Raw genomic sequence first — 281,374 nt, forward strand, 5'->3', positions numbered from 1 at the left:
ACAAAATCTTAAAGTTGAGGAACAGGTGAACAGTTTAGGAGAGCTGAGTGTTTAATGAGAGTCTGGAAGCTGTCTTATAGTTGCCTATAGTTGTCTTTAGCCATATTCATGTTGCATTGAAGAGACAGGGCTTTATTATTTTCCCAGACAAAATGCCACAGCATATTTTGCACTTGTAAGTTATTTAACATGAAAGCAACACTATCTTGGATAAGGATAGCAAAGGAAGCATGGGATATGAAGACTGGTTGATATGGGAAGACCAGAGAGCACTGATAGGATATTATTCCAATAGAAGAAGCAGTTTTCCTGGACAAGTTAGAGAAAGATTATGAGTGGTCTCTCCATCCAGGGTGCATGTGCATTTTCCTACTTGCTTGTCTCAGATTGCATGCTATAATTCTGCTTGATAGGTAAAGAAATACAAATTAAGCCAGATTCACCAGGGAAATGCATTCTGACTTTCATCCAGAGCCAAGCTGAGAACATTTTAGATCTCAGAGCTGTGTCACAGCTCAGATACCCAGTACCACTTTAAGGATGAACAGAAGTGCCCCACCTCTCAGTATAAAACAATCATATTGTTTACTGTGATTGCACCATAAAGGAACATGCTTTTAAGGACTTCCAGACTAGTTTCACTCTTTTCATTGTAGTTTTACTCTTTTCATCCTCTGGTTAGACCAGTTACACCCCTTGGCTGCCCCTGCCCCTCCAGAGCAAGGATGTAGATAAACAAGACAACCTGCTTCTCAAAGAAGCAAACATTAAAAGGTAAAAGGAAAGCTGACATGGCAACTTAGGCAGCTTTTAGACTCCAGAAACCTCAGCAAATCTCACTAGAGCCCTCCTAGAAATCTCAGAACTTGAGTCTAGTGCTTGGGCTCAGCAGCTCCAGCTGTGCTGGGCCAGTGCTGGAGAGAAGTATCCTGAATACTCTGTTCCGTGGGCTTAAGAAAAGCAAACAGGATATGAATTGTAGGCAGTGATGTCTCCTGCTCATGTTTTCTCCATGTGACGGGCAAGCAGCTGGGTGTCTCCACTGTTTCTCACAGGCAGAAGCTTACAGCCACTACCTAATTGTCCAGGCAGTGAGTTTAGCTTGTAGTGGCAGTGCAGCAGATTTTCTTAGGGGATTGCTCTTTTAGGATATGGTTTATAAATACATCCATCTAAGAGACTGTCATAAAAACCTGCCAGCAATTGTTTGTAGAGGGGAGGAGGAGGAAGACAGAAGAGGAGTGTTAGCATTGGGACTTCACTTCCCTGTGGGACAGGCTTAGTGAGCACAAAAATATAAGACTCTATTGCAGATTTGTGACGGTCAGTGGCAGACCTCAAACACTGCTGCATAAATGTGTATTCATGCGAATAACAGACACACCTGAAGAAATAAGAATATGGTGCTCGACTCCAGGACTCAAGCGTATTGTCAGTACAAAATGCACGCCTTCAAATGAAGGAGCTTTCTGGTGCAGCACAGCCAAGTTCCTTCAGCTGCAGGGAAGCTGTACTGATGGCCAGCATCTGTCCTTTTAATCCCCACTTCAGCCTATCTGCTTCCCATAGTGTTTCAAAGTTTACCTTGGCAGTTACCTTGTTTGATCTTTTCAGTTCTTCTTCCTACATCCCAAGTGTGAAATAGTCAGTCACCTTTAAAAAACGAGCGACTTTCTATCGGCATGCTTGTCATGAGCTAATCAGCAGCATCACCTTTTTTTTTCTTCCAGTTGAGTGGCACAGCCTTATCCCAAAACAGGAAGCAAATTCTTGCCCAAGTATTGCTGAATAGAAGTTGCTAAGTCAATGCTGGCAAGGTCTGGTGGGTGTTAACGCGGTGTGATAATACCTGTGAACAATAAGCATCTGGGGCACACCTGCAGTGGGTGGCCACCAGTCTTCACGAGAAACCATGCCCTGGGTTCCTGGAAGCTGATCAAGAAAGGTTTGAAATGTCGTCTGCCAGATAACAAAAATGAGCTGAGGATATCTTAACCCCCCTCATAAACTCCTATCACAAAAAGCTAGAGCAGATGAAAGACTGCAGACTTGGAAGAGACCACTTCATCTGAGGAATGCTCAGCATCTCGTGCTGAATGAAACAATTCGATTATTTGCATAGGTAGTTACAGGATTTGTTTCCGGTCAGATGTATGAAATGAGGAAAGGAGTAGATAAAGATTGAGGCTGAAGAAAGAGGCCAAAGTTTATCCGAGGAAAAAAAAAAATCCCAAACCCTTTGTTTGCTTTTGTTGTCTGTCTGCACTTCAGAATTCAGCTCCAGGCAGTGAGATCTAAAGTTGTGATAAGATCTTTAATTTTCTTAGATTTTTTCAAAGCTGTGGAAAGGGTTCAGATGCCCAATCCAAGGCCGCAGGCAATCTCAGCAAGATTTATTTTGTGTCCCCACCATATATAACGAAGGCATATATATTTATAAGTAGATTTTGTTGTCCTGGTGGGTGACTGGGTAAAGCACGGTATCTCTGTCCCTGGGCAACAGCCGCCAGCTGATTTTCCTCTCATCTTGCAGAGCAAGGGAAGAGTGGCAGCCTGGCTGGCAACTTCGGGAGAGGAACTGGAGCCGCCAGTCCCAGGTCAGTACAGTTCAAGCCACTAATTATAAATGTCGTCCTTCCATGTATTCAGGGAAGCCACAACTGTTTCCTTGAGCAGGAATGTCAGCTAGAGTTTCCTGAAGCCATGCAGATTATTTAAACCTCACAGGCAAAACAGCTTCAGGCTGGGAATGATCACACTGTGCTTCTCCTAGGGACAGGCGTCATTTTTCCGAGGGAGTAAAGGGATGCTCTGAGGGGTGAGGCTTGTTTCACTGCATATAACAGCTGTCTACAGCCAAGCATCATTTACCCTCCCTTCCTTGTCAAGGGAAGAGAAAGCATTTCTAGAGAAGGGTTATTCTGTGCTATTTAGGTGTCTCCTGTAGGATATTATAAACAGAAGTGCTTGTTGCCTTCCACTGAAAATCTGCTTGGCTTGCTTTGACCCAGGAGCCTATGATGTTGGCATTTCAAGTAAGGAGAATGAGTCTCCTGCACTACTCCATGAACCCAAATCCAAGCTCATCGGAGTGCTTTGTGAGTATGAGCACACCTGTGGGAACACAGAAGGACCCTCTCTTATCCAAAACACTCAGGTTAAGCATGAACTCAAACTTATCCAAGGTCAGCTGTGTCCTTGAAAGGTGCTCAGGAAGTCCATTTCCAACAAGACAGCTGAAAGAAACCAGACAGTTTTAAGGAGGTGATTTTCAATAAAGATTTGTCAAGCAGAAGTGCCGCCAAGGGCGAAACCAAGGCACATGTTCCTATGGCCCAGTCACAGTCACTGAATGGCTGAGGTGGGAAGGGACCTTTGGAGATCATCTGGTCCATCCCCCTGCTCAAGCCGGGTCACCTCAAGCACATTGCATGGGATACCATCCAAGCAGGTATTGAATATCACCAGGGAAGGAGGCTCCACAACCTGTGCCAGCACTCTGACACCCTGACAGTAGGGAAGTTTTCCTTATATTCAGATGGAACCTCCTGCAGTTTGTGCCTGGTGCCTCTTATCCTGTCACTAAAACCCAAGAAGGCCAGAAAGGTTTTTATTTTCCAGCTACAGCAGGGCAGGTGAGCATTGAGGTGTAGTAAGTTGTAAATAGTTTATTCCCCAAAAGGGTAATTACTAGCATTTTTTCTTTTCTGCAAAGTAGCAGCTGAATATTGGTGTTGATTTTAATTAACTAGCCAATGGAAGGCAGGATGTGCTGATGAGAGATCTCACGAAAAAGTTAATCAATGCTCTGACCTAGTTTAAAGTGTTGCTTAAGTGGAAACCAGGGGGAAGGCGACATCAACCAGTTATGGACCTTTTAGCATGGGGAATCTGTATCACCGGTCAGTTAATGAGGCTGTCTGTAAGTGCAAAGTCCTGCCATGTGATCCACCAGCACTTAAATTAGCATCCTAGAAGAACTGAGGGAACACCCAAGAAATAAGGAAGTCATTTCCAAGGCAAACGTACTTCCATTTCATGAACACATCGAAGAGAGAAGAGGAAAAAGCCCTTCTTGCTCAAACCAGGCACTGGGTTCACGTCTGTGCTTAGCAATAACTTTGGTGTTCATTTATTTTCTCACTGCTGAAAATAAGACACTTCAGGAATTTATTTAGTCGTTTTCTGCTTGGAAAACAGAAGATAGCTTAGCTTACTGATCATTCCTAAATTCTTCATATAAAAGCAGATTTCTTCTTGTCTCCAAAAACCAGGTCTGTCTGTGATTTTTACCCTGGGCACACAACTATTTATAACTGCCTAATGACTTCTGCAGACCAATGCCATTGCATGCAGGACGTTGATTATTGCCTTATTATTGCTCATGGCCTGCCTTTTGCTTGGCACTGTCCCTGTCTTGAAAAGTTCACTATCCAAACAGGTGGAATAAATTCACCATAGGAGGAAGGAGATTTTAGTTCACTCCAATTCACAAGCAGGGATTTGAGGCACATGGACGTGAAATGACTGTACCAAGGTGACACCAGTGCTGAGCCAAACCAGCTCATCCTTTGCCCATTCCTCAGCACTACATCAGCTTCCTCTCAGCTGAAGGGAAGACTGGCAATGTGCGCTTGGGACTACTGCAGTCGGAAGGGAACAGGGAGACATAATTTTAGAATTAGTGTATCAGGTTAACTACAGCCTTAAAAGAATCTCTTCCTTTTCACAAACAGCTTCTGCAAGGTGGTTGGGAGTCAGATCCTGAATGTGAGGATTGTGAATGTTGCCTCGCTGGCTGGGCTGCTCTGTTTGAATCGCTGCACATCCCTGAATCACTGGAGCAAGCTATTATCGGGCAGCTGAGCATCACATCCTTGTTTAGGTCACTCTGTAGATAGCGATGGTTTGGATGCTGCGCTAGTGGAGCCTTTTCTAGGTCACTCCACAAAAAGACATAAGAAATTCTTTCTCTGCAAATCACAGCCTGAGGTTTTGCTGGAAGCCTGAGGTGGCTCCCTCCTGGGAGGCAGGAATTACGTACCCTTGGCACCTGACTTCTCCCTAACATGCATCCCAACCCCAGGTGGGAAATAGATGTTTGTAAATAGTCTTGGGTGTGGGGAGGCTTCAGCTTCATGCTGCTGGGATTTTGTCCAGAATGAGGGACCAACGGCACGCAAAGAGTCTGAAAGACTTGGATGGTGAGTCCTGGGTAGCAGGGAAGGCAGGCTGCCCACCCTGAGTTACCCTTTTACCCTTTTTACACTTGAGAAGGGCACCCCATGAGCTCTGTCACTAAAACCAGGGAGCACTGAGTGGTGGTATCCATACCCGCATGGGGAGCAGTGCTCTCCCTCCTTCTTCCATGAGTGCTACCCAAACTCTGGGCCTTTGCTCCGTGAATCTGCTTGGGGCTGAGCTCCACAGGGGTCTCCTTTGACATCTGCTTCTACAAGACTCCCCTGAGTATGGCTGAGCTACGCTGGACCTTGAAAGAGACATGCTTTGGTGATGCTTCTTGCCTTTATTATAGGCTTCCTACTTTTTTTTTGTTTACCTGGTGATGCTCAACGCAGAGAAATAAATTTCTTAGCTCAAAGAAATACCACCTTCCACCTGCCCCATGCATGAGGGATGCAGGGGAACTGAATAGACAGCTGTTAAGAGATTCCTGGCAGAGGATCTTGCACTTGGCACCATGACCCAGGGCACACGATCACTTGGCTCTGTCCACACACACACACACGGATGCTACGTGGCTTGTTTGCAAATGCTGTGACTCCATCTGAAAGGCGCCAAGTGCCTGCAAGCATCCAGCAGGATGTTGTTGGTGACTTCCTTAGTGAAGAATGTCCCGTCCTTGGTGCCAGCAACAAAGCCCTGGCATGACCAGGAGGCAGAAGAACAATGTAATAGTAGACTTCAGCCACTTGAAGGGCAGTTGAAAAGGTGACGGAGCCAAACTCTGCTCGGATTCAAATTCTTCTCCCTGGCGTGGTGGCAGAGATGGTGTCACAAGAAGCAAAGGACACAAATTGTGCCTTGGAAGGTTCAGGTTGGGTGCTGGGGAAAAAACTTCCTCATGGGGAAGGTGTGCAGCCCTGGGACGGATCACCAGAGAGGTTGGGGAACCTCCATCCTTGGAGGCATTTCAAGAATCTGCTAGACAAAGCTGCAGCTGACCCCATTTAGCATTGGCAGTCACCCTCCTCGGAACAGGAGGTTGAAGTAAAGGCTTCCAGAGGTCTCATGCCCATCTGATGACAACGCTTTAGAAAATAAATAAATAAAATCCTGCTCTTGCCCGTTGGCACGTGCTGCAGGAAGATGTAGGACGGGGCCTGTGGATTTCCAAAGCCTGACAAGCCCATGCTGTGGGAGGAAGGGAGTGGAGGAAGGAAGAGCCCAGACCAAGTACCAGTTGCTCCCGGAGGGCTCACTCGCTGTTTCACCAGCCAGCAACCCCTCTGGCCTTTCTCTGGACGTGGGACAGCTGCAAGGACAGGTCTGTGCTCTGAAAACACCCCTCGCAGTATGTTTGCACTGGAGATGAGAGCAGTCAAATGAAATATTTGCCCCCTTCTGATGCTCTCACAGGGTGCAGGGGAGGAAAAGAGCTAAAGAACATCACGGCTGGTGAACCTGACGTTCTGTGCTGGTAAAAGATTAATGCACGAGTTCAAATGTTGATTAAAACCAGTGATACGCCTTTTACCTTCCCTGCCCATATCTTATCCAAGCCTGCCCAATACCTATGCATGTGTCTTGGCTTAAAGTTTATGCTCACATGTAACGTATTAACTTCTGGTGCTGAGCGGGGCTACTGATTGCGATCATTCAGAGGTTGTATTACCTCCAGGGAAGGTGTTGCATTTCTGGAGGTACACAACACGTTACACAGGGCCTAATTTCAGGCTTAATTTTGTCCCAAAGCTGTACTGAAATGCATTTTTCAAAAACAGTTGTAACACAATATCGGTACAGATGGCTGGGCTATTTGGCATTCAGCATAATGAATCAATGGTTAATTATTTCATGGCAGAGACGTAAAATGACTGCCTTTAATTATATTTGAAATAAGACAGCATGTACATCCTGAAAGATTATTATTATTTTTTTTGATTTAGTCATCCTGGGCAAGAGACCATGTAAACAATATGGATTTTAACCTCTTTTTTTTGGGGGTGGGGTGGGGAGGGAGGTTGTAGCTTAATTTAAACTGTGCTTTGAAACCACAACTGCAGAACTGGACATGTGGAAGCAGCACATGTTATTGTGACATATTTGAGTGTAATTTTAAGGGATTGCACAATAAAAAAGTGTTTTCAAGGGGAAAATTCAGATGAATCCTCGATCTTGTAATTACACAAGGGAACTGGATGGGTAGCTGCTATTAGTGCTAATGTAAAATCCACTGCACTTCACCTTATTCAAGGGCACCTAAATGTACCACCAGCTTTAAGAAGCCTCGAATCAATGAGATGAGTATTCATGCTTGTCAAAAACAACTGCAGGAACAAGGAGCAGTCTCTGCATGGTGAGTTCTTGTCTGGCAGATCGCACCCTGGATGGGAAGGAGGAATTCAGGGGCAGATCAAGTGGCCTCCTTGAACCTGTCTGTGCCATTTTGGCACAACTGGCTGTGCTCTGTTCTCTGCAGAGGGGTTTGTCCTGCCCGTGACAGTTCAGTCTTCTCCCAAAGGCTTGGCTGTTGCTGTTGAACTCAAGGCTGACGAGCAGCCATGAACACAGCAATCCCAAGTAATCCTGGGCTTGGACCTGATGCTGGAGATAAATGTGAGTGTGCAGCCCCCTGCCAGCACCCTGTGCTGCCCCTACCCTTGTTTGAAACTGGAGGGGCTCTTCCACTGGCACAGTCCATCCCCATCAGGACTCCTTGTGACTCACATTTCCCTTCTGTGCCGAGTGTGGATGGCACAGAGAGCAGCACCAGCCCTGGTATCACAATACATTTGGGGTGGGGGTGAAGTACGTGCACCCTTATGTACTTTAGAGCAGCTCTCAGGGATGGGGGAATCCTACTCCATAAGCAGCATTAGACCTCCTACTTTTTGAAGCCTTTTTTGTTGCCTTACAAGTCAGATTTCTTTTTTCTCCACCTTTAGTCTAGGTTAAAATCAGTTGGGTGCACACGGAAACACGACTGTGTTAGCTCCCCGTGGAGGGCGTATCTTCTTTCTGCTGCCATTAGGGTTAAACTTTGCTTTCAGTGATGTGCTCCTGCTAGTAAGGTGGGGGTCTCTTACACAGAAGCCCTTTTAAGGGGCATTAAGGGTTGTAAATAAAGCTTTCATTCATTTCTGAAGCCTTCTTTATACTGAAGCCCATGAATCATGCCAGCTAATGCCAGCTCGAGCGCTGATGGCCAATGGTTTCAGTGCTCCACTTAAAACTCTGCAGGGAAAGTCCCACAGATTTTTAAGTCTGATCCCATTATCATAATTTTTCACATGACTTTCAATGGATTTGATATTTATGTAGATACAGAGGACAGCCAGAGCCTCTCTCCCTAGCATCTGTTCTGATCCAGTCACTTCTGGGCTTCAGATCTAGTCTGGCACTTTCAGCTGTGGTTGGGAGACTTTTGGATGCTCTGCTTCGGCAGGATTTCTAAAGGGAATATTCTTCCCACCATCTCCCAGTGCAGAGTTGCCAGCAGGGATATTCCAAAGACATTTTGCATTTTTTTCTGCTGCTTCGTGTCTGTTTTAGTCGCCTTTCAGCCCTCATCAGTTCCTCAAGTTTGTGATTAGAGTCTCATTTAACACCCTTTGCTATGGAAACTTGTATTAGTGCCAGGGAACTGCTAAGCAAACGGCAACGCAGAGCTTAAGAGTGGGAGGGAAGCATCATGAGACACGATGTTTCTGAGGGAAGTGGAAGGTGGAATTCCTTTCATGTAAAACCAAAAACCTGCAGCAGTACTTTCATTGTGTCAAATTCCTCCCCCAAATCTTTCTCAGGTTCCTCTCGCTTTGCACTTTTGTTCCCCTGAGTGTCTAAATGCTTGTCCTAATTTATCCAAGAGACGAGGAGGTTTTATAAAAGAAAATTGAGGATGAGGATTCTAAAAGACACAAAGCCTGCTTTGCAAACGCTGTCCTCTTCCTCAAAAAATGGTGGATGGGGACTGGAAGGGAGTGGGGAAAGTGAAGGAAGGGAGGCAGGAAGGATGTATGTACAGCCAGAGCAATTATCTTGCAAGAATCATGTAGCTATCTTTGTTTCTGGAAAATGAAACATGCTGTGCTCTAAAATGACAAGCTTTATTTCCTATCTGTGGGAATCTGCTGTCATTTAGCAGCTCCAGGTTTCCCTGATGGTGCGTTGCTATTAAATGATGTGAATCATGGAAATTACAGCTCTGCGGAGAGCCAGCGCTGGTGCCTTGCCCCCATCTCCTTGCGTGGTCTTGGTTGTCACAGTTCTGCCACAGGCACAGCCACTTAAGGTAGCACAGAGACATGCTGGCTTGCTTTATGAAAAATATTGTGACAATGGAAAAGAAAATCACAGACTTTCATGTGGGCAAAGTAGGAACTGGTTGAGCTCTCCCACCTCTGAGTGACTTACGCTGTTATATGTGTATCAAAGCTCCAGCTGGAGAAGCAAATGAGTACTTCTCACCGTGGGATAATGGAGAAAGAAAGGTACATTAGCTCTTGTACGAAAACCACAGCACCAGAGTAAAAATGAATACTGTGGGGAAACCATTTCAGCTCTTGCTTTCTGCATTAAAAATATGAAAAACCTATTTTTGGTTTAAATACAAGCTTCAGCAGTGATTTGGAGGCCTAAGTGCAGTTACATCAATCCGTTAAGTTATTGATTTGTTCCTTGCGAGTCTTCAAAAACACATTAGAGGTGTCTTGGCTTGCTTGCCTGTACTGGCACTGTCATTTGGAGTGAAATCTTGGATTCAGACTTTCAGAATTGTGGCAACAATTGCAATGGGCAGCACCTGCCCTTTTTATGATGGACCCTGAGTAGCCTGGGTCAGAAGAATGGGACTTGCTGGGGCTTCTGCACCATAACCATGGCTTTCTTTTTTCTTTTCCTTTTTGATCTAGCTGGGTAATAGTGTATTTTTTTTAGTGGGATTCATTATTGATGCTGTGATCATGCACCAGGAGCCCTCATGTATACTGTTTTTCACACTTTACCCGATCAGCAAAAAGCTGCTGAACTCACCTTTGTCTGATTGAAAAAATATATATGCACCTTATATATATGAAATCGATATGTATAGGTTAATCTACTATACTTTTAGAGGAAGCATTCCTCTAAAATGCCTGCTTTCCAAAACTTCAGCATTTCTTATCAATTCAGTCATCTTTAGAGTTGGAAGCATTGGCCTTTGATCCCCTGGGTTGGGGTAGAAAAGCCCTGCAGTGCAAAGCCAGTTTAAGGTGGGATTTTGGTGTGGAAGAGGCAGGCGGATGCTGTCTTCTCCCCTGAGAAGCGAGGTTTGTGTGAAGCTGAGCACTTGGGATCCTGCGTGGTTAGGATCCTCCCTGAGAGGAGGAGAAATCGCTAGTAAAATCCTGATAGGGTTTTGCAACAAGCCAAGACAGTACTTCACGAACACAAAGAGGTTTTCTTCATTTAGGTGGCTGAAGTATCCTGCCTCCCAGTTGCTTCAGACACCTCTAAGCACAAACAGGCCAAACTCTCTGTTCATCACTGGAGAGGAGCTGTGGTGTGCCAGGTGCCGTGGTTTCGAAGACCCGATCAAAGCGGAGAGCCACAGCCAGCTCAGCGTTCAGGCTGTGCTCATGGCTCTGTCATTTTTTTCCTTCAAGATTGCTCCAAGAAGGGTAGCATGCTCCACACTCCCTTGCTTTTCAGGGGGAGAATCCAGTCAAAAGTTCAAGAATGTGTCAGCAGAACCTAGCCCCGAGGCACGTGCCAAATTCCACCTGCTGTGGCCTGGTGTAAGAAGCACCGAGAGGCCGGGACTCCACATCACCATCACCCAGAGGAGAGCTCTCCGCCTGGAGAGTTGGCTCTGTTCCCAGAGAGTGAGCCAGTGCCTGAGTCACCGCAGCTTTGATTTTTATCCCTTTTTTTTTTCTTTTTCTTAATTAGAGGTCTCTGTTCCCGTGCCTGCCCGTGCCTAACCCTGTCTGTGATGCAGCTAGTAGAGAACAAACCGGTGTGGTGTAACCACAGGCGCAGCACAGCGTTCAGCACTGAGAAACAAAACCCTCAAGAGAAGGTGTACAGTGGGCATCTAGCACTCCCTTCAAAATAGCTAATCTAAAAATAACAGAGATTAGGGAGGGAGCTCTCCTGCAAAGCAGTTAAGGAGCTTATGTCTGGAGACTTAAGGACAAAGAGCAGGGCTCTATCTGCTCTGTACCTTTGCTTTTAGGCAATAAATAAGTCTTAGGCCAGAGGGCAGGGCCTCTCCTCTGTCTGCTCTTACACACAGCCTGAGGCAGTGTGAGTCCAGTGCTGACCCAGGAGTTTGGTGCTTTGGCTTCACGTCAGGAGTTCAAGGCCTTCTCCAGCTGACTCAGGAACTGAGCGAAACTGAGCTCCAGTAGGACAGAGGCCTCGTGGGGCTCTCCTGCCTCAGGCCGTGTCCAGAGCTTTCTTCTTTCTTCTCCCAAGCTTTCTCAGCACTGGGAGTGGAAAAGCAAGCGAAAACCTCCGTGTTTCAAGGGACTAGCTGGGTGCAGGAGGAGAATGGGGTCTGTGAGGAGCTGCTGTGGGCATGTGCCGCCTCAGGAACCTCTTGTGTCACCACAGCTCCTGCTGAAGTGCCTCCAAACAGTTCCAGGTTGGCCTCTCTGTATCAATTGGAGGTGAAGAATAAATGCAACTAGCAGGACACTAGAAATAATTGCACAAAGCCAGCAACAAGGATCTGATCTCTTTTTCTATGAGGAGCGTATGCTGTTGGTTCAAATCTTTCAGTGCCAGCAGGGCCTTTAGGAGCTGTGAGGGTTGAGGCCAGAAGTGAACGTGAGAGCTGTGTCCCTTCTGAGGTGGCCATGTAGATGCACGATAACGTGCGCTGTGTTGGTGACACAGGGTCAGGGTGGCTCAGGTGAACTAACAAGCAGGCCAAAAGCTGCCACAGACTGAGGGGAAGATGGGTTTATGTGTTAATATATTGCTCTGTCAGGCTTAGCTTTGCTTCCCTCCCAGTCTCTGGGCGGGGGGAGAATTTCTATTGTGCTTCTACTCTGTTCACAGCTTGGAAGAGGAGGGCACAAAACCACTTGGCAGCTAAATAGCCTAAAGCAAAAAGGTAGCAATGAAGAAAAGCCTTGTCTTTCCTTGTGAGATAACCACCAGGCCTCCCTGATAAGTCAGAAGGAATCAGTGAGCATTTCAAAGCTCAGGCTCTGAATAATATGGAGAGAGCCCTACCCTGACCAGGGGGAGTATCGGAGGAGAGCTGATAGCACTCGAGCATTTTCATGCCACTTCCCATCAGCAGCATGCCTCCACAGAGAGCTGGAGCCTGATAGTGCCCCTTTCGTGCAGGGGCACTGCTGCAGGACCTGATTTTAGTCCTCCAGCTGCGACTCAGAGTACAGGCACGAGAAGTGGATGTGCTTTGAATGGACCTTTGCGGAGGGCTGGACCTTGGCAGCTGTAACCTCATAAAATTACAAGAAAAAGTGTAACTAATCAAAAAACAAAAACAAAAACAAAACAAAACAACAACAAAAAACAAACAAACAAACAAAACCAAACCAACCAACCAACCAAACAAAAAACAAACAAACAAAAAAAACCACCCAAACACAGTTTCCCACGATGTATGGAGCAGGTAATAAGACTGTCATCTCAAATCGAGATGCACTGAACAGGATCAGACTGCAGCTTCCCTCCTAAGCTATAAAGATGCTCTCTAAGAATTGACGAGTGAAATTAATACCAAAGCCTTTGTCAATCCTATGCCTTGTGAACGAGAACCTCAGTTAATTAAAGCAATGCAATTTGCAGAAAGCTGCAAAATCTAGTTAGAAGCTTCCTGAAGCAATACACTGGAGAGAACCACAGGGGCAGACAGCACTGTGTAAGTAGAGGGTGATTTCCTTCCAGCACTGCATGCCCTCTGGCCTTCAGTTTCTCCCTATTCCCCATAACCCCACTCGCAGGACAGCAGCCCTTTAGATGAAAGACACGACTTTTATCTTTATTTTTAGCATAGATTCCAAGGGAAAGAAAGCCAACATGGTTGTGCTTTTCTCAAGTTACTTTTGAACTCTTCGATCACATCTGATAGACAGGTAATGATCGGAGCTAATGTGCTTACTGTAACAAAACTGTTACTAGACAGAGGAGAGACTTCAGCAGCGCAGAAAGCCAGTGGGGGTGGCTCAGCTCCTAAGCACAGGAGGACTTGTAGTGAAATGCTGTGAATACTGCAGCTGACATTTCTTGCTGGACCTCTCTACTGCAGCAGGCACTGGAAAATCCAGGCGAGAAGCCAGGCTTTGTCCCCTGTGCTCTTGGGACTATTTACTTCAAGTCAGGCTGGAAGCATCTTTTGGAAATTCCCTAAAGACCTAAAAGCATGAGAACATGAGAATATGACAAATCTTTGGGGATATTTCTGTGTGGATAGACACACGTAGGTCCATCTGTAACAATTTCCATGCAGATCCCAGGGATTACAAGGTCTGGAAACTCAGGCACACACTCCATGCCAAAGAATTAGGAGTCCAGTTGCTGACTGCTGCGGATTGTTTGGTGGCTGAGAAGCTGAAGAGACTGTAGATCACTGAGTTCATAGAGCTGAGAATGAAATGGGATAAACAGCAGATCACCGGTGCTTAAAGGTATATTTTGCTCCAAAGGGAGAATGAGAGGTGAGTCTAGGTAAGACCTGGCCTGTCACTCCAAATGTCTCTGCTCTTTCCACATAGTTCCTCCATCACAGCTGCAAAGCACAGGACTGCCATCAGACAGCAGCTGTGTCACAGGCACCAGCAGAGCCATTAGGATGTGCAAAATCCCTGAGGAGCAGGAATGCATGGGAAGAGCGTGGGTGCCGGGACTTAAATCAACATATATTGCAAGGGGGGAATGCTGGAAGAAGCAAACAAATAGTAGTTATTGCAGCCCCGAGTTGTAGTTGGGTCCATGATGAAAGCTTAGCTACAGTGTGCTTCGTGTCTAACATTGCTTCACGTGGTGCTTTTCTTTTATGGTCGGTGAGATGCAGAAAGGCTCTTTGTCAGGAGGGAAAGAGGCCCCACAGAGCCCTCCGTCTGCATCTCCTGTGCTGAAAGTTTAAGGTGAAAAAGAAGAATAGTGTTCGCATCCTAAAAAGCTCTCCTTCAAAGAGGATTCAAACGACAACAGATGCAAACAGGGTAGAAGAAAGGGAATAGCAATCAGAGCACCAGAAAAGGAGAGAGGCAGGATTTGGTATGGAGCTGTAAGAAATAGGTTTGGCTCCCTCGTTTCTGGACCCAATGTCTGTTTCTTGGACCTGTTGGCGGAGTACACAGCTGAATGTGCTTGTACTGAAAGCTTCCTCTGAGTGAGGAGGACCAAGACCAGATTCCCGTGAGATGGCTTCAAAGTGGTGGCAGGATGAAGACATCCCCAACAAGGCCGCACCAGAGGAAGCTTTAGGGGAGGGAGAGGAATGCTTTTGCTTTTTCTCAGAAAGCAGTGGGGAGCTTTGGCAAGGGTCACTTGGATGAAACGCCAGGGCAGCAGCTGGTTCAGAGGTCCCAGCTGGTATTGGCTGTAAAGAGGAACTCGCAGGCACTGGAAGGAAACGGTTCTCAGAAGGTCTGAGAGTTGTCAGAACTCAGTGGGATGAGAGGCCCCAGAAGACAAAAAGGGACACGAATGTTTCTCATGAGAGTGAGGTGAATGAGGAAGGGTAGATCGGCCATCGTGGCAAGGAGGAGTGTTGGGAAAGCAGAGCAGAGGTCTTGTAGGTTTTGTGACAGAACAGAAAGGGGCTGGGGCAGTCACACACAGCAAACCCAAGCTGTTCTTATACTTTCTCCCGTTTCCTCCTATGTATAGACTAGAAGAAGAGGGTTTCAGGAATGTGTCAGAAGCAAAACAGGATTCATGCATGTGAAAGCTCTTCAGGCTCTAAGCTGCCCTGTCAGGCTAACACTGCCAGTCCGAAGTGCTCTTAACTCTTAAGTTTTCCTTTCCACTCTTGCTTCTGCTGGAACATGCTGAACATTCACATTTTCAAGCTTTACCACTGAAAACTACTCTTTCAAGGGAGAGCAAGTTTCTCCCAAAGTAATAAAATCCCAAGAGACAACATTAAGACACAAAGAAACCATGAGCTGGCTACCACAAATTCAGGCTGAGTTCAGAAGAGGCACCTTAAAAAGTCAGATGCTGCTGGCAGACCCATAGCAACAGATCCCCGGGAGGGGGGAAGAAAAAAAGTCAATTTACTGGCATGTGGTAGAGCAGAAATAACATTTGGTCTTTTAAACTTCCTGTACCTTAGGGTGTTGATTGCAACAAGCAAAAGGCTTAAGCTTCTTGTTACCGAAGCAGGAAGCAAAAAAGTTTTCTTGTCTTACAGCCAGTGAAGAAAAGGCCAGCATGGGCTGAGAGATTTTCAGATGCCTGGCTGACCCACTTTTTGCAATGCAGATGACTGCTTGCTGGAAGTAACCTTAACCTGTCCCGAAGAGAAGTACGGTCACCGGAGTACAGGTTATGGGGCTGGGGTAACTTGGTAGATCGATGGCTCTTTGACTATGCATGAGAAAGACGTGTAGGACAGTTTATACACTGACCTCGGTGTTAACCAGGAACCTGAATCAGAAGTAAGGGCTTTGTGATAGTTCAGTCTGAACAGGGCAGAAATTGCCACGCCAAATGCCATTAGCCCCTCAGTTATCACTGATTGGAGTCAGTGCTGATGACGAGGAGCATTTCAGTTCCAGTGGAGCTGACCCTGTGCAGGGAGGCTTGCTGATTTCAACGATTGCCTTGATGTGGAAAAAATATGAAACACACAATGTGTTTTTATGTGGTTCTGGAAACTTGTGTGAGGCAAATCTGTGTGGGGACTGATAATATCCTTTTATCAGACGTGCTAACACAGCGGCATAAATCAATGAGTTTTAGGGCAGCCAAAGCTGTACTACAGTGAGCACATGAAGGACACAGCTACAGGTGAAGGGATGATGAACATGAAGAAAATTACTAAATACCAGGTGTCTAATCCTTTTTTTTTGGAGGGGGTGAGGGTGGAGAAGAGCTCATCTTTCAGCCTTACTCTGACCTTTTGTGGTGTAGCCACAAAAGGCTTTTCCAGAGCAAAGGCCAACCAAACACCATCTGGAGGGTCTGAGAGAGCCTTAGAGTGGAATCCAGCACAGCCTGATCTTCCAGCAGTTTTAGCAACAGAGCTGGGAAGTAAAATGCATGCAGATAATAGATTTAAATGACAATATTCTTTCTTGCTTTCAGTTGTGAGAACAAGGTCCTAATTTGTTGTGAGAAAGCAACCTCCAAGTGGATAACAACACAAACTACAAACTTTGGTTTGTTCATTTGTAGTAAAGCACAGAACAAGCTTTGCCTAATTCAACAGGGAGAAAATCAACCTCATTTGAGTCTTCTTACCGTCCCTCCTGCCCTGTGCACTTCCTGCTGTACAGAAGTTATTCAGCTGTTCTACTGTTTTCATGTATTAAATTCATCTCTAGCAATTGTGAAAGGAGGAAGTGAGTTGTTCCTCTGTGGTGTGACAGTAGGAAAGGACTGAAAAACATGCTAGGTCTGCTGTTTATGAAAGTAGATTTTTTTTTCATTGTTATTCATTAAGTCTTTAAGGTGGTAAGTCAGTAGATACACACTAGCTTCAATGACATGAAATTGTACAGCATAGGACTCTGGCCTTGAAACTGTCAACACCGAAAACTCCCATTGCAACAGAGCTGCAATAGTCAGAAAATGTGTTTCCTTTTTGTCATGTTTGCCTCTCAGTAGTTTGATCTTGACAAAATATCAAGCACGAGGCTTAATTCTGAGTTTCCTGTCTCATATGTACCTTCCGTTTTAACCAGCTCCAGACATGGCTGCTGGCGTAGTTTTATCATGTGTTAACATTGACACACCGATAAAAAGAAGGAGCACAGTACGCACTTGCAGGCTTGCTCTAAGCACTGTCAGCCAATGTAAGCTTTTTGCTGATAATGCAGTCCATAAGAAATAAAGGTAAGGGCTGTAGATTACAATGACAGGGTGCCAGGGGAGCGCACTGCTCCATCAGGAGGGCACAGGACCCCTTTCTTTTTGTGAAGGAAATGAAAGTAAGGTCAGAGATTTCCACCTAATGTGACAAATAGAAACCGGTAGTCTGGAGAATGTTGTAAACAAGCATTTTGGCTTGTCACTTCTGCTTTCTGGAGCTCTTTGGATTTTTTGGGGACCCAACAGTACCTACCAAATTCCCCACTGCCAGAGTTTTTTTGCTGGCACGGATGATCCCATGGGGAGATATCACAGAGATGGCTGGTTTCTGGATGCACTGCATGTGCTCCCACAACTAAACAATGCAGATCTGCTGACATTGTGTGTTCCCGTGCTCAGCTCCAGCCCTGCTCCCTGCAAGGTGTGCTGCCTTCCAGCTCATAAAACAGGGGCCACCCCGCTCCCCAGAAGAATGGGTGACAGATAGTGGATGGGAAGACAGCCTGGTACCAGAGCAGCGCCTGGGTTTAGTTACCACCTAGGAGGCTAGGCTTGCATCTCTTCTTAAGCCCAAAAGCCCAGGCTTGGCTGCTCTCACTAAAAACCAGACTCACAGACTGTCCCTGCAGGGGCCTTCCCCTGTGCCAGCTCACCTGGGAGCAAAATGAGGCCTTTTTGGCAGCCACAGGACTACTATTTTTTTTTTTTCTTCCCCTTTCATTGACCTCCCTTTAAACACACCACTTTGCCACCAGCCCAGAGGCTCTTGGAAAAGCCACCAGCTCCTTCCCAGCCTCCGTGGCGGTCGGCTTGCCAAGAAGCCCGGCCAGCTCTCGGCTGGCAGCGCTCCCGCCCGCCAGGCCACCCTGTGGCCTCAGACAACAGCCAGGGCTGCTCCCTGACCTCCGCCGGCTGTGCTGTGCCGGGATGGCCGGTGTTTTATTTCCTAGGAAAGCCTTGGGCTGGGGCTTGCACAACGGGGCTGTAAAATGACCGGGTGCTGAGGGGGCACCTTAGACCCCTGTACGTTGCCCGGCTGCTTTGCAAAGCAGCAGCTGGACTGTCGTGTGTCAGGCAGCCCTCTCAGGTCTCTCCTGCAGAGTTCAGGCTGCCAGGGAAGCATGCAGGAGGGCTGAGGCACCAAGGTGGTTTGGCATCGCCCGGCCACAGGACGCCAGGCTCCTCTTCCCACCTCACAGGAACTCAGTGGCGTGGTTTGGGAAACCCTTTCCTCGCTGACTTCACCAAAAAAAAAAAAAAAATCAAAACTGCGTGTTCTGAGGAAAATCAAGCCTCAAACTACTTTAATTACTGTGGCCACACCAAAACTACCAATTTTTAATCTGTTTTTTGCCCGCCCCCCCTTACAGAGAGCCCGCCCGCAGCAGCCCCGCCTGTCCTTAACCAAGATGGCTCCGCCCGCTTCACCTCCCCCTTGTGCCGACATGGCGGGCGGCCCCCTCGCGTCCTGCCCGGCCTTCGGGCGTGGTGGGGGTGAGTCCCGGCCCCGGGGCGGGTTGGATTTCCCCTTATCGTCCCCATTGCCATGTTTTGCTGTCTGTCGGGTGCTGCAGCATGCTTTTCTCCTCAGCAGCGGGGGGAAGGTTGGGGGGAATGGACATAGACACCTCAGCAGCCATAGCTCCCCCCCTCGGGGCTGTGGAGGTTCAGGCTCGTGGGGACTTTGACTCCCCCTGGCTCCCTTCAGCTTGCCCTGTGTGGCTCCTGTTTCCCTTCTCTGCAAAGCACCCAGGGCTTTGATCAGACTGGAGCAGTTGTTGAAATACTGCATCTCTGGATGGAAAGAGAGGAGGCTGCTTCAAGAGGGCTCCTGTCCTCCATCCCCCTAAATCAGCTGAACATGGCAGCTGGTAATGCCAGTGCCTCACACCTTCCACTGTGCCTGTAATGTCCTGTGGATGCCATCTGCCTCCTATATTTGTGCAGGAGCAACAAAAAGCATTTGTGTGGGAAGTTCCTGCCACAGGTTGAGGGTGGTCAGAAGGTAACACCAGTTTCTTGGAAGTATGTTTGTCCTAATCACTGGCTTGAAGTGTTGAGGTAATGGCAGTGGGGAGCGGACAGGATTTGGTCTCCTGGACCCATGGCTTGTATCTGCACCCTGGATTTTGCTGCTCTCTTCCTGGTAAAAGCTTGATGTAAGCCTGTGTTGGTATGGAAGCACTACTAGATAAACCTGGTGGGGAAATAACCTGTGCATCCACTAGTGGGAGGGAAGGGTGTCAGCAGTAGTTCGCTTTACTTCTTTATTGGTTTTGAGTAAACAGCCCATCTGGCAGCTTCTTGTGAAGAAAGTCTTGGCTTTATTTCTACCATGTACCTGCACCTTTCCAGGAGGTCTCCATCACCGTCTGAAGGCATAAGGGCATTACTAGATATGCTATTTCTGATTCCTAGAAAATATCTTTCTCTCTGCCAGGCCTGACAAACAGAGGTATGTGTGGTGACTGACTGTTGACTTCAGCTGGTATATGCCTTTTGAAAGGTCACACCATCCAGTCAGCCTGATCAGCTGATGCAAAGCATATAACCAGACTGTTTGTTTCATTCCAGCGAGCTGAGATTGACAAACCACCAAGAAGGAGGGGATACTGAAGCAGTGACAAGCTCTTTGCTCTTGGCACCTGTCCCAGGTGACTGCTCCAACATCAGTGCTATTCCCAGGTATGGCACAGGGGTAATAGTGTGTCTCTTCACGCATCTGAAGGCCCAGGGCTGAGCTGAGATCTTGGTTGTCTTCACAAACAAATCTCTCCATCAGTTCTGGAAGTAGAACCACTGCAACCTTGGCCTACATTTCTTTACATGGTCAAAGTACACTCTGAAGTTGGAGAAATGGAGGGATCTGATCTAAGAGAGAACTTGGGGGGGGATGGGAGTGATTAGTTTTAATTGAGAAGAACTGTTTGGACCTGATCATCACATGGCTGCCCATGTTGTTAGCCCTGTTGTGGCAGTGCAAGGAAAGAGGCTGGCCAAGGCAGCTAGCAGGGAAGGCCGGGATCCCAGCAGCCCACACATATCAACATCAGCCTCAGGCTGCTGTGGTACTACAGCAGCATCTCCTCTTGCTATAATCTCCCATTTGCCCTTGGAGGGATAGAGTTGTGGGTGTTTTGTTTGTTTCAGACCAAGGACTGAATTAGACTTCTGTAAAGTATTTATGTATTTAAAAAGTAGCATCAAGCAGGAAAACAAATTGGAGGCACATTTCTTCTTCTCTGTTTTCCTTATGCCCAGATCATCAGTGATTTGGGGCATGAAGAACAACAGAGGAGAACCTTGTCTGTAAAGAAACTGTGGGGGGAGGATTGTGTCCTTTGTTTTGTTTTTAATTTTCCACTCTGTTGTCTGTGGAAAGTTTCCATGAATGCACTGACCTTGCTTGTCCCTCCAATGCGAGGCAGCTGGGTTCCAGTATCACAGCCAACATCTTCACTCTGCTCATTAGCAGGTTGGTCAGCATTCTGCAAAGGTCAGAGGTGTGTCTTAGCTACAAGTTTCTTCAGGACAGAAGCACCTGAGGAATTATTTATTTTTTATTTTTTATTAAATAAAAACCTTATGGGGTTATTCACTTAACTTTTTCAATGCTAACCACTCCTAGGGGTTTCTTTCACCCCTGTGACTGTAGCATTTATTACTGTTATGAAACCCCTGAGGTAAAATTAAGAAAGCAGTATATTTCCTTATAAAAAAGGAAATAAATTAGCGTCTATAGGGTCCTGAACCATTGCCTGTCCACTAGATCTGGTTTCTCTGCCCTATTGTTCTTTATCAAGATGGCACAAGGATACAGCTAGTGAGCTAGTGGAGGTGGCAGTGCAGAGACACAATCTGCTTTTTTTTTTTTTTTTTGTACTATGTGTAAGTAGACAAAACAGATGATGGAAGGAATGTGGGCAAAATCTCCTGTCGTCTCTGTAAGAGCTGGGAACTAAATTCACATCTAATGAGAAACATTTTTGTTCTGTCCACATTTTTTTTCCCCTGTGAAAAGCATCATCTGTTACTTAAGTGAGGGAGGAGAACAAAATTTCAGCTCACATTTACCTCACTCAATCTCATTGTCATTCTCACTGTATGTGCTTCAGTGAAGCTCCTGCCTGAGAAGTCTTACTGGCATGAGGCCTTGCAGCAGGTACTAGGTCAATTCCTATTTGTTATTGCTACAGGTGTAAGGCTGTTTTAGGGCTGGCGACTGAATCTGTACTTCTGGGAAGCCTCTAAGAAAGCCAGATACGTTGTGGGCTCCTACTTATCCAATGTAGGGCTGAGGATTGTGCTTTTTTTTGTTTGTTTGTTTGTTTGTTTTGTTTTAATCTTGCTCTTTTCTTAAAGTCAGTACCAATACAATAAAACAGCTTTTCTCAGCTGACAGAGCAGTACAGAAATGCCAGGTTGTCTTTTGCTCAGATTTTCATGCTCTAAAAACACTGCTCAATCAACTCCGTGTTTCTGCAGCGGGCCCATGGAAGGAAAAGAGCCATCACCAAGCCTCCACTCGGAGGAGAGCAGCGTGTTGGACCTGCCCTCTGTTTCTGTTTGTGACCTAGCAGAGATCTTCCAGCCTTCAAGCAGCACTGAGAGCAGTGAGGAGCCTTTTCGTTCTCCGGATTCTTTTCCCTCTCCACTCCCAGGTAACAGCTTCTGCCTTCTCACGTGGTCTTTCCTTATCCAGTGCATTATCTGTGCACGTCACTGGAGTGAGTAACAGTGGTCAGTTACAGGTGTACTTGCCTTGTCTTAAAACACGGTTTACCAGAAGTACAGTCCGTTCTAGCTTGACAGATGCAATGTACATTGTGGGTTGATGAGACATAGGAGAGCAGTTCAGAGAATGCTCTCAGCTGCTGCTGTTTTGATGACACCATTTATCCATGTTTTGTGTGCTCTCAGAGGAAGAGGGTTACTTGAACAAGCCCACAGAGCAACCCTACAGGCATCAGGAGGAAATAATGTCTCAAATTACTATTAATCAACACCGATTCTTCCCTTTTGCTCTTCGTGTGCTCACCATGTATCTTCCACTAATGAGCTCAAGACGTGGCCTTTGTAGCCTGTTGCTTGAATAATACAGGAGAGAATGTTTGCTGGTGCTAAGACACGAATGTGAGGAGCTGCTTCAGTTCAGCTCTGGGAGGCAGCAGTTCCCTTGTTCGAAGGGGGCTGATTTCTGCAGAAATAGCATTTTAGACCAGCCACCACTCCAGGTTCTCTGGAATAATGGCATATATGGGATCAACTGATGTCTGACACATTCTGATTACTACATCCCTCAGCCTCGCCAGTGTGAATATATGGCAAGAAGTGTTAAATCAAAATGCAGTGGCCCAGAAACACCCCTCAGCCCAGCCAGTACAAATATATGGCAGGGGTGTGGTAATTATGTTTAATGTTGTGTGGGTGAATCTGATCGCAAATAATATGAGAAGATGGTTTGTCAAGGCAAATCTGCAGGCTGAGCAGGTGTAACGTGGCTGATAATGTTTCTGATTACTTTGTAGTTTTAAGTCGTGTAAAAGTAGAGTTTGGTGCCTTGTCATCCTCAGGCAGCAGGTGGCTTGTTTTGGCCTTGCAGAATCAAGAATTCTGCTTGGAATTAAATGCATGAGGTGTTTTTTTTTGTTTGTTTGTTTCTTTTTCCAGTGGGGATACCGGTATTTAGCATGCTAAACAGGGGCAGCAGTGGGATCAGTCAAACTAGTCTAGCTCAGTCAATGTTCACTACTTGCTAGTGCAGTTGTCTTCACCTCTAATTGTGGGACATGCAGAACCTGTGATAAAATCTGCAAATACTAGATACCAATCCTTGCTAGGTTTCCCTTTGTGGACGAGGAAGTCACGTGTCTTAGGCTACTATTGCAAATTTTTTACAGTGAAGCCACGATCCATATCTCATTAGAAGAATAATGAAGTCTGCTTTGAGGTTTTTGCATTATTTTTTGTGAGTAAGTGCTGACCACCACTACAAAGAATGTCCTGAGCAAGCCTTCTTCCTCTCACGTGAGGATGGGGAAGTTCCTGTAACGGTGGGACAGGCTGGAGGGCTTTTGTCTGTTGAGATTTCACAAGCCCTGTGTCACAGGTACGAAGAAGTTCTGGGAGCTGTGAGAAAGTTACCACAATGTGTAGGGCAGCTTAATTTCTCAAACACCCTTTAGTGTGTCTCGGGGCATCTGGACTTGATTGCTTTGATGAATGGGATGCAGAGAAGAACGTTATGGCCACTCCTCAGTCCTAAGGCTGGGCTGGGGCATAGTTGGGGTGACGTTTGTGGAAATGAAGATACGCAGCCTGCAGCCCAAATGATAGCATTGGGGCGGGTTGTTGGCAGCATGGAGTATGTTGCTAAAGCTTGGTACTGGAAAAAAAGCTTGGTATGCTGCAATGCCAGGCCCTTCACCCTTGCTGTCTCCAACACTCCCTGCTATTTTCAGGGATTCCAGATGTACCGAAAAGGGCAGAGTGGGCTTAGGAGCCTTCTCCTTCATCGCTTGTTTTGGAGACACCTCACAGCTGGAAAAAAAAACACAAACACAATTGTGGTAACTGTGGGATGTGCAGTGTAGAATAGTTCCTTACCTTGTGCTCCTGGTGGTGAAGTAACCAAGTGTCACATCAGACCCAGCTGGTGCTCTGAACATTCCCATTCCTTTCTTTTTTATGTGTCAAACTGTTACGCACACCCCCTGAAACTCTCTGTTTTGATTCCACCTCAGCTCTGTAATCCATTGTGTTTGGTCAGTGTAGCAGCAAAAAGCAGGAGTCTTTTAAAAACAATCTGCCTTTGGCAGACTTTTTTACAGGCAAGTTCTGTCTTGGGCAAGGGAGCTCCTTTGCTTGTTTGTTTTCACGTTGAAAACTGTTCCGTGGCATAAAATAAATCGGGATCCGTTGTGGCTATAGCTTGCAGCCCTGTAAGCTGTGTGATCAGAAGACTCTTCTGGGGCTTGGACAGTGTGGGTAATGGGTCTTCTCATCAGACTTGAAATAGTATTTTAGGGGTGGGGATCTTCCTCTGATTCAAAAGCACTTCCAAAAGGCCATTGGGTCTCCGGGAATGTGACAGCTTCCTTAGCAGAGCAGCAGAGTGACAGCACAAGCTGGGTTATCTGACGTCTGCCACGAGCCGGACTGAGACTGACCAAAATATTGTGCCATCCCAGCCCCGGGAGTTGGAGGTGAACACGGAGGTATGCCTAGTGCCTGGGTCATTAGTGGTAGATGTTATTAATCTGGAGAGTGTACATCACCCGTAACAGCAGAAGGTGGTTCCCATTAGTCAGGGAAAGAGGGCCTCAGGATAGCAGGTATCCCGAGGCAAGAACAGAGTAGTTCTGTGGAAAAACTGCTGAATATCTGAGTCTGAATACCTAATATCTATGGATGAATGGCTTCAGGATTAGTGTGGGAGCGAGGGCTGTGTTCTCCTAACAGATAAGCGTGCTTTTAGCCGACTGTTGTGAGCTCAAGTGTTTATGTAGCTGAGAAAATTAAATTGGATCGGTGAATTTTTGGTCTGCTTCCTTTTTTCTCATACACCCCCTTATGCTGGAAAATAATTAGAAAAGAAATCCCATTCGTTATTTATGGTGTTTCTATTCTGCATCAGTCTGCCTGCGTGGCTGTTGGCTGGAGCTTGTGATCTCGGGGAGGGATGAGCCTCCTCGCGTGTCCTGCAGCTTCTCCTTCGGTCTCTTTCTTTGTCGTGAAAAGTTTGTGAGAAAGATCCATCCTCAGGAGAATGGGTGGGTAGAGGGGGACACCCAGGGGAAGGGAAAGATGGGTGGGAAATGTGTCACAGGAACGAAGAAAATAGGGGGAGGATGACAGTAGAAGAGGAAGGAGGGATGCTGAAGCAATTGGGTGGAACAGGGGGACAGAAATAATTCACTGTGTGATAGGGGAGGCTCTTAACAATGGTTTGCTCTCAGAAAAATGCCAGTTTGGGGAATAGAGGCCTCCAACCTTTAGTTACCATCTCCAAAGTCACTACTCCTGTTCTTGCAGTTTGCTTTGTGTTTGAGCCCAGATGTTGGGTATTTTCCACAGGCTCTTGCGAGCTCTCTAACGCAGCAAGGATCCCAAACCAGCCCTGCTTCTTGCTCCTGCTCCATCCTTAGCGCTGGCACTGCTGCTCAGGCAGCCCCACGAGGAGGCAGCTCAGGGAATCTGTCCACAACTGGCAGCCACAAGAATATTTGTGTGGCTGAGATGGGGGGGACAGCTGCTCGTGCTGGCAGCAGCACAGGAATATGACAAGACGGAGCAGTCAGCAGCGTGCCCTGCCTTTCATGTGGGGTTACAGCCTTCTCAGAGCAGTGGCTTCTGGAAAAAGTAACGTTAGGGTATTAATTGCTTTTCCCCTGTGGGGAGCCGGGCTGTATGTTCCTTTTGATGGATGTTGTTCCGAGGCTTCCTTCAAACACAGGCTGTGCTTAACTACTGGCGAGGGCATGGGGGAAACGGCGCGGAACCGAAGAGCATTTCTCCATGGCCTGGATCCAGAAAGGCTTGGGTGAAACGGGTGAGTCTGAGCCGTGGCGCTGCTGCTGTGCTAAAATCCTGAGGCGAGTAGACCTGATCAAGATGATATCCCAGTTTAAAAAATAAAAGCAATTATGGTTTTTGGACTATTTTTTTTAAGTCAACCATGTGTTAATCAAAGCAGAGGTTTCCACACTAACACAGCTCTCAGCTCTGTAGGCAATTGTGAGTTCTCTGAAAAAAACACTGCACATACCCACCAAAATTACATGCTTAGCTTTGCAGCGAGTTGTGGTGTCTTTTATTAGCAACCGAGGAGTCACATTAATGTCAGTGCATGTGTTCTGATGTGTCCTTAAATGCTCTCCTCTGTTTACTGTGTCTACCTGCCTGTCAAGAGTTGCTTAATCTCTTCTGCAGAGCCGGGTTGTGTTTACTGAAGAAGCCTGGCATGGTTTGTGCTTTTTCTGTAGGGGAGTTGTGCACAAGTGCTGACGTAGAAGCTGAAAATGAAAGGAGCAGGCTGTACTTTTCATGTCAGCAGCAACCTTTCAGGGCTGGCACTTGACGGGTGCTTGGAGATAGAGTTCAGCCCAGAACTCGGTGTATTCATTCATTGTTTGGTATAGAAATGACAGCTTGGCTGTAATTTCCCAAAGTAGCAGAATTTCCAGAATGGTTTTTTGTCTGCCCTTGCTGAGGACCGCCAGAAGACTGAAGACTTTTATATAAGGTCTCATTTTAAGGGGTCAGTGTTAGCTTTTTATATCCCAAACATATGTGATCTTCTGAATCACTTTCAGAAGGAGCCACAGCTGTGCTAAAAAAGGCTTTTTCTTGTACTCCTGGCTGCTGTAGATAGAAAAACTTCTGCCAGTTTCCCTTTACCCATGAGAGAGAAGCTGCCCAAAGGGTATCTTGCTTTTTGGCTTGATGTGAAGATGAAGCTGAGGGTACTGTACAAAGGGGGTTTGTGCTAGTATGAAAAGTCATCCTGGACTGCAGGAAGATAACGTTTTTCCACTTTCAAATGTACTTCCAATTGAACTGGGAGCCCCAACACCTTCAGAAATAATTGTATTTTTCTAGGTAGATGACCTGTGCAGAGCTGCTTTTGACTGGCTGAAGCTTGCGGCCCCTGTTTTGAGAATTCCTGGATTTTCACCGGTTATGCTTTGTTTCCTGCTGCCCTCTACTGAGCACTGTGACTCATTTATGGAGCTGCCAACCTTGCCTACTTGGAGCTGATGGGCTGAACACTTTTTGTTTTGTTTTCCCCTGGTGCAGATGTATGCCGTGTAGTGAGCTCAGTCCTGTGGTAGTTGCCTGCCACTGAGAAAAGACGCTAACCCTTTCCCAAGGTAGGAGTGTTGGCTGCTCACTGTTTAGTGCATGATTCTTGGCATTATGTGGCTTATTTTGCCAGTAGGTGAAATATTTTTGTCTGGGAATGCCTTCCTATATCTGTCTATTACAATTAGAGCCATACCAGGATCTGAGTCTGTTAGGAGAATGAAGCGTCTTTAAAACTTGGTGGTTATGCTGGTTTTTGCATGCAGCTGTCACTTCTTTGCCTTCCCAAAGTTTCTGTTTTTAGCAACTCACGCTTCTTTCATCCCTGATGCTGGTGTCAGCATCAACTTATTTGTCAAGGTAGGTGATTTGTTTAGCTTAGCAAAAGCAAAGAAGCACCCGTGTTCAAGCAAGAATGGGTACTCATTTATTTATGATTTCTAACCACGTACACTCAAATATAAACAAAATCCTATTTTTTTCTTAAAACTCCACTCTTTTCAATAGAAAACAATGGTGAGAAGTTCCAGATCCTAAATTTTACATAGACCTGGTGATCCTGGGGGGCAGGTGCTCAGCTGATGTGAATTTATCCAGCTCCTCTGAAGCTGTGGCCGTGCCCACAGGTGTGGTAACTGGAGCTTGAGTGAGCTTTGAAGGGTTAACTCTGTGGCACGGTTCTGTTGAGCATTGAACGAAGCTGCAAAGTAGAATTCATGCTACGTGACATGAAAGGAATTCAGGGGAACTGCATGACACAAAACGAAGTGCTCAGCACCGCTCTGAAGGTCTCTGCATCTTTTGTAAATGAATTTTTCAGGCTTGTTATATAAAACATCCAGCCAAAAATAAATCCTGGATGGGACAAAGCTGGTGCTTTATTCCGCACAGACTGGAGAAGAAAACTAATCCTATTTTAAGGAGAATTAAAGCACTGTCCTTATAAGTAAGGGAAGAAAAACTGGGGCACGTGACTTGCCTTGCAGATTTCAGTGTCTCAGGGTGCATCTATGTTCTGTGAAAATCAGCTGGTTTTGCTAAACCATTAGTATTTACTTAATTAAAATGTGTGCTGCAGAGGACAGGGGAGGCTCTGTCCTTCCTCTAGGATAACAGAACAGCCCGGCTGTGCACCTCCCCGAGCCAGGTACAGAGAATTGTTCTCTTAAACTTCTGAAGGAAGTTCATTTGGTGCTTGTTTGGCCAGAGAAGGTGAAACAAGTGCAGGGAACAGTAAGTACTCCAACAGAACCAGCAAGGCGTGAGTCAGGTTGTACGTTAGTCCCATTCACCATCGAGAACAAGCTGTGTTTCTGAAGTAGCCTGTAACTCCGGGTTATTTTCCAATTTTAAATGTAAAGAGCACGTGTCACAAAGATGATGTGGGGTGGTTGTGGTGCACTGCATGATCTAGAGCCCTGATGCTGAGCTGCCAAATGTTTGTACAAGGCAAGGCTTAGGTACTGGATGCACGTTTCGGCATCCCTTACGTTACTAAAATATTTGTTTAGTGATGCTTTTGTTTTCTTGTGTGCAGAAGTGTGTGGGGTTATTGTACCTTTTTTCAGGCAACATTCACTTTGTGGAGATTGCTCTTAAATGCTTCCAAATCCTCATGTGGAAGTTCTGAACCCCCTTGCTGAGAAGATGTGAGGTGTCCGCCTGATTGAACAGGCCTCACACGAGTCAAATTTGGATTTATTTAGGTTGGTCCATTCGAGCTGATGCACAATGGAACAGGCAGCATCTTGAAGACATAAAATACTGGACACGATTGTATGAGAGTGGTCAGAGTGGAGATGCCTTGAGCTGTTCCTTGTCTTTAGCAGCAGGTAGCAGTGCAGGCAGAAGGGATCCCATCCCTGCAAGCCTGTAGCTCACCAGGACTCCTGATCTAGGAGCCACAGACACGTCAGTGTGTCAGTAGCTCCTGATGAATGGGCCTTCAAGGAATTTGTCTGACTTTTTGTGGACAGCTCACCATGTGGGAGTGGGGCTGTGGGGGAGCACTGGCGGTGTGTCTTTGACTCCCTTGGCTCCCCTGAATCTTCCTACAGGTTGAGAACCAGTGACTGATGGCTGCTGATTCCTTCTCCAAACCATTTGTGGCCTTACAGACATCCTACACTTTCTCTGTAGAATTCTTTACAGGTTAAAGAAGCTCAGTGTATTAGAACTTTATGTCACTGAAAAGCCTCCCTGTGACTTCAGCTATCTTTGGTCTGTCCCTTACTGTGTCCTTTCCAGCTTTTCAGTGATCTTCTAGGGATGTGGGGCAAGAACTGTGCACAGGGTGATGTCTGTGACATGGCTCAGAGCAGCCTATCAAGGTGCTGGAGTCCTTGCTCTTAGTTCTTTGTGCATCGTTTTGCTTGGTGGTTTTACTGCCTCCCTGCTTTGGTAGCTGTGTTAGAGGAAGGAAAGGCTTTCCTTGCAGGGCACTGAGCTGTGCCTGAGTTAGTACAGTGATCTGAAAAACAGACCTTTCTCTTGAAAGGTCTCTTACTGGCTGTAATACAAGCCTAGGAGCTCTGCAGGTAGGTCAGAGTTGTCTTTTTGCTCTTTTCCTGGTCTTTTCGCTCACTGCAGTCTGCTTGCATGCTTTGCTCTCTCCTTTCCTTCCCTTGTAACATCCCGTGCCTTTGTGCTTTCGCTCCTGTGTCTATTCAGTGCTAAAACCACAGTGGTTTTCCCCCGACATTCCTCCATCGTGTGCGCATTGCCATCAACCTGCTGTCACCAAAACAGCATGAAAATATTTACTTTGTCCACCTATAATTAAAGATAAGAAATCCTAAATGTCATCCCCTTCCCCTCTGCCGTGTGCTGGGTCTTCAGCTTGATCCTAAGTCAAGCGTTATTGCTGGATATTTATTTTGGGAAACTTCATGGCTTTTATTGGCTTTGCTTCCAAAGCCCTGCTGGCGCAGGTTTCAATGAGATGTTTGCTCAGCACCTGCCTTTGATGTTTGCTGTGCTTGTAGTCCTTGTGTTTTCCGAGGTGCTTTTCTGGTTTTTCCTGGTTGTGAGGCTCTAGGGTCCGGCTTAGGCTTCAAAATGGCAAAAGGAAAATGTGAAGATGGTGTTTTAGTGATTTACAAAGGTCAGGCAGGCCTATGAGCCAGGTTCAGGAAATGAAATGTGCTCCTGCTTCGGAAGCAAGCGCAGGGATTTACTGAATGTCGAGGGAGGAGGGCAACCTGTATCTGTATAAAATGCCATGACAGCAGGCCATTAGTGGTGTGCCTTTCAGAAACGAGGCTGCGTGAGGGCTGTGCCTGCTTTCAGGTCACAACATAGCTCATTTCATGATTATAACGTGTTTGTAGCCTTTCTTAAAGCTCCATCTACTGGAGGCGAGTGACTATGGATGATTTCCCTTGCACTGACAGCAGCCTGGCTGTTAACTATGGATGATCTGATTCATAAAGAGGGCACTAAGGGCACATGCGAAGATATATAGGTGTATATATATGTGTGTGTGTGACATATATGAGGTCTCATTAATCTTTTACCGATTCTGTGGTGTGAGAGGCGACCTGGCTGACCTGCTGCTGCTCCAGCTGTGCTGACAGTGCCAGATAGAGGCACACAGAGCTGTCTGCACACCTCGGGGACTGGGGGCTCTTCTTTTCATCTCGCCTGGCTCCGTGGCAGTGGCGTAATACTCCCTGTGGGCCTTTTCTCCCTTATCTTGATCTAAACTGTCATTGCTTTGATTTCTCTCGTTGCAGCTATCTGTGTTTGTCTGTTGCTGTGACCTAATCCAATTCCAGCTGCAGTAATTTCATTGTGGCAATTGTTACTCAGGTGGCTGCGAGGCGATTTTGTACGTACGTATGCCAATGTGATTTTATCTTCCCAGGCTGCTCACTGAGCCTTAGCTCTTTAAAAAAGGAATTAAATCCTGGACGCAAATGACAGAGAGCGAGACGCTGTTCAGTTCTTTATGAATCATTTTCTACCCTCTGAAGTGCAAATGCGGACTTCTTTTGAGATGGAAAATTGTAGGTCAGGAACAGAAACCATCCAAGTGTGGTTTTTACAGAAGAATGAGCAAAGTTTAGGCTGTATAAAGCCTGGGCCTTGCAGCTGTCACTTGTAACCACCGTGCTGCCATTGAATATTGTGGGGGCACAGAAGAGCTTCTAAATAAAAGAAGACCTGAAGAATTCGTATTGACAAAGATCCAGGCTGATACCAGGCCGGGATGGCAGCCAGATGCTCCTGGCTATGCAAAGCTCTAGATTGTAGTGCAGACATGGCCAAAAAGCTCATCCTTGTTTTGGGTTCCTCCTTAATGGGTGCTGTAAATAGGTTTTTAGCTGAGTGTGTAGTACAGAGATTTTTCTGTGTTGAAGACTTGTTTTTTTTGCAGTTCTACTCAGCTTTTCCAAAATCATTAGACCCGTTCCTTGGAGTCATCAGTGGAGGTCAATCTGTCCTGGAGCAACTGGATGCCAGATGTTGGCAGCGGGCTGATGCTGCTGGAAGGAGACAAGCAGTGACTGAACTTATTGGTCCCCTGTAAGATGAATGTCCGCTTGGGATGGCCGCCCTCCCTATGCTGGGCTGCCATCTGAAACGAGCGAGGAATTCCTCTTTGTATCAGATTCTCTTGAATTTTACAAGAGAAATTCTTGCTTTGCTTCATCTGCTTGATTTTGCCCAGGGACTGTTTTTACCACCTGCTGCTCACTCAGGCGAGGAGCTTTGCACAGGCAAGGAGAACCATTTCTTCCTGTGGTTAGGATGGAAAGCCCTCTAGCAGAGAGCCTCATCTGCATCCTAGCCTGACTCCATCCCTTCAGCAATATTGTGGCTCTGTGCAGGGATGCTGAAGTATCAATAGAAAGGATATGGGGTGAAAAAAGGTGTAGAAAAGGAAAGGGAAATCGGAGATTCAAGTGTCTGTGAGGTTGAAAGAGAGGTAGATCCTATGGAAAAGGGGTTTTGTTGTTTAATCTGTCTCTAGGTTTGATTTATTATTTTTTGTTATTTCAAAGCCGAGAAGCTCTAGGAACAATCCTGATGTTCCTGTTGGTCGGGAAGGCCTGGGAAGCAATGGCAGTGATGGAGGGAACATTTCACACACTGGTGGGTGCTGGCCAGCACTTCCTCTTTCCCTGTCACCTTGGATCACCATTTTAATTGCAGCACATTACTTTTTCACAGAAGCTGATTAGTGTTGGCACGTTGTTTGGATCCAGCAAGCGCCCTGCCTCTCATCTTGGGACATCTCTGTCCCAGTAAAAGATGGGCAGGGCTTTTCATGCTGGTATACATCTAAAACAAGAACAATAAAACCAAGTATGTGGGAGCAGCAGGAGATGCAATAGTACAATGACAGCAGCCACAAAACGTGCTGGTGTATACGTGAAAGTTTCCCATCACTTTGGAGCACAAGAGCTGCTGTACAACCGAAACCTTTCCACCAAATCTGTTTTGTTTTCTTCTTCACTGAAGAAAAATGAAAATGCACACCTTGAATCATCAGGACAGTGAAATAACTGGACGAAGTTCTATGGGAGTGTGACTGTTCCTGTTTCTGTGACACTTCATGAGGTCCTTTCGTCTTCGTTAGTCTTTTTTGTGGGTCTCCTAAGATGTTGGATCCTTTCTTTTACAATAAAGCTGCTCTGTGCAGCTCGGCGTTACGGTCTTGTTGCAGTGCAGATCCTGCAGAAGTGACCCCAGACGTGTGTGTCTGCGCTGAGCAGCCAGCAAATGGCAGAACACGAAGTGGCTGCGATAACCTCGTTATGTAAAGCCGGCGTTACCATTCCCTGCTGTCTGCAGAGCGTGCTTGGGTCTCTCAGCTTGTCAGCTGCATTGCTCCGTGTGTGGGTGGCCGAGTTCTGCGAGAACGGCTTAAAATCCCAATTTAAATCATGAAGGATGTGTCTGGTTGGGACAGAACAGGCAGAAAGAGCAAATGGCCTTGGAAAACAACGGGAGCCATCCCAGCCAGCCGGCTGATTCCTCTCGTGTGCCTGGCACAGGTTAGTTCAGGCATTTGGGGGCGCAGTGCAGCTGCATCAGCCTGAAATGCAGCTGTGCCCCCCGTAAGGATGCTGCAGGGCTTCCAGTTGTCTCTGAGCTTCATGAGACAACATCTTCACTCAGATGCTTCGGGGCGCATCACCTGTGGTCCAGCTGTGAGCAGCATTTGTGCTTTAGAGGGAGATTTAATACTCTAGTCATATGCCTAGATAACAAATGGGACTCCCCAAGTCTCTTTTAAAAGCTGTTGTTTCCATTTTTGTTCTCTTAAACTTCCTGTTTTGCTGGCAGTTCCTTTCATTTCTGATTTTCTCTAGTGTGTGCCTCTTTGGGGGATGTGTATCTCACCTGCCCTGCACCTGGCCTCGCTGCTCCTGCTGAGAAGCTTTACCTTCTGCTGCACCCCGTGGAAAGGCAGCGGTTTGCATCGTGCCCCGTGTTTGAGCATGTTTGTGCGTGAGTTCCTCCCGCTCTGCCCCTGCTTTTATGTAATCCGTCAGGGTTACTGCTGAGATAGCAAACAGCCTCCCGGAGCTGCATAAATAAATAATCAGGGATGTTCTTTTATTTCCAATTTACAGGGACAGCTTATGTAAGCAACATGTGCCAGAGCACCACGTGCTGAAATATGGATGTCTCTTGAGCTTGTCTGAATGTCGGTGAGATAAGTTATGAGCCTACGTGAAGTACCTGCACGGCCTGGGCACTGAGCTTGTACAGTAATGAAGGCTGTCTCCTCGTTACTGTATTAGCAAGGTTTTTACTTTTTTTTTTTTTTTTTTTTTTTCCCAGCCTGGCTTTCTCCTTTTCACTGGGAGGTTTTCGCTGCACCCATCTCCATCATTCAGGCCTTTTCTCAGGCATACGGTGTGACTGGATGCTAGAAAAATGAGCTAGAGGTTTTTGGGGATTGCTGCAGAGTTGTTTCCTGCTCTCTTCCATGTAGTTTAGTCGCTGCCCTTGAATTCTTGTGCAGCTCTTAATGGCTCCTTGCGTCTACTGCAGCTTGCGCCACGTGGGTCAGGTCCAGATGAATACTCCTAAAGCCTCACAGCTCCGGCACTTATCACAAAAATAAATGGCATAAGTGGGCAGTCTGGCACTGGATTTAAACTTGTTCTGTGTGACTTAATCTGGGCTTTCTTTTTTTTTTTTTTTTGCCTGTTTCTCTGTTTTGCTTAACTGAGCTCATTGGTGTGCAGCTGACGAGACTGCAGCATAAAAGCACACCAAATAGTGACTCAGAACCCTTTAGGAGCAGACTATGAGTACAAAATATAGCACACTTTCATCATCCACAATATTTTTTTTTTAAAACAAACCAGCGTAGCCCTGTGATTCAGCATCAGTGTGGGTTACAGGCCATGAATTTTTATCCTGGAGCCCTCCTGCCTTCATTGCTTCCTTCATTTCATCACAGCCCCCTTCCGTGGTGTCACTTGCTGGGGATTTTCACAGTAGCTAAGTTCCTCAGCTAGCTTACGCATGCACATATATCCGTCTATAAAATCTCCTCCGCAAACAGATGGAAGGCTGTCAGGCTGAGCAGTGCTTCTGTGTTTACAGTGAGCCTCCACACTGAGGTTATATGTGAAGAGTAGCAGGCAGCTGGTTATTTACTGCCGTAATAAGCACAGGCAAGCAAACGACAATATTTTGTGCTACGTGCTGCTCGCTGTTCTTTTCAGCACGTTGAAGGACTTGTAGCTGTGCTCTGGTGTTCGTTGGTGGGCAGAGGTAAGTGGAGGTTTCATTTTTCCAGGTTGACTGTTAGGAAAATAGCGTTCCCTGTGTTCTACAGATCATCTTATTCCAAAAGTTAATTGGGTTTTCCACGAAAATAGGAGGTCCTACCTTTGGACAACAGCCTGCTGATACCTGATAGGAAAAGTTTTTTGGTTTTAATTCAAGAAGACAAGACAAAAGGAACCAGAAAAAAGTACAGGAAAACAGGTACACTAACATCTTCTAGATGAATCGAGGCTCTGGCAGTGTCCTAGTGATCCATTCTGTATGTATAAATCTATCTCAAAGAATTATGCAAAACTTGTATGGAAGAAAAAAATAAGTCCGGAGAATAGTAATGATCTAGAGAAGTATCTGCATGCTTAGAAGATGTGGAAAAGGAAAGACAGTAAAATCAATCTTAAGCTTTTTCTTACCCAGCAGGTGATTAGATGACAAAACTCAGTGCTACGGGAAGTCATCGAGGCTCAGAGCTTGCTAATGTTAAGAAAGGGGATTATACTCTGATTTGGGTAATAAGAATGATCGAAGTCAAATAGTTCTTGCTGACACAAACATTGCTGAGATATCGAATACCTGATGTGGCGTTTCACAGCCTGTTCTAATCGCTGCCTGGCTGGAGGTGCCAGGTCCCACACACGTATCCCCATCACCACATCGCCCTGCTGCCACCCAGCACACGTGGAGGAGCCATCCTGGACTAGAAACACTTGTGATCTCATCTTGCCTGGCAAAAAACTTCTTCCTTGTCCCTTTAGAAAGGAGGAAGAGAGATTCTGATTGTGCAGATGGCAAAGCTGATGCCAGTGTTTTAATGGGTACAACTCTTGCCTTCAGCAGTGCCATTAATTCCTGGGATAACCTGCCCAGAAGCAGGAGGGAAGCTGAAGGAAAGGGATTGTTGGAGTAGAGAAGCAGGCCGTAATGCATTGACCCAGTGCCTAGCCCCAAGACTTTTTGTGCTCTCCGTGGTATTAACTTGTTCTGAGTTTTGCAATTAAAAAAATGTTTTGTATAAAGACTGCAGAGAAATCTGTCATCTGCACTCCTGGTCATGGTGTGGCACAAGTGAGGTCCACTTCATGGCATCTTCTCGTTCAGTTGTAATTTCTTGAAGAGGTGAGCTTTCTGCTCAAGTGCTGAATTGAAGCAGAGCCTGATTTACAAATCCACCATCTGCAGTCCCTGCTGAATTTCACATTGCTCTACATTGCTTTTCCTCTGGATGTCTAATGAGGTTATTCCGAGGTTAATTTTTCTCGTGATGCAGCTTTAATTAAAACGTAATGAAAGCAGCAGAAGATGCGAAATAAAATAGTTCGCGAAAATCCAGTTCGCGCTGCACCAGTGCTGTGTGGTAGGATGTTTGTTATTGGGGCTAATTATTATTTTATAGGAGGCACTTGTCTAATAGCATGTGCGAGGGTGTGAATCATCCGCAGAACCGGTGGCAGCATTCCAGGAGTGAAGTTGGCTTGAGTGGCTGAGTCACCGAGTTTGCGCCAGTGGGTTTCATTCCTGCGTTAGGTTGGGTGTGAGGAAATATTGGTACTCCTCAGCCCAGCAGTCTGGGAATATAAAAGAACCTGGTTTTGTACTATCCTACTTTGCTATTAGCTCTGAACAGTCTGCTCTGACTCTTCATTTTCTTTTTCCTCTTAAAAAGGAGGAATCGTTCTTTCGCAGAGGGTGAAAGCAAAAATGAGGCTGCAAGTTGGATCTCACATTCAGAATGGAAGCACCCTGCTCTGTAATTAACGGCTGGGAAGTTCATACCCACACGGATGAGTTAAGCCACGTGGGGAAAGAGGGCGAACACGCGTTGTTGGCAAATGCGCTTCTTCACACAGCAAACAAAATGCTGTTTTTGCCTCTGCTCTTCCCACACACACGAAATACTCATTTGCTTAAATTCTTGATGGCTTCTCTCACGTTAACAATACCTGGCAGTGAAACCTTCCTAGATGAACCTTCCTGACTGATCATGGATTAGTCAACTGCTCTCTCTCTGTCCACCATGCTGAAGAGTTGGTCATAGACTGAGATGATACAAAATCCTATGGTATATAGGCAGCAGTCCACCTTCAATCCATCACATGGTTGGTTTTAATACTTTGAACTAGTAACCCACTTCATTACGTTCTTAGTTTTCCAAAATTGTCCTCCCTGGAGCATAGAACCAACCCACTGTGCTGTTTCTAGATGCCAGTATCTGACTATGTTCTCATTGAAGTGTTGCAATCTGCCCTTCCTGGGGTCATAGCAATGGTTTTGTACACAAAAAACAACAAAAAGGCAAACCAGTCTGGCTATTTCTTATGAACAAGATGGTTTTAGAAAGAAATCCTTCTCAAAGGATCTATCAGGAGCCCTTGCTGCCAGTTCATCTCATCTCAGCTGTGCACTAAAAACAGAATTTGCCTTTCCAAAGTGGTACTAAATGAATGCACTGGTCAGATTTAGACACAAATTCTCCTTAGAGCTGAGCCACAGAAAAGAACATAGCGTTACAGAGCTGAACTGCTTGGAGCTAGGGGGAAATTTGGCCTCCTTATAAATATTATAATTCCATGTGCTTTAAGATCCTGTTCATCTCGATGCTTCTGTGGTCTTGGAGTAGATATTAGGAAGACCGGAGTGGTCCCAAGGCCATGGGCTGGGCAAATCTGAGAGAAGACAAGAAGCTTGCTTTGGTTCAGCAGCCTCTGTGAGCAGATTTAGTCTGAATCTTTCAAGCTCCTTGAAACCCTGCCAGGCAGTAGCTGGGCCCTCCCTTCACCTCTCAAAGAGACCTCCCTAGCTTTTCTCAGCCAGCAAGGTGCTGGCTTGCTGCAGGAATCTGCTTCTCTCCCTTGACTATTGCATGAGACAGTAAGCAAGCTTCATGCCTGCTCTGAAAGCTGTTATATTGGGTAATGCATCTGGGGTTTTCCTTCTGTAAGGTGCTGTTTGCTAATAACTTGAAAACAGGTTGGTTGTGCTCCTCTCGGAGGAGCAAACGTGTTTCCGTTGGATTTTACTTCTCTTCTGGACACAATAGTGTCCCTGATTGCTCGTGCTTTAGAGTTATACTCCCTGTGCATGAGCTCCAGTATTGTTTCCACCTGTGATGAAAGAGCAAGCACCGGAGCAGAAAGCAGAGCCCGTCATCTTCAGGGACCAGACAAGCACTTGAACTTTGGGTGAGCAGTGCAGGCACTCTACTTGGACAGCTTGCCAAAGGTGTGTTACCTGCCAGGCTTTCTCTCTGTGCCTTCAGAAATGCTGTGAGAATAAATGCTGTAGGGATCATAAAGTGTGTGTGGTTGGGATTATGAATGCATTAACACAATATTCCAGATGCTCACCTGTCTAGAACACGTTACTTGGAGTCTGGTTGTTCTGGAGAAACACACCTGGAAGGGCGTTTTGTGTTTGCCTCTGCTTTCAGCAAGCCTTGGCTCTGGGAGTAAGGCTGTGACAGCACGAGGAACCAAAATGGGAAAGGAGATGATGTGCTGAGGAGCACCCTTCGTTTCTGCTTCTTCTCAAGGTTGGACTACGACTGTGGATCCGGGTGCTGCTCGGTCTTGCTGGGTATGTTGTTACCATTACTGTGTGCATTGCAGAAAATAACTCATTAGACGGGAGCCAAACTATTCATGGACCTTAAATGGTATCTAGAACCACAGCTGGTTGTCAATAACTCAGTAAAACTCGAGTGTAATGGTCTCTGCCTCTTCTTGCAGCTGTTAACAAATTAGAGAAGAGGTTAATATCTTCAGTTCTGCATCTGTTACGGCATCATCTGTATGACTATGTTGATTTAAATCCTTACTTTGTCCTTTTTTATAATACTTCGCACAAAACTATCTTTGTTGCCCTCTGGGAGCGTTTACAGAAACATCTCTGGTTTCGCTAACGTTCACGTGAGTTATTCCCTGAAGCTCAGTGTAATCTGTGAAAAATATCGCTGTCCCAAATGGGCATTGGTGCACGTTAAGTCCTGCTTAAAGGCAAAAAAAACCCACAACACCCTAAGACAAAGGAGATGCAGTAAACCATCTGTTGTACGTTAGCTGCACCTTGATGCAAAGAGCACTCTGGGGGCTGGGTGCCATGCCGTGCAAGTGCTGGTGGCTTCATTTTGCACAGAGTCTTAGTCTGTGGATGCCTCCCCAAATCCTATATCTCAGTACCCATTGGAGAAGACTTGATGTGGATGATGTAGTCGTTCTGTGGATGAATTTGGATAAGTCAAACCTGCTGAGCTTTTCCAGTGTGCAGCTCCAGGCGGGGAGGTGTGGATACGGGTGCTTGGGGGAGAGCTGGAGCCTTGCCTCGGAAATTTCTCTGCTTTTATGGAGACTCTGCTTGCAATTCTGCTTTTTTCCTTCGTAGTCAAATCTTGGGTTGAGTACGGCATGCCTCTTGGCTGGGGGGAAGCAGTGTCAAAGCCAGGCAGACAACCCTGAGCCACTCCAGAGGTCCATGGTAAAACAGATGCTGGTGAGGGCTGGCAGGATGCCTGCCTCCCAGCCTTGCCCTAGGTGAAATGCAGCACAAAGAATGCACCGAGAGGAGGAACATCTCGGCACAGCCAAGGTCAGAGTGGTGGCAAAACCAAGGGGAAGAAAAGGCTCTGCCAGACAGTGTGAGCACGACAGCAAGCCAGCTTCTTGGATTCCAGCTAAGTAACTCGTGGTGAGGCAGGTGATCCCAGGAGGGCATTTGGGGCGCTGCTCTGGATGCTCCAATTTGCAGCTCCAACACCTTGAGCTGTGTCCTGACTTTATGCTGGCCTCTGCCTCTCCTCACCTTCTTGGCTGCAGCTCTTCAGCCTGCGGTCTGTTCTAGTGGTGCCTCTGATTCACACTCGTTGCACGATGACACTGCACTCTCCTCCTCTCCCCTGCTGCCCCAGAGCACGTGGAGAGTTGGGTATCGGTGCCGCAGCCTGCAGGGATCTTGGGAAGCAGCCTTGGAAAAGTTGCTGTGCAGATGCTGGTGTCTTGCTAAATGCTTTTTCCAAGTCTGTGGGTTTACAGCAGCATCTTGCTACCTGGCTGCTCTGCTCTTCAGGTAACATTGCAGAATGAAACAGCACAATAGCTGGGAGACAGCATTTTAATGAAATACCTCTTAGCTTGTTTCCAGTTAAAATTAAAACCCAAAACTTTAAAAATATTCTTTCATATTTGCTCAGTAATCTGCTCATCTGTTCCTTAATCTTTTTAATATTTAAAAAAAAAAAAAAAGGTGAATGTGGTCTTTTTTTTTTCTTTTAAAGGAAATTAAATTGTTTTCAGCTTGGGAGCTTCCATTCAGCTCAGTCTGCAGCCTCCCCCTCCAGCATCACAAGATCCTGATACGGGGCTGTAATTGAGTTTTGCATTCTGGCTGAGCAGAGTTCATCTCAAAACCTGAAATCTAGGCGAAAAAATAATTTGTGCAGATGGCCTTCATAAAACAAAGGCAGATTAAATCTGGAGCTGTCACAGGATTGCTCTTACAGATGCATCTGCTGCAAAATAATTACCTCCTGAGCCCAGTAAGTTAATCAGCCTCTTTTGTTTGTGTCTGCAGCGAAAAACAATTAAAAGCTCAACTCCTAATTTTTCAGGTAAACTTACAGGTTCTCTGATTGTTAGGGGTAATTAAATTTATTTTGCTGTGTATCACGGTCCAAAGTGTTCCTGTTGGCCAGCGAGCTGTCTGTAATATAATTTACCTGCAGCCAGGATGTGATTTCTTTTCAATCACCTTTTTTACCTTGGGCTGTTTTTTGGCTAAAGAGTACAAAATCCTTTTGTCTCCCTTCATGTAAATTACGTTTCAAAAGCTCAGGGCTTCTGTCGAAACACACGAACTGCTGTTATTTGCATGCATTTCCAATCTTATTTGAATGCATGGTCTGGGACAGGACGGGAAGAACCGTAAAGGGGAAGTGCATTGCGCTGGGCAAGGCTTTCTCTTCGAGAGGAGAAAGAAGTGATATTTAATTTCCCTTGCGTTTTCGTGTGGTTTTGCTATTCCCTGCCCTTCAACACCCTTCTCGCTCCCCAGTGTGTTTTGCAAAGCCCATCGCTAGGGCTCAGGACCTCCCTGTGGTTTGCTGGGAGGTAAATCCCCCCTCTCCTTGCTGAAATGACTTGTGCAGGGTGGCTGCTGGCAGGCCTGGAGAGCGATCACCTCCTCCCTCATGGTTCAGAGCAGCAGAGCCGGCTTCCTCCCCGGGTCACAGATGCTATGGAGGGCACAAATGGGTGCTGTGCTGAGCCTGCTTTCTGCCCCAAAATTCTCCTTGAAGCATGCACCAAGACCTTTTAAACTCATCCTATAGTGTGTGGCCGCGATGTTGCAGTCGTGCTTAAAAAAGACCAGGATCGCACCCCGTGGTTAACCCTGTGTGCCTTGTTCAGGATGGCTTCACCGTTAGCTTTTTGTGCTCTGTTTGGGCCTTCGTGTTGGCATTCGGTCGCAGGTGCTGCTGTCCCTGAAATGCACCATTATTTATCTCCACCTGAGTTCCTTCATTTCTGAATTCTTTCAGGTCTGTGTGACAGCAGGCTGACTTCTTTTTTTATTGCAAAGAATGAGCATCAGTTCCTGTGAGGGGGGCACTGAGGGCACACCAGAGCCTTTGCGCAGACAGACAGGTACTTGTTTTATTTTAATTCTCAGTGACCTTCATCATATCTTGATTCAATTGCTCACTCAAGGACTCCAGCCTTTTCCAGGCCTTGAACACATTAAACGTTGTTCCAGCTACAGGAAGCTTTAGATGTACCTGCTGGTGGCTTAAAAGACCCAATTAACCTTCAGCAGTGAATGTGACCAAGAGGATGTGACCAGAACCATGTGCGAGGGGAAAGTAGGTTTGTTTGTAGAGTGGAGGAAAAGCCTTGTAGGGCTGTGATCTTACAGGTTTTGAAACTTCGGAGCTGAGGACCCTGTAGAAATCCATTTTATTTTCTGACAGTTGTTCCTTATTTAGTTCTGTTAATGGGAAATGCACCTGCTCACCTTGGTTGTACATTAATAATGTCCACATCCAAGTCATTTTTGGATATGAGCATCTTCTGGCATGCTTCATCCTTGTAGCTACACCTCCTTTAAGGGATGGAAGCATCCATACGCTGTGGAAATGCCCTCCTGCATGGGGGCACCAAGGCTATGGGGATGACTTAGGAGAAAATCACTGAGAAAATGAGTTTAAGGAAGCAGGTTGTCAAGGTAGCAGAATGCAAATTTGTTGGTTACATCCTTAGTCTCCTCCAGTTGTCCACACTTGCTCTAAAACAAGCATTAGGTAGCCTTTGAAGACCAATTTCAAAACTTGGGTTGAAAATGCTCACTGAAACCTTTTGTTTCAGAATTCCCTGCTTTGTTTATAAATAAAACAGATGTATTTACTGCAATTACAGAACCCAATCTGTTTGAATTATGCTTTCTTTGGGGCATTTAAAACAGGATTCTTAAGCTGATCATAATGTTGGGGGTAAAAATTCATCTGACCATACGGATCTATGATTTGATTTTCATTTCTATTTGGACTGTCAAATCCCACCCCACCAACAAATCTCCAGTAAGAACCAGGAGCCTTTAGCTTACATTAGAACACAACTGTCAGAAAGCAATTCCAGCCTAGATTAAAAAAATTAAATACTGATAAACTTGAAATTTTATTGGAAAAAATGAATCTACCTTCACTGTTAAGGGTATGCTTTATATCATACATGTCATACATATTCAATTTTATCATTTGATAGAAATATCCAAAAAAAAAAAAAGAGAACAACTTTGAGCAAGACCATCATATTGAAGGAATTTGTTCTTTCTAAACCAATCCCCATCACTTATCCAAGGACAATCTGTTTTGGGATTCCTGGTGCAGAAAGCTGGTCGCATGCCCAGATCTCAGGGTTGTTCTTACTCTGTGCGTTGTCTTTAGGAACAGCATCTTTATGCATTTAACACCTGCACTGCAGCCGCTGGTTGCCTGGACTCAAAAACACTCTAGAGAGCTGCTTTTATGTGTTGATTGCCTGTTTGTTCAGCTTTACTCATGTTTATTTTAATCAATTCTATTTTTTTTTTTTTTATATCTTTTCTCCCCTCTGATACACTTTCGGAGGGAGGAATTGCTGCATGTGGAGACTCGAGTCCTCATTTAGATGACAGAAGAGCATTAGGAATTACCGAATGCCCCAGTAATGTTGGTTTAAAGTGACATTTGAAATGACAAAACAAGCAATTTGGAGATTCGGACCAATACACCACAAATTCTGAACTCCCTGGTGTTTCCCTTTATCTTGTCTGTTTCTGCAATCCTTTGAGCCCATGTTCAGAGAAGAAATTCTAAGCAAACACGGTCGTAATTCATGTATTTTTTTCCTACCTTGTTACTTGTATGATTCTTTTGAATAAAGTAGCTGTTTTCAGCTAAGCAAGCCCATGGTCCAAGGTGAGTGAAAAATGTTATCTTTATTAAAGGATAAAACGAATTATCCTGCTTTGCTTTGGCTTATCTGTCCTTTTATTCATGTGGTTTTGCAGGAATTAATTTCTTGTTCACAGGTAATTGTGTCAATATTTTTAAACTACGTGCAGTAACGCAAGACGTAAACGTTCCCGGACACCCTTTGTGTCACTTATACATCTGTGTTGTAAGTGTGGTGGAAAAAAATCAGCGTGTGGTTGCAGTAACTATCAGTAACCACAGTTCGTCAGTAGTTGAAGGTGTTACTGAGGAGCTGCCCAAAAGTGGTAACACACAGCATCAGGCTCTTGCCTTGGTGCTCACTGTACTGTGGGAAATGTGGGTTTCCCCCTTTTTTTTTTCTTTTTAAACAAGACCTGGGCTCTCGCTGACCTTCGTAGTTTACACAGAATTGTGTCCGGGAGTAATGGAGGTGAAATACTTGGTTTGGGGCAGAATTGAGAGGTGTGAGTGCTCCCGGCTAAGGAATTCACTTAAAAAGCAGGTCTGCTAGGCTGGGGAGCCAGCTAAAGGGATGCAAACATACCTGAAGCCATCAAAAAGCTTTTACTGTTCGGTCTTAGAGGGCAAAGCTGGGTTGGAGCAGGGAAATGCCAAACCTTCCTCATGGCTGGCTGAGAGGACAAGTGAGAAAATAGCCGAGTCGACTGCTGTAGTTGTTTGCTAAGTGACTTCTCTCCCTTTCCTCCTTTGTAAAGTCATACTGTTTTTAAAGACTTTCTCCCTTGTGCCCTGTCCCTCTGTCTTTTCAACCCCTTCAGAGCCTCGTGGATGCCCATAGCTACGACACTGCCTGAGATGTGAGGTCTGACAGGTGAGGGCAGCTCATTAAGGGCCCGAAGATTCACTCCTGATGTATTTCTTATGTGATAACCACTTCCAATTTTGGGTTTCAGGTGCTCGGCTTTGCAGCAGCACAGCAATTCCTGCAGAAAGCCGACTGATTAAATGGCAAAACACTTCTGTTCAAAACCTAATTTTCTATCGAGCTGCTGCTGATGGAAGAGCTTTTCAGTGATTCCCCAAGCGCCATGCAGATAATTAAGAAGAAGCCCTTGTGGTTCTTAAGCCTCCAGCATTTGTGAATGGTCTGTAAATGTGCCCATCACTCTATGCCAACAGTCTCTTTGCTCATTACTTGCTTTCCTGTAATATTGCAGGAGAACTAGATGGCTCCAATGTTTATTCAGTGTACTTTCAAACTGGCAAGCCAAAATGCCCCAGACTAGTGATGAACAAATACCTCCAAGTTATTAAACTTGTATATCTTGCTTGCTTTTCATTGTACTCTGAAATTGCATTTTCTGTCTCTTGAAAATTTCCTTGATGACTGCTTGATCTATCTGATTCTCTGCTTTCTTCGATATGAGGATGTTTCATTTATTAGCCTGTGGAAAGCTCATAGATGGAGATGGTTATCTTGCTTCCATACTGACAAAACCTTCTGTTCTTGTTTTCGAGTGGTCTTTTTTTTAATAATTTTGATCAATATGTGATGCACAAACTTTTTCTGGCAAGGGAAGAAAAAACAGCCCTGAGCTGTGTGGTTCCACATCCCACCTGGCCGGGCTGGGGAGAGGACAGAGCTGTAGCTCTGCTCTTCCATTGCCAAGGTGCTCTGGGGCTGGCTTCGTCTGTACATAGCCTTCTCCATGCACACAGCTACATCAGGCCTGTGGAGAGGCTGGGAAAATGCCTCCCTCTACATTCAAACCTTCACCAAAGTTTGAGTAGGTTCCTTTGACTTTGTATGTGCAATTTGTCTGCTTTTTAAGATGATTTCTTTGTGCTTTTTTTTTCCCTACGTTTGCTTTTAAAAGAAGGGCTTTGCCTGACTTACGCCGTGTTTTCAGGACCATAACAAAGAGAAGAAACATGGTTTTAAAACTCATCTTACTGTAAGTAGCTTCAGGAAACCTACACCTCTGCCATGTTCCTCTGTTCTTCGTGAAAATCAGTCCCGACAGGAGGCAGAAAACTTTGACCTGAGGAGAGGCAGACTGCACATGCAGTCTGTTTCTTTCACACCTAGAGAGAATTACTCTATTTCTTTCACACCTAGAGAGAATAAGTCCGTCTGTAAACAACTCTTTTGCTATGCCCACATGAACTCGTTTGGCCTTAGGCAAAGACTAAAGGTGAGGACTTCAAATCTGAGAGCCCAAAGGCTGTTCTTCTGCTGTACAGTGGTCTGCTGCTGTAGTTAGTAGTGTTGAAGTTGAGATGGCATAACCGTGTTCAAAACAGCCGAGGTCTCTCTGGCTTCTTTTAAATTTGTAAGATCATCTGTGTGCTCAGCACGTCTGACAATCAATCCACGGATTTGGGATCTGAACCGAAATAAGTTGGCAGAAAGCTGAACAAACGGTTAAAAAAAAGGGTTGGGGGGTAAAGAACTTACATTCAAGTTGGGCTTTGCCTTCATCTGCCTTATTTGACTCAGTTTTCAATTGCCACTGTTCCTTAAAGGTCTTTCTGTTTCCCACAGCACCAATTTCTCAGGTGCCCTGTGGTACCTGGGCATCGTTTCCATGTCAGGATTCAAGCCTCCAGGTCTAAGGCCTCCTGTGAAGATGGGTAATGGTAGCATTATACGATAATCCATCTCTTAGTCTCACAAAACATGCGCAGAGAGTACAATTTTAACCACATTTCAAGAGGGATGATTGAAAATACTTCACTCTGCAGTATTGTTTAGGTCTAAAAACTGCAATTTTGGATAAAAAATGGATTCTCAAGTTGTTTTTGTCCAGAGCTAAGTGTAGCAGGTTGGAAGCAGAGCTGAAACACGTGTGAATCTCTGCAATGTGAATTATGTGTATGTTTGTGGGTGCTAGCGTTGTAATGAACTGGACTTTGAAGTGTTAGAATGACAGAGGAAGGCACTGTACCCAGAACAATTTCCACCCCGTCTCCTTTTCCAAGTTCACACGGTTTGTAAATAAGGCAAACCTGCTGAATTTTTATAACGGTGTGGTCTTCTCTTCTGTCCTTCTCACTGAAGACACACCGTAGTGATAGGTTCTCCCTCTTCTATTTTATCTGTATGAACAGTATTGTATTCTCTTTTTTTTTTCTAGGCGAACTGTCACGCATATCACTTCGCAATGAGATGCAGAGGGTAGATTTTTATTTCCAGTGATGTTGAAACTTGAGCTATTGATCGCCAGCGAGAGCCGTCTGCTTGTTCCTCTTCTTGCCGACGGCATCAGCTGAGCGTTGTTGGCTCCTCTCGAGTGCTGAGAACGTGTGACTGTGAATGAAAGACGAAGAATTTAATATATCAGGGAGGGATATTGCTTTGGGTTTTGTTTTTAATTCTTAGAGCTGCAGTGATACTGCATTACTCAGTCAGACTTGTACTCTGGAGTTGCTTCCTGTCATTGGCAGTGGCCATTGCTGAATATTTCAGGATAAGAGGTAGTTTTCCTCTCTTCATTTCATCCCCATCCTCCAAAATGGGAGTCTGCAATATAAAATATGCTGCCCATTGGGCCCCATTCTTGCCTCTAACAAAGGATTTGCTAAAGCCCCAAAGAATGGGATTTAATAATTCTGCCAGAATTTTTTTTTGCTAGACTTGCCTATGATCATCCAGATAAATAATCAACTTCTCTTTTAATCTAAGCTCTCAGCTTCATCAGTTCTGCATGGCAACATCTAGAGAGTACATGTAAGTGCACTATCTTCCCTTTATTATTTTCCTCATCTTTCACCTTGGAACTGTGAAAAATGTTGTCTTTGATGCGTCCTTTTTTTGTCTCTGTGAGACATCTCCTCGGATGACTCAGGTTCCCCAGGGACTTGCTCACCTCTCAGCCAAAGAGGTGGGCACAGCAAATCTCTCTCCTGATTCTGGAGTTGGCTAGCTGGTAACCAAACCCACGGGCTGAATAAAAATCCCTTCCCTCTCAGTTAATTAGGGTTCTTTGAAAAATTCTTATGTCAGAAAGCGAACAGTTCATGAAGGGCTTCTGGAGTCAGCTGGAAAAAGAGAATAGACGAGACCAGAATTTATAATCTTTAGGCAGAAAAAAAAAAAAAAAAGAAGGGAAACAACTCCATTCGCTTCAGCTGTATGATGTGAGTAAGTGAGAAAGCTCCTTCAGGAACCATAAAGCTCAAACGCCAGTTTTCCTTCATAAAATTCTTTTCAAATCTTAAGCAATGAAAATCAGACAAGCAGAATTTTTCTCACTGGTTTCAAGCACCAGACGCGTTCTCTTATTCTGAAGCAGAATGAGCTTAAAGAAAAATGTGGTCTGAGGTTAAATTATAGCCTGTTACGTAGAAAAGAATGACACTGCAAGTTGCTAACTTTTTATTTTTTTATTTTTTTAAAGGAAAGTATATTTGTAATAAAAGTTTTCTGCCACCAGAGCAGGCGGAGGTTTGGTTTGAGGATGCTCCTATTGCATCTTCTCTGACAAAGACCCTAAGCCTGTTGGGATGCTTTGCTGTGGCTCAGGAGAGGCTGGTTAGCACAGCACTGCTGTGTCTTCCTGCAAGCACGCTTTGAAACGCCTAATTGGAAACTGAGCAATTAGCTTAAGAAGCCTTGTCAGAGTTTCTTCTTGGAAATCGGTGCCGCTAGTGTTCCGTAGACAAGGTGAGTCTGGCTGTCATTTCCCAAGACTGTGTACGTAATAGGAAAGCAGCAGAGAGCTGCAGTTCAAATGAAGCCCCTCGAAGCCCTCATCTGCTGGATAATAACTTTAATTGACAGGTAATTTTTTCAGCTACATAAACGTGCTTCTTACTGTTTCTTTTCCTTGTTGGGAGTAGAATCTTTAACCTTATGAAGCTGTTCTTCATTGCACTTTGAGACGAGTAGGATGTTTCAGGCTTCTTGTTTTGTTTTTTGTTTTTTTTTTACTAGGTACAGAATCATGGAAATTAAACCCCTCTAAGTATCTCACATGAAAAGCTCTTAACTTTGCGATTTCTCTTTGTAGAATGGTGATGAGCTCCGAGGCAGGAGCTTGCCACGTGAAAAGAAAAGCTCAGACACGCCAGCCATGCTGCTGCCCATTTCTTCGGCGAGACCTGTGGTCGTTGCACTGCGAGGTGTTCCTGTGTGCTCTTACACATCAAGCAGCCTCTTCGCAGGCAGCTGCATCCAATGCCTGGTGCTCTGGGGCCTAGCTGAGGATAATCACGAGGATCTTAGCAGGGCACAGCCGTACGTGGAGGTATTTGTGGTGCTGCCGTGGCTTCTGCCTGTGCCCACTGCCCTGCACCGTGGGGCTTGGTTGCTTAGGAACAGGTTGGTGGGATGACAGCAGCGCCCATCTCCTGGCCTTCAGAAAAGAAGGGCTGTGAATTTGCAGCTGTTTGTATTGTAGCTGACCAGCTCTGTGTTTATTAAATCCAGCGTGTTTAACTAGCGCATCCTCCAGAAGACTTCAGTTACCTGGGTTTTTCCAGCTGCCTTCAGAGCACAGCGCAACAGGCATCAACCCGCGAGCTCTCGGAGCAGGGCAGAGCTTAATACCAAGTGTGACATTTGGCAGAGTGTCTAGGGGGATGAGCTACGTCTGCTTATTGCGTTTCAAAAGCGCTTTACTATTTGCCAGGCTTTTTGTTTTTCTTGAATTTAAGGTCCCTAGGGGAGCTGGGCAGAAAGGTTGATGCTTCCCCAGAATAGCTGCTTACGTCTTACCCCACGCGAATTCCAGCCCCTCCAACTTTTCACTCCACAAGCAGGTAGGAGAAAAAGGCAGGGAGCCTGACTCAGTACCAGGCTGTATCTGCTGCCATTCCTCCATCGCTGCCTTTACTCCGTACCCCAAATTCCTCCAGCCTCTGCCTTCCCTTCGTGCTGCCCATCGCCTACCCTCCCACGCTCAACTCCTCCAGGTCTGCTCAGTGTTTGTGCAGCTCCTGGCCAGCTCCTCAACACCGTGTGCCTCTCCCCTGGGCTGGTGGACGAGCAAAATCGCTGCTTGGGTAAAGCAGAGTCTCAAAGGTAATTGCCTTCTGAGCTATAGCCTGCTGCCTGTTGTGGCGTGAGAAAGCTGCTTTGTGTCATCGGGGAGGCAGCAAGGTAACAGGGCTTATTATATTCTTGTTTTCACTTTCAGTTCACAACTTAAATACCCACAAGGAGCACATTTTCTCTGCTTAAAACAGCCTTTTTGAATTATAATGTCATCGAAAATTCCATTTTGCCTTTGCTTTAAGTGCTGGAAGGTTTCCCAAGCAAGGAAGCAAGTAGAAAACAGCTGTTTTCTGCAAGGCAGAGAAACTGTAAACCCCACCATCATTATTCAGCGCTGTACACAAAAGGCTTAGGATCTGGCAGGTGGTAGGTGTTTGTACGGCACCTAATAGCAAGGACCTAGGCTTGGTAGTAATTTGTCTTCTTCGATGCTCTTCCAATTTAAATGTCAGTAATGGAGATGATACAAAATACGGTGCGGATAGATTCCAGTTCACATAAAGGGATGCAGTCAGCTCACGTATGGGTTTTTTAGCTGTTGTAATCGATGGAGCTTTTGTTGATGCAGGTAGGGTGTGATCCCTAAATGTCTTGCTTCGCGGTGCATGTGTGATAACCAGCTCTGGCGTGTGATAACCAACGAGCCAAGGTGTTGTGTGAGGCTGGGGAATAATGAGCTCCTGCTACATCCTCCCCCACATTTCTTCTTTCTTCCCAGATCAGGGTGGAATGGCTTTTTTTGGGTTTGTTTTTTTTAATGGGTACAATCAACCAAAGCAACTGGCAACTCGTGTCCCTCTCGTGTGACTCATCCCTGCCCGTGGACGCAGGGACTGCATCAGCTGGAGCTGCAGCAGGTCTCCGTGGGGAGAAGACTCACGTGAGGAGAAGGAGCATGCAAAGGGACAACAACCAGGGCAAGTGGGGCATCCTGGGCAAGAAATGGCTGATTTGGGGACTGCCACAGGAGGGCTGCAAAGTCTTCTGTCTCCCTCTTTGGGAGCATCGATTAACTTGGCATGTTGATGAGCCAGGAGGGAGGGTGCTCAGCCCTGTCTGCTCCCAGGGAGACTCGGCCAAGTATTGGTGACTTCTGGGTCGGTGCCACCCACGGAAGGAGTTTGTCTCTCCTCCAACCCTCTCCTCTCCTGTGTTTTTCCTTTCCATTGTTGTGTTGCTCCCTTCTGTAGTAATTGTTGTTTAAGGACTTCTGTTCAAACAACCCGATGTTGATAACCTCTTCTGGCCTTCAGAGCAGACAGGGTGGCTCTAGAAGGAACCAGACGTGTTTTCTCAGTACCATCTCATAGCTGAGCACCTAAATAATCCCTAACTCTGCTTTACAATCCTGTCACAGACCTTACAACGCGGGGATATGCTCTGGCATCATCTCACCAACGTCTGGTTGAACCTCAGTCACCACTGTGAACCCAAGGGTGATTTGTGTCGTTAATTTAGTTCTGTTCAAAGAAATGATCCGTGCCTCCCAGTCCCCTAGTTTTCTTGGCACTTATTTAGGGTGGCACAGCAGAGGCCAGGCAGAGACGTTCAGCCCTTGTTCCAGCTTAGCCCCAGCACGTGGCTGATCACACTGCTGGAAGGGGTCAAGGACTTTTGAACTTCTGGAGGAAAACAAAGCTCAGCCCCAGCAGCATGGCAGTCCTCTGCATTTGGAGATGAGGCTTGCTGCTTCTGTTGGACACGGCTGCTCTGGTCCCATATAACCCCTAAGAGCACCAGGGCACTTCTGGGGTTGATACGGGCTTGGGGTTCGCTTTGGTGGGTCGATACAGGCTTTGGTGGGCTTGAGCTCCATTTTGTGAGCAGCTGTGCCAGGGCTGAGTCATCCCAGAGCTCTGGAACAAACGATCCCGACCCTGAAACGAGTGCTGTAATTGCCCTTTTCATCACACTGCTGCTGACAAACACTCTGGTTTAGCTCTCGTACTCACAGCTACACAATAAATCCCCCAGACCTCAGAATAGGACGGGCCTTTGTGCATGGGGCAGGAGGGGAGCCCACACACGCAGGGTCCCCAGGAGGCTGTCGCACCAGTGGAAGTGGCCCAGGTCCAAACCAGGATCTGGTTGTGTGCTTCGGGCGGTAGGGTTATGCACGTGTGCCAGATGGAGGCATTAAATTTTCATCAGCAGCTTTATAAACACAAAGAATATCCCGTTATTGGCCCCCAGGTCTCGTGCTAATAAGCTGCAAATGCTGGTCTTCAATTAGCGGGGAGTGGGGGCGCAAACGGAACAATACACGGCCCTAGTGATGATTATCCATCATGTGAGAGTGAAATCAAGACGTGAGTAATTATTTGTTTGGGGTTTTCATTTTTTTTTTCATTTTTTTAATACCTGCTTGGTAATAGAAATGAGTAAAAACTGCTAAAAATAATAGGGGCCAGGTTGTCTGGTGGTGAAACTCCATTAATTTCTGCACGTGTTGGGTCAAGCCAACACAAAGGCGCGTGACAGCTGTGCTATAAAGCTCTCCATGGAAGGATAAATGGTCTGTGAAGGACATTTTTCCTGCTGAGAGCTGGCCAGGGAGGTGCAAACTTCTAAGTAACGCTGCTATGTGTTATCGGGGAATCCTGGCTTTCCTGTAGGGTTGAGGGAACCCTCAAGAAAGGGCATCATGACATGCTCCTGTGCTGTACGTGTGTCCCAGGTGAGAAGCTCTTTCTGGACCCTGCAGCTTCATGGGGTTAGTTCTGGGAACTCTGCTTCGAAGCCTTCTCGTCTCGCTTTAAGAAGGCTTTGATGGGAAAAATTGACACGTGTAAACTTAAATCTGTAAATGAAAGAAAACTCACCTCGTAATATAATCGAGTGCCTTCTTGCTAGTTGGCAAAAAGGTGCCTCGTGTTTTACAGAATGAGGAGAGGCCGAGCTGCCTGCCGATGCCCCGCATCCTGCTTATGCAACTTGCAGCTGACAGCTCTGCAACCTCTGGCTGAGCCCTGGAAAATTTTCCTGCCGGTGACTCAGGTGCTTGGCAAACGGGCTGGCGAGGCAGGCTGGGAGATGAGGTTGCAGTCAGGGGGGCTTCCTGGGTACCAGAGCCTGATTCCAGGTCCCTTTTTGTACCTCCTTTTTGTAGGAGAAGATGTATGTGGCCTGCTGCTCACCCTGCTCGTGCCTTTGCCAAGTGTCTTGGTGCTGCTGGTGTGTTAATTGGGCGTAGCCACAGCCCCCTTCATTACACTGGAGCAAAACAATCAGAGCAAAGGAGAAAGGCTGAGCAAGTCCTTGGCTCTTAGATGAAGATTTCCTGTAAGAATCCCTGCAGGACGTGGGGGGAGTGGTGCACTGCAGCTGGGCAGTGAAAGTGGGGCTCCACGGGGCAGCACGAGGTTCCCTCTTGCAGGCCCCCTCCCCAACCCCGTGCAGTTGCTGTAACAATGCCAAGGAAGCTTTAGGTCTGGCTGAAAACCAGGGGACAAGCCTGCTGGTTGTGCTGCAGCGATGAAATTGAGGACTGTGGAAAGGGAAGGAGTGGACCGACTGGTGGAGGAAGGAAAAAGAAATGGGCAGAATGGTTTCAGCTGCAAACTGGGCTTTAAGTGTAGGTCGGCTGCTGGCTCCGGCAGCAGCAGATAGCAATTTCCACCTCTTTTTGGAAGTGTGAGTGAGAGGAGCCCGGAGGCGTGTACCGTGGAGTAGATTCAGTCACTGCAGAGGGACAAAACTGGGACACCTGTGAGATGCCCAAATACAAGATTAATCTCTGTGAATCTGTGCTGCGAGCCTCGCTGGCAGAACAGCGCGTTAAAGCAGCGCTTAGCTCGCTCCTGCACGGAGCTTGTTTGCCAGACTGCAGTGAGGGGGGACAAAAAAAGATTTTGCTACAGGGATGACCTGGTGACTAATGAGTTTCATTGATCTTGTGCTTGCAGGAGAAAGCAATCCACCCTCTGCAGTTCCTGCTGGAGCCTCTGAGAAGGGAAATGTGAGATGTTATCCAGAAGCTGGGCTGTGTGAGCACACTCAACTGAACGATGCTTCTCTCTCAAGTACGTATGAACGTGAAAATACAGAAGATGCAAGCATCAGGAAATCTCTGGATGCCTTCTACGAAACGTATTGCAAAAACGGGCCAGGCAAAGCTGATCCCACCTGTGAGGCTGCGTCGCGATGCCTTTCACAGAAGGTTTCGGAGCTCACAAACCGGGGCGGGAGCAAATACGCACTGCGGTGCCTGCAGATGGCCCAGGTGGTCCTGAACAGAGACGGATGTAAGATCTTTCCAAACTACCCCACTACAGCTTGTTTTTCAAAGCCAGCTGAGGGAGAAGCCCTGTTGGAGGATACGAAGAGAACACCTGGACTCTCAGACGATGTCCTGCAGCTCCTCCTGAAACAGACCCGGACAGAACACAGCCCCAATGTGCTGCATGAGAAGTGATCAAGATGCTGCTTTGTTTGTCACCAGAGCTTGGCTTTTTACTGAGAAGGGTGGTAGCATCTGCATCTGGAGCGTCAGACAGGAGCATTTCTACCTACCAGGCTTCTAAACTGGCCTAAACTTCTAAACTGATCTCCCTGCCCCAGCTGAACAGCAGCCCAGCCAAAATTCAGCCCCTGCACAGGCGTGGAAGGACGTCCACGTGCTGTCGAGTGTAACTGAATAAGAGGAAATACAGCTACAGAGTAGGTTAGGTTATTTTTTTACAGGAGGGGATAAAAAAAAAAGCGAAGCTTTATCGCCTTAGAGATATTTCTAACACTTCAGATGCACCAGCTGAGCAGAGTGGCTTTTTTTTTCCCCCTATCTGTATGAGCTGGTTTAAGAGCAACCCGAAATAGATCCGGAAGCAGGGGCTGTGCAGACGTATTCGTAAGGAAGCTGCAGAAGCGATGCCAGCTGTGCTGGTGTCTGCCTGCTGCGAGATGCAGAGTATCCAGGAGAAGCAGCAATCACACCTCAGCACGCCCAAGACCGTGGGTCACTCGGCTGTTCCTGTAGAGCTCTCTCCCTGCCCATGAGCCATGAGGGGTGTGACCCTCGAGCTTTCACAGGGGGGAAGCCACTGTGCAGTGCTCGAGAGCACTCTGTTATCATGGTTAGACCTTGAAATTCCTTTCCTGGTGGCTGATGGGTGAGGGCAAACGTTCTGTATGATGTCTGAACCACAGGGGAGGTTCCTGTCCTTTAGGGCTCAGCCAGCACTCCTTGGTTGCAGCAGAGATTTGCTGCTTCCAACGCTGTCTGCTGCTGCTCTGATTTTAGTTGGCAAGATCATCTCTGGCTGCAGCGAGAGCTGGCCCAGCGTGCCGGTTTCCTGGCTGGGCTTGCGGTGACTCCGTGGCTTGCCCTGCACGAAGAGGTGACTTGAAGGACTAATTCCCAGCAGTTGGTTTTCGTCAGCGCCATCTGGGGAGTTTACAGAGCTCCGGGCGTGATGCATCGCTACGGATTTGGCAGGCCTCATTCTTTGCTTTGTGCTCGTGGAAACGGGGATGAATCCCAAGGAGAAGAAGCAAGGAGAAGAACCAGGTGAAGGGTGTGGGTCTGGGCTCCCTTGCTGGAGGGTGCTGCTGGCACACAGCCCCCTCTGCTCAGCACGTGGGAGCCCTTTGAAGCGGTCAGTCAGGAGCAAGCAGAGTTTCTGCTGCCTCTGGGGACCGGTTACCAGTGATTAAAGCCACGCTTCACCATCTGCAGTTATTCATGTAAATGCTCTGTTCTTGAATGATGTCTCAGGCTCCAAAAGAGACTTAGGTGGGAGAAGATAGTTTTATAGTAGTCTTTGTTGGGGTGCCCAAGCCTGCTGCCTTGACCTAGCTTTTGCTTTGCTTCTCAGCTTGGAGAGCTTGCAGAGCAAAGAACTGTCAAAATTTTGTCTTCTTAAAACCATTGTTGTTAGGTTTTCATTAAAATCTGGAATAAAATTACTGTGTTTTACGACTTTTTTTTGTTTTAGGTGCTTAAAGAAGCAGAGCTGAATTTGCTGGGGAGAGCAGGCTGCAAAATCCCATTAATTTTTAATGGTAATGATGCAAGGTAAATGTTTAGGGGAGTCTGACAGTCTTGCTAGACACCTAATCGTGGCGTTAGGAGCCTAAACACATCTCAGTTTAGAATACCTGGTCATTAATTCCGTGAAGCCAATGTCTCCATTTCTGGAGAAACAACGTGAGGAGGTGTTTCACTGGGATCCTACAGTTCAATCCCTTTTATTAAGTTAAATAAGACTGCTGCTCAGAGAATAACACCCATCGCTCCTTTTCTGACTTGCTGCTAATTAATTTTTTACCAACCTGTGCTGGAACCTGCTGCATGTATTTCCGAGCCTGCCGAAAGCCAAGCAGTTGGCATTACTCATTTCCTCGATAAACATCTCCTCAGTGCCTTCAAGATGTGGGGAGCTGAATGCATCCCTCCCCTTTGCCAGGTGCTCTGAGCAGGATTCACTTGAGAGAAGCACAGTCCTGATGGGCATTTTATGGGGCTGCCTGGAAGAGATTGTGATGATAAATATCAGAGCTGCTAAGTAATAGCAGAGGGGGCTTAACTTAAGTCTACGTTTCAATTTCTTGAGCTGATTTGCAGTTATAACTAAGGTACCGAATGGAATTAACTTCTCTGGATTTAATTTTTCCTTTTGTTTTTATGGGTTATTATTTTATTTTATTTTTTGTGTGTGTTGCTTTTGTGACTTTTCTCAGGTGGACAAGAAGGGGATCTTCTGGCACAGTTGTGCTACGATCGCTGTTCTGGATCCACGAAGCTGCTGTTTCACAGGGTACTTCACCCCTCCTTGCAGGGAAGGTGGGCTGTCGGGACAGGGATCCTTGTCACACCCGTCCTTGCCATTGCAGAGCTGTGTAACAACCCCGGCGGGTCTCCTACAGCTGCAGACACGGCCCCAGGTGCCTTGTTGTCTTTGCCCTATGTAGGTGCAGTACAAACCATGGCCAGAGCTGCTGCTTCGCACAAACAACAATGTCCAGCTGGTAGTGGAAGAGAGGAGGAGGAGAGCAAAGAGAGGAGGAGGAGAAGGGATTTGGCAGGAGGAAGCAGGTGAGTGGGTGTCTTGGGCTGAGCTTTAGGGCAGCAGCCCTGCTGGATGCTGGCCCTGCAGAGAGGGGAAGGAGGCAGCCCCAGCACCGGGTGGCGAGGGCACCGTGCCGCCAGGCTCCTTCCCCTGCCTGTCTGAACGCAGCTGGGCCGTGCTTCTGGCCTGTTTCCCTCCCCAGCATCACCCCTCCACCAGCCTCCAGTTCCTTTCTGTCTTCCGTGCTGGTGCTAATGAGATCCCTGGAGGAGGTTTCGCTTGAAAACGAAGCAGGTCTCCGCGAGCCCAAAGAGCCTGATGTCAGTCAGCAACAGAGCAGCAAACCCACGCACAGCCACTTCAGGTCTCTCTCTGAGGCCTCCCATCTCCTGGCTCAGCTGCTGCTTTGCTGCTTTCCTCCATCTGCCAGGAAGACAAGCTTTTGTGCTTCTTTTCCACCCTCTGGCTTGTCCACTGAGGGTTTTTTTTTTTGCAGTGCCACCAGTTCTTCGCTGTGGACATGTTCAAGGAAGCACAGAGAGAAAAGAAGAAGGATTGTGCAGAAAGTGGCAACGTTTGGGCAAAGGAACTGGTGCTGCTTTTATGGGAGGGGTGCCCTACTTGTATGTGTGGTAGGGGGCACACAAAACATGGGAACAGGCCTCGAGCTGCTCCCCCAGCTGCTCAGGTTATTAGAGCTAGGGGAAAAAATGAATCAAGAAGAGGATCTGGCGTGTGAGGGGATCCAGCACCTCCCAGAAGGAGAGCTGGAGGAGTTCAAATCAGCCTTCTGCATCTGAACACCTTCGGTAGCTGGATTGGGTTCGATGATGAATTGGTCTGTTTGGGATTAGCTCTGAAGCCACCTGGTTTCTTGTTCAGAATTTTAAAAATAAGAAGTAAAAAAAATATGTCCAAACCCACGCAGTTTTTGCTGAGAAAGCTCAGAGCAAAATGCAAAGCTCCTGTGATTTAGGAGAGCCCTGCTGCTACCCAGCAGGTATCTTGCAAAAAAAAAAACAAAAAACAAAAAAAACAAAACAGTTTTGATGGAACAGAGAAAAGCTGACCCTGGGTCAGCCCCCGAGCCAGACGTGGCCTTCCCCCGTCATAAAAAATACGAGGTACTCATCTGGACCCCATTCTCTGGGGCCGTGAGGGGTGCTCCCCTTGGGGCCTGGACAAAAACGAGCTGTTGCTTTTTGAATGAGGTCTATGAAATGTTCAAGGGATATGGAGAGTTCTTCTGGAGGAGCTATGGGCTGCTGATGGATTTAAATAACCGCAAAATGAGGCGATCTCAGTTTGGGAGGTGGGTGTCCATGCAGGGAGTTCATCTGGGGTCCCACCATGGGGGCACTGAGCTGCTTCCCTAGGCACTGGGTGCCAGAGGGGGACGAGGCATCCCCAGAGGGGTTGGGCTTCTGCTTCAGCTCCTGCCAGCTCTTGGGGCTGCTCAGTCACTGCCTTCAGCTTCCCAGCTTCCTTATCAGAAACTTCTGGTGCAGCAAGAATCCTAGGATGTGTTTCTCTTCATCCCTTTAGGAAAGAAGATGACGAAGCAGAGCAGGCGGTTGCTGGAAGAGCGTGGAGGTAGAGAACCAGCAGAGGAGAGCATGAAACTCCCTGGCTTTAAAGAGCAACGTAGGCAGAGCAGGCTGGATGCAGCTGAGGTGTTGGGATGGTGACTCACAGCCACAAAGCTGGCTCTCTGAGATGTGGTGAGCTCTGTGCTGCTGAAACACGCAGCCTTTTGGCAAGTTTGTGCTTCTCCCAGCCAGGAGCACCCGCAGCTCTCTGCAGCGCTCGCTGCCAGGTACGGCGTGCAGCTGATGGCAATAAGGCTGCCAAAAATAGAGGCAGGTCTCTAGCTGAGATGGAAGAAAGGGCAAAGGCAGAGCCCATAGGAATAAACATCCTGGGAGGTGATAAATTTGATGCAGGTCTTGCTGGAGGAGAGGATTTTTTTTTTTTCTTAACTGTATCTGGTTTCTTCTCTGGAGTACAAGACTGGTTCCTGTGTCCAAGGTGATTGGCATCACAGGTGATGAAGAGGATCTGTTCTGAGGAAGGGTGAAATTCCCACAAGGAAAATGGGATACCCAGGGGTTAACTCTCGGTTCAGCAGTTGATTTAGGTGGTTGATGATCTGATATCCTGGGCTGTGGTTTGGAAATAGTTGGCCACAGCAGCAAAGAAACCTCCGTGCATGGTTGGAAATGTTTGTAGTGTGTCTTTGGAGCAACAAAGCTCTCCCAGGTCACCGACTTCACAGGCAGAGCACCCACACTGGGTGCAAAGTGAGGGAGAGAAGAAACTTGAAGCCTCTGTGAGTAAAACTAGAAATGGTTTGCTTGGGGCTCCTTCCTAGAAGACAAGTGAAAGTTCTTTTAAGTTCAGACAGGTGTAGCAGTTACATACAGAAGGGCCTTTAGCTCTGGGTATTTTTCATCCCTTCTGGGGTCAAAGATGGATCAACCCACGCTATTTATCCAAGAACCCGATGCTTTTGAAATGATCTAACCCTCCTCCTGCCCCATCCACATGTTTAGAGAAGGTTGAGAGCTCCCATGCAGATGTTTCTGCCCTTAGACCTGTCTGGTCCCAGTGATCCTGGCCAGCTTTTGCTGACCCTCACCAAAATGTCCCATTTTGTGCAGCTCTTCCTAAGCTGTGAAACAACCTCTGGGGAATTGGTCACTTCATTTGAAGGCTCCTTTCCCCTCTGCCTGGCTCACAGTTGGCACAGTTTTGAAGCAGCCTCAGTTTTGGCTCTTGGTGAACCACAAATTGTCACCTGTGCCGTGACCCCCCTTGGTTTCTCTCCCTGTGCTTTGTTTCTGTGACCCACCCCATTGTTTTCTCTTTCTTTTTTTCCTCTGCTGCATTATTTACAGCAGGAAATAACTGCTTCCCCTTGAGGCGAGGAACCAGTTGATGCTGGACCTCTTTGTGCTCAGACGTGCTCCACTACCATTAGCTCAGCAGGCAGCTGGGCTGCTTGGGTTCGGCTTTCAAAAGCAGACTTAACCGTAAGCAGTGAAGGTACAGCTCACAGGCAAAAAAATATATATAAAAAAAAACAACACCCGAGGTTATATTCTCCTTGAAACTTCCCCCTCAGTTGTCTGTGCTGTGTGCGTGCTCTGGGTAGGACTGCTTGCAAGTTGCCCCGTTTTTTGCAATAGGAAACGTCCCTCCGAGTTGCTGATTTTCCCCTGCTCGAGAGCCAATGTGCTCTCAGCACCCCCCTGCCCTCCTGGCAAACTGCAGGAGGGGATTTTCGTGGTTTTCCCTAAATCGTGCTGCTGCAGCTCTGGCAGTTGGTGCAGGTGGGAGAGCAGGGATCCTTGATGCCTGTTGCAAAGCTCGCACGTGTGCAAATCCCATTCCTCTCCTCCTGTTCTGCCGTGACCCTGCCTGAACTCGTGAAGGTGACAACACCCTTCAAGGTCGTGCATGAGCAAAATCCCCCAGGAACTTCAGGTGAGATGTGCAATTGAAATAAAGATCCACCCAAAGCCCACCCAGGCTCTCTTTAGGGATGCTTGTGCCTTGGCTTGGGTTTTTACTGGCTGAACGGGGCCAGCATCCCTCACTGGGGTGACTCACGCTGCTGCAGGCACGGCTCCCCCTGCCCCTGCATAGCAGCCACCTCGGGACTCATCTTTGGCCCGAGCCCGGCAGCCAGCGAGCGTTGTCTCTCTGTTCCCACAACCAGCCTTCTATAAAAGTCCAAATTATTTTGTCATCCTTGACGAATCCTTCTGCTGTGAAGTCATTCCCTGCTTTTTTTTCACTGGAGCTCCTCCAGGATGCTCAGTATCGATGGCCTTGCTGATGCCTACTCTGACAATTTTTATTTTCCCTCCCACACAGCTTCTTGTAGGAGGCACTGATTCACACCAGCGACCTGCCTGATCCTGGAGCCCAGCAGCAGCCAAGGAGACATCAGGCAGGCGCTGGAGCAGATCCTCGGCAGGCATCAACGAGGGAGCTCCCCGCTGGTGAATGGAGCCGGGGCCGTTAACACCATCAGAGGATCTTTCCCCAGGAGTTTAAGGTGTTTTGGTATGCGTGGGTATTTCGGGACATATGGTTGCTAAAATCGGTGTACAACAGGCAGCATGCGTCGTATAGGGATGGATCTATTTCATTATTGAGTGTAGGTGACGCTGCGTGGGGCATGTGTTTTCCCACAACACCAAAGTTCAGTTTTAAAAATACCCGGTTCTGTAGGTTTTCCCTAATGACTATTTTCCCCCACACATCGATTAGCCAACGCCAGCTGCCAGCATTTCTTCCTTAAAAGTAGAAACTGGCACATAGCGTGCAGAGCATGAAATGAGAAAGATGTGATTAAGACAGTAGCTGGAGCGAACCGAAGCCAGAAAACTCATGGCTGAAAGGTCAAACCTTTATTCAAATTGCTTTTGTGAAAGGCCTATTTGTTTGCAGGTTCTGTGAATTGGAAGGGAAAGTCTCGTAACGAACGAACACCTGGCATGGAAAATCTCACCTCAGCTCCAGCTGGACCAAGTTTTACGGGCAGTAGGAGGTTGGTTCTCGTAATGGGAGACAGCAGCCAACCTCAGGGCAGGTAACCCTACCCAGCGTTATCTCTAATGACTCCATTTCTGGGTGAGATGTGCTGCACGGGCAGGGGATGCTGCTAAATGGATGCTGGAATCAGCAGCTAAATCCAGCCAGAGAAACTGGAATGATTGTGAGTAGAAGCACTGAGGTGGGGATGTGGCAGGGTTGCTTTCAGTGCTGTGCCCTGCAACCCATTTTCTCTGAGACAAATCTGTTTGCTCTGCATTCCCAGCAGCTTGTTCTGGATACCTGAGAGCTTCAAAGGAGGAGGAAGAGGATGGGATTTCCACCCACGTCTTTGCCCAACAACATTTCCCCTAAAAAGACAGCAATTAGAGGTTGAGTTACAACGGGAGGTTGAGTAGTGAGAGGCAAGTACCATGCGGAGTGTGTGTACAGGCAAGGCTCTCGTCTGGGTTTTTGACCGCCTGACTGTTAATGCTGGCTGCCTGGCGTTCAGGAGTAAACTTGCTGGGTGTGAATTATTGAGAAAAATCCTCTGGAATGAGGAAAAACCAATTTTACACCTGCAGAGCGGTAACAACACCAGCGTGTTTTGTAAAAAAGCAAAGACAAAAAAGCAGTTTGCACACGGGTACTCCTGAACTTTAAAACCAGTGCTAGAAAAGTAACCCAGGTGCCAGTTTTTAAAATACTCCGGACGTTTCAGGGAGGGTGGCTTCTTCAAGCCTCCACCAGGCCGGATGGGCTCTTGGGGGCCCTGGTCTTTAGAGGCTGCAGTGCTCGTGGTGCTTGCAATCTTCCAGCCTTTAAGACATGTGAACAGCACCTCTTCTGCAAAGGGGGAACCCACCAGCAGGATCTTCCTGTAGGGTGAACTCTCTGGGGGTGTGTGAGCTTAGACCGCGGCTCAGAGCTATCCTGAAGGCAGGGAGTCTTCCCAGAGATCAGGCTGAAAAATGCAGCTCTGTGCTGGGGAACAGTCAGGGGCAGCAGGTGCCCTCGCCAGCCGTGTCCTCTGAGCAGAAGCGATGCTGTTAATGTGATTAGGCCGAGCCAGCCCTGCTTGTAAGGCCCTGCAGGGCATAGCACGTTGTGATAAGGATCTGCCACGTGGCTGCCCTGTTTGGGCTGGGGGCGATGGAAGTGCTGAGGCCCTGAGCGAGGAGGAATTGGCTGTTTCGGGCCAATTTCCCGTGTGTTTGGGTGGTCTTGGGGTGTCCTCAGGGCAGCTCGGCCTGGATGGGACCGTCGTGCTGGCTGGGAAGCTCCTGGCACTCCCAGCCTTGAACTGAGGTGTCCTCCTGATTTCTAGAGCTTGCAAATTTGCCACTCCTGACCCATTTCAGCTGCAATATCCCTCCTGAGATGGCCGCCTGGTGTGGGTCTGCTCGGAGGAAGAGGCATATGGGAACTGGCTCTTCCCAAAGCCAGAGGATGACACTTTGCATGCTCGATGCACCTTGTGTGCAAGCCGGTGAGACTGCAAGCTATGACTTGCTCTTCCCCATGTCCAGGGTAGCAGAGATTTCTTTCAAGGTCACTTTTTCCTGCTTATTTTGCCTGCATCACCCCTTCGCCCTCCGGGGTTACAAATGAATGTCGGGCCTTTCATTGGGGCTGGTTCCAGCACTTTATTTTTGCCCCCAGAGTGTTTAAAATGCTTTCTGCTCCACCTTCACATGGAGAGGCTGGGGTGAGTCACCCCTGAGGGTTTCTTGTCTGAGCGTGGCCAGCACCAGCTGCCAGCAGAGAAGGGCTGGGTAAGCTTTGGGGCATCACTGAAGGCTGTGATATTGGGACCAAGCCCAGCAGCAGTGGTGCCAAGGAGAATGTTCCATGCAGGATTTTTTCAAGAGAAATACCTGAGGACCAGATAAAGCCCAAGACAAGTGGCAGCAAAGGTGCCCAGGAGAGCTGGCAGCACCCCCTTCACATGGGAGCTGAGCCACCAGCTGGTCAAGGTCACCTCTGCTGGGTGTGGAGAAGGACGTGGTGGCAGGTTCCCATGTTCCTCCCCCTGGGTAATGGGATGGCTCTTGGCAGCTGCTGATTTCCACCTTGCAAGGACATTTAATCTTGAAAAAAGCTTTTTCTCTCCGTATCTCCCTGCCAGGATCTGTGTTGGCTCTCCATCCCTGGCAGCATGAAGGTGAGACAGCAGGAGACATCATCTCCCTTTTGGGGGAGGAACAAAGTGGCAGCCCTGGTGTCAGGCCATGGGGTCAATATCTGTGCTTGGAACTGGCGTGCTGGTGCTGCCCGGCTTCTTTGTAGCGAGGTGGCAAAGCCAGGAGTTTAACACCCACCTGTGCTTGAGGAGAAGGACCTAAGTTCGTGGTGTTGGCAGGTAAGCAGAAAAGAGACCCAAATGAATGCCTTCCTGAGGAAAATAAAGCTAAATCAGCCCTGTTCATCCTGGCAGCCAGTCACCCAGCACGTGTCCTGTTGGCCTGCCAGCCCTTGCACGGCTCCAGGCTGTGCCATGCCCAGCCAAAGGAGTTGGGATGAGGTTGGAACGGGGCACTGGAACCCGTGGGTGGGATGTAAGAGCAATCTGGGAGCCCTAGGGGGAGAGAGCACAAAATCAGTGAATTCCTGCGTTGTTAATTCTGTCCCTTGCAGAACAGCAGCTCTGCTGTGAGAAATTTTTTATTATCCTTAAGAGGGTGGGTTTGGGTTATAGCAGGGGTGGTGGAAAGGTTTAGGTTGCATTTGGAAGCCTTTGTTTTTTGGGAGCAGAGCTTGGAGCACTCCTCCCGTGAGGAGGAATGGTTGCTGTGTGGCTTGCAGAGCTACTCTACCTTTGGCTTTTTCCTGCTAATCATCCTCGCTCCTAGCAGCTCGCTCCTACTGACTTTACAAATTATGGGGGCTGCTTTTCCAGAGGTGCAGGAATTGCTCTCCCATCTGCCGTGCTGCCGTCTTCAGTGCTTTGTGAAATGTCAGGTCAGTGCTGAAATGCAGTTCCTCCACTTCCCCTGCCTCGCTGTCGGAGCGAATTATCTCAAGTCCCTGGAGCCGTAATGGAGGAGACAAGGAAAAAATGGTGAGCAGAAAGTGTGGTGGTGTCCAGTGAGCGGGAAGCCCTGTGTAGGAACGACACATCCCCAGTAAGCCCTGCCTCGTCGGTGTGGTATTTTGCAGAGGAATTATAACTATCATTTGGTGTCCTCTGGGAAATTGTCCTTACATCACAAATACAGGTAGTTATCTTCTTACCCAGGAGGGAGTGCCTGAAAACTCGTGCATCTACAGCAAAGCCTAAAATGATAGGCCAGGGATGTGCTCTCTGGTCCTGGCTCTCAGCTGGTGTCATTTGAAGGCAGTCTCTGAAGTCACTGGAACTAGAAAAATTTACACTGACAGTGTATCTGCCAGGTACTTTCAGCTCCCAAGACTGCCTTTAAACTTAAGCCTCTTAAGCCTTTTTTTATAAGCACACAGCGTTTCACACAGAGAGCCTAAAAGACTTAAAATCACGGCATGCAAAGAAGAAAAGGATTTTCCAGTGGGAAGAGATCTTAGCGAAGACTCCTCTTGGATTTTGTGGGCTTTGCTTCCTCTTTCCTAGGGTCTTTTTGCAGCTGGGTTTCTGCTTTTTGTACCAGTGGTGATTGAAAAGAAGAGGTGATAGAACATTTCTTTGGCAGTTCTTTTTGCTCTGTGTGTGTTGTTTTCACAAACTGGATGTTTCAGCACTGTGCCTTTGGTCTGGAGCTACATGTAAAGGCATAATAAGATTTTTTTTTTCCAGTACATACACGGTCAGCAATTAAAAGTTTCTTTTGAAATCATAATAGTCTGTTGCAGGTACCTATATATTTTTATCTTACAAAATTGAAATTTGCCTCTGTGAAATTTCCATGGTGCTATCAACCACAGAACAATATTATTCTTACCAAACAGAACCCTCGCTGAGAGTCTAAGAGCTATAAATATTAAAAGAAGAAAAAAAAAAAAAGAATTAGTATGTAAGCCAGACTAGTGCCCCAGTCTGTAAATATTAAATGGAACATATGCAGTTGACAAAATGCAGGCAGAAACACTGAATGGGGCCGTTTCATTGCCTAAATGAGATTATTTGCAGTGCAAAGGCAACTGTAAAAGTCATTTTTCCTTAATGACAAGCAGCACTCGAAATACAAGGGCTTAAGTCAGCACTTGGGTTGCAGAAAGAAATTTCCAGCCTGTTTTACAGGAGCTGCACAGACCCCAAACTTCTTCACCGAGGAGGTTACGAGTGTGGTTAATTGGATACCTAAAAAAACGTGGATTTTTTTTGGCAGGGTTGTATAGGGGTGTTTTTTGGGGGGGATGTGCGGCTCCTGCATGCCCAGGCCAGAGGGTGAGGTGCCCCAAAGGCTTTGCTCTCTGGGCATCGGCTGCCTGGAAGCTTGGGTCCTGCAGCGATGCTGAACATCCAAAAGGCAGGCTGGGGAGCCGCACCAGCAGCTTTCAGGGGTGCTCTTGCTCATTGTTCGGGGCTCTTTGCCAGTGGGGATGGTTTTGGGTTCCTGTTACCTCCCTCCTTGCAGGGGAGGAGGTGGCTGGAGCTGCGGTTGTTGCTCCTGTTGTCACACGGCAATTTCATTACAGCTGGGGCTTGGAGGAGCTTTAGTCATAGCCAAATTCATAAAGCCATGAGTAATCATTTAAGGCCTTTTTGAGCTGCGGTGGATTCAAAGCTGCATTTTAGCTTGATGATCAGTTAATCTGGAGTGGCAGGTTTTGACTGGCACTCCACTACATCACTCACTGACAGCAAATCAAGAATCTGTACCAAGGTGAGAAGTGGCACCGTGGATAAAACAAAGAGGATGGTGACTCAAAATCCCAGCGGTGCGCTGCTGTTAGGCAAACTCAGCCTTCCTCTTGTAGGAGGGCGAGAAACCTGTGTCGTTTAAAGACCAAGGCAGTGTCTGTGCACGTATTTTAATATCCCTTAACATCTGTGGTGTATAATAGGCATGTTTTAAACCTCTTTTCAGAGGCTAAAATTCAAGAAGAGTTACCCTGAATGTTTAAGGTTCTCTTGGTTTAGAAGCAGAACTAAACTGTAGGTTCTTTAGATTTTCTTTGCAGAAAGTCTTTGAGACGAAAGCCTGGTGGATATTTCCTGCAGTTGTTTCAGTACTGCTTAAGAGCACATGGCATGAAAAAGAAAACCACTGTGTTGAGGTACTGTATAAATATAGAGAGGGAAAAATGTATAGTTACCCATGCTAAAGAAATTACACATCTGTATCACACCAGGTCTCTTCACAGCTCCTCTGTCTTTCAGCTAGAACCCAATTTTCTGGGTGTCTCCTTGATACCTTTGGCAAAATCCATGCACTAAAGCCACATGCAGTGTTGCGCATGTTCACCCTATGGATACTGGGGAAAAACACCCCAAAAATATTTCAGTGGAGGTAAAAGATGTGCATTTTAGATTTAAATTGGAAGCTGGTCAGTGTGTAAATATAGACATAAGCACTTTAACATATGCATCAGTGCGTTCTGGTAATTTGCATCAGTTCTGCTATGAGGGTACATTTTTGGATGCTGTCAGGTTTGGGGCGATGGAGCAATCCTCCAGCAGCTCGACAAGCAAGCTCCATTCATCAGCATCACCGTAGTGCCTAAATAGTCTTTGCTCAGTAGGAAGGAGGAGATCTGAGCGTGGGCCTGTGTGCCACCTCTCACAGAGGCTGTGGCTGGAGGCGTGCAAAGATTTTTTGTGCGTATACAGGCATATGCAACCCTGAAGTGTTGTCCTTTCTGCCTTGCCAGGCCCCCTCTCTGGACGGAGTGCAGATGAGATCTAGCAGAGCACTGGCCTATTCCCCCTCTGGTGGATGTGCCTGATGGGTTTTATCTCCTCTGAAGCCCGTTACTGCACAAACAGGGAGATGAGCACCTGATCCTGCTTTGCCGTAGAGCTAAGGTGGTAATTGAATTCCTGGGGCATGTTTCAACTACATGTTACACCAGCTCTAAGCCTCTCTAGCAGTTGGTGTTAGTGAGTTATGGGTAAATACATACACGGTAATGCATAACGGCAGCAAAGGCTCAGCATTACCAATTACGTTGCAATTGGCATTGCATAAACGTGGCCCTCTGAAAGGATTTTCACTGCCATTAATGAAGCTGAATGGATGAAGTCCCTTGAGGCGCTGGCTTTTTCAGATTTGATTGGTGTTGTTTACCAGATCCGTCCCCTTAGTACGCTCTGAATGAAAGAGATGAGTTTGTTCATGAAACGGGTTGCAGGATTTTCATTCCATGAAAACTAATTGGCATCCGAGAATGAAGATAATCCCACTAGCACATCTAATTAGAGGAGAACAATCCCCATATTCCCCAAGCAGTCTCCTCTACGTTTAGACGGAGCTCAGACATGGAAATTCGCTTGTCATCTTTTGAAGTTCTAGCTTCTAGGATGAGCCAAAATATGTATTTTTAAAGCATTTGTATTTGAGAGAATCCAGCAGGATAAATACTGTTTATTCATGGAGCAATGGATTGTCACAACGTTATGAGGCACATATATCATTGCAGTGAAAGTTCTGACACATCTGAGAAGGGAGGTTGGGGTGTGCCATTCACAACCGATCAGGTGAAATACGCTGGCTGTAATCCTGACTTAATGTAGTCACTTTTCTTCTCTGATCTGAGGGGAAGCTTGTGCCAGCCGATACCTGACTGTAAAAGTCCACGTGAGGTGATGTTATTTTGAAAATACGAGCTGAGTTAATTAACTGTGGGCAAGGAGCTTGGATTCTCAGTGATTGTCCAGCAGTAGCAGAAATGTTCGTGGGATTGTGTTTTGAAATCCTACCCCTGGGCACTGGAGAGGGAATTAGATGGACTCTGTCCTGTAGCGTCTGTGCTCCTGTTGCAATCATCTTCTGTGATCTCCCTGTAACCTCGATTCACATCTAATCTGAAGGCACTGACATTTGCCCCCTGTAGATCCTGGGGAAACTGATGGCAGAACATGACCCAGCAGTGCTTTAACATCTTTTCTTATCAACCGCAAATATAGGACTTGTTACTTCTTCAGGATCAGCCCACGCAGTGCTGAGGTGAGGGAGTGTTTCAGAGAAATGCTGCGAGTCCAAATATAAATAAACCTACCAGGATAGAGAAAACAGCCGTGAAGCTCCAGTTATTGTGGCTGCAGCACCAGGGATGGATTAGAAGCCACGTGAGCCAGGGGTGCAGGATTTTTTAATGTCAAACGCCTCTTTTGCAGCAAGAAGGTTTCTGTAGTGGTTGTCGCGCTATCAACAGGACTTGCGTGAAACAGGTACTTATTGTGAATACCTTGTAGGTACTAAAATAGCTGGCTATTTTTATTCAGTGTCTGTGTATTGCTTGCCCATTTTGATCGTCATGTCCACAATAAGTACTATTTATGTGCCTGGGGAAGCGGAAAATGCTTAAATGGCAGATATTTCACCTGAAATTCTTTGTCATGAGCAGATGAGGAGGTTGAGGTGAATCCTCAGGGAAGTGGGGACATGATGGGGGCCTTGGAGCCAGTGAAACTCTTCACAGTCCTCTGAATTGAGCTCACAGCTTCCTAGTCAAGGCTGGTGATATCCAAAGAATTGTCTACCTGTTATTATGGGTCATCTGATGGTTGTACAGGAACAGCACGAAGGAGGATGAGGATGAGGAAGCATGGAAGGTATTGCAGTGTTGTTTTGCTTTTCATAGTGGCCAGCTTCTGTTATTTTGCAGAAATTGTGATGGGAATGCAAGGTGAAGGAGGTATCTGGCACTACCTCCCAGAGCTGAAGGCTGTCTTTTGAAACAAGCTTAAAATGCAGCCGTTTCTTGGCTTCCTTTATGCACAGATTAAGCTGCATATGAGTTCACTGGTGCGCTGTGTCCTTGAAAGATACACTTATAGCAGCCCAGTATTGCTAATACATGAGATAATAAATCGTTTATAGAGGGACCTGCCATTTTCATGTGTAGATTCTTTGTCTTCCATGATTGCTGACAATTAGAGGGCCACCTGCTTAACACCGAGTACAAGCAAAAAAGAGCAATTAAAGAGTACAAATAAATCAGAGGTGGCCCTCTAAGAGTTAATGGAAGGAAAAACAAAACAAATCCTGGTCTTATAATGCTTTTGTCTGGCTCTCAAGGAGCAGTGGGGAGTGTTGAGACTTGCTCTGCGGAGAACTCCTCACAGCTTGTCATTTACACCCCCCAGCCCATCGAGGACTGATCGGGACACTTTGGGGCTGTTCGAGAAAACGATGTAAAACTTCATTTCGGTAGGTTTGTTCGTGGTCCCCGGAGCACCACCAGAAGAAGCGTGAGGGAGATGGATGCTAGGAGCAGTGATTTCCCCAGCAACAACTCTTGAGGAACACTGCCAAGTTCAGACGACGGGAGCACGGGGATCACTTTCCAGTAATTCTCCGGCTCCGGGCTCACTGAGCAGCGACTTGGAGGGACAAAAAGGACGCCGCAGCACCCGAAAAGGCTTCGATCAGGGCTGAATTATGGACACGGGTGGTGTAGGGGGGGGAAGATGACTGCACCTCCTCTCTACCCTGCTGCCTTGTAGGTTCAGCATCCTAGTAGTATAGGGGAAAGCCTTAGGGATGATGCTGCATCCTCTGAGCAGGGAGGCAGGGAACATTGCTCTTTTCCCCGGGCTGGGGGCACCGAGGGCTGCCTGTGGGGCTCCCTCAGCCCCTCTGTGGGGAAGAGGACAACGGGCAGCAGCGATGGCAGCAGCGGCGGCGCCTCCCCCGCCGGCCCCGGGGGCTCGGAGTGACGCAGGCTCCCGGCGGGGCCCCCCGCCCGTCTCCTCCGCCCCCGCTCCCCCCTTTAAATAGCGGCGGAGCCGCCGCTCCAAGCCCAGCCGAGGGGAGCGGAGCGGAGGGGAGCGGAGCCATGGGGCCGCTGGCGCTGCTCGGCCTCCTGGGGGCCGCCGCCCTGGCAGGTGAGCGGGAATGGGGGGGGGGGAGCGCGGGCGCGGCCGGCGCCTGAGGGGAGGGCGGCGGTTGGGGCCGTTGGGCGCCCTCAGGGACCCGCCGTGAGGCGAGGGCGAGGCGGGTCGAGAGCCCCGCTGCCGGTCGGGTGGCTCGTTGTAGTTTTGATCCCAATTTTTATTTATTTTATTAAAATATTTTTAAATATATTTTATTATTTTTTTATTATTGTTATTATTATTATTTTATTCCGGCGTTATTCTGGGGAGAATAACGGTGCTTTCTTGGCCATTCCACCCTCCCTCCCCTTCCTCCCTTCTGGGGTGACGCCACCCGTGGCGGTGTGACGACCATCTTGCGTCACGGCGGGGTGGCCGTGGCTCAGGGGGCACCCCTTCGGCCAGCACCCCTCAGGCAGGGGGCTAGTGAGGCGAAACAGCAAATGTCACGGGTCCCCAAAGAGGAAACTTTCCCCTTTGGGTGTGAGGAAGGCTTGGGTGGTAGCACCGAAGAGGGGAAAGCACGTAGGGTGCTCCCCGTCACGGAGCGTTCACCTGTCCCCATTCCCCTCAGCACCATCAGGGATTCCCCACAGAGCCCTCGTAGTCGCTACCGTGCAGAAACGAACCTTTTCCTTCTCACGCTGTGAGGACACGGCTGGTCTCCGTTTGTTTTTTGTTCTCCCCCAGTACACCCAGGCTGTTTCCTTCCACAGACTTTTATTCAAGCAGTACCGCTAGGTTTCTCCCGGCTAGGTGCTGTATTGGGAGAGGATTTTAAAGGAGCAGGTCTCCAGCTTTAATTAGCAATTTTCATGTTGGTGTACAGCAGAAGTATTAAAACTAAACTGAGAAATTAAAATTGGAGGCAGTAGGATGAGGCAATCACTTGGCTTTATAGCCTTCTATGCGTAATTCATCATTTGGTGAAAGTCGGCGTAATTTTGCATTGAATCGTTCAGCTGTATGTGTATTGTAGTCTTAGGGTGGGAAGCCTGTTGGGACTTGTGCAAAAACACGTCCAAGTCACAGCAGACCCTCAAGGGTCTTTATAGTAATAAATAATCTCAGGGGAGAGTGGGAGATGGCAAGAGATCCCAGATCACAGAAGCTTGCCAGACTTACTCCACAGACCCAATGGGAACTTCTTACCTAATATTCCTTCATGTTTTATGCCATCAGGGTGGAGAGATACTTCTTTATGATCCTTTTGCATGTCTTGACCAGTCAAATGTCATCCAGGATCAATGAACTCAGGAGTTTGGAGCTGGGAATCAGTGAAATGATAGCATGGGGAACTTTCTGGTGCTCCTTCTTCAAATCAATATGCCAGAGTTTATGATTTTCCCTAGGAAAAGTTTTAGCTGAAATTTGAAGGACCAGTGACACTACACTGGGTCATTGGCGTTAATGAACATTTTTTAGTTGGAGGATCTAAACAGGGACCACCAAAAGGTCTGTCCCAGTCTTGTAGATGTAGGCAAAAGCCACATGAATTTGTCCTGGGTTGCTATTTTCAAAGTTGTACAGAGTCTTCATTTCTCATTCTCTGTAGTGATCTTCATCTCAGCACTTCTGCAAAATGAAATGGGCTGACTTGAACCGCCTGGGCAGATTTGGGTGCCGAGGGGTTGCACACCCAGAGTTGTCTTTTCCTTTGTGGGTCTGTGGTCTGGTTCTTCAGTATGGATGGGGCAAGGTTTTCCTTCTGGGCATATGCCTCGACTATTTCTGCTGCAAAACCCTGCAGTGGTACCGTCTGCTGCATCCCAGCTTGCCCACCGGCTCTGCGGGTGGGTGCTCTGCCGCCGGCCGTGTCGAGGTGATGACTTTGCCCTGCAGATCACCCTGGGCACATGGAGGGGACGGCAGAGCTGCAGGACACCAAGAGGTGCTGGCTGGCCATCAGCAGCTGGCAGAAGGCTCTGAGGGAGCTCTTGCCAGCTGGCGCAGGTGTAAGGTGAGGATGCTGGCTCGCCACGGGCTTCCCATCTCAGCTCTGGCACAGCAACCGCCTCAGTGCGTTATTCCAGGCTCTGGGATAGATTGGATACTCAATTTGTTCCTCCGGCAGGCTAACTTGACATACATCCAATATTGTCTGTTTCTTCTGACGTTATGATAGCCAGATGCTTCCTCTTTGTCTGTGCATATCAGCTCTCATCATTAACGACCGCTAAGCAAGTGCTTGTTTAATCTACGTGTAAATCTGTCTGTCTCTTAGAGAGACGAGAGCTTTGGAATGAGAGGGCGAAGGCAGTCAGCACAGCCTGGCTTTGTACTCCCACACCACTGATGCAGCACTTGAGAGGCAACCTGAAGGTGGCATCTCAAAGAGCCAAAGACGTTCAGAAGGTTGTCTGTTCAGCTTTGCCACGCCAACTGGATGCACCTCGCTGGATGCACGACTGCTCCAAAGGACACAGTCAGGTGTTTGTCCTTGCGCCTGTCCTGATGTCTCATGGGCTGGATGACAGGAGGAGCTGTGTCAAGGAGAGGCAGTGCAGCAGGTCATCCCCTCTGCTTGCCATAAGAGCAGCGTTTCTAGCCCTTATGGGATTGGGAGAATGCCTTTTTAGTGGATAACACCTTTTTTTTTGGTTTGTTTTAGTAGAAGGGGGCTATGCTGCCAGCCTCCTGCCCCCGCACGCGCGTACATCCTTACTCTTCGTGCTCAGATGCAGGCAGGTTGGACTGCAACGGCGTCAGCACTGAGTAGCGTGGTAGTTATTTGCATAACTAGGTTAGTAAATAAAGTAACCCAAAGCCTGTCTCGTTCAGCACTGATTGCTGCTAACAGTGGGAGAGAGTGTTGGCTCTGCATAGCACCATCTCCCTCATGCACCACCAGGCGTTCTGGGGAGGCGGCTTGGTAGGCACCTAGCGCTATTTTAGGGGAATCCTTTCTGTGCTACCCTGCTGCGGGTTCCCTGCTCTGCAGTTGTATACGCAGAAGAGAGTAGAGCGCTGGAGGAGCACACTCCTACGTTTGTGTTTGAGGGAGCAAAAATAGAAGGCAGTGGGAATATCAAGAGAGTTATTAGTGTTCAGATACTACACATGGAGCCAGTGCTCAAGGAGATGTCTGCTTCCTCTGCGGATGGAAAAGAAGAGAGGTTCTGTTGCTTTCCGTAGTCTAAGGTTATGCACTCCGCTGCTTTGCAGGAAACTTCCAGGGGACAGTGTCAGTTTTCCTGATGCTGTAAGGCAAATTGGGTTCCATGGTCTCCATAATCTTTGTGTTCATCTGCTACAGAAGATCTCGTGCTGTCTCACCAAAGCTGTATGGTAGAGAAGGCGACCTTTGAATTTAAGACTATCCTGACCTCTGTAAGAACTTCAGAACTGCCCCCAAACTCTACATTTATGCATGGTGACTTTGCTCAGAGTAGTAAGGCTGTGAAGCAGCGGTACAGTAACCCTTGCTTTGATGTGTTCCTGCGTGGCTGGCAGACTTCACTTCTGCAAATTTTGGGGTGGGGGAGAATTGAGGAGGTGTATTAATGCTCAGCAGCTGAGTTCATTAACCAGCTGGGGACACAATGCAGCAGTGATGGCAAAAATAAAGCATCATGAAGGTTTCATGTGCAGCAGATTCTTTCCAAAAGCAAAGACCTTGGACCAGCAGTAGAGCTGGTGCCACGAGGTGTCCTCACAATAGAGAGAAGTTGTACCACTTTCTTCTAGAATTGCTTTTTCCACTGCGATTTGACTTCTTGCTCATTTATTGGGCTGCTGATGGACCACTTTGAGAATGGAAAATCCCTATTCCTTCTGGCTCTGTCCTCCCTCCAGCAGCTCCCTCCTTTCCAGGTGAGACAGGATTTCTCTGTGGGGTCAGGAAAGTAGTTGGTTTTCACCTCTGAAGTGGTCTCCTGCTGGGGAGGTGGCCATGGGGCACTTGAGCCTCTTGTGGAAGGTGAGAGTTCTCGGATTGAAAACAGACCTTGTTTGTTTCTTCTTCTTTCACCGCCAAACAGGTACATCTACATGTACCTACAAGACCCAGATCGCTGTCAAGTTCCATTCTTAGAACTTGAGTGTTGCTTTCTGTTCTTTTTTTGGTGTGTATTATTTTTGTGCTGGAAATGTCAACATGTCTCTTGAGCTGGGTTGAAGCTTTTCAGTGCTTTTCCATTCTGAGGAGGAAAAGATATAATGCAAAATGCACCTGGTTTTCTTATCCTACCAACCCCAAACTCAAGCAGCCTCATCAGACTAATTTGACTGAGGTCTTCTGTCAGTGATGTTTATGGGGCTGCTAGGATTAATGAGTCTGCAATAATTTATTTTTCTTCCAGGTGTCAGCGCAGTTCCAGTGGAAAAAGACCATATGGAGGAGATGGTGAGTAGCTATACATCAAAGCAAATCTCAGACAATATCAGTCACATGCTCTCCAGTGTTCTGGCTCCTGTTGTGTTTTTAAACTCCCAAGATAATGCTTTTTTTATTTTCCTAAGGGTAAACTCCTAAGAGATCATCAGTGATGTGGAACACAGAGTCCCCTTAGCTGTCAGAAGACAACTACATGCACATCAGTGCATTTGATGAAAATGGAAGCTGGCTTCTTGTGTCAGAAACTCTGCGTTTTGTAGCTGCCTGAAAAATGATCTGAAATACTACGCGATAGTACATATAATCAGACTGTAGAAAGTGAGGAGGCAAATTTGAGGAAAATTGAACTAGTGGGGAATATCTGCAGTTGCTAAACATGTGATTTTTTTTTTTATTTTCCAATGCAGTACTTCTACTTGTGTTGGTGAGCTCTTCTAGGGAGCGGTTAGGATTAGAGTTGGTTGTACCACTTTTCTAAAACAACGTCCTCTGCTTCTGGTTGAATGCCAAATACTAAAAGAAGCAGTGTTTTAAAGCACACACACGTGGAAGAATACTTGAAATTCCTAGAGTAAGCTCCTGAAGTACTTTGTGGAGCAAGTCACTTACTTAGAGAGGCATTTTTTGGTTTATTCACAGTCCAAGCAATACCTTTGCTTGGTCCTCGTTTGGGCAGATGGTACAGGATGTTCCTCATATTTTGGGTGTATTGTGGTGGTGTTTTTTTATCTTTTTTTTGGGTTGCCACATGTTGTTTAATTCCTTTTTGTACTGAATAGGATGTTTAATATTTAAAAACATACAAAAGGAGCCCGTTACCTGTGCAAACAAAAGAGGAGAACAAAAAGAGTCAATGACTGTTCTCTTACTGCTATGGGAGTGAGGAGCTGAGCGCCTCTTACCCAAATGCACGGTTCTGCTAGAGCTGGAGGTTGCCCAAAACCTGTAACTGCTAACCATGAACTCTAACCCTAAATTGGCTTCCTTGCTGACTGGGTCAGAAGCAGGATTTCCATTTTCACCATGAGAATTTTTTTTTTCCAATTTTGTTTCTTCTAGGTAACACGGTGCATAGTGGAAGTTCTGTCCAATGCTCTCTCTAAGCTAAATGCACCACCAATTAATCCTGAATGTAAAGAAATCCTCAGAAAGAGTAAGTACAACCTTATTGTGAAAGCCATTTGGTAGATACAACTCTTAATTTTATCAACAAATATTCTCATTTTCAGGATAGATGCATTATTTTAATTCCACGCATATAAGAATAATGTCTTGGAAGTTAAATACTTCGTGCTGTTAATCATGATGTGCCACTTTTTGTCATCTTCTGTAAGCTCGTCATCTAAATTTAAGCCACAGAATTGTCATAAGTGCCAAGTGTAAGTAACATGAGTAGTGATCAATTTCCCTCCCTGAATCTTAAAGCTGATCCTGCAACAGCCATTGAGTGATTCATTTTTTTCTAAGACTAGCCTGGAGTGACATGAGCAAGTTAGAAATATTCTCAAAAAGTACAGGTTTCAGCATTAGGCCCTCTTGTTGGTAACTTTGAGAAAATCAACTTTCAGATGGATTCTCTCTTGGGTTGGAGCTAGTAAACTGTTACTTCAGCCCATGTCAGTCTAGTGCCTCCTAGTTTCAGTGTCAAAACTCCTATTTTCTTCAGTGTAGTCTGTCTGGTTCAAAGAGCAAGCAGTCTTACCTTAAAACTGCCAGCGATTCAGGGATTTTTGGCTAATGCGTGTGGCTCTCTGCTTCAGCCACCTGCAGAGTCTGAGAGAAGCAGACAAGCTCCCATCTAGCCTGGGAGGTCAACAAACACGGCCAGGTTTGGAGCAGGTGCTGAATGCATCCCAGCGTGTCCAAACGGGCTTCAGCTCACCTCCTCTTACATCAGCAAGGCTCCTGCACCCAGTGGCAGCTGAATCCGTGCCTGGTTCAGGAGAGGGACTCTCACTCAGGCTGTAAGCAGCCCAGAAACGATTAAGTTTGTTGTGCTGATTCCAGAGGTCTGGAAGCACGTGCAGAAAACTCCCTCTGGGATTCCTCATTTCTGATGAGCTCATGCCTACAGCTGCCTTGACATTGAGGTACAAGGCTGTTTGCATGCTTGATTTCGGTCTGTAGCGAAGTGCGGTTAAGTCTGACATGGTGCCAAATGGCAAAATGCACGTATTTCTTTTCTGCCCGGTATATATTTATTTGATTACAGAACAATAAAAAGGCTCTTCAGCTTACCTGCCAGCAAGAAGCAATAATGAAACCCATCTGTCTGCTGCTTGTTTATAGAGGAAATAACGTGTGGCCCTTACACAGTCATCAGAAGAAGGTGGTTTTCAAGCTTTAGGAACACATCTGTTGGCATCTAACACAGCCCAAAGTTCCTAGTTGATGCTGAATGCCATCGGGCATCAAGCTTTGTTCGTGATGGTGTTAGTTTCAGATCAACCTGTCTATTTGTCATCTTCTGGTAAACAAAAATTCACTTACTGGCTGGAGAGATTAAGAATCATATTTTAGCCATTAGGCAACTCTTCTCCAAGAATATCAGATAACGAGAAGCTTTTCAGAAAGAGCAAGCTATTTTTAAATCTGTGAAGCTGTTTGAAAAATTCTAGGATTTGTGACCTATTTCTGCTGTTAGTCAGGCACAAGTGAAGCAGAAATACCTTCACAGAAATGTACCGTTACCAATGTGGTCAGTCAGCCTTTCATTTAGGATTTTGAAAATAGTGGAAGCTACACGTTTGATTGTATCTAACTATTGCAAAGTAACAGGTTTCTTTCATTTTTGTTCAATCAACTTAGAAAGTTTTATATTTGCTAAAAGCACATTTTTACTATTCCTCAAATATTCCTGAGTAGCTTGAAATAGATGGCTGTCCTTTCTGTCAGTGAACTTGTATTGTGGCTAAGGGCAGACATTCAAAAAACTTAACACAATTCCAGATCCCACTGAGTTTTAATGGGAATAAAAGTTAATTTAATCAGTGATAAAAATGCTATCACGACTAAACAAAAAAAGCCAAAGAGGAAAGATGATTCTGGACACTTTAATGGAATTTAGAAAATACCTAATTAAATGATACTTAATGCTTTTCCAGGCAAACATACAAAATTAATGAAAATAACAAATGTGAAAAGCAGAAGTGAAAAAATTAGTTGTGTCTGTAACAGTTCTGGAAGCCAGTTATATATTTAAGCTGACATCACATCAATGGAGAGTGAGATTACTTCATTAGGCTGCTTTTGTGTTTGTAGGTGGTAAAATTGACAGAGAGAGAAGTGAAGACAAACAACCTGAAGCAAGGCATTTGAAAGACCCAGCAGAGATGGAAAAACATCTTGCTGGGAGTGTGGAGAAGGAACAAAGTCAGGTAGAAGATGACTCTAGAAAGCACATGAAAGGAAGTGATGAAGGGAAAATCCTTCCCGAGGAAGGTAAGAGCAAGGAAGAGGAGGAGGGACACCACATACCCGTTAATGAAGAGAGACTTCATACAGAAGAAAAGAAACACTATCAGGAAATCAGAAGGGAGGAGGAGAACAGCTACCACAGTGAAGAAGAAAGCAAAGAGAGCAAGCATCATGACGAAGAGGTAGACCGTGCTGTTGTCAACAAAAAGGCCAACTCTGCAGGTATGGGCACAGAGGAGTTCCCCGAGGGGAATGACCAGCGCCCCGTGGGCCACTTGCATTCAGAGGAGGGAATGCAGAGCCCTTACAAAAGAATTCATGAAGGTGAAGAGGGAGAGGCAGAGGAAGAAAGAAGTGAAAAATACCACCATGAGTCTAAGGTACGTGATTTCTCCCATCAGCAAGAGCGTGAAGAATCTGATGAGAGTGAAGAAGCAGAGGAGGAAAAGCAACCTTACAAACCAAAACATTCCCACGGGAAGCACGGAATGGATGACTCCTCCGAAGAGAAGAGAGGCCACGGTGGTGAGAAAGAGGAACTAGCTGAGGAATCAGATGCAGAGGAGGCCCCTCTGTGGGACAAAAGGAACCACCATCAGAAACACCACCGTGAAGAACCTGAGCAGCAGCGTGAGGAGAAGAGTGGTTACCGTGGGAGGCATGGGTCTGAAGAGGTAGAGGAGAAGAGGCATGCAGGCCAGGGAAGCGCAGAGTACAGAGAGAGGTGGCAGCAGAGTGAAGAAAGCAGCGAAGAAGAAAGTAAGAGGCGTCACCATGGCGAAGAAAGTGAGGAGAAATGGCGCGAGGAGAAGAGGCACCATGACGGATCGCATGAGGCAAGGAGACACCATTCTGAGGGCAGGACGTATCGTGGAGGTGACAGTGAGGAAGAGCCAGACAGGTATCACAGCGGTGGCAGCAAGGAGAGGCAGCATCGTGCTGGAGGAAGGTACCGCTTGTGGGACGACGAAGATGAAGAGCTCCAGAAGGCGTACGCTCAGGAGCGCAGAGGGCAGGCCAGAACACACTACAGCACTGAGGACAGCGGAGAGCAGCAGCGCTACCCTGGCAACAGTGAGGAGGAGGAAGAGGAGGAGGAAGTAGAAAAGAGGCATTACAGCAGTGATCAGCTGGAAAATGAAGAGGAGAACGTGGAGGAAGGAAGATACAGCGAGGGGGAAGAGTACAGAAGCCGTCTCCCTGCAGAGAACAACAAGAGAACCGCAGCATCCTACAGCTCCTTATACCCACTGCTGTGGTGGAAGAGCCGGCACTTTGAGAAAAGGAACAGCGCAGGAGAGCGGCTGGTGGAGAGCAAAGAGGAGAGCAGGCCCGCCCTGAACGAGAAGAACCTTTTCCCTGATTACACTGACTATGACTGGTGGGACAAAAGGCAGCTTCTAAGCGCTCTGAACCACGGACGCTCCGAGAAGAGGAACCTTGGCAAAATGAACAGATACGATACGAAAAGGCAATACAACAAGATGGATCAACTTGCACAGCTCCTGAACTACAGGAAGAAATCAGCTGAGTTCCCAGAGTTGTACAGCTCCGGCGAAGACATAAAAAAACGCCACACAGTCGGGAATGACAAAGGAGCTCTGAGCCAGAGGCCTCTGACAGAAGAGGAGGTATGTGTACAGGTGTTCCTCTGAAGAGCCAGAGGAAATAAATTTTATGTGCACATTTCTGAATCCATTCCTAAGACAGCTGGTAAACTGACTGGAGAAAAAAACAAAACAAAACACAGAGATAATTAAATCGTGTTAAAAGACAGATATACAGTGATTTAAAAATTTTGCTGTCTTTGAATGAATTTAGTGGAGCCTACCCCAGGGCATGGTTTATAAACTGAAGAGGAGGTGCATCTTGCTGCAGGACAGGGAGATGGAGGAAATTCTTCCTCTTTGGGCTTTACCTCTCTCTCTAGGATGTTACAGATTAATAAACCAAAGACGCCCATTCCAGCGGGAGCAGAGAGGTAATAATTAGCAAGCACCAGCTGGTCTGATGGGTTGTTAAATCATGCAGGTGGAAAGTAAGTTGTGCATTGGAAGAGATTCAGCTACCCAGTAACTTGATGCCCTCATTTTAGAGCAGAACCGGGCTAGCACTCGCATGCTTGATTCGTGCATGCAGTCCCCCTGTATGAGGATCCTTTTCTTGTTGAACCCCCTGTTCTGCTTCAGTGTTCAGGAAAACTGAGTCTGCACCCATCAGCTAGGTGATTGTCTTATATCTTACTGTTTCTGCTGCACAAAGCTAAGCTGGACCGGGAGCAGTGGAGGTTTGATTGGAATTTATCTAGAGGTGTAACAGTGTTCGTGAGTTAGCATAATAAACAAGCATTGACTGCGTAACTTTTTACCCTAGCATCTGGCAGCCTGGAAGAGTTCCTTTGACTGCACACTGCGCTTGCTGTGCGTCATGAGCCAGAAGCGCTGTGAGCAAAAGGTTGTGGTCTCCTAAGGGACCTTCACCTGGGCAGAAATGAATTTATGCTGCTAGGAGCAGCAACTGTGAGACAGCAGGAAGTCACTACGAGCTAATGCTGTTCTATAGCTAAAAAGATCAAGCTGTCCAGCTCTCAGAATGAGTATTTTGATCCTTTCTCTAATGCTAATTCTGATAAAAGCAGGATGTTGCACAAATCTCTGAAGTATGCTTTTCACTGCTGTTCACTTCCCCACCGCAGAAGCTGCCCAGGGACCAAAAAGTAGCAGATGTCCCTGAATTAATTGAAGTGTAAAATGCCCTTTATGTTTTCACAGGAAAAAGAACTGGAAAACCTGGCCGCTATGGATTTGGAGATGCAGAAAATAGCAGAGACGTTGAATGACAACAGAAGAGGCTGAAGATGATCTGCTTTGGTGTTTCAAAGCTAGGTGTAGCTTCACTCACAATACCTGTATTTTGTGGTAAATTCACGGCCACTGGATTGTTGTTTGCCCTAAAAACAGGAAATACTATTTACTGTCCACTATAGTGTAGTGATTTATACAGCTGAAAATGTCTTTAATTTGCTATTATGCTATTGAAATCTGAATAGCATGAATTTTAATATTATAACCTTTCATGCGAGGCAGATATTTTTAATATGCTTGTGAAAATAATTGTGTTAGTGTTCTTCAGAAATATATGTCTGAGTTTGAAATAATAAAAAACATTGATCTTGGAGCAAACTTTCTCCTTGCTTATTTGAATGATTGGGTTATTTCAAAGTAAGCTGTATCAGATGAGTGGTTTGTGCACAATATGTTGACTCGTTCACCATTATTTTTTTTAAAGTTGCAAGGAGCCTGTCTATGCCTTTTACCTGCCACTTAGGAGGAGCATAAAAGGTAAGAAAGATATTAATGGTTAATTTGCTTTAGTAACTCAGAAATGTGCTGTGAATTACTTAGTTCTGGAAATTAATCATTAAAGAAGCAAGGAGGTTGCAACACCAAATAGCTGATTGTTAATTTAGAAAGTACATGGTGCTCTGGAATCCTTGCATTATGTAGTCAACTGTTGTTTGCCATTCATTCAGATGAAGTAGTTCCATAAATTTAATTGCCCAGTGAATGTGCTTTGCTGCCATTCTTTTTGTCTAGTGCAGACAAAAGCAGGTAGTGGTGACAGTGTTGCCGAGCCTCTGTGCTACATTAGAGCAGTGCTAATTTTGCAGAAAGCAAGTTTCTCAGCAGCTAGTGAGCTGAGGGCAGGATGGGTTCTGTGTAATAAACAGTACGATGCCTTATGGAGAATAATAAGCGGCCTGTGGAAGGAACCAGTTGGTAATCTTGTGACATTATGAAGCAGTAAAAAGAAACACTCCCATAATTAGTTTCAATTACTCCAAATATCTGGGGTTCAATTTAATTCAACTTCTCCAAATGTGTTTTTTTTTTCTGCAGTCTTTCTGCTGTGACAATGTCTTTGTATCAGCTGCTTGTGTAGCACCAACACAGGAGGTGCTATACCAAGAATTCAGCTGAGCCACATTATTGGTAAATGTGCGGCATCTCTCATCCCAGCTTAACCCATTTCATCCACCTGTTCATTAAAACACAAATATACTCTCAATTTAACTGTAAGGCAGTATGAAGTGAAAATACTCAGTGAGATGCTGATCCATGAGCTGTCAGAGCATGTCTAATGCCTAGGGATTTTGATAAGAGCACTCCAGTGTTACATTGTGTTTGGTTGAATTATACAAAGACCAAACCCTGGCTCACAGAAGTCGACAGAATTTTGACTTCAGTAGGACTGTGATTTCACTGGGCTTTTCTAGCAACAGTAAGGAAGGTTAGAATGTGCCCCAGCTGCAGGAATACTTGGTTGTTTTCAAAGTCCAAGATTCGCTTGAAAAATTTATAATACCATACAATAATTATTCCAACATGGTAGGTTTTTTTTGAGGTGGTGCAAGAGAAGGCACGTCTGGGAGTATCTGAATAACCAGAAGCAAATAGCTTTAGTTGTAGCATGGAAAGCTTTCTAAAATTGTTCAAGTATGTAATCCTAACAACGATTATTTTTTTAAAAGGCTCATCTTATGGAAATACGCATTCATGAATCAGCAATGTTTTGCTTAAAAACCTATGCCTTGAAAGAGGCTGCATTAATCCCAAGTATTGTTCAGTGGATTCCAAGAGCTTTGTGCCAGCCCTTTTAGCCGTCATCTTTCTCTGTTCCTCTGTGGGGCTGACACCACAAGCACCGAGAGCCAAGTAGCTCTTCTGTCTGCTTGCGCCTGTTCCATTTTTAGCTCCACATTTGCATTGCCTCCTCAGGACTCTTTGATGAGTGACACTAGATCATTTTTTTAAATCAGTCCTCCAATACCATTTACATTAATTTGCATTTTTGAAAGGAATACTGTACACTGTTGGCTTTGAACCTGAGTGGTACAGCTTTAAACAAGTAGTGGTATATAAGATGCATAATTTTGTTCCAAATCAAATGAAGCCGAACTAAGTGGTTTTGGCTTCTGAAAATAATGTTTTCTGGCTCCTGGCGCGTGGACCCCTGGGAAACTGTGAATCTGGTTGTGTAGTTCTAGTAAAGCACAGCGATGGTAGCTTGGTAGCTACTTCTTTTCATTTGCTTACATTTTCAGTAAATTCATTAGGAGAAAGCAGTTGTATGTTTTGTTCTGTGAGTAAAGATGGAGATAAAAACAGCTACCAAATCTTTACCAAACCAGGTTCTTGCCCTGCTAAACATCCTTACTGTGTTATAGAAGCTTTGGCTTGAGAATTTCAGTTGTGATTTTATTACTATTATTATTTTTTTGAGGCCAGACACTGTCAACTATTAGAGGAAGGTTGAGGGTCCTCTGAGGTGTAAACAACACCTGGATCTCCTTTATCATCGTCACTGTGCAGAGTTCAAGCTTTGGTGAGTACTTCAGGAGCCAGAAATGCAGGCAGGTAAACAGAATACCCTCATTTCCAGAGACTACAGCTGCATTTTTCTTGTGGAAGTGGCCCATTTTTAAGCTGTAGGCAAGTTTGTGGTGGTTTTTGTGTATTTAAAAAACAACAACCACCTAGTTGAGCTAAGGGGAATGTAACCACAGCTGAGTACATGCACCACAGCAGCAACACACCGTGCCACCTCACTGATGGCTGTTTGTACAGCAAATAAGCCTAAGAATAACAGAGGTCAGCCTTGGCAGACTGTCCAAACCCCATTCTCTACCTTGCTGAGCGGATGGCTGCTGGAGAACTCTGTGGTTTGCCTTCAGGAAGCCCTCTTTGGTTTAATAGCCACAGCCTTGACTTATTCTTTATCTACACATCAGCCACAATCCTTACCTGTTCTTTATCTACAGTGTTGACTAACCTTAAAGTGTAGTGGTTTGTTATTTTCTATACCTCTGGAGATGAAAGGTTTTCAATGTTCTGCCTCAAGTCTCTAGCAACTATGCTGTTCCTGAGCTGTGCGGTGTGGAGACTTACCTATAGGTATGCAAGCTTCACCTTCCTTCCTCTACATTGTCTTTTCTCTTAGAAATGTTCTTTATTACATTATTTATTACATTATTTATTTTCAGTAGGTTTTAGGATGGCATTGTAACTTACTTGTGTTTCAACTAAACTGAGACTTACTAGATCAAGATTTGCTCTTCCCCATGGCATATATGGAGCCATGTTTAATCAATTTGAAGCTTCAGTAATTTGAAATGTTTTACGTGAATTGACTACCTTTCTTAGTGTTTTTCATTACTGCAAGCATTATGACATTTAAAAAATGTGGGACAGCATTCAATATTTAAAGAGTGCTGCTGTTAACATCAAATGCAGCCAGCTGGGCTTTGATCTATAGTATTGTAACACCTGAAAAAAAAATACTGTTTGCTTTTCAAAACATTTTTTATTATACAAATAAAACATCCAACAGAATTTTCCTCAGCTTATTATTTTTATCACGTTATACATGATAACAAGTATTTAAAACACATGTTGGTGGCTTAACCTTTTTACTGTCTAAGTATTGTGGTTCTATAAATATGACATATGAGTACCAACCAGCTCCATGGAAGTGGCAGAAAAGTACCTAGGTCTGCCTTACAGGTAAGAGAACTGTACCAAAAGATGTGTTTTTTTTGTTTGTTTGTTTGTTTGTTTTTACTATTTACCTCCTGGTTTATGCTGATTTCATAATTTTCTTGCTTTTGACTGGCTTTCAGGCTTCTAGGCACTGCTCTATGCTAGGTTGTCTCAGAATTTCTTCACATAATGGCTGTTTTGCTTTGAAAGTCCCAGTTTACCTTCAGTATGCACATGCAGACACAAAGTAATGGAAAACTGCTCCCACACCTTTCCCCACTAATCTATTAATTCTTGAAAGAAGTTGAGAAATTCAGCATTTTTTAAAAAACTCCACTAGTAAAAGCCATGCATCAGATTTCTATTCCTTATGCATGATTTACAATATTTAAATTGTAGTGAAAGGTAAGAGGGGCAAAACACAGGTTTCAGATCAATTTATGCACATCGGTGTCCTAAAAGAGCATTCTTCCTATTAATATGCAGAATATCATAGCTTCATGAAGTCTAAGCACTTCAACCCAATGCTCCAGATTTTGACCAAGGAGTAAGGTTCAAGAGAGGAAGCCCAGTCCTGCTGGCTCCCACCTTGGGGTTTAACAGAATGGAATCTGCAAGGGTATTCTTCTCCTAAGGCCTCTACCTGATTTCCTAAAAGAGGGAAAGTTAAGAAAAAGAAATCTCCTTAGGAAATATATCCTGTAGTTTAATTAAAATGTCAAATGCAAAGTTAAAAAAATAAAAAAGCTACACATCATGGAAGAACAGAATGGTAAAATAAATATACATAGAGCAGTTTTCAAAACTGTCGTATCTTAAAAACATAACTCCTCTCAGGAAAATGACAGACAATACTAACAGAGACACTGTTTAAATATTTGGTATTTAATTTATGAACATACACTTTCTCCCATATTTATTTCAGGACACGTGGAGTCATGCTGTAAAGTTCTGGTATTCTCTTTCTATTTTTCCTTTGGAAAGAAAAACGTATGATTTTTGCCATTTATTCCACTTCCTTAGATTACTGAACATTGCAGGTTTCAGTATCCAAAGAAGGAAGAGATCACACTACGTAGAACATTTACTGTGGTGCTGATCTGGGAAAATGGAAGCTAAATTATGTGGGTTGATTCGGAATCAATGTTTTTAATCACATCCACTTTTGGCAACAAACAAAAAGAGTGCTTTCACCGATGCTTTGTCCTATCTCCATGTCAACTTCTCTCCTGATCAGCAGAAGGTCTTTTTGAAGTTAGAGTGCTTTTGGTGTGGTGTTGGACACAGGTTTGCTTCCATGGGTATTTCTTTTCATTCTGATCATGTAAACTGGTAAAGAGAGAGGCGATTCTCCCTGCTGCACAATTCTGCTTTTTGCTGACAGATGTATGACAGGTACTGTTCCTGTGCTGTCAAGAGCACAGAAAGTGTATTTGTTATTTTACTAACCATGTATCTCCTGAGATCTAAAAAACAAATCAATTCTTCAAATGTTAACACTGAAGGTCTTGAACTTTGCATCTTTTAGATGATGGCTCTTCCATCTTCAGTGCTTCTAAATTACTGGAATCAGATTTGCCCTTATCCAGCACAACAGTTATACCAGACAGAAGGTACCCTCCACCTCCGCTCATTGTCAGTTTTGGATGGCTTCGATCTGGTAAGACCTTTATGACAGAACAAAACAAAACCAAAAATAAACATCTGTGAAGCGTCATGCTTATACGTGCACATCAAATTGTGTAATTTAAGCTTGCAGTATTAGATGAAGGGTTTTTTTCCCAGCCGCTGTAACACACAGACATTTGAAAAGTGCATTTGTTTGGAAGGGCTAAGTATCTGTATATCAGAAGCCAGTTACAGAAACACCTAGGAATACAGGCTACTCGATTGCTGACTACTTTGTCATAGTGTTTCCAGGAGAATTACAAATTCAAGGCGTGAGGCACCTGAAAGTCTCATTCATGTGTTCAGATCTCACATACTTTGCAAGATACCACAAGTGGTCTAACATACCAGCATTCGCTAATAAAGTAATTTCCAGTTCCGCCACTACAATCTTTATGGTCCTACTTTGAAGGGAACTCCACATTATAAACATCTCGATCGAAGTTTGTTGAATTGACGAGGGAGTTGTTCCTAGACCTGAAACTTCTGGTTACTCCAGTTCCAGGAACTGTGTTGTGTGAAGCCACTGACTTTGAAAGCCATCACCATTCTTATGCTACAGAAATCTTTTGAGCTATCAAACCAGCTGGAAATTAATAAGCAGTTGTCATATTTTGCTACATCTCTTGTATACTACAATAGATTTACACATTAAAATTCTCCACAGCATTTTCTCACTGCTCTCAGGTAAACAAATGCATGAGCTTGTACATAATTTCAGTCAATCCAAAAAAAAATATTTTCATTAGGTTGTTTTGCTTCCCTGAATTCAAGCAGTTTTGACGGCCACTTACTGTAATCCTTACCTGGTAGTTTCGTAGCCAGGTTTCAGACAATTTTAGGTTAATAACACCGCCTCTTTCTCTCAGTTTTGTGTAGCACTCTAATAAGGGCTTAAGAAAAAAGATGATAGGTTATACAGCAAAACAGTCTCAGACTTAAAGTAGTAACAGCTGGAGTAACGTACTGGATTTACCTCTTTATACTGGCAGTAGACAACAAAAGGCCTTGAAGGAGCAACAAACTCCAATAAAGAAAGTAATAAAGGAGTGGGATGAAACTTGCTGGCTACAATTAAGCTGTAAAAGAAATTTCACGCACATTAGTCTTCTGCTTCGAAAACCTATTCATCAAGTGACATTTTCTCCTACTTAGCTCTGAGCATCAATTACAGCTCAAATGTTGCTAATCAGCATGTTTTCATGGCTCTAACTACTCCCCAAATATAAAAACAAATCATGATTTCCTGCTTGCATAATTAAGAGGATTAAAAAGCTTGTTTTCTAAAATGTCATATTAAATACAGTGCAGAAGCACTCAGTTGAGCTGTTTGGAACTTCACAATAATTCTTATAAACCCCAAAACTTGAATGCTCCTTTTTCTACTGAGATCACTGTCAAAATAGAAGTTAAGTTTTGTGATTGCGAGTTGTTCCTTCGAAAGTAACCTCATTCATGTTTCTTTAACCTGGGTCATCTTATTAAAATGTGTTTTTTATGATGTTATTATTCAAAGAGAAAATGATTCCTTAATGGGCATGACTAAAGACTGTTTAAAAAGAATTTGTCCTTGCCAACTTAAAGCCTTTGTATTTTATTCTTTATCGTAGTTTTAATATCAGAGCCTAACTTGTATTTATAGGTACTTGAGATTCCCTACAGATACCCAGAGTTTTAATAAAAAAAAAACAAACACTGCAAAACTACAAAGATTAAGATGGACAGGAAATAGTTAAGATTTAAGTAGTTAGTAATTTGTAATAGTGCAGAAAGAGTAGCTTAATGAAACTGGAGTATGTGTTTATATACATTTATATAAGGCCTGTCAATCAACAAGCTGCTCTCAGCATTGCATATACTGTCAAACTTGCCTAGGAAAAGTTGATGTTCAACTTTTTTTAAAACATGAAGTGAGACAATTATGTTTACACTTGTTTACATTTTGACTTTCTGCTGGACAGAGCTTTTGCAGGCTACAGAATCACAGAATTTCTAGGTTGGAAGAGACCTCAAGATCACCGAGTCCAACCTCTAACCTAACACTAACAGTCCCCACTAAACCATATCCCTAAGCTCTACATCTAAACGTCTTTTGAAGACTTCCAGGGATGGTGACTCCACCACCTCCCTGGGCAGCCTGTTCCAGTGCCTAACAACCCTTTCAGTAAAGAAGTTCTTCCTAACATCTAACCTAAAACTCCCCTACAGGCTTCCCTTAAATCCAAATTTCATAAAATTTGTGCTCGGAAATTATTCGAGAGAACTATAAAGAAAAAAAACTCCAAACCATATTCCAGAAGGGTTAGAGTACTGCGCTGACACTGAAGGGAACTCTGCCAGACAAGAGGCAGGTAAGTGAGAGATGAGGGAGAATGTGAAAAATCAAATTATGGTCTCATATGGCAGCACATACTGCTGTCAGCAGGTAGTCTGGCCAGTCTCAAAATTAATATAATGAGTGAGAGATGGGGGGAAGGAGGAGGTGGAGAAAGGACAGGGAAGGGTACAGAGAAGGTGTGTGGTCTCATTCTGAACACATGGAGTGTCTGTAAACCAATTTCCACTTTCATAGTATCAGAAAAATGTAACAGTCCATCACTGCCTACTCCTTTAAAATTAAACTGAAATAACACCCATAATGAATGCCTTCCTTTTCCCACCTCAAAGACCTACAACAGACTTCATCTGTCATCAGTGGAGTTGAACAAATAGTCTAGTACAAGGACAGCAGAGAAGAAATATAAATTTTATCAAGTGTATCTTCCACCTTGAGTAGTAAATATTATTTAAGTCAGGGCCTCAAGAAACAATCCTAAAGCTGGTGTTCATCTTCACCTGACTACCATTCTCTGACAATGTGTTAATCTTTCTCCCTACCTATGATTTTAAACAGCTTTTACCTATCCTTTCCCCCTTTCTTGCAACACAAAACAGAATCCTGACTTCCTGGCCTGCTTTTACTCACCTGCCACCCAAGCGGTGAGTTTGAAGCACTTCTTTATTCTGTGCCAATTTCTCCTGCCTTAGCAGCATGTACCCTGTGGCTGCTGGCCTAAACAAATGGTGGCCTATAAATGGCAGATGACTAAAGAAAGGTGCTCCTGACTGAGCCATCTGGGACGCTGCCCACAGGCATCCGTAAGCTTCTCCTTTTCCCCCCCTCATGCTGAAGACTTCCTAGAGGAAGCACTCACTTCAAGTATGTATTTTGTTACAGTGTTCATTCTTTACAAAGGACAAAAAAGAAATATGCAAGTGATTGAAAACAAATGAGCAAGAGACAAAAGACTCATTAGGTGTCCTTGAACTCAAAATCAACAGCTGAATATACTATTCTACACTGCAGAAAGAATCAGGTAAAGTCAATTATTAATTTTTACCTTGTCAGTCCACACAGAGATTAATTATTATGATAAGTGCAGGGTAGAGTGGTAAAAACACAACAGAACCCTGCCACCATGCAGGCAGTTCAGTGGTCATCTAAAGGCATCATCAGGGTGCTGCTGCTGGCCACCTGACATGCAGTACTTTTTACAGATGTGTTTCTTTACAATTTTTTTACAATTGTATTTTTTTAGAGAACACAGAGTGACCTGTCTCTGCACCTCCATAAAAAACCTTAGTTCTACCACCTACCCATACTAGATGAAATGTAGTATGTTATGTATACTAAAATACATACAGCACTAGTTAAAACTTTTCATAATAAAACCAAAAAATACATATGCAAGCATTTACACACAACAAGTAAATGTGTATTAAAATGTACCCAAGCACAACAGCAAATTGAGTTTTGAGGAAAACTCAAATCCATTAAAAGACAGAAAAATCTCAACCAGTAAGAACCAAACAAGACCCAAGCCACATCTCGGTTGACTGCTAGCTACTAAATACTAAGAAAAAAATAGGGTATTTTTAAAACTAAGCTTTTATTCATTTCAAAGGCAATTATTTTCTGTAGATGTTTTCAACCAGAACACGTTTCCAACTACACACACTTACCCATCCGCATTCTTCTCTCTCAAGAGAGCAGCAGCTTCTATTAGCTTTTTCCTTCTCTCCCACTGTTTTCTTTGTTTTTCCCGAACCTTTGAACAATGAAACAAATATTTTGCACTTTAAAACGGTACTCGCTACATCATGGGCTGAATTTTCATTTTGTGCAGCTTAGATTGCTCAATGTAAGGCAACTTTCAAAAGTCCATTTTAACACCTCAGTAAGCTAATGTTTCAGCATGTCTGAAATCAGACAAATTATATGAACATTGTAAAACTCAAATAGCCATAGTAAACATTCTTACATTTTCTTTATTATCTTTTTCTTTGTTATCTTTAAATTCTATATCTTCAGCATTAATGTCCATTGTTTCTTGCTCTTCTGTCTGGTTGATCTCCATAGCTGTGGCAGTAATAGATTCCTCTTCTGTTTCCTGTATAGAAACCTGCTTCTCATCAATCAATCCATTGCTTTCTTCTTCCACCAGTGCATTATCTTCAAATTCTGAAGGTAGCATCTCTGTAGAAAATGTCCCAGAGAGAAGACTGTCCACTTGGCTAAGAGGAAATTCATGAAGATTATTGAAAAAATGTTTTGGAAATCCAAAACAACTGGTGGCAGCTCTAACAGGTCCCCCTCCTGGATACATCTGAATAATGGATCCATAGCCTGTGAAAGCCAAAGCATCAAAAACATCATTACTAGAGAGTCAGAACTTCTGGGATCAATGACCATACATTTAAAAACAGGTAAGCAAATTGTCTTATCTTGATCTAACCATCAAATTTATACACATCTCAAGGTGGAAATGTTTATTGGAAGGACAACAGTTACTGCAAATTTAAAGGACATGGTAACTCAAAGACTACGCATGTATTAAACATATTTAGAATCTGCACAGAATATGTGAGCAGTGACAAATCGTTAGAGAAACTGACTTAGTTTAGAACTAAAAAGACAAGTTTTCTGTAGTATTTCTTTCTTATAACTATTGAGTGGTTTTGTTAAAAAGTAAAAGCTAATTTAAATAGTAAACATCACAACAAGAACTTTTCAATAGTTGTACTGCAATTACAAGTTAGTTAATTTACTTCAGAAATTAATCCTATGCACAAAATTTCCTGAAATGAAAGCAATTTATACTATAACTGCCTGCGTGCTTTTCAGCCAACAGACATCTGGGTGCACAACACATCACACTTCGTACCTTTCCAGGCATCTGGAATATAACTGTCACCTCTGTCTAGTATCTTTGAATGATTTAAGATGAAACTAGTTAACTGAGTTTGAGAAATAAATGCAAGTCAAACTTCTCCTAGAAGAGAATGTCATATATTGCTTTTAAAATACACATTATGCTGGTGCTAAATGTCTAGTAGTGAGCTAGATGAGTGACAACACTTGCAGTGCTGTGGGTTGTCTGAATTCTAGTGTTGCCACTCCCCTGTTCTGCCATTCTTTCCTCTCTTCCCAAGTCCTTGAGAACAATCTGCATACAAGCTCCTTGTAGCCTTTTCTGAACATCTTTATGCTAACCCAAGACAGTCACTAAATTAGATCTACATACAACAGACTTCAAATTTCATATTTTTAAGATAGCAAATAGTAAATTCAACTGAAATATGCAAAACACAACTCCCTCCAATGGAAATACGATTAGGTCTTTGAATACTGGAGACAGTCCAAGCAGATCTTGAAAAAAGAGAAATGATTGTGTAGTAGTGCCTTTTAAAAGTATCAAAATCAAATGTATTTCTAAGTTTCACATAAGCCCTCATTTTGTATGTTGCTAAAGCTGCTGTATGACTCACCTCCCATTCGCTCCATCACAGCGCCCAGCACAAGGCCCGCACATGTTTCCATTACAATCATTTTGTTGCCAGCACGGATGTTTCCTAAAGTCAGCATCTGGGCTAGCGTGTCATAACGCAAATGGCTAGAAAACAAAAAAAGTTTTAAGAAATATCAAATCAGTTCTCTTAGAGTTAGAAAAACAGTGTTAACAGAGTTACAGCGCTGGTGGGTAAGTGGAGAGCAACGGATGTCATCTACTTGCACTTGTGCAAAGCATTTGGCACAGGCTGCCCAGAGAAGCTGTGGATGCCCCATCCCTGGAGGCGTTCAGGGCCAGGCTGGATGTGGTTTGGGCAGCCTGGGCTGGTGGGAGCTGTCCCTGCCCAGGGCAGCACAGTATGATCTTTAAGGTCCCTTCCAACCCAACCCTATGTGTCTATGATCTTCAACTATTCTGCAGCAGTACACACTGCCTGCAATCCCAGGCCAAAACCTACATCTACTGACTGCAGTATATGTACACTGAAGAGCCTCAGTGATGGCCAAGGAACTTACAGCTATTCCTAACAGATAAATGAAGTCAAATGCAGGAGGTTGGGGAAAGAAGAAAAAAGGTTTGAGAAGTGTTGAAAAAAATGCTCTTTATTTTAGTCTGAACATTTTAGGTTAACTTTTCCTACTTAAAAAGCCATAATTCTGTCCACCTTAATGTCTGGAACAAGTTATGTAATTCAGGTAGGTAAAAAATAAATGCAAGTAGATCTCTACCCGCTCTCCTCTAATGCTATCCACGTGTTTTTAAATTCTAGAGGTTTCTGAATGAAGAAAATTTGATTCTTTAAATGTTAAATATTAAAATCCCTGTTTTGGGTAGGGTGCTTTTTTTTTTTTTGACTGCTAAGCCAGAAAACAGAGACAATATGCCACTGACCAACAGGAGGTAAGAGCACTCTGAAAATGTGAAGTGCCACCAAAGTGGCTAATTACTTAACAGAGGTAATAAGCAAAATGGTGGTGAAAGGGAAATGGAAGAAACTAACACTGCATGCAACAGTTCTTTCTTCTTCATTACAGGAGAATATTGATTAATTTTCTCTATCACATTATTTTTCATTAATTTATAGTGTTTTCATTAACTGTTTTTCCCGTTAATGAAAATAGGTGTTATTAAGTGGTATTATATGTTAATAATAATTAATTAAGTGGTATTATATACTCTGGTATAATACAAATGTTTTAAAAAATATTAAAATATTTTCATCACTTGAGAAACAAAATGAAAACTTACTTAATTTTTCCAGGTTCCCTTGCGTAATACATTGTTGAAAGAATGCGAGTGGATGGTTTTACGATTGTAATAACTGCCTCGTATCTGTAAGAAACACACAGTAATAGTCTTACTTTGAGTCAACAAATTAAAGTACTAAATATTTTCCAGATTTTAAAATTCACTTACTTTTTTTTCTTCTTCTTTATGTATTTATCTTGAGCAAATTCTGTTTTGTCTCGGAATGTTGTACTGTTCTCTATTAACTGTTGAACAATTTCCTTAGGAAAGACAATTTATATTTACTACGGCTGGTATGTATTTCTTATTCATTTCACATATAGTATTGTTTTAAACAAACACAGAAAATACTTTATTGCAGTGTAGGCATGTGTATCATTAAGTTCTACTGACATTAACGGCAGGGTAAAATTCTTCTAATCAACACAGAAAGGGAGGCACTGCCCTGACTACGTGCAGGAATCGAACCACACAGAACACTTAGGGACAGAAGTGTAACTACATGATGCTAGTGTAAAAGTGGCAAAAATGCAAATGTTGATCCTGAAAACAGGGCATACTGGGGGAAGGACTCTGCTGAGTGCCAGAACCAACTCTTGAGAGAGGGCAGCCTCGTATGGCCAGAAATGAAGCTCTGGCTTCCAGTTTTCCCAAAATTCCTGTTTTATTTTCCCAATCTCCTTGTTCTAATCTCCTCCCTTTGCCAATCTAATTCCTGTTCCTCACGCTTTCAGGTTCCAGCTGGAGTGAGCATTAAGACCTCCAAGAGAATAAAGTAAGATAAAATCTATCATTCTTTTGTCCACATGCCTGCGATACAAGAACAAAAGCTGCACGTGGACGTTGCACCTCCCATTGCACCTTAAAAACTTGCTCCAAATAGATTGGTGCCAATACTTCTCACTTGCTCTTTTTCAAGCCATCGTCTCTTAAAGTCCTTCAGGCATTTAGGATGTATTATTAATGGTGTGAATCAGCACATCTTTCCTTCTTTGCCTTATTCTTGGAAGAGTTAAATGCAGTGTCTACTTATTTCCAGTAAAATTTAGTGAGGAAACTGGAGAATATTTCTGTAGGGCAAGCACAAGAAGCCAAAGGGAAGACGTGGCGCTCTGCAATACCCCAGGAATAACTACCAGTTGATGCCTGCAGCCTCACACTGTACACCTATCCCTCAGGACCTGGGAAGAATTTGGGAAGGTGATGGGCAATGAAACCCCCCTAACACTGAGGCTGCTTTAATTCAAACCACCTTGCAACTCAGCCTGCATCACAAACACATGCCATTCACAAACACAAATTCAAACGTGACCAGACATTCACAGTGCTAATATCACATGAAATGAATGTTCAGCTCCAGTTAATTACCAAAGCAGGCTATTTTAATAACCTTAATTAACAGTATGGCAGACGAATGGCACAGACATGCTGAGGACAAAGAGAAGAGTGATCTTTCGCCACAGATAATGAGAACTGACAGAAAATGTCCAAGCTATCAGACTGATTAGTACATTCTTATCAAAGAGAGATTGCCAAGAGCAGCACAACCACATAAACAGAGGAAATACCATTCTACGCTCCCCGGACCCATCCATTATTAAGCAGGCAAAAGCAGAACAGCTGCTTCGAACAGCAGCAGCACGCAGCAAGATGCAAAGAGATGAACTTGATGTAAGCATGAGCAATTTCTTATCTTTACTAAGAAGGGTAAACCAAAGATGAGAGAGAATTTCGACTGATAACGTGTGCAGAACAGCACTTACTGCAGGGGTTTCTTAACATGTTACAAGGCCTCACTTTTTGCCAGGTAAGCGTGGGGTAAAAACCAATGCCTTTTCTACCGGGACTGCTCTCTTGGGAATATTCTTAGCTTTTAAGGTGCAGATAAAAGACACGCGTCACTGGTAGGTAGCACCTAGAAGCACACTGTTAGCGTGCTTGTTACGCAGTGTTATTAGTTAAGGGTTCTGCGATCCTTCACTACACCTTCAGCAGTTTCATTACTGTGCAATTTGAACACGTCTGCAATACAGAAGTAACGTTTTGAGTCTTATGAAGAAACCAAATTAAAAGGTGATTACGTTTATTAGGTTTCCTTAATGATTAATACTCCTTTGATGTCTGTTATGACTTCTGATACAGCATGAAGTCATTCTTGCCTCTCTATCGACAAAGTTGCCAACCTTACATGAAGTTTTCTCTGAAAACAGCCCTCGCGTTTTTGTAAAAACAGATCTTTAGGGAAAACATGACTTGAGCAGAAGAACAAAGAAAAAGCACTGAAGTTTCTGCACCATTAAAAGAATAGCCTGTTCCGTAAACTAAAATATAACCATCAAGGTAGCACAGAAATGACACCAAAACCTTATTTTTACCTGTCCTTTAATACCCTTGTCCTTCAAAGCCTTTATGTCATCATGAGTCAGTTTTTGAGACTTTCCATCGTCAACTATGTTACGATTATCTGTACCTGCTTCTTTTGTGTCTAAAGGAAAAGGATATAGATTTGTAAAATCTAGCTCTAAATACTTTTAAGTCGGAGAAACAAATGATTTTAGTTTCACAGAAAGCAGACTCAGCATTAATCCCACATGCTTTGTGGTCTTGCAATGTATCGTGTAAGCAATCCATTAAATGTAATATGTAAAATACACCTCAGCATGTTTATATATATATATATTCACCCAAATCAAGGTTCCAATTTTCTCCCATATTAAAAAGTTGATTTGTTACAGGACTAGGGAACAGCGGATCACGGCAAACCCATGCACTTGTGACACAGAATATAAGTAAGATATGTTAACAAACGATTAATAGAAAGCTTTTCCATCATCTTTGGTCTTATCGGAGAAAACATAATTAGTGCTCGTTCTTCCAAGCATCAACCAAGGCTCCGTAATACCTGTGGTAGTTTCTTCCACCTCTCGCCTTGGCTGCAGGTTTCCTCCACTCGTTACTTCAAACGTAGTCCCGTAAACATGTCCGATGGCATTGTCCAGGTAGAACCACTGCTTCTCGAAAATAATTTTCCTGAAATGATGAACGAGTTGATAACATTAAAAGGATCATTTCAACTACGTCCAAAAGACCGCGTGACAGGACCTCAAAACCCACAACAGAATAAGGAACTTCACACGTGCTGCTTTTACCTGGGTGCTCGAGGAAACCAGGACAAGCACAAGAAGATCAATGCCAAGATCAATGCTAACTATAAAGTTACATTACACTGATAATGGATGGAAAGGGAACAGAGAACTTAAACCAAATATTTTTCATAATTATATGTTTTCAGTTCACGAGACACCTGAAAACGACCAGTAAAGCCTAAGTGTATAGAACATAATTTACACAGCGTGATTTTGACGCGATGAAGCCTCAACGTGGCAAGGAATAAAATTAAAACATATAAAGTCTAAGGTGATACACACATAACCCTACAAACACACAAAGCTGGGTTACCCACGTTAGGGAAAAAAAAGGGTTTTGTCAGCGATATTTACAGAAGCCGCTGTGATTTCTCTCCTGACGGGAATTTAAGCCTCGCCCAGCCCCCTTCAGGCCCCTCACCTCCTCCGCAGCACGGCCACCGCCTTGAAGACGTCCCCGCGCTTCAGCACGGCGCACTCCCCCTCACAGATGCGCGGCCCGGGCCCCGCCGCCATCACCGCCTCCTCCTCCTCCTCCTCCTCCCGCCCAGCTGCCCGCACCGGAAGCGCCCCTCCGAGCCGCCTTCCGCCGCGCCAGAGCGCATGCGCGTCGCCGCTTGCCCTCACGGCTCCATGGCAACGCGGCGCCGAGGGGGCGGGGCCGCCGCGCGCTCCGCGGGGATTGGCGGCACGGCCGGAAGTGGCGGTTGGGCGCCAAAGCGGGCGGGCTCCTGAGGGGAGCGGAGGCGGCGAGGGGTCGCTCCGTGAGGGCTGAGGGGGGCAGGCCGCGGGAGGGACCCCCCGGGGCTTGAAGGGTCCCCCCGGATCCTCCTGGGGTTCGGAGGGGAACCCGAAGACTTGGAAGGGGGACCCCAGGTCCTGCAAGTGGGACCCCAAGGACTTGAGGGAGGCCCCAGGGCCTCGAACTGGGGTCGCAAGGGGTGGAGGGGGGGATCTTAAGCCTTGAGCAGGTCCCTCAGGGCTTGGAAGGGGGCCTCCGGGGCTGGGAGGGGGATCCTCAATCTGACAAGGGGGACCCCAAGGCCTGGAGTGGGGACTTCGAACCTTGAGCAGGTCCCTCTAGGCTTGGGGGGGGACTCAGAGGCTTGGAAGGGGGATCCCGGGACTGGGAGAGGGACCCCAAATCCTATAAGTGGGGTCTTAAGGCCCCAAGGCCTCTAATGGTGGCCCCAAATCTTGAGTAGGTCCCTAAGGGCTTGGGAGGGTACCCCAAGGCTTGGAAGGGGGACCCCAAGTCCTATAAGTGGGGCCTTAAGGCCTGTGGAGGGACCCCAAGGCTTGAGGGGATCCCCCTGTGTTTTGGAGACGGACCCCAAGGCTTGGAGGATCTCCCCCTCCCCTCCCCTCAGGCTCTTGTCCCCAGTAGCAATAATTTGTAAATTTTCTGCCCGTTGTTACTGCCCTGAGCTGATGCCCCTACAGAAAAATGAGTGCAGATGTCAGGGGAAGGGGGGCTGCCCGGGGGAGAGGCTTCCAGGGGTGGCGAGGCGGATGGAGAGGTGGGTGGAGAGGAGGATGGCGAGGAGGATGGCGAGGACGAGGAGGACAAGGAGGACAAAAGGCAGATTGGAAGAGAATGCCCCAACCTGGTGAGCTGGCTCTTCCCTGTCTTCTGGGCAACCTCTTGTGGCCCGCTTGTGTGCTGGGCAATGGCACTGCTTGCCTTCTGCTGCTTTAAAGTTTCACTGACAATAAAATTTGCCAAGTCTTAGTGTCCACATTGTTCTAATCCCAATTTCCATCTCTTTCAGTAACATCTCGACTAGTTCAGTCAACATTGGACCAATTTATTCCATATAAGGGCTGGAAACTTTACTTTTCTGAAGGTATTTTTAGACCAAAATTACATACAGCAAATATCCTATTCCGTTTTCTCTGTAGTGGGTTATAAGTAGAGGGGATAAGTGGAAGAGAAAGCATTTGTGTCACGTTCTGGTGACACAGGTTTCGGTCTTGTAGCACGCTGTAATCTCTGGACTTCAAACATTGGAAAGAAATCTTAAGTAGTGTAAAATAGGATCTTTCTTAAATTGCTCAGTTAGGTACGTTATAGCGTGCGGTCTGTCAAAGGCTGGAATCTTTGTGTCTCTGTGGAGCTTTTCCTGCCCCTGTGTGCTTGACCTCGGTCATCCTACAGACAGCTCTCTTATAACACACCTTGTAACAAGACGTTACTGCGGGACTGTAGAGATCAGTCATCTTCCTCAGTTCTGGAACGCAGAAAAAGAAGGGAACAAAAATTGCTGTTTTCTGTATTTTGTGAAATTGAAATAATTCTTTCTGTCAATTATTAACGTAGCATGTTTCTGATTAGCTTATGCTGACAAGTCTCCTTTTGTCCTGAAGACTCAAGCCTTTGAAAAATTTTTCATGCAACGCATTGACCTTTATGATAAGGTAAAATATGTCTGTTTATATACATTGTTGATGCAGTGACTTTAGATAATTATATTTTCTCTATCAAAGATAATCTACATCACAGATGTGAAATGTTTATGACATGATTTGGATGTATTGTGTTTATATTTTGAAGTGTATCTGATAACTTTAAATGTTTTGCAGGATGAAATAGAAAGAAAAGGAAGTATCCTAGTGGATTATAAGGACCTGATAGAAGATAAAGAATTAACTAAATCAATACCAAATGTATCTGCTGAGTTACGGGATATGCCTCAGAAAACATTGCAGTGTATGGGTCTAGCAATTCACCAGGTAAATGTGAAGCTCTAATATGTGAGCACACCCCTCATAATGAAAAGAATCTGGGGGACTTTAAGGCAATTATGATATAAAAACAAATTTCTATATTTTCTATATATTTTCTATATTTTCTATATTTTTTTTCTGTCTTACGGAAATCTTTTGTTCAATCAAAACTCAATAACTTCCATCTCTACACTATTTCTGTATGGTCTGCAAAATCCTGATCTGAAAATTCGTTGGTTTTAGTGTCTTTTGCTTAGTCGTAGTCAAAGCAGTTGGCTAAAACTAAATGTAGTTGTAACAGATACGTCAGTGACTTCTAATTCCTGTTTTTATCAATGGGCTGTGAGTTACTTGTGCTAGTTATCTGACCTCACACAGAAGAGCCATGCCTGATGGGTGAGTGATGAGCGGGTGCAAGAATTCCTGGCTCTGTTCAGGGTCTTTTAAAGGAGCATTTCACTGCTTGTTGAAAGGCAAATTCTCAGGTGCTTTTGTTCTTGTCAAACAAAGCTCCATGCATTGACCAGCATTGAAGACTATTGTAAACACTCATTTTATAATTCAAGAAACACAATCTTAAATTCCTTTTAAAACAAATCTTAGAACTGTTCAGGAGCAGGAAAATGCTGTTTAGTGGGGGTTGCTGGACAGCAGAGAGCTCTTCAGACTTCAACGGGTCTGACAGTAACCGAACGGTAGCCAGTTGAACCCGTGTTGTAAGGAATATGAAGTTTATGCTCTTCTGTCTAGGTGCTAACAAAGGACCTTGAAAGGCATGCTGCGGAGCTGCAGGTGCAGGAAGGATTGCCGCTTGATGGAGAAGCTGTAATAAATGTGCCTCTCATTCATGCCAGGTAATAGGTGTTGAGTGTTTTGTTTTCAGGAAGAGCCTTTTGCCTCTTCTGTAGTGATCATCAGTGTCCATGCATGGTGCTAAAGGCTTATTTAATAGAGAGACTTGACCCTGTGAAGATATTTCCAGAAGAACAGTCTACGTTTTTACCTTTGCAATGACAGAAGCTAAGCTGTCCTGGGGAAGGCAAAGGCAAAAAGAAACCTGCTTGTAAGCTGAAGAAACAGTTTATACATAGAGAAGTAACTTACAAGTAGAGCAACTATTCTGTGAAACACGTGTTCATTAAAAACAGCAATATAGTTACATTTCTGATGTTGACTAGAGAAATTAGGAAAGGATTCAAAAGAATCTAGCCTTTTGGTAGTAAAAGGCTCGCCTTCAAAAAGGAGTTGATTTGGTGTGTACCTAAACTACAGTGGGCGATATTTATTATTGCCTGTATTTTGACAGTGGTAGAGGAAGATTTGTTGTTTCATTTTAGCTTACATCTATTAAGGGGTTACTGATAGGAAGCTTCCAGAATGTTTCTAATTATTTAACCTTTTACTTGAAATGAAGGAATTGAAACTACACTAATTTTTGAAAAAGCACATACATCCAAGAATCTTAACTGTTGTTATCACTGTGAAAATGTGACTTCTGTTGGTTTCCTAATGAAACACTTTCCTCTTCAGAAAATAGTCTCAGACCTTGGGATTCTGAGGGAGACGGGGGTATTAGCTCTATTTGAGTGTGATTTATTTTTTTTTTCTGCTGGTCCCAGCAGGTTTTGACACAGCAGGTCAAATTAATCGGGGAGTTTGCCAGACTCTGATATATTCTTAAGCTTTGTTGCTATAAAACTGCACCCTTTTAATTAGGTACTGAACTGTGTTTCGGAAAACCTGTAGATGAAAAAGGCATCTTTTGGAACACAGACATGAATCTTTGATTCTTTTGTCACAAGTCTAAACCCTGCTATTAACTGGGAATAATTCAAAGGCAGTTATACATGATTATTATTAAGTATTTTCTGTGATTTTGGTAGTCTTGGTTGTTTCCAGGTGTCACTATACAACCAAAATGTATAGCTGGCAGGGATTCAAAGTGCTGGTAGGGATTCAAATGCTAACTTCTGTGTAGGGTGTACAACTACGACCCTCTAACTCAGCTGAAAAACATCCGGGCCAACTGCTATGGGAAGTACATCGCCTTGCGGGGTACCGTTGTGCGCGTCAGCAACATTAAGCCTCTGTGCACAAAGCTCGCCTTCGTCTGTGGCACATGCGGAGATGTTCAGAGCGTTCCTCTGCCTGATGGAAAATACACGCTTCCAACGAAGGTAAGTTAGAATTGCCCGAGCTCATACTTCTCCCTCTTGCATTTCTGTGGGGATTTGGAAAACGGCAACACCAGTGGGCACTGAAGGATGAGAAAGGGTGGTGAAAGGGGAATTAGTTCTGATATTTAAAGCTAGCCTAAAAATGTGACACATTTAAAAAACAAAACCGGAAAAACTTACCATCCAGCTTTGAATTAGTGCATAACCTTGAAAAAAGTGTATACTACTGAAACAAAAGCAGTTTGGAGAAACTCCCATGAATCAGGGGATCATACAAATTACCTGTGTTTGCTCTAACTGAGCCAAGGATCAGCTGTCTGTGCTTGATAGCTCTTTGTTAATTATGTGTTAGTCTGTAGTATTAATTTAATGATTTTTTTCCTTAAATTGTGATAATCGATATTGTTGTCTTGCTTTTTTTCTGAAAAATAAAAAGGCATTTTAAAACTGCTATTAAAAAAGCAACAACTAAGAATGAATTAGAATTAATTTTTTTACAGTGCCTTGTACCTGAGTGCCGTGGTCGGTCATTCACACCCGACAGAAGCTCTCCTTTAACCACAACAGTGGACTGGCAGTCCATTAAGTAAGCATCTCTTCCCTCCTCTGTGTTAACAAACACAGTAGTCAAAAAGCAACAGGATAGCTCATTTTATGTTACATTGTGTCATTTTAATCTCCTTACTCTTTTGCAGTAAGCACTCTTCAAAGATTGTTACAAAGCAGTTGTTTTATCACAGAAATAGTGTACTTTGTATATGAACCCTGAACAATGTAATAGTTTCTTGGGAATTCCTCCTAACATGAGTTCTTTGAGAAATATTAAGTTTGTGCTCTTTGTAGACTTTCTACAATATTTTTAGTTACATCTAATATTTAATAATTCCTTTTAATGAACTGAAAGTCAGTTAGGAAAGCCCTGTTAAATTATTTGTCAGCTGTGACACTTGACTTGAACGAACTGAATGTTTCTTATCGTTTCCTTGGTTCTGCTGTACTGTGACCATGCTGCTCTTGTCCCATAATACATGTTCGGGAGAGTTTGCTCTGTGTTTTGCTCATCCTATTAGCTTACTGCAGGTAAGCAGTAAGCTTACCTGAACAGAAACAGAACTCTTACTGCTTTCCTCTGGTTGTGTTCAGATTCTGTAAGTTCATGTGCTCAGTGTCAAGTCTTATGCCAAATGTCATCCAGGTGTATTTTTTGAAGAACTTTCCGTAATAAGTGTTTTAGAACTCATTAAAAATAGTGCTGAAATTCTTGTGAGTAGCTGTAGAGGGTGCTGTTCATCACAGCTTAAGAGAAGCTTTATGCTAAGCTTCTAGGAAAATTTTCAGGACTCTATGCGCAGGGTCAAAATCTGAACCTTTTAAAGAACTTGTTAGCTGCTGGCCTGCAACTGCACAGAGCGCACTGCTGTTCTTGCTGTGGTCTGAGGAACTTCGTGGCATTTTCTAGGGTTAAAATGCCAATTAAGCATTCACTGGAGCTATCATGTCTGACCTCCTAACTTTGTAAATAAAGTCCATCTTATTTCACGTACCGTACATATTTCTACATGAACACACCAGTGCTAGAAAATCTGAAGTCCACATCAATTATTATTTCAGGAGTAGGTTGTTACTGTCTTTTGGGTTTTTAGTATGTTATATGCCCGTTTGCTTAAGTCTGAGTTGAAAAAGCCTGTTTCTCAAGTTCAGCACCACTGTTTCTAGTGTTGATCAGGACATTTCTGGTGCCCCCCTTCTCAGTGTATGCCATTCTCTCTATGCCAGAATCTGTAACACGTGGTGTTACCACATAACGTAACACATGGAATGAGCGCTTACCACGTGTGTTGCAGGGTACAGGAGCTCATGTCAGATGATCAGCGAGAAGCAGGCCGAATCCCTCGCACAATCGAATGTGAACTGGTTCAAGATCTGGTGGACAGCTGTGTGCCAGGAGATGTGGTCACAATTACAGGGATAGTTAAGGTGTCGAGCACTGAGGAAGGTAAAAGACACATCTTGGAATACTTTTTTGTGGTTTTTATTTTTTTTTTCTAGTGATTTCCCAACAGGATGAACAGCTGTCCTCTTTCATTTGAGCTCTCAAAGTTGTAAAAGCATTAAGTGTATTTAAGAAGTTCCCAAAGTTTCGTACCAAGGTGTCATTTTGAAAAGGCAATCTGCCTCGCTGCTCAAGGGGAGTGCTGTCTCAAATGTCCACTGATAGAGGGAGTTTGTCTTTTGCAACCCACTGGTCTATATTTAACTGTAGTCTTCAAGTTCCAGTCCTGACATGTGGTGTTTTATGGTGAGTCAGCTGATAGTGAAGCCTTCTCTGAACTGCTCACATGGCAAGGGGGGCATCCTTATTTCCTGAAGTCTCATCTAGGCTCATCATTTGTTTAATCTTTTTGCTTCAATGCCTCCTTCAAGTTACAGAAAAGCCATCATACAACTGTGAAGGCATATTACCTTTTTCAGTATAGTTCTCCCTAGAGAAATCTTAGAATTGTTGTTTTCCCCAAAAACGAAGAAGCATGTTGTGCGTAGCTGTAATAGAATGAACATGCTGTAGGGAACTGCAGTTGGGATTTACTGTGAGCCTACATTCACTGCTCAGTTATCATTCTCTAGAGCATACAGAAAACCTTTAATTATTAAGGTATACATGTATGTTCAATTGTCCTGCACTCTGTAAATATTTTTTTCTGTAAATACTGAGTGGGAAAATCTTGTGTATGATCTTTTACTTGCCTAGAGTAATATAATTTAAAATTCCTGGAAGACTTCCCTTATGTTGGGAGAAAAATGCATAAACACACAGCATTTCCCCTCAAATCCAGTAAAATGTGTTATGGACCTAAATGCAAGGAACTTAAAGAACAAAGGTGGCTAGAAGCTTTTACTCACTCTGCATCAATTTTTGTAAAAAAGCAGGTGTCCAACTACTTAAATATGCAAAACAGAGGCTGTAGATATGTCTGCTAAATATTTCTGAATTGCCCTGTGCCGTTTGTAAATAACATCAGTATTGAAAATGCAAAACTTCTTCCTCAATGTCTATCAATCTTTCTAACAGCTTCTAAAAATAAGAACGACAAGTGTGTGTTCCTGCTGTACATTGAGGCGAATTCTGTCAGCAACAGTAAAGGACAAAAAATAAAGAACTTTGATGATGAGACTTTTCAGAGATCATTCATGGAGTTTTCGCTTAAGGACCTCTATGCTGTTCAAGAAATCCAAGCTGAGGAAAATCTCTTCAGGCTCATTGTGAAGTAAGTTGTGTGGCAGTGATTACTGGGTGTGAAAGACCCTCAGTTCAGATGGAGAAGTGCTTCTCTAGCTGGGCTGTCCCTCAGGTCCTGCCAGTGGAATCAAAGAACACAAAACTGCAGAATCTTTAGAAGGAGGCTTGTAGGTAGTTATTTGATAAAAATCACAACAGTGCAGTGACCACTAGGAAAACAGTCCTTTGCAGTTGTGCAAACTCAAAAGACTTTTCATGTTGCTTCAAGTATATCTGGTTATCTAAAATTTTTGAGAAATATGGTACTGTTTTTACATTTAAACTACATCAACAGCTAAGCAAAAATGTTGTACTTAGAAAAGTGTTCTGGGACGAGAGAGAGAACAAGTGATTATTTAGTAGTACCGTGAGATCTCTGTTCTGTATGTCACTGTATGCTTTGTTTTTCAGCTCCCTTTGTCCTGCCATCTATGGCCATGAGGTAAGCAGTTTGCCAGCTCTACTTTGCAACTTCAGGCTGAAATGTTTATGCCACAGTAAACTCCTACAGGATTTGTAAAGTTTCTCGGGTGTAGAGGGAAGGGGCAGGGGCTGTATTTATGGGTGACTCTTCAGTGTTGTTCCAGTGCGTGAACTAACAGTGAAGTGGCAGCCTTATACCTTTGCAACTTTTTTTTGGGATTTAAGCTCAGCCATCCAGAAGAGAGGGGTTACTACAAGCAGTTCTGGGGAGCTGTCAGTACTGATCACAATCACCGAATACTGACTATGTTGGTGTGTACTCCTACAGATTGTAAAGGCAGGCTTGGCCCTGGCATTGTTTGGAGGATGTCAGAAGTTTGTTGATGACAAGAACAGAATCCCGGTTCGAGGAGATCCACATGTTCTGGTCGTTGGAGATCCAGGATTAGGAAAAAGTCAAATGTTGCAAGTATGAGTTGATTTCTTACTACTGTATGATTGTATTCTTCAGTAATTCCTTGCTACCTTCTTTTGAGTGTTGTAGGGTAGCTGCACGAAGACCAAAAGGTTTCTTTGCAGGGCTGGAGATGTGTCTTCAAACAGCATGCCTCTGGTGTAGTGTATAGCACCCAAATGGATTTTCTGCAGTCCATTCTTTCCAGAGAATCGTCTAGTTAAAACATTTTCAAAGCAGAGATACTCAGTCAAGCCTGTGGACTTTAAAGTACTTCGTGTTGTTGCTGTCCTGCCCTTGCTAGCTCCTTTCACCAACTTCTCTTCTTGGTGAGGTGTCTCACTTTATTCATGTAGCTATCCCACTGTCATATAAAACAAGGGCATTTTTAGAACCACCATGCTGTTCACCTCCGGTGAGGCTTATTTCCCTCCTCTTATCCTATTTCTGTGTGGCTGGCCCAGATCTCTGCTCTTCAGGGAAGGAACCTGTTCCTATGCTTGCATCTCAGTCCTGGTGGGCATTTTTTTTGCATGACTGCAAAGCCAGTTAACAGCAGAATGTATCTTAAACGGAATGGTTTTAAAGTTCCACGTCTTTTCCTGTGGTTACTGTGAAGCAAAAGGGGGGGCAGAATTTTCCTAGACTTGCAGTATTCTCTACTTCATTAAAGAGACTCAGATTTTTTTAAACTTGAATGTGTCATGTTAAGATGTTGTCGCGTTAAAGGGGTGTAGCTGATTAACCGTTACGGGCCCGGTTGGATTCAGAGTACTGAACCAGTCGGACATTCACCAAAACTAGGGGTCCGTTCGGACATTCACCAAAAACGTATTAACCACCTGAGGGTCCGCTCAGACATTCACCAACAATGCATTAACCGTCTGGGGGTCTGGTTAGATTCAGAACACTGAACTATCACGGATAACCACCCTCACCCTAGTTGCATTAATGAGAGCTATCACAATGCAATCAAGTATGGTTTATTACAGCAACAGATAATCAGGTTCTTTTGGATTGCCGGTGATAGTGACTATCTGCAAAAGCAAGCTAGTATGCATGAAATACACAGGTGTTCTAGGTGCGGGTTCTAGGTGCGGGTTCTAGGTGCGGGTTCTAGGTGCGGGTTCTAGGTGCGGGTTCTAGGTGCGGGTTCTAGGTGCGGGTTCTAGGTGCGGGTTCTAGGTGCGGGTTCTAGGTGCGGGTTCTAGGTGCGGGTTCTAGGTGCGGGTTCTAGGTGCGGGTTCTAGGTGCGGGTTCTAGGTGCGGGTTCTAGGTGCGGGTTCTAGGTGCGGGTTCTAGGTGCGGGTTCTAGGTGCGGGTTCTAGGTGCGGGTTCTAGGTGCGGGTTCTAGGTGCGGGTTCTAGGTGTTCTAGGTGTTCTAGGTGTTCTAGGTGTTCTAGGTGTTCTAGGTGTTCTAGGTGTTCTAGGTGTTCTAGGTGTTCTAGGTGTTCTAGGTGTTCTAGGTGTTCTAGGTGTTCTAGGTGTTCTAGGTGTTCTAGGTGTTCTAGGTGCGCAGCCTAGAAATAAACGCGTTAAAAGGATCAAAGACTCTATAGAGATTTATAAGCAAATATTCAGATCTCACCCAAAGGCGTCCCAATGGGGGGGGAAGAGAGGCTCAGCCCGTCGACTGATCCCAGGAGTCAGGAGGTCCTAAGGATGTTGTATGTCCTTGGGATGGTATCTCCCCTGACGATGGTATCTTCCCTAACATCCCCTCTCTCTTGGGGCAATTTATATTATTTTCTATCTTTTAGGTGGAGCTTGAGTGGCTCTAGTCAAGCATATCTTAGTTATGATTGGTGTAAAGTTTTCCCGTCTCCGTTTAAAGTAATAGGCTCCGAGAAATTCAGAGCGCATGCTCAGTGAGGGGTGGTCGCACCTTGGAGGCGGGTAGCTTTTGGGATGGAGGTGTGTTTTGGTATTATAATGATATTATAATGAGCAAAAAGTACACTAGGGTACAGCATTTGTCAAAACATGACAGATCTTTGGCTCAGGGTGGCAAAAAGTGCAGCTTTGTGCACAAGAACAATCGAGGCCCCACCTGATTACAGAGCCTGGCCGTGGTGTCTCCACTCCACTCCACGCTCCGTGGTGTTCCTTAGAGCTAGCACACCAAGTTTCCCCAGCGCGATAGCATCTAAGGTTGGGAGCCTAGGGAATGCTCAGATAATGCAGTTATGCCCTACCCTGAAAGCCTCTTCAATGCTGTACCTTTTCCTTAAAAGTGTGAATGTTAGTTTTATATTCCTAGTTACTTCAGGCATTTACACCACAGATGTGCCTTGATATAATTTAACCAAAGTGACAGATGTATGTGCAAGCATCCTGATAAAATGATTTTTTTCACTAAATTGGGAATATCTGGTACATAATAAATGATTTTGGCTTTTTTCCCCCACATAATACTAAGTAATGCCATTAGCGTATTCCTCAGATAAGACCCTGAGACAAACCTCCTTTCTATCATCACTGCCACAGAAAAAAAAATCACAAGGACAAGAACAGAGCTGTGTAGGAACCAGTTTGTGGTGGGTTTTGCTGGTTTTGTTCTTGTCTTCTGTTTGTTTTTTAATTCAATTGTCAGTGCCTGTCACTTACCTGGTACTGAGCAAATATGCTTTGGGTGTTATCTTTTGAATAGAACAAGCACCAGTAACTGAATTTTTCCAGTAAATCTCTAATGATAACTGTTTTCTAAACAAACTTAACCGCAACATGCGTGTCTTTTGCCAGTCCTTTCAAAGCCCAAGCTGTTTTCTGGATACTAGGGGCATGGCAGAGATGAGGCCTCTCCTTCATCCCGTAGTTGTGGAAGAAATGATACTTCCCCCCACAACCAGCTTGTGTTAGCCAGCCAGATAAGCTGTTAGCCTAAATAAGCCCTGGGGCCTGAAAATACAGAAACTGTGTATCTGCAATTCTGTGATGGATTGGATGTTCCCAAGCATTTCCACACACGTTGGGTGCAGGTGTTGAGCCCCAAGTCCAAGTAGTTTTGATAACACAGTAGGTGTGGCTAAGTACAAATATTGAGACAAAAACTGTGTAGAAACATGTCTTTTGGGTTGCAAGGAGTTACAGCTTTACTGTTGGGCTATGTTAAATGGAAAGAAAGAGATTTGGTTTTGCTTTGTACTGTTTCTCTAGAGTAAGGCTTATGAGAAAAAAAGTGTTTTTTCTTAATTCCAGGCAGTGTGTAACGTTGCTCCTCGAGGTGTGTATGTTTGCGGTAATACTTCCACCAGCTCTGGCCTGACTGTTACACTGTCTAGAGATGGTGCTTCGGGAGATTTTGCCTTGGAAGCTGGGGCTTTAGTGCTTGGAGATCAAGGTAATGTTTGTAATGCCATAGGTTTCGTATGAACAAACATGGTGGTGGGAGGTGCTGCTGGGTCAGAAGTTGTTAACTACAGTGCTTGCATAATTGGGGATTAAAGATGTAAATCTGAAGTATGGTAGTGGCTTTCCCAATCTGGGAAGTTCTGAGCTTCTCCAGTGACTTCTACAGAAGTGGTTCCTGCTTTCTTAGGGCTTAGGATGTGTATAAAACTTCAGTTCTGCAATCTGCATACCAGTGTTATTTCATGTGGTGAAGAACTAGGATTTCCTTCGTGAGAAATCTCTGACTTAAGGGCAGCTACTGGAGTCTTATTGTTTTTGAAAAACAGCTTGCTTATGAGGTTGGCCATTTATTTCTGCTTTTACAAACAGCTTGTTTTGGCATCTTAATAAGTAGCCAAGACACTGCCTCTGCAAGCCAAGCCAGCTTTGTAATGATTCAGCTGCAGCAGCTTGGAATGGAAACAGACCTTGCTGAAATGGAGGCTTGGTCCAAGATCTGCAGTACCCAGACTCTGAGTGGAGTTCTGATGTTGCACTGGATTGTGGCATACACTTGTCCCTTAGTTAATGTGTTTCCTAATAAGCCTTTACCCTGTTTTGTTTCCAGGTATTTGTGGAATAGATGAATTTGATAAGATGGGAAGCCAACACCAGGCTCTGCTGGAAGCCATGGAACAGCAAAGTATCAGCCTTGCCAAAGCTGGCATTGTTTGTAGCTTACCAGCCAGGACATCTATCATTGCTGCAGCAAACCCCGTTGGAGGGCATTATAACAAAGCCAAAACGGTGTCTGAGAACTTAAAGTGAGCACTTTCTGAAATGCTGCTTATATGATCCAAATTCGGGAGCAGGTGCTTCAGACAGTCTTGCAGTTGGGTTTAATTGACTTCTAGTTTCCTTGAGCTTGAACACAAGCTTGTTGTAATAAGTTTTCATGTTGTTTTAGGAGAGAAATTGCTGTTTTGCTTTGTCCTGAATGAAAAGGACACAATTCTCTAAATATTTTTGAAGCAGAGCAGGGTTGCTGTTGTTTTTCTACATTAATACAAGGATTGTGTGGTTTTCTTGTCTTTACTCTAGAATGGGGAGTGCTTTGCTGTCAAGATTTGATTTGGTTTTCATTTTGCTGGACACCCCAAATGAAGATCATGATCATTTGCTGTCCGAGCACGTGATGGCTATCCGAGCTGGAAAGCAGGCAGCGTGCAGCAGCGCCGTTGTGAGTCGTGCCAGCCTGCAGGATCGCTCTGTTCTTGAAGTTGTTTCTGATCGGCCACTGCTTGAAAGGCTTAAGGTAGGACTTGTCCTGTGACCGTTGCAGTGCCTGTTTCTGTGATGCTCCTTGCAGTGGGACCTGGCAACCTCAACCTGCTAGACGTCTTCCGTCTCCTACTCCCATTCTTCTCATCACAACTGGCTCTGAATTCAAGAAGTATTAAGACCCAGCCACCAGTTTCTGCAAATAGCTATTTATTTATTGTAGCTACCATTATCCACCATGCTGGAGTTGCTAAAATTGTGCCAATTCATATGGAAAGAGTTTAACAGCTGAGTTGCTTTTTTCCTTCTGTTTGTTCTTATTTGGGGTAGAGGGAAGGTATTTTGTGTGAAATCGAATTTGCTGTATTAGATTTCAGTAAGGAGCTACAGAACTAGATTGGGTGTAATAATTTTACATCACGTGCTGTGAAATACTGAATCTCAGTAAAGCAGTGTAAGTGCTTGGACAAGTACTTGGACATCTGCAGACTGAGATAGATTGAGGAATTTGGGAAGGAACTGATATTTTGTTACTAAATTTCAGTGGTTAGTTTCAGGGCTGATATTGCTAAATGCCAGGTCTCCGAGAAATAGACCCCTCTGGGAGCTAAACCCTTGCGCTCTGGGAAATGTGAAGGCTTATACTTCTATAGAGGTGTATACTGCAACAATTGGGAAATTGTATTTTCCCTTTCTGAGAGAATTCTTGACATAGCTAGGTGACCTTTGACACTAACAAATGGAAATTAATAGCTGCTGCTCCTTGTTCTGAAATGGCATTGTCTTAACACGGTGTAGGGACTTTAAAGGAACACAGCTCACGTGTGGCACCATGTTCAGAGCTTCATGAAGATTTCATCAGATAAAGCCTAGATGATGAAATTTTTATGTTAAAACTTGTATGTTATAGGATTCTGACAGAAAATCCAAAAATCTAAGACTTCTGTTTGTAATTGGGTTAGATTTCACCAGGAGAAAACTTCGATGCCATTCCACATCAGCTGCTGAGGAAGTACGTCGGATACGCTCGGCAGTACGTTCACCCAAAGCTATCTCCAGAAGCTGCTCAGGTCCTCCAGGAATTCTACCTTGAGCTTCGGAAGCAGAACCAAGGAGCAGACAGCACGCCAATCACCACAAGGCAGCTGGAGTCACTGATTCGACTTACTGAGGTAAATTCAAGCTGTGGTACTTAAGGGTTGAAAGCAAAAAGATTATTCCTAAACTGATACTGATATCCCATATTTTCTCACAGCTTTTTTTTAAGATATAAGAGACTTACAAATGCTTAAGAGCTACTGTTGTTTAAAGCCTCTTAAGAGGTAAAGCACCCTTAAGGGGGTAGAAATAAAACCTATCATGCTCCTCTAAAAGGAGGGCAAGTAGGTGCAGGCAAGGACAAGCTGCTGCCCATCTTGAACTCAGACTGTTCCTGCTTTTCATAACACCATGCCTTAATAACGTTATTTGTGTTATTGTGCTGCTTCCCAAGAATGTGCTCTTAAAAAGCAAATAAACTCTAACCTGGTGATAATGTGTGTTTGAAGAATGTGACATTGAAATGCTGTAAAAAGTAAGGGGCTTGTCATTTGAATCCTATAGGCTCAGGCTCCATCTCTGTGCTCCCAAGTCTTGTGCTTGTATCATTGTGTGCATGGGGCAGGGCTGTAGCCTTTCTTCACATCAGGTATAGTACCTTAAATATACCTTTCTGTGTTGTTTTTGTTTTAAGGCACGATCAAGGCTGGAATTAAGAGAGAAATGTACCAAGGAAGATGCTGAGGATGTAATAGAAATAATGAAATACAGGTAATACACGGTGCTTTAAAAATCATCTTGGTGTTATTGAAAGACTTTTTTTTTTTTAATACTGACAGGCAAACACAGTGAAGAAAAGACTTTACTGAGTTTAGGCCCATGGTACTAATGTTCAGAGCTGTGAACACTTGTTTAAAAATCGACAGCAGCCCAAAGTTGAATGCTATCACTTCAACTTCTGAGCTGTGTCACCAAAGCAGTCAGGAATATCAGTGCACAGTAATTTAGAGATGAGGTGCTGCCAGAAATTTTTGTCTCCTGTGCTCACTGCCTATTGTTGCTGTTGAACAACTTAAGTTTAAAAGTGATTTGGGCAGATGCTTAATCTACGTTCCCTATAATCTACGTTCCCTAGATAGGAAGTCATCCCCTAGGAATAAAAGCATCTCAAGCAGTTATGTTTCAGGAAGGAACTTCATGCATTTTTACTCTTACTTCCCATTCATATGTTTATTTTAGCATGCTGGGAACCTACTCGGATGAGTTTGGGAAACTGGACTTTGAACGTTCCCAGCACGGGTCTGGGATGAGCAATCGGTCCCAAGCAAAGAGATTTATTTCTGCCCTCAACAGCATTGCGGAAAGAACTTACAACAACCTCTTTGAATTGCAACAGCTTCGGCAGATTGCTAAGGAGCTACAGATAAGAGTAAGTATGGAAATCAAGCATCTCTTCAAAAAGAGCAGCCAAAATTATTTCTTGTGTATTTATTTATTTAGACCGTTGTGGTGTCTGTTCTATTTGTGAGCAGTGAGGTTTCTGCTTGGCCTTCACTGGCCCTGATGTGCCCTTTGGGTTTTTGGTTCTGCTTCAGGCATCCGAATGCTGTAACTTGGTAGGAACATCATGTAGGATGTGTGGCCACAGATGTATTTTGTCCTGTAACAGGTTTATATGCTGTACTTGTGAGGGAGGCTTCAGCCAAACAAAAACATTGATAGTTAATTCTACTTCTTGTTTCATGGTCAAAAGCTTTAAATGCCAATGTAGAAGTTTTGAAATTGGAGTGTTAAAGTGAGAAGTAGTGACCAGGAATTTCTTTGTATGGAACTTTTTGTGGCCAGTAATGCTGTTCTTCTCTTACGTGGTCGACCTACCCTGGTCTGCTGGGGAAGATGACTTCAGTTCCAAACTTGTCCACATGTGGGCTGTACATAGGAGATTTGGTGTGATCCCTGTCTGACTGAATGTTATTGCCCTCAGGATGCGTTATTGCCCACTCCTCTCAAATGAACATTCATTTAGCAACTAGTTACTTGTAGCTAATTGAATTAATTCTAATTTTGCCTTCCTACAATATTTTTTTGCCCATTCAGTGTTCTAGACATGGAATAAATACTTGGAAATCAATGAGAACTGTAGAAATTGTACTTGTATTTTCCGTTTGTTTCAGAACTTGGATAAATACATACATTACTCTGCATAGTTCACTAAGTAATGTGTAAATACTGCAATTCTTTTAAATTGTTGATGTTGCTTTGTACCAGATAAAATGTAATACTTTCAGCCTGATATTTCTTTGTCTTTTTTCGCCAGGTATTTGATTTTGAAAGTTTTATTCAATCCCTAAATGATCAGGGTTATCTTTTGAAAAAAGGCTTGAGAGTTTATCAGCTTCAGACTATGTGAAGAGACACACAGTGTGTCTCTGAACTTTGAGACACAACTAAAATATCTGGAATGGGCTGATGGACACAGCAATAAAGCATCCTGAATTGCAGCCTACCGGAGAAGCTGATGCACCGTTGCTTACTTCAGGTGCAAGATTCTTTGGGAACTGGTAATGCCAGCAGGCTTGGCTCAAGCTGTCATGGGATGAACTGTGGTGTGATACTGCTGCTGGACTCACCGTGTAGGTGTAGCTCTGCTAGCCCAGATGATCACAGTAACAAATGTTGCTTCTGAACTTAGTGATGTTCTACCCACACGTTTTAAAAAAAGCAATCTTTCATGAGAAAAAAATGTCAGTTGTGTTTTTAGCACTGTAGATCGTCTGAGGAATTTAATACGTAGAAAAGTTTCCCAAAATTTGGGAACCATCATGTTGAGCCAGTGCAGCTTTATAGCGGTAAAAGGTGATACCTTATTGAAACTGATTTGGTTTTCTGATTTGTAAGCCTGTATTTATTGGTCTTCGAGATTTTATTTGCAGTGCAAGTCTAATTTAAGGTCTCCTTACGGTATTTAATGTGTAAAACAGGAATTGAATTTTTATTTTTTCATTAAACTTCTACGTTGATAAATTTGTTTAAATTTATTGAGTTATTTATTCAAGAGCTATAGTAACAGTGAACAGTGGTGTGCGTATTAACAGTTATTTCATAACGCATTCATGTTACACATGTTGTATCTGTTTAACTCTGTTCCTGCCACAGCAGGATGTCTGTTCCACGAAGTGCTCTGTACAATTATATCACGATCATGGTCTACTCCAATAAAAGGGCAGATTCTTGAATTTTTTTTTTAAATATTTACACAAAGCTGAACCAGTGTGTGGCTGAAGCTTCTGTTTTCTCCCCTCCTCTTTCTAAGATGTTTAAATACATAAAGATGTTTATGAAAGTAGTCTTCACAATTTCACCTTTTCGAGTAAGTGACTTTTCTTGAACTTTGTGCAATACAACCTAGGGCAGGGGGCTATGAGAGACAAAACACGGAATGGGGATTTCAGAGTCAGGGTTCTGCCTCACCTAGCCTTGCTCTCAGGAGTTCCGCTTGTCCTGTCTTTCAGCACTAGTGGGAAGTTTGACTCCCTCTTCTTTGTTCCCTCAATCTGCTATAGATACACACTAAGATTCTCCCCCATAACCTTCTTTTCCAGGCTCAGCAGTTCCAGTCCTCCGTCCCTATATTATCACATAAGCTCCACTCCTTTCATCATCTTTGCAGGGACTCTTTCCTATCCATTCCTCTCAGACAGGGGAGCCCACACCTGGATGTAAGGAGGATTTTTACCTCTCCCTGCTCCAGTAAACTTGCTTAACCCAGCCCCTGATGCTCTGTTGTCTCATGGTGAGCTTGATCCTTCACTGCTGAGGTGCTTCCAGGTGATCAGCCCCAGCCTGTACTGCTGCCTGGGCTTGTTCCCTCCCAGTTGCAGGACTTTATGTTTTTTTGCTCAGCTTCATCAGGGTTCTGTCAGCCCTACTCCACCTTGCTGGGGTCCTTCTGCATGGCAGTGTAGCCATTCCGTGTCATCTCCACATCTGGAAGGTGTTCACAGGTCTAGCTCCACATCATCTACCTTCACTCACTGAGGGGTGCCTCCACCTTGGTGTGCCAGAAGCAGGACGTAATCGAGGTCAGAGAGCAAGCAAACTGCATTTCTCACCTGTCTTTCACCCTGGGGGCAATAAGAGATTAGTAGCTTACTCTGACAGGTTCCTGTTTTAGGGTTTTCAGTTCTTTTACCAGTTGCTGAATATTACAGGTAATCAAGGTGGGTGAGCACAGGGGGTCCTGCTCTAATTGGGGCTGAGCCGAGCCCAGCAACGAGTTAAAGCCCTTCTATGTAGGGAAGGGTGGCAGGGACAAGCACCTCACAAGAGCTAACAAAGTAAACTTTCCTTCGTTACCTTAGAGCCAAAGCAAACCCGGCTGGGAGCCCTCCGAGCCCGCACCGAGCACCTCTCCCTATAAACCCCCCCCAAAAACCCCGGGGGGCTGCAGCAGGGCTCCCCCCTCATGGCCGCCCCCTCCCTCCCTCAGGTAGGGCGGCTCCCTGCTTGCCGTAAAGCGGCGGGGGCGGCCGCAAAGCGCCACCAAACCCCGGCCTTCCTCCCCTTTTTCCCCTCCTCCTCCTCCTCCTCCTGGTCCCGGTGCGCGGCCGCACGGCGCCGCCCGCCCGCCCGCCCCCTGTCCCCGGGCCCATGGCGGCGGCGGAGGCGGCGGCGGGAGGCCGCTGGGTCGGGCGGGCAGGGCCGCAGCGCGAGTAGCGGGCGCCTCGCACCATGCTGGCCGCCGCTTGGCTCGGCAGGGGGCTCTGGGGGCTCCTCCGCACCGCGGGGAGGAGGCGACCGGGAGACGGCGGCGGCGGCGGCGGTGGCACCGGTGGTGGAGGTGGAGGCGGAGGGGCCAGGTCTTTAGGGAGCCCGCCCGGGGCTGGGGGGCGGCGCCATGGTGGTGCCGCCGGCGGGTTCTGCCTCATGGGGGGGGGCGGCCTGGGGCAGCCCCCGCGGCTCCTCCGCCACCGCCAGCGGCCGCCGCCGCCGCCGCCTCTCCCCCCGCCGCCCTTCCCCGCCGCTGCCGCCGCCCTCTGGAGCCGGCTCGGCCACCCCAGGGCCGGCAGCGGGGGCCCCGCGCCGCAGGAGCCGTGCCGGGAGAGGAGCGCGGCGGGGCGCTGCGCTGAGCTGGTGCGTGGGGGGGGGGTGGTTGGAAGGGAGGCTTCTGTTTGGGGAGCTTCTGGTGGGGGGGGCTTGCTGGCAGGGATATTTGTCAGGGGATCTTCTGTCAGAGTGTTTCTGTCAGGGGAGTCTTCTGTTGGGGGGTCGTTCTGTCAGGGAAACCTGTCAAGGAAATCTGTCAGAGGAGGGGTTTTTGTCAGGGGAGGTCTTTCTGTCAGGGGATCTTCTCTCAGGGGGAGTATTTCTGTCAGGGGGTCTTTCTGTCAGGGAAATCTAAAGGAAATCTGTCAGGGGGGTCTTCTGTAAGGGGAATTATTTCTGACAGGAGAATCTTATGTTGGGGAGGGGTCTTTCTGTCAGGGAAATCTATCAGGGGACTCTTCTGGTGGAGGGTCTTTCTGTCAGGGAAACCTGTCAAGGGAGGTCTTTCTGTCAGAGGATCTTCTGTCGGGGAGTATTTCTGTCATGGGAATCTTTTCTCGGAGGGGGTATTTCTGTCAGGGAAATCTCAAGGAAATCTGTCAGGGAAATCTGTTGGAGGGGGTCTCTCTGTCAGGGGATCTTCTGTCAGAGTATTTCTGTCAGGGGAATCGTGTGTTTGGGAGGGATCATTCTGTCAGGGAAATCTTCTGTCAGGGGGAGTATTTCTGTCAGGGGAATCTTATGTTGGGTAGGGGTCATTTTGTCAGGGAAATCTGTCAGGGAAATCTTCTGTCAGGGAGGTCTTTCTGTCAGGGGATCTTCTGTCAGAGTATTTCTGTCAGGGGAATCTTCTGTTGGGGGGGGGTCTTTCTGTCAGGGAGATCTCAGGGAAATTTGTCAGGGAGGTCTTTCTGTCAGTGGATCTTCTCTCAGGGGGACTATTTCTGTCAGGGGAATCTTATTTGGGTAGGGTCTTTCTGTCAGGGAAATCTGTCAGGGGAGGTTTTCTCTCAGTTGTGTCTTCTCTCGTGGTGCCCTATTTGCCAAACCAAAGCCTTGGTTAATGTTTACCACTCAGGTGCTTTGCGCCCTGCCCAAATGGCAGCTCGCTGCCAACATCTGCAGGGCTTCCCTGCCTCAGCCCCCTGTTTACCTTGACTGCTGTCATTACGTGCTAAACGAGAATCTGCCTTCCTGGCCTGAAGTTTCTCCTTTCTTGCTTTGCAGTATGAAAACCCATGGACGATCCCAAACATACTGTCAATGGCGAGGATGGGTCTGGCGCCAGTCTTGGGCTATTTGATTGTTGAAGAAAATTTCAATGTTGCACTCGGTGTCTTCGTTTTGGCTGGCGTAACAGATTTGGTACGTTTACATTGGTTTGGAGATGCTTTGGGGATAGCCTGGGGTGTGGTGACCCCATCGACATACGTTGGAATTGAGAGAATAGAATAGGAATGAGTAAAATATAGGAACAGACACGTTTTTATGCTCATCGTTTTCTAGAAATGCTGTACGTGTCCTTTGTGACACCATGGTGAGCTGCTGTACCTTGGTGCTGGTGGAGCAGTGGGGTTAGCTGGGTGGGTTCCTTCCCATCCCCATGTGGGCACTGTCCAGCCAGTGCTCGTGCACCCAGAGGTCTGTTGAGATGTGCACTTTAAAACATCTTCTTCATTTTTCTTTGAAATAATGGGAACTGAATATCTTTGAAGGCTTCCAGAATCTGGAATGCAACATGGGGGGGGGGGGGGAAAAGTGATACAAGTATCAGCTAACAAGTGTCATATCTCATCAAACTTAAACCAGCTGTCCTGTGTCATGCCATTCAGGAAATCTTTCTGTAACAGAAGCACATAAAAGCTGTTGTATTCTTAGCTCTTTAATACAAAAATATTGAATTGTGTTTTTCCTAGTTGGATGGATTTATTGCACGAAATTGGGCTAATCAGAAATCAGCCTTGGGAAGTGCTCTTGATCCTCTGGCAGATAAAATTCTCATCAGCGTGCTCTACGTAAGCCTAACTTGTGCAAATCTTATCCCAGGTGAGAAAATGTCATTACTTGCCAATGCTGTGTTAGGTACAGAAGTTAATCCTATGTGTGATAATATTTCTTCTGTTTCTGGAAGGAAAACTCTGTATTGCTCAAAACTTTAGTTTTGCCAGTTAGTTGTACTTTGTTATTTGCTGCTGTTACATACTTGAACAAAAAACACACCTCTGCCCCCCGCCCAGATCTACAAATCAAAAAGCATTGCTGCTGTTTTCAAGTGTAATTTCTTCAAAGCAATGGTAGTCAGCAGGTATATCAAAAGATTTCTCAGGACAGATTGATTTAAGACTTCACGTGAAACCCTTTCAGAAGTCACGTTAAAAATCTTCAGTCGTACCTAAAAGTTGTTTAGAAGTTGAAGGTGGCTATTTCTTCTTGCTTCATGTGTTGTGCTCTTTTTGTTTCATTTTGTTCTTAGTCACGGACGTGATTTTTCACTAGATCCTGTTGGCTTGGTTTTTCAGTTTCACTGACTTCCATGATCATTCTGAGGGATGTAGCACTCATCGCTGCTGTTTTTTACGTGCGATACAAAACTCTCTCTCCACCGGTAAGTTTGTAGCAATAAATAAAACTCTATGAACATGTAATCATTTTTTAGTGTGATCGAATCTTATTTTAACATACTTTACATGTATATAAAATGAGCAAGCATTAACAGGTTGTAACCAATAGATTTTTCCCTCTTGCTCAAAACATGGGTCAATAGCTTAAGAGGTGTATCAAACTGAATCTGCTAGAATTGCCTTTTTTCCTCTTTTCTCTCCTAACAGAGAACACTCAGCAGGTATTTTAATCCCTGTTATGCTACAGCCCAACTAAAACCAACATTCATTAGCAAGGTAAGAGTAATAACTCACTAGAAAAGATAAATTTCTCCGTAGCTGGGACGAGCTGTAGTTTGGAGGGAGGGAGCTGTTTCCTGCTGTTGCTGAGTGCAGTTTCAGTGTGGTGCCAACTAATTTGGAGGCAACTTCAAATGTGTAAGATAGTTTGTTAAAAGAAGTTTTAAAATATTTTCTGGTACTTTTTAAGTAGTAGTATATAGACTTAAACAAGTATTAAAAGTGTATATTGGTATTCCTTGGAGAGTGCGCTTCATTTTGGTCACATTTCTAATTTTGCTTTTATCAGATGAATACAGCTGTTCAGCTACTTCTGGTGGCAGCGTCTTTAGCAGCTCCTGTTTTCAATTATGTGGACAGCATCTACCTGCAGACATTATGGTAACTCATCTCTTCGTTTTTTCCCCAGATAATTTAACGTACTCCTTACGAAACTGGTAATTGAGGTTAATCTAATTGTGTGGAACAAAAAAACTGTGCCCAAATGATGTCATAGACCCCCTATGGCTGAATTTTTGCATGTTTATTCTTAATTGACACAGCAGCTATATATTTATTGGCACTTATTTTGAGACCAGATAAGATCCAGGAATAACAGCTAAGAAACAAGTCTTGAGAATAGACACGGTGTATATAGGCAAAGTGTACATTCAGATTAGTATAAAAGAAGGGAGTGAGAAGAAAAGCTGTATGTGTTCTTTGTATGTTCTAGAGAAACAATCTTGATACCAGTAAAAATAGACAGGAGGTATTTTCTTTTGTTTTATGCTCTACCTGCTATCCTGAAATCTTGGTTTCTGCAGCCTCTTTAAATAAAGTGCCTGAAAAAGTCAATGATTCCTCCTGGGCTATAGAGAGGAAGGGGAGAAAAGGGGAGAGATCAAATGAAAACAGGCCACCAGGAGTGTACTTCTTTAAATAATGGCCTTTCCCGTCACTGTCATTGCAGACCTGAACAATTAATTGTGGCATTATTTATCCTCAGCTCTTAGGCAAGAGCCTGGAACAAAGAGGCAGAACTGCGGATAGCTGCGTTACTTCGTAACTTGGTTTAAAGTAGTGAAAGATCCAGCGTTACTTGCTTTTTTTAAAAAGCAAACAAAATAGAAAAACAGCCTCAAAGCTTTTAAGGAGCTAGGAACCTTTATCTTAACAGTCAAGTGTGTTTTTCATCCTGTTGGAAAGCCGAACCCAAAACTGCCTCTGTGAAAGATGCTTTCCTTGCTATTTCTCTGGGACTCTGAGAGAGTTCCTGTATAATGAGTAATGAAGAAATGTGAGGTGTAACTTACCAGGATGCTGTAGGAATGCTCCAACAGTGATGTCAGCGAGCCTGGCAGTGGCAGCGAGGGGCAGGACTGTAACAGTGACTCACGCATGAACGGTGCCAGCCTTTGACAGAGAGGAGCACTGCTCATTTAGAAATACCTAATGCCCGGGAAGGGAAAAAAAGAGGCCAAATACAAAACTTGAGCTTTAGCTTTGGTGCTTGTTGAAATACTAAGTTCAAGTATTTCCTATTATCTGAATGCTCCCCTTTTGTGCAGCCAAGGGATAGGTTCTCACATCAGTCACTTCCTACGCTGGTAAAAATTCTGCAGGCTACAAACTGAAGCAGATGATTGTCTCTTCCCTTCTTTAAAACAAGTGTTAACATTTACTGTCATAACTCGGACTCACCTGACACACAGGAACTCTTTTTCCCAAAGGTGCATCACAGCGTTCACGACGGTAACATCTGCGTACAGCTATTACCACTACGGCCGAAAAACGGTTCAGGTGATAAATAACAAATGAAGTATTGCTGAAAGGACCGTGTCTTGGCACGATGGTTTGCTGTACTGCAGAGGATGGTTGTAATTCAACTGGGCTTTGGATAGAAACCTGTTTTTCTGCTTAAACCATGGTAACACAATGAAGTGAAGTTTGAACATGTACTGTGTATATAAATAGAGAATTTTCAATGTATTTTTAATTTGTTTAAAATTAAGGTTGTTTACAAAATCAAATAAAAAATATTCTTAAAGACACAGGTCACTGGTTGCTGCCATGTGCATTTTGAATACTTTCATACTGGTTTTGAAGTCAGAAGTAGACACTTTTCTCTAGCTGTTTTGCCATCTTCATGCAACGAACTGAACAGATTTGAGAAGAAAAAGCAATTTTAAAGCAAATTTGTACCTCAACCTAAGTCAATAAAGCAGCATTGCTTATTAGGACTTAATGACACATTTCAGCTTGCGGCGGGAGAACAAATGTCATCGAGGAGCAGAATCTCTAGAAATTTAACCCAGAGTAAGAGGAAACATTATCTCATTTTCCATGGTGATACAGACAGGCCATTGAAGGGTTATTACTTCCCCCTGCCCCTTTCCCTCTGCTTGTATTTATTTTATTTTTAAATAGGAGCAAATGTTCTCACCAGAGCGGTGTTTTGAGTCTGGGAGTGGTTAGCTGTGCATTGAAGAGTCTGTAGCCAAATTAGGCACGGAGATACATTCCTCTTACTACAGTACTAATTTCTAGTGATTGGAATAAACGGCATCTCCTGTGTTTCCAGCTCCACTAGAGAAAGTGAGCGTGTTAACAGTTCTCCAAATTAATGGAGAAACTGAAAGAAAATTATAGATATACATCCTGGTGGTTTTTCCTGTGCCTCCAGCTTCAAGAGGTATACAGCAATCCCACTCAGATACAGGCACCTGGTCTGTGTAATTTGCCAGTTCCGTGCTTTCAGGAAGATACAGAATAAAGAATGGAGCAGAACAGACTGTATTGATCATAATTTATATTTTAGAGCAACACACGATATTTCTTGTATGTCATAAAAGTACAACAATGAAGGGCTTAAATATTTGAGATCAGGTGGTATATGATGCTGCTGTATTAACAGAAGAACATTTGCTGTAGGCATCTCCTTTGAGAGCATGTAGGCTCTTTTGTGACTGTATATGCCTGTACATACAAAGCATTTTAATATTTTTTATATTTGAACTTGTACAGAGTGGTACACAGCGAAAACACTAGATTTTTATTAGTACCTCTTTCTGAACTGTCCCCACGTTTTGTGGTTTACCTTGTATCTTACAACAAAGGGATACAAAGCACATCCTATGGAAGTTTCCTTAAAATACCTGAATATTTAGTAAAAATGAAGTATTTTAATTCAAGTACAGTTCAAAACGCAGGGGTTTATTGCAGTGCATCGGGTCATTCCTCTGTGGTTGTGGCGTCACTACTTGTGTTGGTAAATCAAATGTACGATTGCCTGGCAGCGTGTGCCTCAACATTTGTGTTAAATAAAGTTCTTCTAGAGCTGCTGCGTTTCGAGGTACGGATTTGGTTGGTGCTTGCTGTTTCCTATGGGATGGCTGGAGCACCCCATCCCTCACCCAGCCGTGAAGAGGAACAGCACCCATCAGTTTCTCCTCCACCGCGTGAGTGCTACCTCGGGCACGGCTCCGTGCCGGCCCTAACCACGACACCCTGCCGAAAACACGAGCTCCTCCTCGCCCACAGAGCTCCCTTTCACCCTGCCAGGAAGGCGAGAGCCGCCGCTTCCCACCCCGAGCCCCGGCCGCCAGGCGCCAGCCGAGAGCCGGCAGCGGGGCGGGCCGAGGCGCTGGGGCCGCCCCTCCAACATGGCCGAGCAGCCCCAGTCCCACCAGTCCCACCAGTCCCAGGCACTGGGAGCGGGCTCGGAGGGCTGTAAAGCTCTGGCTGCCCTGCTCAGCGGCATCGCGCAGGCCGCCTACCACGGCAACGCGGCGCTGACGGCCGAGCTGCTCCGCGGGCAGCTCTACCCTGAGGCGGCCCCCGAGGAGTTCGCGGCCCTGCGAGCCAAGATGGGCGGCCTCCTGCAGGTACCCCCGGGGGCTGGGGTCCGGGGGGGTCCCCACGGCTCGGCACGGGGCTGGTCGGGGGGTTCCCGTGAGGAGGAGCGGGAGATTGGGTTTAGTTTTGGGTGTGTAACGCCCGCATCCCACTAGGTAGCAGCCAACTTCTTATATTGTGGGTCTTTTCTTTCTAAGACCTTCCTTGGCATCTTAAATAAAGCTGCAGCATCTGCTTTGGCCTCTACCAGTGCATACTGTTACCTTATGCTCCTTCTTTTACTAAAGATCATTCATCTCTCCTTAACAACCCTATATGTTAAGTTACAGCTCTCTAAGAAATACTTGGAATTACCTTGGATCATCTTGTATGGCAGGAAGATGTCCAAAAAAATAGAAGATACTGGCTTTATTTCTCTCTTTATTTTTGTTTCTCTCTGTATTTTTATTTCTCTCTATATTTTTATTTCTCACAAGGTCAAAAGCATGTATTCTACTCAAAAGATAAATGACTGTAAAACATCTTTCTGTTGTTTCTCCATCCCTAACTTTGTATCAGGGGGTGGTATCTTAGCACTAACAGGCATGTTAGCACAGCAGGTGCTGCCCTAATTCCTGACCACAGGGCAGCAGTCACCAGCTCCAGCTTAATCTTTCATAATTACACCGTGCTCGCAGCACCGTTAGCAGCAGCATCCCCTTGTTTGTCCATAAAGTAAGGAGCCGTGTATGTGAAATGTACCGCTTTGATTTGTAATTTCTTTATTGTTGTTCACACCTGAAGACATCTGCCTTGGTAGCCACAGCAGTCAGATCTGCCCGCTATCCTGCAAGATGCACTATGCTAATTAGCAGTGTGTTATTGCCAAAATCCACCCCAAACCATTCTATGAATCAAAAGGTGGGTGTTCTTGCCCCCTTTTTGCACATATCTATTGCCGCTTCCTTCTGACAACTGCAGTGCTTTCTAGACCACTCTGTAGCCTGACAGTTTTCTGTTGGGTTGTTGAATAACTCAAGAGGAGGAAGAGAAACAGAAAGACTGTAGCTCCTGAGTGTAAATTGTCTCATGAAAAGATCGGTTGAGTGTCAGAGTGAATGAAGGAGGCAGCTTGGTCTGCATAGCCAGGAGTAGTGAGTGAAGGGGAGCAGGGAGTGAGGTGAGTTCTTTCATCAGTTTACTGAAGAAAAACAAAATCAATGTCAGTTTGTACAGTGGGCAGCAAACTAGAGTTCCTCAGACCCACTGTCCGTGCTCTGTTCCCTCTTAGGGGGTGATGGTGACTGGCATTACTAATGCCTCATGAGTGTCATGTCCTGATGCCTTGGCTCAAAGCCAGGATGTTTCGAGTCCTACTCGGCAGCCACAGGACCAGTGGGAGACAAAACAAAAAGCCATGGTCTGAACTTTCTGCTCTACCATATTCTTTAAAAAAAATAGATACTTTGTGCGTTTTTTTTTTTTTTTTTTTTTTTTTTTTTACTGTGTATTTTGGCTAATATTTCAACCTTCTGCTCTAGATTCTGTAGATCAGAATTTCTGGTTCACTCTTATGGTTTATTTTTGAAATTGGTTTCCTCTAAGTCTGCGTAAGCCAGATTTTACTGCATTATTCTCTGTCCTCTGTTCTGGTGGCTATTTTCAGACGGGACTCTTCTTATTTTTGACCCACCTGTTTTTCATAGATTGTTTGGTATTTTCTTGAGGTGCTTTTGACTACCTGTGACAGACAACCAGCAAATACAAGTAGTATTTTTTTGTACTCATTTCAATGCAGTTCTATAATGTAGTAACTTCAGATAAATGCTAACGCTATAGGAACATTCTCCAAACTCTATGCATGCACTGTTTTTACAGAAACATGTAGCTCCTTAGCCATGACTGAAGCGTGACAGCTGCTCAGCCAAAATGATGTATTTGAGGCCAGGAGAAAAACCAGTGCCACATTCAGAGGAAATAGCTGAAGAATTTTAGCAAACATAGTTGGTAGATTTGGAATTCAATGAGGTTGCTAGCACTTACTTTCTGCTTTTACGTAGAGTCCGTAGTTTCTTTAATGATCAATTCAGCTGATACCCAGAAAATGCTGACATGAATATTGCCACCTGAATCTGAAACTCTGATTCTTGCAGGACTTAAGACTTTCTGGTTGTGTCTGTGGGTGTTTTTGTTTTCCCTTTCAAAGCCAGGTCTTATTCAAGCACAGCTGAGTTGTTCTTTACATGATGTTAGTTCAGGCCCCAGAAAACATGATTAAAAAAATTGTGAGATGTTTATTCATTGTTGTAACACCAGCATACAGATTAGGAGCATGGCCATCTGCTGGGGGAAGGATTTCATGTTCCCCAGGTGCTGCTTTAAGAACCAGAACTGGTAACACCTGTGGTCTTTGAGGTCACACCTTCCAATTCAAGGTAGCATCTTCCTGTTATCAGGTGTGTGTCTGCTGGCCTTTATGCCCAGAACTCTGCTTATCTCCTTACGGGTGAAATTCCTGGGAAACAGTCAAATTTTGTACAGATTGGTGCACTTCAAAGTTGAAGCTTTAAGCTAAGCAATAAGCAATGCTTTGTTCAGGCACAACTTCAGGATGAGTATGCATGGATTTTGGTGTCATTATATCTAGTGGGGCACTTAAAGGAAGTAACACCATAGTCTGTGGATACTTCAGGATGCTGAACCACAGAGATCCTGAAAAAATCCCTTGGTTTTTAGGTTGTTTAGAGGGCCGTATCTCTCATGCTTCTGTCAGTGTGGGGAGGTAGAAGTTATGCTTTGGAAGTACCAAGGCTTAAGCTTTTGTCTGCCTGTTGTCCTAGGTATTATTTGTGATGCTTCCTTTTCAGTTCTCAGAGCTAGTTTACAAATCTCTGCCTGTGGCGTAGACTGTCTTATCTGAAGCCCATCACACAGAATAAATACAGCGTGAGACGTTCCCTGTTGTTTGAACAACGTGGCAGGGGGAGACTTGAGGGTCAAGTTGCCTTGGCCCTACAAGTTGCTGAACTAAATCTTCACCAGCCGAGAACCACAAAACCCGTACTTGCATTCTTCAGGGAATTGCCTGGAATACTTTTAGTGTCTCTATGAATTTAAGTGTGTGTGTTGTGTCAGCTTTTCAAGTTGTGTAGACTTGAGAAGTGTTCCTAGATGTGTAACATCTTACTCTTTGGACACACGTCTTGAATGCTAGAGTCTCCCCAGTACCTAGAGGAGCAAGCTCTGCCTGAAGATGTGTTGTCCCTTCCTTGTCAATGGCTGAGTAAATCTCTTCCAATCCTTATATCTAACTTACTGTGAAAAACGTGCGTGATTAAAGTATTAACATCAATACTTCTGTTTTTTCTTTTTTTTTTTTAAATATATATCTTTCTCTTCTTTCTTTGGATAAGGCGGGGGCAACAGCAGAACAGGATCAGAGAGTCAGAGAACTTGCTCGTGCAGCCAATTCCCATGCGTAGCAGTGATCTGCACCTGAAATTTAGAACAAGACGTAACTTTTTGTGTCTCCATTGATAATAACACCTAATCACACCAAATACATTGTGCTGGGCAGTAGCCGTGCTGTTTGTTTTCAGATATCTTGTTTAAGAGCCCAGGTTCTTATGTGGTCAATATGGAAAAGATAAGATGTTTTATTGTCTTCTGTTGTCTCTGTAGGGATTGTAAGCACCTAATCTGGATGGGATAAACAGTACCTCACTCCCCTTGCTTGTTTTTTTCCTGACGTATACTCATGCTGTCAGTTCATTGTTAGAAGCAGAGAGATTCATTGGCCTTGTGACTATTTAACTGCTGTAGTACTTTGTGTCCTCTAAGTAGTAATCATAAATCAGTACTCTGAATCAGTCCATGCATAAATCAGCCACTTATTTCTGTTAGAGCTTATATAAATAAAGTGAAGGACTTCACTGTACCCTCCTGAGTTCCGTGTGTACAAAGCACAGTAACTTCTCAAGCACCTGAAAAGCAGGGCACCTGTGAAATGTGTGCAAATGAATAGAGTCCACAAAAGTGTATCCCATGTACTGCAGCAGTAGGACTTATTTTTTCCTGGTCTTTGTGTAGTCTTGTGTTTTATTTTATTATACTTTGCTTTATTTTATTTATAAAATTTGTCTTGACAGTCCGCTTCTGGCTGTTTCATTTCCTCCCCGTAGATCTGTGTGTGTTTTTCTGCAGAATGTGCTTGAATAATCTGGCCTCTTTCTAAGGTCCCAGACTTATTTTATAGAGAAATGACGTTTCCTTATTAAATTTATCTCTAGTGACCTTTACTTTTTTTTTTTTTTTTTTTTTTTTTTTACATCTCATTTCTTGTGGAATTTCCTAGAAAGTAGAACAAAGCTCCGGGAAGGTTGGCCTTGGAGAACTGCATCATGTCAATGTTTTGTCAATTACTTTTCACTTTCTCCTTGCATATTTCCCAGCCCCAATCCCATACATTTACAAAGCCTGGAGGAATGGAGGGAGATCTGCTCCTGCAAATTCTCACCCCAAGCATTTTTGGTTTTCAAAGACTTCTTCATCCTGATCAAAATACTAACTTTGTCTCCTCCTCATGTAAATTTATTTGCTGAGTTAGTTCCTGTGGTTAATAAATAAATAAATAAAAAGTACTTTACATCTAGAGTAATTCCACTTTTTTCCTTTTGGTGGCGACAGGCTCTTGAATTTACCGAATGTGCTGGAAGCATCCCGGCTCACTTCTGCTTCAGAACAAGCTGTACGTTGGCTAAATGACAACGAAAATTCATCACGCGGCGTATAAATATTATATTTGATTTATTTTTTGCAAATAGTGAGGGTGTTACCATCTGTAATGAATACAGCAGTATGTCACTGGTAAAATATTAATCAGGATGTACATAAGTACTGTGGGAGAACTGAGCATTTGATACCCAGCACGGGAAATGCACCCAAAACATCACACAGGACAGCATTTCTTAGCCATCTTCCTATCATTTCCACTAGAAATCACACTGCTATTCCTACCAGCTGTTCTATCAACAGTGGTATTTTATTTCCCTGCTGTTTAAGCCAGGAAGCTGATGGTACTGTTGTCGTTGGGCTCTGCTTGCCTTCACAGCTTATTTAATTCCCATCCTGAAGCCTGTGAGATGCCCCGTTGCTGCTGGTGGCGATCAGTCATTGTGTCTTTGGAGGCTGTCTGTCAGGGAAGAAACCTTTTGATCAAAATCCGATCTAAAGACTTAGGGGGGAAAACCTCAGTGCCACCAGCAGATGAAATTGCTCAGAGCACAAAGCTCTGGGGACGAGCACCGGGGAGCTGCAGGTGCTTCGAGGGCTGGTTGCTGCCTTTGGCGCACCGTGTCCCTAAAGGCTGTCACCCACCTGTGGTCCTGTCCTGGCCAAGCTGCTGTTGTCACCTGGAGAAGGGGTCCCAAAGTGTTAATGCTGCTGCTTGGGAGGGAAGAGACAATAGATCTTGGTGAAAGGGGTCTGCCTTGATGGGAGAAGTCCGAGCAGAAAGCTGGTCGTGGAGTTTATCGGCTGAGGAGGATGGAGGCCTTCGTGTCTCCTTCAGGGGACGGTAGAGGCCTTTTCTTCAGGGTTTCTGCTGACAGCCATTGGTGGGGGAAAACCCAAACTTCTTGCGTTTTCTGGCCTGGCAAGAGAGCTGCTGTTCTTCCTTCTCTCAGCTACCTTGTGATTCTTCACATGTGTGGGTTTGTCGTGGGCTCCTTATTGAACACTTCATGATTGCCTTGGCAGCCCAAGCTTCTCAGAGGCAGAGCGGCCTCGATCCAAAGGCTGAGGTGAAATCGTTTGGGAAGAGTTACCAGGAAGGATTACTTGCTCTCTGATGCCTGGAGTTATTCCTGTGTCTATTCACTGAAAATGAGTGCCAGTTAGATAGGTTCATTCTTCTCAATATGGGTAAAAGTCAACAAGTTAGCCTGTAAGAGGGTATCGGCAAGTACTGTGTCCATATCAGATGCTTTCTGCCCAAATCTGCATCCTACATGGTGTGAAACCTCTCATTCCCACCAATGTGCTAATTTTGAGTAATTTTATTGGGCTAGGCAGAGATGTGCTAACAATAACTCTGTGCAGGGTTTTATGCGGGAGGGTGGGCATGTCTGCTGGGTTAAAATGGGACGTGCACAAGAAAAATGATCATTATCCAAATTGATGTTTGCCTGGGACAGCTGAGCAACAACCCCAGTTGTTTTTTAATCCAGTGAAACACGGCTATTACATCGCCCAGCCGCCACCTCTGCGGGGTCTGGTGTCAGGGCGTGCATTTTCTGTTCCTTTACATGCCTACAGTTATTGTTCCTTTTTTTTGGTCTTATTTCAACATCATCTTAGGAGGGTAGAAAATTGCGTGTTCACTTGAAATACCATCTGCTATACTGTAGTGATAAAAACGTTCATGGTAAAAGTGCTTCCATGCTTAATTATTTTAGATCTTGGTACGTGTATATGAGGTCAGTTAGAGTAGGGGCTGGTGGGGCTGGCAGCTCTGGAATAACACTCACCGGAGGGGAAAAGTTCTTCAAGAGAATGGGCTGGAGAGGAGGCTGCAGGATGCTACATGGCTGAAGGACATTTCAAGTAGCCGTAGGTTTCATGCTTCACTGCCTCGAGCAGCGGTTTATTGCTTGTATGTTAATAAGAACAATACGCTTTCATCACTCTGCATTTCTTTATTATTTATTCTTTTTTCAGTTTCTCCAATTGCAGAGCTCAGTGTTTGTATGAAGTTCAAGCCTTTCGTATTCTGTTTTTGTCACTATTTTAATTGCTGAAGAGGTGTTCAGGAGGCAGTGTTTTTGCTGGGAGCTACGGGATATGAAGGTGAGGGATTCTTGCAGCGTGAGCAGTTTCCTACCAATTGGGCTGTCCTTTGAACAACGTGGCCTGAGCGAGGATTCTCATCTGCACCTGCAAACTACAAACATTTTAGCACTCCTGCTGCTGGGCATTAACGAGCACACCTCCTGAAGGCAGGCAGAAACAGAAGGGCTCTAATACAGTTTATTTAATCAGGAGTATTTTCTCTAACTCAGGTGTGAGACAGAGATGACAGATCACTTCCTAATGAGAGCGGTCCTAGACTCATTTCATTGGAGGCTGTAAAGTGCCGACATACTGCAACCGTGCCATTTAATTAAAAAGGGCTTACTTTACGTTTAATGGTTTACTTGACCTTTTGCATCGCATCGTTTATTTATCTCCTTATCTATAGACAAGTGGTAAATTAAAAGAAGTAGGCAAACTTGCGTCATTGATGTGGTAAGCTCTGTATTGCTCAAATTAGAAGCAAGCCTCTCTCGGTTTTTCCTCAGTTCTGGTGTGGGTACTTTCTGATTTTATCTCTAGAGATCCACGTGCTCAGTCCCAGCTGTGGAGGTGGTGGCCACAGTCTCATGTTTAGAGCAGACCGGTAGGTGCCAGCTCTCGATGCTTATGATGACGGTGCGTTATGTTTTAACTTAAAAATGCCCTGCTGAAAATCTGGTGACTCTGCTAATTGGCTTCCAGAGCAGCATACTGGTGAGAAAGCTGGGTTCTCTGGTGGTTAGCATGTTTTGTGTCCCATTCATTTCCCTTTTCCCATCCAAATACATAGTTTTTGTCATATCTGTAGGATTTTTGCAAGTAAGTAGTAGTTTCGTCATCAATAACAGTTTTCCTTCAAAAAAACAAAACACAAAACAAACAAACAAAAACCCCACAGGTGAGCTTATCATGGTAATATGTACATGCGTGCACTTGCTTGGGCCCATACACGCACACAGGGAATAAAGTATTTTGATTGTGCTGGAATTCATGAGTCCCATCTGGTTGCTGCAGTCTTTCCATTGACCTTCAGAAGAGTCTAGTCTGACTGAAGACTGTGGAGTTAGCTCTTGATTTTTCAAGTTCATTGCTACAAATTAAATGCTTCCACTATTCTTAATTAGTATTTGTCCAACACGTGCCATGTGGAGTATATGTGAAAAGGGGAAAAGACCCCCTTAGGCTTCAGGTGTGGTTTCGTGCCTTTATTTCAGTAACACTCATTCTCCATTTCCTGTTCCCTTGGTGAAATGCTGAAGAGGATGATGAAGTCACTGCCACCTTCTGCCTCAGTTCTGGTGGTTTCCTGGACTAGTATTAATTGTCTTTCTGCTTTAAATGTGGCCTATGAAGAGGTGGGAACTTGACTTGTCTCTCGTTTTCCTTCTGTTTGATGCCTGAAGAACTAAAAGGAAAAGCGAAGGCTGTGCTTATATGTGAGTCTTGCCTGCTCTGTTTTCTATGAAAGACTGAGAAACTAGAAGACCATCCAGAGCAAGCTAGTGATTTGGTTGTTTTTGTCATTTACATTAATTTCACCTTGGACAGAGTGATCACAACTCCTCTTAGGAGCATTACTTACATGCATCCTGACTTTGAAGCTTCAGGAACTGCTGGCTTCTTACCTGGAGCCTAAAGCTTAGCTGCAGACGGGGAGCAAGCACCAGCGTCCTCCCCATCAGCAGTGGGATCAAGAGGGGAAAGATGCTTTCTGCCGAGAGCATTGGGTATGATGTGTAGCTCACGAAGTCCACAGGCTGTGGATATGTGGAAGCTGGGAGTGCTTACCAGGGAAGTTGTCCTTGCTTATCATTTCCTTACACTCCTTCCGAGGTGCCCAGTGTCAGAAAGGATCCTGGGTTTGATGGAGGTTTGGGCCGACACAATTCAACTGTGCAAATTTTCTCTTTTTAGTCCAGTTTTAACCTTTCTTTCCACTTTAAGTACAATATGTTTCTAGTAATAAACACTTTTTTTTAATCAGAACTGCACTGAAATTGTATTTTTTGTGATCAGATAGTTTTAAAATTGGGCTTGTTACTGCTGTTGTGAAGGAGAATAAATATTTTCTTGCTCCAGGAGTGCCCTAAAGTTGGCAGTGGAGGAAAAATTCTTCTTCCAACCTTGCCAGTGTCAAGATGCAGCACAGCTGAGCAGAAAAGACTTCTTTTTTTCATATATACATACTTTTAAACCGTGAGTAATGATCGATCTTACTAGAGAAAGAGATTATTTGATCTTGGAGTGACCATCATCTCTGCTAACATATGCACATCCACGTTTCACAGAAAGTTCAGAACAAGCAGAGAGCAGCAGAAAGAGCTGTTCCTGCCTTGGATAGCCAGCACCATGCTGTGGCATTGACTTGAGCCACTGAAGTTCACAGTATTACAAAGAAATTCAGGCGACACTTACATCATCTCTTTACTTGCTAAGCAGATGAAGTTTTCCATTCCTGGTAATGTGTAGTCACCATGGTATGGGTGTGATGTGTAAGAGTTTTTCTACTCTGTTAAGTGCAGTACCCAGTTGCTTAGATCAACTTAAAAAACAAAGAAAAAATCTTTCAATACCAGAAACTCAAATCATGGTGAAAGTTCTATGGGACTTGCTGGAATTACTCCATTTTACAACTTGTCTTTGGAGTTTTTTTCCAGTGTGGTGGAGCCTTGAACTCCTCCGTGTGCTCAGAGGATGTTGATATTTGCAGTAGTTTATTAAAAAATATATAATACCAGGAACCATGATTGTTATGTGATGTCTTTTGTTTATTTACATTTTAGCCACTGAGCCCCATGGGGCAGAAGTTGCCAGGTGAGACCCTCCAAGGACTTGAGCTCCAGCTTGAGCAACTTGCCAGGCTCCCTGGGGGCTCTCCTCAGATAGAAGGCTTGCTTACAGCTTACTGGGGAGGCTCTCAAATTCATCCCAATTCATCCCTAGAGGTGCTCTGTCTTAAGGGCAAGATGAAGGGAGTGACATCCTTAAAGGAAAAACCTTTAATATTCTGTTTTTTTTTTTTAATTTTGTATTTGTCATTATGGATAATGATGGACACTTCTACGCAGTAACTTCTAAAATGCATTTAATAAATATGTGGACTAAGCCCGATCTGTCTGGAAGTTGCAAGACCTCCATGGCACAGGATTGGGAATATTCATTATTGGGAAAACCAAGCTGGTTTCGTGTTCTGAGGCACTTTAGTTACGCATTCAGAACACCTGAAGGTTAAGGACAGCAGGCTTTCTATCACGTTGTTTGATTACCAGTAGTTACGTACAAGGAAAGCAAATCATCTTACACATTTAGCCAGCCAGTGATTTCAAACCGGACCCTTTGCACCAAGTGAGATTTGCCCTTCGCTTTGTTTGCAGTGCACCAACACCTGCGTAGAGCTGACGGCCCAAGATTTGATTAGGAGTACTCGATCTCTTAGAAAATTGGGTACTTCTGCAGCTGTACAGCGAATCTGTTCCTCCCTCCTCCTCAGCTCCCCGTGGAGTTCAGTGTCTGTTTACCAGCTCTGCTTCAGGACAGCGTGTTTCGCTTGGAAAGGTGACAGTGATCTCAGAACATGTTTTTTTCCTCCTTCTTCTTTGGCATCTTCCACATTTACCTGTTAACAACGCTGTTTGATGTGTGACTCCACGTAAATAAAAACAGACTGCAGCCAAATCTTGGTGAAAGGAATCATAAAATACACTGCGTAGAACAAATGTGAAATTATACCCAGCCTGGCCAAACACTTTTTTTTTGGACTTAAAATTGGGGTTTCTTTTTTGTTGTTTTAAGAAATGTTTCTGTAATTCTCTCATTTGGTATGGTAATATATTCTGAAAAGATTGTTGTTTTTTTTTCTCTCTTCAAACAGTGAAAATTGCAATACAAATATAGTTTGAGTGAAATTCCCTATTTTTCCAAGTAAGGTGAGATTTTTTTTTCATGTTGAGATGTCTGGATCTCTGCCAAGCGATTCCTACCTCATCCCGGTGGGTAGTCTTTTCTTTTCCTGCTCTGCAGTTCCCTAAAAACCGTCATGTCAGGATGGAGAAACATCTTCTTAACATGCACGCAGGCCCTGAAGCAGAATCGTGGTAAGAGGCAGGAGAGCAGCAGACACTTTTTTGCTGTCTGACGTTCGCATGTGACTTCGTTGACTCAAGACTGTCGTGTCTGATGCGTGATTCATTCATGCTCCTTTTGCCAGTTCTGGTTGGAGTGTAATTGATCAGCTGTTCTACCAGGCTGCTTATATAAATACCCTTTGGTTTTACATTATTGAAGATGGTACAAATATTTACAAATTTGTAGCGGTTAGGATTTCTTCGGTATTTTTTATTAAACCTTTTTTAAGCGTACAAAACATGTACGACCCACTTTTTCTACAGAAGAAGAAACAGGACATTTAGGACAATCCCCTCCCTTGCCCAACCCAAGATGTGGTTGGCTTTCTGGGCTGCAAGCCCACGTTGCCGGCTCACGTTGAGCTCTTTGCCCACCAGAACATCCAATGGAGGTTATAAGCTGCAGCTCTGACTCTTGTTGGGGACTTGCTCAAGTTTTTGAGTTTTGGGTTTCTGTGATGTGCGAGCCCATAATCCTTGGGCTTTGAGGTTAGACGCTGTTGTTTGAGATCTCCCCCCATGTCTTTTGCACCACCTGCTTTGGCATCTGCACCCCCAGCATTTGCAGAGCACGTCCGTGGTTTGCTCCCCTGGTGCGCCCTGGAGACGAGGGGTTGTTACGCTGCCTCTCAACTCTCTTGAGATCTGTAGGGAGCCAGAAGGCATGTGCAGCTGATGCAGAAAGGCTCTTCCCCCATCGGTAACTGGATGTGCCTGCTGGCTCCTGACAAGCGACCACATGCATGCCTCTGTTTGTGACCCTGGCATCGGGTCTCCTGCGTGACCAAAGGACAGCGAGGGATCTGGCTGCAGCTGGGAGGGCGGTGGTTGCTCATTGCTCATTATCCATTTCATTTCATTACGCATCATTTAAATCTTTTATCAGTCTTGTAATGGGAAGCGAGTGCTAGAGAAATCGTCTAGCCCATGTGGTCAAACGGCAAGGGGCTTATCAAAGATTTTGGTCAAACGGGGCTAGAAAAGCCATGGGAAAAGTGAACTGATGCTTTTTGATGACAGAGACGGCGCTGCCTTGGGGCGTTTTAGGGCTGAAGTTTTTGCTGTTGAGGCCTGTGATGGTGAAGCCTAAAGCTGGATTTCGTTACGCACCAAGTTTTGACAGGCCGTGTGTCTGCGAGCTTAGCAAACTGCAGCCGTGCGCGTCCAGCTCGTGAGAGCAACGCAAGCGGGCTGTGGAGGCAAAGAAGAGGAGAGTTGTTCCTACAGATTTGCTGGAAAACCTGATTACTTGGCTTGCTTTGCTGATAGACGACTTGATCCTAATGTGATTAAAGTGGAGAACTCCCTCTGGGGTAATTACAGTCATAAAGATTTAATGCGATTCCACTGGAAAACGCTTTAAGATGAGTATTTAGTCTTGAACTTTTTTTTTCTTTTTTTCCAAAACATTTATGAGATTTAGTTCTAAGAGCATTTTTGTTACAGCAAATGGTATTTAAATCTTTATGGGAAAGCGAGGAAAGGTTTCTGCTGAGCATCCCAGCCTGCGCTTTGCTCCCAGGCTCCGGTGGTGTTTTCCAGCACCACAGGGGGAGTGGGACCCGTACAGAAAAGTTGTCTCTTACAATGCACAGGTTGACCTGCTGCCCTCTTGCCCTCATAAAGGTTCAGCTGTTAACTACTACAAAGGCTGCTCCTGGTTTTGGGGAACATGTTTTGCATTTCACTGAGCTGACAGGAGGAATGAGCATGCTGTACGTGCCAAGAGGAAGACCTGCCGCCTGCTCTCCGGGGACTGGAAGCTCACCTCTCACCTGTCGGGCCTGTCAGCACGTAACACGAGGTGTCAAAATACCTGACGAGTGACCAGATGGCAAAGCACTCTTGCCTGCTTCCCTGGAAACTGGGCAGTCTGTGAACTCGTCTCCTCTACGTGCTCGTCGCTTTGCTGCTATGAAATGTGTCTGCTGGGTTAGGAGCTAAGGCAGGGACAGGCTTTCCAGCTGTTCGTTCCCAGACCCTAATTTTACTTACGAGAACACTGCCTGCAAAGTACTGCGATAAGCTCTGCTAATGCCTGCCCCATTACTGCGTGCAGGGCAAGGCTATGGCTTTTTTTTTTCCCGTTTGCCCTCAAAATACGAGCTGATCCAACTTCTATTTTTAACCCTCCTAAGTGAAATGAGATTAAACATGAAGCAATAGTCCACGACAGCAAGTAATTTTCCCAGAATGATTGTAGCAACCTGATAAACACATTTCTCATTTATTTTAAGAGGAAGAAGGAGGAGAAAAAATGCCCATCACGTGATGTCTTCAGAGAAGGACAGGTCATGCCACCAATTCTGGGACTGTCTCTCTCTCTGTCCGTCTGTCTATTTTCCATCTTTTGCTCTTGCCCATGAATTTCTTTGTATTTACCATCTGGTATTTATTCTGCCCTATCTGGGTTTCTCTTTTATTTTCCTCTCTTCCTTTAGCAATACTGCATCGAATGGCTTCCATTTGTTGAACGTTTTTGTTTCTGAATATTGCTCCTTTAGGAGGACTGAAGAAGAAACTGTTTTGGGCTGAATAATGTAACCTGCAGAGGTTTACACATTCTTACAGAAGGCAACGTGGCCTTGCTGAAGCATAGCTCAGGGAGCACATGTGTATGCATATTTGTTTGAAAAAGGCTGAACCTGTCAAACTTGTCCATAGCATGGCTAGTTTGTGTTGAAGAACTACTGGAAATGTGACATTTCTCTGCCTCCGCCCCATGTGGCAAAATGCTTTCTAAACCATAGCAAAGAATTTGACTCAAGTTGGGAGAAAAATGGTAGCAAAGTTCATTTTAAAACACTTTATTTTATTATTATTATTTTTTTGCTTACTGTAATTCAATTGAAAAAAGGCCAAGATGGACAGTTGATTCATATTCTTTAGCGTCCTTTATGACCCTAGTAGATGTATGTGTATCTGCTATTAGTAGAACATTTCCTTATTTTTTTCAGTTCTCTGTTACCTCTCTCCAGCCCATCCAGTGCTTGTCTGCTCTCTGAGAAGTGATTTCCGTTGCCTTTTTTTCTCTTACACATTTCTTCCTCTTTCTATTTTAAATAATGCAAGTAATTTGGAAACTATTACTCAGGAAGGGGGGTGGTGCTTCTTCGTTATGCTTATTGCTTAAAATCCAAGCTTTTATAATCCGTTCATAATCTGAGTATGCAGGCTTTATTTAGAGATCTAGATAAGACTAATGTTGTTAGTGGGTGGGCTTGTTTTGTTGTAGTTTTTCATTTTTATTTTTGTTCTGTAAGCACAGGCAGAATCTTTAAGTAGGCGCAGACCGAGCAATCCCTCTGATTCTCAGTTTCCCTTCCGCCAGAGATGGTTTTTAGGTTGGGGTGAGATGCTGTTTTGAGCCCAGCGCTGTAGGTTTGCAGAAAGTCCTCTGTGACCACAGGAGGATGGCTCAGGTTGCACTTTGTGTGGTGACTGCCTGTTTTAATCAGCGTTTCATCCTCCTTTTGTCATCAAATGAGCCTTCATGCCACAAAAAAAAAAAAAAAAGACACCTCCTGCAAATAAGTTTAGGAAGTGGTGTGTTAGGGAGTTAAGAGTCCGAACTGTCACTGCTAGCAGATGTACAGACTAATGGTAGGGGCAGGCTGGAGGAAAAAATGTTGTGGTAACTTCAGAAGGTTTTAAAAACTGAGGTCTCTTTGGCATTCAGCTGTAAGTGAGGCCCAAAATAGCTATGTATATGCTATCCAATTGTTACTGAGTCTCGTGTTCAAATGAGAAAGGAATTTTACCAGAGAACGTTGGGGTTTGTGAATTTATATGCAAAAAATAAGATATTGGGTTTGGGGGTTTCTGCTTGGTGGGAACCTTGGAGAAGAAAGTGGAAGAGCATGCAAATGATCCATTCAGAACAGTTTTATCTTCCCATGTGCACATTTGATAAGTCTGTGTGAAATAAGCTAAATAAGATAAGAAATGCAGGAAGGATGTACTTTGCCTGACACTTCATCGCAAGCACGTGCTTGTTTTCCCCATCTGCAGTGTCACTTTAATAATTTTCTTGTTACTGTGTTGTGAGAGCCATCCAAGAAGACAGCTAAATAAAAGTCAGGGAAACCCAACCTTAAAAATACTTACATGTACACTGGATGTTCATTGACTTGGTTAGTGTCTCCTGGGCAATGAATCAAAAGGCTTTATGGGTTAGAATAAGAAGGAGATGTTGCACAAGTTCTGTAACCCGCTAGGAAAAATTTAAACAGTGGGTGCACAAACAAAATACGTTATGCTCCTGATGATTGTCAGTTCTGTTCTGTAAGCAAATGGTTTAATATTCACTTTGACTGGATTACAGCTCAATACGAAGCAAACTGAAGTAATACTGGGTGCAGTATGGGGCTTGAATGAAAGAAATCGCATGGATGAAGACTTAAAGATTTTAATTAAAATCTTTGCACTTTGATTAAATGGATTGTTAAAGTCACTTGTGATTTCTGAATTATGAATTTGGTGAGGTGGACAGACCTCTAGTTCTGTTATTTTTTTTTCAAAAGATGGATTGCCGTTTCCAATTCAGGCTGTTGCATCTAATTTTGTCTTAATTCCAGTTCTCAGGAGAGCTCACAGACTCTGACACGCAGTGTTTGTGGGACACAGCCTACCAACTAGTCCAAAACCTCTATCATCTTAAGAAACGTGGGAAAGTCTACTGCATTAATTTCTGGGGAACATCTGTGGGAATAGCTGTTTTATTACAGGACTGGATACATCTTGGGAGAGCTGCTGGTTAGTACGTACTTAACCTCCTGCCTGAAGCTATCATTGGCCCTAGAAGCTGCCTAACTCCCTTGGACGGATGAGAAAATGCCTGTACACCGTCATGGCCAGTTCCTGGAGCTCTTGCGTTACCGTTGACAAGTCATGTTTTATTTCTGGAAATGAAGTGTGTTCTTTTTCCCAGTGGATTTTGCCAATTGTTGTTTCTCACTAGTATTGCATGCTTGTCAGGCTCTATTTCTCAGAAGAGAGAATGATTTTAAGTCTGTTTTCCTTTTCTGTGTACCAAAGCACATGTCTAATGGATCTAATTAAGCAAATACAAAACTCCCCAGATTACCAAATATTGTTCCATTAAGGAAATAGTATTTGAAGTCATGTTTTTATAGGCTGAATTATATTCAAAGAGATAATGGGTATCAACTGAAGATGAATACAAGCAAAAGTCTGTGACCACATCTGTTTTTCGTTGCTTAAAAACACCTACCCAGTCTCTGGAAAGTAAAGCTGTCATGGGTTGCTCATTGTCTGATGTGCATAAGCCGTGCTTCCCAGGAAAAAGTGCATGTTTTTACAAATCTCAGAGCATATAATGTGAGGAAGCTTTTGATGTCTAAAAAAGGTCTCTTACAGGCTCTAGTTTTTAAAATAGACTTCTTGGTGCCTTAGTCACTTGAATGAGTAGTTGTAGTAATGTAAATGGAATCTTTGATAGCTGAAGATTTGTCTTGAAGTAATAAATCATCTCTGATAGCCAATACAAATCTACCCTTGGTGTCATGCTTCTAACACAACGTTTCTTGATATGTGATTGGGATAGTCTGTAAAGAAAAAAAGTGGGCCACAATGTTATATTGCAAAAGTATGCTTATGGAGCAGTGTAGAAGAGACTAGGTGGGAAAGAAGGCAGGATCTCCATGTACCATATACTTAGCTCAAAATCTGAAAGCTTAGAAATACCCTAACATGTCTCACTGATGGTAGGGAGTGACTCACGGTGTTGCAGTGGATCCTGCGCTTCAAGGTCTGTCTGTACACCTCTTGAACGAATGATGAAAGTGATTCAGCTGTGCGAGTGGGTGGATAGAGCAGATTTCAACACCTCTGAGTCCCGAGGAGTTTTCAGTAATGGTACCAAGGTGTATCTGTTGTTTATTCTGGCAGTGGGATCTTGTTGCTGCAGTGGGAGCTGGACTACAGCTGCTCACTGTCCTGGTGGTGTTCAACACTCATCCTAGGCTCCCAGTTTTTAAAAAGCATGAGAGGGAGGCCTATAATCAGATGCATTTTATCTGCTGTTAGTTATTAACATAGAAGAACCACTCATTTTTTTAACTTTTCAATTAATCCTTAGAAATAGCAATAATATTCACTGTAATTTCTCATTCTGACTGTTATTACATAGGAGCATTGTTAAAAATAATGGAAAAAATTGTAATGCTGTCCAGAATATAACTAGAACTATAATTTTTAGCCAACTTAAATTAAGACATTTCCTTGAGCTTGAAGTCCAGAATTCAGAATGAACAGCCAACATTCATATGAACACTCATAGGAGGACAAATGTGCTTGTTTAAATTGTACAACTGTCTGTACAAGAAAAGACATGGAAGATCAGTGAAGCCCTTAACTGTTCTTTCATTCTTTGTAACTTATATCTGGTTTCCTGTGCCAGAATTAAATGTTTCCAAGCTCGGATGAAGAATATTACAATGAGTTGCTGTTGTTTAGTTGCTTGAAGAACTTTATCGCTGATGGGTTTCCTTGTGAATTTCAAAGAAAATGTCTTCAATAATATCTTTGTGCAGTTATATGCACAAAGTTGATTGCATTCTCTTCCAGTTAAAATTTATATTATTTTCACTTATATATTTTTAAAGTAACTTTTAGATAGTGTTCTTATTTGCAAGCTGAGAGTGATTCTAGTCTGAACGATAGACTATATCAGTGTGTTATTTAAAACACATGCTATATAACGTTTGTTCTGCCAAAATTCGGTATGGTTGTTGCCTTCTGGTTACTAGTTATGTACATCCACAATATTAAGTGATGCGTGTTGCATCTTAATGTGCACCCTTATCTGCAAGAGAAAGAGATGTAAATGATTGCTAATTGTGACACGTGGTTTCCTTCCTCTGTTTGGTGTGATAGCCTTTTGTTAGCAAGCTATATCAGGTGCTTGTGCTGCATGAACGCACACAGGTTAAGTGTAACTCATAGAGAATCTTAACCACTGGTCTGATGATCTTTGCCAAACAGGCGAGCTTAATTGTCCTATAGAAGCCCTAGTAATATTTGTTATCTTCTTCATGCTTAAAACTGCAAGTTTGGTTGTAAGCTTCCTCTTTCAGCTACACTTCAAAGTCAGATTTATATCATGTGTCAAGCACAATAAGGACCTTTGTTTTCTATGAGCTTAGCAAATTATTGCCAGAATTTTTGTTGTGTCTTACAAAAAGAGTTGTGAAGGGGATGAGATTAAAAACCAAACCACCAGTTACATATGTGAAACATTTGAAACTTATAAAAATCAAGAATAGAAAAGGGTTACCTGGTGATTTGATCCACATGTGAATCTTCATTGGAATCACATTTAATTTATTACATCTTTGCTTCTTATAAAGTGCAGAGGACGCACTTTATGTCCTTGGCTTCGGTGTAAGAATAAAACAGGAAACGATTTTTTGCACAGCTAAACTGAGGGGAAACTCCAAAATTCATCTTGGTCTTGACTCTGTGTACACAAGGTGATGGGACTTGAGGTTGGTAGGTCACCCTGTTTCTTCTTCCATTCACATAAACCTCCACAAAATGGTGAAAGGTGGTAGGTGTCGGAGAACATACAAACAGGTCCTCACACAAATTCACCGATACGACAAATATTAAAAGGGAGCATATTTCATGCTGCTGTGGAAGATGGTCCTCTTCGTGAAAGACCTGTGTGTATGAAAGGAATGTGAGTCTAAATAAACAGTTCTTTTAAAACAGAAAGTAAAAGTGCTTTTTTTCGCTTACAAGATAATTAGAGTTGAATGTGCCTCCAGGTAAATATCTTCATGATGAAAAGCAATCAATGCACAGATATCATGAATTGAAAAAGACAGTGACACACTAGACATCTCACGTCTTAAAATAAATTACCAGAGCTCCAATTAAGCTGGAATCCTGATACAGCAGAGCAGTTACTTCTAGTATGGATTGCCACTTATTTTCTTAATCATGTAACAGATGGCAGCCAATCCATCATGAGACTTAGGGAAGGCAGAGCTCCCCTCCTAAACAAAATAGTACAAAACTTTCAGGAGAGAGCTTTTAGCGCTGGATGATAAAAGGCTGGATTGTGTTGCAGATCACAAGCTGCGTGTTGTTTTTTGGAGGGTGGGGGCAGTTCTTTCTGGTTTTAGTTTATATTTTCTCTAGAAAAAACTCAGGTTAAGAAGGATGTGGTGTATTTGAGGAGGTGGTTGTTGGCCTCGCTTGCTTTGACGCAGGAAATCTGCCTCTGTTGTCTGTCACTTGCACGACCTGCAAACTCTGTCCAGGACTAGTTCTTGTGTGGGTTTTTGTTGTTTTTTTTAATCTACTGTTGTATTTCAGTCCACTTGCAATGTGACTAAGACAGTGTGCTTTGCACTTTGGTGACAAACATAGACCATCAGTGGGGAGAAGCAGCAGATCTCGCATTGAGCAGGGAGTCCGAGGCTTTGGGAGCAAGATGGCCGCTTCCCTCAGCGCCATTTGTGGATGAGCGCTAGGCCTCCTTTCGAGCAGCGGTTTTAAAAGGCACAGATGTATTACGTTTTGTCTCGGAAAGTGGTGAAGGTGTTAACCCAGGGGACATTTCAGACCTGAGGGCTTTGTTTCTTCTATGTTTGACACTGGTAACGTGTGGTGTGCAGTAGTAGGAATACAGCGTCAAGGAAAAAGGGTACAAATCCCAAGAATTTTAGCCTCATATTGCCTTGCTCTTCTCTGCATTCCCATGTTCTTGGAGGTGGCATGGATGAGTCGCATCCATTTTGGGTGAGGATAAAACAGAAGCATCTGCTTGAAATTACACCGGGGAAACTTAGTGACAGTTTCCTCCCTTCACATCCTGTCTTCTCCTCCCTTCAGATGCATTTAGCGAACGTTCCCAGTTAGGCCATGCAAATTTAAGGCTGTAAGATTACCGGTTTTGGAAAGATCAGTGAAAAACGTGGATGTCTATTAAATAAAATGGGTTTTGGAAGAATCGTTTCTGTTGCTTTGCCCCTTGCAGCCCTTTTGCAAAACACACAGCATTTACTGTAACAGAGTCCACTGATGCTTCAGAAGAAGCTTCAGCTGCATTTTTAACACTTCGAGATTTTTACAATTACAGTTGATACAATTACATTTTTACAATTGCTTTCCCATAGAACAGACCATCAGGACAGCAGTATTGTACTGGATGCCTGACCCAGCTACCCAGTACAAACCAGTTGGTATGCCTGGGACGTACTGGGGAAAAGGGCCAAGCTGACAGTGAAAAGCTTCCTTGCTATCCTGTGCTGCATTTCCAAAGGCATTCCCGGCTTCATCCCTACTGTTAGAGATCCCATACCATACCATAACATACCATAGCTGTCCTGGGGCAGAAGCGTGAGATAAGTAGTGTAGTCAAAATGAGTTGTAATAGGAATTGTCAGGTTATTTCCATAACTGAGTTTTGTTTGCACTATCCCTTTAAAATCTGATATTTGCAAAATCTTAAAGATACAACCTTTTGGTGGACTGTTCAGCTTAGAGTTTTTAAAAAGTACTTCTGAGCAAGCTTTTCCCTTTTTCTCTTCCATTTTTTCCTGCAGTCAATTGCTTCAGCAGACATGGATTTGAATCAGCTGGAGGCTTTTCTCACTGCCCAAACCAAAAAACAAGGTGGCATCACATCTGATCAAGCTGCAGTCCTCGCAAAATTTTGGAAGAACCACCGAGTAAAGATCCACGAGAGCCTGGTAAATCAAAGCCGTTGGGATAATGTCTTGAAAAACATGAACTGGAGAGTGGATCTGAAGTCACAGTCAAGACACATCGATCAGATAAACACTCCAGTTGCAATAGTAGAAATGGAACTGGGAAAAAATGGTCAGGTAAGCTTGATTTTGTAAATTATGTAAACCTGATTTAGATAAGTATGCGTTGAGACACTTCACATTGCTGAATTTACTGCATCCAAATCAAATCAGTACTTTCTTTTTTAACCTTAATGTACTTGAACTTGTGGTCCCTCTTTGGATGTAGAGATATATTCTGTGTGATTAATGCAATTTTTGCTGATGTGTGTGCTGAGAACTCTGTACTTCAAGCTTGGAAAATCTCAAAACATTGAAATTGAACATAAAATCAGCCATACTAGCAATCATATTAAAATTATATTTGTATTCCATGCATTGCAAGTTTTTTTTTTCCTTTTATTTTTCTTTAACTAATCAAATAACAAAATTGGGTAATATCCGCAAAGTAGAAACTGAAAAAGAGCAGAGAAAAAAAAAGTTCGCATCATAAATGATCAAGTGTTCTTTGCATTTTAGGACAAATGGGGAGAAAAACTCCCCTTTATTTTATATAGTACCTATTTTTATCTTACAAGTAAATCTTTATTACTGGTTGCATTATGCAGTCTGGTCTTAAATGCCTGAAAGAGAGAGCGCTCTATCAGTGCTCTGCATTTCTTTTTAAATTCAGTGTGACCATGCAACTAAAGGCATGGCTTCCCATGTTGAAGTTTAGTTTATTCTTCCTCTTCAATGTGTTCATGTGAATCATAGTAATTAATCTCGTAACTGTAGGTACTGCATGCCACACTATGAGCATAGTAAGGGTTTTGAAATTAATAGTTAATGCTGATTAAGTTTCTTTTGATTCTGTAATATTTTGATAGCTTATAGCAAAACAGTACCCGTATTAGGCAAGCAGAGTATCTGCATGCAGACTCAATGACTTAACTGGAACTGTGTGGCTCTACCAAAGCCAGAATGAAAGCAAAAGTAAACTGGGATCCTGCTGAGGTGGTATATGTAGTCAAAAGTAATTTTTTTGTTCTCTTTCCTCTGTCTTTGAAAGCTTATCCTTCTTAAGTGATGATCCACCTCCACCTTCCCCCAGTGTGTCTCTGCAGTGACCAACAACACAGTAATGGTGTACATTTTTAGTTTTTTCCCAGCCTCAAGAAAAGTGGAATTTTCTGCTCAGCATCTTGAGAAACAATTATATTCCATTAGTAACAAATCAAAAAGGGGGGAAAAAAAGGTTATGTGAGTACATTAGTGAGCAAGTGTGAAAAATACCCATGTATATTTAAAAACAAAGAACCAAACCAAAACAAAAAAATACCACCTAGACTCAGAACCACAGCTGTATTTCTTCAATGAATTATGTAGGTAGTGACTCGTGTTTTGAGACTGTTTCCCCCAGTAATGCCTTATTATACTAACATCAAACAGCAAGTACATTTGTAATTCTTCCACTCTGTGCAGAGAAAGGGGATGTGAAGATGAAGCAAGAATAGATGCTTCTGAGACCTTGTTGTTTCTCGTAAAAAAAAAAAAAAGCCCTATGACAAAACCAGAAAGAACTATTTTAGCAGTGTGGTTTCGTATTTCAAACGTACCAGGAAAAGCAGTTGTGTGAATGTGTTTTGTGAACAACCAATGGATGTAACTTTTACCTCCTTGGCTGAAGACAGGGCAGTAGCGAGCTGTCAGTAAGCCTGACATTTGGTGCAAATAGGGGTATTAGAGACTGGTATTTACAGAAATAATCATGGAATAATTAGGGTTATTACCACTCGAGTCAAAATTTTTTTATGTATATATATTTTTTTTTTAAGGAGCTGTTGTTTTGCATAACCTTTAGCTTAGGGTTAAACAGATTTCTCTGATGAAGACCTTTCAGCAGGCTGCACTGTCGCATGACGGGCTGAGACAGGGCAGTTGGGGGACCCTCAGGACTGAAAATAGCAGCAAGTGGTTTGCGAGGTCAGTTCGTCCAGCTCTCAGCCTCTTCCCATGTGTGCCTGGGACTCCTGGGAGGATGGAAGTGGAGACCACTACTATAGGGTGAACAGGTTGTTCTTGCATGCTGGATCCAGCCCCCAGATTTGAAACTTCTTGTCAGGTTTTATAGCCTTTTTACGTACTCCTGATCGTTAGCATATTTATATCTGTTCTAAATACCAAGTTTCGTAGCACATCAAAAATATATATACTGCTGCCTTTCTGAAACTTGACAGAGAGAACGTCTTTTCTGAAAGGTAAAAACTGCCAGTCATAAATAAAATTTGAAGATCTCTTGGATTTGTAGAAGAAAGCTGGCTGATAATTCAGAAAACAGTATTCTGAATAGACAGTTTTCATTTGGACACTTGATAACAGGGGCGTATACAAGTGCATTGATGTGTAGTGAATTGGCATTAATATTTCATATGTTTCAACAGAAGCAAAGAAGTGTTCGGTATAAAATGTACCTTTCCAGACTTTAAAGTCACTCTGATTCTTCTTGGTGCCTCTGTCTGGACTGACACTTTGGGGAGGCTTTGCTCCTCCTGCTTCAATAAGTAACCTTGCTTTCTGCTTGCCACCTCTGAACTTTAATCAGTCAACTGTTCTGCGATGGAAAGAAAGAATGTATATGTAAGACCTAATATGGCTAGAAAGGGGCAGTTTTAAGTGACTGGTTCATAAATAGACTAAGTTTACATTAAGGATGTCAAATCTTGTGAATGTTTTCTGGTGGAACAGAATTTTTTTCAGTTTATAGCTCATATGAATTAACTTTTACCATCCTTTAGAAGAAAACTGAACCGTTAGTGCACTTAAAGACACTTCTGCTGAGAAACATTCAGTAATACCGGTGCTCCAAAATTTGGGGAGTCTTTTTTTGATGTGTAGCTTGCAGTTTGAAGCCTTCTTTGGTGAAGATTTTAGAGTGACATTTAAAGTCTCCTTTATATTGGTTATATATTCTGTATATGTCCTGGTTAAAAGGAGATGAATGTGCTCGCCGTGATGAATGCTCTACTTTGAAAGCTCCTTTTCTTTAACAATCCGACTAAAAGAAATCCTTAAATAGTTGCACTTTAGCCTGCATTTTCCTTTATCACTCCGTGATATTTGGTACCCATCACTGCCAGTCATTTCTTTCCATCACAGCCCATCTGATTTTTGCACAATGATTTTAGCCATCTCCATCTCTGTACCTTGCTGACTTTTTTTTTAAAAAAAAAAAACAACAAAAAACACTTCCATAGCTCCCTGCCCCCTTCTTTACGTCCTTTCAATCTTGCTCTCCCTCCCTGACTGTTTCTGTATGAAATTTCAACCGGACACGAATCTGCTGGGAGGGATGGAGAGGGGAGCAGGCGAGCCACCCTTCTTGTGTCCTTCCTGCCCTGCTGGATTAGCGCTGCTCCGTACATTGCACCTTGGCTGCCGCACCACATCAGGTTCCTGCAGTGATTTCAGTTTCAGTTGCTCCCTTTCAAGTCACAGATTTATATCTGACCTTGTCATTGATAGGAGAAAAAAAAAAAAAGGTTTGGTTTTTCACTTTGGCTTGGTATAAAGGTGTATTTAAATTTGTTTTACAGACTTTGCCATGTTAGATGTGCCCTTGGGACTGTTTTCTTCCCACTGGTATTCTGCTCTGATTTGTTGGCAGTCTTTGTTGTTGGCCATGTACAAATGGAAATCAATAGCAATAGGAATATTTTACCCAGCAATTGTCACTCATCACGTATACCTGTCACTTAGGCCCCCTGGCTAAGCAGACTGGCACCGAAGCAGACTGCTTGGACCAGAAATGCTGGAGCTGCTCTGCTGATGCTTCTCTGACAGTCATATGCTCTACAGAAAACCAGAGAGCAGCGTAAATGTTTTCTGATTCTCAAAAGAGACAGAAAGCTTTAGGTAACGCTGAAGACAGCACAGCTGAGGGCAAAAACGCTGCAAGCAAACAGTGCATTTGAGTGCTGTATTGTCACGAGCAATAGACCTGGTCAGCGTGAAGACTCTGAGAGACAGATTTTTAAGGAGGTCATGATTTTTCCATTCTCTCCTTTCCGAGCTTTAAAGGGCTGGACAAAAGAATTAAATTTGACTTCCTTGCAACATTATATATTTTGCAGTTTCATATCTGAGAGTGACCAAGTGATAGATTAGCGTGATTATTGCTCTTGGCTTTTACAGTTGGATTTATTCACAGAGTGGGTATTCTCACATTCCTTTCTTTTCAGTGCTGGAATTACTGGTGGTCCACATAGTATTACTGTTACTGGAGTTTTCTAGGAAGTCAAGCACATTTTATGAGCAAATAGCATTTTCTGTGCTACTTTGACATCAAGCTTGGTATTATGCTGCAGGATTCTTCCCAGAAAGACTTGAGGAAATAGCATCAGGATTACAGATTAGAGGTTTTTTCCATCAATATCTTGTATCAATGACAACATGAGGATTTACTTTTTTTTTTTCCCCAAAGCATTGTATATCTCTTCTGTTTCCTGATTTTAAAACAGTTGTATCTATCTGACAGAGGTGTCATAAAACTTAGCTGATGGTGTGCATGAATACTGCTGGTGAGTGTGACTGTACAACCACAGCATGTTATGAAATTGGAACAATTTCTTGCAAACTGAAGGGCAAAGAGCAGTCTCTGATCCCATACCATTTCTCTGAAGTATGAAGTTTCCTCATTATTGAACAGGCCAACATTAATAACGGATTTTGTTAAATAGAAAATCTATTAATATTTTCAGTGTCATTTCCCGTTCTCACCAGTGAGATAAATGCTTTCTGATTAAAGGACTCAGATGAACTAATCCTTTGCTAGTGCGAGAACTTAGCAGATGCTGAAAAAGTAACTGACTCAGGATTTATCTGAGGTATATCAAATCTGCTCTCTGCTAATGGCTGGGTCCAAACTCTAATAATTCAGAGAAGTAGAGAATTCAAATGACCATAGACAATTGTCATTATCTATTGCTGTTATGTGGGAGATGAGATGCTGGTAGATTTTTGAAGGTGAAAAATTATGCTCTGAAGCTTGAAATTTGATCAACTTTTAGTTTGTATGACTACGAAGACTTTTTTTGCTGCTTGGGGAAAGAATGAGGTAGGTCCCAAACAACACTTTTGGGACAGCAGAGCTGTTTCTGGCTTGTTACTCGTGTATTCCATGGAAGTTGCAATGAAAATTTGCATCAACTGTGCTATAAACAAGTGGTAAGCTGAATTCATACACATTCACCAATATTAAAACTGAACATGCTTTCACAGTGTAATAAAAAATCTTAGGATTTAGCTTCTCCAAATCTCATTACCTTGCCAGGATTACAGACTGAATGCTGCTGAGGATCTGCTGGCGTTGAGCATGTTTTTGTAAGCAGGAGTCTGTGAAAGACTTGGTTTGCTCAGGTTGTGCTTATCTCCAGCAATAGCTTTTTCTGCTGAAGCAAGATCAGATTAGGAAGAAGTCATGAGTAAACTCATGCTGTGGGGAAGGAGGGATTGTGTCTGCGCTGGCTTTTTGTCCCTGGACACGAGGTGGAAGCACTGCAGGTCAGGCTGCTTCGTAGCTGCTGCTGGAAATAACTTAAGGCGGTGGACTTGCAGTCCTTTCTGTGTAGGGTGTGTTCTGAGAAGACAGATCACCTTTTGTAGGACACCAGAAGAGATGCGTGCTGAGATAAAAACGCAGCTCTAGATACCCTCGCTGCGAAACAAGGGCAGTGTGTGTGGCCCACAAAGAGGGGAAGGAAGAGCAGCCACCAAACCATTTCTCCTTTCCAGCCTTAGCCTCTTTAATCTCTGTAGTGGTTAATGTTATTGGAGCCTTGTTCCTGCCAGAAGTGGGGAAGCGCAGAGTCTGAATCGATCACTTGAACCGCACCGGGCTCGATATTTTTATATGATTAAAAACCACGAAATCCGGTAAGTAGAAGTTAGTGGAAAAAAACAAAAAAAAAAACAAAAAAAAAACACAACACCTTTGCGACCAGGACAAATGTAATCACTCGAGCTGTAGTTCACCTTGGGAATGCAGGGGCTGGAGGGAACAGTTACATAACGCCTTACGGCAAAAAGCAAATAAAAACCATAAAGGGCAACGGGTCACCTGGCACGGAGAAAACTGGAGCACAGTTGGCTTACTGAACTCGGTTGTTTCTTAATCCTCTGCGGGGTACCCTCTGTGGTCCTTTGCTTCATCAGTCTGATTTCTGTCACCTCTTCCTGAAAGCAAAGTGAAATTTGGTGAATGAGAAATAAGAATTAAATTGAGGTAGTAGTTAAATAGCTATCCAGCTTTTATACTGTATATATTTGACCGTATTTTGGGGTGTACTTCATCTGTTCATCCTGTGTGAAGCAAGCAATGTTCCTAACATCGAGTAACTCTTGATATATTTTACAATTAGTGGTGCTTACAGTTTTGATCCTCATTTATTGGTGCTGTGTATACGTGTGCCCACTCACATACATTGCTCGTCAGCTATTCTTACTCTGGAACTGGATTTGCTGAGGGACTTAAATAAAACCCTTTAAGTGAGACAGAAATATTGTTGACAGCAGCCAAGTTTAGGATATTCTGGATTCATTGAAGGTTACCTGTATGAAGGTAGGTGTTACAGTAGTGACGCATATTTATTGTGTTTCAACCTTGAAGTACTTTACCTTGGAATACGAAGTATGATGAGTCTGGGAAGGGGGCAGCTGGATTCAATAGATGTGGCTGTTGAAAAATGTTTTCAGCAAACTCATTTTACCACTCAGCTACACCTTCTTGTGGAATTGGTGCTAAATGTTTATGTTAAGTGAGAAGGACTTGCCTTGCTCTCATCCTCCCTGTTCTCTCCCCATCTGCTCATGGCTTTTCTGCAAATCCTCACCCTGTCTGTCTGCCAGCTACGTTCTGCCAGACCAGGTAGGTCCTCCTTTGGCACCGTGCCCTCAGCTTACAGCCCTTGACTCTCAGTTTTGCTCTGTACCAAAAGCATTGCTGTGACCTTGCAACCTTTTATTTGCTGTTCCTGCAGGGCTGGTGTAGGTTACCTTATGGCATTGGATGCTTTGAGATCTTCAGGACTCAACCAAGGTTCATGGGGTCGTACGGTTATGAAAGTCCCGCTCTGAGCAGAAGGCAGGGCTGTGGACTTCTAGAAAACCCTGCCAACTAGTGTTTTGGAGTCTGTGATTGCCAAAATAACGTAACTGTGAAATTGGATAAAGTCACTGGAGTCAGACATGGAGTTGGAATCTATGCTACGACCTTCCTGAGTATCTTTGGGTTGAAACAGAAGGTTTAGTGCTCTTTAATTCCGTCTCTGTATGCATTTTGGTTCCTTCTCTGTTCTCGGAACCTCGCATGAAAGTTTGAGCCAGTGTTTCTGTTGCTTTTGTACTTCATGCATACAACAAGGGTTCCTGTGTCAGTAATGAGCACAGTGCATGGCTGTGAGCTTCCTTGGTGTTTCCTCAGCGCTTTGTGTTAATTCAGAGACCATAAATTGCATCCCCCCCATCACCAAATGTCTTGTTTGGTTTGAGGCAGGTTGGCAGAGCAGCTTAAGCACGAATCTTGGACCACTGCTGTCATGTAAGTAATAGCAGGTGTCTCCTCTGTCCCTGCAATACCCCTTCCTTCGCTACAGGACACAGAGCTGAACAGAGACTGATTGCAAATACACAAGTTAAAGCACAAAATGGCAGCGTGCAGACAGGCACCATGTGGCTGCATGACCAATGCTTGGCCTGTGCCATTGATTCTTGGCTTACTTTTTAGCTTACAGTGCAAAAACGGTGTCTGTCACCTGTTGTGGTCCAGAGAGACCATTTGCTGGTTTAAGAGGAACCAGGGGTGGCTATATGGAGGTCAATAATTAGGTTTGGCACTGCCCACCTTTTATAGAACAAGCAGCTTTGGGTTGAACAACAAAAAAAAAGCTTTGGGTTTTGTAGAACAAGCAGTTTTGGGGTGAACATGTCCTGTGATGCAGCTTCTTTTTTGAAGGGAAACATGGTCAAAGGACCAAAATTTGTGATCTCCGCTAGCTTGTTCTTAATCAAAGTCAAAAGTTTTCCTTGACACACACCAGAAAATAAAAAATAAAATAAAAAAAAAAAAAAAAGGAAAGGAAATATAGAAAGGGGACTGGATTTTTTTTTTTTTTTCTGGATGGCCTTTATACAGCAAAGCAACAGGCTTCTTTGTGCCTTAGCGTGTTGTGTTCAGTGTTGCTGGCCATCTGCACTCTTCAGAGCACTCGGATGTCAACATCAGCAAGTGATTTGTTCTTAGAAAACTCAGCAAAAAAAGGAGTTGTTATGAACGTAAGTGCCCATTGCATTGGCTGACAAAGCGTCTTGTTTTTACAGGCCTAGCCTGGCCAAGTACATTTAAAATTGTTGTTTTTGCCAGTTGGCCAGCTATCCCACTCTTGACAGTATGCCACATTGCTGCTGAAAGGCTCTTTGGAGATCCTTCCAGGTTTGTCATGGTCTCTCTTGAGATCCCTGAACATCAGTGTACGGAGATGTAAATAAGAACAAATTCTTCATTTATTTTAATTAGGAAGAGCTGCTGCAGGAGAAAGTATCGGAAGATAGAAAATTGGAAAGCTGGCATGTAATTGGGGTGAAATACTTGTAATTCATACCCTGCTTTGCTGCTTAATCCTTTGAATTATTTTTATTCTGTTTATACACATAGACACACGTACACTCTTTAAAAAAAAAACTGGAGTCCAGCTTTGGCTGTGCAAGAATTAATCCAACAAAAAGAAAGAAGTGCACAACAGCAAAGCAAAATCGCTCCAACTGTACAACTAAACTTGCTGAGCTTCTCTGAATGCTTTAGTTTTTTGAGGGAAGAGAGAGCCTGTGTCATTTCTTCTGAGCAGCTTGTATGTTATCTGCCAGCAGCTTTGCTTTTTCACCTTTACTCACAACTTGAATCGCCACGTGGCGAGGCCTTCTATGAATAAACGAGGCAGCATAAGGCATGGGCGGCAGGAGAATGCGATTCGTAGGCAGTTCTCACAGCACAATCTTTTTGTTGAGGAGATATTTATCTTCTAATTTCTCACAAGCTGTGGCTTTCTGTCCCTTTAGTGCCTCTAGTCATCTGTCTTGTCCTAGTTAGAAATGGAGGAAAAAAAAAAGATAAACATCACTGCTATTTTCTTTTTTTTTTTTTCCTTATCCTTCCCATTATAAAATTGCTAACTGAAGGATTTGAGTTACAGCTGCTGGAAATTGGTGGTATACAAAGCTGTCCTTGCCAATCAGTAACTGAGCATCGATGCTGCAGTATTGGGGGCTCCCCATACAGAAATGTGGTTAATCAACACGTGAAATGCTTGGAAAACTAGTGCCGTGTCTCTATAAAAGCAAATTCTCATTTCTTCTGCAGATGTTGTTACTGCTATCCGTGCATAATGCTAATGGCGATGCCTAGGTTATCCTAGATGCCAGGAAAAAATTAAAAAAATGAACTTTGGGAGAGGCTTTTGCCCCTTCCCAAGGGAGTGGATTCAAGCTGCAGGAAGCAAGGCTCTTTTTGCAGACACCGACTTCCACCTCGTATAGGTCAGGTTTTTTAGCAGATGACTGGTGGGAGTCTGCACAGAAGAAGCTCCAATGTTTGTCTGCATTTGCAAATTCACTTACCTCATTTCTGTGTGCGTATTAAATAGATTTGTCTTTGTGTACCTGAGTACTCTGGCTTCTGCTGCACCTTGCTAATAACACTGACCAAAAGGAAGCAAGTAAAGAGAACTACCACTGGGAAACACATGCCAACCTCAGGTACTTTTGAGTTAGTTTTTTCTTGCAGCGTCATGGACTTGGCATTCCTTGACCTTGTTACCTGTTCTCACCATTGTGTTAACCCCACTAGTTACGCATTTACAGAGTTGAAAGTGAAACAGTTGAGTGAGTCCAGCTCAAATTAAAATATTTTGTTCCCTCCCCATCCTTTTCTTTTTTCCCTAAAACTATTTTTAGTGAGCATCAATTTGCTGAGAGGTCACGGTAAGAGCACAACTGAGCAAAAGAAATTGAGAACTCTGCCATCTTTTAAAAAAATGTTCTTTTAAACTCATGTGTTCAAAGGATCAACTATTTTAAATACTTGCTAGCATTCTCTTGAACATGAAAAGTACATCAGCTTGCTTTGAGCACAAAGGACACCTTCCAGTAGTGCCAGCCTTTCTTCAAAGAGTGCAGGTGTCTTATAGAAAATGAGAGACATGGCCAGCGGGCATGTTTGGTGTTGCAAACTTGATCTGAAGAAGTGTGGAAAAGGTGTCGGGGTTGGAAATTATCTGAAATGGTACCTGGAGGTGGGAACCTGATGGGATTGCAATAGCAATGGAATCGTGATATTTCAGATAACAGCATTAGTTTACTTTGTTTCTAGGGTATTTCTCACTTCATTGCATTCACGATGCTCATTAAGTATTTCAATCCTATTTATTGTTGTCCAATTATATTCTCCACTTATTTCCTCCAGTGCTGGGGGTAAGCATGGTGAGCTGATCCACAGAGTGTGCTGAGTTGTGCCATGATCCTAAAGCATGGAAGCAGCAAGGAGCAGAGCTGAATAGCCATGCAACTCTTAACTCAGCAGTCACAGCTTTAACAAACGTATATTTTTTTCATACAGTGGTTACAAGCTGGTTGCTCCCAACAATTGCATCATCAAAATAGCTTTCCCTGTTCCCTTGTGTGCCTCTGTTCATTTTTTTTCTCCTTTTTGCTTGTTTCAAGAATACTACTGGGGCAGTGTGCTAAAGCACGGGTCTGCCTGCATTTCCCTGAAAGAAAACGGTTGGGAGGACCTCACTGGGGCTGCTTTGGGTTAAAATATTCTTCTTTACTGCTTCAAAAGTTCTGGAAATGACTGCTTTGAGCATAATTCCAAGAACAAGTCCTCTTCAATCAGAAAGAGATGCTCATTTTAACTTAAAAAAGATACTAAAGAACCCTTTGATTAGGAAAGCTCTGTAAGCTGTAATTTGGCAGAGACGTTGACACAACTTTTTTTCTGCCCTCCTTTCAAATTGTGAGTTGCAAAACTCCACAAAGATAATCAGACATGCAAATCTTGGATATATTTTTAGTTCAACTCACTGATGTATATTCATTAATATGTTAATAAGACAATGAAAGCATAATTTAAATGTCATTTGCTTAATTTGGTTAATAAATGCTGGAACTACAGGCCCACTTTTACAAGTAAAAAGTTCTCTTAAGCCACAATGATCGTCTAAAACCTCCTTTTAGTGACAGAATTGCTTTTTTACCCTGACCATGCTCAACCAAAGGATGTGAATTCTCGTCCTTCTCGTATCGGTGGTCACATTCCTGACAATTTAATTGCAATAAACTGCACCAAGGGAAAGTTACTGAAGATTGTGGCATTGTAATTTGAGTAGCCAAACAATACTAGGTGGAGTTAGATGGGCAGATCCAAATGGAAAGAGCAAAGTTTCCTCACGTTCAGACATGGCTTGGCTCCACCAATGCAAAGCAGTGGTCCTCTCTCCCTCCAGTTAGTTTGCGCTGGCCTAACCAAATGAGATACTGGCAAATTACTGCTGGAATTAAAATAAATCCTCTGACAGCTTCTGAACCTTCATTGAATATGCAGGGCTGCTCTAATAACTGTTTCTTTCAGCCTGTGAAGTGATATTTGAATGCTTACAGGCAGTAAACTTCGAGTCAAATTGATTCCATTTCTATTGAATCACTCTCAAAAGTGGAGCTGTGCTTTAAGTGCTATTATTAAAAAAAAAAAATCTTCCCATTTAACCTGTAAATATGCCACGGGACTTGAGAAAATTAGTTTGATAATGACTTTTTTTTTTTTAAGGGTTCAGCCTGGAAGGCAGCATCTTAAAAGAAGTCAGCATTGAGGAGCCTCTAATGGATCGAGTTATGCTAGCCCGACTTATTTGGTCTGAAGTAATGAGGCATGACAGATCATGAGTGCAACGCATCATTTTCAAACCAATAACCCCTTTCAGAAAATTACATTTCTGCTCTAAGCAGTCATTTTGAATTATCTACAGCTAACTTTAAGCTGCCTGCTTTTATGGAAATGGAGCGCTTGCGTTTCCCAATAAGTATCAGCGCGGTGCTTCGAGGCTGCTATCAAGTACGACTGCCTGGGAAAAGCTCGAGCCTGATCAAACTTAATTACACTGGAACCTGTGTCTGCCTACAAATATCTTGATTATATAATGAGAACAAACGTGACACATGGCAGAACTGGCTTTTGTGGTACCTGCTGCTGTGAGGACTTGAAGAAGAGCTGTTGGTTCATGTGCCGTCTCTTACTTGGGGTGCAGGCACTGGCACCAGCGTCTTCTGGTATCGTTTCTCTTACTGTGTCTTTCCATAGTAGGAGAAAAGATAATGAGTGAATCCAGTAGACTTCCATGTTTACTAAAATGCCCTTTTATTTTTTCTTCTCGCTGTGGTCTTCAGGTCTGTGGGCCTGAAGTTTGGCGAGGTAGGTCCCACCCAGGCTCTGAAATGAATCGTGATTAAATGGTGGCTTGACAGCAACCCTCTGGATGAACAGTGTGGGTAAAAAACAAAACAAAACAAACTTGCTGCTTTGTTCAGCTCGGAGCAGCTGGGCAAGCTGCTGGTTCAGCCCTCGTTTTCTAGGAAACAGGACCAGAGGAGAGAGGCAGCTCCTCCCTTTACTCTGGGGGAAAAGTACTCGAGTGGATGTCATCAAACTCTGTCTGCTGGAGCAGCGCTGGCTGCTAGGTGACAGCGACCTGCCTGGGTTAAATTGCAACTCTCAGGGTAAGATGAATGCGAGATATAAGTGAAAGGACAAATAAAGCCTCTTTAAACATGTGGCTTTTTAAAAGCTGCATTAAACAAGCATCGAGTTTCAGAGCAGAGGCATTTACAAGTTTAAGCATGCCAGACACAACCTGTGACAGGTCTGGCACTGATAAGCAGTGATCCAAGAGCGCCGAAATGCCATAATTAACTGGATATTGTTTGTGACCTAGCTGCTTTGGGTCGTAACACTTTCCTCTGCAAACACATTGAACTGAGCTTAGGGGACGCCAGGGAAGAGTAAACAGGAGGAAGACAATTCCCCCAGCTGAGAACAAGGCTCTGAACCACGACGGACAAACAGATCGCTCGCAAGGACCTAAAGCTGCTGTCTCCAGCGGGGGGAGAGGAGGCTTTGGGCACTGCTTCTCTTAGCCTTGCAGTTTTGGAAGAGGGCTTTTGCAGCTAAAGGTGAGTTAGATGTTTGTGGCAGTAGCTTTTGCTGCATAAGCGGCTGCCGTCCACAACAGGTTGAGAGCAAGAGCGTGATGCTGTGCCCCAAGACCAGGGGCTGACCTCAGGATTTTCCCTTTTTTGTGCATTTCTTGCAACCATGTGCTTGCAGAGCAATGTGCAGAGCTCTCCACCAGCTCTCCCAGCACCCCGGGGAGATCCCAACCCACACCTCGCTCTCAGGGCAGCACGCAGAGCTGCAGGACAGAGGCTGAGTGCTGCCAGCATGCTTAGATGCAAACCGGGCCAAAGAATTCAGCTCTCAACCACGGGCTTGGGTGCGACTTCCAGTGCTTATGGTGCTCCCAGTCAGTCTGGCTGGTGTCTCCCATCCGAAGCGGATGTGCTTTCCAGCAGCCCCCCGTCTGCTGCACCATCAGGCTTTGTCCTTCAGGCAGGGAGCTGTCAGCAGGGCTCGTCCTTTGTCATCTCACTGCCTTCCCCGTCTGGCGTGCCCGGCTTGGATGTGGTTCCTCTGCGCGCTCCTTTTACGCCCTTGGCTTGGCTCTGGCTGTGTGTTTGTTTTCTCTCCCCCGTGGTCTCTGTTTCATTCACTGCCCGGAATAATAAGGGGCTTGTTGAAAGGGTGCTGTTAAGCAGTTTGTCGTCTTCATTCATTCCCACTTATTTATTGAGCATTCTTTTCCAGTGTGCTTTGAATGCAAATTTCTTCGTGGTTTATTTTAATATTTATTACTGCGGAGGTTATACAAACCATCTCACTGTCATAAAACCCCCATAAATACTTACCAGTTAGGATGGTGTTACAATTCCCCTTTCAGAGATGCAGAAAACATAAATAGAAGGATTTCCACTAATTTTGGCGCCCTGTTTGAGAAATGAGAAACGCTCAGCCTCAGTTTCCAGGCCCCTCAGCCTGGATAGCATAGCCAGAGATGGATAGCACGAGACCCTTTTTTTTCTTCCTGCAGTTTCCCATCAGCTTTGCTGTGCACCTTCCAGCTCCTGCACTGAATGAGCCTGGCCGCGCCGCAGATCAGAGCCTGCCTCGCCACACAGCCCCGATTCATCGCCGAATGCCGTGGTTTGGTGGAAAAAAATAGGGTTGGATCCCACAGTGACAGCCCGCGTTGTGTATGCAGAAGGGCAGGAGGTTATCTGAGGTTGCCTGGCAACTCCAGCTCCAGCATCTTCTGTATTTTAAAAATTTTGGTTTGCAGTGCTTGTGTTCCTCGAATATAGTTGACCCTCTTTAAAAAAGAGGGTTTTCTTAAGGGTGCGTGCAGAAAATCCTTGCTTGGATTTCCTGTATGTACACAAGAACCTCTGGGCAAACAAGTTTACTTAATGGAGCCATGCAAATAAAGGCAGAACATTTGTGATATTCATGAACCACTGGAGAAAATATTCCTGGGTTTCTTTCAGCCAAACATCCGGGATGGAGATCTAGAAGAGCACGTTAATGCATCCCTGTCAAAAACCTGGCTTTTAGTGCTTTGCTCTTCTTTCCCTGTTGTTAGAGCATAAGTAAAATGCCACTTTTATCTCGAGTGGTTTGCCTTAGAGACTTGTGCTCTTTGTGAGTGCTTCATCCTTTCCCTAACATCATTTTTTTTTTTTTTTTTTTTTTTCCCAAATGAGGAAGGGCTAAGCAATGCCACTTTATATATAGTGAAATGTAATCGTGATTATATTGGGTCCTGTCTCGTCGGTGAAGTAAATCTACAGCTTAAACAGAGGAGTAGGTAAACACAGAGAGAAGTCTAAATTACAGCAGTGCAGTGGGGTGCCTGTAATATACCAGTGCTTGCTGAAACCAGAGGCTGCCCAGCTACAGTCCACGTGGGGTAGGTGCTGCCACTTTTCTTCTTGGCTGAAATGAGTATTTTGCCAGGCTGGGAAGCGAGGCTGAAAGCATGTTATAAGACAATTGGCCTCGGACTGTGTTTGTACAAGGAGGTGTGTGTTGTTTTCAGTAGGATAGAAAGGTAGCTGTGTTTGGAACGGCTGCTGAAGGTTGGTCAAGGTGTGGCACGCAGGATTAGCTGCGAGGACACACTGCTGCTTTTCTGAAAGATACTTTTATTATTATCTTTTGCTTTGTCAGAGTTGCAGAGCCCAGCAGGTCCCAGGTCAAAGCTGCCCGTGCTCCACCTGGCAGGATGGGGACTCTCCCGGAGAATGCGTGAGTGTGCAAGCTGTCTCCGCTTGTGGGGTCTCTGCATTATTGCAGAGGCCAAGGGAAGCAGTGTGTTCCTGCTCTGTGTGTGCATTTTCTTATTATTATTTATTTTAAAGCAGCATATGAAGTCTTCCTTTGAAACTGCACGAAACCCCATGTCTGTGTGTTTTTTTTTTCTGCTGATTTAGTGGAGTGAAGTGCACGACCAAAGGAGAGCTTTAAAAACTAGGCTGGAGCCTATAGGAATTTCTTGGCACCCACATACTCCAGTATACTCTAAACAATAAGCTTTATTGGGTAGGTTTACATATCTGAGCTGTATAATTTTGTTCGTAGTGATGCTTATACTGAGAATCAGCATTGAGGAAGACACGAGCAGAACCCAGGCTTGTTACCCCAGAGGTTTGATGAGCAGTAGTGCTGGGGTTGGGCAGAGGGCAGCATAAAAGTGAGCATGTTTGCATTGCAAGCAAGCTGTAATAAAATTGCTTTCACGAAGGTATGCAAAACACTGTTAAAATTGTACTCCAAAATGTACATATGGTGCTGCACGCTGTGGCTCTGACATGTGGCCGTAAAGCATGTGAGGATGCTGGTTTCTTCTTTATGATGTTTTTTCTCCCTTCGGACTAATGGATCATGTGGCAATCTCAGCTTCAAACAGGATGCCATTAAGGGGTTTTTAATAGGTTTACCAAGAGAATCAATTGTGCATTCGTTGGATGAAGTCTTTGGGCATCTCATTAAATGTTAGCTAACCGATGCATCATAATATCTTTTTTTTTTTCTCCCTCTGTACTTCATCTGTCATCTGTTTATAGCCTGTAAAAGTCTTCCTCTTTTGCCCTCTAATTCTAGTTAATAAAAATGACTTATTGGAAGATAAATTCTGAGGACTGAAGATCAACATATGAACAAACGGGCCCATTTACTTAGAGAAGACTAGCTCTGTATGTTGCACACTGAAATAGATTTTATTTTTTCCTTTCCCCGGTGGTTAACATAATTCACAGTACGAGCATTGTTCGTGTGAAGCGCCTGCTCAGCATCCTGTTGACACTTGATGATATTTTTGACAGAGACAAGGGTTGGGTCAGCAGAGCGGACGGAACACGATTTTTTGTGCTGAAACCAAAAATGTTCAAATCTCTTACACTTAATAGTATGAAGACGTGATTTGTCTGTCGTTTCTTTCTCCCCTGCTCAAGCACGTCTTTCCTTCTCAAGCTTGCTGTTGAGACTTTAGACTTGGCTGGTGCTAACTAGAGGCAAACCAAGTGGAAAGGTGGGTGGTGAGGAGAAGATTTGGCCTTTCTGGATCAAAGTGAAGCACATCACCGATACAGTCTGTACTTCTGGATAAGCAGGAGGACTTCTCAGGTCCGTGGAGGACGTGTATTTGGATATTGAAGTGATAGCTTAATAACCCAAACAGAAAAGGTACGTCTTCTACAATTAGGGGTGCTCCATTGCCAAAACGCTGCCTTCATGTGCAGCAAGTGCTGCACGGCAGGGTTAGATCTGTGTGCTCATGGGAGGAAAATGTTACGCTTTGCAAAGTTAATGGAATGCCCCTGTAATAAATTCAGACTGTTTTGTTTCAAGTGCAGTCTTCTATTTGCATAAAAGCCTGGCTGTAACAGGCCCTTCTGGATTTTCCTGCCCTTCGTTTTGCTTTGTCTACCTTCTCACCTCTGAATTTTTCACTCTGACCTGAGAACATGGCACTATGATGTGCTGGGTGCTCTTGTAACTCACCCCATCAGAACCATACCTGCTCATTGGCATGAGAACTTTTCTGGTTTTCTGGAAACCTGCGTGGAAATGATCGGTCGCTGGTCACACTCAAGGCTGTGACTCGCTGCACATGGGTTTGCCAGGAACAAGTTATCAGCTGCTGGCACCCCTGCAGATTTGCAGGGTGGACGAGGAAATAGCCAGAGATAACCAGGGAGCATTTCTTCTGACCTTCCTGCAAGGCTAGGGAAATCTAGCAATTTCAATGGAAATCCAAGCCACTAGAAATAAAGGCAGAGGTGTGTTTGACACGCGTGAATGCCAAAGCTATCAGCGTTCACCTTTGTTTGTTTGTATTTGTTTCGTATCAAAACCATCAGATGCAGTTAGTAACTTTGATGTGGGGAGTAGTTTGTGGCATAGGATGGGGTCTGGTGTTTCCGTTTTGGGGATGGAGATGGAGGCAACGTGACTCTCAGCAGTTGCTTATGATAATTACATTTTGCAGGGAGATTTGTCGTAGCACCTCTTCCCTGTTAAAAAGCTCTCCTCTCTTTTTGTTTGTCTCCCTCCTCATAGGTGTACAAGGAAATGGAAATCCTTCGTTTCTTTTTAGATGTGGAAGAGAGAGGGAATTTAGTCCCATATGTCATGCTTGTGAACAGCCAGCTCCAGTCCTAGCCTTACAAAGACAGTGTCATGTGGTGTATCTGTGAATCTGCAAAGATTTTTTTTTTTCCTCTAGCGTATTTGATTTTTTTCCGTTGCAGGTGGTTTAAACCTGTGTGCGATGCTCCCCCTTTCTACTAATTTGGAGGTCAGGGAATGTTTTTAAAAAGCAAAGCAAAACAAAAAGGACACGAGGGAGTGGGAAGGGGAAAGTACATGCCGTTCTTAGAGTGGCAAATTACTGGTGTAAGTTGCATCACCCTGCAATTGTTTCGTTCCCATAGACTATGAACCCAACTTAATGAGGTTTTCTGAGTGCTAATTGAAATAATGGAAATAACTATATTTCTTTCCCCCAGTGGCAAGATCTTGCCTCTTGCAAAGGAAGACAATCCTTCAGGCACTTGCCTCCCCTTTCTTTTTCCAGCCAAGGAAACTGGAATTTAAAAGGAAGCCTCAGAGCCTGTCTTGTTCGAAACACCTCCAGCTCTCTGGATTGCTGTCATTGTCATTGCAGCAGCCTTGCAGTCAGGTACCATGGTGATCTCAAACCCTGTCACACTGCCTGCACGTACTTGTCAAATAATTTTTTATAAGTGTTAGATTGCATCGATTCCAAGATGATTAAACAACAGACGTGTATAATTCCCACTGCGTTGTCATGCTATTTATCTTAGAAGAAATCCATCTTTAATGATTTGCTTAGTGCTTATCAGTGCTTGTTATATTTTTCCTGCTTTAGCTTGAAGGAGGACGACTTTTAACAGGCATAGGAACCTGTCTGTGTAAAACCATTGCTCACTGAAATAGAAAGGGATCCTGCCTTTTAGAAATTATTTTCAAATGGTTACTGATGAGGAACACTTTTGTACTTCTACTCTGAAAGTAGAAATACAAAATTGTGGAATCATTAAGGTGGAAAAGACACAGTAAAAATTACACAGCATTGTCCCATCTTCACGAGTTTCTCTCAGTTGTTCAGGAAGCAATTCTTAGTGGTTTTGTTCTAAAAAAAACCCAAAAATTCCTAAAACACAGAAAAATGCATTGCATATAACTGCTTGTACGAGGCTCTGGGGGCTGGAGGAGGGAGAGCTGCATTGTATTTCTTCAGGGTTTGCTGGAAAGGGGGAAAAGACCTCTGTCTGGCTATCTTGCGTAACTCAAGGAGGCTCTGCTGGAAACTTGCTCCAACTGGTATTGTTTACAAGCTGGCCATGATGGTCCTGATTCAGCAGGTACGTGATTCGGGTGGCTCATCCTCTCTCTAAACCAGCAGTTCTGTAATTACTAGTTCTTCCTGGCCTGAAGCGTAATTTGTTTTCAACAAGCAAAATAAGCTAAGAATTTATTTTGGGGGCTATTAAGTTTGGTAAACTCAACAAATGAGTTAATGAAAACCTGAACTGCAGAAGCATACCATAATTCTGCTCTTTCTGTTTTTTTTCCTTCTGTTTCACGGGTCACATAAGGACCAAGTGGCAAGAAGCTCTAAAAACTAACTGCATACCAGGAAGTTGGGATTAAAAAAAAAAAAAGATAAAACCACCAAACCACAAAAGAAAATCTGTTGAGTGGGATAGCTTTCTTCTGGGAGAACTCTAAGAATATAAACATCAAAACACAGAAAATAAGATTCTGCAGTATCTAAATAGCTCGTCATGTTGGCATGACAAAGGCTAATCCTCAGTATCTAAAGTAAAAGGGATCTTTTATTGATTTTGAGGGAGGTTACTTGTTTCTAATCTCAGGATTTAAGATTCAAAATAGTTTTGTTTCTTTTTTTCTTTTTTTTTTCCTTCAAAAAGAAGGCCACAGGCATGTCACCATGGGTTTGATGAAGGTAATTCTGCTGAATTTCAGCAGAAAGGACCCTGTTTTGCTGTGGCCTTATGAGGAGCTTAAAAGAGTGAAGCTAAATAATATTAGCAATAGTCAGATTTATAACTTAAGAGTGATATAAAAATAATAATAAACCAGCTGCCAGAAATGCAAAGAACGGCCTGAATAGAGCAACACATGGAAGATACAGTGCGCCGTCATCCAAAACACTTTTCTCCAGTGCCATTGGAGGAAGACCTGTAGAGTTCAGCCCTCTGTTGTGTTGGCTTCAGTGAAATCACCGTGCTGATTACAATATGAAGAACTAAGCATTTCAAATGACAAAATAGCTGCTGACATCATGGCGAAATAGCCTCACGCGGAGCAGTATCTAGATGTTGGCAGCTCTTCTGAGTCACCCTCCCGTTGAGCTCTGCCAGAGCTTGCCATGCCTACCTGGGTCAAGCTTCCTGGAGCAAAGCCCTTGGTTGTGTTGGTTTTTTTTTTTTGTTCACCCAAAGCTCTGTCTTTAAGGCTGCTTTTTCTAAAAGAGTAGAGATAGCTCTAGCTGATGGGGCGCAGGTCCATTTTTGCCAATGGCTTGTAATTCGCTGAGGAGACGTAGGTGAAATCTGGCAGTATCAGTTGCGCAGAGATGTTGTAGCAGGAATTCTAGAAATGTTGCCCCAATACGTTTGCTCCAAGAAGACTTCAATTCTGACTTTGCAATGCTCTTTTTCCCTAGTCTTATTACACCTCTTTTTCTATGACCCAAGGGCTTGTGATAGTGTCTAAAAACACGGGTTACCGTGAAATCAATGGAAATGCTTGGTTTTAGTTTTTTTCCTCCCACCTGAAGGACATTTTTTTTTTCTTGCTTTTGGATCCTGATACACTTGCAGACCTTCTGGATGTTCCTTATAGGTTGTTCATAATGAGAATGGGTTTGTGGGGCTTGTATCCTGGGTGACAGAGGTACCCTTGGCCTGATGGACCAAGGCCTAATGGGCCATGTGATTGAAACAGTGAAGAAACCAACCTCAAAAAAAAATAATCTTATCAAATTCCTCCATAAAGTGCAAGGTGACAGCTGGGACGATTCATTGCCTTTGACAACCAAAGTCTTTGGCAAACAAAATTGCTTCTGACCTGTGTGGGTTGAGTTTCGTCTCAGTAGGTTCCTTGTGTCATCAATGGAGGGAGAGGCTTCTCCAGGGCATGACTCAGGGTGGATTCAGAGGGAAAATGTAGCCTGACAAAGTCTGGTTGCCTACCGTAAGCACCTCAGCAACTGGAACATGACGTGAATACTCCTCAGAGGCATTCATTCTCCAAATATTTGTAAAATACTGCTGGTTCTTCACCAGGCATCTCAGAAAGCCACCTTCCAAGTTCAAAGGATGCAGTAAAGAGAAGTTTTTGTGATACTGACACATACCTTTGCTCTTTGTCCTTTGAGAAGATGACCATTTGTCATCTTTTCCTATCTCGCCTCTGCTCAACCCTGACTCTCCCCAAACACGTACACACTTAGGCTTCAAGTGGCAGCATTTTCCTGCTCCTTTCTGGTAGGTTACACTATATATAGTCTTTTCTTTAGCTTGCGGTAAGAAGGGGGTTGAAAGGAAGTGTGTGCTATGAAAGGAATTTTTAGTGAGGTGTTTTTTTGTCTTGTGTCATCTCACTGGTATTGTAGTAGCTGTGCTTGTAACATCATCCTTAAATAAAAGCTGAGAGTTTGCTGGTTGTTACCCTCTGGTGTTGGAGGAGTCCTGTTTCTTTCCTTTGGTTTGGCTTTTATATTTGATTACTCAAAACAAGATGGAAATTCAAGATGAGCCCTATTTTGTGATGAAGATTGCACATTTATAGTAAGAGAAATAATGGAAAGATAAGATGCTTTTCTGTTTATAAAAAAAAACAAACAAGAGTTGGCTGAAGAATTTGTTCCTCTAATGGTCCATATGAAACAAAACCTTTGCTGTTGCCAACAAAATGTTTCTGTGCGTCTGCAAGTAGTTTTCTAAACCTGCAGGCAGAGATGTGAGTGCTTCTGCAAAAACAATTAGGTCTCTTTAATTTTGGTTTTGTTTGGAATTGTGTCAGTCAAAAAGAGGAAGATTTTAGTCAAGGCTATCAGAACTCGGTAACTTTACAGAAAGATATTTTACCTTAATAGCAAATCAGAGAACGTGTGTCATGCACTTGATTATGGGGTGATTTGTAATCCAAAATATACAATAATGCATGCAAAATATGCAAACCACGTAGCAGCTAATATGTTGGTAAGGGAACAACTCTTGCTGGGTTTCGTTTTGGGGCTTTCAGTTTAAGGAGCTGCTTTGTCAAATCCTGCCCTGCAAACGATACCGGTTTTTAAAGACTTTTCACATTTTCACATTTCAGTGCTGCCAACCGTGCTGGGAAGATTGCTGCCAGGAAAACCTGTGCTGACGTCCAGCTCCCACCGCCACAGCTTTGTTTTCAACCCAGGTGTTCAGAGAGAAGCTGTAGCCTTGAATTTAACTGTGCCTTCCAAAAAAAATCCAATTATCTGCGTTGTCGTGCTGTGCGTGTATTTGCATAGCCGAAGAAAAACCCCAAACAGAAAAAGGTGGTGAGGTAATGGGCGATAGCTGCACAGCAGAGCCATGTGAGGATGAGCAAAGCAAATTCTTCACGTCTGGCACTGGGACAGGGGACAATTACAGTTTGCTGGTGGCATCCCCGGTGGTTGGCTTTTAAAGCTTCATTTTTTGTTTCTGCTCTCCCCACTGTGCAGAAAGCTTTGTTTTTTGTAGTGTTTCTGGGGAATCACAAGCAAGTAAGGTTAAATTCTTTCAGGACAAGTTCATTGCATCTGACCTGGGAGAAGGAATCTTTTTGTGCTTATCTCCAAAGTGCATTTTAAATGAAAACGGAAGAAAAACAACAAGCAATGAAGGAGACAGCGTTATTTCTGTCATTTGATATTCTGCCTACTGTCACACAGGCACATGCAGTAATTTATCACTGCTTTTGCAGTTGAGTAATGTTAGTTGAATGCCCAGAGTAAAGCGTTTATAAATCAACTCTGCAAAATGGCTTTTCTTTTTTTTTTTTTTTTTTTTTGTAATGTGTTTTCTTACATGTGGTTATGCTGGGTTTGGCAGGGTCACTGGTGGGCATTCATTTCAGAAGACATGGGTGTGCATGCGTGCGCAAAGCCTGGGAGGGAAAATAAGAGTTTTTCCCTTTTGTTGCAGCATTTGTGCAGTGGTGGGTCAGATGGCACTCTCTCCTCTCGGTTCCTTACAGCAGGGAAGGAGGTGTTTTTGCTCCGAAGCTCAGCTGCTCTCACGTTGGCTTGCCAGGTGCCTCGTGAAGGAGGCGTAGCGGTGAGGAGGATCTGCTGAAGGACTGGAACAGTGTCTCCTTTATTTGTGGTATTTAAATTTAGTCCTTTTTGGCCTTGATACATGAAAAACACAGGCTCGATCTCTAAAACTTAGTTTGCCTTACGGTGACCTGAATAAATAAAGCATTCAGCTCGCTCACGTGGGAAGGATTGGGTCTTCTATTGTTCTCTTGGCATTGAATCGAAGTCCTTGTTACAGCGCCCGATTGTAAAGTCACATCTCCCAAGAAAGACGTTTTTGTCTGGTGAAGTGCAGAGGGCTCAAGCGTTGCGAGCAATCCGCTCCTGCCAGCTGGGCAGCAGTTGTGGACACTTGGTTTTCAACATTTCGCATTCAGGACTAGGCTGGTATCTGGTCAGGGCTATTTCCAGCAACCGCTCGCTGAGTTAACTCTCAGAGTGCCTGTGCTGGTTTACAAATGGCTTCTTGGAAAATGGTTTGGGTCGGGGTGTGTTTGCCCAGAGAGAGGGCTTGTTTTGCCAAGGCTTCCTTTCCTCTCGAACAATTAATGTCTGTCTGCTGGGATGAGGTTTTCTGAGACTCCCTGGCTTGGGTTGCAGGGAGGTGCAAGGAGATTTGCTCAGCTCCTGGTTATGTGCGGGTGGAGTTGTCCTTCCCATTTCTTCAGGTGGAGATGACAACACCAAATAGCACCCCAATCCTAAATCAGATAGCACCTAACCAATCCTAAATCCTAAAACATTGTTTTTCATGCCGTTATCTCAAAAATGGCGTGGCAGGGGTTTTATTAGCAATTAGGCGCTCTGCTTTGAAGTCTCGCAGCCCTTTGATTTACGAGCAGTTTCTGGTGAGATGCAGAGAATTGCCGTCTTCTAAACTTACCTCAGACTCACCTGGGCACCAGGCATTGCCTTTTCATTTAGATGTCATCGTCGACAAGATTGCAACGTGTCATTCAGTGATGCTCTTCCCTCTGGTTCTGCTGGGCTTAAGTCTCCCATCCGTTTTCTTGCACTGCCTGTTAACACTCACAGACCCTTAGAAAGCTGTTTCCATCACTGTCCCAGGGTGAGGGTTGTTTCTGTGCATTATAAACAGCAAAAAAAGCAACTTGAGGTCAGATACACTCTCTCACGCCATATCCAGTGGTTTGTGTATGTTTAGGTTTTTACACTAGTGCTGAGAAGGAAAAATCAGAACGTCCCAGAATTTCATTATCTGCTTCAAAAATGCATCCGCAAACTGTTTAGGAAAGTTTGCACCACTGAAGCTAGTGGCGAGCATTAAAAATAAAGATTACGGGTTATTTTTAGCTCGTGATATTTTTTTCCAAGCCCCGGACAGCTTGCACAATGACCTCCCGGTGCAGCACGGGGCTGGCTCGAGTCCCCTGCACGAGGGCTGCCGTTCCCCAGCCAGACCCCACTGGCAGCAAGCACCCTCACATGCCCACTTTGATTAGATATGTGCCATGGAGCAATAGGCTTTGTTTTCTAGGAGGGGTTTTGAGTATGTTTTGGGACCTTTCTTAGATTTTCTAACTGTTTTTTTGTTTCCTGGGGGTGCCTTCTGTCTTTAAGGAGGGAGACACTGACAGTGTTTGTCCAGCTGGCTTCCCAGTGCTCCTGTGAGTACTTTAACCATATGTATGTAACCACTTGCACTTCATTTTGCATCATTTTAATTAAAAGCATCTCTTCTTTCTCTATAATTCTCTATCTTCAGATATTGGGTCTTTCTGGAGGAGTTGGAAGACTCATCCCTCACTTGCAGAGATAGTTTATAAATACTGCCAGAAATCCTGTTAACAATCTGCTGTTAATAATTTCTGTTTCTGACAGTGTATTAGGTAGAAATGCACGAGGTTTGCATATCTTTCAAAGCGATAAATATACCTAGTATGGAAAAGTACTAGCAAGCACCTTTCCAGGGGTGCGCACAGGGATTTAATGAGGGCTGTTCTTTAACTACAGCTACACAAAAAGAGTCTTTCTTGTTCGCATGTTGTCCAGTACAAGCAGTAGTTTTTGGGGCCAAAGTAAGCAAGTCCAGGCACTTGGATGTGAAGTTTTGTCAATAAATATGATATTTTAAAATAGCATGGCAGATGGACACAGTACTCTGCTTATCTCTAAATTGAGGTTGATTTCCAGGATTTTGGGGGTGGGATATCTATGAGATGCTCAGGTCTGACAATGACACCAGCTCTGTAGGAAAAAAAATTGTGCAACAAATGTTTCGGTGGCATATTTGGCATGAATAAAACATCAGGTTTTGTTACCAGTAAACATCCTGGTAGTGGCAGGGAAGATTTTTGAAAGATGGAACTTCATACGGACATTTAACAATACTTGGGAGAAACACAGGTAGTTAAGTGTGGATGTTTTAATGAAAAGCCTCATGGAAAGGTACGGTCTTCTCGTGTGTTCGTTCTGTATTTTTCACAGCCATCTGTTATTTACACTACTTGCAATTTTGGGTTCGTTCTGGAGGTTATTCACCAAGTTCAATTGCTAGCTTCACGGGTGATGCCTGTAGTCCTGTGCTTTGAGGAAAGTGTAAACACTTAATAATCCATAAACAGGAGCTGAGCTGGAACTTGTGGAATTGTTCTCTCTTCTGTTGACTGTAATACATCCTACCCTTAAAGGTGCTAGAAGAGCTCATTAACCATTTCCTGGCTTTCTTTTCTAAAGCCAAATAGCTCAGGCAGGTGGGTGCACTCCTCCAAGCTGAAACTCTGTTAGGACCCTGTAAGTTTGGTGGCTTTGAGAAAGATAAAACTGCTATTTTTGTTCCTAATTCCTTCGGCAGGCATAACGCTTTGAGGATAATGAGGGGAGTGATGCTTATTAAACTGTTTTTTTTGTTTTGGTCAAAACTCTCTTAAGGGCAAGCTATTTTTAGAGCTTATCTGAAGCACGAGTTAACAGAGGTGTTTTGAAGCTTGCTCAGACAGGAATATGGGTTGTTTTACCAGCTAATGTGATCAACTTTGTTTTGTAACTTGAAATTTGTGTTTAATTACTCTGCCTGTGCTTTTTTGAGGATCATAGTTGTGACAAGATGCAGGATGTAGATACTGAGGGAAGCTACCAAAGCAAAGGTGTTCTGCACCGAGGGAGCAAAACTGAAAAGGCTGGGGAGATGCATTGTGCCTTTTTTCTCATTGATTACCCAAAATAACTTTGCTTTTTATGTTAGAGTATTGATCGGTTTATATAATTTCCTAATAATGCGGTAGGTATGTGTTTAAAATAGCAATAAACCCAACCCAGATGCAAAGTCACCCTCGATTAAATGTAATAAACCTTTCATTAGCAGATTCCAGAGACCTCAATTTCCTAAATTTTAAGAACAAGCATTTAGACAGGTGTCAATAAACAGGGATATATGAAAGAAATGCTGAAGCCTCCAGGTGATGCTAAGCTAATGTCGTATGTACAGAAGAACAAAGTACTCAGCTGTGGTCAACAAGGGACCAAGCCCAAGTTGCAGCCCAAGTGCTGTCATCAAAAGAAACTATGGGTTTCTCTTCTCTTCCCTTATACACTTAACCCATTTAACTGAGATTCTCAGCCATAATGGTTTAGGGATGAGATTACTGGCAAGATCTTGAAAACTAGCTCATCGAGTGCTGCATTGATTAGGATATTGAGTGCCATGCTCCATCAGCCTTTAACCTGCTAGAATAATTTCCGAGATGTACAAGTAATAAGAGTACTGCTTTTTGAGGAAAAAAAAAAAAAAGAAAAAAAGTCCTTGCAGGTACTTCAAGGCTTGAGGAAAAATAAGCTTTCATAGCTTCAAAAAATTGTTGGAAATGAAACCTTCAAATGGGAGTAAGGTCTGTTCGAACAAGGCACTTCACACCGTAAGACATTACACTGGCACTTGCTTACTCTACAGACAATATACAAGTCTCAAATTAATCAAGATTGCTGGAAGTGATAGCAGAAGTTTGTAATCTCAGGTTTGGACTTTATATTATTTTTTTTCTGCTTTTAATTCATTTGGAAACTCCACTCAGGTTAGAGGTCTAATTTCAAAAGCATGCACCGTAAAAACTGAAAAACAGGAGAAATCTCTTTGTAAGGCCAGAAGCTTCCTTCACAAAGTCTGATGTCCACTCTAGGCATGCCTAAAAAGAAAAAAAAAACAAGTATAAGTGGAAGAGACTTAAAATTTCTTCAGGCTTCTGGAGGCTCCTGGAACAATGTTTGGGTTTGCAGACAGGGAGCCAGCCCTGTTTTTTCAGTTTTACCTTTTGTTTTTCCTTTTCATGGTTGATTGCCTTCCCTTGGTGCAAAGAGCTTCAGAAAGCTGTTCTTTGCTTTTTCTTTGATTTGGCTGGGAGGAGGGATGGGATTGCTTGCTGCCAGGACTTCATTTTCTGAAGCTGGCAATTCCCAGATAAAATTTTTCATCCATATATCTAGGGATCAGAAAGATTCCTTGCCCTTAACCGTGGGTCTTTCACATCCCTTCACCTATTGCCACATTTTCAGGCACAAAGCCTGTTTAGCAGCTATGAGAATTAATCCACACCTGAATTTGTCCATCAGCTGCCATTGTCAGCTTGCAGTGACCCCTCACTAACCAGGACTTAGGAACAGGTCCCAGTCTTTGTCATCTGATGAGGCCATCGATTTGTGTGATTCTTCCCTGCCTCTTCTGGATTTTGTGAGGTTTTTGTAATGGAAATCAATCTGGTTTTATAGGTGTCATCATTAATGGATGGTAAATACGTATAAAATTAATGTGAAGCTCACTCAGGGAGAAAGAGTCACAGAAACATTTATGCTAACATTCATTCATCACCAATGTAAGCATTCATGGCAAATAACACCTCTATTTTCTCACCAGCTAGTCTCAAACATATTCATGATTTTCTCTTACATGGAGGGAACTGCAGCAACGTTTTTGGGAGCTAGATTATAGTTCAGGACAGATTGATCAAGACGAAATCCATTTACAATCCAGTTTCCTCTGAAGCTTATGTAACAGGTTTGCGCTCTTAGCCAAACTGTTCTCACGCTGCATGTATTATGGCTTTATGTAATACGGGTCTAATGCTGCACACACCATTTTTAAAGCAAAAGCTGGATAATCCATGACCAGAACAGTAAGGGCATTAGAAATTAAATGGAAGATGACAGACTGCTAGTGGATTACTAAATTTGTGGATTTGAAACTCTAAAGGTGGGCGCTTGCCCCGTGAACTGGCATCTCCCAAATAACCGGACTGGCTCAGGCATTGAAGCCAAAGTTTTGTGTGAATTTCCTTGTTGTGGTAGTTCCCAAAGGATTGCTGTGTTCACGTTATCAAGTTAGGAGCCTTTACTGTCTTCTTCAGTCCGTACGAATAGTGCAGGATATCAAATTCTGGTGATAAAACCAGTCCTTTATTGCCCAGTCAAAATACACCCATGCCTTACTGCTCTCATCCTATTACTGTATCTGTGCCTCTTGTCTGTGCTCTTCCAAAGAGCTGCAGGCACCTGACAGTGCAATTTTAAGGCTGTTTTGTGTTAATTGAGAGGAATCTTCAAAGAAGGAAATGAGGATGACCCTCATTTTCTCTGTCCTTGTGCTTGTGAACACCATAATCCTTCCTCAGAGCGGGTCATCAGGAAGGAGCCCTCCTCTTCCCAGCCAGGAGTTGTGAGGAGCCACATGAAGAGTCGTGTGAGTCCCACGTGAGGAGCAAAACTGCTGAAAGTTCTGCTCACATTTCTTTTTTTTTTTTTTTTTTTTAAGCCACTCACATGACAAAGCTTCAAAATCAGACTATGGTATTGAGGAGTATTTCCGAGATGGGTAACTTCGTTTAAAGGCTGCTTTGATTTTCTCTTTTCCATCCTAAGTTGTGCTTCATGGAAATTAAGTCTCAGATGGCTCATTTAGCTGCCCTGTCATGTCTGCTTGCTCACAAAAAGGAAGAGGGAGAAAATACACCCTAATTTTGACTTCCTCAGCCACAAGTCTTCCATGTGTATTATGTAGTTCTGTCTGTAGGGCCTGATGTTAGTTGCGTAACGGGAGTGGTAAAGGCTTTGCGAGGGTTTCTTCTCTCCCAACAGGAAACGTTTCCATATTTACAGCAAAGACTGTTGTCCTTCCTTCATTGTGAGACAATAAATTTGCTAGGGACGTGGTTTGGTGGGTGACATTGGTAGGGTGATGGTTGGACCAGAAGATCTTGGAGGTCTTTTCCAACACTTATGATTCTAGCTATCAGGATGGATCCTTGTTTCTCCGTTGGTTGACCTTTACTCTTTAGCTCCCTAACAACCCTTTTCCTACTACTGTTATCTTTTTGCTACACCTGCTCCTCTTCTTGTCTCCGTATAGAAGCACATTAATCATTAACGTTAGCGCGTGTGGCTGAAAAGGTGCCTTTTCCAAGATGTTTGGGTATAAATACTAAGCAACAGATCTGCTGCTAGCTGGAGGACCACTTTTTAAACACCTCTTCTTTTAAATGCCTCAGTTTTGCATTTGAGAGGTGTCAGTCTCCTGTTATGCACCTAGAGCTGCTCAATCCATGGATAAAGGACCAGAACGATAAACAGCAGAATTAGGAATAGAAGCGCCATGATCCCATTGGGTGTAGGCTGTTGGGATGGTGCCTGTAGTGTAGGATCATCTTCTTGGAGTTGTGGAGCCCAAAGCATTTTGCTGGAGCTGTTGGGCACTTGGGAGGTTTCACACGCAGGTGGCTCCAAAGTAAAAGTGTGAGATCAGTTTTTGTAGTTAGCTTTCCCTCATCCATTGCAAATGCTTAAAGGATTCTGGGATAAAATCCATTGCATTAGGCGTGCCAAAAATGTTACTCTTCTCTATCAAACTGCTAATGGAAAGCAACGAGGGAGGATTAAGAGGAAGAAACAACTCTTTTTTTTTATTTTTATTTTATTTTTTATTTTATTTTATTTTATTTTTTCCACCACTATAAATGTGACTCTTTTCCATTAGGCTTTTCTTTCAGCTCTCGTTGCTGTGATCACATAGTCATTGTGGTAGGAGTAAAGGCTGTGTTGTGATTTAATAGTACAGATGCCTTCCTTGTTTTGTGAGGATTTCAGAGCAAGCTTTGCACAGCTGAGAGCTGGGTGGGAGAACAACCCCCTGGAGATGTTTCTGGGGAGGAAATGGGAAGAAGTCTCAAACCTGATCCAGTGCAAAACGTGTACCAAAGGCTGCCCTGATGAAAGGATGTTCTAGGCAATGAACACCGCTTGTCATTTTGCTTACAGCTTCTGTGTAGGTGGATAATGCACGAATCAGAAAACCTATTGGAAGGAAGTTTGGGGTATCTATGACGTGAGGTAGAGACGGGCAAAGATACTGCACCTCTGTGGGAAAAGGGAAGCTGCTCTCCTTGTGTATGGCCCAGGAAGGGTTTGAGATGGAGGGGGAGAGCCTGTGGACTGCAGGCTTCAGTTTGGGTAAGAACAACAGGCCTGCTGAAACCACAGGAGGAGGAATGGGAAAGAAACACAAATCCATAGGTTTAAGCAGATCAGCCACTCGAGCAGGGGTGTCAGGAACAGACTGGGGTGTGGGAACAAATGAAGTGAGGCAGAGCAGCAGAATGAACACTGAAGCCAGTAACTGCTCTTTTCCTTCATTTCACCCCTTTCCAAGCTGTTTTTGTGACCCGAAATGTTAGATTTAATCCTCAGCCAGCTACTTACTTACGCTCAATTCTAGATTGCAAAATGAAGTGTGATGTTTAAGTCAACAGAAGGAACAGCAAGCAGCTCTTCTAATGCTTCATTATATATTTATAACGTTTCTGCGCTTTTAACACTGGCATTAGAGCTGTTGCTTGCTGTTAGAAAATGTCAGCAATTGTGCAGTCATGACCTCAACGTAAAGAAGCTATCAAGGTTGGTGTTTCAAATATCAATTGAATGTACCATGTGAAAAGGATTATTTTTTTTTCACTGACGCTGTCTTTTCCAAAGAAGAGATGTGAAACTCAGCTCTGTAGAGGATGCTTCTTTTCCCACTTGTATGGCTTGAAATTGTGTTTCCTGCTGGCAGGGAAGAGTCCCAAAATGCCTGCACTGAGGCATAAAAGACAAGCAACATCAGGAAGAAAATATGTGACTGAAGGAAAAAGTAGATCACAGACTAAGCTCGAGATGTATGTTCAGGGAAAAGTACACTGTAGGCTCCACAGACCAGATTCCCCGACCCTCCTTTGAGAAATGAACCAAAATGTTTCTTTTCATAAGTAAATTCAGAGCTTCATGAGACGCTGTGCTTGTTGTTGGCTCTGTTTTGGAGCTGGCAGCTGATGGTGCACGTCTACGTCTCAGGTCAGCAAGGGAATGAGGGGGTGATGATGTAAAGGAAACTCCGAACACATAGTAGTGTTTTGTTTTGTTTTGTTTTATTTTTCCCTAAACTGAAACACCAAACTCCGTTTTACCCTTTGTAGCTGAAAATAATGAGGACAGCAATTAGAGCTTTTACCTGGAAAAAAAAAAAAAGCAGTAAATCTCAGTGAGCAGTGTCCATTTGTTGTTTTGGAGGCAGCTATTCCGAGACAGAAAATCTTCAGAGAGTGCTCCTGGCACTTAAGACCTAGGTACCAGGGTCTTTTTCCTCCTGCAGTAGTTGTATTTTAGTGGGTGAGCCTGTAGAGATCAGAACATCAAGTGCTGGCTCCTCATTATAGTCAGATAAAAGGGTTAGAGATGGAGAGAAGTATCTTGTTTTATTATTTAATGACAAGAAATGGCCTCAGTTCTATTTCTTGTAATACACTATCTTTTAAATGTGTTGTCTGGAAAAAGTCTAATCTGGGTTTTAAACACTAGTCTTTTTATTAGAACTTATTTCCTTGGTTTTCCAGTGTAAGCATTCTTCTCAGGCTATTATTTTTAGATACTGAAGTCTCCTCTTGTTTTCTTGTTTGTTTCATTGGTTTGTTATTTTTTTTCTTGTTTTGGTTTGTTTTTTGTTTGTTTGTTTGTTTGTTTTTACATCATGTAGCTTGGGCTTTAACTCAGTCAGGTCAGTGAATAGGAATTGGTTTTCAGCGTTTCCTTCCCTCCCTCCCCTGCATCCAAAGCTTCTGAAGGGAATCTACATTTTTATTGTCCTGTGCTGATGAAAATGTCTCGAGTTATTATGCCCATTACAAAGGGTGAGGGGATGGTCCAGATGGCCTTTTACTGTCTTCATCCTGTTCATGAATGATTCAAGGAACAGTATCCAGTTCCTGGAAGCTCTAGGGCTTTGTTTTTAATTTTGACTAATTGTTTTCGTGAATAATAAGCAACTTCAGAAAGTACAGTCTTCTGGTCCCCGGGTCATTAATGACTCACCATAAGTTTAGCAACAGTTAAAAATACTTCCCCACAATTTTTAAAAGTCCACGTCATTTTGCTCACGAAGAATTCATCACTTACTGTAGGGATAAGCAGAGATGTTGTATTTGCCTATAATTTCCTATTAATAGCCGTTTTGAGACACACTGTCCCAGGCAACCAAAAACAAGTAATAAAAAAGGAGTTGGACTGAAGGACTGGCCCAGATGGAAAATGAGCTTTTTTTATCCAGTCCCATGAAAAAGAGATAGGCAGTGACCCTACTGCCTCCTTCCCAGCTCCTCTACAGGAGGTGATAAACTGCACTGCATGTACAGCTCCATGCATTTCAGGCTCTTCTGTAGTGGGCACGCCACAATTAGTCCCCTCTCAGGAAGACTTTGGCTTTCTTGGAGACGTATTGGAGATTTCACCTCATGTGCTCTTCAACAGCAGCCCTGGAGAACCATCGAGGGAGGAAGGAGCGCAGTTTGCTTTGTTAATATGCAGGAGAGGTTTCGAGTAAGGGAAATCCCTCACTGCTTTTCTCAGCTCTGAGCAGGCGGCTCGTTCTCATCCCTGCTTTGTTTTCCCCTCAAGGGGAAGCCCAGCAGGGCCTTGCCCTGCCTGAACTCCAGATGCATCCATGAAGTTGCTCAAGATTCACCGCTGGGTCTCCTCCTGCTAGCGGAGCAGGCCTCAATGAGCGGTGTGAACACATCTCCCAGGCCCTGCTTTCCATACCATGAGGCAATATGTGCCCTGAGTGAACACATGCAAGCTCCTAACCCCTCCTTCCAAATTATGCATCCCCATGACGTGCCTTTTAAACATTATGTCAGGACTCAGCTCCTCGGCTGGAGCAAGTGGATGGACGCTGCCTCAGGGAGCTCAGATTTGGTGCGGGGTGGTGGAGGCTGTGACAGGACGTGGGATATAGGAGGAGATGGGGCTTGTGCTCTGCTGAAATATTCCTCTTTTCTGTTTACTCTGTACGTGTCCTCTTGGAGTCCCTGAGTCTATCGATGTGTTGGTGTGGTGATTAAAATAGAAGAAGTGTAGCCAGCCTTCAGCTTCTCGTCCTTTCGTGGGCACTCATTTCCTGGTGCTGTAACTGGAGCAGAGGTGATGGTGCTTTTAGGTGCTATTTAAACCCCTTCTGCTCTCCCAACCTCTAAATACGATCAGCTTTATTTGCCCTGTGTCCACACTGACTGCAGATCAGTCAAGATCAGACAAGAATGTCTTGTAACTAGGGCCCAGCTTGTAAATTAAGGTGATACTTTTATTTTAGAATTTTTTTTTTGCCTGTAGCCTGATCTCAGGACATGCTTCAGCTCTGTCCTCTTGAAGTCCAGGAGCTGTTTTCTAACACGTTGTGTTCTCCACTGGCAAGTCTTAGGCAAAATAGCCTCCTTGGACAGGACTGGACAATGCAATAACTGAAGTGTGGGCGGTAGGGAGGGAAATGTGCTCTGGAAAGTGGCATGTCACCATTCCTCTCATGATTTTCTCTCTTCTGTGTTAAGTGGATCGATGCAGAGGAAAGGTTATCGCATCGAAACCAGCACCTTTGACGTGGGGGTTGTTATGTGACTGAAACAGAAGAGAGCTGTTTGTGGTTTGTTTTGTTTTGTTTTGTTTTGTTTTGTTTTGTTTTGCAGATAGTGTTGTATAGAAACTTGGAACTGATGGCAAGGAAATGTCTTCTTGGTATTTGATGCCCTACCACATCTACCTGAACGAAACTCGGTGTCCATATGGACAAAAATCTGTGGGCATATATATATATAAAAAGTGTGTATGCACACACAGACACGTGTTTCTCAGTCTTTCTCACCTTTCGCTCTTAGATACCCCAAAATACAGACTAGCCATCTGAGTCCAGAAGAGGCAGTAAGCCATGACAAGGGAGAATATATTGGAGCTGTATTCAGGAGAAATTTGGCATCCAATGTGCTTAGTGAAGTGGAGGATAAGTGGTGGTCGCTGTCAGGTGTTGTCTCTGTGGGCATCTCCCAGGTTTGTCTGATTTCAACATCAGCAGTGTTCGAGTCTTTCATAAGGTCAGTACTGGCAAAAAGTTGCCCAGGACCACCTGATGTCACAGTGAAATTCGTAAAAGTCAAGAAGTCAAGGATGCAGAAGCCCCAGTCCAGTGAAGGACAATGCTTCTTGACAGAGGCAAGGAAGATTAGGCAGACTTTTGCCAGCTTTTTTAGACGCTTTGCTATTACTCCTCCCAAAGAGTTCACCTATCTCTGAACTGTGTTTTATTTATTTATTTATTTATTTATTTATTTATTTATTTGCTGTATCAGAGTTTCCTCAGATCCAGTGAGGCAATGTTTTCTACATACCAAGGTTGCCAAATCACTATACTGGCCCAAGAGAAATTGAGAGAAAACCATTGAACAGCTTGTCCACGCTTCCATCCATCTTTTGCAATGTATGTGATAAGTTAAACCCAAAAAGGTTACAAAAGAAAAAGTCAAGTGTAAGGTTGTTTGTAACCATTTTATTGTTCAAAATTCGGTAGCGTGCTAAAATCGATATCAACCCTTCCACAGTAGCACACCATTCAGCTACCCATCAGAAGAGTTTTTGTTGGAGAGCATCCCTGGGATGTCTTTTTGGTGGAGATGCATTGTCCTGGGTTGATATGCTCCAAAGACCTGCTTGTTCCATTCTTTGTGTGACTGATGGGCTGGGTTAAAATTCAGAGTGGAAGTCAGTTTTTGGTTTATCCCATGCAGGGAGGGGAAATGCCAGCATGGATTTAGTGGTGCCCCGTAACTCTTCCAAGCATCAGAGCTGGGTCTAGGTGTGAACTTCTCTTCTGGGGTCTTGTTGTGAACTTCTCTTCTGTTGCCTGTCCCCTGCCAATCCCAGGAGCACGGACAGGTTACCTGTGGGACACGGCACAGCAGATGCTCGTGGTGCCCTGTGTCCTCCTGCCCCCGTTGTGCTGCCTCAACAGCAACAAAACCAAACAAAAAATGATCGCCGCCACCACAGCCGTTTGAAGTGAGGAGCTGAGGTCTGTAATATCAAGCTAAAGTATTTTATCAGCGCATAATTGCAGCCCTTTGTTAAGCAGGTGCATACAGAAGTAGCACAGGCCCATTAAATGGGATTGCTGAGTTCTGATAAGAGCTTGTTTATCAGGGAATCGATCGAAGAAGGGAAAAAATGCCATTTTGGCCTCCTGTTTATGTTAGCAGCTCATTATAGCAAGGACATCCTTTTCCTAAGGCTGATATTTTAGAAAATACCACTGTAGCAAAGTTTTCTTTCAAAAACTGTTAATTGGACCTGCGGGGATGAAGGCAGTTCCAAATGTAAAGCTGCTTCCCAGCATGCTTGATCTCAGGGAAATCTTTTTATCCACGAAAATTACGGCACATTTCTATGGTGGCCAGTGGCACGTTACCAAGTCTACAGTAGAGCAGAATTAATGCAAGAATCCCGATGTGCCACCACATACATACTCTCTTAGAGCTTTTCAGCCGTTTGTCATATTTATGAGCAAATTTAGTCCTGAAAATGAAGCACTGTTTTTGGCTTTGTGTCAAGCATAATGCAGGCAGGCTCGTTCCAGCGTTCACCGTGCAGCCCTGCCAATGCACCTCTCTCTTCGTCTGCAGCAGTGCTGGTACACACTCCTGCCTTCTTCCCGAAAACGGTTTGGCAGGCTCTGGGAAATTAATCACTATGGTTTTTGTGGTGCACGCAAACAACAGCTAACACGAGCCGAACCCAGCTTCGCTAATTAATACCGCCGAGATACGTTCTTAAATCTCCAGAGGGAAGGCAGTGGTGCCCCTGAGAAGGAGGCATTTGGGTTTTGTAAACCTCGCCGAGCCGTGTGTGAGCTTGCAAAGGATGGGACAGCCAGGGTGTGAGCGTTGAAGGGCCAGCCAGTATCCCTGCTCAGCATTCAGCAGCGGCGCAGATAAAAGGGAGCCCCGTGATAGCAGGCAAAAGGGCTGGGAGGAAATAAAGCTGGAAATTTAATTATTTACTGCTGCTGCAAAAGCTGTGCTGGCTCATGTCTCCTAACCTTGACAAAAGATGTAACAGACACAGGAAGATGTAATAGGCATAGACTAGGGAGAAGAGCGACGTGAAAATCCTGTGGCGGGGATACGAGGCAGATGTTCCCTGTTCTTGTGACCATTTTTGCCTTTATATGTGCCCTTTTTGCCCCCCAGCACCACCCAAATCTTGCCATATGGTCTTTACTACCACCCAGCCCTTAAGTAGGGCAGTAAACAGGGACTGCAAAATACAATTAAAAGGCAAGGTACTTAAACCAGGGACAAGCATTTTTGTTGCTATGGTGCACTGATGGTCTGCAGAATCCCTGCCTCTGTTAGTGTCTTTTGGGCAGGACTAAAGCAGAAAGACCAGCTATCAGCACAAGCCCACAGGCTTGTGAGGGCTATAAAGGTTTTAATGTTTCAAAGTTTGAAAGAAGGAAACACATTTGAGGACACGGGCCCACTCACAAATTTTGTTATATATCCGCTTCTGTGCAGCTGTCTAAAAACAGGCACCAGGCTTGGTGTTGCATGTCCTCCTCCTCTTCCTGCTTCCTTACGGAAGGGATGACTTCGAATTTTGTCTTATTGCTCTCACAGAAATGGGGAGGATGCGAGGCACATCCTATTCCTTGCAGTCCTAAAGCAAAGTCCCCTGACCTTACACCTGCCCAGGAGGACCGCTTACAGATCGGGGGCTTTGTTGACGCAGGAGCACGAGGCTGCAGCGTGATGGATTTTCTACCAGTGAGAGATGTGTAAGGCAGAGCCCCCTCTGCTAAGTGCTGGTGTCCAAACTGTGCGTGCAGACTGAAAAAGTGAGGTGGCTGCTGTGGATTAAAAAGAAAAAAAAAAAAAAAAGAAAAGGAAAAGAGAGAATTCTGCTCTGCTTCAAAGGCACAGAAAGCTCAATGAGTCATTCACTTCATCTCCATTTTCTTCTGGAGAATTGGTTAAGTTCTTTTATATTTCATAGCCCTCTCCTTCCCTTGGTCACGGGAAAGGAAGAAAGAAAGAAGTAGCCAATTAAATATCTGTCGTGGAGGAGCTATAGCCTTTTTTTGTGCAGAAGAATCTCCAATTCTCACATGCTTATTTTTATATTTGGTTCCCATATGCTGAGTGGATCACACATTAATTGTTAAATAACTGCTCTGCAATTCAGTTATGGAAATGACTTCTACTTCAGTACTACTCGTCCTTGAGTTGAGAATGAGAGGTCAACCAAAATTAGATAACTTTCCTTTGCATCTTTTCTGTTTCTAAAAAAAGCTCTGGTTCGACATGATGTCTGTCAAGAAGGCTCTGAAGTGCTATGCATTAAAACAGCCTTCATGGCAAGGTTGTGTCTGTGAACATGTTGAGGACCGGTGCCCTGATCCGTTCTGGTTAAACTTTCAGGCAGATGCAGCCGTGTGCCTTGCATCAACTGCAAGGCAGGTTGCATATTTTAGCCCTGCCTGCATTCACTTCTAGAGATGGATTTGGAAATGGCAGCTTTAATAAAACACGGTTGTAATATTAGCTGTGGCAAAGGGAGCTGCGTGGGCAGAGCCTGGGGCCGCTTGACTTCAGTGGGATTCTGCACAGGCACAAGTGTCCTCCCACGCTGAGCTCTTTGGATCTACAGCCTCGGCTCTCATTGCAAGCCTTTGCTTTTCCTCTTACACAGGGAAAGCAGGGAGATATGTGTCACGCAGCAAATACTAGCAAGCGCATCTTCTGTGTGTAAAAGAAAAAAGCAAAGAAAAGCTTTTTTTTTTTTTTTTTCAGCTATATTCTTTCGGTATCTCCTTGCCTGCACGTAATGCTGGTATTTCGGTGCATTTGATCCCAAGGTCAGTGCAGAGATCCCCACTATCTTTAGTGGACTCAGCAGAAGCTGCCGTTGTGGTGATAAATCCGAGTGCAATGCCCATCCCAGTGCTCTGGAGCAGTGGTGGTGTTGGAGGGGCTGCAAACCAGCTTGGGCTATGAATACCTGGCTGCCCTCCTTTTCACAGGGGGTTTCTCCTGGTGAATCAGAAGAGAACAGTTTGCATTCTGAAAGAAATAAGGAAAAAAACGTGGTTTTCAGAAAGGAAATAAACCGATTCTTGTTAAACTTTGGCTTCTTTCCCCCTTATAAGTTATATATTCGTATTACTAAAAAGAAGCAAATATAGTTATTTTGGTCCCACTGGGATTTCATGCTTGCAGTAGCAATGTAACCGAGAAGTCCTTGTCCCCATAAATTCTATTTACAGATCACTGGAAAGGGTGTAGATTTTTCCTAAATACGGGGGAGGGGGGAGTCTTTTTGGCCCAAACTTATTGTCCTGATGAATATTTCTAAAAAAAAATCGCAGAAAACCTAACTGAACTGCAAGCCTATTTTCAAGCCTCTGGTTTTGTGTTTCCACGCGAGCCCTTCTGCCCTAATTAAAGTTACTTTTAACTCTCCATTTAGTGGCACATTCGTGTGCAATTTGGGATTCTCGTGACTCACCAGCGTGCCCCTGGCAGAGGCTCTGTGTTTTTGTGAGGCCGTGGTGCTGCTGCGTGCGTCTGTGAGTCTCTGCGTTGCTGCTCTCCGTGCTCTTCCCCCTCTAGGTGGTAAAATACCCTGGAGGAAATTAATGCCTGTGTTGCTGTAAACACAGCCAGGATGGATGTGGATAAAGAGATGCCCTTGAAAAAATCGCTGTCTTTCTGAAAAGCACCATTTTGTGGACATGGATGGGTTTGTTTGAGCCGGGTCACGCTGATCTCAGGGCGCAGGTACGGGCACGGAGCTGTAGGTGGGACTTGTGGAGGGCATTGCTTCTTGCTGTTCAGAAAACAAAGGCTTTGCACGGCCTTTATTAACCACTTGTGAGACGTGCAACAACCAAAATCAACACCATTGTGCGTTTACAGGTATTTCAGCATCGTACTCTGTGCTTCTCTCACCTGCTGCTTTGTAGGCCTCAGCGCAAGCCTGCGTGGTTCAGAAAGGATCAGGAAAGGAGGTTTTAAACACACCTGATTCCAAAATGTTGTTTCAGAGTCATTTTACTCTCCTTTCTCTTCTTTGACTGAACCCAACTGTCATCTGCTGAAGACAAATCGGAGCTGAAAAGCCAAGGTCTTGTAGCCATTGACATCAAAGGGAGCCAGCATCTCCTGGTGTCATGGAAAATACGGCCGCTTGAGCTGTCGTAGGGTATTAATTTCCACTCAGCTTTTATATTCAATGTAATACTTTTAGGCAGGACGTTAATGGGCACTAGAGGCCTTTATATAACAGATAAACAGTAAAAAGCTCAGAGACAGCAAGAGAGATCTGGTGTGGGGGATGCTAACCAAGTAATTAACTATGCAGAATATGCCTGGATCCAAAGTCACACGATCCTTTAAAGGTCAGCTATTCATTGCTCAGGTTTTGACTGTGTTCTTTGATTATCTGATTATTTTAAATGCAGATTATATAAATTGTGTGCATGTAGTTGTTATAAAAGTTACCCTTAACCCCACAGTTCATTCCTATGTTCCTGCCAATGAATATTGCAGTAACTGAGAGGAACGGGGTTGACGCTAAATTGACACTAAATAAAGAGCTAAAAGTACAGAAATTTCCTTGGGTAATTAAGAGTTAGATAAGTGATAAGTGCACAGTTTGGAAACTCCCGTCGTGGCAATACCCCATAACAAAAATATTCCCCAGAGTCACGAAGGGTTTGATGTTCCAACACGATACTTTGTGATATGCTTAAGGAAAGGGTAGATAACACCACAAAGGAGCTGAAATTTGATTCTGAAAAGGAAAGTCTGTTGTGATGCTGAATGACTCCTGTATCGGATAATAGTGAGGTTAAAACATAAGGAATGTGACTTCCAGCTCTGAGAACTGGAGAAGCTGGATTTAAGGTGAAAGTGAGAGATCCTTTGAGTAGGACTCTCTCTTCCTGAAACTAATGCCATACTCTTTAGCTGCAATTAAGTGAGACAAGACTAAGGCTTAGAGAGGTATTTGGAGCCTAACCACGTACAGAGAAAACTGTGGATGGCTACTTCAGTTCTGTGAGCAGGCATAAAAGCCAAACATAAAAATACAGTACGAGAAAACATGCACAGCTGTCGAACAAGATAGAACTATGAAAATACAGCTCAGCACGGAAGGGCAATGACCGTAAGTGAGGAAGGTCATTTAACCCCGAAGTTCCCCTACCTGGGACTTTCCAAGGAAAGTACATAACCTTGCAGCAGTGCTCCCAGGAGAGTCATTGTTGGAAAAGAGCTGACACAGCAGAGCTCAAATAAACGACGGTGGAGCTCTCCGTTCTTTGGTACCCGTGTGAGCACCAGCAGTGGAAGGACTACCGGAGCTGGGATGAGCTGGAGGGAAATGTGACTGAGAAGTAAGACAAGAACCTGATACTCTGCCAAAAATAGAGCGTTTCTGTAGTTTTTAAATACATGTATTGATTCAAATGCAGCGGTGATACAAAGGGAATTTAATAAGGCTTTATTTTTAGTGATGTCTTTAACGCTTCTCTGTACAGTTTGGTGAAATGTACAGGTGTTACTATATTGGTTTTTCTTTTAAAACCTCCTAAATGCTTTCAGGTACCCATAAACTTGCTCTAGGGTATTCATGCGGAGAAAGATAAATACCAATGTTAAGCATAAAATTTCACTGTCTGTTTTCCCTAAGATTTCATCTTATGATAGACACTAGATTGCATAGGGTCCCAAAAAGCTCTTTTCTAAAGGAGTAAAAATAATATAAAACTAGAACAGTTCGCAGCCTAATTTATGCTTTTCAGATGATTAAGGACTGGCAACCACATTTGTTACAGAATTAATGGAATTCCCCATAAAGCTTTCATGTACCTTTTCCCAAAGGGGGATTAGACCAGTGACTTCCAAATATTGACCAAAACCCCTAAATAAATTCTCCCTAAGTACTCTGCAAGTCTTCTCTTCAGAGGTCTGTTAAGCTTGCCTAGTGGGAACAAAAATTGTGCAAAGAAATGTTAGAAGGGAAATGTGGTTCTCAGCTGGTGATTTTGACTCTTCGTTAACATTTTCTTCTGCATAATAACTGGGCCAGGGACCCTCCCAGGGTTGTATACCAACATTACCAAGGAAGTGTCAGTGGACAAAGGTGCAGTGATTTGTGTTACACTTACTTATGTCATGCCAGCCAAGCTGCAGGAGAAAAATGCCCTGTTAAAGATTAACCATCCCGTGCTCACTGTTGCAGGGTTTAAAAGAGCTCTTGAGTTCAGTTTTACTTTCAAAGATGCAGATGGGATTCAGCAAAACGAGAGTGGTCTTGGTGTGCTTTCTCTGTCCAAATGGTGTTCGTAGTGTGGTTTAGATACAGAAATGTCTCACTTTTCATTTCTGCACCAGGAGTTAGAGCTTAACGCTTTTTGTTCTCTTGCTATGACTCCATTCCTGTCTCAAGAAGGCAACACGATGGCAGTGCCTTTAGCTGGCATTTCCCAGCCCTGTGCTTAGCAGTCTTGAGCTTTGACCAGCTTACGAGGTCAGTGTTTTGTAGAAATCACAGAGTCATCGAATGGTTTGGATCGGAAGGGACCTTGAAGACCATCTGCTGAAATGAAACTGATGCAGCCTTCAGGCTCACAAAAAGGTTGCCAGGGTGAAATGACTCGTACATGTGGAGCACCCCAGCAGCAGCACACCAAGCCCGCTGCTGAATTGTTCACAGGGAGACGAGTTTCTGCTCAGTGCGTGTGGTGAAGGAGGAGCAGGGCTATGGCTTTCCTGGCGTGGGGACGGTGGATTTTGCAACCTCAGTGTTGTTTCTCAACATCAGCAGCTGGGACTCAGGAGAATAGACCAGGCTGTTTTCAAGCAGTTATTTTTCATGTGTTTTAATCAAATTTATGAAGGTTGACTATGGAGTTGAAGAAATGACTGGGAATTCCCTGTGAAATTCACAGTTTTATAGTTAGTTACTTGAACTGTAAGCAGAGAGGAGGCCCGAATGGTTTGTGCACTGTGTACGTTCAGGTGTGTGCTGCTGGTCAGCCAGGGACTGCCGAAGGGTTTTTCCATCCTGTTCCTCTCCTGTGACAACCAGTGACCTCAGCAGGTTTGGAAAGGCAATCCACGCAGTCATTTTCTCAACTACTTTGAACGTGTTGTAAAAGGGTAACAGAGGAACCAGGTAGGCAAGCTTAGCAAGTAACTATTGATCAGATATGCCCGCAGAAAAAGTTGCAGGTATAATCTTGCAAATAGTCAGCTACAAATGAGAATTAAATTTTCATTTTGTCAGCATAAATGGGTATGTTTTTTTTTTTTTTTTTTTTTTCCAAGTTATATTAGCACCAGCAGGACAGTGATTTCTGTGTCCTTTCCTTTTGTCCCCCCAGCCAGTGTCCGTGTGAACTGGCTCAGCACTCAGGCCATCTGAACGTGTCGAGGCGGCGGTGCTGCTCTCTTAGGAAAGGCATTCGTGGTGTTTTCTCCAAAACCACGGGGTGCTTCAGCTCATCTCCATCAATAATGAACGAGCAGTGTCCTAGCAACATCTAGAAGGCAGTGGCTGGGACTGAGCCCTCCTTTAGTAATGAGGCGAAACACAAGATCACTGATGACAAATGCAGGATAATTAACTGTGCTGGACGCAGTTTGTTCATTGTCAAACTCTGCATTTATGCACTGTGGCACGGTATTTTTAGGTGGAAGCTTGCATTGGGTAGCCCTTGGAAGAGTTCATGTAGGGAGGGCACCAAGGACAGGATGCTGCTCTGTGAGTGGGATGTGGGGATTACAGGAGGTTCAAACCATTCAGAAAAGAAAGCAGGCACCATCCAAAGTGTGCTTTGTTTGTGGTTTTTGTTTTTTTTTTTTAAGAAAAAAGGAAAAAAAGAGGAAGTTAGAAGGCTTACAGATAAAATACAGTATAGACTAGGACACAGTATCACCCATTTGAAAACAGTATAGCCATTTATGAAGGATATATACCTTGCATAAAAGTATTAATCTCTTTTAAAAAAAATAACTTTATGATGTGAAATATGGAAGAACTTCAGTGTATGCTTCCTTCTATTTAGTTGCACTGTTAACTTTTCTTCTTTCCTGGTGTTTTCTGATAGAAAAGCTCTGCTTCCAAAAGGCACAAGCACAAGCGGGTTAAGGGCTGTGTGTCTCCGCACCCATAAATAATCGTCTTTCATTTAAGGTTTAAAATACCAAACGGAATGTTTCCAGTAGGTTGATAACATAAAAGCAATGACATTACATTTGCTGTGCAGTATCAGAGAACTAATCTTATGCTCCTGAGATTATTTCAATTTCTGCAATCCTTTCTGATTAATCTGTGCTATTACAGGCTTGATGTTACATTAAAAGAATTAAGGAAAGATCTGTGGGAGGGTAGACTCTTTTTTTCTGTGTTGATGTAATAATCATTAGCTTAAGAGATTCCTGGTTCACGTAATACCAAAATAATACAGAGGAATTAGAATGCCCTTTCAGTAACAAATATTTCTGCTTTATTTTATGCAGTATTATGGAAATGAATTGCTCTTTACCCTAGTGTTTTCAAAGGCCATGACTATACGTTTGTTGCAAAAGCAGCTAAATTTAATTAAAAGTAATGAATTTAGCATTGTCTGAAGCATGGTTATATGAAATCAATGGATTGCCATCCATGCCAATTGCTCTGGAATGAGCTGAACTTGCTGTCATTAGCCCCAGCGTGCCTTGCAGAACATTAATGAATCTAAAAGTCACTTCCAGAGTTTGCAGTGGGATCACGACTGATGCAATCTTTTAGCAGATTCAATGCAATTTCAACTCTATTAGGCTACCTTGTGTTCTAGCAGCCCAGATTTTGTTAATTTTTTTTTGTTATTATTTGTCAAGCATTCCTAACATGAGAAGCTAAGCAGTGAGAGTAAACCACTCTCATAAACATCTGACGATACATTTCTTCTTAGGATGAATCACCCAGCTCAATGCTCCTGTCACTCTGATTCTTACAGAAGGAAAAATAAGCTCAAATCCAATATTTTTCTTCTCTTGGGGTCATCTCTTTATGCTTTCCAGAACATTGTCATGGTAACTCATTATCTTTTATGTGTTTTTTTTTTTTAGCATGAATTATACAGGTCATTTTTGTCTCCCTCTTCCCCCACTCCTGCTGGGGTTGGCGTCAGCAACCACTCCTCGGGGAAGCAAATCTGGAGCCGTGTGGGGAGGGATGTGGCTCCCAAAAAGCCTGCTGGAGGGTCAGGTGTAGCTTGGCTTGTGTTTCAGCACTCAGGCAGCAGCTCCAGAGGTGTCTTCATGGAATAGGGATGGTTGGACAGTACAGCATCTAAAACAAAGCATAAAAAAAACAAATTGAATCCAGAACTTGAGGGCTTCCCAGCAGTGCTGGGACAAGTCATTTTATTTTATTTTATTTTGAGATCTGCATTTCTTTATCATCATAGCCTTAAAATGAGTCCATATGAGCCGTGAGGGTTGTATCTTGCTATTTCTGTCCATGTCAGAGAAGCAATTCCACGATGGCGATCGCAATTAATGCTGCCTGGTGGTGGCGGGGGAGCTGGCCCAGCAGGGACATGCTGAGTGACGCTTAAAGGAGGTCTCAGAGACTTGGACTGTCCTGTAATTTCCTCACCTGTTGGGATTTAGGGGCAATTACTGCTCTCAGGTCAGTGCTGCCTCTCTGCACATTCTTTTGGTTTGCTCACCGGCCATTTCCAGATACTTCCTTTCCACCTATAGCTCATTATTCATGAAGGATTAGGAATGGGGTAACCAGGAATGTGCCATTTTGGTTATAGGAAGGGAGAACTGGGCTGTATCATCATCCCTCCTAGCTTTAAGCTGCTCCCATCTGGGCTGTGAGGCTCCGCAGCTCACGGGAGAAGTGCTGATTAACTGAAGCCAACAAAACCTCTCAATAAAATGCTCTCAGGGATCTCTTGTCCTCTCTGCGTGCCAAGCACACCCGCAGGGAGCATCGTTTCTGACCCTTTGGAAAGCCTGGCTTGTCCCCAAAAGGCATTACAGCTTTCTGTGGGCCATCAGCCCCGAGCAGGAGGAGGGAGGGATGCTTTCTTAGCCAGTAACGCTGCGGCGAGGTGTTCAGAAAATTTATGTTTTTAATGTATGTGCAAGCTCATGCTGAGTGTGCAGTCCTTCAGTTTCAGCTGGAAGGGCAGCGGGGTATAAGTTGTTAGCTTATTAGGTGGTTGTCCAATATTTATGCATTTATTTTCCTACTGAAATAATGATATACTTACAATTTGGGATGTTACTTAGAGGGTAATATCTGCGGTGTTTTATGAAAAATGTTTCAATATAATTAGCAAAGTTTGAGGAAGCAGGAGAGTTGACATTTTTGATAAATCGAAAGATTTCTTCTCATCCTAACTCCCGCTGCTGAGGCAGGTTTTATCTTTAGCACGTGCGTGCATTTCCTCTTACTCCAGAGAAGCAGCGTTTTAATACTTGTTTGTGAAATGAAAAAAATAAAATGGACAGGCTGTAGATTTACTCTGAGAGCAGTATTTTGTCTTTGCCATGTGAGTTTAGTTTCTGCCCGTGGCTGTTGCTGGAAGAGGCAAGTGTGCTGTGCTCCTCGCACGCCCGCTGCCCTGCTCGCTCCCACGTCACATGCACTGACCGGTTCCTCAGTGCTCCACAAAACGTTTTGTTTTATGTACCCCCAGCTGGCTTTTTTGTTTGCAGCCTAATTTGCTTCTACTGTAAATTGCGCGATATTCATCTGGTGTTAAAACATCTCTGATTTAACCCCAATCCTGCTGCGTTGCTGGAAGCAAAGCCCAGGGATGCTTTGGTGCACTAGGAATAAATCTCAAGGTATTTTTTTTTTTTAGATGGGTGTACAGAGATAATTCTGTTTGACGGAAAATGGTTGGGTAGCTTATAATGTATGTGGCTTTACATATCCTCGCATTTCTTATGCCTTATGTAACAATGTGTGAAAGCCTCCGAAGGCAGGTTGTCATTCTCTGTTGCAGCGAAGTTATATTGAAGTCTGACGGTCATGGCTTCAGCATCTTTATTTACCAGCGATCCACTTAATTACTTACGTAAGGTATACTTGGTATTTTTCCTGGTGAACAGAAGAGGCAGGAGATTTGCTCGGCTGCGGAATATTCAGTGATCTGGAAAGAAAAGGGACACGTAAAAGAATTTGTTATCTGTTGCTTAGCCTTGAGGATTGAAGAGGTCTTTAGAAAGCAGAAAGATTAATTTCTATAGGAAATGTTGTGTCAGAAATTTCTTTGATTCAGTCCTTTGCACATCTGATTAAGTGGAGAAATAAATTATTCTCAGTTTTAATCACCTATCATAGAATGGTTGGGCTGCAGCCCAAAATAAGGCAACACTTCTAAATTCTACCACTTTGGATAATAAATGATATTGGAATTCTGGCTTCGACGGTTCTTTTAATTAAGGAAAAGCCTCCTTAAGTGAAGCACTTTGCTTATCACAGTATCACAAACTGTTAGTAAAAATAACATTTCCTTGCTAGCAAGGGAACACATTACTTGAATGTAAAACTGTTTTTATCAGCTAGTCCTTTCTAAAACCACTTAATGCCGTTGCAAGCAAAAGAAAATTAGGAAGGCCAAAAATGAATGCGGGCTTTTAATCACAACAGGAGGTACCTGGATGTTCGAAACGTTTGAAGGCAAGTTCGGATCCTGGTGACCCTACTGGTTTGGTTTTTACTTACACAAAGGGCAGCCACATCTAACAATTCTAGTCTTATGCAAAATATGAAATGAAATCATCGTGTCTGAAATCCTTGGTGGGGAGGATGGGCACGCAGCACGTTGTCTGAAAATGAGACTTTTTAATGTGAAATAGAAGCTAACCAAACAAACGCTGCATTTCTCTCTGTCTCTTGGTTCCCTGAAGGCCATAGAGAGCTCCGTGTGTGAAGGTGGAGCTGGCTCCTTCTGCCCTTGCACAAAACGTGGAGTTGCTCTCCTGGCAGCCGTCAGCAGAGGAAAGTGGTCCCTGGTCCCCTGAACCTGCTTGGGTTTGGGTTGTTACGGCTGCCATCACCACCTTGGAGTCTTTGTTCGGTTACTGAGCAATTTTCTGTCCCCTACAGCTTGGCAGGGAGCTCTCCTCACCTCTGTCAGGGCTTTGTCCAAGCTCTTTCCACCTGGGTCAGCAAATATTAGTGAGCAGCAATCTTCCCTGTCCTTGGGCCAGCGAGTGTGAAGCGTAGCACCGTCTGTGCCCCGCCGATTGCACCAGGACCAGCATCTCCCTTGATACTCCTTGTGCTCAACCTCCTCACTGCTGCTTCCTCACTGGGACATTCCCCCGCTACGTGGGACAAGCAGCAGTTGAGATGTCTCAGCATCCAAAGCAAATCTCTTGCTAGAACTTAAAACACCAGAAGTGTCGAGGTCACTGGGAACCTTTTAAAGTAGCTGGTCAAAGCGATGCTACAGAGAACAACTGAAAACTATTTTAAGTTTTGGATGTGTGAGAATTGGTTTTCTAAAACCACTTTTTTTTAAACTCTAGTTCCTGAGAGAGAGAAAGCCGTCCTTCTCCTAGTATTTTTCTAGTAGATAGCAAGAGCACTGATGTTTATAAAGACAGTCTCTCGTATAAATATTTTTTCAGCTCCCTGTTGTTATTGGGGGGGAAAAAAAAAACACACAAAAAACAAGCAAACTTGGAAGATGGAAGAACTGATTCATGGCTGGGGGGAGTGTGTGTTTCTTGGATGTTTGTTTTGCAGCTCCTTTTTGTAGCCCGGGCTTGGGAGGGAAACGGGGAGGATGGGAAAGCGTGTGCGGAGAAAACCAAGACCGGTGTGGGAAGTGGCTGCCCGGTCCCACTGCTTCCTGAGAGGCTCAGTTTGGTGGTGGAAGGGCAGTGCGGTTCTCTGTGTGCTTTGAGCCTGGCTTTCCAGCCTGAAAGCGGGGCTGTTCGTGCCATTTCCATTGCACACGCGTGTGCTCTGACAGCCCTACTCATGCACGGACACACTCCTTCCCTAAAAACCTCTTCCACCTCCAGGAAGGGCTCAGCAAAGTCCAGGTTTCTGTCCTGCAGACGAGTGTGCCGTGCTGCAGAGCTTCCAGGCACCTCCACTTCATGCTTCAAGTATGAAGCATCGACCACAGCAGGTCCCCCTCCAGCGGAGGGGCTCACGGCGCTGTCATCGCGTGCTTGGTGGCTTCGGATAAGCAGTCAGCGAGTGTTTGGTAGTCTGGTGATGTTCCTGTTTGTTAGCTTCTGGGTTTGTTTTGAATGAATGACTCGTTCTGGTTTGGTTTTGCTTAATTGCGAGGCATCCGAATGGGCTGAAAAAAATTTATAGCACTAAGAAATATCTAAAAGGATGCCTTGTTTCTTGCTGAGGATACCAGATATGTCCTGCTCTTAGAAAACAGCTACAGGGAGTGATCAGTTTTGGATTTCAGAGCTCAGTCTTCTTTTTTTTTTTTTTCCTCTCTTTTTTCTTTATATTTGGAACTTTGTGGAGGATATAAACTAGCTGAGCATTACATGAAATTAAAACCCAGCTCTGAGCAACCTGATTTATCACCCCCTCCTTCATGTTCCAGGTTGGCCCACGTGGGAACGTGGTAATTACTCAACTATTGTCCCATCCACAAAGGAAAGTTTGGGCTGTAACCAAGAGTGTCCTTCTGCTCAATTTACAGTCCTTTTCACTGACAAAACCTGAAGAGGAAAAAGGCTACCTTAGGCCAAAAACACCCCCACCAGAGCTGGGAGCTTCGGTCTTCTCCTGTTTGCTCACGCTCACCTTGTGATTAAGCTGTAAAATCAGCTTCTGCAGATCTTAAAAGCTGCATAGGCAGACCTTTCCCTGGGGAAATCCGTTCATGACCAGCAGCACGCGTGACTCGGGGTGCACAGTTGTAGCCAGAAAGCCACAGATGCCAGCAGGAGTTTGGCCCTGGAGTTCATCCTGTTGAGGACTATGACCCGGGGCTGTGAAGCGTGGCGCCGCCAGTTGTTGCCGGAAAGGTCAAGACAGAAATTATCCTGTGGCTGTGGCACACGTGTTGGGAAAGATGAGGTCAGGTTATGGAGAGAAGAGCTTTTTTCAGACGTTGTCTATGAAACAAGACTTGTAATGTGTTACTGATGCTCAGAGTGTTTTAGGCTGGCAAGAAAAGCTTCTGCTTCTGCAGTAGCTCTTCTGTGAAAGCGAGCTCAAAATTGTTTTCCTATCTGAAAACAAGGATGTTAAAGCTGGGGAGATTTAGCAGAGGTAGCTGAAGAGGCATCGGCTCTGCAGTCCCGATCTGCTGCCTTTGCACCAAAAGCTGTGCGGTTGGGCTGACGCTGCCCTGTTCTGTCCGTTTCAGAGGGAACGACTCACTCCAGCAAGGGTGCGTTGTCTGGTTTCAGCACCGTGCTTCCGAAAGGCTCAGGTTGTTAACTGGCTGCCTGCTTGAGATTTGCCTTTTCCAGAGCCTCCTAATAAAGGAATGTATAAGGAGATGTTTCTGGGGTTTGTTTAGGCATTCTTTTGCAATCTCCTAAGCTTGCAAACACATCTTCCTCAGGCAGATACCACCAATGTTTTTAATAACTATTAATCAGAGAGGAATCCACAGGAAAGCCCACTGCCAAATGGAGTTAAGCTGTCTAATGCCTCACCAGACATTCTTTTGTGCATGCTGACCGGCTGTAATTATGCCTTGTAGAGGTATTCAGGGTATTTTACATGCGGGCTATAGTGCCAAGATACTTTCCATAAGATGTGTTGATAACCATTGTCGAGGACAAGAAAAACATCCAAGTCCTGGGCTTCCTATCTGTGTTGCTGTTGATCCTGAATGCCTACTGCCAGTGTTTTTTGATTACTTTATAGAGGCTAATAATTAAAAAAAAACAAAACACAACCTGCCGTGGTAGTTTCCAACAGCATGCTCTTTATGAGCTTACTCAGGCAAAGGTCTTTCCTAGCAGTCCTTTGTAAATTCTGCCTGATACCTACTCAGATATGTGACTGTTTCTGAAATCTGATTGAATGAAGTGGCATAAAGTAAGTTCTCCTAATTCTATGAAACCTTCACTAATCAGAAGTACTTGGTAAAATACAAGTGTATACTCAATATATAATGGGATCTCTGCACTTTGGTCTGTTGGTAGTTGGCAGAGAAGACAAACGTTTCATGAGGACGGACTTACCCAGCGTAGCTCTGTGAAGTGACTTTCCAGCGCCTGAACAGCAGCACTTGGTGACTAAAGTTTAAAGTGCGTGATGCTTTTATTTTGCCAGGTTTCCTTTCTTAAAGCACGTGGAACGTGGATGTAGGTGTGCAGCTTTGTGCCTCCGGTTTCAAAGTTTAAATCAATGTTTTGATTTCTACATTGAACTGCGGTAGTTCCTCCTGTGACTCACGTCAGGGCAGAAACCCTGGCACAGCCTTTTTATGGACTGCCACATGCTTGACTTCATAATCATTAACATCTGTCATCTCATTTCTTTCCTGTTTGCCTTCGTCTGGCAGTGCCTTTTGTGGTTATCGTACACAAAATAATCCCCTTTGGTTCCTCCGTCTGCCTTTTGGTTTACACATCACTTTCTGGTCTGATTCTTACAAAAACCAGAACGACCCAAGAATCCCTGTGAGGGTAACAGAAGGTAAAAGGTAAAACTATTCCCCATGTCTGGGGAAAAACACTTGTAAAATTTGGTTAGCAAGAAATTCAGTGGGGAAAAACTGATGGTTTTCATTTGCATTTCTCCAATGACTTTGTCCTTGCGTATGAGCTATTTATGCTGTGAATGTAAAGGATGAGGTTGCAGTATTTTTGGCAGGTGATAATTATGTGAAAAGACGTATTTTGAAAAACTGACAGAGTTCAGTGTGCTCAAAACCATATGAGACCTGGGGATGCCCTTTTTGTCTGCCAGAATCCCCATAGGAAGTACTTTGAGACCATAGACATGCCAGTGGGTAAGACTATGGGACTGGAGACCTCAGGAGGCTGGTTCACATTGGTGTTTTTTAATAAGTTTGTATGATTAGAACTTTTATAACACATATTATTTATTTCCTTGGCCCTTTGTGTGTCCTCTTTGGCAGCAGCTGGCTGGCTTGCCAGTGTGTACTGGCTTGGTAGGTGGGTGATTGGTGGCAAATCCCCGGGTGTGCTGCAGGTACTGACGTGGTACCAGGCAAAAGGGAGATACAGGGGACGTAACGCGTTCTGGTTTCCTGGTGATCTCTCTCCTCCTTTGTATGCCTGAAAAACGATCGTTGTTGTCAACTGCTGTTCTTTCAATTTTGTTTTGTAGGAATCTGAGTTTCTCTGCCTGGAGTTCGATGAGGCCAAGGTGAGCCAGATGCTGAAGAAACTCTCGGAAATAGAGGAGAGCATGACTGCCTTGACTCAGACCACTTGAGTCTTACAGCAAATAAAGAGAATTGCAACTCGGAAGTCAAACGACCTTGGTACTTTTTTATAATGCCTGTTTATACAAATAAAATACGTAATGATCTGTAAGTCCCAGTTATAACCATACAACACATTCAAAACCAAGCATGGGCTAAGTTATGCTGTGGAGACTTCTCTGACCCTTCCTCCAGGCCTGTTCTCCAAGGCAGCAGTAGTGTTGTTTGCATAAAATTTGCATAACCAAGCCCTTGAGTTTTCAGTAGCTTTTCCCTATTTTTTTTTCCCTCAGTCATTTTCTGAGTCTTCCAGGTGCTGTAAATGCCAGGTGGATGGACAGCAAAGGTAAATAGGACGGTTGTGGCGGGGGAGAAGTGCATGAGGTGGCCAACCTTGCTGACCCATTGACACACACCTGCCCTGTGCCACAGAGAGCCGGGGGCAATCCTGGGAACATCTCTTGAGTGGCAGGAGGTGACACTGGTTTTCCAAAAGCCTGATCCAGTGACCTCTTTTCCAGCCAGGGAGGACTGAGCTGAAATGTTTTCAGTCTCAAAGGTTTCAGTTCAGGGCTGTGATCTTGTCCTCTTTGCCACAATGGTATTTATAACCATAACTACCAGCTTATCAGGGCAGGATGACGTGGAGGAGCTGCCTGGAACATGATGGTTCCTACGGGAGAATTGCCTGAGAGTCCGTAAAATGGTGATGGAGCAGCTGGAGCGCGACACCGGCTTGCTGCTTTTGTTCCTAGCAGGAAGGCATGCTTATACATCTGGTTGGCGGCTACACTGATTCTTTCCATTTTATCTTAGCTTTATAAGCAACCTTCTGAGCTAAAAGACTCTTGTACCAAGAGTCTTTTATGACTGCTTGTTGACTGCTTGTACCAAGACAGAGATGACGACATCAAATGCTCTTGTGCCATTACTGAAGTACTCCGCACTGCTTCTTGTGGGTTTGTTGCTTGTGGAGTTGCCGGGTTGTTTCTGGAAGCCGGCTCTCTCTCTTCAGGGCAAGAAGGCGGCCCCTTTTCCCATCTGCCTGGTCAGAAGGTAAAGCATCAACCAGTTTGTCTCGTGGCATTAACATCTCCTTTCCCATGCTCATCCCACTGACTCTTAGGGCCACCTGGTTCTCTCCTCTGTCATGCGAAGGGACCACACAGCCCCAGCTCCTCGCTCTCCAAATTTAGCTGCAGCTGATCCTTGGCAGAGTGGAAGGGGCTGGGAGCACCGAGCCCCATCCCCAGCCCACTGGTAACCAGCTGCCAGCAGGGCTGTGAGGTGCTGAGTGCTTGCTGATGCCGTCAGCTTGCCACTTGCCTCTTCAGCAAAGTTCATTTAAATGTTCTTCTGCGTTTTAGTGCATGTGAAAAGAAGTAAAAAAAATAAAAAAAAAATCAAGGTCAGGGAAGGATCGTGATCTTGAGTAACTTGCACCATGTCAAACATACTTATTGTTTTATTTTAACATGGTCAGAGGATAGGAAAATGTGCTATAAATGGAAATTAAAGAGAAACAAACTGGGAACAGATGTCAGGAAGTATTATTTCATGCAGAGAATAATAAATATGTGAAATGGCTAACCAGGCAAGGAGGCTGAGGCAAAAAATAATAAAGTCGGGTCATTTAAGAAATAATTGGGTACTTTCCTAGTAGAGGTGAGACGTTAAAAAGGAGTGTGTTGGTTGTGGTTGCTGCTTCTCTCTTCCCAGTCCTCCTTGCCCTAAATATCTAATTCTCGTGATTGTCTTGGTGTGTCTGCAAACTATCACGCAAAGCTGGAAAAAAAAAAAAGCAGCCTAATATTTTGGGAACCACGCTCTGCCTAGCCCTTCATAAGGGCACAGGAGTGTCACTGGGCAGCAAAATCATTTCTGCTTCACGAGGTTTGACATGGGCAGGGAAAGAGGACGCTGTGCATCCCCAGGCTGGGTGAGGAGAACAGATTTCCATGCTGAGCAGGACCGTGCCTTCCTGCCGGCATGGGTTAGGTGCGTGTCCATCCACCTGCTCCTCGCTGTGGGGTTTTGAACTCATTGGCCACTTTTGGCTGGACTTAGTGGAGGAGAAGACACCTCAGGTGTTGCTGTGCTCGCATCCTTGAGTGAAGGAGCCAAGTCGCCTTGTTTTTTGTTGGGATTCATGGGCATTACTTGTCCGGGTGTAAACCACAATCACCCAAATTTGTGGCTGGGCAGCTCTTCCTCTTCTTCCTCCCTGCAGGGGAGCGGCCAGGTGGCAGCGTGCCCCGAGCCACCGCTCCTGTTTCCTGCCCTGTGACCACTGTCCCGGCCCCGCCACAGCTTGCTCAGTGGCCGGGGATAGAGGTCTCCAACCAGACAAAGCTCTGGATGAATTTAACCAGGAAACCTTCCGCTTCGCTCTCTCTTTTGGCCATGAAATCAGTTCAGGCTGGCTTTCCCCAACCATGCAATCTGCCAAATTTTTATCCTTCCTGGTTTACTACCGACTGGAAACCAGGAACAAGTGGGACTTCCACATGGCCCTGGGCTGGGGCAGGCTTAGTTTCAATCAGAGCCCGGATATTCAGGCTGACAAATACAGATGGGGCTGAGACAGGGCGGGGAGCATCCAGGAAGGCACGGGAGCTGCGGCACCGCCTGGGTGAGCCGGGATGTTGCGAGGGTTTTCACCAGCTTCCTCCAGTCCCACTTCTGCCAGCGCTTTCCTCCTCACCCAGCCAGTGGTTCCCCGAAATCATGGTGGATTTAACCAGTGGCAAGCAAGAGGCTGAGGCTGCAGCTCCAGCACCGTGCACGTGGCTCCAGAGGTGCATCTCATCCCAACCGTGGCCAAAAACTCACAAACGGCAGCCCCGCGTTGTCGCAACCTTCAGCTGAGGTCGCCTTACGCGTCGCCGAAACGCCCTGCAATTTATTCATTCAGTGACTTGTTGTTTTCTGGGAATCCCTCCAAGTTGCCACTGGTTTATGAGCTGGGGCTCCCTAAAATATCTGCCCGTGCTGTCGCCTTAAATCACGCGTTAGGCAATTGGCAAGGCTTGGGTTCGCTCTGTTTGCAAAAAGATCCCTCTCGATGCAATTTTCTTCTTTCCTGGTCCATGTATTCCCAGAATCGCTTAATTCATAGAGTATTTTTCTAGGCATATCTGAAAAAATAATTTAGGCACAGCACATTTTTCCAAATCCAAGCCAAGCAACCACTGCATTTCATACAGCTTTGGGGCCATGTGAAACAGCAGAGGCAGACGCATTACATTCACGTGGATTTCCTTTCCCATTGTTTGTGTTATTTTTGTCTCTTTTTTTTTTTTATTCACCATTTTTCTATTTTTCTTTCTCCTTCTTACAAATCTTTTCACAAGTGCAAACACCACAATTTACATTTGTGTTTTTATTGTATTTCTTATGAAGGCTGCCGCTGCAGTCCATGACCTTTCGTCGTGCTTTATCTTGATAAACTGGTTGATATTTTGATAGATTTACTTTTCTGTACACCAGCTCCTATATTCTTTGTTATCTATTAATAAAATAAATGTTAAATAAATGTTAATAAAATAAATCACTTACCATCTCAGTAGATTTCCCGATTTGTTTACAGGATGTTTTTGGACGTGTAACTCTCCGAGAAGCTTTACGTGATGACTCACGCTTGCACCATGTCGATCGTGGAAATGTTTCCTTGCCGTTCTGGGGAATTTGAACAGTTTATTCATTTATTCCAAGTATTTACAAGAAGTTTACTCAGGCAGTGCTGGGTACAGAGAGTGCCTTTTTTAAGAAGGCAGCATTGCAGGCGACAGCCCGGCCGGGGAAGCGGGGAAGGCCAGACTGCGACCCTCGGCCTTCCTCCTTGTTGTGGTGGGAGGTAGAGATGTGGCACGGGACTTCATGCCGTGGTTCATCCCCACTTTGAGCCCACGGTGGCCAAGCAGGGTTTTCAAATGAAAAGAATAAGCTGGGTTGTAGGAGAAGGTGGGGAGGATACAGAGGGAGCCTTTGGGAATGGCTCACAGGCCTCCCAGCCCCGTTTCACCGCTGCTGTACCTCAGCATGCGGGGGGCATGCCTTCAGCTAGGCAGAAAGAAGGCAAACTCAAGTGATTTTCACTTAAATTTCTTAAACCAGTCTGTAAACTTAAAAGAAAGACTGCTTTTAATTTGAACCATGGCCTTTGCCCCATGCAGACTTGGGCATTTTGTGTCAGCGCTGTCCTTGCCCTCTGACAGGTCCTGGCCTGGGCTCCCTGGGAGCACAAGCAGCCATTTCCGTCAACATTTTCTCCCTTCTCTGTACCAAAATAAAGCTCCTGAAGGTCACCACGCCGCTCCTGCTTGGATAGGGTTAATTTGGGGTGTTGCCTGAGCTTGTTGTCCCTGCACAAAATGGGTACAAAAGGCTGGTGCCCCCCAAGACATAATGGGGTTGAGGGAGACCCATGCGACTTCCTCGCTGTGTTGGCAGCCTGGGGGGGGGGAAACCTATTAAGAAAGGAGAATTGAGGAACTGAGCCACAAATGACAACTGGCTGCTAGAAGGAAAGGCTTGGGATTTGTGGGTGCTGAAGGGTGATCCGCAAACAGAGGGAAAGCCAGCTCGTGCCCTCATCCTCTGCAGAGACCAAGTCCTGGAGGAGGTTTTCCCCAGGGTCAGAACCCCACATTCCTCACCCTTCCTCCTGGCTTTCAGAGGTAGCAAGGCCGATCTCGAAATGCAAGAAATTGCAGGAAAACAGGTTCAAAGGCACGTCAGGAGTGCCTGCCTGGGGCTTTTGCCCCCGGGGCATGTTGCAGGTGGCCATTAGCTTTATCAGAGCAATCAGGGCATGACTGGGGCTGCCTCTGAGGACAAAACCACAGTGCTGTGCCGCCACACAGCCAGAGTACATTGCTACCAGGTGTTTCGCCAAAGAGTTTTTGGTTTCTAACCTCCTTGGAGCACAGGTGACTTGGAGCTTTAGTTCACTTAGTGGCCAGCCATGGTGGAAGTCCAGCACTCAGCCACCTGCTGTCACAGTGAGATGGTACTGGAGAACACGTAAAGGTCGTTGAACAAATGGCATTTTGGGCTACTGGTGAGCATCTCGGATCCTCGAGGAGTGAAGTTTTGAAAATAAGGATGGGGGAAAAGCAGCAATCACAGCATAAAACCCAAAGCCACAGTGCATCCGAGCAGAGCCCCGGAGGAAGCATTCCTCATTCGGGTTTGATGCTATGTAATTTCCCTGCCATATTTCCTACGCTTTCCAGCCAGCTGGCAGCTCTGGCCAATCCCAGCATTACCAGGAAATTATACAAAATAATGCATTTTAGTAATGAGTGGCACTCTTCCTGCCTTGCAAATTGAACCACGCAGAGCATGCGATAAGCGAGGTCCTCTGTGATAAAAGTGATTCCCCTGCTGGGTTGAGGTGCTCGCTGGGGGATGTTTGTCCCCGTGCTGGGTTGCTGGCTGCCCCGCAGCACAGCCAGCCGTGCGTGAGGGTCTTCAGAGGGTCTTCACGGCATCTGTGTCCCTGGCAGCAAAAAAGAAATTAAGCAAAGCTGTGATGGAAGGGCTCGAGCAGAGAGAGGCATGGGTCTGACTGCAGCCACCTCAGGCCTCTGCCTGCACCCCCAAACACAGCAGCCACCCCACCGCCCTCCCCAAAGCACACGGTGGCGTGGAAAGCCCAACATTCCCTAAAATAAATTTGCTTCTGCAAGTCTGCTTTTTTTTTTTTTAGAGCCGAGGAGCACGGTGTGCACAGCTCACTCCCCCCGCCGCAAGATCCTGCGGGGCAGCGGTGTGCGCGAGTACAAAGATAAAAAACACCATCGAGGAGCAGCGGCTGGGAACCATAAATTCCTTTCAAGTAGTCCTTGGGCACATCAGGAGACGGAGCGAGCAAAGCAACTGGAATTTATAAACTTACATAATTAATTTTTCTTTGCGGGGAGAACAAACATTCCCATGCTCCAGCTCTCTGAGGGCCTTTGACAATTGGGCTCCTTTTTATAAATAATGTTATGTAAGTTTATACATTTCAATTAGTGCGTGTTCTGGCCCCTTGCAGCCCAAGGATGTTTTTTTCACTCTGTTTAGGCTGCGGGTAGATCATTGTGCCTCGGCGCATCTATAATGCGATTTCAATGAAGATGCTCGCGAGCAGCATGATGGTAATGAAATGGTCTCTGGACAAGATTGGCACGTCCCCAGCGAGAATGAGAAAATGCAAGAAACGAGCTTTACGTCGCGGCGGCTGACAAAATGTCTGCACCCTCCTCTGCGGGGCTGGAGCGGGATTTCTCTGCCCGCAGACACGCCGTGCGATGGCCACGGGTGGGTTTCTGCCCGAGCAGAAACATCTCCGAGATGTCCCGCAGCCTGGTTACCACAGTGTGCTGCAATCTGAGCCGGCAGAAATGCTTAAGCCCGCTGGCTTAATCCCCAGCCATTGCAAATTAGCACAGCTCCATTAACTTCGGAGGACTATTTACATGGGGAAGGTTAAATGCATGCAGGATCAAGCGCAAAAACCTGCAGCGATTTCGTTCGTGGGGCAGTGGTTTCCTAATTTACGAGGCCAGATCTCGCCCGTGCTGTGTGCTGGTTTCTGAAGTTTTGTTTATTTATACACAGCCGTGGCAGAGGGATTTCTCCATGGAGCAGCATGACGAAAACCCATTATTTACTCTGATTATGTTGCTGGTCTCAGTCCCTAAGCATATCTCCCTTCCAGCTCATTTTTTAGTAACCTGTAGCTATGAGGCTGGCTATTAAAATGAGATATGTGGGTTATTCCATTTCCCTTTCCCTCTTTTATTACTATGTATTTCTGAAGTTTATCTGCAGGCCCTACAACAAGGTAAGAGCTTTCTGGCCTCCTTCTTTGATATAATTCCGGTGTGTGTACATATTGCCACAGAAGAAAAGCATTTTCATGTTTTCGTGATATTTCTACGACCCATTCTCACCAAAGGTGGTGAGGGGACTTGGTCTGACACAACCAGAGCAGCAACGGGACTGCACGGGGCAGGAGTTTTCCAGCTAGAGCCATGGGACCAAAACCACTGCCTGCAACCACTGCCTTGCCAGGGTCCCCAGCGAGCCAGCACAATGAGGATGCCCCGCATTTCCCTTGGGATCAAGCCCGATGAGTGCCTCCAAGGAGCTTCAGAGCAGCCCAGTTTGTCTCGCTGGGGATGTGCCAGCCCTGAGGCCGGTGGTGAAACACCCGCTGTGCCCTGCGTGCCCGTGGGCTGAGCAGAACGTCGCTCCCATTGTGGCTGCAAGCTCTTTGCCAAACCTTTGGGAGTGTCTTGAAAAACCTCCTGCGTGCGGCGGTGGCTTAGCTTCCCCTGCTTGCTGACATGCCTTCCTGCTGCCCGGACAACAGCCAGCGTGGATGTCAGCATCCTTCCAGCAAGAAGACTGGCTTTAATCGGAGTTGTGTTCCCCAAGCTACAAGAGTCCAAGGGAAATCACACAGCACGGCCTCATCGAGGAGACGCCTGAAGTCAAGATGCTTTAAAAATCATACTTGCATGTGAGGACTGGCTGTTGTCCCACGGCTGGCGTTTTACTGGTGCTTAAAACTACATCCTCAAAAAAAAATAAAAAATAAAAAAAAGTGGAAGAGGTTCAGCTGAAGCTGGCCCAGTACATTTTTTTTTTTTTCCTAAGTGTAAACTGTTTTCTCACCTTTGAAGAGACTTGGCTGCAGCCTCTGCTGCCTGGCAGATTTCGGTTTTGCAGCTCCTCGGGTCTTGCTGCAAAACCCTGTGGGATGCCTCTGAACTGAGGCAAGGAGAGACATGAGATGTTAACTTTTCCAGGACTGAAAAAAGATGTTATGTGCATAGCGGGTGTGGTTTTGTTGCTGTTTGCAAAATAATTATTGTCCAGTTTCTGCTCATACAGAAGCTGAATTTCAAGTGGATTCTTCTCCATCCCATTGCCTGCGCTGCTGTGCCTCTGATCTGCAAGGAAAGGGAGGAAAACACTATAGGTTACTGCAGCCTTTGTCTAGAAAAGGCAGGTATGCCCTTCTGGAGCATTCACTTTAATCCAGCAGCTCAGGGAGTACTTATTCTTGGCAAACGTGAATCAATGAGAGCATGACACAGCTCTGCCCATGGCGCACAAGTGGCAGTACACAATGCAGCAGGGACAAGTTCCCTTCCACCACTGCTATCCTGCCCAATTTGCCTGCAAGAGCAAGCTGCAATGCTCCAGAAAAATAATTAAAATAAATAAATAAATACCATGGCGCTCCAGGAAACACGGATGGATGTGCAGATCCCTTCAACTCGAGTGGTTTTGCCCGAGCTGAATATGCTATCCTCATCGCCCTCATCTCACCGAGGCATGAAAGCAAAGGGAACGGGAGCAAAACAGCTCTGCGGGGCTTGCTCTTGCCGTGCTGGTTTGCACGAGAGGCTTGGTAGGGGAAGAGGGGGAAAACTGCAGTGTGAGGAGACCACTGAAAAGTTGTGTTTGTGTCGCCGACAAACCGTGCTGGTAAACTTTGCCTGCCCTGGGAGAGGCTTTTTGTTTGGCTGAATTCCAGGCTCGAGCCATCTGAGTGGGAAAACAGGCTGGTTCCTGGAAGAGCTGAGATGCTCCAGCTCCAGTTACACGTTGCCTTTGCGTTTGTATTTCCTTCTTATCTCCAGCATTTGAAAATCAGGACTGCCACTGAAGTGCATGCATGCAAGGGAGTGATCCTCAGGCTCCTGTTGTTATTTAAATCTTAGCCTCTTATCTTGTGTCTTTAACCCTCTTGGTCACAGAGGCACACTGAGGTTTGTCCCACGCTTTCCAGCTGCATTTCTCCAGCTGCTCCACTTAACGTTACGGGACGTGGTGCAGGGGGTCTGGGACAACACATCCAGAACGTGAAGAACTGTGGGAAGGACTAGTAAGTGTTTCTGACGAAACGGGTCCTGGGAGGAGGCAGGGACCACGTTCACAAGAGTGGCTGCAGGTACCTCGAGGGAGCAGCTCGAGGGCCCCAGCCCCACATTGCAGCGCTCGCAGCCGTGCTCACTTGCAGCTTGGCTGCATCTGATGTTTCTCGCTCTTACTTTGCTGTTGCAAAACAGGAAGAGCAAGATAACCTTGAAGATTTTATAACCTGTGACTCGTTCCTACTTCTCTTTTGCTTCTGGCAATGAACCAGGTATTAATTAACAAGCAAATACTAGAGAAAAGCCAATGTACATAGCTCAGCTGTAAAGGCAGTAGCACCAAAAGATAACTTTTTACTACAGTGCACCCAACTGCTCTCAAAGCGATGAATAAATAGCCCAGAAAACAAAACAGAACAGAACAAAAACAGAAAATATTTTGAACTTGATCAAAAATGAGAGTTGAATCCTTTTAAAAGACTTATTTTCTGGTTGTTGTGCATCTCACATGTCTTGTGGAAAAACTCCGGCAGTAAGGATTCGTGTTCACCGAGTGACCCAACACCAGTGCCCTGGATGTACGACTTCACTGTAGCCACCCCGTGAGAACAGTTTGATGCTCTGCGATTCACCATATCTAATAATTTGCATTGTGATGGTGTGCGAAGGTGAGATTTTTGATATGTAGGCAAAAAGCTATGCCAGTTTCAGACTGAAGTGTGTGCATGCCTCTGACAACACCTGCAATCAAAAGCATTTGCTCTCTTCCTCAGGAGAAACAAAACACAGCAATTTACTACGGTGCTTGTAAGAAACCTCAACTATACAGACCTGAAACACGAAAATTCTGCTTCCTTTCTCATGAAGCAAACCTCAGAACAATTTTAATATCAATTCTTTTTTTCAGGGCTTCCTTATTTTCACCCAGGCACAAGCAGCCATCCAGGAGGGATTGTGCTGGGACCGTGTTTCAAGCTGTCCATCATGTCTTGCCATGAATGCTGGAGGTGGCCCGGGGACCGTGCTCCCCAACAGTTACACTGGCGGGTGTCATTAGTGTCTACTCCATCACCAGTGCTTTAAAAAGTGTATTTTATAAGGTTACTCATCACGCTGCCACTCTGCTACCCGTCTCAACAACTGGATATAAAATCCTCTTCCCCAGCAGGCCCTGCCAAGCTGCCTATGGTTTGTTTAAAGCAACAACAACAGCGAGCCTGGGAACAGCGTGTCTCGGTGCTGTTAGGAACTGTTTCCCATTAATTCATGTCTGAGGTTGTATTGGGTCATGACACGGGATGGCAGGGCATCAGGTGGATTTGTGTCTTCTCCTGATGGCACTAGCTTGCACTAGCCACAGTGCTCACTTGCCCTACACTCCAGTGGGGTGAGGGACATACGGGGACATGTCCTGGCCCCAGCAAGAGCACTTGGGGCAGGGGGGTGAAGCCTGAAGGGAGGATGTAGGGGAGAATTGCTCAGAGGGATTGTTTTGTGATAATGAGACTTCATTAAACCTGATGACTGGCAGAGGAGATTTGGGTTGGAGCCCTGCAGCCCAGCATCGCACTCGCTCTTACTCCTGGTGGGACTGGTTAATTGCCAGCAACAGGTAAGAAACCTCCCCAAATTTAATGCTTTGCCCTACATGATGTGCAGACACAGGGAAGGTCAAACTACCTACACTCAGGGGAGTGGAGCTGCAAATCAAGCTCCTGCCTTACTCCCCACCAAAGTTTTTAGGGTACAGCTGCCCCGAGCACAGTAGAGATATGGCACTTAGGCAGTAGTCTGACGATGCGCTTTGCTCGGTGGTGATGTGAACTGAATCAGGGAATGTGCTTGGATTAAAACACCCTTCCTCTTCCTTAAGGTTTCACAATGCAGTCCCATGACCAGTCAAGTCGGCGCGATTGCAGAGGAGCAGGCACGGCTGTGGGTGTGGGACCGGGAGGAGGGAGAAGTGTCTTTCCCCCAGACAGCATACTTCCATTTCACTTTTGTTTTCCTTTTTAAAGTATAGTGTTATGAAATCTCCTTTACAGTGGAGCCTAGCTACTGGCTGCCAGACACTTAATTCTCCTTTCAAGCCTCGTATTAGTTAATAGACAAAAATGCTTGCCAGTTTAGGGTAATTCATCCCTCTTCTGTAATCTTTCTACTTTGATAGTAAGGACAACTTTAGTGAAACATGAAGTACATATATACCATATTCGAAGAGGAATGAAATATGCATTGTCCCTCTGAATGCGTCATGGATGGGAACAGCCCTTTCTTACTCCTGAATAAGATTTTGGAGTAGCCTTAGGACTGCTTCAGGAAACTTGCTGCAGGTCTTTTATGGCTTCCAACGCTTCATGACACGGCGTACGGGGAGCTGGGTATGTGCTGTGGATACTCGTTTTGCGTACCAAGCCAGCTGTGTCTATGTCTGTGCACATCAGCTGCCCAGTTTTGGTGAAAAAGAGCACTGTAAAATGGAAGAGCATAAATGTGTAATTTTGTGGAGATTCCTGCTTTGCAGTGAAGGCAATTTTTAAATGGCTGCTTGCTTTGGTTGGGTCTCTCCTTCAACTGGCTTGACAATGCAGGTGCTTAAAAATGGCATGTGTTCATTTTCTTCCTGTATAGGACAAAAAGATGTGAGGATCACAGTCCCAGGGAACTGTAAGTCGGTCTGCTAGTTGCTGTTGATCTGGCCATGACGAGACTGAAGACTGTGCTCCTTGTTGTAACAGCGTACATTTTAATGTTTTATTTCAGTGAGCATCCTGGGTCTCAGAGATTTCTCTAGTCTGTTTAAATAGGGCTGCTCGGCTAGGATTTGTAGTCTCATCAACTTTGCAAGTAAGCAAGCAACAACAACAGAAAAAGAGGGTTACTAACGAGTGAGTGAGTCATGCATGATTAGTATCAGCTCTACAGGGCAAATTTCCAAAATTTGAAACACTCAGAACCTTCATTACTGAGGCAAGCACTGATAACCTAAATCGGTCCCTTTCTTCCTCCACCTGAAATCTGACAGAAGCTTTGTGGACCATCACCTAAAACTGAGCCAACTGCCTTCTTGTTTTAAAAAAAAGGAGAAACCTATTGAAAAATGTGATGTGTGACAGCACTTTCCAGCGTGGTCAGGGGGGGGTTGTTGTTTTCTGCTTGATGCTGTGTGGAAAAAAGAAAGAAGGAATAAATATTGTCACAACGATGTTTTGTAGCCAGAATCAGCAGCCCTCGAGTGTAGAGGCGGCCGCTCAGAGAAAGTCTTCAGAGTAGGTTTCTACCTCAGAAGAGTAGGTTTCTACCTCAGAAAAGGGGTTTTTATTGCTGTATGAAGGAGGGGGGGAGGTGAAACCTGCCTTTGTGAGGCAGAAACGTGTTCACCTCAAAATGGTGCCTGGGGTGGGCACCGACCTGCGGCGGGGGGAGCTGGCGACACCTCCCTCCTGTGCTTACAGGGCTGATGTCTTTATGGTTTGGGGGCACCGGGGGACATTGATTTTCCCGTCTCATTTCTTTTTTATTATTATAATTGTTTATCAGAAAGGCGTCGAGGGGAATCATGGCGTCGGGGGGGGGGTGGAGAACGAGGCGGGCGGGCGCCATGGCGGCGGGACTGGGCGGCTGTGCTGGGCGGCTCCGTGAAGGATGGCGAGGGGATGAATCTTCCGTGAAGGGAGCTGCCGAGCCCCCTGCAAGCCGAGGGGCAGTAGGGGCGAGCGGCAGAGCGGGGAGGCTCGGAAAGGACCCACCGAGGGGGCGCCGCCAGCCCTCCTCCCCCTACCCGCCCGCACAGCAGCGGCGGGCGCTGAGCTCCGCCAACCACAAAAACAACCAGGACGGGGGGGGGGGGGGGGAGAGGAGTGGGCTCAGCGCCCCCTCCCCACGCTCCCCCCCTCCCCGGCCCCGCGGCGCGCCCCTCGCCCTCCTCGACCAATCAGCTGCGGCGCCGGCCTGGGGGGCGGGGCTTAGTGAGGGGAGGGGCGGGGCGCGTGAGGGGGCTCGCGCGGCGGCGGTTGGTGCGCGGCGCGCGCCGCGGACGGGCGGGAACGCGCGCGGCTCTGCCTCAGAGCCCCCAAGCGCCCCCCCCCCCCCCCCTTTAAAATTCGCTTTTCGGGGCTTTTTTTTTTGTTTTTTCACCTCTTTTTTCTCCCGTTCCCGGCCCCTCTCGAGCCGGCGGCGGGAGCCCAGCCTGCGGGGGAGCCGGGGGAAGCAATGGTGGTGGTGGAGGTGGCGGCAGGCGCAGCCCCGGCGGAGCCCCGCGGCAGCAGCCGGGCGAGGTGGGTGCAAGAAAACTAAATTTTAAAAAAATATATATATTTATATATATATATATATATTTGGCGTTCACCTCCCCGCCCCCGTGCTTGTTTGTGTGGAGGCTGACGGTGTGTGTGTGTGTGTGGAGGGGAGGGCGGATGGAGCCATGTGTATTTATTTAGGATTTTTTAATTTTTTTTTTACCATTTTTTTTATTTTCTTTTTTTTTTTCCTTGGGGGAGGTGGCAGGCGCTGAGGGTGGGGTTAAAGCACGCGGCCACGACGGCTCCTCTCCTACCCCCCCCCCCCCCACACACACACACACGGGCACATGTTGCAGCAGCCTCCTGGCATGGGTGAGGTCGGAGCAGCGCGGCAGGCTCCGGGCACCGTCCGTGCCTCGTCTCTTTGCCTTTTTCTCTTCCTTTCGGTCTAGGAGAGGAGATGCTGAAGCCCGGAGCTCCCGCAGCAAGAAACCTTGAGGTGAAAAAAAAAAAAAAAAAAAACCATCCGAGGCGTTGAGTTACCGCAGTGCCGGCTGCTGCTGCAGTCCCTGCCGGGCTTGGAGGAGAGGACGAGGGGTCACAGCAGCTCCTCTCAGGGGTAGGGGACACCTCGGCGGCAGGCGGTGCCCCAGGAGGTTAATCATTAAGCTTCATTTTGGCCGCGGCCCCGGTGGCTGAGGAGGTGGCGGATTTCGAAGCGCTAACGTTTGGGCTTGGGGTCAACCCCTCTGGATAGGGAAAAGGGGGTAAATGCCGGGTTTTTAGCTCGAGCTGGCTGGGAAAAATGGATGTTGTTGCTTCATGTGGTGATGCTTTTCAGTTCTTTGAAACTTATGGAGACATACTGTACCCTGTCAGGAGGGGACTTCAGGTTACTCGCTGCGATTGTGGCCAAACTGCAGCTCACAATTCGTTAGTCATCCTGCAAAAATTTGTGGTGAAAGTTACTTGAGTAACGCTTTAGTCTGACCTCCCAAAATGCTCTGTGCTGTCAAGAGTTGATTATTAAACAGTCCTGTTTAGTTTAACTACGCAAATCAAGAGTTTACATGATTCAACTATTTTTTTTTTTTAAACTTCTGGCGCAGAAGAGTTTACTCGGGATGTGGAAGGATGCATGCATAAAATTCCATGCAAATACATAGTCTGAAAGTTTTAGAGGAAGCATGATTATAGTGTTCTCCTTTGAGGAAATTTCTGGTTAATTATTCCTCCCGTCTTAACGAGGGACAGGCTCGGTTTTACTTCTCTCTTAAAGTTGCTTAAAACGGTTTCGTGTTCCTGCAGTTCTGCTTTTGCGTCAGGTTTGGATGCTGTCACGGAGGGGTGTGTGCGGGTGGGGTGGGGCGGGGGGAGATGACACGCAGGTGCGTGGTGCCGTCGGTCGGTCGCTGCTTCGTTGAGGTGACAAAGCCAGGGGCTGGCGTGTGGGACCAGCCGCCTCGTCACCTCAGTGACCCAGCCTAATGCCTGTTGAAACCACCTGAGGAGCTGAATTAGCGCTGAATTATCGCCGGGTGCGCGGAGGGAACGAAACAGAGCATCAGCTTTTCCAGTTCAGCTTTCCCAGGTATCGTTTTCAGTTGTTTTTCTGGGGGCAGTGCACAACTTGAAAAGAGAACAGACTCTTTGTGAAGTAACAAAATATCCCCTCTATATCTTTTAATACTTGATAATATAACAGCGCTGGTTGGAATCAAAATCTCTTTGCTTAATGGAAACCCAGATTTAGCTGCTCTCTCCGAACGTGTGCTCTTCTCCCTGCAATGTTGTCCTTCCGATGGAAGGAGGCAACAAACATTGCATGAAGCGATCAATAATTAGAACTTGTTTTGAGTAATTTTATCATGTGAAAACTGGTTTTGCTTGGATTTTTGTTTCTGGTCCCTGTGTACTATAAATAGAAGAGAAAAATGGAGGAAAAGGAGGTACAGCCGCAAGGTAACACTGCTGAAGGAACTTGTTTTGAAGGTCATGCATTTGGTGACTGGGAGTGCTAGCTAACCCTCTTGTGCCCCGTCTGGTAATAGGTACAGCTCACCAGTCTCCCTAGACATCGTTCCTAATGAACTGGATGTCGCTGGTAATCAAAAATTTGGTTATTATTACCTGCAGGCTCCTCCTAATTTTTTTAAAAATGCTTTGGGATAATGAAGATGCTGCTGAGGGAGTCAGTGCATTGGTATCGAAGGAGTGATTCCTCTAAAAGGCTTTGAAAAATGAGAAGCAGATAAGGTGTTTTTGTATTCCATGCTGACAAATAGATGTCATTCTTTGCATGAGTAAGTTATGCTGTGTATGGGGGGAAAACGGCTGGATTGCTCTGACTTAAAGGCTCCTCTGCTCTGACTGCCAAGGCCTAGATCCTCAATAATTATCATTTTACTGCCACCTGGTGCAGCTGGTTTTGTAGTGGGGCTCGCTGACACGCTTCTGGGGTTTGGTAGAAAGTGCGTGAGCAGCTCTGTTGAAGTGCATCAAGGAATGACATTCCAGGTCGGTATTTCACTGGATTTGGCCATGTCTCCTGCTGGAAAAATCACATTTGTTTCTTATCTTTTTTTTCAGATGAAGTGTTTGTGCTCTAAGTGGTAGAGCCTGGTAGGCTTCTTCTAGATTTGTCATACACTTAAAGCTTTTTGAAGTGTATACTTCTAAAACTTGCCAAGAATAGGCCAAAAAAAAAATCCCAAAAATTCAGGAATATGCTAATTGTGGCAACGAGGTTTTAATTATCTTTTATTTAGTTTTATCACTGTGTCTTCATAGCAAGCATGGAGTATGGGGAGGGGAAAAAAAGTATTTGAATAAAATCAGGCTTTTAACAAGTTCCCTTTTCGTATTTCTGGAAGGCTGCTAGAGTTGATCAGCTTCCAAAAGCTTGGAACTGTTTCTCTTCTGTGTTGCTGGTTGAAGATCTTTTCCTAGTATGTATATTTATCACATTTTCTCTTGCTGTATAGTAGAAGTGCGTAACTAATTTTGAAGCAAGTAGATACCCAGGTGCTTTTCAGATTGCAAGTTTAACATTTTTTTCAGGTATGTATCTGATTTTAATTCCTAGTAGTTGTTTCTGAAATAACACTGTTAAATGTTAACAGTTAATTTAGGAAGAAGGTGTGGTCATTATGGTTTTGAGCATGAGAGAGCACGGGATTAGTATTTGATGTTTCTACTGTCGTAGGCTATATTCAGACAAGCGCTTCAGACAGAAGAATTTGTTGCTGTGAGTGCAGTTAAAAATTAGTAATTTAATCTGCCTGTTATGTAATGGTGTGACCTCGTGAGTGTATCTTTAGATGTTTTTATCGGTCCGCCGCAACTTTACAGTTGTGTTGTGCAATTCCTATGGGCTTAAAGACAGCAAAAATAACCAAGAGAAGATGAAGTTGGAATAGTAAAACACAGGCTCTTCCCATTACTTTAGCACAAAGCAAGCACGTTGCTAAGTGAAAGCTGAAGAACAGATACCTCGGATCTGGTCAGACAGCAGCACGTTTTTCTTCTTTTTACACAGGAAGAACTGACAGGCACACTGAGCTTGATCCTGCATTTCTTTTTCACTGATTTCATTGGGAGTTTTTGGGTGTAAAAGCGGAGTATGCAGTCCTTAGCAAGTCTGCAGGTCATATAAAACAGAAGGAAAAGACTGGACCATTGCAGTGCCTTGCGATGAACTGAGAGAGTCATTGAATTGGTGTTTCAGGAGAGGCAATTAGCATTTAAGTAAAGAAACAAATCCCACTGTATGATGGGTGTGGTGCTGAGATTTTTAAAGGGAGAATTGATGAACTGATTTCATCAGCAGTTGGTTAAGAAAGTTTTGTTGTTTCAGATACAATAGCAAGTGCTGAAAAACATAAACTTTGAGCTAGTTTTGTTCATCTTTGTAAATAACTTCTGAAATTTAACAGCTGCTTCATGTTAAGCTCACAGAAGGGTTATTCTGCGAGCAGACTGACAAATGACACAAATCACAAGCCAGCTATCTAAATCAAACGAGCAAGAAATCTGCATTTTTTGGGGCGGATGACTCACTTCAATCTGTTTCCATAGAAGATGAGCTCTCATTGGTGACGAAGCACCAGAGGATGTGCAGGTTTGTAGGAAATGTGCACGAGCAGTCGAAAGCTACGCACCCCACCAAGGCTTCCTGCCCCAGGCTGCCACTCAGCCTGCGTCTGCCGGGTTTCCTGCTGATGGCATCCTTCTCCAGCTGCTCTGGGCCAGCTCGGCAGCCTTGCAGCCGCAGGGAGAATGAGCTTTCCCCTTCTGGGGGAGGAAAGCCGTGAGACCGGCCTGGCCGCGGGTGGAGGTGAGGCCTCTGAGGCAGCCGATGTTTTTTGGGAGGCATAGCGGTGGCAAGAGCAGCGCTCCTGTTGTTGTGCCGGCGTAGCTGTTTGTGCAGCTGTGTGGTGAACTGAATTGAGGAACCGGTGGGGTTGAGAAATAACCTTTCTGTTTGCTTGTCTTCGGGGTTATGCGTCATGTAATACAGAGAGCTATGCAGATCTGGGAAAGGCTGGGATTTCTTGGTCTGCTTTAAGGAGCACAGCTTGCTGAATGTCAGATTGTCCCACGGATTTAGTGGTGTTTCACCTTACTTGGGTGATGATTTTTTTTAGGCATACATTTAAATGTTAGAGTGGTTGTGGAAGGCTGTCCTTGGGATAGAGAACATTAATGCCAACTGTTGATTTGCTTTTGAGTAAAAATAAGGCTTACAAAACAGCTTGAAGTTGATTACTCAAACTGCTCTCAACTGCAGTGGATAGTTTTGTATTGGTATGCAGGCACCAGGTACAGAAGAAATTCCTGCTTGGATTTAGAAGCCTCTAATCAGGTTAGGTGCTTACCTGCTACTGGTATCAGTGGGAATTAAAAGAACAGGAGTTAATTGCTTAACCTGCTTAAAGGTCTTTTTGCAGATGCCTTGAGGTATTGTATGCATCCTCAGCTGCCTAAAAGTGTGGGAAAACTTTGTTCCTTTTTCCTTAAACTTGATATGCTAGAATGAGATTAGTATTTCTCCTTTTACAAGTGTGAAGGAGGAAAACTTCCCCACTTCACAACTCCACTGTTTTCTTTTTTTTCTTTAAGTGTTGAATGAATCAGAAAGATGAAAACCTTTTTTTTTGTGTTTCTGGTATTTGCACTTCAATCCTAAACCAAAGAAAGGCAAAGAAAAAACCTTCCGTGTATTTGCATTCTTTAACATTAATTTAGTTCAGTACTGTAAATTAAAAGGCAGATCCAGAAATTCTGACCATTATATTTGCATTATGAATTCGATTTGAACTGACACTGGTTTGAGTAACTGCATAGCGTTAGCTTTGGCTGGGGTATGTGACCTGAGGTGGCCGGGGAGCTTATTGTCATTGCTGCCTGTCCCCTCACTCAGCTGCTGGCCACAAACCCAGCAACTTGTGGGAAGTGAATTGAAACAGTCTCTTTCTCTTAAGGAGAAGTGAAATGGTCTGGGGGCAGTAGCTGAAAATGACATAGCCATTTATAGCTTTCTTGCTTTTTTTATTAGTGTGGCTTATGTCTGACAGTCTAACACTGGCAAGAAGATAACGTAGGAGTAAGGTTTTCGATGACCTGAAATACAGTGCTTAAGGGATGGGTTTGTTAGTTGATTAAATAGCGAACGCTGTGTATGCGGGTGTGAAGGTTGTTGGAATATGGTTAAGGCAGCATTAATTATGGGTTGTAAGATAGAGCTAGTGGAGATTGACAAGATGAATTGGCTTGTTTGTGGATATTATGGTTATTTGCCTCTTCAATGGGTAGATGCAATACCTATTTTTTTATTTTATTTTTTATTTTTTTTTACTAATACAGCATAAAAGTATGAAGTAAAACAGCGAGTCCAACAGACTTTATTTTCAGATGTTCACTGAAAGCAGCAGTCAGGTTTGCACTGCGTTACCCCTTTGTTCTCTCGTACCAGGACCAGCACCAATCCCTGTGCTGACAGTGGGAGGAAGGTGGCTCGTTATCCCCTTCCACAGCTTTCCAGTCATTATGGCAAGATGCTGCTCAAGTCGAGTTATCCCCCCTAACAGGTACCAGACCACAGCACAAGCAGTGGTGGCTGTGCTAGCTGAAGAGCGAACCAACTGATGGCGTTACAAAAAGTGCCAGAGACTCAAGCCCTGTCGGGCCCTGGTGTGGTTGAGCCAGCCCAAAGGCTGGTGGCTTCTGGTGGGCCGGGGCTGGTGCTTGCATGGCTGGTGAAGGTCTGCAGACTGCAGCAGCAACTGTTGTTGTGCAAGTGCTGTTCCCTGAAAGCTTATGTAGATAAAAAAAAAAAAATAGGATTGGCTGTGGGCTGGGAGGGTCTTCCCTCTTCTCCGGCGCTGTTACTGCATGTGGCACGGTGGTGAGTGGGTCTGGCTGAAAAGCGATTGCTGCTTTATTGCTAAGTTCTTCGTTGGCCTTTTCAGCTCCTGGAACTGGCTCACCCCAGACAGTTCTGTGCGAAGGGGGGATGGAACCGCGCAGTTTATAGTGGAAGGAATAAATAACAGAAATATGTCGGCCTTGACTGACACTGCTTTAAACTGCCATGGAACTATACCCCACTTGAAATTGAAGTGATAAATGATAATTTTCTTCTGAGGAGTACTTCTGTTGCCATCCAGTTTAACCTCTTCTCTGGATTCTGTAAGATTTACTGTTCATCCAAGATGAAAATACTCAAAGGTATTTTAAAAACTGAAGTTCATAAATCAGAAGCAGACAGCTCTGGGTTATTCCTAACAAACGTCACGACGGCGTAACTCTAAAGCTTGAGCTGACCTTAGAACGGCATGTGATTTTTGTGTACCGGCCTGGGAAAAACAGGTCGCTCTCCCTGCTGTGGGCCCTCAAATACTGAGGTATTAAGCTCGAGTATTTTCATAGTAAATTGAGACCTTCCCCAGGGCTGGCAGTGTGAAATGTCAATTAATAAAAACCCCACTGTTTTTACTCCTGAACAGCAACTCCCTCCCTGCTTTTTTGTCGCTGTACTTTGGATGCATGGTTAAGAAAACCTACGCAGGTGTCTAGTGTGGCTGTATAAGCTAGTATGGAATGGTAACGCTGGCACGATGCACCAGTGCACTGATTTAGAGACACAGCTGTAGGTGTAATTGCCTTACGTAGCTGTGGTATACCTGTGGAGATTTATTGCTTTTTTTAATCCCTGTTGTATGCCCAAACTAATAGTTTATACCAATAGAAAAAGTGGAATATAAGCTAAGCCTGAATCTGAGTTCACAGAAGACTTAAATATGAGCAGAAGGCTTTCCTTGCACGTACCTTCATCTCCTACAGGGACATTGGAATCAATTCAAGTATGAATTGATCATTTAGCTGATTCAAGAATTTAATTTTGATTGCATTAAACGCAATTTTAACTTGCACTGAATTCAGGTACATGATCTTTAAATATCATCTTTAAACTAAAAACAGACCTTTTTTTAAGGATGTCTGTAATATTCTCAAATATTGACTGGTTGGGGCTTCTCTGAGTGATTTTATTGGTAATAGACTTTCTAATTTAAAAAGGAGTAAGAAGTATATCCCTTCACAGTTAAATGTATTGTGACTGGTGGTTTTGATACAGGGTTGGACGTGTTCAGAGTGAGGTAGTGGAGATCTTGTGGTGTAAGGATCCCTGTAAGGATTCTGTCAGACAAGAATTTCACAGAAACTGTCCTTCAAGAAACTTTAAATGTTTTCATTGTAGTCCTGAATTACCTTACAAAGAAAACTTGATCCAGAGTTTGTGGATGTTGCTGCAATACTTCTAAGCAGGAATATGAAGTTAACTTCTGTTTTAGGTGCTGTTTGAGTGGTGTACCTGAAAGCTGACCACCTGGTAACTTCTGACCTGCTTGTGTTGCTAGAAGGAAGCAGCTGGAGCTACTCAGAATGGTGACAGAAAACATGCTTACGGTATAACTTAGTCCTTCAAACTTTGTGGTTTTGGTAACAGGATTTAGCAGTAATGAAAAAACTGTTCAGTCTTTTTACCGCAGTCGGAAGCTGACACCGGTAGTCTTGGGACAGCAGTTGAGTCGGATGGTAGGGAGTTTTGGATTCTCATTATGCTTTTACAAATTGTAATGTAGTAGGGGTTTCCCCACCTTTTGGTAGCAACTTCTGACAAGTTAACTTCTTGAGTTTTGTCTTTGCTCAAAGCTGTTATGCTAGGTCTTTAAATGCTGTGTTATCTGATGATGGCTTCGAGAAGTGAGACCTGGCGGAGAAGAAACCTGCTGAATTTAGGAAGTGGTAGTCTGAGACACGTCAGTATTAGTGGTGCTCATAGATCCCCTGAGGCAGCTGCAGGGTCTGTCTCAGCTGCTGCTGGGGGAATTGGCATCAATGACGACCTGATTCAGTGACAGAGCGTGCATGCAGGCGCTCTTATCTCATGCAGACTGAGTCTTCGCTCGGGTGGTTTGTTGTCTGGGTGAGACCTGATGATGGAACGTGGTCCTGTCTGGCTTGTGGGGTAGAGGTGCTTTGTTGGGACACGCTCTCCCTGCTTGCTTGTGGTTGTGACTTGGATGAGGTTTGAGGGGCTGCAAGTGGAGTCTTGCATTGTTCTTTCCTTTCAGAACTCATGGGGCACGTGATGACTTTATCATCCTCGTGCCTTCCTGCTCTCGTCATTGCACATTTTTGGCAAGTAGCTGCGTGGAATACTTGAAACGAACAAAATGGCAAGGCTAACGTAATAAAGCCATTTTCCGTGTATGTACATGGTGCTAGATTGGAGGCACTATCAGCCTGTGTGGGGAAAAAAGCTTCTGTCTAATCTGTAGTTCAAATTATATGATCAATTCTGTAAACAAGCTGAGGGTCACAAAACTGGGCTGTGATTAACAATTCTAGATGGTTTTTAGAGAAAATGCCATGTGTTTTATGTACTGGTGCTTTTAAAATTCTATAAAGCATAACTTTAAAGTTAGATTCTCTTGCTTTTATCTGCATGTTGTATAATAACCTTCATACATTTTATAAAATAATTTTAATTATGAAGTTGTAAATTTAACAGTGGTGTTAATTTCCACTTTATGTACTGTTAGAGGCTATTCCTTTATTGCTGCATTTGATCCACCGCAGGAAATGCAATACAAGATATAATGCAGAGAGACTTCTTGGAATGTCACCTTCATAATCCAGTAACTGCTATAAGAACGAAGGGGAAGGTAGCTGTTCAGGTACGGAATGTGGCATTAGTGCCCAATAAAGTCAGTCAGAGCTCAGAAAGATATTTGCTTTTTGCTGTAGTTTTTCCTTGGCTGATAGTTTGAATTTGAAGTTTGAATTGTTGCAGAAAGTATGTGGGCCTAGCTTGGATGCCTGAAAAAATGGACCTTGTGAGTGCAACATTACAATATCTTAAAAGCTTCTTTCCAAGCTTGTTAAATCACCATTGGACTGAATAGTACAAGACTGGTTTGTCTTCCTTAAGTTTATCAACCACTAAAGGAAAAAATAAAAAAGCATATCTGTAGGATACAGGATTAAATGCTTGCCACATGGAGTGAGATCTTTGTGTGGGGAAGTTGCAACAGTTTATTTCTCTTCCCATTTTTTAGCAAGTCAGTTGGAAATGAGGGATTTTCACCCATCTGTTTGCAGACATATGTTTGTTCAGCTTATTTTTAGAAGATGGATCCAAGCTTTTTTCCCCTGTGATTGCAAACGTAACCTGCCAAATGAATTGAGAATGAACAGTGCAGTTATTTCCTGAAGACTCCAGTGTTGCTGCTGCTGCAGGAGAAGGTTTCTTTGTAGGACATGCAATTTAGAACTTCCTGAAAACTACCTGTGAAGATAAGAGGTCTTATTTAAAAGCAATATCAGAAGAGGGGGGACAGTGAAGAGCTTTGTCTTTATGCCTAGGGTAGCTCTGAAGCTTGAGGTTTGGAGATTTTTTTAATTTTATTTATTTATTTTTTTTAAACGAAGGATGAGGGAACTGAAGCTTGAATTCTTTGAACCAGTTTCAGACTCGAAAAGGTAGTGTGCCAGTTAGGTTTGCAACTGGTAAGATAACCCTGTGGTTGGGCTGGAGGGGGTCCAAGTTTATTGTCATAGCTACTGTCAAGTTCTTTTGTGAGCTGGCAGCGTGGGGGTTAGCACTGTGGAAACCAGTGATTAACAAGGAGGCAGCACTTTTGTGGCAGAGGGTGAGCTGAGCAGCAGAGGAGCACAAAAATGCATGCCTCATTAGAAAACGGGCAAGCACCTAACAATCCTGGCAGTTTCAGATGAATTTCTGTGTTCATGAAGACTTTACTCCTTGTTTTCATCAGTCTGTCTCAGAAAAGAGGGAAGGAGAGTCCTTCTAGGAAGGGAGTTCCCTTACTAACATTATCTGAGGTGTAGCACAAAGCTGATTAAACTGATTCTGTGTACAGAATGTGTCATTCCATCATATCATAGGGTATGGTTATTAATATTAAGGCTTCAGGTCTCTTCAACTTTTTACTTGACAGCCAAAATAAATAATAAATACCAATAACTTGTGGGTTCTAGAAACTGAATTGAGATGGTGTAACTTCATGTAGGTCACAAGACAATGATGTCTTTCCTGGAAAGCAAAAATAACACAATCTGAAGTCTTTGATCAATTCAGCATCACCCTACCTGCCATAAATTAAAAAGCTTCCTAAGCTAGTGAGAATGTGCTCTGATGTGTGTGGGAAAGTTTTTTGTTTTTTTTATAATTTTATGGCTGTTTTTTCAAGTAATTCTCTTCCCTTATGGTGTTTAGCAAGGCTGCCTGTAATATCTGGCTTGAGCCTTTACTAAGCACCATTGATACGGCACTAAAAAGTGTTTGTGAAGTCTCTTACTTGGGAGCTTCAATTTTAGTAAATGCTTTCTTTGTTGCCATATCCAAAATGACTTAGCAGAAGCAGGCAGGAAAAATGACAAGGATACACAACAGTGCAAAAGATTGCTAGAAAGAAGACTAGAACTTTTCACCTTCGCAAAGAAGAAACTGAAGGCAGATGAAAACTACGTTTGCCACGCCAGCTATAGAGCGAGAAGGGAGAATAATGGAAAATGTTCTGGCTAATATACTTGCACAGAGTCCCCGTTTGTCTGGTAATTCAAAATCAAGTCATTCCAAGTTCTTGCTATATGAAGAACTGAGGAATTAATTGCTAGTAAAGTTCACAAAGGTTGAAGATATAAATGGGTTCAAAGAGTGGAAAAAGTGAGATTAGCTTTGCTAACATCAATTAAATGTGGTTCGCGTGCAGTTTCTGGCCCAAAGAGTACTCAAGTACCTTGCTGCAGCAAACCAGGTGAGTGTTACTAGAGAAATGCCTCACTGTCCTAATGTGTTGTGTCCTTTCTTTCTTTTCGAGGAAAATGTTGGAACTGTGCTGAAGATAACTAGTGGGGAGCAGAATGGAAGCAGTATGTGAAGTTAGATTGGCTTTTACTCAGACTATTTACAGTTCTTCATGCCTCGAGCTGTGTTTAGGGAAATCACAGGCACATCCTTCCGTGGCCTTTTTAGTTACTTAGATTGTGAAATTCCATACCCATGTTGTGCTGGTGACTCTTGGTGCTGAAATGTGGGAGGACTGACCTTCTCGAAAAACTAAATAACGTGCTGAAAGACAGTTCAAAGTGTGTTGCAATTGATGAAAGTAACACCAACTCCTCTGAATTTCTCTTCATGTGTAACATGGTGTTCTGGTAACTTCTTCTGCTGGGTCCGTCTGGGCTGGAGTTAACTTGCCTTGCAGCAGCCCATCCCAGCCAGACCCAGCACACTTCCCCAAGCTGGAACGTTGCTTCAGACTGACTGTGGCGTTGGAAGAACACAGAACATGGAGTGTTACTCAGCAGTAGCCCCTGCAGCGTGCTTCTCCAGAAGCAGAATACCGGTATCTGTTGAATACGTGCCAGTTCTTAAGATGTTCTTAATTACCATTGTGTAAAAGTGGGCCTGTGTGAAGTTCTGAGAGGAAAAAGTGATACGATTGTGTGTAGTTAGAAAAACAAATAGTGTTCAACTTCTTAAAGTTGGACGGAGCGCAGATTTCTTGTGTAACAGTTCAGGGATCTTAACCTCTTCTGTATGTTCTCAGGCTGTTGTTGGTCACTCCATGACTGCTTTTGGCTCGCTGAGTAGAACCGAGGTATTAAAGGACAGATGCCTCTCCCAAGTGGGTAGAGAGACTGTGCATAGCTCCTGATGTGTTTAATTAAATGGAGTGTTTTATTATCATTATCTTCAGAGCAGCAGAGCTGCTATTGGGTGCACTGTTGCTAGCACTATGAGGAGTTACTGTGTGCACACCTACTACAAAGGCTATCAGGCTTCAAAATGAAGCCACATGTTGAGATCTAAGTCTGCATAGCCCCAGTTACAGCTTATCTCTGCAAAGAGCTTTCAGAAAGATGGAGGGGGTTTAGCTAATTGAATTTCAGCTTTGTTTTAACAAATTCCTTACAGCCTGATGCTGAACTGGTAGAGCAGTAGGTGTAGTGCCTGCAGGTAGCAAGGATTAATCTCTTTTGTCAGCCTCGGTAAGCAAATGGACTTTTAATGCTTGGGTATGGCAGTCAAATAAAGCATGCGAGTTACTCAGCCCACTTAGGAAATACAGCGAAACTCCAGCCCTCGGTAGATAATACAGGTATTTACAGGTAAAGGTCATGGCTTCTGTCAGACTCAAAGAAGAAAAAATTAGATGTTTTACCCTGTCTCTGCATGATCTGCTCCAAGACTGGCATTATACGGCTGCTTGCACCAGGGCACGTAGTGTTGCTGATATGATGCTAGCTAGCCTCTCGCTAAAGGGTGGCAAGGATTACAGATCCAGGACCAAGGCATTACTGGTGTGTTGTCAGTCATCCCTGCCGAAGGGGAGGGGGAATCTCTCTGCTCCCTTTTTTTTCCTCTACAGTGAAAGCATACTGAGTTGCTCTGATGCTTATCAAACCTTCCTGTGAGCCGTTTTAGTTAGCAAGCACACCTGCTATTTCTCTCACTTCATTTTCTGCAGGGTTAGTGCTGTGAACTCATCTACCGAGGGGCCTGGTGGAGCTGCTGTGAGGGAGGGATTGGGCCTGAGCTCTTGGAGAGACGGAGGAGGAGGGAGTCTCCATCCGAAGGAGGCTTCAGGTGGTTTGGTTGCTTCAGCTGCGCCTGGATCCACAGCCTGGCACTGCTGCAAGAGGTGAGGGTAGAGGCAGGCAGGTTACGCACATTGGTTTTCTCTCTGGAGTCAACATGAGCGAGCCGAGGTTTGATTTCATCTAGGAGCTCGTTGCCAATGCAGGAATGCTTGTGCAGTGTGGGAAGGCGTTGACACCGCCGGAGGTAGTCCATATCTTGCTGTTCTGGGCTTCCTTTCCCGGGGGAGTTGTTAATTGTCTGTGCTAAATATTCAAGCTGATTTAAGGCGGTTCTGCTTTGGGTGGTTTGCTGAGCTGCAAACCTGGGTGATACACTGCTGTCGAGATGGCTCGCTGATAGTCACAGCTTGCTTCTGTGGCTGTTGAGCGTTCATGTCAAGACTTGAGATCAATAAATATCACTTGTAAGTAAAAGCATCAAGGAAGAATGTTTTAATAGCAGACAACTGGTCCTGGAGTTAAGAAATTGATGTTCAATATGTTTAGAAAAACTACTACATTTTTTTTAAATGGAACTACAATGTTCCATTGAAAATGGCTGGTGTCTTATGCTCCCCCGAACTTTTCCTTTCTCATGTAATAAACAGGAATACTGCCATTTCTTCATCTTGCTGGAAGCGTTTGTGGGTATTCCCGTGCTGTGTCGTGGAGCTGAGCGCAGATCACTGCACAACAACAGACTGTGTTGCCTCTTGAAAGCAAGCCAATGTCCTTGCGTGGTTCAAGGTTGTGCTGTGTGAACCTACCTGCTGACTTGGAGCTGCTTGCTGCGCGGTGTTATTTGGCATTGTGGTGTGTTTAATGAAACTTAGCTCTTTATTTGAAAGAGATGATGGAGCCCGCTTTCAATAAGAACAGTAATACTTCTTCTAGGGGTTAAAATTGAAGTAGTAACCAGCAGTCTGTCCACTTGCATAATTTATTGTGTGCTTTGCTTCTTCAGAACAAGAAGACGACTTTCACATTTCCGTCGATATTAAGGTGCATGGGATTGCTTTCACTCCTGTAGCTCCCTTCTGAATGCCTGTTCTTCTATGTCCTGGTGCAATTATGCTCTTAGCATCATTGCAAGGGGGAGCTTGGGATGGGTGCTCATTTCTGTACAGAGACTGACAATGCAGTCTGTAGAGAGCTGCCAAGGAAGCTTCAGCGTACAGCAGTGGGGCATCTTCGGAGGCTGCACTGCTCAGCAACTTAAGCATCATTAATAATCAACAAACAGGGTCAGTATTTTGTGTTTGAACATCCGGCTCTTCAATATAAGGGTTGCTACTAAGAAACTTGTACTAAAAGAAAGTTCTACTCATTCTGAAAGTGGTGTTCCTGGAACTGATGTATGGTATCTCAGTTACCAGAGGATTAGCCACTTACATGTTATTTTTAACAGTCAGTGGGTGTTTTGTTGAGTGTATGCAAAATGAACCAAGTTAGGTACACACTTGGTTTGACTTCCGACAAAAACTTTTTATAGTTGCTTGCTTCACTGGTAAAATTGTTAGGATCAGCTGTCAATATGTTCCCCTTGGCTGCTTGGTTTCATGTGGCCATGTCCTTGGTTACGATGGCATTCCCAACAGAGCACCTTCTTGTCCTGCCTTGAAGTAGGACAATATCTGGATGTGGAAGCGTGTTCCAAGTCTTCAGAATTTGGATGATACAGGGTTGCACCCAGGTGTGTGTTAGGACCAGTTAGTGCACCCTCTGAGCCCATTTCTTCGTTGTCTCTATCGTAGAGATGATTGTTTTGGCAACACCTGCCTCTTTTCCTCATGCCTTTTATTGTTTCCTACAGCTAAACCTCAGCAGAGGTCTTGGCTTGTTTTTGTGCGTAGCAATGTCTTGCTATCGGGGTTTAAAACCATCTTCGTCATGTGTTCCACATGCTAACTGCATGAGGTCATTACAGGGTGCTGTGCGAGGGCTCATCAGAGCTCATCGGTAGGATCTGAAGTCCAGTGTGAGACTGTCAAACTGATGAATCACATGGGGCTGTAGTGTGCACTTTGATAGTCCTGTTTTGACCTTAAGTGTGGCTTCCTCCAGACTTAGCCCTTCTGTCATGGGGTATCGTGACCCCGTTTGTCAGAATGCTTGCCTCCAGGAAAGAGCATCTTGTGTAATTGCTGGGTGTGTGGATCACTGCCTGTCCCGCAGTGGTGCTGCTTTCTTCCCAGCTTCCACTTTTTCATCCACCTCTTGATCCCAGTGCTCCCTTGTGGCTTTTCAAATTTCCTTTTCTCAGTACTTTAGTTTGACTGCAGTAGAGTAGAGCTGAAGAAGGCAAATCCTCCCCCCCATTTATGCAGAATAAATCTCCCCAAATACTGTCTTTGTAGCAGGCCCGTGTTTCATCCCCAGTATGGTTAACGTTAACCCCATTTTCTTGTCACATGGTTGCTTTCTAAGGGCGCTGAACAAATGGACTTTGTGTGCAGTGGCAGTGACACACAGCTGTGCTGCTGGAAGTTGCATAAGCAGAAATGTGGGGAGTTGTACAAACTTGAGCTGATTGCTGCAGCTGTCTGCAGATCGCTGTAGCTGAGAAGTGGGAAGCAGACAGTGAAAACCCACGTTTCAGATCACCCTTGAAAGTAGGCGGCTTTCACCTTCCTAGCCAAAGGTGGAACAAGGTTTACAAGGTTTTATAGGGCTTTTGTTCCTGAGGTTCTGTACTGTGATTTGCTTTAGTGATGTGTAATATTTGCTCATTTTACTTTTTATGTTAGTGAGCAATGTGCTGTAGCGTTTCCTATTTTTTTTAAACAAGCAGCAGGAATTTTTCAAGTAGTGTTGCTTTGTACTGCTCATCTTGGTTCTTCAATGAGTTCTTACATTAGTTTTGTTGGATGGATTAAAGTATGAACTGAATCCCTTCTAGTTTTTTGGCTTCCCTAACAGATCGCCCATTCTCATCAGTCAAAGGAAAGGCAGCTGGAAATTTTGTAATACAAATGGTGATAGAAGCTATTACTGGAATAGGAAAATATCTTGTGATCTGTCCAGATGGCTGCCGCTAAGCCAGAAGTCGGAAATGGGCGCTGTCCTGTGCTCCACGATGCTGCTCCTTAGCAGGCTGCCCAGAGCACACCACCTCCCCTGCGCCGCCGCTTCAGGCAGCCACTGCAGCGTCAGCAAAGCAGATGAGGAACAGAGAACTGCCTTGAGACATGGGCTGAAAAATAAAAAGCACCGACAACAATACAATAAAAAATAACCTCTCCCTTTGTGATGAGGATTGCAATAAAACTTTGTGATAAATCCCATTCCCTAGATATGAAATGGTCCACTGGGCGTTCCTTATCACTTATGTCTTGAGATGTCACGATGGAGGCGAATGCTAGCGGACTTCGGATAAAAAGGATGGACTTTGAGATTCCATCTTTATAGAAGTAGTTGTTCTGATTTCTGTTCATTTTGTTGCTTTCAATTTAAGAAGTCAATCTGACACTATGAGCAAGTGTCTAACACAACCACACTTTGTTGTTTTTCTTTCTTTAGAAGATCACCTTTTTAACAAAGCACTTTTAGTCCCTTTTTTGTGGGTAGCCTTTATTCTTGGCTTAGTGTTCATAGTATGTATATTACTTTAATGCATTGATAAAAACCTTGTGTAGACAGTTTTTAATTACAGAAGAGAATTCTGTTACGCAAAATTGTTGAGATCAAGTCTTACGTAACTTAAGTCTTTCTTGTATCGATACCGAATGTTACCTGTCTTCTCAGAAATATTAATCAGCATTATTTGATAACTTTTACACAATGAGACTGATACTGGAAGTGCGCTGATACGCGGGACTGGCAGCACTTACAGTGCGTTATTTGATGGAGCCACGCTGATCTTGCTAGACTGGTGTTTTTTCTGATGAAGCATACAACCAAGTCTGTCTAAGGGAGATTTTTCTGTGTAGGATCCACGTCCTGTTTGCTGCAGGGCTACAAGTGAAAGAAGGAAAATGAAAGAAGATCTTGTAGTTACATAATCTGAATGCTTACTCCGAAGACGTTGATGTGAAAGGTTTTATTACGTCGCTGAAATACTCTGCAAGTGGTGTTCTGAACACTCTCAGCTCAAGCATCCAGAAGATGAATTGCAAAAGTGTCAAACGCGCGGAGCTTAGTAGCCGGGGGCTGTGACCAGGTCAGCTGCACAGCGCTACATATTCTGGAAAATCAGGCTCTGACTGAGCTCTTGACAGTCCTGTGTGTGTTTGCTATTTCTGGGGGAGCTTCTCACCCTGGTGGCCCTGGAGTACAGGGATCACAGGTAAAGTACCGCGTCACTTGTTTTTCTAGCGAGGGTGCTATAGAAACACCTAAGGACAAGGTAAATGAGCACTGATAGGGACGCTGAGCTGCATGGAGTGGTACAAAATGCAGGCAGCTGCTTCTCCAGTATGTGTGTACTGAATGGGAATAGGAGATACACAGTAGATGGTTTTCGTGGAGGCTGCCACTGCTTTCTGACTGTTCAGCTGTTTGGCTTGTGTTTATGGTCAGTGCCATCATTTGTTTGTGTCTTCGAGGTATGGAAGAAAACTAAGCTTTGAACTGCAGGCTTCACAACTGGCTGAGAGCAGGACATTAAAGAAGGTAGTTAATGTTAGCCCCCAAGAGCATATCTGAAGATCAATATGCAGATGCTACAGGAAATCAAATGAAGGAAGAATAGGGATTTTTCTCTGGACAGTTCCTGCTTTCTAGGAGGGTTTTTTGGTTTTGCTTTTTTTTTTTTTTTAATATTCAGTACTACTCTTCTTTTGGATTTAGTGACAATTCAGTGGTGAAAGAAAGAAGGATCACTGATTTACCTGCTGCTGTCTAACTAAAAGTTGTACTTGGATTGCTGAGGAGTAGAAGACTTAAAATCAGGAGAGACCAAGGGTCGCTATAGCCCAGGTCTCTGGTGATGTGGAAATATGTAAAAGGTGAAGAGAAGCACACTTTGCACTGTTAATCAAGTATACCTTCCTGACTGCTAGTGCTCTGCCTTCTGAGCTAGCATTTATAACTGGACTTGTGTTCTTTATTTCTTTTTTTTTCTGGTCTTGCTGTAATTGTACTTCAGGCAAATGAAAACTGCTTCAACGGTTCCGTATGTATCTGAAATGTAATCCAACTCCTATTCATCCTGAGTTACTTTCTAGTCTGACATCCTAATTTAAAATGGTTTGTCGAGTTTTTGTGTAGTTTGTACATTGGCTCTGTAGCCCTCTGGGCTGGTAAACAGCTGGATGAGTGTTACTGTAGAGGAACATGGTTGCTTTGCAGTACACCTCTCATTCTGACAATGAGGAAGAGAGAGGGGTTGATCCATTTGCGGTCTCAGTAAGAAATGGAGATGGGTTTCCATATAGCTTTTGTGACAATACTTGCTATTATTCCTGGTCTTACATATATCAGAAACCTCTGCTTTTTTAATTTCTCTTCAGTCGATTTTCTTTCCTAGAAATAATTGCACTTCATTTCCTGCTGCCATTCACTTGCTTTTCCAGTTGAAGAAAAAAGTCAAAATTCATCTTATCTTTTGCCTGCAGAGAAGTGAATAGCAGCAATGCAGCCGGTCAGTTCTGTCAGCCACAGTCCCAAGGAAAATCCAAGTGAAATGGCTAAAAACAAACTGTCTGCTTTAAAATTCAGCTCTGCCTATTCTGTAGTTGGAAGGTATAAAACTGCAAGTATAAAAGCTTGGAGCTTATTTTAAAAATAACTGACCTTATTGTACTGCAATTCATTCTGTACCCTTAAGCTCACCTTGCTTGCAAAAAAAAAAAAGCTTCTCTGCCTGCCTTTGCCAAGCTGAGGGCGCAGATTCTAATTACTGTACAGTCAAAAAATTCAAGGAGACTTTAATGAGGATCAAAGTGTGCTTGCTAATCTAGACACTGTAAAATGCCATGTAAAATTCCTAAAGTACGAACTGGAAGCTTTACGTTCCTACCAGCACTTTGTTGTCCTATGTAACCCCAAACCCTGACTAGCTGGAGGTGTGCTTGTATTGGAGGTAGATGAAGTTTTGCTTTTGTTGTGTGTAGGTGACCTCTGTCTTCGGGCTGCCACCTCGCTTGTTCTTCATCTGAAAGTGGCTTGCGTTTTTATGAAATCAAGAACTTGTTAGTAAGAAAGCTAGAAATCTGTTATTTCTCTTTCCAGATATGAGAAATGAGTGTTGGACGCAGAAGATTAAAGCTGCTGGGAATTCTGATGATGGTAAACATTTTTATCTATGTCATTGTGGAAGTCTCCAAAAGCGGCAGCCAAGAGAAGAATGCAAAAGGCCGTGTTATTATACCGCGCAGCAAATTCTGGAGGAAATACACTCCTCACAAAGCTTATTGGAACAAGCAGCAACAGAAGCTCGAACTGCTGTACAACCCGATCCTGACTTTGCTTTCCAATATGACTGTGGAAGAGAACTTAATTTCTAACGCGAGCGTTCTCAGTTCCTGTGAGCCTGACCCGTGGGTGACTTCAGAGGTTAGTGACTTTGCAAACTTGCCAGACAGATTCAAAGACTTCCTGCTTTATTTGAGATGTAGAAATTACTCATTACTAATGGATCAACCAAACAAGTGCAAACATAAACCTTTCCTGCTGCTGGCTATTAAGTCACTTATACCACACTTTGATAGAAGGCAAGCAATTAGGGAATCCTGGGGCAAGGAAATAGAATCAGGAGATGTAACAGTCAAAAGGGTCTTCCTCCTTGGGCAGACCCCACCAGAGGATAACTTTCCTGACCTTTCAGACATGATAAAATTTGAGAGTGAAACCCACCAAGACATTCTGCTCTGGAACTACAGAGACACTTTCTTCAATTTAACTCTGAAAGAGGTGCTGTTTCTCAAGTGGGTCAGCAGCAGCTGCGCAGATGTCCAGTTTATTTTTAAGGGCGATGACGATGTTTTTGTGAATACCCATCAGATCCTGGATTACTTGAAGAGCTTATCAAAGGACAAAGCCAAAGACTTATTCATAGGTGATGTGATCAAAGATGCTGGACCTCACAGGGAAAAGAAATTGAAGTACTACATCCCAGAAAGTGTTTATGAAGGTTCGTATCCTCCGTACGCAGGAGGCGGTGGGTTTCTGTACTCTGGTGATCTGGCATTAAGACTGAATAATGCGTCCGACCAGGTACTCCTCTATCCTATTGATGACGTTTATACTGGAATGTGCCTTCAGAAGCTTGGGCTGGCTCCAGAAAAACACAAAGGTTTCAAAACATTTGACATTGAAGAGAAATACAGAAATAACATATGTTCCTACACAAACTTAATGTTAGTGCATAGTAGAAAACCTCAAGAAATGATTAAGATCTGGACACGCTTGCAAGATCCACACTTAAATTGCTAAAGTAATGTGCAAAAGTGTCTTAAATACAAATAACTTTCCAAGTTTGGGTCTGACTTTCTTGGTGAACCATTGAAGCTCTGTTTAACAGTTCTTTTAAAATTTTCTCTGGAAATTCCTTCCTATACGTTTTGAAAGTGACAGTAATACTAAAATTGGAGGGGATGGCACCAAGACTTGGTCCTGATTTTTTCCACTGTCCTGGTGGTCATTATGTCTCAGTATCTATCTAAATTTTAAAAAGGACTTGAAAGATGTAGCTTGCTGTCAGTGACCGGTACCTGTATTGGAAGCAGTGATTGCATACTATGGAGCATCTTTCATTAATTGTGATGGTGGAAGACAATTTTTTTTTCTTGAGTAGCGTTTGTGCAGGGCTGTGTGGAAACCACTGTAAATTAACAACTCACAAATTGGAGGAATGTAGTTTTGCTTTAAGTATGAAACACGAGACTTAATTTTTTAACTTACAGTTTTCAGTCTTTATGCACCCCAAGCAGTATTTTCTCCTTTTGTGCAAAGTGTGCCTGTGTCTGAAGGATTTACCCTTTTATTAGATGTGTTTTTTTTGGTGTTTTGTCTTTTTTTTTAACATGGTAAGAGTGTGTTGTGGTTCCAAACACCCCATAAAAGAGCTGAACATATAAGGGAAAGGCAGAACAGATTTTGTTTGGGGCTGGGCAGTAGGTACAATGCAGCTGCTGCCCACCCTGAGCTTTACCCGTAAGGTAAAGCTGACTTGTAACTCACGGTATTTATGTGAAAAGCTACGCTGGTCAGTCCTTGATTTCTGTTTTGGCACTAAAAGTGATCAGGTAGCTGATTTGATAAAAATAACTGAAATTGCACATTGCTTGTGAGAGCACGGTTTGGATCTCCTGTAAAGCAGTAGCGAGTCTAGGATTGTGCAGTTCCTGAGAGGTTTGGATTTTGAAACAAACTTTGAAGTTGCATGATGTCTCATCTAGAGTTAAACATGTTCTCAAAGCTCAGATTTTCTTCTGTATTTCCACATCTTGCTTATAAGAGCTATTCTAAATAGTGATTGCTTCCTTTGTATATGTAGAAGTGCCTGTCTATTTATTGTTCAGATGGAAGACCAAAACATTTTCTTAAATATATTTTGTGTAACATTTTATTTGTATAGTGTTGTCACTCAGATATTTAAATAGAGCATGATATTTTAAACCTGTGAGATGTGTAACATGTTAAATAAAGCTAATTGTTATTTTTGAATTTGAAAAATAAAATGTGATTTAAATATTTCTTGTGATGCTTCATTTGGGATGCAGTGTTGGCCTAGTGCAATCACACTCTGCAGCATTCAGTAACACATTTTGGGAGTTAAGAGGCTTAATTCAGCAGCTTTAACACTTGGGTGTTATCAAGAAAATGTTGCTGCACTTATCGATGGATTTGTTGGATGCTGAAAGGGATGGCAGCTCTTGCAAGGGTAAGGGAACATCAGATGCCCTAGGAAAAATATTATGTAAAAAAAATCATTGATGCCCTCATGGCAATGCTATTCCTCCAATGAAAGGAGCCAAGGAGTACCTCGGATGGCTTACAGTGTAGTTTCTGTTTAAAATAACTCTAACTGTAGCTCTTCAGGTTTCTCGACATGTTTTCCTGTTCCTTCCTGTATCCTGATGTGGGATTTTCCTGTTGCCTGGTTGAGGGGTAAGTTTTTCTGGTCTTGCACCTCTCCCTTCTGTAGGTATTCACTGCCAACCTCGGGACAGACAGACGGACCGTGCTCTGGTATTGTGCCATGAGGTTTGGCCCCAGTTCCTTGTCACTCTCAAGGAATTACACCTTTCTGAAAGCTGCAGATTTTACTGTGCATGTGTTAATTCCTACTCTTCCTACCCGTGCTAAGTATGTGTAAGTTCAGTTTCTTTCTAAATACCAGTGTGATTTTTGTCGGGAGGTTGGGCCAAGGGAAAGAGGAGTTAGATGATGGAGAATACAAGTTGGGATGTTAAGAGTCTTCATGGACTGGAGAGAAGAAAAGGAGGACAGTAGTTGTAGAGAGGAAGAAGAGGGTAAGCAACAAATTTAGGGATGAATTCCAGGGAAGAATCAAAGAGCAGGTTGTGTAAAGTAAGGGACAGGATAAGAGCTCCAGAGTTGGATGTTATGAGTAAGATGGGGTGGAGTGTACCTGTGATACTAACCTGTTAGCAAAATGGGTGGGATTTGTGGGGTGCCAACAGTGTTTACTTCATACTGTTCCGTAACTGTGAGATGAATAAAAAAGCCCTCTTGCATAGGACGCAACTGAGAAGAAGAAAAACCAGGCTGAGCAATACTTGCCAAGGGAAGCACTGAGAGAAAGCATCTGCCTGCCTCCTGAGTGACACAGGAAGGGAAAAGGGAGGGGAGGAGAAGGCTGAGCGGGTGGACCCAGTGAGCAAATAGGTAAATAAAAACAGTGGGGAGGGAACCGGGCTCACTGCCCTTGTTTACCCTGGGCGGGGAGAAGCCGATGCCTGCACAACCCTCTTGGGCTGCCAGTCCGCTCCCATGGGGGAAGGAATTGTCCTGGCAAAGAATTGAAGTCCGGAGTAAATGGAATAAGAACAAAGATAAGGAAATGGGCTGCAACCAAAAAGAAAAGGGGGTGTCTGCTAGGGTGTATCACTGGAAGGGGGGGATTCAGGGACGCCTGGGAATGGAAGATGGAAAGTTACTGAAAAGCAGAGTGTTAGGATGCTGGATTTTATCTGGGGGGGAGGAGCATTTGAAGTATGCTCCAGGTTTTGGAGCATACTTCAAAAAGAAAAGTGAGCCGGGATTAATTTTTTTAAATATGTACCAGTTTCCTATGAAGTAACTTAAAAGTTGAGAAAATGGTAAGAACTGATGATTTCTGGTGGGATCATAGGTGGTAGTGAGAAGAGATCTGGGAAGTGTAGAGATAGGGATAGATACCTTTATTTTTTAATCTTTATTTAGCTTAGGAGGAAAGTCTGTTAATATAAAGGTGCAAGGAAATTTGATTGCAATGATAATAACTGGAATAGTGGTATTTGAAAACTGAAACGAGAGGTTTTTAGAGATAGTTAAATGTTGATAAAGTTTGTTACTGGAACACAGCAGGGGAAATGAATTGCTCCTGTGATTAACTGACATTGCATCAGGATGAGCCACTAGAATCCAGCAGCTTGTTTGGGCGAGGGCTCAGGTCTTTACTTCCCAATGCAGCCGGGAGGAGGTTGTAACAGGCCTCTGGATGAGAAAGGTGAGCGAGCTGTAATTAATACATGAACTGCAGTGTTTATCTTCTAGAGGTACAAGTCCCTTTTTTTTCCAAATAATTTTTCTGCAGGTCTTTGGACCTTAGGGAGAATCTTTGCCCTTACACTTGGATTCCACCCCGCACCCCCATTATATTTTTTTTTTAATTATTTTTATGCAATCTTGAGTGAAATGTTGCACCTGACTGGATTGATGATAAGAGAATTCTTGAAAATCCTTTCTGTTTTCCAGTGTACGGTTAGAAGTGCTGAAAGCCAAACTTGGAAAGAGTTTTGGCTGAAGAACACAAGAGATGCAGAACAAAACTTAATAGAGCTGTTGCGTTAGGAATGCAATTCAGCAAGGATCCGTCACCATAGGTTCAAGCAGGTAATTTTATTTATTTATTTACTTATTTTTCATGGTAATGAGCGCTCCAGCTCTTACCTCGTGCTGCTGTTGTGCTGACCTAGCTTGCAGTAAACAGTTTACTCCCTGAGACCCGGCCTCTTCCCTTCCAGCTCGTTATGTCTCATGTGCATAAGATTTCCAGTGTAACTGCATTTGCCTGAGGGCACCAATCCTAATGAGTTCATGCCTATGCTGAACTGTTTCCTTTTCACAGAATAATCACGAAACCAACTTAGCAAGCAAATGGGGCAGGGAGAGCTGCTTAATGCATCCCTTTCACAGACCCTGCATGGAGAAGGCCTGAGAAGAGGAATGTCAGTCGGCAGGAGCACAAAGCATCATTCTTTACATTCTCTTCAAACTCTTCCCAAAACTTTTTAAAGCCGTTGCCCAGTTGGTTGCTGGATGGAGGTGAGAACAGGAGTGGGAGTGCTAACTTAGCGAAACAAGCTCAGTTCTGGAAGCCGTGTCGGCCAACGAGCCCCATGCTGTGCAAAAAGAGACATCTGCTAGTAGTGCTCTCAAGAAGGGAGCGCAGATGAAGACAGGGTTGCAGAGAGATGCTCTCTGATTTTAACCTTTCAGGAACACTTTAATGTCTTGTCTTCCTGTCGCTGCACGTTGCATTATAAACCCTGTGCCATCAACTAAGACACTTAAGCAAAATTTCCAAATGTGAAGTGTGATGAAGTACTGAGCAAGTCTTTTTTTTTTTTTTTCTTTTGTTGTGCTCAAACCAGGTCTTTGTTAAAAGTCTAATCACAGCAGTATCATGTTTGTAGTGGCCCAGTCTTCTCAAAGTAGTGACGACTCTGCTGAGGGGTGGCTATGCGGCACCTCAGGGAGTTTGCTGCAGCCCTTTCAAAACATTTACAGTCCTATTTTAGTTTGCCTTTGAAAACCCCAGGGTTTACTGAGCAGCAGAAGAAATTCACTGGATTCACCGGAGTTTTTTCCTCTAGTGGATGGATTCTGACTTCCTCCGGCTGAGCAGTCTCAGCACTTGGTGATTCTGTGGATTCACGTCCAGTGACAGACCCCTAGGATGGAAGAAAGAGTTTGGACAATGTTCTCTGGGAATTGCTATTTTAAAATCACTGGCTTCTATCATAGCCTAATTCAAACAGTTCCAAACAGTGGAGTAAGTGAGGCAAAAAGTGCGGTGTTGCACACCAAGCTGTAAACTTTCTGATTTTGAAGCTGGCCTTTAAAGCCAAGCACTGCGGTTTGGTATTTGTTGCAGCTTATTTTTGTGTCCCTTTGCTATCCCTCAGGCTAAATCTTGGCAGAATGCTGTTTTTTGCTGTGTGAGGGGGTTGTACATGATTCATTCATTTACGTGTTTCCTCTTGTGGCTGAAATGTGTTATCTTTTATTCCTTCTCCATTCCTACCACCACTGATACTTCTGCACCTGCTCACTTCAGAAATGACAACTATATTGTGAAGTTCTGAGCCTTGTCTTTTTGGGGGACACCATGCACGCATTCTTGCTGGTACGACATACATAATACACATATGATGAGCATTTGAAACCCTTCCATGAAACCTTTGACTTCTTGTTAAGAATGCAAGCCTTCTATTGGAACAATAAATCTGAGTTAAAAAAACAAAACTGAAAATTCACCTTGTGCATAGAGGTGAGATGAAAATACCCACTTTTAGACCAAAATTGCACTGTGTCTTGAAGTACTACACTTCAATAATACTACTGAAGAAAATAAAAACATGTTTGTGTACCTTGAGTACCTTTGCCTCTTTCTTCTTTATCTAAAATCTTCATCACTGTGTTTGCATTTACTATTGTCCTGTATTCAGGCATACAAATGACTGGGGGGAGAAGGCGAAAAGCCCCAGCGGAGATATTGCAAAAACTTGCAGGTAAGAAACGGGGTAGAAAATAGTAAGAGAAGCTGAAGGAACAAATAGCCTGTTGCTAAGCTGGGCTCATTGTTATGCACAGTGTGAAGTGTGAGGGAATGTTTTTGAAGATGTAAAAACAAAGGAGTTGGTCTGCTTTTGTTTCCCTTCAGTCCTTCTGGTATGCGAGGAAACAGGCTTCTGCTTTAGAAGTAGATCTGGCGTTTGCCCAAGAGACCTGAGTGGAAAAAATAAAAATATTCATCACCTTACTCGCTGCTGACCACTGCAAACAAATGTCAGGGAGGCCAGTGAATTATTTTTCTTAAATCCCTCCTTACATGGCTTTGATACAATCCTGGTTGCTTGGTAAAAATATTAATGGTGTTTAGATGAGGATAATGATGAATATCGCTATCACAGAGGTCACACGTAAGCAAAGCTTTAAAATCTCTTGAAATTGGATGAGTTTCAGGAGCGAGGAGCTGCGTGATCTTGATTTGCTGGTGCCCTTCCACACAGGTTCCTCATCGCGATGGGTCTGAGGATCTGCTCTTGTTGTTAGAGCTGTCACCGGCTCTCTGCAGAAACTTAAGACTTGAGAGGGGATCTCATCAACGTTTATAAATACCGGAGGTGTGGGGGACAGAGGGATTTGGCCAACCTCTTTTCGGTGGTTTGTGGGGACAGGACAAGGGGCAATGGCCACAAAATGGAGCCCAGGAAGCTCTGCACTGACATGCGAAAGAACTTCACAGTGAGGGTGACGGAGCACTGGGACAGGCTGCCCAGGGAGGTTGTGGAGTCTCCTCTGGAGATATTCAAGGCCCATCTGGACGCCTACCTGGGCAGCCTGCTCTGAGGAACCTGCTTTGGCAGGGGGTTGGACCCAATGATCTTTCGAGGTGCATTGAACCGAGCTTTTACCTTCACGTGGTAGGCCGGCAGTCCTTATCTGATGCTGATTATCCATTTCTTCTACTCTTTCTTCCTCACAGGGAAGCAAAAGAAACCACCTTAGCTACAAGTGAAAGAATATCTTTTTTTTAAGTATGAGAAAACTGGTTTCAGATCTGCCAGAAAGCGAGAGCCCCGAGAGGGGTGTTAAGGAGTTACTGTCTTTGGACCTCTAGTTGAGGCATCTCAAACACTTTCAAAACATTCATCTTCGTTCTGACTTTGGAACTCATTTCCTACTGTTTGCTGTACCAAAACTGCGTTCTTTGTCATATTTTCCAGGCCCAGCTCTTGAGCGTTGCCTCAGCAATGCTGCGGATTGCAGCTGCAGCTGCCTGCTAGAAAATTTCCCCGCTGAAGAAGTGAAACACGTGCTCGCGTCTCGAGAGGAAGAGCTGGCACAGACCCAGCATCGTAGCTCTGGGATGATGTCTGATCCTTCATCCTGCATTTTTATCCTGCTGGAACTGCCTATGAGGGGCACGTGAGGGTCCTCTCACGTGCATGTGTGCTTTTTCTCCAATCTGTGCGTGTTTTAGGGTGGGAGAAAGCGTGGGCCTCCTGGCTGTGTTCTCCCTTGGGAGGTTACAAAGCTAACAGCCTTTCCCCTGGTTTATTTTTGCTTGTTCTCAGGTGGTCGGGTTTGGATTTCCCCTCTTTTAGGGTGTTTGTTGTACGTAGCCAGTGTTCAACATAGAGATCTGAATCATTCACTTGGGGTAATTAATACTGGCCTAATTACGCAGGTGAGTTTTGCACTGAAATTTTTAATGGTAGTTAATAACTAGAAGAGTTCCTCATTCCCCACCTTTATGATTCAGCCCTTTGCCTTCCATGCCTCCAAAGAATAAGGGCACTTGATGAAATAAACTCCCTGTTAATTTTTTCTTGGGCAACCCTCCCCGTCCCCGTGCCTCCTGTGCCGAGAAGCAGAGGGAGCTGCTGAGGAAGCCCTGGCTGGATTCAGCGCCGTGATGTTGTGCCTCATCCCAAACGGGGCAGGACATACCTGAGATGTGGGTTTCTGAGGGCAAAAGTAGAAAAGAGGTCAGGCAGGGACAGAGGCTGCTGTGCTAGTGCGGCTTTCTGCTCGGGGAGTCCTGAAGCTGTTTGCCAGGTGGGAGGTTTGCTAGAGAAGATCTTTATATCCCATCCTTTATATCCCATCCTTTTTACTTCCCAAAGTGCCTGCTAGCCTAACCTGGTAGAGTTATCCTTTATGGGCTCAGCTTTAGTGTTTGCTTGAATGCACGAGTACCTCTTACACAGTGTATTAAAAATCCCTTCCACCTACTCCGCTTCAAATTCCCCCTTTGTTTGTTCCCTTTTATTTCTGGTCTGCTCTGAATATCCCAGTGTCTGGAATTTGTCTTTTATAATGATATATAGCGTGGTGCGACGCCAGCCTGGACTCCGGGGAATTTTTGTTCATGTTAAGATTTGAAAATCTTTATAAACACATCTTTGAGGGAAAACAGTCTGGGATTTAAAGAACAGGATGAAGAGTCGAAGATCCCAGTGCTCTTACCAGCTGCATCGCGTCCTTCTGGGCTGACATTTTTTTGGGGAAAAAAGAAAACCTCTGAAACTCAGAGCCAGGGTTCTGGTGCTATGTAAATACATGTAAAAAATCGATGAACAGCTTTTGTTCCTGAACACTCGGGCACACATGCACTACTCTGAGGAGGAAAAAAAATAATAAATTTTTGAGAAAAGCCAAACGTTCTGTTACAGAAATTAGCCCTGGTGTTTTGGCTGTCCTTCGCTTACCTTCTTCAGTCCGAGGCGGGTGAATGCGGGGCAGTATCTTAGGGTACTTAAGATGATCTCTGGCATACTTGTAGTGTTCTGGAGAAGAGGGTGAGCTTGGTCGTGAGATGTGGTTCTGAGCGTGGTGAGGTGGGCATGGGCAGCCGGGGGGAGTTGAGGAGGTCTGCAGGAGGCAGAGGGATGTGGGAGGTAGATTTGAAGGAGGATGTGTGGGTGGTGACACAGCAGGGGAAAAGGTCACGAAACCTGGCTGTGCTCCGTAGCGAGATCTTGAGGCTGCTGTGGGTAGAGGACAAAGCCAATCACACGTTGAAGGTGACGAGGAAAGGGGTAGGGTACATCTACGTGACACCTCAAATCAACAGGTTATTTATATCTTCAATAGTGCACACGGTTTGGGCTTTCTCCTCTAAAAAAAAATAAGAATCAGCAAAAGTTTCCAAAATAGATCACATTGAACAGGCTCTGTCTTAGGAGCAGCTGTGATGGATTTGGGAAGAAATGACCGAGGGGGGCATGGCAGTGGCCTGGAAAAGCAAGAAGGGGGTCTTCAAAGGAACTGGTAGCAGTCAGGGACACAACACACGGTGGGGTTTTACACCTGGATGGATCTGTGCAGCTCCTTGCCTTGGGGCTTTTGGATACTAAAATTTGCCTGGGCTCGTGGGGGAGCACCTTACGTGCTTGTCTTGTCCTTGCTTTTCCTTGGTCATTTGTGAGCACGGCCAGATGGACCCGGGGGCTGACCTGCTGCTGGTTCCTTTGTTCACCTTCAGCAGTTTTGTCAGGAGCCAGCCCCAAAATCTTTGCTCTCTTAATACACAAAATTCCTGGCAATTACCGGCAGCGTAGCTAACGTGCAGGAACACCAACGCTGTAACAACCGCACAGAAGATAATTATTTCCATCATTTTCACAACAAGCCATCGCACGTAGGCAGTGTGATTTACCCAGACTTTTTGTTGTCTTCATTTTGATGAAACTCCCCCAAATGCTGGTCCTAAAAACTCGAGCTTTTCGGGCAAGAGCCAATCTGGTTCTGCGGGTGACCAAGACGAACGCGGTGGAGAAAGGGAGGAGGCTGCGGTCACTCGGTGGTGGACGTGCTCATCGCCCCCACGTCTGTTAATCTGATAAATTGAGCCTACATCAGTAACGCTTTGACTCTCCCAACTTCCTTCTGGTGCTGCTCCTTGGCCTGGCTCCCTGCTTTCCAGCAGGAAGAGATGTAATTATTAAGAAGCCAGAAAGGGCAGGAGGTAGCAGTGAGAGCGGCAGATCCCAAACCCTTTGCTCTTTACCCCCGTAACCCCGGAGGATTTGGTGACCCTGGACGTCTCGCACTGCCCACACCAGCACTGAAGGTCGGCCACGACCCTGCTGAGCCTTCCCCGATGGCCGGATCCTGCAAACTCAGCCTCCTAAAAAGGAGAGGGTTCAACATCTCCCACTCACTGCAATTTCCTATGAGCCTGTGGGCTGACATCAAGTCCCAGTGATATTTCAATAAACAACAGTCCCTAAACCCCTCCCTTCCAGCCAATGGTGCCAGCACGCCAGTACATTTTAGGGTTTTAGCTGAGAGTTGTCTTTTTATTTTTTTTCCCCAAAGCTTTGAAGGTCCATGACCTTTGCCCAGGCTGTCCAGGAGCTGACATGCAGATGTACAGAGGACAGGGCAGCATCTCCTGCAGCCTTCGAGAGCTAGGGTTGGTCCTGGTTTTCCAGTTGGCCTGATGGTCCTTTGTTGCTTGAGTTTTAAGGCTTCCCTTCCCTTCTTGATGTCAGAACCTTCCGACAGGGCAGGGAGCACAAGCCCTGTATGGGGAATGACGGTTTCCTCCAGCGTCACACGCAGCTAGAGACATTAAAGGAAAAAGGGGTGACGTTCTCAATCCTCACCGTCATGCTCGTTCTTAAACCACTTCCTGGCTCCAACGTCCCCCTCAGATCACCCATTTCTTCCTTTTCAGCTCTGGCAGCACCTGGAAACTGGAGCAAACCTACACACAGAGCCCCGATACCTGTCTGTGGCTCCTATTTTTCTTTTTTCTTTATCTTTTTTTGGGAAAGGGAGTTTTATGTTTCAGCTTTTTATGTATTTATACTTTTTTAGAATCAACTGGACATGGCAAGGTTGGGATTTTTGCCCCTCCTTCTTTCCCATACTGACCCGACACGGCCGGCAAGGGGAGAGGTTTTGGGTCACCCTATGGCCACACACACAGCGCTGCCTGGTGCTTGTATACGGGAAGGAGAGACAAGTGCCCCAAAATTGTGCTTCTCACCACCTGCACCTCGTGGCAGCCACCCTAAAAGTTTTGGGTGGGAGCCGACGGACCGATTTGCTCCGCGATGCACCAGCATCACGCCACCGCCTTTCTGGGTGCAGATCGGGCTGTTTTAGGGCAGAGGGATCGATGTAGATAGATTTTTTTTTGCCAGGCTGGGGAAATCCCCCGGGGTGCTGGGTCTTTCCCGGGTGGGTGACGCCGATGCAGAAATGCAAGGCTGTGTCTTACCGGCAAATTCCCCGCACCCGCAGCGGGGCGGCCGATGCTGGTTTTTGTTACCAGCTCTCGAAACGCGGTTGCAGAAGAGGAAACGGGGCGCACTTCGGTCGTTGCCAACATCTCCTGCGGTGTTTCTGCTTCTCCCCGGGGCAAATGGCTGCGAGCAAAACCTCTGGGGCTGCCTGGGGAGGACGTGGCCCCCGCGAGCAATTACCAGCAGAAAAACAACCACCGGCTGCTCCCGGGCGGCGCAATTAGCGCTCGCGGGGCTGGAGCACGGGGATAGCACTGCTCTCAAGACACCCATCACCTTTTTGATTTCTTCCCTGTTTCAGACTGTTGTTGTTGCTTATTTTTTAGCCAAAACTGGGGAAGGTGGCTGGCGACCTGCTGGGGTGGCAAGGGACGGCTGCCTTGCTTCTGTGCCTCCCAGCCCCGGGTGCCTTCACCTTCAGCATCTCCAGCTCCTCCGCCACCCACCTCAGGGCCACATCCCGCTCCCCGTCAATCCTCCCCAATTCTGACTTTTTTTTTTATTGTTGCTTTTTTTGGTCACGGCCGCGGCAGGGGGTCCCTTATCGAGGCAGCAGCGTGCTTCCTCCCTCCGGCCCCTTTGTGCCGGGCAGCCTCCGCGGCGGCTCCCAGCGGGGCTCCTTGTGATTTTTGGCACCCGCACCATGCAGCTCTCTGTTGTCTCCAGCTTTTGGGATTTCCCTCGGAGTCTGATGCCCTGCGTATCACTGTGAGCTTGTGTATGTATAAATCTGGTGGAGAACCAGTCTTGTGAGCTGCTGGCAGCCGGATACGTCCTTTTGTTTTCAAGAATGCACCAGCAGGCAACACCGAGCGATGCTGGGTTAAGCAACTAAAAAATCACCCGGGTGAGGAGGAAGCAGTGCCACGTGCGTCATGCCTATAAAATGCACACGTTTCTAAATTTTGAAAATATTTTGGAAATATTTTTTAATATTCAGGAAACCTCAACCTTTTCCTTCAGGAAAACCTCATCCTGGGTGGGGACACAGAGGGAAAGCACCTTGGAGCAACAAAATGGGGCTTGGGTTTGCTGGGCGACTGGTGCCAAATTTCCGAGGTCACCCATTGACTGGGTGCTCACACCCCGAGGGCTCTGCCTGCTGCTGGTGGCTTTGACCCGGGGCTGCCCCATAGCTGCCCCTTGCCCTGCCCCATGGGACCCAGTCCTGGCACAGCACCAGGAGAGCCCAGAGGGCTGGAGGGGCCCCGTCGGGCACAGCCCCGGCACGGGCACAGCAGTCACTGCTCTGCTGTCTTCTTTTCTCTCTTATTTTCCATATTCTTTCTTCCCTTTCTTCCCTAAACTTCTCCTCCTTTCCCTTTTCCTTTCTTCTCCTCCTTTTCCATCTTCTTTCTTCTCTTTTTTTTCTCTTTTTCTTCTCCTTTTCTTCCTTCTTTCTATCCTTGTCATCTTTTTCTTCCTTCTTCTTCCCCCTCCTTTCCTTCTTCTTATTATTTGTCCTTTTTTTCTCTTCTCTATTCCTCCTTTTCCATTCTTTTCTTCTTCTTTCATCTTTGTTTTTGCCTTCATCTTTATCTTCACAGCTGGACCCTGTGGGCAGCGTTGGCATTTCTCCCATCAGCATCGCTCCACTGACCCTCAGAGCTGGGGTTTTACCTCCCATCCACCTCACTTTTTTTTTTTTTCTTCTTTTTTTTTTTCTCCAGACCTTCCAGTTATTTCTGGGGAGAGAGCTGAGGGAAGCCACAGGTTCTTTTCTTTCTTTACCTCTTTTCTTCCTGTTACTTTTGCTGTGCAAGAGGGATGGGAATCACGGGAAAGGGAAGCACATAATGTGTTTGCTAACTTTGGTTTTATAAAGAGGATTAAAGAAGTTTTGTCGGGCTTCCCTCTCCCTTCGTGCCCAAATGCAATCGCTAGGGGGAGGCAGAAGGTAAATTAATTTCTCCTAAACTCGGCAGGATTACGCCACTTTATAAATGACAGCAGGGTAGATGTACGTAGGAGAGCTGCAAGCAGGAGGAAGCCCATACAGAAACACCTACCACACACAAAAAAACAACCCCCAGCCCTCTAAAATTACACAAATATTTATGTACCAGCAAATTGACAACAAACGGAGCCCCACGATCCCGTTCTGCCCCTTCAGGACATCTCCCCAGGGGCTAAAGCCCGGTGCAAGATGCCCAGGCCAGTACGGGGAGGCTGCAGCGGGACCCAGCAGGGCTCTGGGGACATTTGGGATGCTGTAAATGCAAACACACCGCCGTGGGAGAAAGCCTACACCAGCCTGCCAAGATGTGACAACTTAGAAGAAGAAAGGATTTTTTTTCTTTTTTTTTTTTTTTTTTCTGGTATTAAATTATGACTGACATTTTAAAGGCTATGTTGTCAAAGCTGTACATCAGACAGCCTAATTGCCTTCTTTGCGTTGCCCCTAATGACAAGCGAGGCTACGGCAGCTGAAAGAGCTCGAAGCATCCCGTAATTTGCACATCATCACCTGGGCTGTTTGCTTTCTGCCTCACTCCGCACAGACAGCGAGAGGAGCCTCGTGTTTTGAGGCACTTTCCCTCGTTTCACTGAGTGTTGGGAAATCCCAGACTCCAGCCAAAGCTGGTTAAAATGGAATGGAGATGGTTTTACACCAGGGTGCTCTCCCCCCAGTACTTTAATCCCTTTTTATTATTATTATTGCGGAGAGATGAAGCAAGCTGGGCTCTGCTTCGAGGTCACACCACAAGCAACATCGATGCCTTGACTCCAGTTTCCAACACCCTACAAAAGGAAGGTGCCTGCTCTCAAAACACGGAGGGAAGGAGGAAAGCTGTGAGGCCGACCTTTAACGAGGGACAGCTGGCTTGTCCCTGATGAGCTAATTGCAACCAGGCGGGTGGCCCGGCACTATGAGTGCATATATCAGAGAGGGGCTGCAGCATTTGCTGTGCCTGGGGGGAAATCTCCTGGGTTGTTTTAGGGAGGAAGAAGTGTTTTAGGTTTTTTGGGGGTCTTGTTTTAATGTTGTGAGCCCTCTGCCATGAAGCCTTTGCCCCTCCTGGTGCTCCTTGCCCTGGTGCCCTTGGCATGGGGACCAGCACCCAGGAGGCTGCTGAGCCCCCCATGTGGGGCTGCTGGTGCTGCCCCAGGGGTGAGTGATGGGGGGATGCCCTGACCCTCTTTTGGGGCTGTTATTGTGCTGATCATGACCTGGAAGCACAAACTGGGTAGCGCTGCTGGTGTTGGAGGTGGGGAGCAGGCATCACTTGTTGCTGCAGGGAGAAGGGAGGTGGCGGGGGCTCTGGGTGGGCTCGCTGCTTCTTGGCTACCTGCCTTGGGCTGCACCAGTGCGGGTGCTGGCAGCTGGGTGTGCAGTAAGAGTGTTTTCTTCATAGGTATGTGGATCCTGCCCGGAGCATCAGGATGCGAAGCCAGGTAAGATTTAACTCCTATACCTGTGTTTCAAGCTGCAGGACCCCTGGGCAGGAGCACTGTGCTGTAGCAAGTTGCTGTTGGGGGGCAATTAAAGCACATAGCAGGAGCTCAGTCCAAATCTGAACCCTGCTCCTGCAGGGCAAACCCACTGCTAGCGGCTCTTCTAGCTCGGAGGTAGCATTTTTTGGAAAATGCTGTGTTTCTGGCTCCCCAAGGGAAACCATTCCCTGTTTTGAGGGCTAAGTTAGCTGTAGTGGGATGTTAGCATTGCTCATCCTACTGAGCCTATGAGGACTTCTTGCTTGGCTGAAGCCTTGAAGTGAAAGGGGGTGGAGATGCCTTCAGGACAGCACTGCCTGCAGGCTCTGTGGCTGTCTGAGCATTCATCCCCAAGCTCCTGCTCTCCTTTTTCCCTTCTTCAGGGTGGAAGTAAGGGCTAGTAACTCTCCGGGAGGTGGGGATGGAGGACAACTTGAGATTGTCCCTTTTTGTCTTGCAGGGGCAGAGTTTCCGTGGGTAATGGCATACGCATCCATGAGAAGCTGCCACAGGGTCCTGAGGGATGCCCACGGGGAGTTTTCTCCTCCTGCATACTGCAGCGATTCTCCGGTCAACTTCTGGTGCAACTGGACCATCTGGGCAGGCTCCAGGAAGCATATTGTCATTTACATCCAGGGCTTTACCACTAAGGAAGGTTGTAACAAGAACGAGGACAAGATCCTCTTCGAAGGGGTTTCCTCGCTGGTGGAGAACAGCGTGGTTTATGCCTGCTGGAAGAAGGAGACGCACGTTTTCGCCACCTTTGCTCAGGCTGTCCGTGTGGTGCTGCTGAAGAGGTACGTGCCGAACCGCAGGGACGCACAGTTCAAAGGGAAATATTTCACCTTCCAGGGTGAGAAAGGCAGATCTCCCTCCAGCCTTGCTTCAATTCCCAGAACTCTATCTCCAGAGCTTCCCAAACCAGGCGGTGTTTTTGAGCCTGGACGGGCTGAAGGCCCCAGGGACGTGCTGGGCTTGGCGAGCACGGACAGCACCGAGAGCTCTGGTGTGACTGCGGTGCTGCACGACGTGTCCCCACAGGGAAGAGGCCCTGCAGGAAACCCTGATGGGCTCAGAGGCACAGAGATCCCACTCCTGGAAGCAAAACCTGCTCACGTGCCGGGGCCTGAGCCACCAGCAGGCCAGAGGCCCTGCGAGGAGGATCAGTGTGGGAGCCCTGCCACGAGTGGAGATGTCACATTTTCAAGTGTGCCTTTGGAAACTCCTCTGCTCAGAGCCTTGCAGGGAGCAGAGCCTTTTCTGCAGCCCACAGACATGGGTCAGGAAGGTGATCTGTCCGTCCTGCAGCCTACCCTGAGGCTGGGAGATGTGGGCAGCCCCCAGCCCACCATTAAACCAACACACGCCGCTCACCTGGACATAGCTGCTCGCTCACGGGCTCTGTCCCCTGGCAGAAGGGAAAGCCAAGGCCCTGTTGGTACTACCACGTACCAGGGGCTGGGTGCAGCTGGTTTGGAGGAGGACAAGAGCCAGGAGGAGGACAAAAGCCATGGAGCAGCGAGGGGTGGTGCTGGTGGCCTTGCGAAGGGCCTGGTGCCAAGTACCCCGCATGATGCTGTGAGGAGGGACAGCTCGCAGCTACCACCTGAGAGAAGCCAAAGCAGTTTTGAGGGTTTGTCCACAACTCAACCCCACCTGGGAAAGGCCAGCCTCCAGCATGCGAAGCCGATGGGTATTTCTCCCCTGGAAATAAGGAAATTCCCCACACCGGCCCTCTCCCACCCTGACCACGTCCCTGCGGGCTTAGGATCTGGCAATTTCTCCCCCAGGGATCCTCTTCCTTCACAAGCAGAGGCTGTTTCCAGGTTGGACTCACCTCCAGCAGCAGCTCTGGGTTTGGGTGCTGTCAGGAGAAGGGCAGGGACCCCACCAGCCAGCCCTGGAGGACAGGAGGAGCTCTCCCCGTCACCACCCCACCACCCATCAGCAGCCCCCACGCTGGGTGCAGAGGTGTCCCCCGGCCCCCTTGGCCTTGAGATGAGCAAACGGGTGCTGGAAGAGGGTGGCCAGCGAGAAGAAACCCCATCTCCTGCAGGATTTCCAGCCAGAGGTCCCTCTGTGTCCTCCATCCCCAGGCTGAGGTCTGTCACAGGCCTTCCTTGTCCCCAGCACCAGGTGAGTTGTGGCTGTGGGGTGGCATCTGGGGGGAGAGGGAAGACCAAAACACCACAGCAGCATCCAGTGACTGACTGGCTTTTGCCACCCTCCTCGGGGGATTTAACATGCAGAAAATCATGAAAGGCCTCCAAGTGGGTGCTGGTGAGCAGGGAAATGCCTCCTTGAGCCATCGTCCCTCCAGTCCTCCTGTGGACCTGCGGGGACAAAGAGTGCTGCGAGGCCAGGAGCTGCAGCAGCCCTACAGTTATCCCGTGTCCAGAAAGACACTGATACCAGGAGGACAGCGGCAGCAACATGCTGGTAGGTCTCTGAGTGCTTGTGTCTTGCTGCGAGATGTCTTTAGGATTGGAGGGGGTGTCTGTCACCTGCAGCCCCAGCCTGGCAGCTGAGACCCCAGCTGCCTGTGGGTGCTTCCAACAGAGCAGTCTTGTTGGCCAAGCCTCTTTTAGGATTAAAAACATGTAGCTCAAGCTCTCCGAGGCTGGAAGGGCTGTGGGGAGGCATGCAGAGCAGCCAGGTCCCTCAGCTCAGTGCTGTTTGTAGGGCAGAGATGGGGCTCTGGGGGCTGGAGCTCCAGGAACCTCCCAGCAGGAGGTGGTTTAAAACAGGACCTCTTCTGCTGTAACTCCTAGAACAATAATATCTGTGCCTTGGTGTGTATAACAACCACTGATGGTGTTCCCTCTCTGTTCTCAATGTGCCAGAGCTGGGGCTGCCCTGGGCGACAGAGTACGTCCCCGCCAGGAGCTGCCACGTCGTCCTTCGGGGTAGGTCTGGGATGTTTTACCTCCCCCAGCACGGTGACATTAAAGCAAACATCTGGTGCAACTGGACCATCTGGGCAGGCCCCCAGAAGCACGTTGTCATCTACGTCCAGGGCTTTCAGGGGAGCGAAGGCTGCGGGAAGAATCAGGACAAGATGATTTTCCAAGGGGTCCTCTCAAGCGTGGAGACCAAAGTCGTGTACGCCTGCCACAACCGAGGCACTCTGATCTTCGCTACACGAGCCACCGTGGTCCACGTGTTATTTCTGTCTGGGGGCGGCTCCCGAAGCAGTGAATACAAACACTTCAAGGGACAGTATTATGTATTTGGAGACGATGAAGCTGCGGGTTCTTCAAATGAAGTGATGGCTCCCAGAGAGCCTGTTCAGGAGAGCTGGAGGACAGCGGTAACAAAAAGCTTCCTGCCCATGCTGGGAGCTTCTCCGAGCCCATCAGCTGTGCCTCCTGCAGACAGGATCAAGCCTGAGTTCACAAGCTCGGATGAAGAAGACCAACACCTTCCTGACCTTGCAGAAGGTGCCCAGCCTGGCGCTAGCCTTGACAAACGTGGTGAGCTGCAGGATGACACCAAGATGGGAAGGAGCCCTCAGGATGGTGGCACCGAGGGGGGAGAGCCCAGTGATATGTTGGTGGCTCCAGCCAGAGGCGATGCTGGGTGTGAAGCTGAGCAACCGCCCTTGGAGGCTGCAAAGGGGGATGCAGGGCTGCTATCTGCTCCGGTCACTGTAGCCCCATGTAGCTCATCTGGTGTCCCACCTTCAGAGGTGCCCAGCAGCACTGCAGGCCTCCCTGATGACTTCTCTAACCTGGGTCAGGCCCGTGGCACGCTGGCAGCAGAGGTGGTCACCACACATCGCCTGCCAACACTGGAAAAGCCACCGCTAAACACAGCTACACAACCTTCTCCTCTCCATCCCTCTCCTGGTGTGACTGCTGGAGGTATGGTGTCACCACAGGGAACACACGAAGACCTCTCTGGTAAGGGATTTTATGGGTTATTTGTGGCTCAACTGATGCCCAACATTGTCCAGTGTCCATTTCCAGAGAAGGAGCACTCTTGAGAGGCTTTTATTGCATGTTGGAGATTCATCTGTTCCCTTCCGCTGGTCCATGCGGTAGCACTCCTGACTTTCACCATGTCTAAGGAAGGTGGAACTGGGGAAGACACTACAGGGTTATCTGCTGTATCATAGGCATTTATGGGATGTCAGAACAGTCTGAGCTCCAGAATTTAAAGGGAGGAGGGGGAAAATGACATTCATCCCCCATTGAAGTTTAGGAGTTGATGGTAGCTTACTTTTTATTCCCCCTTGCCAGTGGGCAGAGGTCAGCAGCCTGACTCTTCTCCCTGCTCTCACAGATCTGGCTTCTGTCCTGGCATCCCTGGAGAACGGTACAGCCCTGCAGTCCCTGCACCATCCAGGCGGTGAGTGATGCAAAGGCTTCAGGCAGGTCTTCAAGCACTGCCCGAAGTCTGGTGTGCTGGGCAGTGCTGTGCTTGGGCATCGTCTGCTCGTGAAACTTTGAGGGGAGTGTGGGGTGCTCCTCACCAGCGGCAATTTGGACAGCACTTTGTGCTGGAGAAAGCTGAGCTCACATGCTGAAGCTGGCATAAATGCTGGGCAGTTCCAGAATTGTTTGTTGGCTCTTTTAAAGTTTACTTTTTCCTAAGGTAAATGAGTGGATTCTGTCCTCACTTCCTCAAACACTCACATGGGTGTCTCAGGACTGCCTGGCTCAGGAGCCTTGCTCCTCAGACTGGGGAGAACAGCACAACCTGCCCATGGGAGCAGCAGCTAAGCACAGAACCGGGCTTGGGTGGCACAGCAAGCCCCAGAAAGAGCTTGCAAAAAGGAATCAATGCAGAAGGGGGCTGTGCTTTGAATAGGAGAAATATTGCTGAATAAATAATCTTTTAAACAACAGGCTCTGGCAAGTCTGTGCTAGCCTGGATTCAGCCAGACCACAGCTGTTTATCTAAGCTGATCCCAAACAGAGATGGGTGAGAGAGGAGGGCTTTTAGGGCATTGCAAATTACAGAGATAGCTTTGGGAAAGGTGATTGCTGAGGAAGCTTGAATGCAATCAAATGCACGTTAATGCTTTGTGTGCTCTTTGCTCAAAGATCGATCCCAGGATTCAGCACTGGGCATTAGTTGAGGTTAGCCTTGACCCATTCATCACCAGCCTGTTCTACCTGATGCACAGCATCTGGAAACACCCATGCTGGCACTAGGATGAGGACGTCTTTGTGTAGCTGTTGTGCTGTTGCCATTATCTGGGGCTAAATCTAATAAGTTTAAGAGCCTGTTTGTCGACTTAAACATGCTCAGATGTTGTTTCTTCTGGTAGATGTGCTGTTTGAAGTAACGACTGAAATCAAGCACAAGGAGTGGATCTCTCCTGGTGGAAACGAGCTCAGAAAAGATCTTTTAGAGTCCATTAAGAACCACGTAAGTCTGGGCGTGGGGATGGAAAATCAAATGTTATGTCCCAAATGCTCAGCTACTGGAGATAACATCCTGCTCTTCACCCTAGGGATTTTCTGCTAATGCCATGTGATGAGCTGGCATCTGAATTGCTTGTGCTGGTCACCAGCTGAGGCTGATGCTGTGGCAGGGTGCCCGGCTGCAGGGGCTGGCATCAGCTGCTATGGCCATCACAAGGCAGCAGAGAAGCTCTGCAGAGACAGGGATGCAACCAACCAAGGGTTGCAACTTGCTTCTAGAAATGGGACAGCTTCAAGTCAGAGCGCAGGAGGGGCAGGACTTGCTTGATTCCAAGTCTTCACCTGATCTTGCCTTCTGTGTGTGTAGGGTAGGGTTCAGCCTGCTCGAGAAAGCTGGATGGCATCCACCCATGGGTTAGTACCCAAATGCTTACCTGGGGTCACTGTTGCCCTTCTCAAATCACCTTGTGTGCTTGGAGTTGGGCTGAAGCTAGGCAGATGGGTGCCATTAGCAATATCCTAGAGGAAAGGCTCAGAGCATGAGGCAATGGGATGCTTAATGTGTCCTGAGCAGTCTGTGAAGGGTGTAAGAGCAAGAGGGGAGGGAGGATTGGGAAAAGCAAGCTTGATGCCATATCTGTGCCCACCAAATGTTGAATCATCACTGTTCGCTCTCGTTTTCAGATCCAGCAGAACCTGAAACTCTCTGCCACCAGAGTCAATGAAATAAAGTTAAAGGAAGTCAAAAGGTAGGGTTATTGGTGTACCACCCACTCAGCAGGCACCTCTGTAACCTGTGGTGCTCCTCATTCTCCTCCAGCAAAGCAGGCTCTTGCCACAAACACTCATTGCAAGAGCCTGCAGCACCGTGACTCTGCACTAAAGAGTGGAAGGCCCAAATTTCATGGCAGGGCCTGGCAGTGATGCTTTCCTCCTGCTTCACCCTGGGCTCTCCCTGCCTGCAGGACGAGCAATGCCAGCCTGCTGCTCACCTTCTGGCTGCACCTGAAGCCCCAGGAGAGAAATGTGTCCCTGCTCCTGCATTCCCAGCTGGAAGAGCTGCTCGGTGCCTCGGTGGGGGTGGAGAAGCTGCAGCTGGTCTCGCTGCTGGTGGAAGGTGGGTGTCTTGGGCTGGCAGCAGGGCCCTTGTGTGCCAAGCCTCGTGTGCCTCACGGCACCTATTCCCTGTCAGATGTGAACGAGTGCAGCTCGGGAGTCAGCCTGTGTGGGGAGGAGGCAGAGTGCTTCAACGGTGTGGGCACCTACTTGTGCCGCTGCAAGAAGGGCTACGAGGACCATTCTCCCACAAAATCTGGCACGCTGTGCGTCCGTGCTCCCGCATCAGGTAGGGGACCCAGTAACGCTCTTGTGCTCTGTTTCTTCTGTATCTCTCTGTGGTGATAGTGCTGGGGAATGAGGGTGCATGATCATGTGTGCAGAGATGGTGTGAATGTGCTGCATGGATGAGCAAGTCACTTGTGCAGCATCCTCAGTAGCTGCCTGCTCTTCAGAGGGCTCCTATATACCAGCTCGTGCCATGTGTTACCTTGACTGGGGTCCAACCAGCTGTGCCTTTGCTATCAGGTGTTACATCTGACGCTTAAAAATAGCACTACTGCTGGCACAGTGGCTTTAGGAGTGGGAAAAATAGATAACATCTCTGCCAGGCACTTTGCAGCTGGATGTTCCTGTAGGCAAAAGAATGCTTCCAGCCCTAGATTCAGGAGCATCTCTGTACGAGTTGTGTGCAGACCAGGGAACTATGCAGTCCTCTCAGAAACTGAGGTCAGGTATGGAAGTCAGGAGGTGAGTCTTGTACTTGAAGGACAAACTGCTTTTACCTCATCCCATGCAGGCTCTAAAGGCATCAGTTTTCAGAGGTGAGCCTAGATAGGCATCCAAGGGGTGACCTACATCAGTTAACTGTGTCAGGTGGAAGTATCGCTGCCTGCTGGGTTTAATTAAGTGAGTTGCCTCCCACAGGCTCCTGAAAGCTTGACTGAGCTTTACCAAACCCTCCTTGGGTGTGGGTGGAAGCTGTCAGTGAAGCCTGTGTGCCCTGGGACCAGTGGGTGGATGTAGCAGCCAGTGCTTGAACCTGGTGTTTACGCTGCTAATTGCTGATGACAGCTGAGGTGTTTTGTCTGTGTTCTGTTTATGGTACTGCTAAATATGACCTCTCTATTAGGATTAGTTTCTCTCCCCCCCTCTTTGCTACTTTTCTTGCTGCAGGGTTAAAATTAGGCATGCGTGAGCCTTTACTTCCCCCAGATCTTCTGCTTCTCCTCATGTTGGCTGCTTGGAGCTTCAAGCAGAGAGTGGTCAAGGGTGATCTAGGGTTTACCTCTGCTACAGTGCAGTGATCAGTGAGCTTGGTCACTGAGATATGATCAATCTCCTGTCACACTGCAGGTCTTGGCAAGAAGGATGGTGATGTTCCCAGTGTTTCCCCTAGTGCTCCTCAAACAAATTGAGCACAAGGCTACCCAGATGGTTTGTGGTGCTTAACTGTAATCAGGGCTGGCTGATCCCATCTTGCAGAGTAATAGGGCCTCCTAGCCTGAAATACACCAGTATTCTGCAGTACCCACTTAAAACACTGCTACTTTGCCAAAATGCCTCCTCATCCTTGCAAAACTGGAAGTGGCTTCAAGATGGGGAAAAAAATTGGCTGAGCTCATGTTCCTCTTCCATCCTCTCAGCTCCAAATTCATTAACCAGTTGTGCAGTCTGAGCCTGTCCAGATCAGTTAGGTATTGCATTATATTAATATATTCCATAAATGCATCTTTATCTCTGGGGTGAGGGAGGGGGGCTCTTGAGGTGTGCAGGGGGGTGGCAGCAGGCTGCCCAGCCTTCATGTGGCCACATGTGATTTCAGTGATGGCTCTGCTGGGAAACCACCACCTCAAGGCCCAAATATTTCTTTGGGACAGGGTTTTGGGAGGGATGTTCCTCCCTGGAAGCAACAGGGAGGGTGGTTGGGGATGGTGTCCCCACCAGAGGTGCAGCTGCAGGCCCAACCGCTGAGGCTGTGGACCTTCTCTGTCAGGGATGGGTTTCCTGCTCCGACATGGTGACATCCTGGTGGGGGCGGCCATCATGGCCTGCCTGGCGACGCTGGTGGCCACCGCAGCCATGTGTGGGGCAAAATGCTGGGGACAGCGCCCCAGGAGGGACCCAGGGCCTGAGGAGCCACCAGAGAGGCCTGCAGAGGAACCGGTGATGGAGCTGCAGGACCTGGAGGACTGCCTGCGTCTTGACCCCTTCCAGCTGAAGCTGAGGGCCAGGCCCCCGGAGTGGCTGTGGGGGGCCCGTGCCCACCCTGGGCAGGCTTATCCGGTCTTCTTGGAGCAGTCCCCCCCGCTCTAGGGGGGCCATGACACCCTGCTGGCCACCATCACCTCTGCTGTTGGCCCTGTCTTCCTCAGCTACGTGGCCCCTCCTTGTGTCTTTTGTGGACAAACACCTCTCTCACAGTCGTCTTTGTCTTACTATTTATGACTTTTAGATGCTTGCTCACAGCACTCTGTCCTCTCCCGTGTTCTCTTCTTGAGATTTGTGTGGACGTGTCAGTACATGGAAAAATAAATGTTATTTTTTAAGAAAAAAAATAAGGAATAAGATGTCTTGCTACTTAATTTAAGAGATTAATTAGTCTTGCACCTGTGCTCTGTCCTGCCTCCTTTCCTCTGCCCATCATGCAGAGCTCTGCAGGAAGCCAGGGCAAGACTGAAGCCATTGACCAAATTCTCAGCTTCTTGCACACCATGGGTGAGAAACACGCTGGGGCTTGACTGTAAGATTCTGGGGAGTCTTCTGCTCTTTTTGAGCAATGGGGACAACACTTTTTGTGCTTTTGTGAATCCTGGATGCTGAGCAGCTACTTGCAAACAGCAACACCCACTACCCTATCCTCCTTACTGCCAATAAAGTGCAGTTGTGTCCCTAAGTCTGGGGTTGTGACTTCTCTATCTTTGTTTCAATTCTGTATTTACTTTTTTTTTTTTTTTTTTTTTAATTCGAGTAACCTTGGTCTTTCTCTCGGGGAAGGTATGTCGATGGTGTGGTGGCAAATGTCCCACTGGAGGGCAGTGTCCGCCACTGAAAGCCTCTCACAGGCTGCTGTGCGGGGCTGGCCCTGTGCAGGGGCTGCCAGATGTGGGGTACAGCTGGAGGGGGCTGCTCCCTGCTGCAGCTCAGGGAAGATGTTTGCTTGTGTGCCCTCTGAGAGCAGCCTCACCCCAGTTATTTGGTGCTGATGGGGCTCCTGCCTGCAGAACAGGCTCCCTGGCACCAGCTGGCGTTGGTGCTGTCCAGATCTGGGTACCAGGTGCAAACCAATCTCCCCAAAATGCCCCGGTTGTTGCTTGGTTTGCCTGACACATGGCTATCAGCTCTCACAGAGCACTTTCTATATGTGTGGTTTTCAAAGTATGTTGCAAATAGCAGGGAATTGATTGCGAGTGTCTCCATAGGAGGCAGATAAACGTGTGTAATTTTCCATCATAAAGAGAAGGAAGCCATTAGCGGGTCTGTATTTTTGTGGAGTGCGGTTGTTTCCTCGACGAGGTCAAAGAACAAAGCGAGGGCTAAAATAATACTGTCCTCGTTGCTGGGAAACAAATTTCTCCAGCCCACATAGAATTGGACAGTAAAGGTTGGGAAAAACACAACTGTATCTTTAGCCATCTCTCCACCTTGTAGCCTTGGGTTGAGTCCCTCTTAGAGCTCATCCTGTACAAAATTAGGGCCAAAGCAGGATTTGGCTGGGCACCTTCTCCCCTTTTCACCCCTTGGCTCCATGAAGGAGTCCCTGCAGGTGCCTGTCCTCCTCCATCCATGGGCAGCTCCCAGGTGGAGGTTTGGAGGCTGGGGGTCTCCCAGGGAATGAGGATGAGGGGCAAAGCTCTGCCTGCCTCTGCTTCACCCAGTGCACTGCTCAGCTTGCCCTTAAACCCAGGAATAATTAATGCTGTGGGGAAAGTACCCAGCATTTCACCTACCCACCCCATCCTGTTCCCATACACATCTTAAATTCATTAGAAACCACTGAGGGAAACCCTACAGTGCCTGTGTGTGAGTGAGAAATGGGTGGCTGGGGAGGATCTGGCTGCCGGGAGCTCATGGTCTGAGGCGAGGGTGCGTGCTGGTTTCAGCCCCCGGGTTTTGAGGAGCAGTTTGCACTGTGTGCTAGGCACAAGGCTCCCACCGGGTGCCCTTTCAGGACAGCCTGAGCCCTCTGTTGCTGTATTTTGGAGAAATGTCAGGCTTTTATTGGAAGCATCTACATTGCACGAGTGTGCAAAACACAGCAGGATTTTGATCCGAACACCAAGCCCACCACGAGCAGTAGGTGTTACTGTTTTCCTGCTACAAACATCAGCTGCTTTCTGTCCCAAAGAAGGTTGCTTTTTGTTTTCCACTGAGGCCAAAAGAGCTGTGTGCAGCCCCCCTATGCCTTACGGGCTGCTGGCTGGCTGCAGGACAGCCCACCCCAGGGCTGAGTCCCTCTCCTCGCCTGCTCTCCTGAGTTGCACTGAGAGGGGTTGACTTCTTTCCCTGCTGCAGCTCAGAGTCTTGGCACCTGTTCTTCCAAAATCTTTCTCATCTGCTGTAGAGCGAATTAATGGACAATAAAATGAGGCAAAAAGTGAACCTTCTGGGTCTGTAAATCTGAATTCTTGCATTGCAGGCTGAGACTGACTGGAAGCTATTCTGCTTCTGACATCCAAAATGGATTTGTCATCTCTCTGTGCAGCACTCAGCTCATTCGCAGCCCTGGGCCATATGAAATGACACACTCTGTGGATTTATGGGCTATGAGGCATGATTTTTTTTTGCAGCAGGAATCATTCCCACATGCATTATCGCTGAGCTATTGCAGTGCGTGCGGAGGTTTGGGAGAGCCTGTGATTAACTTGGAGGCTGGGATTGTCCTGGGGGGGAGCATCAGCCGATGTCAGCTGATTTTTTATTATTTTGTTTTAACTTATTAAAGAGAGCTCTGGTTGAACTCATTCTTCCAAAACGCTTCAAGTTAATATGTTTCCCCAGGTTTTGAAACAGGCAGGGGAAGCCTCGCCTAGTGTCGCGTTAAAGGGGTGTAGCTGATTAACCGTTACGGGCCCGGTTGGATTCAGAGTACTGAACCAGTCGGACATTCACCAAAACTGGGGGTCCGTTCGGACATTCACCAAAAACGTATTAACCACCTGGGGGTCCGCTCAGACATTCACCAACAATGCATTAACCGTCTGGGGGTCTGGTTAGATTCAGAACACTGAACTATCACGGATAACCACCCTCACCCTAGTTGCATTAATGAGAGCTATCACAATGCAATCAAGTATGGTTTATTACAGCAACAGATAATCAGGTTCTTTTGGATTGCCGGTGATAGTGACTATCTGCAAAAGCAAGCTAGTATGCATGAAATACACAGGTGTTACAGGTGTGGGTTCTAGGTGTGGGTTCTAGGTGTGGGTTCTAGGTGTGGGTTCTAGGTGTGGGTTCTAGGTGTGGGTTCTAGGTGCGGGTTCTAGGTGCGGGTTCTAGGTGCGGGTTCTAGGTAGGTGTTACAGGTGTTACAGGTGCGCAGCCTAGAAATAAACGCGTTAAAAGGATCAAAGACTCTATAGAGATTTATAAGCAAATATTCAGATCTCACCCAAAGGCGTCCCAATGGGGGGGGAAGAGAGGCTCAGCCCGTCGACTGATCCCAGGAGTCAGGAGGTCCTAAGGATGTTGTATGTCCTTGGGATGGTATCTCCCCTGACGATGGTATCTTCCCTAACATCCCCTCTCTCTTGGGCCAATTTATATTATTTTCTATCTTCTAGGTGGAGCTTGAGTGGCTCTAGTCAAGCATATCTTAGTTATGATTGGTGTAAAGTTTTCCCGTCTCCGTTTAAAGTAATAGGCTCCGAGAAATTCAGAGCGCATGCTCAGTGAGGGGTGGTCGCACCTTGGAGGCGGGTAGCTTTTGGGATGGAGGTGTGTTTTGGTATTATAATGATATTATAATGAGCAAAAAGTACACTAGGGTACAGCATTTGTCAAAACATGACAGGTCTTTGGCTTAGGGTGGCAAAAAGTGCAGCTTTGTGCACAAGAACAATCGAGGCCCCACCTGATTACAGAGCCTAGCCGTGGTGTCTCCACTCCACTCTACGCTCCGTGGTGTTCCTTAGGGCTAGCACACCAAGTTTCCCCAGCGCGATAGCATCTAAGGTTGGGAGCCTAGGGAATGCTCAGATAATGCAGTTATGCCCTACCCTGAAAGCCTCTTCAATGCTGTACCTTTTCCTTAAAAGTGTGAATGTTAGTTTTATTTTCCTAGTTACTTCAGGCATTTACACCACACCTAGCTGCAGAGCACTGGCATCAGATACAAATCACAGAGCTAGGGGAGATGTGGAGGCACTTCCCTATGGGAGACCTATCCATTGCCATCTGCCTCCCCAGAAAAACAAGAAAGAATGTGAAACATCTCATTGAACATGTGGTGGCCATGGCTGGCACCTCAGTGAAAGCAAAAAATAGCAAGAACCACTGCAAAGGGATGTTTTGTTGGACACGCGGGCTGGGCTATATCTTGGAGGAGGTGGAAAGTCTCCAACACTGTGGGCTCACAGCAAGTTGCCTCTGCTTGCATTGCAGAAGACAGAAACAAAGGCTGAAACCCAAGAGAAATGGCAAAATGGCTTCAGCTTACTGCTGTTTTTCAAAAATGAAGCCAGTCGGGGGACTGGGAGGGTGATGGAAATGATTTCGGTTTGGAGAGGCCCCTGGATAAAAAGCTTTGGGACTGGCGTGACTTCAAGAGCAAAGAACTAAAAGGCTGTGGGAGTGCTACGTATCCTATGGCTTGTCTCATGATGCAGGAATGAGGGGACGCTCCCTGAAAGGGAGGCTCGGAGTTACCCCAAATCTCCCCAGTTGGGCTGGAGCCGCTCTGCTGGAGCAGGTGCAGGTCGGGCCCTGCAGCACGGGCACTGCAGGGCACTGCAGGCTGGGGAAGCCCCTGGCTTGTACCCACCTCTGGGCAGAGAAATGAAGCCTGCTCAGCTGTCAAAGAAGATGGTGGTTTTCTTCTACAGCAGATCGTGGTGTAAAACCCTCTTCCTCCCTTTCCTTCAGCAGCACGTGCTTCCCACCCTGCCCTGCGGATATCACGATGCAGCACATGAGAGATTGATTTCTTTGTTAGCGCCACTGCCACGTACCCGGTTATTACCTGCAGATGTGTGTGTGTAAGCAAGGGCTCTGCTGGGATGCAGCAGAGGAGCAATGTCTAAACAGCGAGATTTCCTGGAAGGAGGCAGCGCACACTGCGAATTGGGTCCGTTCCCAGAGCATCTTAACTTGCAAGTGATTAGCTGTTAATTATTATGCTATAAATTACTTAATAAATGAGTATTCTTCACAGCACCTATTGTACCCCACGACATCTGCTCAGCTGTGTGAAATACACATAATTACTGGCGCAGAGATGTAATTATAGCTCTTCCTCCAAATTCTTGCACAGCCGCCAGCCGGGTTGTGGGCGCTGGGTGCTGCAGGATGTGCGGGCGATGCGCAGGCACCGCCACCTTGTCCCCACGTCCAGAAGTCCCTCCAGCTGCTCCAGAGTGACTACACCACAAGCAACCTTCTTCTTACTAATACAATCCTACCAAAATGGCTTTAAGAGCATCCTAAGGATAACATTCAGCTTTTGAGTTAGCTTAAAAAAAATAAAAATCCTGCTAAACATTCTGGTTTTATCCCATTTTTTACACTATTTTTGCTTAAATAAAAGATGTGATAATTACAGCCACAAGGAAGAGCGTGTTCTGCTGCTGGGGTACTTCAGTTCAAGAAGTTTTTCCAGTGACCTAAGTTTGTTTACGGCCCTGAAGAGGGAGAGGTGGAGTCTTTCGACTGAGATCATCAAAATATTTGTGCTGGTATGTGCGTTTTGGACCTGCCCTTGAAATTATTCAGATTAATTGTGGCTTGACTTGGTATTTGAGCTCTAATTTTTTTCCCTAGTTCTTGTTGGTCTGACTTGTGGCAGTTGGCCATGGGACTGTGTAATCATGGGTTTGGATGTGTTCAGCTTCTTTAATTTTATTTATTTTTTTGGGATACGCAGTGATCTAGGCATGCTCAGAGTGAGAAGGTGTAGGGATGGAGAATGATGCAGGAAAACATCTGCATGTGGCTGAATGTTAAATCAGTGCAGCAGCTTAAACGTATTGAAGAGGTTTTCCAACATATGGAGCCGAAGTGGCTCTCTTCAGGGCTGGCTGCACACGTGAAGACTTGTTGCACGAGAGACGTGGTTGGTAACGTTAACTGCAGTGGGATTTTGGTCTTAGCTTCTACAATAAAACTCCATGATCACCATGATGATGGGCAATTTTATTATCCTCAGATTTCCGTGTTCCCAGACCTTGCTGCACTCTCCTCCTTTCCCTGCCGCAAGGGGCAATGGTCCTGCAGCAGAGTTTGCAGTACCACCACCTCTTTGCACTCTGGAGACAACCTGTTTGGATCATGGGACAGACCTAACACAGTTCCAGAGGTGCAGCCTGGCAGCGTTTGACATGCTCAGATTTTAGTTTTTGAAGGCAATATTTGACATTTTCTGAAAATTAAAGAGGCTGGCTTCCCACTTATAATGTGACAAACCAGAAACTTTGCAAAAGCGCTTTTTGTTGGTAGCTCTGCTTGCTAGATGATGCACTGCTTTACAGCCCGGGTCTGTTTGCTCCTGATTTCTCCCAGCTGTAGAGGAGGAGGAAAATAATCCCTTTTCTGTCCTAACTGGCTGGTGGCGAGCTGAGCTACGCCCATGCACGCTGACTCTCCCCATTGACAGCTTTGGATGCAGACTGCTTATTTTTTTCCATTTTTCAGGAGAATGAAGGCGCCTGAGATAGAGGGTTTAGATGACTTGGGAAGCCTCAGCAGCGAGTTAAAGCCCGATCCACTGAAGCTGTGAGTGCTTGCTCTCCTGCTCCAGCTTCCTCATACATTGCAAAGGATCAGGAAGCTATCGACGAGGATAATGAGCACTAGATATTACAACAGGGATTTCTTACATTGCTAGCGAGAGAGAAAGCTGGGCTGCCCCTCTGCTGGCAGAAAACAGAACAGAAGATATTTTCAGCAATTATTTTTCTTCCGAAAGGGTCCAGGCAACAGCATCCATGTAAGTGCACGCTGCTGACAGTGAAGCCGATGCTTCTGGTTTTGTTCGAGCAAACAAGACCCTGAGAATGGTCCTGAACACAGCTCCAAAAAACACCGCTCACGTCTAACGCACCAAAACCACGCAGAACTGAGAGCAGGACAAACTCGGTGTCTGGCAGCCTACCTCTGTTAAACGGGTGCTAAATAACAGTGCTGTCACTGCAAAGGATGCCAGCGTGGGCGCCGAGCTGAGGCACCGAACCAGCTGCACGTGCTTGTTCTTCAGATGAACAGCACTGGGTTTTCCACAGGGCCGAGCCACGTGTGCCTGGAAAAGTGCCTTGTTCTCCTGGTAGCGTAAAAATTAGGGACATGGTGTATTCCGGATGCCTTTCCTGTGGGATGGAGATTTGATGGTATAAAATGGGAGGTGCTGCATCGTGCAGGGCATGCGGTGAGCAGAGCCAGCTTGGAAGTCTTTGTTCACTGCCTGATTCCAGAAGTGTTAACAAAGCACTAAAGTGGCTCAAAGCACTCTGCAATTTCTCTAAAATTCCCGATCCTCTAAGCGTGAAGAAGCAGGAATTATTTATTATTTAATCATTTGTTCAGCAGGGCGATGGGCAGAGATCTTACCTGAAAGAGCTGCTGTGCAGAGAGGGAAGGTCTTTCTGCTCTAGTTAGGAAGTGTGGCTATGGATTTTTTTTTTTTTTTTTTTTTTTCCCCAGGAAAATACCTCTCTCTCTTTTCTCCCTGAAAGGTTTATTTTTTTTTTCTTTTAATAATAATAAAAAATATATATTTTTTTTCTTTTGCTTGAAACAGAGCAATATCAATTTCTGAGTGTCTGAACTTCTGAAAAAAAAAATAAAATAAAATAGTGCAAACACCTTTTGAGGATGAAGAGATTCCAGCTGATACTGTTTGAGGTCACTGGTTTTCTGCAGGTGTCGTGAGAAATGAGTTGTGCTTACCCAGGGTGCTGGGGTTGCAGGAAGACACCTGATTTCTCACCCAAGGGGGATGATGTACGTCCTCAGCTCTGCTTGTTCTGTTTTTGCTTTTGTTCTGGGACACGTGCAGCAGTAGCATGAAGGAAGGTGGGATGCAGAGGTCCTGCTCAAGCTCCTGTCACGGCTGGTGACCACGCAGGGCCAGGATCTCAGCAACTGGCTGCCAGCCAGCACGAAAAATTCAAGCTGCTGGCTGCCTGATTAGCTGCCAGCAACACAGCCTGGGCAGCCTACAGCAGTGGCAGCTGGCCATATGGTGAAATTAAAAACACAAACATAACCCTTCCCTGGGTCCCCGCTGAGGGTCCATCTTTCTGTCAGAGTTTTAGTATCAGTTCATAACCCTATTGACAGCAGCACCAGGGGTCGCATTTGTGCTGGGGGCAGTGGAGGAGCATCTCTGGTCCCAGAGCTGCCCCGTGCTGGGGACTGACTTTGGGGTGGGAGGAATGACCGCTCAAACACAGAAGGTGTCTGGGGAGCAAGGGGGGCCGTACCGCTGCTCTCTTGCCTTTCTGGACCAGCACCAGTCCTTTTGCAACATAATTAAAGCCGTACTGACAAATGTGAACGTGGGCAAATGTGGTGCAGGGGATGTTTAGGACTGAACCGAATTACTCGTTCAGCGCATCTTAAACAATCTCTTACAGACTATTCCTCGGTTATTTTTCTTTCCCTATCTCTGCTTATCGCTGTAATATTTCATGCTTCATGCTTCTGAGAAAAAAATAAATCAATATTCAAGAACAAAGTAATCCAGAGCTTTCCTTCATTTCGGTCTTTTGTATCCTAGGGCGGTCCTAACTCAATAACCGAGTTTTTATTGTGTCACATTTCACTGTTGCTGACTGCGACCAGCCTGCCTAATCCTTTTGCTGCTGCCTTATCAGGATTTTTGTAATTCAGTGTTTGTCCATTTTATTTTCCTGGCTTTTAAAGCTTTTTAATTTTTTTTTTCCACACACCCCAGTTCTAGGAAATTCGTGGCCGCCCTCTGTGCTTGCCCAGCCTGAGAGGTGGTCACATACAAAGGCGGGCAGGGAGCTAATACCGGGAGCCTGATTTAAGCAGATGGGATTGCATTCTCTCCGACTGGGGAAGAGGAAAAATTCAATATTCTCCAAAGTCAGCAACCTGGAAATGTTTGCATCATTGGTAGCAGTGGTGAAAGAGCAGGGAGCCTCCGTGTGGTCCCACCTCCCTGCGCGTGTTCAGCCAGGACATCGCTGCAGATATGCAGCATGCAGACCCCACCACGTGCCCAGAAGTGGGGGTCAAGGCGATCCTAGCAGGATGGTGCCTTTTTATTTAGAGAAATAGAGCTTGCACAGCACCGTCACTCTGCTACTAGGATGCTAACACGTGAAAGCAAGTGTCTTTGGAGAAGCGGCGTGTTGCTTCTGCTATCTGTCAGCCAAAGCAGCTCTGTCAAAATAACTGGACAAGCTGTGATTTATTCTTGGCAGATGAAATCACTGAGTTCTGAATAAATGGCTGATTATTTAATAATCCCTCTTGCTGGCTAAAAGTTGATGTGTGTATGTAGTGGGAAGTGTTCATGTGCTTGCACTCGTAGCACAAGACTGTATACATTGCGTAGAGGTGGAAGGGGGAGTTGATTTTCTATTTGAAGATTACACATAAGATCTCATTTCTTGTGGTGTGATTGGTTTAAAAAAAATAAATAAATTGAAAGGAAATCATTGTCCGATGATACAACTGAGATACAACTGAGTAGTGTTTCCTTGTGGTGGGACACATCAGCTGAGTGTACTTACTCCCATCACATGCCCTCAATAGGGCAGACTGTAGTAGTTCACCAGGACAATCCTCTGGTACCTGTGTAGGTGGGGCACGAGGAGATATCTGCTCAAGGGCCACAGCTACACCTAGGTTATCCCACACAGCTGTCTCCATTCAACCCCTAACTCTGATTTTTGAGTTCTTTTAATCAGGGTTGCAAGACACACCTGAAGTTGTTCCCAGCTGCAGTGAAGACTGAGGCTATTTAACCCTTCTTCCCTGCTATTACATTTCTTCTTCTGGAGGTGACTTTCCAAGGTGTTGTAATTTTTCTTGGAAACTCTGACTTACATTCTTGATTGAAGCCTGTTGCCCGAGGAATGTAGCTTTGTCTTGGCTGAGCGATGCTAGCAACTTTGAAGGTAATTTTTTGAAGGGCATAGTGACCTTAAAATTTTTCTATCATTGCTGCCTCTATTCAGTCAGCTTAGCTGTGCTTTATCCCAAGCAGTTGTTGCTGTATTCAGAATAATGGGGAAGTCTGACTAAGGTGCACGTATGAATTGCCTGCTACGTTCTGAGGATTTTCCTACTCCACTAATTCTGGGAAGTCTTTATAGGCTGCTGGGGTGGTTTCTGTGATGTTAGGAAGATCCTTAGCAATGCCCTTTTATTTTTTTTTAACTGATGGATTTTTGTTTTGTCTTGCTAACCATGCTGAGTCATGTGAAAAAAATGAGTGACCTTTAGGTTTTTTAGGATTTGAATCTGAAAGTGAAGGTAGTGTTCAAAGGCTTGTTGTCCAATCAGTTCCAGCACTTGGGGTTGTGGTAAGCTTTCATTTTCAAACTGAGGTATTTTCAAAAACAATTCAAACCTGGAATCCTTCATAGTTCACACAGGAGATCAACTACATTGATCCAGAATCATACATAGGGGTCGTGAGCTGTAGGTTCCTCTTTAAGTAATTGGGGACCAGCAGCTGCAGGGGACAGGAGAGGCTGAAGCTCCAGCCTGCCACAAGCTTTCTCTGTATAATGTGAATTAAATCAATCCCCCCAGTGTTAGCAATGTGAGTGACTGGGAACAAGGGTATCTGATGTTCTTCTCACCTTAAAGAATTTAGCTTGAGGCATGGCTTGAATAAACTGAGGACATGGTAATTAATGGCTCAAGCATTTTTGTTTGAATTTTTGACTTGGAAGTTGCATAGCTCTATCAAAGGTGAATAACGAAGGGTCTTTTCTACCCCTTAAAGAACAACAGTGTTTTTTTTTTTTTTCATAGACTGTAGGATCTCCTTCCCTATCACTGGATGCTCAAGGCAGCTCCTAAGGAAGTCAGTAACACTTCCTAAGCTCACTGGGGAAGCCACAGGTCTTAGCGTGATCATGTTTGCAGCTGTCTGCCAGCCTTGTTCTGTTGTTCCCTCTGGGTTCCCTGTTGTGCTGATGTCTCCTGGCATGTGCTTCCCAAGGATGGTGTTTTTATTACTTTCAAATCTTGGATTGCATGGTGTATAGAAGACGTTTCTTTGTAACAAGCTGCATGAGTTGCATTTACGTAGTGAATGTGGAACTGTATCCTGTAGGCTGCTGCTTAATTTAACTTAAATTATGTGTTTCCTCTGAATCCCTGTAAGATTTCAAGCCAGTAACTCAGCACACTTATTTCCTTCTAATAAATCCTCTGCTCTTTCAGTGGCATCTATCATCAACATAGTGATTTTCCCTCAGCGTTACACTTCTTGAACCTATTTATTCTGTCATAGTTTTTTTTTCTTGTTCTTATCAGTTGACCCTTATATACGGCTTTGCCTGCCTCCTGCAGAAGACCACTCTATTATCTTTGCTTCATTCAAAGCACTGAACAAAGTCCTTTTTAATTGCTGCTGTCTGATCTTTGTCCTAGAGAAGCAAAATTAGTTCTTCCAAAATAAATGATCTCTGGAGCCTCACCCAGCTATCAAACAGGACTATTGACTGAATGCCTTATCAGACCATGTAATGGTGCAGCTTCTACTGGCTTCATTGACTATTTAAAGATTAACACAAACTCTATTCTAGTTTATAAGAGACAAAGGCAAGAGTGAAATGTATGACCTCACTCTTCTGGGTACAAATCTTTCAGCAATCTGTAAGAGTGAATTGTTGGTACAGGAAGGTTAATGCTGCACCCCTTCTTCCATAAATTGTCTTTATCAAATCTGTCCCTTCTCTCACGTCTGCCTTATCAGATTGGCCTAAGTGAGGTGCATAAGTGAATCCTCTTCCAAATTTAATTTCACCTTCTCGGAAGTCCAGATACTATTTAAAAAAAAAATCCTTTAACAAAAGTCTATTTCTGACAAGGAATGAATGCTGACTTCAGGTTTTAACAACTCAGCAACGATACCCTTGAATACAAAATACTCCATCAAATTGATCAGAAAGCTAAAAATAGCATTTTAAGGTAATATGCCTGTTCTTCCTTTAACCAAAGAAGAAAAGTGAAGTACAGATTTCATTTCAAACTGGCTGTTGACCTTTCCTAACAGTTAACTTCATAAAATGAAATAATGTGGGGTTGAGTTCTGTATGGAGACTTCTGCTGTTCAAAGATACTGCCTGTGAAGGGAAAGCTATCAATAGCTCTCAGGTGATGAGATGCATCCAGGGGTCCCCAGGGAACTGGTGGATGTAGTTGCTAAGCCACGATTATATTTAAGAAGACGTGGCAGTCCAATGAAAACCTCCCTGACTGGAACAGGAGAAACATAACCTCCATTTTTAAAAAGGGGGGAAAAAAGGAAGAGAAAAGGGAAGTATAGGCCAGTCAGTCTCAGCTCTGTGCCTGGCAAGAGCATGGAACAGATTGTCCTCAAAACTATGCTAAGGCACAAGGGAAATAAGGAGTTGACTGGTGGCAGCCAGCATGACTTCACTAAGGACAGGTTGTGCTGGACAAATCCGTTGCCCTTCTACAGTGGGGTTACAGCACTGGTGGACATGTACCTGGACTAGTGGAAAGATTCAACACTGTCCTCCGTGATATTCTTCTAAATTGGAGAGAGATGGACTTGATGGATGGACTGCTGGGTGGTCACACTCAGACTTGTGGTCAATGGCTCAACGTCCAAGTGGAGATCAGTGACGAGTGGTGTTCCTCAGGGGGTCAATACTGGGACCGGTGCTGTTTGACATTTTTGTTGGTGACATGGACAGTGAGATCAAGTGCATCCTCAGCAAGCTTGCTGATGACACCAAGCTGTGTGGTGCGGTTGATGTGCTGGAGGGAAGTGATGCTTGTTTGAAGTCTCACCAGTCCCTGCCAAATTTAGCAAATGGTGAAGAAGTCCTAGTGCGTTCTGCATTTGTTGTTCTGTCTTCCTGGAGCACTACCGTAACTTCCCCCCTCTCTGGCTATGTGAGGAGTGGGGAAACTCACAGGGAAAAATACACCTGCAGACTGTGATGTGAGTTTTTAAGTACTTGCAGGCTTTCTTCATAACTAAATGTTCAAGGTGGTAATGATGATGTTAGAGAGACTACCAGGTCTGGTATGAAACCTGAGTAGCGACAGTCCAGAGATCTTCGACTGATCAAAATTATTGCTGAAGCTTCACATCTCAGGCTGGTTTCCACCCTTTAGCATTTCCAGGCAACTCTTATTTCTAACAGTGCTTCTCTGGATGCTGTTCTCTGTATTCACCTCATCAATATTCTGTTTCTCCAGCAGAGAGGTGTGTATCCCTGTATCTTTGGCTCCTGAGAATTGTCTTCCATGGCAATTTGATCTTCCAAGCCTATGGTTTCCTTATCACTAAAAGCAAGGATTTTGAATCGTGTGTCTCAGCCTTAAGCCTGGAGGCCACTTCCTTGTTGTCAGCATTGGTGCATGGCTAGCTTTTTTTCATGTTGTATGTGATGTATTTGGTGTCAAAAACATTCCCAACATTACGCTCTTATCTTACAACAGAGTTTAACATTTAAAACTTTTCAAGGTGATACAAGGAAGAAAACCAATGAATGTGGTGTTCCCTAGTTAAGGCAAGAGGTTGGATTACTGTGGGTATGTTCTGTCTCTTCAGAGCTTGGTTTACTGTACCATTTTAGTGTACCTCCCTAGTAACATCTGCCCTGTCCCACAGTGGGATTTTAACAAGGAGAACAGGCAAGCTATGTGCAGGGAAGGAGGGGTGGCAACTGCCTTAAACTTTCTTCGAAGTTTGATGCTTGTGCTGTTAACGAGATCAAGGGCAGATCTGGAGATCAGGTGCACGTAAGAAAAAGATGCTGATTTGACTCCCTATGTTTTCAACAAATTATTGGAAGGCATTGCAAGCTAGCAGGGCTCGACATTTGTAATGCAGTTTGTTAACCTGTATTTCTGTAACAGCCAGGTTTTCTTAGTGGTGGAGGTGAGCTCCTTGGAGGTCTACCCTCCATCCTCTGCCAGGAAGGGCAGCCTCCGGTGTTAGACCCATTGCACTGGGCCAGGAAGAGGCTGTATAGCTACAGGGGCACTAAGACATCTGAGTTATGCTCCACAATTACATGAGAAAAAAGGTTTTTGATATTTGTTTGGCCTGTCAGGACCCATTATGCTGTTATCTGTTACTGTAATGGATCCTACCAAGCTTTTCGTGTACCTCATCAGCCCTGGCCTTGGCACTGTGCAGTGGTGTAGCTGATATGAAAACGTGTAACATTCCTATTGCATCAGTTACAAATGTTTTTACACATAGTTTCTAATATTGTAAAACTGTTTTTCAAATGATTTAACTTAAACCTCAACTTCTCTTGCAGATTTTAGATGATGGGCTTCAAATGTTTTATATTAACTGAAAGAGATTGTTACAGACTCTCATAGAGAAACTATCTTTTTCTGCACAATAGCTAATTCTGTTGTTGGCAGTAGTCGTAGTTTAAGAGCAAAGGAGTATGTGCTTTGATAATATGTACTCTACAATAACAAAATGGGGGGGAAAAAAGGGAAGAAAATTCAGTAGAAGTGAGTTCACTCACGCATTGAAAAACAAACGTGAAACAAAGGTAAGTGCCTTCTTTTTGCTATAGGTTCCTTGAACTTTAAATATGCAACAGCTTTAAGCACAGTGTCTTTTTCATGTTAGACTTCTGTACCTTACTCTGAGTGGTCTGGTTGTTTGTGCCAGCTCCAAAAAATTGACTGCTCTTGCCCAACTGATAATTCAAAGGATTCATATAAAAAACGTATTTTACTTCTGATTTTCATCCCTCCTTGACAAGAAAACACTAATGTTGAGCTGTTACTGAAACTGAAGAAGATAGTCCAGACGTTAATACAAAGAAGAATGAGAGGACCTTGGTGTATGTCCTGGCTTGCAAGAAACATGCTCTGCCTTCAGTGATACAAGCCAATTTTTTTAATGGCTATAATTTTGTTACTGCTGACTTATTGGATCTCCTGCGTAAGAAAATTGCATCATCCATTTTGAATGGCTTGATAGTTAAAACTCTAGCTAAACCAAAGAATAGGAGAGTAGGAGTTCTGACCAGACAATACTTTTAAAATTTGATTCTTAGTCGGTTAGTAAGGAATTCCTAGTGCTGGAATTACCTTAAATACCACCTCAAACTCTAGTCTTTGCTTATTGTCTCATCACTGGCATCCCTACTGTTCTTTCTGGGACTTGAATTTTCCCTTTGTTCTTCTTAATTTTTTTCTCAACTGTGATACTAGACTTCAAACACCTACAACACCTGGAAGAACAGAGAAAACTGCTGTCAATGCAAACGTGTACAAAAGATTTATTGTAAACAAAATACTTCTGTGCAAACAGTTAGGAAAATAGTCTTCTGTTCTTTAGAAATGGCATGTGACTTTTTAAAATGCCAAAGCCACCAAACCTGCTCTGTAGGTACTTCATGCAGTAACAGATGAATTGGTCCACTCAGCAAGGTATGATTTTTTTTTTCTTGCAGTGTGGACCTCATCTCTGAGGCTTACTGTTGGCTCTTAAGCAAGATCTATTTTTTTTAACGTCTCTGAAGTAGGAAGATTGATAATGACCAAACAAAACAAAACCAGAGCTGTAGCAGCATGAGGACTGCCTCTGTTGGCTTCTTAGGCCCTTGGTGTGTGATCCCCAGCCAGCATTTGTCATGTGAAGCTCCTCAGCATGGGCACCTACTGGCCCTGGCCACTGTACTCTCATCTTAGCTTAGGCTGTAAAACTCACGCACGGGGTGTTCCTCTAGCCTGTCAAATTCATTAAGGCGGAAGTGAGTTGCCAGTTTGTTCACCATTCTCTTCAGGGTGGTGGAGGCTGCAATGACTTGGAAGATTAGGAAGAGGGCAAAGATGATATTGACTGATCTTTCCAGTGGCAGGATTTTCAAACCTTCGTTAAATAGCAAGAAGAGAATTATAGGTAACTGCAGGAGGAGAGTCAGGAGCCAAAACCCAGCCAGCTCAGGGACCTGTAACAGGGAGATATCATCTTTTAAAAACTGGCAGTTGGGGATGAAAAAACACAAAACCAGTAACTTTTAATCTTCTAAAACCCAGGAAATAATGTGAAATGGCAAAGTGAGGTGGTTTTAACAGTGCTTGTATTTTCTGAAAAGCAGTTTTGGGGAGTGAGAGGGGTCCCCTCTGAGGGTGGACTTCTTGGAGTCCACAGAAGTTAATGGAAGTTGGTGCCAAGGTAATACAAGATGCAGGCTGTAAATCAGAAATAACCTCAACTTATAATCTCTTGAATGAACTGTCATGCCATTTTAATTATGTTCAACTGCAGAAAGCTCTCCTACACAAAATAACATGTATGTGTAGTAACATACCTTCTCCTGCAGGTTGCCGATGTATCCCAGGTACAGTCGAATGATCTCTATTAGGGAGGCTAGGATCATGACTGTGACCAGAATGAACTTGTAGTAATCTGACAGGACTGCATACTAGAGGGAAGAAGAGAGTAGAAGTTTTGCTGTGCTGTTTCATAGCATGTCATCTGTGGTTAAATGAAGAAACTGTACACTTCTGTGTAAGTTTACAGTGTTGTATTGGCTTTCAAATCCTCCTGAGCCTCCAGTTTCAAGCAAATCCCAAATAAACCTACTAACTTTTGATGTCTGTGAGCACCATCTCTGTACAGGGAGGTGTTTAATAGGAAACATCACTCTTACTAACAACTACTTTCCTTCAGGACTTACCTTCATCTGGAGCATGACAACACTGCTGAGCCACCAAAACGGGAAAAAATAAACGTTGAAATACAGGGACATCTGTAGTGGTAAACTGGAAACTATTTCACTATCTGTAGATAAACAGAAGCTTTTATCACTCCTAGTTTGTACCATAGTTCAGACAGAAAGATTATGTTCCATCTTAGCTTCAAGCAAGAACATTAACACCTTTCTGAATCAAGTTAAATGTTAAGAAAAGGATTTTCACATATCAAGAAGAAAAACTACCCTATCTTAGGCTACAGTATTTTCTGGAATCTAAGGTAACTAACTTCCAGTACACAGGATACAGAAATTTTTTTGCCTAATTGTAAATTCAAGCTGCGTGTCTGACTTGTGGAGTAAGCCATAAGCTACCACCTAATCAATCTGACTGATAGGCTTAGCTCAAGTATTGCTGTACACTGATACTGCAGAAATATTAAGTGGTAATTTTTATTGCTGTTCTTAAGAGAATGGTCAAAGTTGAAATAAGTATATACAGGATTATCCTCGTTTTGTACATGATCTTGTGTAGGGACTTAATGCTAGAGAGCAGGAACCCATTAATGCTTTTAGTTCTTGAGTTAAGAATTTCAAATTCATGTCAAACTAAAACTTAGTCAATAAAGACTGTATCAACACACTTTGTTCTCTTCAATGTAGAGAACAGTAAATATTGAACTCTGCAGGCTGTAAATTCTGTATTTACCATTTAACTATAGATTTAAAAGATTAGACTGAAAACAAGGAGAAATTAAAAACGGCATTCCAAGGGTATTGTTCATTTTAATGGGTGAAGTTTTATTGCCATGGTCAACTGATACTGCAACCCATTTACTTCCATTACCAGCAGTCCCATTTTTAACATTTTCTCCAAATGTAGACGCATTTCCTCACTTGATAAGTGAAGCTGAACTCTAAGAAGCACTAACTAAAAACTAAGCAAGTTTAAAAAGTATTTGTTGTGTCCTGTTGATTTGTATTCAAGTCTTCTGCCTGCTACAATTATGACGTTAATTGAAACTCAGACTGACAGCTACACTTCTTTGCTTCCAGACTCAGAACCACCTCTCTTCTGACGTTACTGTCTCATTACGTATCTTCCAACCATTTTCATACCTGTCTTTGTTCCATCTCAGTCTGGCATCCCTGTTTCCATTCCAGCAACATGCAGCCTGGTACAGTCTGTTCCAGAAGTCTTTATGATAGTTGCAGAAGTATTCATGGTAGCTACTAGACTAGGTGGGAAGGGAGGAGGATTTGGGAGTAGAACTAGGACAGACCTTAAGGGTAGGGTGTGAGGGGCAGGAATTTGTTGTACTGAAATAGAAAGTGCAAGACAACCAATATCCTTGTTTAATAATCCCTTTTTTAAGCATCAGCACTTTGCTACAATCTACAAATGAATGAAAATCTATAGGTACTTCAGTTTCACTATCTACCTGAATTTGTTCCAGCTGTCCTAATGAATCAGTCTCTCAACCTCAAAACTAATGTGCAAATTGTTGATTTTGGAGGGCACTGAAGTAGAATTCAAAAACTGTTTTGTTTTTTTTTTTGACAAACAAAAAATGCAAGACCATCCAATTAGAAGTCACTATGTAACTATATAATATGCACTGGATGAACACTTAATAGTTCATAATCCTATTCAAAAAAAGAGGCCAAGAGCTGTAATTTCAATTGCAATGATGATGTTTGAGGTACAATTAAGGTATCATTAATGCAACAGTGGTATTTGTGACTTCTGCTCAAGTTTTAAAATTGTCTTTTCAATGAATGCTTAGCAATACAAGACAACTCTAATTCATTTTCTATTCCTACTTTAACTTGTACTTATTTTCTGGAATTGTTTAAAAAAAGGAAATGCAAGACTATTGCAATGGCCAATTCTTTCATGCTAGGTCAACTCACTGAAGTATATATGTGTAAGCTTAAGATTTGAAATCCTGATCCCGAAGAAACTAACAGTACATTTGTTGTTGCTGTCCATGGGCTGAATACACAGGCAGGAGTTTTCGTAAAAGGAAACTGAAAAGAAATGACTAAAACAGAAATTTTCCTTGGAGCCTAGAAAAATATGTTTGATAAATAAAATGATATGGTAACCAATGTGAACAGCATAGCTAGCTACACTGGCGTAACTACACAAAGAAAATGAGCACTCATCTTGAAATTACTTTTTGATTAATTTTATCACCTAAGAACTGATTTACCAGGTAAAACTTTCATGTTAACTTCTATGAACGTTACTGTCCTATGTAAGCGGTTTATTTTGATGGCTACTGTCACTCCAAAGGTATGAAAAAAGGGGCATGTTAGCCTGCAGGTTTCACTGGCCAAGTGGTGAATAGTTACTAGTCTTTGTTGTTTGAGATCTTGCTATTTAGCTGTAGCTTGGTGTACCTCTTCAAGCTTTGGGTATCTCATGTCCAAACTGTGCAGGGGTACTGCCCTTACACCAGTAACTCAGTTCTTTTATTTGTTCTTGTTGTTCCCTATAAATCCTTTATACTTCTTTATTTGGGAGGTCTGATGAGTATCTGGTATGTGAGTAACAATGGATTTTACCTGTAGTATTTCTCTCACACCCTCTTCCAGTGCTGTTAAGGTGGGTATAAGTATCCTGTATATCTGACTTTAAATCATCCTGTTGAGTATTTTAAGAGTCCAGGAAACCATCCCTAAACCTACAGCACGTTAAGTGTGGGGTGATGCTGAAACTATGTTGCTCTACTCCAGAAAATATTCACTAAACCACGCCAGATTATTGGCGGTGAAACCAGATCTCGTGTACAGGGCATCTCCACTGTTCACCAGCGTTGTTCGGGCTTGGAGGAGGGCGATGGGGCTCCCCTCCATGCCGGGGCCGCTATCTCCGCCATCCCGCCCCTACGCAATTTTTGGGACAGCGGCGCCTTCCCCTCACCGCCCACAACCGCCCCAACGGCCGCCAGGCGCCGCTTGGCGCCGCCATCTTGGTTGCTGGCAAGCGCTCCCCGCCCGCCCCGGTAGCTGCCGCCGCCATGTTTGTTGCGGGCGGGCCGCTTACCTGCGCGCTCGCCCGGGAGCGGCGGGGCGGCGCCGCGGCTGTCGGTGAAGACGGTGCGGCTGAAGGAGCCCAGCTGCCGCCTCAGCGGCTCGGGCAGCGACATGTTGCGAGGCAGCGGCTTGTCGCGACTCCGCCGTCGCCCTGGCGACGGGGCGGGGGTGCGCAGGCGCGGTGGCGGCCGCCGCGCTCCCGCTGAGGGCGTGTGGTGCGGTTTTGGAGCTGTTCGTGCTCAAAGTGAATGTCCGCGAGGCTCGTTTTGTGACACAATCATCAGGGTTGGAGAAGACCTCCCACATCATCTGGCCCAACCATCCCCTTCGCACCAGTGTCACCACTAAACCATGTCCCCAAGCACCACATCCAACCTTCCCTTGAACGCCCTCAGGGATGGTGACGCCACCACCTCCCTGGGCAACCCATCACAGCACCTGGCTGCTCCTTCTGAGGAGAAATGTCTCCTAATTTCCAACCTGAACCTCCCCTGGTGCAAATTGAGGCAATTCCCTCTAGTTTTATCACTAGGTACCTGCAAGAAGAGGCTGACCCTCAGCTCTCCACAAAATGCCCTCTCCTTGAGGCTGCCTTTCTCTGTCACTGACAAAAGCAGCAGTGCAGACTTTTTATTCCAGTTAGATTTTGTCCCTTATGGGATGCCCTCCCAGCACTAAGAAAAGCTGTTAGCATGAAAACAATTTCTGCTTGTTCCTGCTATAGAAAACAGTCACTTTGTGTCTGAAACCTCAAGATGAGGTGATCTGTTCACCGGGTTTTTCAGCTTCCCGTAGGGCCTGATTCCTTCTGAGGAGAAAGGATGTGTGCAGAAAGTTATTTTCCTCATGACCTGAACGAAAGAACAGCTTGTGCCCTTTACTATGAGGGCTGGTAACAATTGTGGTTTTACTGAACATAATATGTCATGTCAACTCCCGTTCCATCTCCTAAATCCTTTCCCCGTCTCCTCCCTCCTTTCCCCAAATTGTATTTAGCTACTTCCCTGGGTGATCGTTCTCTAGTATGACTTTCCAAACTCAATTATCTCTGACTAAATAATTTAAAGCCTAGTTTAAATTTAATTTCTTTCTATCCCACCGGGAGAACTACAGAGAAAGATGGCTAAACAAGCATGAGTTCTGAGAAATCCATTTGGCTATTGAGCTGATGAACGATGATATTGACAACAGATACTGTTCAAAGGGTTCTCCAAACACGTGTATGGCAGCAGGGATCTGCACAAATATAAGTAAGTAAATAAACTGCCTGTGACAGCCTGCAGAAGAGATGAGGAGGAAGTGATTTTCAAATAATGGCAGCAGATTTGGAGAAGGAATTACAGATATCCCAGAATTTGAAGGGCTGCTGAAGGCAGCAGGCTCTGCTGTGTAAGTGATCTTATAAAATAAACCTTGAAGTGCAGGCGAGGCTTATCCCTATTTCACAGAAAAGATGAAGCAGCTCAGTAGCACTATCAGGTCTGCCTGGTACCAGGGCTACCTAGGTGGCTCAGGCAGGACAGCTCTACAAGCAAATAATTTAGTAAAAGCATCAAGTCTGAATGTTTGTCCAGCTTTTTTTGACCTGACTTTGTAACTTTGAAGCCTGTCCTGTTACAGGTGTAGTGACGGTGATGCCTGTGCTAGTTAACATGCTTTGGGGGCTGTAAAGCAGCACAAGCTGCAGTCGCAGATGTGCGCACAGTTGTGTCCTAGCTCCATGTGGATGCCAAAGCTCTGAGGGCAGTAGAGTTAGACCACAGTTACGGTGATAAAAATCTGGGAGCGGATGCTTGCTAATTAGCGAACTACCTGGTAAATAATTGAAGGGCTCAAAGATGACTTTTACGTTTCAGGAAGCATTAAAGTTAATGCTAGTTTCCATAGGTAGGTTTCTGACCATTAAAAAATGCAATCTGTATTTGTTATCTTGCCAGTAGGTGCTGTCAGACTCGACAGCTACAGTGGTGACTTCTGCACAAATCTCACCATTAAGTTCTTTGCTATAGACAGTGGTGCGATGATTAACCTGTGCAATATTACCAATGAGATAGTAAAGCAAAGCTTCAGGCACTTGTGTTTTCCTGATCTCATTAACACCCTTTAAATTAGGGGAACACTGATCCCACACTCTCAGTTAATTAGACAAAGGGAACACGTTTATACGAATTAAAATTATGGCTGTATAAACTGCTGGCTGTTAAAGTTCAGCCTTTAAGGATTTTCCTTTTGATTACCTTCTCAGAATTGAGGGAAGAATTTGCCCTGAACTGCACAATGCTGTTCCTTTCCTGTTGCCAGTGGCTTTGAGCAGAGGCCCCGATCTCCCAGATGCCCTGATTTTCTTATGTTCCCCAATTCTGAAAACCTATCAAGCATACAGTCAGGTGTCCAGCCAGCAGCTCTATGGCAGTCAGTGGGACTTTGCAAAACTGGGCTCTGCTCTTTCAAGAACTGTGAAGCAATCCAGTTTAGCAGTCAGCGAAGTGTAAAACTAAGCAGCAGGTAAAGGAAAGGCTGGTGGAATGCAGACACCACGAAAAATGCATGGATTTGCCATGTGAACTCTATTTCCAGACTCAAGGTGTGAATCTGTGATACTTGGCAGTCTTACATTTTCAACAGATGGCCAAGCATCCTACATGTCCCTGAGAAATGAAATTGTGCACTTCTTTGTTTAATATTTTTGTCTACGCAAATACTTAAAATATTCCCCGAAGATGGAATAGAGTCTTCATTTTTACTAATTCTGTTTAATTTTCTTTAGACCAAGGCACACATTTTTGGGAGTCAATTTAATAAACAAAATTCTTCTGATTTTCTGTAGGGGCGTTTGGAGAGCACCTACTCCATTTTCAAGCAGAAGAGCATCTCTGAACTTGAAGGATCAGAACACCAGGACATCTGCATTGACAGGTCAGAGCTTCCTGTAACATTAGGGTATTAATAGGGTCCATAAGGAGTGGAAGAAGGAAAAACATTTAACTGTTACGTGACGGAAGCTGTTATGACGACCATCTGTATAAATACGGTAAGTGTCCAGCTTTTGTGATTAAAACCCATTTTGGCATTTTCCTCTTGTAATGTAATGACATTCTGCCACTTGGTTTCTTTGTGTCTATCCATGTATGAAAGGTTAAGGTAGAAACAACCAAATTTCCATCTCTCTGTGCATTGAAATAAGCTACTGAAATGTGAAACTGGAAGAAATAAGCTCATAATTGCGCAGCATATTAAATGACCGTTTTATTTCTCTCCACACATGCTAGCTATAAATAAAACAAAAGTCTCTGAAAATCTGCCTGAAAGCTTTAAATCAGAGGAATATTGGATCTTTGTGTATCCACAGTAGTCCAACTAAGTTGGTAGACACTGGCTTGGCTCCCAGACCGAAGCTCCTGGGGCCCTCTGGCAACAGCACTAAGCCATAAACACCAGATGCAGTATATCTAACAAAATTAAATATCAGCAGTTTTTTACAGTTGGCATTTCAGAAACACAGAGTTCATTTAAATGGTGCCAGTGGTTTATCTTTGCACCTGAATTGCAATTGCTGTATTTCTGAATTTGCTGGGGTGGAATCCCACAAATGCTATTTCCCCTGGCACGCCTGTGCTGCTGCCCCTTATGTAGCCTTAAGTGTGCAAGCAACGCAAGTCACACTCCTTTTTGCTTGACCCTTACTGATACCTGCCCAGTGTTTTGTTAGAAACGCTGTAAAATATATATATTAAAAAAAAAAAGTGCTGGTGAGTTGAGGTATGTGCAGGCAAACGGAGTACAGGCTTGCATTCTCCTCCTGTTCTCAGAATGAAGTGACAGATTGGGAGTTTTAACAAATTACAAGTGCCACGAAGGCTCTAATGTGTGTGTGTTTGAAAGGCTCGTGTTATTAGCTGTGACAGTGTCTGCCAGAGCAATTTCACAGCTGTGTTCCTGGCGCGCAGTACCCCAGGACAATCTTTTCTCTGTGTCGCTTGTACACTAGTCCCTGGTGTTCGTTTAATACCTACAGGATATTTGTGTCTGGTAAACAATTATTGTTGCTGATGAGACCTCTCCGAGGCTCCTGTTTCAACCATTATGGATTGCTGCAACCACTCCGTTCAATAACCGTATCGTAGCTGTTTTCTTTTCTTAAGCATAAAGACAGCAACAACAACGATAAGAGGGGCTATTCCTTGCTCCCACGGATTGATTTTCTTTCTGTTGTACTTGGCGGTTAGTTAGAACAGCTCCTTGGCTTTTTTTTTGCCTTTTTTTTTTTTTTTTGGAGTTGGTTTGTTTTGTCAAGCACACTAGGAAATTCTCAAGGCTGCTGCTGCTATTAAACAAGTTTCACCATTTGTGTTTCAGAAGTGCTTTAGCTTTGTGTGATATGCTGGGAGGCTACAGTAAATGTGTGGACTTTGAGATGGATTCTCACTTCTACTGAGGCCCCTGAAGTACCTGTGAAGGACTCTGAGTGTCCTGACCAGTGCAGAGGGGTCCCTTACCTCCAGAAGATAGCTGTGGAACAGCTGGTGAATGCCATGCTGTAACACTGCAAACAGGCTGGATGCCTTCAAGTTTTGTGCTGCTGACAAAGCTTGTGATCAACGTGATGTCCTTCCTTTGCTTCCAGATCTTTCTGGGGATTAATTCTGCCTCAGTTACACCTTCACCTCTTTCGTAGGTTCTCCCAGAAGGCTGTTCTTGGGAAGGAGGGATGTGTTTGCTGCATGTGTTTGTCCTCTCAGCAAGTGGTTTCTAGTGTTTTGCTAAACCAAGGTGCCCAGTTATTTAAAAACTGAGCCCTGTGTAGAGATCTAAGGTTCCCTAAAGCCCGTTCCGTGGACATGAGCTCCCCCAGATGGAAGGCCTGTTTGTGTTCTCTGGGCATCACAGCAAGTGCTTTACCTGTTACTCTTCGTAGCTCCTGCAAAATGCTTCCTGGGATGTGGGTCCTTGCAGGGCCAGAAACAGTTTGCTCTTTTCATTGCAGAATCCAAATATGGCACAGTATTTAAAAAATTACCTTTGAGGTGGCACGAATCAGCATGATGATACACCCATGCGAAGGAAGGCCTTAGTGGTGACTGCTGCTGGTGGTGGTAGTTCCCTGCAAGAAGTTTTGCCCTTCCTTTGCAATTGTGCAAGCCTAAGCCCTATGTGTGTGATGCACACACATTAGTAGTTTGATCATTTAGGGAAAAAAAAAAACAGCCACAAGACAGAGAGGACTATTGTTTAGTTAAGAAACCGATCACAGGGTTGGGTTTTGTATTTTTAATTTCTAAATTCGTATTTGGACTGTTACCTAGGTGCCTGAGTTTGTTAGAACTCCAGTTCAACTTAAGTTGGAGCTGCGGCAGCACCCTGGAAGTGAGGTTGGTTATTTGGATTCCCTGATGCATTCTGCTGCCTAAATTTATGTTTCCAAACAAGAACAAACTGTCCCCCTGCTTTGAAGCTGTGCCAAGCTAAAGGTATGTGTTGTCAGGTCTGTGTCTGAGGGTTTCCATTGTCCATTCGTGTCCAGGCTGATGCCTGTGAGAGTCCAGGACAGTGAGAATGACTGCAAATTCCCCATAAGCCGAGTTCTTGTTCGGGACCTCTAGTTCAAACATTGTGGGTTATGCTGCTGGGGATGCTGGTGCAACACCGCAGCAATCTACGGTGTCTCTCTGTTGGGATGGGGATTTGGCTGCGTGTTTATTTTTGTTCTGTAATCTGTTAGCTTTAGGCTTTTTGCTGTGTTTCCAAACAAAACGAAACTTGGCTCAGCTTCTCCTCAGGCAGCACCAAAGAAAGAGTGTAGTGACTTGCTGAAGTTCCAGAGCGCACTTAGTTCTGTCTTTGTTACGTTTTCAATTATTTAAGATGGGGGCTTCTTATGTGTGGGTATGCACCACTGTACCTCAGTCTCAGCTGTGGTTCCAGTTGCTGGGTACTCTGAAGGATCATTTTGAACTCCCCAATCTGCTGGCTTTGACATGGAAAATTTCTGTGTGTCGTGTGAAGGTGGGCTTCCTCACGTAACCAGAATCTGTGAAGTGGTGCTTAAGACTGGAGGAAGCCTCATGGTATTTTTTACTGTAAAGATGTTTAAAAACAAGGAATTCCCCTTCTGCATGCTGAGTTGTCGCTGTTCATGGTGGAGGAGGCAGACTGAAGGATCTAATCTAGCTTGCTTGCTTGACCTCTCCCTCTCTCTCTGGAATGCTTTATTACAGGGCTCAATTGAAAGCTTTTTTTCCCCCCCTCAGATTCTGTCTACAAGATCTTGCCTGCCTTTATGAAATACCAAATTTATAGCTGCAGGATTTACTGCAGCAGTATTTTAAAACGCCAGATGCTGATACAGCAGCTCTAATTAGAAATATATCAAGTGCTGGACCGTGTGAGTGAAGTGCTGTTTTAAACTGCAGCGTCCCCAACAAGAGGCAAATACAGGCTGCGTTTGTACATGTTTGAACGACAAGAGGTCTCAGTGAGAAAAGCTGTGGTCTGCTATGGAGTGACACTGCTGCGATTGATTTCTCCTGAGAATTTCTGCTTTATTTCACTGAGGTGCGGGAGTTTAGTTGGGAAAAGACCTGTGCTGAGGTGCTGTAGGCTTTGGGTTATGGTGTGACAGGTTATGCACTTTGCCGCTGTGGTCAGTCAGAAGTAATTAAACAGAAGCTGGAAAACGACAAAGTCAGTTTCTACAAGGAAGCACTTAGCTAATCTCTTCTGTGTTTAAAAAGCTACAAATATCCACCAGGTCTTGTCTGTTGCAGCCTGGCATATCTGTGACTTCCCCAAAATCCTCTGTCCAAGGCCTCAGAGTGACAGCTTCATCCTCCTGTCCCAAATCCAGGCCATCCATGTCCAAACCAAACCTCTCCAGTGACAGAGACTATGCAGTCTGCCTGGACAAATCTATCCTGGTGTCCGTATCGTTAGAAAATTAAGTCCTAGTATCTAGCCTAAGCCACACTTTCCTCAATTTGTACTTCACATCTTACCAAGCATGGATGTGGAGCTAATAAACTGCTTTTTTTCTGCAGCTACTTCTTGATTTCCTTATCATGTGCTGCCTCATCTGCTCGTCTGTAAACAAAACAACTCTAGCTGAAAGGATCCGTGTCCATCTATGCTAGATGTTTATCGCAGTAGGTCTCCCCTGATTTCCGTGAGAGGAAATCTAATGGGCAGAGAGGGGAAAAGATTTAGGTGATGAATAAAGTGGAAGTGTTTCAGTGTACATTGCAAATTGCTCGCTGCAGTACCAGACAGCCTGTATTGATCATGCCTAAAGCACATGGTTTTCCCTTGAACGTTAAATGTGGCAAACCACTGTACTAGGACTCAGGATTGATATTTCTGTCCTGCAAGGATAATTAGGAATTTACCAGCCCGGGTTAACAGATGCCTCGAGAGACTTGAGTATGATTAACTTCATAAATACATATTATGAAATCCCGGGCAGTGTTCTAACTGTAATGTATTTTCCCTGAAGGAAAATATGTCTGGGTACAGAAATCAGAAAGAGCTTGGTGCCAAATGCAGAATGGAAGGAAATTCCTTTAAGGCTGGAGTCTATCAGCAGTTTGTCTGAATGGTCTTTTTCTTTGAAGAATTAGTTGAGGGGTTATTTCTCTAAATGTTATCATCCTCTAACTTGTGAGCTCTATCTCTTTCCTAAAACACACCAGTGTGTAACGTGAATATGTAACGTAACATTCCCTCTGAGACTTGTTACTGCTTTATAGCAGCTGCAGGTGAATTTGTTTATAAAAAGGCAAGCAGCTACTTGAGGCAGAGGGGAGTGCAAGTCAGTGGTTGCTCCTGCGCTGAAAGTGGATTTCTGAGAGCGTAATAGCATAAAGGAGATGATTTTTCTGCAAAGCTGTGAGATTGGAGAACCCTGGAGGTGAATTTAAGCAGTCCTCACGAAGATTGTTTATTGTAAAGGTCTCAGTTATCGGATGTGGAGGGCTTTTAACATCAGATCTGGGTTAGCTGCTCGAGTTTACAGAGCTGTTGCCACCTCCACCTTGCCATTCAGCTTTGCCTCAAGGAGCCCTAGGTTAAGAGCGACCGAAAAATAATTGCTAGGCAGTCCCTCCGCGGCAGCCAGTCCTGGCAGAAGACGATGCGCTGAGATTGTTCCTGAATCCTGCTGCCCCTTGCTTGCAGGGATGTCTGGCAGCAGGCAGGGCACAGCAGATTGCCCCAGCTCACACGGGTGACTGGGCCTGGGGTCTGGCAGCTGCAGATTAGGACACGAAGCTGCCTCATGCCAAGGGTGTGTGCTGCGCTGCCAGGAGGGAGAATTTCAGCCTTGGAGCCTGGACTGACAGTGCTTTATTGCAGCCGTTATGTCCAAAAGTCACATCCTTGGGAGGGGTGGAGTTAATCAGCTGGATAAGTTACCCCTCTGCTATTTCCATTTTGCTCTCAATATTTTTTTATTCTGCAGGAGTGAACTGCTGGACAAATACATTAGAACAGCTTTTTGCTTTAAACATGTTAAAGAAGAGAGAAAGAAAAGCGCCAAGTTAAACTGAACTTACAAATGTCACGTTATTTGGGGGAGAAAGCTCATCAGCTACAGTTTCCAGTGCAATGGGTTAAAAATCCCCAATTCCTTGGGACTAGGTTATTTTTGCTAGGAGTAAACAAGTAAAATAGACATATTTTCAGTCCTGAGCTTGATCAAAGTCCTGACAGTACGAAGCACTTTGCTGAAGTGGATTAAGGATGTGGTTTATTTTTTTTTTCCAGGTAGGGACTTTCACATGGAGCAGGCCGTACAGCTTCATTATGTGCTTCTGCAGTGAGTTTTGTAACAGCTGATGCAACGACAGCTCGTTTCTTGTCCAGTCTTGATTTGACTGCGTTCAGCATGTGCTTAAGTGCTTTGCTGAATCTAGGCTAAGAAATGCTTTTCATACAGGAATGTTACAGACAGGATAATGACCACGAGTGCCTGGGTAGCAGCAAAGGCTTCGTCCTGCTCCTCTGAGCCCCAACTTGTCTCCCTGTGCCTTTAGCAGATTCAGAAACTGGGGCGATGTCAAGCATAGTCTAGCAGCGATGAAAAGAGGCAGCACTGAGGGTTGTCAATATACAGCTTTTAGCTAAAGAAGAATTTTTCATCAAACACATTCACGTTTGGTTTTTGCCTCACGTTTCTTTTTGCCTATGCGTAAGCACTTTTCTAGTCCAGGACACTTGAGAGAAACTGCCATTCAAAAGACCTTTGCTGACGATACCTGAATTTTCACTCAGAGCTTTCATCAAGCTTCAGTACTAAGTGGTTTGGGGCTGATGAAGTGTTTTGGCTTTGGGGCTGATTAATTTCACATACTGCTATCTGGAAATCGTAATAGTCCATTGTACATGCAAATATTGGCCCAGTGTTTGGAAAATGGCTGGTGAGCCAGCTGCTGTGGGGCTCTCAGCTGGGGATGCTTTAAAGAGGTCTGTTTTTCAGAGTGCCTCCACTTTCTGAAATTTGAGTTATTCTTGGGTTTTACCAACGTATAGAGGCCCTTAAAATCACTGCTGGCTTCAGAAAACACCTTGATCACAAACAATTCTCTGTTGTTCTTGCACTGTTATTCGTCTTGGTTACAGCAATGGGTTGGAATCTAGTAGGGGAATACAGGGACAAACATGCCATTTGAGAGCAGCTTGATGTTTGCTTGCAGGGATGCCTGAGACAGCACAAAGACGTGGTGCTCAGCATGGTGCTGTGCGTGATATGCCCCTGCATTAGTGATGTAGGGCCTGTGGGGCTCCTCACCTGGCATCAGTCCTTGTGCTTTCACAGTAACCCCATAGGTACTGCACCAGCGTGCTCAGAGTGGTTTCCTTCTGATGGAGTGAGGCTGAAGTCATGCAGGGTTGCTCTGTTATTACCAGCTCGTGTTGCTGGCTGACCAGCAGTTAGTGAACTTCTTAGGCACGCCTGTGACCTGCCATGGATACAAAGCTGGTACATGGATACATCACTGGTAAATGTAGGTAGATGATAAAAAGCCCTACAACTGCAGCTGATCATGTCAAACCAAACCCCAAACTTCCCCTCTACTTCCTAAAATGTTGATGCACAAAACTAGCACAGTCCTGCTCCAGCT

The 281,374-nt window shown here is 44.8% G+C and overlaps 9 protein-coding genes and 5 long non-coding RNA genes across 40 annotated transcripts in view; 10 read left to right on the plus strand and 4 right to left on the minus strand.

The window, feature by feature from the left end:
* Nucleotides 1-18,722: 18,722 nt before the first annotated feature.
* On the plus strand, nt 18,723-55,058 carry SHLD1 (shieldin complex subunit 1). Of its 2 annotated transcripts, XR_011094373.1 has the most exons (5): nt 18,723-19,186; nt 19,756-19,866; nt 21,667-21,842; nt 53,063-53,820; nt 54,397-55,058. XR_011094373.1 is itself a non-coding variant. In XM_068675552.1 (4 exons), the coding sequence occupies exons 1-4, from the start codon at nt 19,056-19,058 to the stop codon at nt 53,569-53,571; spliced, it is 927 nt and encodes a 308-aa protein (XP_068531653.1). In that variant the 5' UTR covers nt 18,723-19,055; the 3' UTR covers nt 53,572-53,969. The 2 variants fall into 2 exon arrangements, 1 of the variants encoding a protein (XP_068531653.1); XM_068675552.1 differs by lacking the exon at nt 54,397-55,058 and having other exon boundaries at nt 53,063-53,969.
* A 4,223-nt stretch (nt 55,059-59,281) lies between these two features.
* CHGB (chromogranin B) lies at nt 59,282-80,597 on the plus strand. 3 transcript variants are annotated; one of them, XM_068675548.1, is made up of 8 exons: nt 59,282-59,650; nt 60,044-60,235; nt 60,623-60,890; nt 60,993-61,131; nt 73,964-74,007; nt 75,058-75,151; nt 77,260-79,046; nt 80,187-80,597. In XM_068675548.1, the coding sequence occupies exons 5-8, from the start codon at nt 73,996-73,998 to the stop codon at nt 80,268-80,270; spliced, it is 1,977 nt and encodes a 658-aa protein (XP_068531649.1). In that variant the 5' UTR covers nt 59,282-59,650; nt 60,044-60,235; nt 60,623-60,890; nt 60,993-61,131; nt 73,964-73,995; the 3' UTR covers nt 80,271-80,597. The 3 variants fall into 3 exon arrangements, with proteins under 3 accessions (XP_068531649.1, XP_068531650.1, XP_068531648.1); XM_068675549.1 differs by lacking the exons at nt 59,282-59,650; nt 60,044-60,235; nt 60,623-60,890; nt 60,993-61,131 and adding an exon at nt 62,853-63,071; XM_068675547.1 differs by lacking the exons at nt 59,282-59,650; nt 60,044-60,235; nt 60,623-60,890; nt 60,993-61,131 and adding an exon at nt 69,554-69,674.
* Nucleotides 80,598-84,029: 3,432 nt separating this feature from the next.
* TRMT6 (tRNA methyltransferase 6 non-catalytic subunit) lies at nt 84,030-96,424 on the minus strand. Of its 2 annotated transcripts, XM_068675550.1 has the most exons (11): nt 96,269-96,424; nt 95,604-95,731; nt 95,077-95,186; nt 92,870-92,961; nt 92,702-92,785; nt 91,431-91,555; nt 89,924-90,288; nt 89,625-89,710; nt 86,599-86,701; nt 86,429-86,515; nt 84,030-85,621 (listed from the first exon to the last, which is right to left on the minus strand). In XM_068675550.1, the coding sequence occupies exons 1-11, from the start codon at nt 96,361-96,363 to the stop codon at nt 85,448-85,450; spliced, it is 1,449 nt and encodes a 482-aa protein (XP_068531651.1). In that variant the 5' UTR covers nt 96,364-96,424; the 3' UTR covers nt 84,030-85,447. The 2 variants fall into 2 exon arrangements, with proteins under 2 accessions (XP_068531651.1, XP_068531652.1); XM_068675551.1 differs by lacking the exons at nt 95,077-95,186; nt 96,269-96,424.
* Nucleotides 96,425-96,560: 136 nt separating this feature from the next.
* Nucleotides 96,561-113,790, plus strand: MCM8 (minichromosome maintenance 8 homologous recombination repair factor). 2 transcript variants are annotated; one of them, XM_068675555.1, is made up of 19 exons: nt 96,561-97,072; nt 97,135-97,457; nt 97,620-97,694; nt 98,183-98,265; nt 98,431-98,580; nt 99,325-99,428; nt 100,553-100,751; nt 101,252-101,337; nt 102,596-102,747; nt 103,822-104,017; nt 104,440-104,470; nt 104,780-104,920; nt 108,104-108,245; nt 108,864-109,059; nt 109,337-109,550; nt 110,479-110,688; nt 111,249-111,325; nt 111,794-111,983; nt 112,872-113,790. In XM_068675555.1, the coding sequence occupies exons 2-19, from the start codon at nt 97,295-97,297 to the stop codon at nt 112,962-112,964; spliced, it is 2,502 nt and encodes an 833-aa protein (XP_068531656.1). In that variant the 5' UTR covers nt 96,561-97,072; nt 97,135-97,294; the 3' UTR covers nt 112,965-113,790. The 2 variants fall into 2 exon arrangements, with proteins under 2 accessions (XP_068531656.1, XP_068531655.1); XM_068675554.1 differs by having other exon boundaries at nt 96,561-97,457.
* Nucleotides 113,437-115,073, minus strand: LOC137853315 (uncharacterized). Its single transcript, XR_011094375.1, has 2 exons — nt 114,911-115,073; nt 113,437-114,678 (listed from the first exon to the last, which is right to left on the minus strand). It is a non-coding gene; the product is annotated as an uncharacterized lncRNA (long non-coding RNA).
* Nucleotides 115,074-115,110: 37 nt separating this feature from the next.
* Nucleotides 115,111-120,530, plus strand: CRLS1 (cardiolipin synthase 1). The gene is made up of 7 exons (XM_068675556.1): nt 115,111-115,687; nt 116,828-116,965; nt 117,517-117,646; nt 118,120-118,205; nt 118,429-118,497; nt 118,790-118,881; nt 120,210-120,530. The coding sequence occupies exons 1-7, from the start codon at nt 115,286-115,288 to the stop codon at nt 120,295-120,297; spliced, it is 1,005 nt and encodes a 334-aa protein (XP_068531657.1). The 5' UTR covers nt 115,111-115,285; the 3' UTR covers nt 120,298-120,530.
* Nucleotides 120,531-122,102: 1,572 nt separating this feature from the next.
* Nucleotides 122,103-194,948, plus strand: COMMD1 (copper metabolism domain containing 1). The gene is made up of 3 exons (XM_068675557.1): nt 122,103-122,363; nt 142,844-143,125; nt 194,740-194,948. The coding sequence occupies exons 1-3, from the start codon at nt 122,142-122,144 to the stop codon at nt 194,845-194,847; spliced, it is 612 nt and encodes a 203-aa protein (XP_068531658.1). The 5' UTR covers nt 122,103-122,141; the 3' UTR covers nt 194,848-194,948.
* On the plus strand, nt 127,075-132,255 carry LOC137853316 (uncharacterized). Its single transcript, XR_011094376.1, has 2 exons — nt 127,075-129,748; nt 131,928-132,255. It is a non-coding gene; the product is annotated as an uncharacterized lncRNA (long non-coding RNA).
* On the plus strand, nt 158,497-166,140 carry LOC137853317 (uncharacterized). Its single transcript, XR_011094377.1, has 3 exons — nt 158,497-159,926; nt 161,252-161,424; nt 165,120-166,140. It is a non-coding gene; the product is annotated as an uncharacterized lncRNA (long non-coding RNA).
* On the minus strand, nt 187,478-193,761 carry LOC137853314 (uncharacterized). Its single transcript, XR_011094374.1, has 3 exons — nt 193,626-193,761; nt 189,515-189,589; nt 187,478-187,764 (listed from the first exon to the last, which is right to left on the minus strand). It is a non-coding gene; the product is annotated as an uncharacterized lncRNA (long non-coding RNA).
* Nucleotides 194,949-207,798: 12,850 nt separating the features above from the next.
* B3GNT2 (UDP-GlcNAc:betaGal beta-1,3-N-acetylglucosaminyltransferase 2) lies at nt 207,799-229,763 on the plus strand. Of its 6 annotated transcripts, none has more exons than XM_068675558.1 (2): nt 207,799-207,992; nt 227,301-229,763. In XM_068675558.1, the coding sequence occupies exon 2, from the start codon at nt 227,310-227,312 to the stop codon at nt 228,501-228,503; it is 1,194 nt and encodes a 397-aa protein (XP_068531659.1). In that variant the 5' UTR covers nt 207,799-207,992; nt 227,301-227,309; the 3' UTR covers nt 228,504-229,763. The 6 variants fall into 6 exon arrangements, with proteins under 6 accessions (XP_068531659.1, XP_068531660.1, XP_068531661.1 ...); XM_068675559.1 differs by lacking the exon at nt 207,799-207,992 and adding an exon at nt 208,290-208,455; XM_068675560.1 differs by lacking the exon at nt 207,799-207,992 and adding an exon at nt 209,363-209,547.
* A 12,413-nt stretch (nt 229,764-242,176) lies between these two features.
* LOC137853321 (uncharacterized) lies at nt 242,177-252,101 on the plus strand. The gene is made up of 11 exons (XM_068675566.1): nt 242,177-242,396; nt 242,641-242,680; nt 243,180-244,855; nt 244,969-245,158; nt 245,563-246,621; nt 247,004-247,069; nt 247,995-248,095; nt 248,776-248,840; nt 249,057-249,208; nt 249,284-249,436; nt 251,144-252,101. Exons 1-11 carry the CDS (start codon nt 242,286-242,288, stop codon nt 251,461-251,463), a joined length of 3,933 nt encoding a protein of 1,310 aa, XP_068531667.1. The 5' UTR covers nt 242,177-242,285; the 3' UTR covers nt 251,464-252,101.
* Nucleotides 252,102-266,775: 14,674 nt separating this feature from the next.
* TMEM17 (transmembrane protein 17) lies at nt 266,776-271,445 on the minus strand. Its single transcript, XM_068675565.1, has 4 exons — nt 271,273-271,445; nt 268,206-268,309; nt 267,837-267,950; nt 266,776-267,473 (listed from the first exon to the last, which is right to left on the minus strand). The coding sequence occupies exons 1-4, from the start codon at nt 271,373-271,375 to the stop codon at nt 267,210-267,212; spliced, it is 585 nt and encodes a 194-aa protein (XP_068531666.1). The 5' UTR covers nt 271,376-271,445; the 3' UTR covers nt 266,776-267,209.
* Nucleotides 271,446-274,081: 2,636 nt separating this feature from the next.
* The window catches only part of LOC137853322 (uncharacterized), a 35,636-nt gene continuing 28,343 nt past the window's right edge, over nt 274,082-281,374 (plus strand). For 16 of the 17 annotated variants that reach the window (XR_011094390.1, XR_011094391.1, XR_011094385.1 and 13 more), the window contains exons 1-2: nt 274,082-274,178; nt 276,566-276,730. This is a non-coding gene — a long non-coding RNA (uncharacterized lncRNA). Of the gene's footprint in view, nt 274,294-276,565; nt 276,731-281,374 lie in introns of all 17 variants that reach the window. The other variant, XR_011094386.1, reaches the window with a different exon arrangement.

Source organism: Anas acuta, chromosome 3 (genome assembly GCF_963932015.1).
Source record: "Anas acuta chromosome 3, bAnaAcu1.1, whole genome shotgun sequence".
Taxonomy (NCBI): domain Eukaryota; kingdom Metazoa; phylum Chordata; class Aves; order Anseriformes; family Anatidae; genus Anas; species Anas acuta.

Coding starts and splice junctions, on each gene's coding strand:
- COMMD1 (XM_068675557.1), top strand. CDS start 122,142: ATGGCCGAGCAGCCCCAGTCCCACCAGTCCCACCAGTCCCAGGCACTG. Junction 122,364..142,843: donor AGATGGGCGGCCTCCTGCAG/GTACCCCCGGGG, acceptor TTTTTCCTGCAG/TCAATTGCTTCAGCAGACAT. Junction 143,126..194,739: donor AACTGGGAAAAAATGGTCAG/GTAAGCTTGATT, acceptor TTTGTTTTGTAG/GAATCTGAGTTTCTCTGCCT.
- CRLS1 (XM_068675556.1), top strand. CDS start 115,286: ATGCTGGCCGCCGCTTGGCTCGGCAGGGGGCTCTGGGGGCTCCTCCGC. Junction 118,206..118,428: donor ACAAAACTCTCTCTCCACCG/GTAAGTTTGTAG, acceptor CTCTCCTAACAG/AGAACACTCAGCAGGTATTT. Junction 118,882..120,209: donor ATCTACCTGCAGACATTATG/GTAACTCATCTC, acceptor TTTTTCCCAAAG/GTGCATCACAGCGTTCACGA.
- B3GNT2 (XM_068675558.1), top strand. CDS start 227,310: ATGAGTGTTGGACGCAGAAGATTAAAGCTGCTGGGAATTCTGATGATG.
- TRMT6 (XM_068675550.1), bottom strand. CDS start 96,363: ATGGCGGCGGGGCCCGGGCCGCGCATCTGTGAGGGGGAGTGCGCCGTG. Junction 95,187..95,603: donor GGTGGAAGAAACTACCACAG/GTATTACGGAGC, acceptor CTTTTCCTTTAG/ACACAAAAGAAGCAGGTACA. Junction 91,556..92,701: donor AGGGAACCTGGAAAAATTAA/GTAAGTTTTCAT, acceptor TTTGTTTTCTAG/CCATTTGCGTTATGACACGC.
- LOC137853321 (XM_068675566.1), top strand. CDS start 242,286: ATGAAGCCTTTGCCCCTCCTGGTGCTCCTTGCCCTGGTGCCCTTGGCA. Junction 242,397..242,640: donor CTGCTGGTGCTGCCCCAGGG/GTGAGTGATGGG, acceptor TTTTCTTCATAG/GTATGTGGATCCTGCCCGGA. Junction 249,437..251,143: donor CGTCCGTGCTCCCGCATCAG/GTAGGGGACCCA, acceptor CTTCTCTGTCAG/GGATGGGTTTCCTGCTCCGA.
- TMEM17 (XM_068675565.1), bottom strand. CDS start 271,375: ATGTCGCTGCCCGAGCCGCTGAGGCGGCAGCTGGGCTCCTTCAGCCGC. Junction 268,310..271,272: donor GCTCCCGGGCGAGCGCGCAG/GTAAGCGGCCCG, acceptor GTTTATCTACAG/ATAGTGAAATAGTTTCCAGT. Junction 267,474..267,836: donor TCGGCAACCTGCAGGAGAAG/GTATGTTACTAC, acceptor TCCCTGTTACAG/GTCCCTGAGCTGGCTGGGTT.
- MCM8 (XM_068675554.1), top strand. CDS start 97,295: ATGAGTGCAGATGTCAGGGGAAGGGGGGCTGCCCGGGGGAGAGGCTTC. Junction 108,246..108,863: donor TTTAGTGCTTGGAGATCAAG/GTAATGTTTGTA, acceptor TTTTGTTTCCAG/GTATTTGTGGAATAGATGAA. Junction 111,326..111,793: donor ATAGAAATAATGAAATACAG/GTAATACACGGT, acceptor TGTTTATTTTAG/CATGCTGGGAACCTACTCGG.
- SHLD1 (XM_068675552.1), top strand. CDS start 19,056: ATGCCAGTGCCTCACACCTTCCACTGTGCCTGTAATGTCCTGTGGATG. Junction 19,187..19,755: donor AGGTTGAGGGTGGTCAGAAG/GTAACACCAGTT, acceptor GTTTCATTCCAG/CGAGCTGAGATTGACAAACC. Junction 19,867..21,666: donor AACATCAGTGCTATTCCCAG/GTATGGCACAGG, acceptor GTGTTTCTGCAG/CGGGCCCATGGAAGGAAAAG.
- CHGB (XM_068675547.1), top strand. CDS start 69,626: ATGGGGCCGCTGGCGCTGCTCGGCCTCCTGGGGGCCGCCGCCCTGGCA. Junction 74,008..75,057: donor AAGACCATATGGAGGAGATG/GTGAGTAGCTAT, acceptor TGTTTCTTCTAG/GTAACACGGTGCATAGTGGA. Junction 79,047..80,186: donor GGCCTCTGACAGAAGAGGAG/GTATGTGTACAG, acceptor ATGTTTTCACAG/GAAAAAGAACTGGAAAACCT.